The sequence below is a fragment of the Lissotriton vulgaris genome, chromosome 5 (genome assembly GCF_964263255.1).
Source record: "Lissotriton vulgaris chromosome 5, aLisVul1.2, whole genome shotgun sequence".
Classification (NCBI taxonomy): domain Eukaryota; kingdom Metazoa; phylum Chordata; class Amphibia; order Caudata; family Salamandridae; genus Lissotriton; species Lissotriton vulgaris.
Window position 1 is genome coordinate 1,148,606,926 of NC_141693.1, and position 288,358 is coordinate 1,148,895,283.

Consider the following 288,358-nt stretch of genomic DNA (forward strand, 5'->3'; position numbering starts at 1 on the left):
TGTAGGCGAATACTTTATATTCTACCTCCTGTAACACAACCGGCGAGATATTAATATTACCAATTAGTCTCCTAAGTAGCGGATCTAGATATAAGGCGAAAAGTAAGGGCGATGCCGGGCAGCCCTGCCTAGTTCCACGTCTAATCCTTATCATTTTAGTATAAGACTTATTTATTTTCACCCTAACCTTTGGCTGCACATACAATACCTGTATGGCACTAATAAATCCTTTTCCTATGTCGAACCAGTCCATAACATTCCACATAAACTGCCAGGAGACCCTGTCAAACGCTTTTTCAGCATCAAGAAATATGGCTGCGACAGGGTCTCCTGCTACCTCAGCAGCATCTAATATAGTAATAAGCTGTCTAGTATGCTGAGTAGTCCCTTTCCCGGGGATAAAACCGTGCTGTTACTGGCTAACTAGCCTCTCGATAACTCTACTCAATCTTTGTGCTAATGCTTTGGCATACATTTTAGCATCCGCGTTCAGGAGAGTGATGGGTCTGTATGACCCTGGATCTAATGGGGGTTTATCTTTTTTCAGAATCACAATAATATTTGCATCCTCCCAGGACTGTGGCGCTACTTTATGTATCTGTGCCTGTCTAAAAGTCTCCAGCATATCCTTCCCAAGTCTATCCCAGAATGTTTTATAAAACTCGGCTGGTATTTGATCTGGACCTGTAGCCTTGCCCCCTGGTAAGTTAGTCACTGCCATTTTAAGCTCCTGCAATGATAAAGGTAAATCTAGTTTGTCTCTTTCGTCGCTATCCAATTTCTCATATTTTACCCCTGTCAAATAGTCCCTACACCCTGCTCCTATATCCTCTACATTCTGATCGTACACTTTCTCATAGAATTCCCTGAATACCTCCTGAATCTCTTCTAATTTATTTACAATTTCTCCTGCGCTATTTCTAATTTCTTTAATTTCACCTGCTGCCAGGTTTTGTCTAATTCTCATAGCCAATAGGTGTCCTACCCTCTCGCTATACTCATAACACTATTCCTTCTTAGCAAGGTAATTTCCTGCCCCCTTCTCTGCCAACGCTTCTCCTGGCTCTGCTTTCTTGACTTCAATCTCCAGTAAAAGGCCCTCTATATCTGTTGCATTTTGCCTCGTCACTGCCGTACTTAGTTGCTCTTCCAATCTGTCCATTTCTTTTATCCATCTATCCATCCTTGTTCTCTCCATCTTGCTCCTCTTTATAGTATAGCTCATCCCGGCCTTGAATGTATCCCAGACTATCTTAGCTGGAGCCGATCCTCTATTAATTTCCCAAAACTGTGTAATCCATTCATTCATCCTATTGATATAGCCTTCCTCTTTCAACAGTCTTCTCTCAAATGTCCAGTTATAGGGACTGGGCCTTCCTCTGTCTGTCCTTGGCATGGTTATTACCAGTATATTATGATCCGAGATCATTCTAGGCAGCCTCTCTATCTGGGTCCCATTTAGTTTAGCGTTGGACACTAAGGTATAATCTAGCCTAGCAATCGTTCTATGAGGTGCTGAGTAAAAAGTACCCCCTGACTCAAGTGGATTATATTTAGTCCATACATCTGACAAAGCGTTATTCTGCATCAAATTATTTACTGCATTGCATATTTTCTTTTTTCGCCCATCATATCTCCCCCCGCCTGATTTCCCCAACCCATGCAGACCATTAATATTAAAATCGCCACAAAAAATTATCGGCTCTATCCAAAGTGCAAGTTCCTGGTCTAACCATTCAAACAATTCAGGGTTATCATCATTTGGGCCATATACAGATACAATTGTGAAGTTGCCAGCAGTAGTTTCCACTTCGACTATGACCCATCTCCCCTCAGGATCCTCTTTTTTTCCTCTGAGTTTAATAACCCTTTCCTTGCTAGTATAGCCACCCCCTTTGTTCTTGTATCCTGACTTGTGTTAGCCAATAATTCATATTCCATCTGTTCCAGTCTAAATTTTTCTTTTCCCAAATTGTGCGTCTCCTGTAAGCAGATCATGTCTAGTCTTAGCAGTCTGAACATAGATGCCGCCTTCTGTCTTTTCCCACCATCATTTAAGCCACATATATTCACTGTCGCAACCCTTAACGCCATATTGAATTATAATCTTTTTCCATACTCTTTACCCCCTTGTTCCGTTCTGTTGCATATTTTATCTTATTCCAATCTGACCTTTTGTGCTGTTTTTCTGACTTTATCAAGCTATTTCCCACCCCCTCCCCCCCAACCCTTTCCACCCACCGCTACCCCTCCCCCCCCTTGTACAGGCAAATAGGTCAATCCTGACCTATGTGTTGACTGCTTGCATTTTAGTGTCGCCCTCCCTCTCCTTCCCAGTTGTTCCATATACATATTCCATAGTACATAGTTCATAAACCATATTCAATTCCACATGGTCGTTCTTATTCTTCCGCATTATTGAATTTCCTCACTTCCCCTTACGTTGCTCCGTTAGCTCTTCGAGGTACTCCCCTGCCTTTACCTCAGAAAAAAACATCCTTGTGCGACCGCTATTAATAACCTTAAGTTTCGCTGGGAACATCAAATATGCTTCTGCTCCTTGTTGCTGAAAAGGGGCTATTAATTGTCTTAATCGCCATCGCCTCTCAACAGTGACATGACAAAAGTCAGGCCTCGCGAAAAATGTAACTCCCTCAGCTGTTCTTTTAGAGTCCGGCCTAGCTTTTTCCATCACCTCCTGCCTTGCCAAAAAGTTTCCGAAAAACACAAGCATCGCCCTAGGCATATTGTCTTGATTCCCTCCTTGCCTTTTTTTAATTGTCAGTGGAAACCTGTGGGCCCTTTGAACCTTGTCTTCCCATTGCCACCTAGCCTCAGGAAAGGCTCCCTTTAGTAGCCTAATCACAAAACCCCTTGCGTCTTGCCCTTCCACTCCTTCCGCCAGACCCAAAAGCCTTACGTTGTTCCGTCTCTGACGGTTTTCAAAGTCCTCCACTTTCCATTGCAGGTCTTCCACTCTCTTTGTCTGTTCCATCTTGAATTTCTGCCAATCTGCTGCTTCGTCCTCCAATCTTCCCGTCCTTTCCTCTACCAGCTCCACTCTCCCCTCCACTTCCTCATACTTCTTATTCATCTTCCTTATGGAGGCTTGTATTTTTTGGTGTCATTCCTAGCTCTGCGGCTTTCTGCCCTGGCCTCCCCCTTTATTTGCTTTAACATGTTAACTAGTAAATCCAGGGTAGCTTGATCCCCCAGCCCATCCTCCCCTCTTGCGAAGTCCTTCCCTTGTGTCCCTTGTGTCCCTTGCATGCCCTCTTGAAACAAGCTTGCTGTGGCGGAATAATCCCACAGAAGTTTTTTATTTGTTTTTGTATACGAGCTACGCTTTGTGGCTGACTTTTTCTTTTTCGGTACGTTTATTATGCCAGATTCAGTACTTTCTTTCTCCTCCTCCTCCTCTGATGACAATTCCGTTGTCCCTGACTCTTCTCCCATACTGGATGAGCTTGACCCCTCATTAACTGAGAAAAATGTGTCCCCTTCACGTTCTTTTTGCGAGTCTAGGCTCGCCAGACTTCCCCAGTTTGCATCCAATTTCGACCTCAAATTATTGCTAAGCTCAGCCTCTACCTGCAGCAGCGCGTCCATCATTGAAGCATTATTCATACCTTCGACCTCGTTTAGCATTAGCACTCCGTTTCCTTTTGCTTCTTGGGGTTTCCTCTCCTCCGTGCAAGATGTTGTACCAGGAGCCGCCACAGCCGCCTCCGCCGCTCGATCTACCTTCCTTGGCGTTCTATTCTCCTCCGCTCTGGGCGTGCTCTCTCCTGTGCGTCTCTCTGGTTGCTCGGCAACCCTGATGCTGCCTTCCACGAGGAGGTTCTGCTTCGCGCTGCTCCCGTTTGAACAAGCGCCATTGCTCCCTGGATGTCCCCCGTCTTGTTCCACCGTTTGCACCACGATCTTCGTTAGGCTTTCGCCTCCGCCTCCGCCGCCATCTCCACCCGTCATCTCTACTGGTTGCTTCACGGCGTATCCCGCTCCCGTGCCTTTACCGAGACCGCCAGACAGAGCCGCCATGGGCTTCTTTTCAAAGGTTTCCGACAAGGTAGACTGTCTTAGCGCTGCATCCTTTTCCTTGTCTTTGTGCACAACGCCGATACTTTTAGTGTTTTGTTTGCTTTCTATAGTATCTCTGTCAGCTGCTGTGGTTGTCTCTCCTTGCAGCGATAGACTCCGTGTTACACTAGCCTGTGCTTTTAACTCTGCTTTCTTTACTCTCTCGATCTTACGCTGCTGCGCCTTCTGTGTGTTGCGCTTAATGCAGGAGTGGTTTTCCTGCTCGGTAGTGGGACTTTCGGGATGGCCCCGGTCCGCTAACCTCCTTAGAGCGCGACGCCATTCTTCTCTTCTTCCAGTTGAGGCCACCTATCCAGCGTTTATTCTGCGCCGCTTTCCAGAATCTCAGGACTGTCCAATGTATAAGCCACATAATCGCATAGCTTCACCACACCGTTTTCTGTACTTAGAGTCCTGCTCCAAACCCTGTTCAGGAGAGGGAGTGAAATGCGACTACTCCCTACAATGCACTAGCGGCCATCTTGCCTCCCCGCGCTCAATGGTCTTTTTTATCATCTTATAATCGTTTTATGCCCAAATGTTTGCCAAAGTGGTGTTGCTCACATAGATCTTTTTAGATAGGTCATTCTAATGTTACTATAAAACATTGTCAGCAAAATTAGTAAAATCTAATTTACATAAATTAAATGTTATCTGACTGTCTATAGTACTATATCTGTAAAATTCCAGCAAACTATTTTGGGTGATCGCCAGTATCTAAAAGACGATGTGTGATAAAATGTATTGCCATTCGAATCAAGCTTTGACAAGTGTCTGAGGTAGGTACATGAAATCTGCACACGTGAGCACTATCGCGCTTATGCTAATCTTAAACACAGAGATACGTTTGGGCACATGATCCTGTGGGGATACTGTCTACAGGAGCAAGATGTGCCGTTTGCATATTTTTTGAGAAGTCATACTCACCATGGAATGTATCATCTGGGTGAAAAGATAGTGCATCCTCCCCTTCACGTTGACAGGGTGAGCAAGTGCAAAGCTAAATTAATAGAACTGATGCCATGGGATGTTATCGTTCATCCCTGTTATGTGGGTTCTGAGACGATTCACCCACCTTTGTTCCTTTTCGAACAATATCTGTTCTGCATTGTTGTTTTTATCATGGAGCATTTCCAAGATAGTCCATCTTAGTTCATCGCATGTGTGTCCTGCTTCAACAAAATGAGTACAAAGCTTTGTTGTGTTTTTCTTAAGTCTAATGTTACTCCTGTGTTCTCCTATTCGCAATTTCACCTTTCTGCAGGTCATCCCTACGTATTTTTGTTGGCATGGGCAGGTGACTAAGTATACCACATGCGTGGAATTACAGTTAGTGTGTTGTCTTTGAGTCCAAACCAAGGTATCAGTGAGTTGTAAGGTTTTTGTAGTGTTGGTGAATTTACAAACTCCACATGTCCCACAGGGATAATGGCCGGTTACGGGGACCATATTCACATCTCTGATGGTGGACTTGATTAACTTGCGATTCCTTAAATGCAATTGCAAAATAGAGAATCGCAAAGTTTGCGATTCTCTAATTTGCGATGCCCTTTTGGGATGGTAGGCATTTTCCCGTTCGCAAACGGGCCGATTTTGAGAATCGGCCCGTTTGCGAACGGGAAAAGGGCATGATACATATGCCCCACTGTGATTTTAAAATGGGTTGTGGTCCAGCACATTCAAGTACTTCGTATAAGGGGTGTATGCATTAAGGCATTGACAACGTTGAGAATTAGGGGCGTGCTGAGCACTAAGGGGCAGATGTATCAAAATACCTATTTGCGATTCTCAAATAGCGATTTTTTGAGAATCGCTATTTGAGAATTGCATAATGGTATGTATATATCAAAAATCGCAAATTATTTGCGATTTCTCAAAATTCCTTAATTGCGATTAGCAAATTGCTAATCGCAATTAAGGAATAATTTCCCATTCATTTCTATGGGCCAGGAGACCCATAGGAATGAATGTAAAGTTATTCTCAATGTGTGATTCGCAATTTGAGAATCGCAAATTGAGAATAATTTCAAAGGTGCAAGGGTGTCATAAGGACACCCTGATGCACCCCTGAAATTTACATGTGTGCGCATATGGCGCAAATACATGTGTGTGCACCATATGGCACCTTCCCAAATGCCAAAAATTGCATTTGTGAAAGAAATCGCAAAATACCACCAACTTGAAGTTGGTGGTAATTTGCGATTTCTTATCGAGAAATCGCAATAATTGAATGCTTGATGCATAGCATTTAAGGAATCGCAATTTGCGATTCCTTAAATGCTTTCGCAAAATAAAGGAATCGCAGATTCCTTAATTTTGCTACGCAATTACCTTCATACATACCGTTTAGCGATTTTTTTGTCGCAGACGCTGCTTTTTTGCGAATCGCAGCGTTTGCGACTAAAAATTGCTTTGATACATCTGCCCCATAAGGTATACTGGGGACTAATATGTCAAAAGTAATTTTTTTAGTAAACAGTAATGTCTTCAATCATGTATGGTGGTGCACAACAAAGTAACTTTATGAGCTGCACACAGTACCTGCACAGCCCCCAACAGGAGCCATTCAAACGCCCAACCTGCGCAATAAAGGCTGCAGCAGCTTTATTATCGGTATATCATTTTGATATCCTCCTCATATATTAGCAGATTACACGAGTTGACAGGAGTCACAGTGCCTATCTGCAACTCCACCTGACAAGAACAATAACAACTTTTACATCTCATCCTCACTGTACTCAGGCAGGCAGATCTTACAGCTAACCCGACCAAGTATGTTTGCTCAACCAGTCGAGCCTGCTATCTGGGTTTCACCTTCAGCAATGGCGGCATTAAACCACAAGTGGATAAACTGGCAGCACTGAGAACGATTGAATGACCCTCAACTAAGAAAGAGATGCAAGCTTTCCTATGATTTGTAGGTTACTATTAAAGATGTATAAAGATTGTCTTCTCTGAAGAGCAGTTATCTTAACTGATCGTCAAAAGAAATCCCCCCCTGATCACATTTCCTGGTACCCAATACAGGAGGAAACCTTTTAAGAATGCAGAAATTATCTTATCACCAATCGACCGGCCCCGAGATTTCCTGATTTCTCCCTGCATACAACCCTAGTGAAACTGGCTTCCAACAACCTGGCGTTTGGAAACATGTCAAGGTGCTTTTGGACTCTCCTGCATCAATAATGGTTTAATTTACATACAATGGCATTTGAAATTTGAGACATATATGCCCTCGTTCAAAGATGTGCTTCAAGTGTCCATTACTGATGCCTTTATTGGAAGAGGATTCTGGAGCTGTTCAGGGCTTCTTAGGAATCCACCTTTATATTTGTGTTAGAATGTATGCCTGCAAATGTTTGTCTCTTATGGGCAGAATCTGTATTCCTTTCTTTAAAAATAAAAAAGGTGTTACTTGTTTTGAAACTTTGACATGAAGATTCACTGACCCTGAGCTATCTAACTCGTAAACTATTATAACTAGTACAAGATCTACGAAATTACTTTACAAATGTCTCTGGATGTAAACTGCCGATGCCGTTTTGACCCTTCTACGTGCATTAATCGTATTTCTTCTTCCTTTAAGAGGTGGACCTAGACCAACCATGGTGCTGGAAGTTGAGGAGAAGTGACTCAGACAAAATAATCAGGCTAGTCGGATGCAAGTACATTTAATTTCACATAGATTTGACCATACTACATTGCAACAGTGAAAAGCGGCACCTGCTCAACCTAATCACATAGCGACAGAGAATACTAAGAAAAAATGACGTTCGCATTTTCTAGGTTACTTCCGCGGTAATCATTAGGTCAAAATCATTGTTTGAGCATAAGAGGAATTACGAAGTAGGATCCTGCAAATTTATGAGTTAGTAGATTAAAAAAATACCTATAAAAAATGAACAAATCTTGTCTTGGAAACAGGGTCAACCCAACAGATATTGCATTGTTGTTGGTCTCTAGGGCCAGCAGTGCAAACCGCTGCAGCTTACACTAATGAAGAATGTCTGTGGAGCTGAAACTGCATCACCCCCTTTCAACAAAAAGACTCGTTTCTCCTAATTGATTTCTGTGCTTATGTCCTGAGTCCCAATGGATGTCCCAATACTTATTTTGGAAATACCATTTTTTTACTTCTCTGTATATGCACATAATTTTTCCTATTATTCTTTGTCATTGTGTGTTCACATTGAGCTCTTGCCACTTTTTAGGTCTCGCCTGCGTCTCAGCGCATGCGCTGCACGCTGGCGAGAAATTTTGTGAGAGAGGGATTTCAGAAAAGGGCTTTAAGCCCCCTCCCTCATTTCCATTGGCTGGCGTCACCGTTTATGCTAAACGGTGGCCTGCCATTGGAAATTATCTGTTTGCGATGCCTCCTTTTCGCCTTTTGGTCCGGCCCATCCGGACTGGATCGCCTGCTTCACGGCTCTCATGAAGCAATTTCTTATCTTTATGAGGATGTTATATAAACAAGCCGTGAGATCCAGTCCGGATGGGCCGTACCAAAAGGAGACAGGGCACTGTGTGTTTATTTTTGCATAGCGCTTTCACTAGTAAAAGCGTGATGCAAAAATAAACAGCAGGAATGGCGAGCGCTTGTTATCAGGGTGGTCAAGAAGTTGTGGTTTTTCCTCAGTGATAGGACCCGGGTCTGGTGTGAACTGTGATCTTGCTCCAGCATCATGACTTGTGTCTGTTGTGATCGTTTTATATGATTATGCAAATTTAAACAGCAAGAATGGTGAGCTCTTATTATCAGGGTGGTGGAGAAGTTGTGGTTTTTCCTCAGTGATAGGACCTGGGTCTGGTGTGAACTGTCGTCTTGCTCCAGTGTCATGACTTGTGTCTGTTGTGATCATTTTATGCAATTATGCTACGGATTCTCCCCCCTCCTCCCCTTTTCTTAACTTTCTGTGTAATGCTCGATGTTTGCTCCTTCATACCCCCTGGAGCTCACTAGAAATGATTTGGAAGTCCGGGCATTTCAAGCAGCATATTCAAAGCTACCATAAAAGGGTGAAAATGTAGGGCATATTTCTGCACAAAAATGCCTTCTTTAGGTGAAGTGGCATCTTCTGTACATAGTGCACACTGTCTACTTAAGTGAACTTTCAGTCACTCCAACAGCGCAACATAGCAGGTCTAAGCCCATGTTTAAGCACTCCCACTGCTTCAGACATGGTCTCCTGAAACAACGTGAGATTAACTTTTATTCCCAGGATCACACAATGTAGCTAACGAAGGGAAGCGGAGAGCTACAGCCTTAGCCTCCAGACAGCATCTTAATTCAGTGTTTGTGAGGAATGTAGCGCTGCGTGGCAAGCGCTACAGGAAACTATAACAAGTAATTGAAGCCGCCAGTCACCTTGAAGATTAGACTGTGGTGAGTAGTGAAGTAGACGATTTTAAACGCTCACCAAATTAGGTCTGTAATTTCCAAGGCAAGGCAGTTGTACTAGAGCACCACCCAGTGGCAGTGCCCAAAAATAGACTTTAGGTGTCTGGGGACCGGTACCGGCCGGCAACTTTACTTTTGGCCTGCAAATATGAAGGAAAAAAATTATTATATAGTTCCTTCCAGTACGGAGAGCCTGGCTCCAGTTCCGTTCTTTCAGCCAACAACCTAATGCATTCTGGGGTTGGTAGTCTTGATTGGCTTCCATTAACCAACCGGGCGAGGTTGAAATAGTTCGGAAAATCAAAGTCCGGCCTGGAAATCAGGTGCCCCAGCAGGCAGATAACAGTCCAAAGAGCCCACTCTGAACATGATCCCATGATAGAGCGCCTTGTTACTATTCAGACTTTAGGCACTATGTCAGGTTTTACTCCAATATGTGAAGTGTCACCTAGGTCCCTGGTGTGTCTATCTCTGGCAGTATTTCATCTATAATCCCTCCTCCCCAAACAGCCCCAAGCCCACCCCACCAGAGCCCATGCAAACTGCAGCCTGAAGTAATCCTGCTTGGTTAAGGTTTCAGACGGCGTGCTGATGCAGGCCCGGGCACCGTGCCAGCCCCCCCTCACCACCTCCCATTGTGCACCATGCACATAAGACGTGTCTGCATTCTTGTACAGGCGGCTTGTTGGAAGCGGTCTCCCTGCAATCACCCACCCAACCTCTCTCCTGCAGAGAGGAGGAGCACCCAAACAAAGCCCTCCTTGTTCCAGAGTCTCACGTGAGGGCAGTCCTCATCCCACCCATTGGAAATGCGCTTCCGCCTGAGCAGAAGTCAACACGGGCTTCGCCAGATGCACCAGAAGACACTGTGTCTATCAGGAGGAGGCACACCATACCCCAAAACACTGCGCGTGCCCTGCAGGGCATGCACCCCATTACACGCCGCGCATGCTCATCAAAGCGCATTAACGATAGCTCAGCGAGGTAATGCAGCTGCGGCAGATTAGTATGTGCCACCTCGAGCCAGCCGATGGACTACGGAGTTAGTTCACCGGTGACAGAATGGTTGCATACTGGCAATACATAGATAGTACTTTACACATAGTAGAGGGATGCATACATTTACCTTATGTGTATTTTACATGCCAGCCTGATGAAGATGCCTTTTTTGCCCAGGCTCACACAATTACAGCTCAAGTACAGATTTTTAGGTTCAGCAATTCACCACCAGACACCATTTTCTCCCTGAACCTTCATCAGAGAAAGGTTTTAAAGCAGCCAAGGGTAAGTCACAGTCCAGTGCGTGCAGTGGGTAGATATATTTCTGCCCCCCCTCCCCCTCTCGCCCCCTTTCTTAAACTCCAGCAGGGAACTGCATGAACATTGTCAATAAATAGCTACTTATCTGATAATAAGAACATAGTTGTAAAGCTGGTTGTGTGGCTCTGGGATTTGAACTGCCACTGCAGAACTATATGGTGACTTGGCCTAGAGTTCAAATCAATTTCAATGCACCTAATTTTATCAACATTAGAAGGATTAAATCCGAAGTAGAGCCGAGATGGGTAAGACACAAGCAGTGGGCACTGTACCTGACTTTATGTGGCCTTTCTTAAAATAAACTCATACTTCTTTATGTGCTTCAAGGGGAAATACCTCCTTCACCCTGGGTTGGGTAGTAATGATTCGGGCTTAATGGGCTTCTTACACCCTTTCACCCTGCTGCACCAACGATACTCCGTCCCTACCATTGGTGTCTCTATGTATTAGTGTGTCTGTCTCAAGGGGTGCGTGTGTTTCTCAGCGTGTGCATGCATGTGTGCCCGTTTATAGTGCGGTTTCTATGTGTGTCTGTATGTGGGGATCAACAGGGGGTAAAAGGCATTGTCATTTACAACGCCATTACTTGAATTATGCTTCATGAAGGGAAAAAAAACAATACATTTGTCGATGCCAATAGCTCAAAACAATGTCATTGCGAGACCTATTGCATTGTAAATGTTTGTTTTCATTGCTGCGTAGATGACAGGCAAAATGTGCATGGTTGTAGTGAGGGCTCCTGAACTAGAGCTTGGATATAAGAAATGTGTATTGCTAAATCAGGCTTTATTTGTGTTGGTAAATTCTTGGTGGAGGGTGCCCCATTTAGTACCCCACTAGACTTACTTTTACTTATTAACCATATAGGAAATGACAGAACCCGGGGTTCCCTGTCACAGCCTCGCATACAGTTGAGCTTTCATTGTGGCTAGATCCATCAAAAACCACTTGTTGGAGTCTGGCATATTACTGGTAGAAAACAAAACTCCATACAAAAAATCAATTTAAACAACGCGCTTTGACCCCCAAACGCTCAACTATCCTCCAGTCTGCAAAAGAGTTGCGTATAGTTTATTATTTTCAAACACAGAATGGAATGATTGGTTCTGTGATATTGAAACAAGTAGGAGCACAGAATCTGTTCTAATCGCAACACGAGGTGGCATCAAGACTACCATGCCTTCAAATAGAGTAGCACGACTCTTGTTGTTTGATATTTCTGCAGCCTTTAGTTGCTGTACCCTACTCTGCTCCAGAGATTGGAATTATTAGACCTAATTTCTTGGCATGGTCTTCCTCCAAACCTTTCACCTTCATCCTGCCTCTCCTGCTGAAACAGTTTTTGTTTGATTTAGGACTCTTTGCAATTCATGATGGCTAATCAGTGCTAAAATGCTTGTGATTTTTCCCTAAAACGTGGTCAAATTGGTTAGAGGCGGCAGACCCGAGAGCAGAGGATGGCCCGGGACCAGGGTTCGATTCCCGGCGCGGCAGGTTTCTGGACCAGGGTCAGCGGACTCGATAATTCTCTCACCTCGGTGCCCACTCTGATCAGCGATCACACTCGGCAACTCTGGGCCTTAGCTTGCCTCATCTTCACTAACGGCCCCACCAGACCGCCGGGGATGCCTGGTCTCACCCTGGAGATACCCATTAAGGGACCATCTCTCAGGGAAGCCAGGAAGGGTTTCGCAGCGGTCGAAGCGCCTTGGGACCCTACGGGTAAGTAGTGCGCTATATAAATGCCAATACATACATACATATACCCGATTGGCACATTTCATCTACTTGTATTTCCCTAGTACATGTACCTAGGAACTGTAAATTAAATGCTACTGGTGGGCCTGCAGCACTAGTTGTGCTACTCACTAAAGTAGTATTTAAAATATGTCTGAAGCCTCCCATTGCAGCCTGTAGTGCAGTTTTAAACTGCAATTTAACCTAGGAAAATAATCATTTAAAGGCCTAAACCTTTCTTTTTAATACTTGTAAGTCGCCCCTAAGGTAGGCCCTAAAAGCTCATACGGCAGACTGCATGGTATTGAAAACATGTGTGTTTACGTTTTATATATGTTGGTAGTGAAAAACTCCTAAAGTTGTTTCACTACTGTAAGGTCTTTCTCTCCCATTGACTAACACTGGGTTACCTTATTACATTTAGTAAGTGATAATTAGATTAGGAGCAGATAGATGTCTGTTGTTTGCACTCTAAAGAATTGTAATTTAAAACCATCTTTAATGGTGAAGTCAGATTTTGAGTTACAATTCGGAAAAGGCCATTGTAAGAAATGGAGTTACTGGTTGATGGAGTGTGGACCCCTACTCATACAGGAACCACAATCTTTGTCAGGATGAAGTCACAAGCAACCCTAAATTAACCGGAACTAAACCCTTGAGTACCTTGGCACAGAGCCATCTAGCTTAACTCAGAGGCAATGTGTAAAGTATTTGTGCAACACTTCAAACATCAATAACATGAATACACTACACAAAAAGGATCCTTCACCAAATTACACAAATAGAGTAGGTTTCAATAAATAAAACAAGACCAAAAAGACAAAACTCCAACCAGTAAAACTGGGGATGTGCAAGTTTAAAGATTTACGTTAAACAGTGGCAAAAAAACACAAAGCGCCAACTGTTGATACCTGGTTGCACCAGACCTGGGCAAAGTAACAAGTTCACGTCGACCGCGATAGAGCGCGGGCAGGTTCATGGGACCCAGTTAGGTTCACTGAACGAGAGTATCTTATATCCTGGTTGCAAAATGTTGCAGAGTCCAGCGTTGAGGATGCAGCCTAGACGATGCATCAGTTCTGAGCAGCTGCAAGGCTGCCTTGTGAGGTCCTACATCATCTACAGAGGTCCGATTGATGAGGACTTGTGATGCAAAGTCTGCTGTTGAGGATGCACCGTACAGCAGAGGTGATGCATTGGTCCCAAGAAGCTGCAAAGCTACGATGCGAGGTCCTGCGCCAAAGTCGAGAATTTCATCGACGAAAAGCTAGTGATGCAAGGGCATGCATCGGAGATGCATTGCACAGCAGTGGTTCCAGTGGGGCTGCCATACGAAGTCCTTGCATCAGGAATGTCCATGCAGCAGAGACATTGCATTAGTTCTGCATGAGGTTGCGCAGTGCAGCAGAGAATGTGTGTTGATTCTGCTGGTTCCATAGATGGGCTGGCAGAGCACCTTCACGCCCACTTCCATGGGTCCAGGATTGAGGTGGCATGACTTGGCAGGTTAGAACTCACAGCTGCAGGTGCTGGTTACAAGAGACTACCCATTGGAGCCACTTAATGATCCTAGATACAAGATGTAAGTCCAGTCCTTCTTACACAGGCAAGAGGTCAGCAGGCAGCAGGTCAGCACAGCAGGCAGCAGAGCTTAGGATTGCAGTCCAGCAGAGCGGCAGTCCTTTCAGCAGCACAACAGTCATTCTTCCTGGCAGAGTCTTCCAAAGGTCGAAACGTGTACTAATGAGTTTGTGTCTGAGGTCCAATATTTGTACCTGGTGCCTCCTTTGAAGGGGAAGAAGCTTCAAGAGGTTTTCCTTTGACCTGCACAGGCTTCCTTTCTCCTCTGCACTGGCTCCAGACTAACTACAGGGGTTATGACATCCTTTATGTTATGGCAAGACACAGTCTATGCAGGTGTAGTGGGGCTGTACCTAACTCTACCCTCCCATCCTGCATGTGATGGCCTGTCCAGGCACAGCCAAGCTCTCTTTTGTGTGTGGCTGTCTAGGAGGAATACATAAAGTCAAACTGCCAATTTCACCCAGTCAAGGCACCCAGAGAACGCTTCAGGCACTACATGGCTATGTCAGAAAAATGCCAACTTTCTAAAAATTGTGTTTTAAAAATTGTAATCGAAAATCTGCCTTCACCAGAAACAGGAGTTTTCACTAGAATTCCAATGACACCAAACATGAACTATGTACCTATACCTATTAACATTTGAAGTTACACCTTTCTTAAATGTAATAAGGTAACTCCACTGTTATCCTATGGGAGAGGTAGGCCTTGCAATATCGAAAAACAAATGTAAGAGTTTTTCATTATCAGGACATGTAAAACATAAAAGTACACATCCTGCTTTATAAATACACTCTGTCCTCCCCTTTGGGCTGACCAGAGCCTCCCCTATGGATGGATTATGTGTATTAAAAAGGAAGGACTGGGCCTGGCAAAAAGGTTAATTTTGCCAGATCGAAATGGCTTTTTAAAACTACACCCATAAGCTGCCAGGGCGGGCCTGAGACATGTGTAAAAGGCATACTTAAGTGTGTGGCACAATTAGTGCTACAGTCCCACTAGTAGCATTTGATTTACAGGCCCTGAACACATGTAGTACCACTTTGCTAGGGACTTATAAGGAAATTAAATATACCAATCGGGGATAAGCCAGTGTTACCATGTTTTAAGGAGTGCCTCACACACACAGAAACAAATCTGACTCCGGGTTGACCTGCTTTTTCTCACCCTCAGACAATTTGGAGCCTCGACAGGGCACAGGAAGAACTTTCCAGAATCAGATGAGGGAGTAAGACAGGGAGTCCTCCCCATACATAAAGTCTAGCAGCAGGTATAAATATTGGACCTCCATAGTCACTCATCAGAAGACTCCTGCACCTGTGGACATTACATAAGAAGGACTGCCCTGCTGCCAGAGGACATCCCTGCTGCTTTAGGGCTTCCCTGTTGTCTGAGAAGCAAGACAGTACTTGATTACCTTCATCACAGGCTAACCCAGAGTGACACCAAGAGTCAGTTGGCTTACCTGCTGTCTGAACTACAGGGACACAGCAAGCTCCAGGGACCTCCCTACAAATGTCCAGCTCACCTACTACAACTAGGCCTGCAACTGGACCTGTCTAAGCCCTGCTGCTGGTCTCTGCTGGACTGATTCCTGATCCCCAAAAGGTGGTGCTCTACAGGTCTGCCACCCTTATCTGGCATCAGAGAGAGTTCCTTTTGCCTAACTCAAGGTTCAACCAAATATGGTGCAAAGCAATGTAAGGCCCTGCAGAGGTGAACTGAAGCTTCATTGGAACGTGTGCCGAGCAACACAAAACCAGCTGAAAGCTCCATCAGAACCACACCAAGTGACGAAAAGTCGCACAAAGCCTCATTGCATAGCTGAAAGCTTAATCAAAACTGATGTTGAGCGATGCAAAACCCTGCAAAACCTCCCTGCTCAGCTGAGCTTCATCGGAACTAATGCCAAGCAATGCAAAGCCCTATGAAATCTCGCTGCACAACTGAAAGCTTCATCAGAACAGGCACTGAGCAACACAAAATCTGGCAAAGTAACACTGCGCAAAGCTTTCCCAAGGACATAGGGTACAACTCCCAGCATGCCAAACTTGGGCCTGTGCCCTGACTGTGCTCCATTGTATCATGACCTGGTAAACCAAGTGGGCTCTTTCTGCTTCTCTGAGCCATTTTTATGTAAACCTTTCAGATTCAATATCTCCTGCTATACCAAATGGATTTTTGTTGTTCTGATATATTTTTTTTTACTCTAATTTTCTAAATTGGTTTGGGATTTTTCTTGGGTTGTGTTTTTACTTTTTTGCTGTTTGTGTGCTGCATACATACTTTACAAATTGCCTCTAAGTTAAGCCTGACTTCTTTGTGCCAAGCTACCAGAGGGTTAAGCACAGGATAATTTAATGAGTTTAGAGCTTCAACCTGACGAGGACTGTGGTTTTTTCCTGAGTGGGACTTCCACCTTCCTCAACCAATAACCCAATTTCTTACAGGAATCAATTGTACAATACTCTATTGGATTGGCTACGTTCTAACTCACAGGTACCTCAGTCTGTATTGCACTTTACTTATTTTCTGCTCCAACTCTTTTGCAGTTGAAAGGTGAATCCTGCTAAGGTCCACTATCTCCCTCTCCTCTTCAACATCTATGTCAGATACTATATACTGACACCCACCTTATTCTAAAACACATAAGCCCAGTAAATGTTGATTCTCCTGAAATAAATCAATATCTCCTAGCTACCAGTGTTAACACATCAAAAACTGCGATACTAACCTATGGCAACTGGACTACCTACCACATGTCCATAATTTGGCCAACAAAGCTTGACTCACCTCCTGTCCATTTATTCACAGAGAAAAACATTAGCATAAGAAAGAATTACAACTGCTCTCTGATCCCACTAAATAAAATGCCTTTGTCAAATCTTTTCTTCCCTAGGATTTTCCACAATGATACAAGCCACCATCACGCTAGTACTCCGTCCTTAGCGCTCCAGATTTATGACTATCTTGGAGTGTACAACCATATGTTTAGAAAGCTACAGAGAATCTAGAAGGCACCAGTGACACATATCCTTCATCTAAATATCAGGTCTCCCTTCTCTTCTACATTGCCTGTCTTTAGCTAGAAGTATCACCTGTAAAGCAATATGCATTGTTCATTGTGGCATTCACACATCAGAGTATTGCTTACCTCAGCACAATGTACCTACCACCAAGTCAGATTACTTTGATACAGGCTGGCTCCTCTAGTATCTGCCCCATCCTTCAACAAATCCAGAACTGGGGGAAGCCCCTCAGTTAAAATGGCTAAGTTAACTCCCTGCCAGCAAAAAAAAGTCCTTTTCAGCCATCTTTAAGTCTGAGAGCACTAAAAACTTGACGCTTCCCACCTTTGTAACTACCATGTTATAATGAATCATAAAAATGTATAAGTATTTATTTGAAAGTTTTATAGAGCGCGGACAAGACCCTTGCGGGTAACTATGAGATCGCTTTACAGTGAATGAGTTTAGTTATATCATACATTAAAGATATGCAAGACCATAATACATAGCATCATAGTGAAAACAAAATACATGTGCGCAAAACTTCTGTTGTCATCATAGTCTCGGACCTTCATGTTTAGGAGCGGCAACATCACTGCACAATGTTTAGAGCATAACCCCAAACTTCACACAACTCCCAGACACCTCAATCTACAACTAAAACCGAATGCAGTGCCTGCACTCTAAAAGGCCACCTTGGATCCTGAGGAAATTGGAATTGTTCACGACTACATCAGTGGTATTAATGCCACAATACACTACAATATATTGGATATCAGATGAGTAAAAACACGATGCACGAGATTCACTTCCAAAATGTTAAGTTGACTGGATTTTTTGGGAACTTTGGGGTGTTTCTGTAGGTACTTGCCCATCTGATTGTACTCCAACAAAGGGGGCACGGTGATAGTGAGTCTGAACTAATCTCTGTTTCTTGAATATACATTTCAGTTTGCTTTTAATTGGAAAGCATGAAAATGTTTGTGTGCTGTCGCTTTTCATGCCTGTTTTTCTCTAACACTATTCAATCAAAATATGAATTGCATAAAAATTAATAAGACCATGCCTGTCTGGAGGTGTTGTGTTTTGTCCGTGCAGGTTGTGATCATCCACAACAAATGAGCCAAGGGCGTTCACTGCTCTGTGAATCAGTAAAACATCTTCCCGTATCTCACTTTCATCGACAGGCAGCAAGAGTAATAAGGGCTGGAACAGCCTAGTTGTAAAATCATTTGGGCAGACTCATTTTGCTAGCATTGGAAGATGAACCATATAGTGTGTGATTTACACTGGAGATAACTAAGGCCAGTATGAAGTGAAGGTTATTGTAAACGATTAGATGAAGATAAATCCTGTGTATGAATCTAACCTTTGGTCAAGCTGCTGATCAAAGGACAACAGCATTAAATCTTCCTGAGATGTTTGCTAACGAAGGGGAGGGGGTGTTGGGGAGGAATCCATTTTTAAAGGTTGATTTTTTAACTCAAGGCTCGCTATTTACATACCATTTTAATCCTTTGAGACTCCCCATTACTCTTAAATTATTGGAGGTAAATGCATCTCCTTCACCAATAATTTACCACCAGAATTCCTTCCTTAGGTACCGCTTCTGTTGGTTTTAAACAGAGTGCATTATTTTGAAGCTAGTTGTGATTTCTGGTGCCCCCAGTTTTCTTGGGCTATTTTTTGGAAGCATTTTCCTTTTGGGGGGAAGTTGGTATTTGTAACTTCAGTGTCTACAATGTCATGATTACAACGCATAATGTATAAAGTGCAATAAACAAAGAAAGGTCATGAGATAAAAGATGTTGAATAGTGTTTAAGGATATTTAAAGCAATGGAGTAGGGAAAAAGGGTGTATGACGGTACAACACTGGTAAAAACATTGCATGCCTTTAAAATACATTTGTTACCTCGCATTTGTTTAGCACGCGTATGCTTTTACCTCGCATGTCTTTACCACGCACTACTATGGTAAGTTTAAATATATATGTGTATATATGTACGAGGAGCTTAAGTGTTTCGTCCAGAATTACAGGTGTTGGCCGCCATGCAGGACTCTAACGTGGTTCTCTAGTTCCAAAGTGGGCAAGTCTGGCCGTTAGGCCACATATCCTCCTCTCTTTACTTTGTAGAGCTAGAACCTGGTAAAACTGAAAAATTACGCAGAAAGGAGAAAACAGCGGAGGACAACCGAAACACAAAAATAAGGTTTGACATACTAACTCTGACATGTAAGTGCCGAGCTAATCAGCTCACATGCTTCATGTAATCTGTGTATCAACAGTTATAACGTGTTTGCATATTTCTGCCTTCCAGGTATGTCCTTTCATAGAATTGTAATTAACAGATTTTCTGTACTTTTAGAAGGATGAAAGGCAGAGGTAACTTCATCGGACGTGAAACCTGTAACCAAGAGTCTACATGCACTTTTTAGCGGTAAACAGTTATGACACTCAGGGGCATATTTACAAGCCCTTATTGCCACAGGAACGTCACTTTTAGTGACGTTCCTGGGTTGATATGGGCTTTGCCTTATTTACAAGGCAGCGTTCAGCCACTTACCGTGGCTGAACGCTGCCTTGTAATTAAAGCACCCTTTCACACATCACTCAGTGTGAAAGGGGCAGGCAATTGGTGGTGTTGTGGGCGTCCACTGCAACACCCATTTATTTGGCGCTGCCCCAAATTTACAAGGGCAGCGTAAATATTGGAAAGTGCCAGAATTAAGACCGGAGAAAACCTTGACTTAAACAGGCGCAACAAGGAGAAATGTTTCCTTTCTCCTCGTTTTTGCTGTTTCTATGTGTGCTGCACAACAAAAGGACATTGATTGTTTACATGCAGGAATGTGACCCTTACTGCCCATAAACAATCAATAAAAAAATATGTTTTGCAACTTCTATGTGTGCTGCATTAAGCCGCACACATAGAAGTTTCAAAATGCCATTTTATATTTTTATATTCAGGAAGGGACATCTTCCTGCACATAAACAATCACCCCTACAATGCAGGATAGTGCAAGGGTGCCTGCGTTGACAGTTGGCAGCTAAAATTAGTGCCAGCACTGGAGGAAACCAGGGCTGCTCCATATGGTAAATACGGTGCAGCCCTGCATTTTGTAAGCGGCAGAGTGCGGCAATAAGCCAAGGTGGCTAACGCTGCGCTCCGCCACTTCCTAGTAAATATACCCTTCAGTTGGCAAGATAACTGTGAGTTAAACGCTCACTGCTCACGACTCTTCTGAACTGTATTTCTTTGCTGTCTGACAACCACTCCTTGCTTTGTATGTTGGCGTCCATCTGATGCTGTGCTTTCTCCCGTGCTCGGAGACAATGTCACACCTGGCAAACAATGTAAGTGGGTGCTTCACGTCAGCAGACCTCTTGTCTGGTAACCGACAGAGCACCACACTAATGTACGTTTCTGTTTGAGTAACATCATATACGTTCGAAATGATGGAAACAACACTTTACCCTCTTACCAAAGGTCCGCAAACGCACCCAGTTGCTCAGTAGCCGCCTCCTCCCCCAGAGCCCTCTATTTAAGCACAGCAGCCCAGGCTGCAAGAACTCAGAAGCAGCCGGGACGCAGACGGAGCGAAGGTAAGCGCGCATTTCTGGGCGCAGCATCACTGCGCGCCGGAGTGACAGACGTGTCAACTGTCCGAAGTCTGTGCGGGCGATCCGGCGCCTATCTACACACTTTGGAGCTTATTTACAAGCCCCTCGCGCCACCGGTGCGTCACTTTAAATATGGGAAAACGTGACGTACTGGCGGCGCAAGGGGCTTGGAAATACGCCCCGAAGTACCAGTCCCAATGTTGATTGAGGGCGGTTCAGATGACCTGCATATTAGTATAATACCGAGCTTTCGTTGTTTAGCGCCACAAAAGTGATGGGACGGGAGGCGTATTCAAGAGCATAGCACAGCTGTGGACTACTTTCACACTCACTCAAAGAGAGGGTGACAGCAGCTGAGGTCGACAGTCACAGAACACGCCTGTGCCGTGTCACAGAACATGCAACAGCATTTGTAAACACCGTTATCACCCGGTATGCAAAATCTGCGGAGTGTGCTCCAGTAATCGGAGGACGCGTGCAGCTCTGCAATTTGTAATCTGTAACAGTGACTAGCAGCGCCATCTCGTCCAGGGCCCTGCTCTATTGTAGCATAGTGTTCCTTTATGTTTCGGAGGACAGAGGGGTCGGGCTAGCTTGCATTTACAGTTCTAAGCCAGACCGAACCGGACCACGTGACAACTGGGAAGAATAAGGCGTTATCAGGCCCCATCCAGACAATGCTTTATTACCGTCTGACGCACAGTAGCTCTGAGATTGGCACAGTGAAATGTACGGTCTCAGAGTGGTGAAAATGAAATCTAGAGCCAATCAAAATCAATAATGTCGCCCCACCTACCGCTTCTATGTCATTCTAAAATCACCCCGACATGCGAAGAGATATCTCTGCAGTTGTTGTGCAAGTGAAAGTGACTTCTTTTGGTGACTTGTCTCCTGAGGCCGTGCCTGTTATTTTATGCAAGACAAATCAATAGTTGTTGCTACTTTTTGAATATTGATATGTTTTGTGTAAATAATTTGGTAGATCATTGGGTTCACTTTATATCAATGTGTGTTAAAATGTCAGCAGTTAGATAGTCCTCAGAATGTGCCGCCTAATTTGCATTTAATTCTGTTAAATACTTTATCTTTCCTTCACACATAATTAGTCTTTTTGCTGCACAATTTTGACAACTATTAATCGAACGTTGGTACTTCACGGACACTTATTCCAAGTATTCCTACCAAAAATACTATCTCTAGCACAAGTACCTGAAATATGTTTTCACTCCATAAAGATGCTTCTAAATGTTAATTCTGCAAAATGCATGTAATATATTTCTGTTTTTTTGTTTGTTTAAATGTGTTTTATTGAATTTTTGGGTGTTTCATATGTCAGGTATTACATCAGACAACATAAGTAGATTTACCCATTTGGACACTGCTGCGCCAACTTACAGAGCAATTAAAATTCGTCCAATCTTTACAGAGCAATGTCTAGTGCACACATAATAGTTGTGATGCCTAGGTAATTTGAGGGTAAACATTATGCAACATAACATTGATGCAAAAAAAAAATAGAACATTTTTCCTCCTTCCTTTTCTTGAATAAATAAGATAGAAAACCATATCAGCATTATGGCCAGGGACTGCGGGAGGACCCCTTCCTTCCGTTAACAAACATTATTACCCAGGACGTGAGAGGGATTTCTTTGGAGGCGGGGGGTCGTACAACCCCCCCGGCCGTATTTATTCAAACATATAAAATAAATCAAAACTTGAAATAAACAATATTTACACAATTACGCAGAAAAAAGGTCCATGACATTTGATTACAATTGATATATACAGATATCAGATGGCTAACCTTAACATACTTCTAGTACGAGGTATTTCCTACCTTAATCTAACATATCAATCACATTATACAATATTTCTTTTCTGCGTATCCTATTTGGGCCTACGGCAAGGTCACTAACTGGTGTCAGATCCTTATCACTACAACCACGCCCTCCTGTCGGGGTGCACATGCGCAGAGGGCCTGTTTTACAGTGAGGGTACTCCTCCCCCCCGTTACCCCGTACGCCCTATTAACCACGCCCTTCCGTCGCAGTGCGCATGCGCAGAGTGCCCGCTTACCTTGAGGGTACTTCCGCCCCCCCCCCGGTTACCCCCGTATGCCCTATTAACTCCATTAAAGGGGGCCCTTGCATCTCTGCGCCGTTTACTGGCGTCATTGTGCACGTGCGCGATGGCCAACCAGCCTAGAGAAAGCGTGACTCTCCCCTCCCCTGCACCCATGTAGCCAACTGGCTGTAACTGCCCCTGGAGTTCTAGGAGAGACCACTTGTCCCTCCCTTAAGGCGACCCCATTAAAGAATGGCGCCGATCCCTAAGGACCTTAAATTAACTGCTCACCAATCATGGCCTTACCGCCACAGGCCAGCGTAGACCGACTATCTGCCCCCCCTATCCTCCTACACTGAAAGGTCATGCCCTATCCTTAACATTCATAAACCCGTTATATTTTTTAGTCAGACTATGAGGCTTCACCAACCCACTGCAAGGTCATGCCTCATCCTTATACGCCACTAACTAGGCAAGAAGATTCTCTGCGATGGTTTCATCCCCCGTTGTGGACAAATGGACGCCGTCTTTCAAATAGCACGACTCCCCTCAGATGCACCCCGGGGCTATGGTCTGTAAGTATCAAGCCCTGGCTAGCCTCACCATTTATGTTACTAGGTATTTGCTTCCAGTGGCCCAATGGCCTCACAGACTCCCTTCGCCTATTGGAATCTCTGAAATGTCTGCGCCAGGGTGTAACCCAAGCACAGACATGTCGACTCACACTTCTACCCAGGCGTCCCGGTGTACCTGGTCCTTTCACACCCCCTCCCAAGTGCGGGATAGATATGCTAAGGCTGTCCGATCCTGGGAAATTAGACCTGCCATCATGGGGCCACCAGCTGGGCCCAATTGATGGCATCATGCTGCGCCAGATAAGACACGGCACTCCAGACGTTGACACTCACTGTTGGTGCAATGTAAGGCTACCCGGGAACCACAGGCCACAAAATCTCCCACTGGCATATCATGAAGTCTGTGAACCACTTACACCTGACCAGTATGCTCCGGGAAATGTTCTGTGTATGCCTAACTCCTTACTATGGAATATCCCCACCACGCTGTGTCTGTTACGATGGCAACTGGGAGCTCGGGCGCCGTAAAGGCAGAGTACTGCTTCCCGACAAGGGGTGCTGAAGTGTTGCATACGCCTATTACTCCTGGGTTTGGCCAAGCTGCCCAGGCACACCCCTGTGTACTGCCACATTACTACGACTGGCACAACCAATTGGTAGCATACCGATAAACTTATCATGACCACGGTGGCACCTACGAGCAAAGGCGCCGTTACGGTAGAAACACTGTTTCCCAATAGGGAACATTCTGCTACATTATGTGAAGCAACCTACTGCTACATTACTGCGGCTAGCACAACCTATGGTTAACACACCAATGAACAATCAACCCAGTGTTGGCACCTCTTGAGCCCTTGATCGATCGCCCATCACACTTGATGCTCTTGCTTGCCACTCACGTTCTGGATGTACTAGTCACCTTGGCTGTCCACCTCTTGCAGTTGTTGCGGTGTGGAGCACTTCCCAGGTATCCGCCATGGATCCGGTCATACATAAATGAAAAAACAAACACAAATGATCAGTGTTTCTGGCTTTCGGATGAAAGATGCAGTAAACATGCCAGTCTTATGTCCTGAGACTGACCCCCTCTTTTCACTCACCCCCCCAACCTAAGGTGCATAGGTACTGTTCCAACACAACCCCAACATCCCATACGCTGGCCAAAGGCTGTGTCGACACCGCATGATACTACACCTGTACCCTACGTGTTGCTAATGTACTCGCGCGACCTCACCTTGTATTTACATCGCTGTCACATGCTAAGCCTTAGCTAAGATTAGCACCATATGCATTCCCATCCAACTTGCAACTGCGAGTGTTTAGCATAGCATCAGTTTGTGTCACATGCAGAGCATTCAAATTAGGCTTACAGTGAGGGTGCCTGGTAGTATGACCTTTATTATGAATAGACCTGAAGTCTACAGTGAATGCAATGGCACCTTCATAATTACTTAAGGACAGTACAGAGTGTGAAGTGCAGTGAAATAGCGCATTACTTACTGACGGAGGTATGCTTAGCATATTACAGCAATTTCTTTACATGGTAGGGAGGTCAGGCATACTTGGCAAGGACCTCGGGGAGGGTAACTCAGGTACACTCGCAACACTGATGACCTCAAAACAGGACACCCCAGGCCCTGTTGTCACACCTTCAAGGGTATCCCTGTGCGCATTTGCGGCGGTACATAGGAATTTGGGACCTGTGTCTAAAGCCCCAGGCATCATGTGCTGGTGCACGTAAGCTTTTGGGGGTGGTGTCATGTCACACCGATACGCTCATACATGTATGTGTTGACAGACTTCGGGAATACCAATAGCATCGGCCTGGCAAGAAATATGCTTGACTGCAGTATACCTTTTAGTAACCATGAATGACCCCATGTAGAAACCTGGAGCCCGCCCCAGAGGTAACCTGTATGTTAAGAAAAGATGATTTGGGCCATTTTTGGCAATTCACTAACTTCGTGAGCTGACCCTACAGTGATAGGTCTGAAAACACATCTCACAGGGACACCCCTGCGGGTGGCCCCACCGGTGGTGCAAGCCCACTAATAGCATTTGGCTTACAGGCCATGGCACCCCCCCTTATAGTTCCCGAAAAGCCGTAAACCTAGTTACTGTTACAAACAGTTTGTCAAACACCACTAGTACCGGAGATATTACACCATCTTGCGCAGTTACAGCCTGGCAATCAATCAATCAATCAATCAGCAGAATTTGTAAAGCGCGCTACTCACCCGTAAGGGTCTCAAGGTGCTGGGGGGGGTGGGGGGGGTCGCTACTGCTCGAACAGCCAGGTCTTGAGTTGTTTCCTGAAGAAGAGATGGTCCACGGTCAGCTGTAAGTGTATGGGGAGGGTGTTCCATGTCTTGGCTGCCAGGCAAGCATGGGCGAATTTTGCGAATCTCGCGTTCGCGAATTTTGCGGATTTGCGAACTCGCAATCCGCAAAATCCGCGAATTCTCGCGAATTTGCAGATTTTTTTTTTTGTGTTTGCGCGGGTTTCTGCCAGTTCGCGAGGGTTTTTTACAATGTCGCAAATTGCAAACTTACCTGTCGGGTCGCAAGTTTCGCGAACTTGTTGTTTCTACGTGTCCAGCCTGTTTGGGACACTCTTCTTCATCACTGCCACTCTCTGTCACCACTGCCACTCTCTGACTACTCATGCCACCCTCTGGCCCACCCATGCCACCCTCTGTTTCATCACAGCACCCTCTGGTTGTCCAGTCAGTGTACATTATTGTGGCAACGCAAGCACACCTTCCCTGCCTCAAGTGACCTGAATTAATTTGGGGCTGATTAATGTGTCACAGAATATTTTTTTAGCTGGCACCTGCTTCCTTAGTGCTTCCTGATTAGTGATCTTTTGCACTTGCTAAGTGCTTTCATTGTTGCAAAATTAGTTACAACACCTGCCCTGCCCCAACTGACAATAATGCATTAGGGGCTGATTAATGGATTTGAACTTCCAGCCTGGCTCCTGCTTGTCTCCCTTAGCTGTAATTCAGGACCTTTGTGGCATATGTGTAACTATTCTGAGGTTCAGAGCAGGGTCACATAATAGTTTCAACTGGCAACTGAACTCTGGAGGGGCCCCTCAGGAAGCACTACAGGAAATGGCTACTAATGATGAGCCTGAACTTTTGAACCTGGTAAGTAGTTACTTTCAGTTTTGCTAAGATCGTATTTCTGCAATTTTGCACTTATTCGCGGGGCGCGAACTCACGCGAACAGTGCGAACAGTGCGAGCAAAATCCGCTGCTCGCGGATTTGCGGATTTTGCGGGAGATTCGCGAATCTCGCGGATTGCGAATTTACTGAAAATCCGCAAAATCCACGAGCGAAACGGATTTTCCGCCCATGCTTACTGCCAGGTAGGAGAAGGATCTTCCTCCGACGGTGGCTTTGCGGATCCATGGGGTGGTGGCGAGGGCGAGGCTGGCGGATCGGAGCTGGCGGTTAGGGGTGTAGAATGTGAGGCGACTGTTGAGGTACTTCGGGCCCGTGTCGTGGAGAGCATTGTGAGCATGGGTGAGGAGTCTGAACGTGAACCTTTTGTTGACGGGGATCCAGTGAAGGTCTTTCAGGTGAGCAGAGATGTGGCTGTGGCGAGGGATGTCCAGGATGAGTCGTGCTGAGGCGTTTTGAATGCGCTGGAGTATTTTCTGTAGTTTGGCTGTGGTTCCAGCAGAGAGGGTGTTCCCATTGTCCAGGCGGCTGGTGACGAGGACCTGGGTGACCGTCTTCCTGGTTTCGGTGGGGATCCATCTGAAGATCTTTCGGAGCATGCGCAGGGTGTTGAAGCAGGATGACGAGACGGCATTGACTTGCTTGGCCATCGTGAGGGAGGAGTCCAGGATGAAGCCCAGGTTGGGAGCCTGGTCTGTTGGCTTGGGTGCGGTGCCCAGGGCCGGGGGCCACCAGGAGTCGTCCCAGGCGGAGGGGGATGGTCCGAGAATGAGGACTTCCGTCTTGTCTGAGTTCAGTTTCAGGCGGCTGTTCTTCATCCATTCCGCGACGTCTTTCATCCCTTCCTGAAGGCTGGCTCTGGCGGTGGCTGGGTCGTTGGTGAGGGAGAGGATCAGCTGGGTGTCGTCGGCGTAGGAGATGATGTTGAGGTTGTGTTGGCGTGCGATGGCTGCGAGGGGGCTCATGTAGACGTTGAAGAGGGTGGGGCTGAGTGAGGATCCTTGCGGAACGCCGCAGATGACTTCGGAGGCCACGGATCGGAACGGGGGGAGGCGGACTCTCTGGGTTCTTCTGTCGAGGAACGAGATGATCCATTCCAGGGCCGCTCCTCTGACTCCGGTGTTGCTGAGGCGCTGAGTCAGGGTGCGGTGGCATATGGTGTCGAAGGCTGCTGAGAGGTCCAGGTAGATGAGGGCCGCAGTTTCCCCGTTGTCGAGTAGGAACCTGATGTCGTCGGTAGCTGCGATAAGGGCGGTCACAGTGCTGTGGTTTGCCCGGAAGCCTGACTGTGAGGGGTCGAGGGATCCGTTTGTCTCGAGGAAGGCGGAGAGCTGTCTTTTGATGGCCTTCTCTATAACTTTGACTGGAAAGGGGAGGAGTGAGATGGGGCGGAAGTTCTTCAGGTCCGTGGGGCCGCGGTGGGTTTCTTCAGAAGGGCACTCAGCTTGGCATGTTTCCAACTGTCTGGGAAGGTGGCAGATGCGAAGGAGCTGTTGATGATGTTCCGGAGTTGGGGTGCGATGATGGCGTCGGCTTTGTTGAAGATGTGGTGTGGGCAGGGGTCGGTAGGGGAGCCTGAGTGGATGGTGTTCATCAGGCGGGAGGTGTCTTCGGTGCTGATGGGGGTCCAAGTGCAGAGGGTGGTGGTCGGGGTCGCTGGTTCGGTGATTGGGTGCGTGGTCAGCGCGCCGACGCTGTTGTGTATGTCTTCGATCTTGCGGTGGAAGAATGAGGCGAGTGAGTCGCAGAGGTCTTGGGAGGGTATGATGTCGTTTTTGCAGGCGCTGGGGTTGGAGAGCTCTTTCATGATGCTGAAGAGTTCCTTGCTGTTTTGGGTGTTGTTGTCCAGTCGTTCTGTGAATGATGTCTTCTTGGTGGTGCGGATCAGTTGGTGGTGTTTGCAGGTGGCGTTCTTGAGAGCTGTCATGTTCTCCGCTGTCTGGTCGTGGCGCCAGGTTTTCTCGAGGGTGCGACAGGTTTTCTTGGAGTTTTTGAGGTCGTTGGTGAACCAGGAGGCTTTTCTGTTGTCGGGTCTGTTGGGAGGGTTCTTCATTGGTGCGATTTCGTCGGTGCAGTTGGTCAGCCACTGTGTGAGGTTGCGGGCCGCTTCGTTGGGGTCCGTCGTGTTGGCGGGGGGTTCTGGCTGAGGGAGGTGGTGAGCTGGTCGGCAGTGATCTTGCTCCAGCTTCTGCGGGGTCCTGTTGCGGGTGGTGGTGGGTCGTGGTTCTCCTGAAGTTGAAGTGGACGCAGCTGTGTTCTGTCCAGTGTAGTCCGGTGGAGTGGCTGAAGGAGATGTGCTTGCTGGAGGAGAAGATGGGATCCAGCGTGTGTCCGGCGTAGTGGGTGGGGGTGTTCACCAGCTGCTTGAGGTGGCGAGGTTATCCAGCAGAGTGGCGGTGTTGCAGTCCTTGTTGTTCTCCAGGTGGATGTTGGGGTCTCCGAGGAGGATGTAGTCTGTGGAGGTGAGGGCGTGCGGACTGATGAAGTCTGCGATGGCTTCGCTGGATTGTGGGCGTGGTCCCGGGGGTCTGTTGATGAGGGTGCCTCTGAGGGTGGTCTTGGGGTCGGTGTGAATCTGGAAATGAAGGTGCTCGGCGCTGGTCAGGGTGTCGTCGGAGTTGGTCGTGATGCGGATGGTGTTTTTGTGGACGATGGCAATGCCTCCTCCGGTTTGGTTGACGCGGTCCCTCCGGGTGATATTGTAGGCTTCCGGGATGGCTATGGCAATGTCGGGGGCTGAGGAGGCTTTCATCCATGTTTCTGTGAGGAAGGCGACGTCTGGTGATGTTGTGTCGAGGAGGTTCCAGAGTTCGACGGCGTGCTGTGGACGGAGCGGGTGTTGAGCAGGATGCACTTGAGGTAGTTGTTGCTGGAGCTTGGTTTGGTGGGTGCGGTGCAAGTGCGGAGGCAGGTGAATTTGCGGGCTTGGCAGGTGAAGGGTCCGTGGGTGCGTTTCAGGGTGGCTCGGTAGCAGGCGGGGTACCGGCTGGCATTGAGTGCGTGGAGGGAGGCGGCGTCGTAAGTTCATCGGGTGAGCTGGCATACTCGAGGTCCAGGGGTCCTGGCGCTGGGCGCGGTCCAGGTGCAGATGGGCGCAGACAGGCTTGCCTTTGGCGCGCCTTCGGCGCACAATCGGCGCGCCCGCTGTGCGTGACCGCTGCGCATACGCGCGGGCTCCATATGAGATGAAGTGGGAGGGAGGAGCAGCTGGGAGGCGGGAGCGGGGTGGCCAGTGGGGTTCTGAGGAGAAAAGGGGGCTGGGCTACGAGGGATCGGCGGCGGGAAACGGCGGCAGGAATGGGTGGGGGCACACGAACCAGGAAGCTAATCACAGGAGAGGGATAGGGATAAAAACACGAAAGTGACAAGAAACACAAAAGGCAGCTAAGGGCACAGCGGGATCACAACCAGGAAGCAGTCACAGGAGAAGGAGAGTGATAAGACACAAAGGTGCCAAGAACACAAGGCAGCAAGGGCACAACGGGGATCATGAGGGCAGTAGCAGGGAGAGGACGAGCAGCAACTAGGGGTACCAGGCAAGGACGCGCTACAGCAGGTGAGCCATGCGGCGTGGGGGTGTCCTGGGAATAAACATCCAACATGCCCCCAGGCCCGCGTACTTTTATGATGAGCCACTTATTCTGGAATAAAATAGGGAGAGTGCTGCATTACTTTACTCGTGTATTCGAGTCGAAAAAACTGATGATGTTTGGAAGCAATAATATGACAAACACAGTTTATCATCCCTGCCAAGATTTGAACTCGTGACCTGCAGGTCACACGGGATGTCAGCGGCAACGCTTAACTCAATGAGCCGTAAGTATGCTAGTGTCCTTCCATGCCTACGTGCAGCACCCCATTCTGCGGCGGGAGCGGGCATACTTACACCATTCCTGGACAATAAAAGAAAAGAATTACAGCCTCCTTGAGCCTGGAGGGCAGGCCGTGGCGTGCGGAGTCAGAAAGGCAGACTCCCGCGCTCCACGGCCTTTTATCACCTCCTCGGCCAGGCCGGATCTAACCGGCCTGGCCTTTGTTCCATAGTGAATCTGAAGTGATTCAATCACTTCCGTGTCACTCCGGGACCCAATCTACGTTGAGGCGCTCGCCGCGTCTTGGTGACGCGATGGGGACGCGGCCGAACAGCTAGAGCGGGTAGTGGGTGGGGACCGCTGCACCCCTCCATACCTGCGGCGGGGCCGATGTCAGCCCCGCCTTTCCTTTATATGTCAACATTGTATTCCGCCACCTCACGTGCTGAGAATGATTGTTATTGTGCCGAGGAGTACCGGAGAGAGGATGGTGGCTCATTAAGGAGCAAAATGTGTTACAAATCAACAATTTTATTTGGTCAGTCATTTTAAAGTCCTATTTTGCTCATGTGAAATCCTAATTTTTCCTGTTTCAGCAAAATTACATTGTGTCAATAATGTACAGCTTTTGCACAGTTGTATTGTAATGAATAGTTATTGGAAAACAGTTTAGAATAAGACACAGACATGTCAAATGTAAAATTACATGAATCATTCCTTCTTGATGGAGCAAAACACGTGAACATTTTAGGACGGATCAGAATCACACATCCGTAAAATGTCTGCCTGTCCAGAGAGGATACAAAAATCAAAATCTAGTAAACAGTGGGATCTGACAACCAAGTAAGGTTTATGGTCTGTGCGACTGACTACTGGAAACGGCTAGCATTATGGACTGAGAAAATAATGTTTTGAAAGCTTGCTCTGTGAGGAATAATATTACAACACATTTAAACTATCAGAGAAACGCACTCATTGGTATCTTTTCTCTTAATCTCTTTCTCTCACTAGATGCTGCGAATCTGGGCCATTTCTCTTTCTCTGCTCGGAACAGTGAAGGGTGAGACCTAGCAGCTGCTACTTTAGTCTTATTGAGCTCTTAATTTCTTACAACCATTTGGCAAAGTAAACCTTTGCCTTCAGTTTAATGATACAATGCATTTCAGTGACTTAAGTACAGTGTCCAGGTTTCGTTACAGAACGTACTGAGAAGCATGAATTAGAAAGAAAATCAAAACATATGAGCATGCGTAGTAGAATGATGGGAACTGGCCAACATAAGCATGGCTACTATCACCTTTACGGACCTCTTCCTCATCCCAGTCCTTACTTAGGCGAATCCCACACCTGAGAGAGGAAAATAACACCTTCAGATGTTGTGGGTGCAAGTCCCACATTCCAGTTTTAAGTGCCATGAAAGGGCCCAGCGTTCCCAGAATCCTCTAGCTTCCTCCCGTCTGCAGTAGGGACAGGTGTGTCAATATAAGCAATTGCTGGGATCCGTTCCTCACTTCTACCCTACTTAGTACACCCCTTACTGGGTTCAGGGAGATTCAGGGGTGCAATGACGGATGCATCATTTGGGATTCTCACTTGGCTGGGCATGGAATTGAAGCTCTGGTGCCGCGGTGACACTTGAAGTTGATTTCATTATTGGGATATTCATTTGCCATTTATGGGGATTTTCAGAGTGAAGTTGGGGGTTTGTCTTTTGTCGTCTTCTTTGCCCCTGTGCTGCACCAGTCTATTGGATGTCAATGGACATAGATTGTGTTTGTTATTCTTGTATGGTTTCTGGTCTCTCTGAAGAGCTCCTGGTGGTTTGCTATGCCTCTTCAGTAAGAAATAGGATGAGGAAGAGGGACACAAAGGTAATGTTCCCCTTTACCTTAAGTAATCTTGATTACTGTTAGTCCTACTTTTTTTCATCACAGACCTTATGGCTTGCCAGCCTACCCTCTGCTGTCCTGCCTGCAGAACTGACTTGAAAAATTCAGAAGCATGATTACATTGCTAGCCCCTTTTGTGGTACCCTGGCTGGTTGGACTTGGCTAACATTCTCAGCAATTGTGTCCCTGCCTTCGTGGAGGATCCACTACATAAGTCAAGATTGTGACAAGATAGAGTAGGGCTAAGACTATTGGGGATTACAATACGTGATCAGGGCAGAAATAGTCACACCCGGTCCAGCAACATAAGGAGCCTGTGCACCATCATTATAACTACTTCTGGCACCTCTACTCCATCGTTACTTATTGCTCTCATGTTTTTTATGTATTTGTAGTGGGCTATATAAAGTGCCCTGGTGCACAAGTGGCTAGGGCAATAATTATAAACACCATAAAGTAATAAGTGATAGATCGTGTTTTCTATAACCAAAGCTATATAGCCTATATTAGCCTAGTGGGCCCTATTAAATCTGAGTCTGGGAACTCAGAATTTAGCTGGCCTCTAGATTATACAAAGGACTTTTACCACACAGTATTTTGTTGTGTACCTGGGGCAAAAATGTGTTTTCAGACTTAGAGGCTGATTTAGAGATTGACAGAGAAGATATTCAGTGACATCGGTGGTGGAGTATCTTCTCTGCCAAACTCTTGATCTACCTGTCTGACTTAGCAGTGGGCAGAAAGCCAGGTTTATGCCAACTGAGTAAACTGTACTCTGTTGGCGTAAGCCTTCCTCCAATAGCCCGAGGGAGTAGAGACCATCAGAAGTAATCCATTCGACCTCCTGCCCTATTTAAAGTGGGCAGTTGGATGGCTGTTTTTTACTATTCCTAACCGCCAGGGATATCCTGAGTCAGTGGCGCACGTATGAGTTATTTTGAGTTCAGGTGCTGAAGTCAATGGTGACTAGGGATCAATTTTCTGGTGTCAGGCCATCATCCACTTCAGGTGAAATGCCATTTTAGGAACCAATTGCTTTCAACTCTTTAAATGAGACAAATGCAACAGGTTGCCAGGAGATATTTCAGGGCCCCTTTTATCCAAACCTACTGGTCACAGCTGACATTTTATAGTGGCAGGGGTGTATTTACTGAATGGGGGACACTCACTGAAACAAATGGCTTCAACAATTGATGACTGAAACTGGAGAGAGTTGGGGTTTAACTACAACTTTATTTACAAAATATGTATAACCATAGACCTTAGAATGTGATGGTTCATAGAGTTCCAAAGTCAGGATGGTCCCATCAGCTACCTGAACTAGACCTAAAAGGTGGTGTGTGAAGATAAACAACATCTGTGTCCATCTTGAACTGCGAAAGGCTTGATATGAGCATGCTGAGCAGTAGGTTGGGAATCAAGTCGACATACATACTGGGCAGGTGATTTTGCAACTTTGTGACCCAGATGATGTGTTCTTTGGTGGATTTATCTTCGGGCATGCTGGGTTGTGGAGGTCTCATGACTCCTGAGAATTCCGGGGGTATTGGGAAGTCCTCCACACAGAATCTTTAGTCAGTTGGATCTTTTGCAAACCTTGCTGGGATCAGGTCAGCCCTTTGCCTGCAGGCAAGTAGACTCTCCTACATTTCCTAGTGTCCAGCAAGTTGTACAAAGGAATCCTTCTTGGACCCAGACTACAGTGAGAGCAGTAACCCTGCAGAAGTTCAGCTCCTGTCAGAATATTTGCTCTACACTACTGCATAGCTTCCTGTTAGTCCAAACGACATAGCTGCCAAGTTAACAGGTTGCCTATGTGTGACATTTTCATGGTTTCGGTGTACATATGAGTGATATTCTACAGCCAAATGTGTGACACTCCGAGTGACACTTTCCTGTTAGTAAAACAAAGCAATGAAGACCATATGAAAGGAGGCAAACACAAGGAGATGATGGACGGAGTGCTGAAACTTTCCAGACACTCACCCCCCGTCACAGATCTGGGTTGAATCCATCATCGTTCTTTAGCTCACTTCGCCACCCCAGTTCAGACACAACTATATGCAAATCAGTCTTGACCCTGTGCCTCATGGGAACAATTCAGCCCGAACTGCCAAGCCATGTCATTGGAGTATCTTTAGTCAAAAGCGCTAGTAGGGGTTTAACAATGTGTGGAAACCCTAATATCCATTGCCTGCAAAACGAAGTCAACCCAATGAATGCACGGACATCTTTCTGAGTGGAAGGTACTGGTGTATCTAAAATTGCTTGAATGCGATAGTGCACGGCCCTCCTTATTTAGAAGGTGACCTAAGTAGGTTACCTTCGGTCTACAATATTGCAATTTCTTCTGGCATACTTTATGATGGTGTGTAGCAAGAAAAGAAAGCAAAGACAAAGTAAATTTTTCACACTGTTCTGGCGTATCAGCTGCCAACAAAATGTCATCGACATATTGTATGAGAGCCGTTCCTTTAGGCAAAACGAAAGAATCAAGTTGTCTTTTCAATGCTTGACTGTAAATGCTAGGACTCTCAGTGTACCCTTGAGGAATTCTACAAAATCTACACGATTGATTATTCAAAGTGAAGCCGAACAAATATCGGCTATCAGAATGAATAGGAATCGAGAAGAAAGCATTCTTCAAATCGATCGCAGAAATTGTAGTTGCTGTTGGAGGAACCAGAGTAAGAAGTGTCGTAATGTCAGAAACCACAGGGTATTGGGGCACTACAATCTTATTAACTTCTCGCAAATCAATGCTGAATCTGTAAATCCTAGTTTCAGTATTTTATTTTTCAAAATTTGAAGAATAGGACTGTTGCAAACATTATAAGGAACTTCTTCCACAACTCCCACTTTAATCAAATCATGGACAATGCGTATAAGTGCTTCTTCCCCTTCTTGAGAAATTTGATATTGCGGCAATCGTGGCGATGAATCGCCCTCCTTGACACCAATATGCACTGGTGGGATAACCATTTGCCCTACATCTGTGTCTGAAGTAGCCCACAAAGTACTAGGGAGTAAAGCTAATGCAATATCCTCTTTAAAAAGACAAGATCTCTCAAAGACGGGGTAGTTGTCATTCAAAATAACACGTACACCTTCAGGAGAACATTGTATCGTAGCCCTGAAATATTTGAGCATATCAAGACCCACAATATTGTCTGGTGTGTTTGGAGAGAGCAAAAACAGACATGGAGCAGTACATTTATCAACATGGAATGCAAGTGGCTGTGATAGCGGGCTAAGAAATGGGTTCCATCGAACCCTATCGATGTAATGGTTAAGTCAGACAGGGGAGCCCTTGGAACCAATTGTTTAGAGAAGGCACTACGAGTAGCTCCTGTATAAACCAGAAACTGATCAGTAGAACCCAAAACATGTACTGTGACATATGGACCCTTCTGATCTACTGGAACTTCAACTGATTCCTTACCCCATCCTAGGCAATCCTATGCATAAGCAGAATCTTTCAAATCAGACGGCACATAATCAGACATTTGATATTGATTTTGTCTATCAAAAGTGTTAAACCCATACTGTCCATGTGTATTACCATCAAACCTAGCACGATCGTCCGTGCTTCCTCTAGGCCCTGAATAGTCTAAGCGATTTCTCATTTGTCCCCGTCCACGTGAATACTGCTGAGCATGCAATGCTGGACAATCAGAAGCCCAATGGCCAAATTTCCTGCAGTACCCACACTGGTCAACAGACAAAGTCGAATGAGTATAAGAAGGAAAAGACGAACCATAAGATCCACATCCACCTCTATCATTACCTCTAGAAGGCGGACCATAAACCGGAGCCATCCTAACCTTCATTTTTAACCCCTTAGTCTTCTTATCCTCATTACCCTTTGCTTCTAACTCCTGCCATTCATAATACTGAGCCATAGTTAAAAGAGAAACCAGAGAAGAGCTAGTCCATGAGCTCTCACTGGCCTTAAGGCGACTAGCTATTCCTGGCAACAGGTTTGTGACATATTTATCGACAAACAGATGCCTGCCTGTGTTATCTGTCAATGACTTGCCACTAAAATAGTGGAATGCCTCCTCAAAACGCGTAAAGAAGTCAGAAACCGATTCATCTGCCTTTTGTTTACAAGACGCTAATACAGTTCACTATCTTTTTAGGGGGAATAATCGTTTTTAACTTAACTAATATGGCTGCTGGAAGAACCTAAAATTAACTGACATGGTTTCTGTGCGGGTTCCCTCTCTACATCCAGTCCTTCTAAATCTTTCCATAATGCCCCAAAAGTCATATGAGCATCAACCTTACGTACAGTTCTCCACATATCAGGGGGTAATATCAATCCGAAGAACAGGTCAATATCAGGCAGAGTCATAGTACAAGAACTAATGGCACCCTCAACTTCCTACAAAAAGCTGCTGGATTTTTCTGCAGATCAGGCAATGCAGCTTTAAGAGCCATAACATCCGCACTATTCCAAGGAGTGTTAACCAAATTATAAATAAAATAACCCTTTGCATCAGAGGAAGCCTTATCATCACTCGTACCCGCTCCTTTAGGAGGAACATACAAAGGTGCGGCTTCCCGCATAGGTTTTGCATGAACTATCATAGTCTTATCTGTTCCTAAGATAGAAGCTTGTGCCACGTGTTTGTGCAGCAGCGTCTGCTGCCTTTTTCTCCTCTCACAATCCGACTGTCTCAACACGTAATTTAACCAAATGCCTGATTAAGTCAGCCACCTGAGAAAAGACAAAAAGACCATCACGCATTTGCTTACAATCATTGCTATATCAACAGGCTCCAATTCTTCAGAATATTTCCTAAACCGTTCAACAACTTCTGTGCAAACACCTCTGTAAAATATATTTGCTCCCTTTCCTGCCAATCCGTTATGCTATCTAAAAGTTCAGAAGCAGAAGCAGTATTACGGGCAGCTTTGCGAGCAGCAGATCTGAGCTGAGATGCACGTTCAGCGGACAACATAGAATGAGTTTCTCATGTTTTGTCTTGGTCTGTAGGAAAGTCCTCATCTGAATCATGAGGAGCAGAAGGAGGAGTATACGGAGGTGAAGAACAATCTAATAACAAGAAAGCATCTTGAGGTTTATTAAGGATAGAATAGAGTGGTCGCCAAACAGAGTATTGGCCAGTTACATGTAAATGGCGCTCCCAATCTTCCCTCTCTTTTAGTTCTTTTATTTCTTTATTTTTCATTTCTAATGCTTTTGCATCGATGTTCTTTCGCTGTTCTTTTTCAATCAGGGCTTGTTCACGCTTCATTCGTTCACGCACTTCTTTCTCCCACATTCGTACTCAGTCAAACATTTCTTGCCTAGCCTTTCGCTTAAACATTCGTTGCTCCACATACTGAATCTTTCGCAAATCAAATGACCCATGCATAGGCCAACACAGTTCTGGATCCTTTTGAGTATATTTATTCCATAACGTGCTGTACATTATAGAAGAAATATCGACTCTGCCAAACCTGCTGGGAGTTGGTGTTCCGGACCTGGACTTCTGTTCTTCCTCAGCTCATTAATCTGTCAGCAGCTTGCCGGACCCACTTCGAGGATCCCGCTTCGCTGTCTTATCAGCGGGATTGTGCCAGCGGAGGGGTAGGACTTTGGAGACTGCTGTTGTAGGGTGTGGCTGAAGCGCAGCAGGGCTGCGAGCGGTGTTAGCAGGGACTCCATTTCCCAGGAGTCCCTGCCGTCTACCTGGAACACCTGCGCCGCTCTCCCTGCTTGCCCCGCCCCCTTGCACCATCAAGTTTAAAAACCTCTGCCTTGGAACTCACGTTGGGAGACCATATCGACTCTGCCAAACCTGCTGGGAGTTGGTGTTCCGGACCTGGACTTCTGTTCTTCCTCAGCCCATTAATCTGTCAGCAGCTTGCCGGACCCACTTCGCGGGTCCCGCTTCGCTGTGTTATCAGCGGGATTGTGCCAGCGAAGGGGTAGGACTTTGGAGACTGCTGTTGTAGGGTGTGGCTGAAGCGCAGCAGGGCTGCGAGCGGTGTTAGCAGGGACTCCATTTCCCAGGAGTCCCTGCCGTCTACCTGGAACACCTGCGCCGCTCTCCCTGCTTGCCCCGCCCCCTTGCACCATCTCCCTTCCTACTTAACAGCTCATCGTGTCTGCTGCGCGGGAGCGCGCGGGAGCGCCCCGGGAGAAGCCCGGGACAAGGGCGGGACCGTCTGAGGTCGTCCGAGGTCAGCCGAGGCTGGGCTGGGCCTCCTCTCTAAGCAGCTGGGTAAAAAGTGTGTACCACTCCTTATTTAATTATCTTTGAGTACTTATCTTGTTTATTCTGGTTTTTTTATGCGTACAGGAGGCTGAGTATTAATCGTCAATATGGCCCTAAGAAATGGCAAAGATCGAACGGTTCAGATCACCACTAAGAAGGGGGTGGCTTCGGGGACACTCGACGATTTCTTTATAAGGGCCACAGGAATATTGGAGGAGATTGCTTTTGCTGAAAAACGTTTATCTGTGGATTTAGTGGCAGGGAAACGCTCCTCTCTGGGACATATTGGTACTGTGGTCTCTCCGACCCCTATTAGCCTATTATCACATACCATTGACTCGGGACATTGTCTTGATCCTAGACCCCTACTGCATTCCCAAGATTTAGATTGCTCCATAGTGGACACAACCATAGCGAGTTCGACCCAAAGTAATAGTCCGAATAGTGAGGACAGAAATGAATTAGTGCCAGATCAGGCTGATCCTAGTGCAATAAAGGAGGTACGGAAAAAATCAGTCCCAAACAAAAGGAAAAGGACGGGTGGGGTTAATAAAGTGGGTATGCCTAAGATTCCAAAAATCTGTGTTCCACCCCAATCTTCTGCAGTTTCACACAATGCTCTAGTTACAGAAGAGGCTGTTCCCAACATTGTAGTGCATGATCATGAAAGTTGTAAGGTTGATGAATTTCTCCTGACTAAGATAGAAGTTTTATTTAAATCTCTCTTACTCCCCCTATTAGAACGCACAAGGATTATGAACTCCAAAATTAATCAGTTAGAGAATACAGTTATTGGACACTACAAAGCATTGGAAAACTTAGTTAAGGGCATTGTTGTACCCAATAAAGATTTTACAGCTTCTCATGTCCCGATAACAAGCATAATGGCCAAACGGTCATCACCAATTTTGGGGGGGAATGCACAAACTCAGAAGGGCCCATCTTGCTCAGGGACTGCCCCCGTACTTAGTAAACCTTCAACACCTATTAGGGGAGATAAGGTTAAGAAGAGAGTAGTACCTAGCTCACAGCCGGCACCTAGTGTGAGCCGTAGGGATAATCGGGGTAGTCAGAATAGCCATATAGAGAGGAAAAAAAGCCCACCTTATGTGAATCTCCCTCCTGAGTCGGCCCCGTATACCATAATAATGACGGGGGTCTCGACAATTAATGGTGGCAAACCTGAATCTTTTAGAGATTTAAAAAATAAAGTTGTTTATTGGCTTGACAGAAATAGAACCCTACCGCCCTCCACGAACACAGAGATTATCAGTGTCAGAAGAGTTAGCTGGGTGGGTCCCTGCCCCAAGGATCTAGAGGGGACTGCATTATTGTTAATTTTAAGGACCCGTGGGTGGTGGACTACATCCGTAGAGAACCTAGATTTGGAAGAATGGGTGATGTCCAAACTCTAGGACTACACTATTTCTACCCTAAAAGATCTAGTAACCCACCAAAACATAATCACTTCCCCTTGTTAAACCATAACGGACCCTCTGGGAGATTCCAACTTGATCAGGTCAGACATACCCCGCTGTTTGCCCCCTTATTTAATCGATTCGAACCTCTCTCCGGCCTGGAGAGTATTGACTGTGTCTCGGATGGGCATGACATGCCCATTCTTTTTGAGGACGACGAGGCGGTGGAGGCGGCTGCCCCCACTGATTCTGGTAGAGTAGACTATTGTGGTCGTCCTGTTTCCAGCAAGTCTATAAGGGTAGTAGGAGTATGTGACGGAGAGGGTTCTGGTATAGTTGATCAACCAGGGAACCCAGTGGTTACATCTGTTGTTACTGAGAAGCACCAGACGGGAGGGGTAATACACCAAAAAGGGAACCTTGCTTTTGCTAGTACTAGCCAGCTGTAGGGGGCTGTGGAAAGAAGTTCTCAATTCAGGCAGGGGGAACCTGTTCTTATAGACTTACCCCCCTCAAATGCTTCACTTAAAATCATTTCGTGGAACATTGCTGGTCTTAGGGGGAAATTGGAACAGGCTGAATGGGCAGAGTTTATAGACCTTCACGACATTGTGATTCTACAGAAATGCTGGGCCCTGGAACCACTTTTTCGCGAAGGATACATAAACTTTTTTAAACCTGCAGTCCGTGGGAAAAAAGGTCGGCCATCTGGTGGGCTGACAATATGGGTAAGACAGCTAGTTAATTTTAGGCCATTGGAGATACAGGTACAGAATCCTGACATCCTTGGAATTAAACTTTGTAGAGACAACTGTCAGGATATCTATTTAATCAATATCTATGCACGTGTGCTTTCAGGAGGTCGGAGACCAGTACTTATTGGGGAGTTGGACTCTTATCTTGATGAAATTGGGAGGGATAAGTTTAAAATAGTTGCAGGGGATCTAAACTGCACATTTGAACCTCTCCCTGGGGGAAGTGATGATACATATTTAGAAGAAGATCAAATATGGGATGTCCCACACCTTGTCTTAAATCCTATTAAGAAGGTAACTGAAGCAGCCTTGCACTGGATGGGTTTGTGCTTGGAATGGGGGCTGAGGGCAGCTAATGGCCGTACATCCTCGGATAAAATAGGTCAGGACACCTTTGATAATGGGATTAGCAAAAGTCGTATAGACTATTACTTAATTAAATTGGAATTCTGGTCACTTGTGAACGACATGGTAATAATTGTACATCAAGAGAGTGACCACAGCCCGCTGGCCTTAAATCTTAAAGTTGAGAAGGGACTTCGCAGCGATAAGGTCACGCAGTGTATCATGGCTGAGGTCTCTCTGACCAATAATAGACGTAGGGTCCGTTGGTGTCATATTCTTGAAGATCCTACTGTTTTAGAGAGATTCTCTCAGGAAGTTGCTTCCACAGTGAATGCAATGCAGGCACTGAACAACATGTTAGATCCCTCTGAGCAGGTCAATATTCTTCATGAGCAACTTTTTGGCCAATTAAAAATTCTCTTAACTAGAGCAGGGTGTTCAGGGAAAAAGATATCGCAGCCCTCCAGTAGTAAATGGTATGACAAATCTTGTAGGGAGGCACACAGCTCTTTAATTGCGACTATTAAAACCAGGGTCTCAGCTGATATTAAACAGGCATGGTTGGAGTATAAGAGGGTCCAAATAATAGCAAAAAAGGCATGGGATGACAGGCGGTGGCAGGATCTCTATGAAGCCTGTCTATCGCCAAACCAGATTAAGTTTTGGCAGGTAGTTAAATGGGGAGGGAATATGGATACTCAAACTCCGGACAATTGTGTCCCAGTAGAGGTATGGGTAGACTATTTCTCCTCCCAGTTTAAAGGCACCGAGTTGGATCTCTCTGAGGGCGTTGCTATGTCAACTCCCTCGTGGTCTAGGCCGAGCTTGCAATTGGTATTCTCTACCTTAGATGTGGAGAAGGCGCTTGGAGCAGTACAGGCAGGTAAGGCACCAGGCATGGACTGTGTTCCGGCAGATTTATTTAAGCTCGACATGCCAAATTAGGTGCCCTACATTAAGATCTTTGCCAATGCTATAGCGAATGGGGCTAGTATTCCCGACTCATGGCGCGGGGCTGAAATATTACCTGTTTTTAAAAAAGGCGACCACTCGTGCCCAGGGAACTATCGCCCCATAAGTCTTATAGACGTGCTACAAAAGGTCATAGCCAGGATGGTATTAGCTAGAATACAGGCATGGGTCTGTGATGAAAAAATTCTATCCCCAATGCAAGCAGGATTCAGGGCTAGCACAAGCACCATTGATCAGGTGTTTAGATTTTTAATGATTTATTGGAAGGTAGTGTTTCTGGGTGGGGGCACCCTTTATGCAGCATTTGTGGACCTTAAGTCCGCATTTGATCTTGTTCCAAGAGGCAAACTATGGTCCGCCTTAGATAAAATGGGTATGCCCAGCGAACGACTTGATCTTATAGTTAGAATGCACAACGATAACTTTGCCAGGGTCAGATGGGGGAGACAGGGGCAGGTGACGGAACGGTTCCCTGTAACACGTGGGGTACGCCAGGGGTGTGTGTTAGCCCCAAACTTTGTTTCTCCTATTTATTAATCAAGTGGTGAAATTTTTTGCTGACACGCCTACTGATGCACCTGTATTGGGTGGAACTACATTTCCGCTACTCATCTTCGCGGATGATACATTAATCCTCTCCAAGACCCAAAAGGGCCTACAAACAGCAATTAACAGGTTTGAGGATTTCTGTAACTCAAATGACCTCCATATTAACGTGAATAAAACAAAATTTATGGTCCTGACAAAGAATAGACCCCTGCGTTACTTGGGGGTGGTTTTAGATTATAGATTGCGTTGGGAATTGCAGCGCAATGCACTTTGTTTGAAATTTGCACGCTTAACAGGGTACGTAGTTCAATCACTAAAAAGATCAAACCAGCCCTTAAAATTTATGAGGCGAAAATAAGAACGGCAATCCTCTATGGAGCGGACCTATGGGGTTTTATTGATCTAACCCCTTCACAAAGAATTCAAAACAAGTTCTTGCGTGCTCTTGGGAGCTTGCCACAATCTACCCCTAGTAAGCCCCTTCTGTTAGATATGGGTTGTCAAGGTATAAATGACATCGCACGTTATAGGATGGTTGCTTTATGGAGGCGTATTTGGTCTACTCCGGAACTGGCCTTGTTTGCGAATGAAATTGCTGAAGTCAGATCTATCTTGGGGTCTGGAAATCTGCCTTGGTTCCGCATTGTGAAGTCCACGTTGGGAGAAATGGGGTTAAGCCAGTTATGGTTAACACCGGAAACTGGAATTTTTCCTTCAAAAAAAGAATATAAGTCTCTCTTCTGGGCGACAGTACGAGCCCATTTGGCCATCCTGTCGGAGGGTACCAATCTAACCGGGCAGTTTTTGACTTTTAAATTGGATCCCCAGTTGGAGCCTTATTGGGACACTATCACTAAATGCCTTGATAGGAAACTCTGCCATCAGTTTCGGGTTGGCTCGCTACCTGTGAGGTCCTTTACACACAACTGGCTTGGCCAGATAACTGAGTGCTGTCCCTGGTGTAGGGACCAAAGGGAGACTACAGGTCATATTTTCTGGGCCTGTCCTGCCTATACTGCTCCGCGGAGTAAGTGGCTCAAGCCTGTCTGCAAGACGATCCGTGCACAAGGTAGTGCAGAGGCGTTATGGGCTCTTCGAACCACTATGTGTGAACCTGTGATTATAGGAGTTGCTAAATTTCTGGGATGGGTCCGGATTGTCAGAGCCAGGCAAATGTGTATTTAATTGATCACCTGATACTGTCCTGTTTTAAATTATGTATCTGTACGTCTTTATAAATTGGAAATTGAATTTAATTACATTTTATTGTAATATAAGTCTTTGTATGGTGAGAAGTTTTTATCTACTCATAATTATGAATTGTGGTTTTTATATACAATGTATGTATGAATTTTGTCAATGTCTTTTATGATGAAAATATTTTCAAAATAAAGACGTATGAAACTGAGAAGAAATACCACATTTAATACACATATCCAGACCCCCCAGGATATAACGGCATGGATTCGCGAATTTAGCGGCACAAATATGGAAATTTAGCGGCACAAATATTGAAATTTTGCAGCATTTTTGCAGCACTTTATTTCACTCATAATCATTCATTTTCAGCCTTAAATCAATGGAAATCGTTTTAGCAGAGTTTTCCACTTTGAATAGGCAACCTGGAATATGGAATAGAGGAAGCAGCCCACAGGTTAAGGTTGTTATCCCTTGGAAATGAAATTCTCCATTTGCTTTCTTATAGGTTGGTAGCAGTTATCACACCTTTTGACACATTGTGGTACCAGTATTTGGCACATCCTTAACCCTTTTCTCGCCTGAAAGTCTGAGGGCAGCTGGACACCGCTTTCGTGTGCATTTTTATGTGTAGTTAACTGGAAGTGAAAGACCAAAGAAAGTTACAGATAATTTTTTTTCACCACACCTTTGACCATCCCCCAAACACGCTCACACTTGCCCCCATTTTGCACAGCATCACAGTTCCCATACTTCTTTTTTAGGCACTTCGACCACTGGTTGCTGCTTGCCCGGGCTCCCTTCCAAGTCAACCACCAACCCATTTTCTAACCGTTTTATTCTAAACAACTGGTAATAAGGGCCTCAGAGTGGAGGACATTTTTCATTGACAACAAAGGACACCAGTCTAAGGGATGTTTTGCCTTAAGGATGTAGGAAGTGGGCTAATCGTTGGACAGAATTTAATAAAATTATTTGTAGATAATTTGTGTATTTCTTGAGGCCTGCCCTCGACTACCCCAAGATGGGGACATGATACCCCTTTTTTGTACCAGATTGTATACTGAAACAAGGCATATATCCCGCTCTGCTTTCGTGTAACTGTGAAATCTAGAAGGATATTTCACTGTCCTCCACAGATTAAACGTATCTAGTTAGTCACAGAAATACGATGCAAACCACAGTAGATCAACTGTGCACAAACACAGGGCCAAAAATCATTATACTTGAAATACACTGCAAACTAAGTTGTATCATAACTTGTGCAAAATGAGCGCAATTCGTTTTTTACACGTATGACTGCGTGGTATTTACATATTACAGATTTGAATCTGAGATCTATATAAACATGTCTTGGGCTGCAAGAAGCGCCATTCACTAATTCCATGCTACATTTCTTCGCCCATGTACGCTCCCACTTCCTAAGTAGATTGCATCCATGCATAGGTGTGCGAATTATGCTTAGTCCGCATGTGCACACATCACAACCTGTTTTTCAGGTGTAAGTCTGAAAATACAATCAGGAAAAATGGAGCACATTAGTTTAGACCCATTTCTTCTGCCTGCAGAATAGTCACATGGCTGGCTCAGTTGGGAGTCAGCTTTATATAAATGTAAACTGTATATAGAAATACATTTCCACTGGTAGGTGGTTTGCATTCTCCATGGTGTAGCCTGAAGTAGGGCCGCCACAGGTCTCCCAAACTGTTTGAATTATGTCCAACCACCCACCACATCGCATTCAGATGTGAAATCACCCATATCATGGCCATATTCATAAGACAAGAAACATATCCTTGTTTGGATTAAACAGAAATTGGAAGTTGATTAGCCAGTAAATTAGGTAAAAGATAAAAATGAAACATAAATAATGTCCATGAGTAAGAGAGTAAGAAAGAGACAAAGAAAGATGGAGGTAGAGAGAAGGGGATTACATTGGAAAATAAGGAGGGAGACGAGCAGGCAAAGAGAACAAGTATGATGTGAGCCAATAGGCTTTGGGTCTGAAAAGCCAAGCTGTCAACTGTGCCAGTGCTTGTTTATTTGGGCGGCATCATGACGGGATAAACATCTCTTCCACGGCTCGCGCACACCCCTCTGCTGCACGGGACCAGATTTCGCGGCACTTTAAAAAAAAATCGCGGCACTTTAACAAAAGTGCCGATTTCGCTGCAAACCGCGAAATCGCGATATCCTGGAGGGTCTGCATATCCCTATTAGGCGTCCCCTCGAGGGGGGCGGTTTTGCTTCATCGAGTCTCAAACTGGTACCACTACAAAAGCAACACATCCTACGAAGTGTGCTAGAAACAGGCATGCCAAAAATAGTGAAGAATATGCAGTATTATAACCAAAGTAGCACTTAAGGTACCCTTAGTACGATGTGTCGTTCAAATCAATTAAAATAGAGAAAATTCCCCTCCTTACCTGCCTATATAAATTGCAATTCATATATCAATCCCATACAAATCCAAGTTGGCCAACACAAATCCAAAATTCTAAAACCACAGTAAGCGTTACTAAACTACCTTACCAATCCCAGGCATCAAAACCAAATGCAAGTGTCGCATAACAACTCTTACCAATCACTTGGTGTCCAGGTTCCAACTGCCAAGTTCTCAAAATCGACCAAATGGTCACTGCATGGCGAATCAACAGAAGAGATCTCAGTCGAGGGCCGGCACTACCTGGAGGGTCAGATCAGAAAGAGAGGGAAAACGCCGGGCAGTGATCATCCAAAGCGAAATTCCAATCCTCCTTTTCGACCACTCCTTCGGGCATCTGTGTCGCCGATGAGCCCCACGTGTCGGGCGCCAATTTGTGGTGGTGGGCCTCAGCAAGTCCTACCAGTGATAGGGGTTCGCCCTTCTCTGCACATGTCCTCAGACCAATAGGATAGAAGTTGGCACAGAAACTGGAATAGAAAATACAAAGTTTATTAAACCTCATGAGGTGGAACTACATTCACACAACACCCTTCGACAATGTATGAAGTAGCACACTGAATGGAAGGAGCTTGGTCCTTTTAAACTCACACAGGGGCTCAAAAGAAGGCAGTACAAGTACAAGAGAAGGTTTCAGGTACATATAAGGTCATACAGAAAATGCACAGTCAACAAGTGGGAGGAGCTAACAGTTGCTAATTCTGGTGAACACATCCAGACAAATACAGACTAGGGACAGCTGCAAGGACAGCTGCAAGCTCAACTGAGCATGTGCGAAGCAGAAGAGGCTAAATATAACCTGTCTCTAGGCAGATTTGAAGAGCAGACAAAAGCAAGGTAGGACAGAGCACATGACACGCACGTGGTAGCACATGGCATACAAGATGGCTGCCAGAAATACAAAATGGATTCCACAAATCGGACAAGATACAGGATGGCTTCTGCTAATGCTAACCCAATAGCAACAAAATTACAACATTTGGATCCCAACATTTGGATCGACGTTATATCCTATGCCTCGAAAATACCACTCACCGAACTGGAGAGTGTAACAAACTGAATAGGACTACTGAGTAATGCCGAGCGATCTGCACTGTCCGTTCTTCGTTTACATCCTTACTTAAGAGATGTTCTCACTGTTGGCCCTTTCCTTAAAAATATAAGCTAGGCCAGAGAGCACCCCAGCCGGTATGCAGCATTTTTCCAGTGAATATATACATAGATGCTATATGTATTAGAGGTGCCGTTTACTATGCATTTGAATTATATGATAATAAAAAGTCTCACATCTTTTCCATAAAAGAAATAACAGTGACTCGACAATATATTGATTCTGTGTTATTTTGCTGTCATCTGTATCTGCTGTCCTATCCCACACCAGCTTCCAAAAGTAAGTCTGGCCTGTTCGGCCTCATTACCCGTGAAAGTCCAAGCCTTAAAAGAATGAATTCGGAAATTGAAATGAGCCTGCAGTAGAGTCTGGCTTCTCTGGTTCAATAAACAAAGGAAATACTCTTTAGAAGAATTGCTTAATTGCCCTTGCGCCCCCGACATGAATAAATGTATAAACTGGAATTGTTATGTAACCTTTACTGTTCTAATTCTTCGCTACTATGAAGTGTGACCCATCACAGGTTTCTGTAGTGTTACCATCGATTTGAAAGCGCTGATAAAAGTTCAACACAGGAGGTGGTTTTGTTATTAGGTCACTGACTTGGATCAGACTAATTTGAGCAGCACCTTGTGTGGCCACTCAGTGCTAAAGCTCGGTACAGCTGATCTCCATTGTGATGTGGGAATTTAGAATTGTTGTTAAAAATGTTTATTAATTTAACATTCACGGTTGATAAAATGATCATCCTTTATCAACCTCTAGGAGGATGTGAGTAATAAACAAAAACAAGTGGTTCTTGCACAAATCCCACAAGAAGACTAGAAGATTAATATAATTTCCTAGTATTATTACCTGATGTAGTTTGGTTCCAGGGCACAGTGAGTGAAGGACCCACGACTGGGCATAGCCTTGACCACTTAGGGCATTATATCAAGCACACAAAACGGTAATGGAGTATGTGCAGATGTGGGTCCCTTGCTCAATGTGCCACTGGAACCAAGCTCCACCCGACTGAAGAGCCCAAACAGGGTGAAACCGGTCTTAGGGGCTTGTGTTCTGGTGCAGAGAAGACCTGGCTTGGCAGTTCGGGTTGAACTGTTCCCATTGGAACAGGGTCAAGACTGATTTGGCAATCTTGGGTAATTCCCACAGAAAAGATAGTCATTTGAGGTTGTTAGGTTTACCACAAGATTTGTAATTCAGGTTTGGCCATTTAAGCTACATTATTTTCACTATCTGACAATTCTACTGCATCTCATGTTAAATGGAAAATTTCAGATTTTGCGTTTAATTTAAACAAAATGCTTCCAAGTGGGCTGGTGCATTGAGCAAATGATTCAACTACAAATATGAGCCATAAAAAGGAGAGGAGCTGTCCTTGAATTGATTTCATCTCTAGCTGGTGTATCTCCATCAGATAAATATTGAACCCAAACCTTGGATATTGCACTAAATAATCAGCAAGATCAGGTGCAATAAAATTGGGACTTCGTGAAATTATATGTATAACTGCCTCATAAACTCCAAATCAACCTGCTCAAAGTCCTTTCCATCAACTACTGTGACTTAAAGGTGTAGATATTTATTTCCTCATGGTGAGAACACTTCAAAGAGAAGCATTTTACATAGAAACAAGCCATTACAGAAAGAACAAATATGCAGTTTGGTTGGCTGCATAAATGATTATGTGAATTGTGGAGGGGTGATGCTTTCAACAAGAAACAGTAAGAGAGCAAAGTATGCAAATAATGTATATACTTACACTGGTTTCACAGGTGTCATAAATATGTAGGAAGGTAGGAGGGATAGTTAAGGTGGGGCAAAGTGGCTGCTCTGATGGGGTATTTTGACCATGGTATCTTTTTGAGGCAACGTTCGAAGCAGTTGGGCGTATTAAGTGTCAGCGTGGATGAGTCTCTAGATAAAAAGCATTTGCAATGCAATAGGTCTTGCATTACTGAAAGTTTGAGCTATTGGCGTTGCATTATTGTTTGCAACATCAATAGCTCAAACTTTCAGTAATGCGAGACCAATAGCATTTCAAATGCTTGTTATTCATACCGTGGCTCTCAGAAAAATAACACACTTTCTACAAGAGCACGTTAGGAAACTAATTACGACTGGGATGGACAAAGGACTCCAGTGTGCTTTCCCGCCACTACCTCAATGTCCCAAGTTGTGAAGAAGATCATGAACAATCAGGCCCATGTCATTCCAATGGCACTCAATTGGGTCAGGAGAATGTGGCGCCCAGAACTCCTGAGAATGAGTGCCTGTCCTCTTATCAGGTTCCTACTTCGGGAAGACGTCCTGTCTCCACAGCAGGAGAGAGCCCTCCACCTGAATTTACACGGCTGACACGCCCATGTGTGGAGATAGAACAGCGACACATGACAAACTTCAATTTGCCACCTGAAGTGGTGGATGTCATCCTCAGATACCCCTCTATGAAAACCATTAATGCCGGGTGGTGGGTCACATATGTAACTTGGTGCGGTGCCTGGAAAACAGCAAAGCTGTCGGACGTTCGTTTGTTTGTTATATTTGTATTCCAGCATAGCTTTTCCAGTGGGCATGGTCTGTATTCCTTTATTATAGTTATTGAAAAAATAAATTCCAAAAATATACTTAGGTATTGGATCATACACAATGATGCACAATTCTAGTGCCCAAAAGCCAGATATGCACGAACCACATCTACAAAACCAACAAAAGTACTGAATCCACAAATCTGTAGACCTATGACTTCGATCTGCAAATAAAAATAGGTGTCCTGGAAACCCTTCCCATGGGTTCATACTTCACACCAAGCTTTTTTCCCAAACATATAACAAATCCCGGAAAATTGCCACTCTTACACATTCATTTACTACCTCGACCATTTTGCAAAATCTTAGAACAGTGAGAGGAAGGTTACTATTTCTCTTTCGGTGTCTAGCACAGGTTAGATATGGTGTCAGCCAGTAATGAAGTATGCATTGTAAAGCTGGAGGGTGCACACTACAGCCTAATCTGTATTCAGGGGTTCCTCTTCGACAGATGTGCAGCAGAAGGGTTTGAAGAAGGTCCTGGTTCCTTTTATGCACCCACTACTGAATGTGGTGCCAGCCCAAGAATTTCCCAGACTGGGATGTCACCACAACAATTTGCAATGAGTGAGCAGGCACAATTCCATACTCAACAGTGACATTGTTTGCTGTCCAAACACTGAAAGCTTGTTGTCTGACGAGTATATAGTTGCTTTGAGAACAAATTAAAAATAAATAAATATAGTATTTAAAGGATTGCATCCCTGACTTAGAGATGGTAAAGCTATGCAACAGTATGGCTCACATAAGATGCAAGGTTCTTATTTTTTAACAACGTAAACTTATAAAAATGTAAAGATTAACGATATTAAAGACGATCTTAAAGACGATCATGTATTTATTATTCAAGGATAGGAAAATATTAGTCTTAAGATCATTGATTGCTTTGACAATAATCCAGGCTACAATAAAAGACAAGTCGAAATCTCAATGCACTCCATTCGACAACTCAAATATGGCAATGCATCGAAAAAGTAAAAATGTCAACTAAACAGGCTGTTGGATATTTTTACCGCTTCGCAAGATTAATCATTGCTTGTAATTAGCAGGGCATCTCTGTAAATTCTAGCAACTGCTGGAAAACAGTTCAGTAACTATTCCGAACATATCAAATTAATATTTGTTAAGCCTGTTTATTCCTCGAACTTTAAGAGGACGACACTAGCTCTTGTGGAAATATCACACAGTAAAACCTATTACCTCTGCAGGGCATTGCCTCTTATTTAACACAAAAGCTAAAATAGGCTTTACGCAGTTTGTCATTGCAAGGAAATTTCTACCAAAAGACTAGGGCCAGATGTAGGAGGCCATTTACCGACCGGTAACGGCCGATTTCGGCCGTTACCGACCGGTAAATGGGTATTTGTGATGTAGGTGGCCAATTATACCGATTCTGTAAATTTACCGAATGGGGTAAATTTACTGAATCAGTAAAATACAGAATCGGTATTTTTACCGATTCAGTAACTGTCAGATGTAGGTGGGACTCTTCTGAGTCCCAAGGGCCTTACAGATTCAGTATTTTACCACCCAATCCAATTGGGTGGTAAAATACCAAATCCAGGTGTGCATGCACATGTGTGCATGGCATGCACACCTATGCCATGTGACAGACGGACATGCCCTTAGGGCATGTCTGTGTGCCACATGGCACACATGCCTGTATTTGGGGTGCTAGAGGGTGTCAAAGTGACACCCCCTGCACCCTTGCAGGATTCAGTATTTATCGAATCGGTAAATACCGATTCGGTAATGCCCATTGATTCCTATGGGCTTCAAGGCCCATAGGAATCAACAGGCATTACCGAATCGGTATTTACCGATTCGGTAAATACCGATTTTTACAGATTCGGTAATTCAATTACCGAATTTACCTAAATCTCCCTCCTTCAATTTTACCGATTCATAAATAATGAATCGGTAAAATTCTGTATTTATGAGTCGGTAAAATATACTTACCTATATCTGGCCCTAGATGTTAGGTCTACTACAGACTTAGGGCCCGATGTAGGTAAACGCGATTTTCCGATTTCAAAATACCGAGGCGGGCCGAATCGGTATTCAGAAAACGGAAAACGATATGTAGGAAAAAAATTCCGAATGAAAACCGAATCGGTCGGCATCGGTAATGAGAATCGGTACGTTCCGATTCAGCTCGTTCCGAATCGGAAGTTACCGATTTGGCCAACAACGAATCGGAAAACACCGAATCGGCTCTCATCGAATCGGATAGTTCCGAATCGGCGAATACCGAATCGGTAAAAGCCGAATCGGTAAAAACCGATTCGGCAATCATAGACCCATGGCGAAAAAGCCCATAGGAATGCATTGCATGAACCGATTCGGCTTTTACCGAATCGGATAATACCGAATCGGATTTTACCGATTCGGCTAATACCGAATCGGTAAAAGCCGATTCGGCAATAGGCGATTCAGCCAATGAGGTGGCTCCCCCTCCCCCACCCAAACAGGGAGTGGCAACCCTGGCAGGTGCAGACAATTAAGAAGTTTCTAGAAGTTACTGGAAAGCCTGCCTGAGCCCAACACACAGTTAGCAGCAGTGGGAGAAGGAGGTTGCAGACTGAACAACAGCAGAATGGCAGATCAGGCAGGAAGCCAGAAGTCCTCCCAAAAGAGGAAGCCCAAATTCACCACCACAGAACTGCAGGTGCTGGTTGAGGAGGTGGTGAGGGTGCACCGCCAGCTCTTTGGCAGGCTGTCCCTCAACGTGCCAGACAGCACGAAGAGGAGATTGTGGACCGACATCGCACAGAAGGTCAATGCTGCTGGAGTCACCCCCAGGTCCATTGAGGAACTAAAGAAAAGGTTCTACGACCTCCGCAGCCTCACGAAGAGGAAGCTGGCCGAAATCCAGAGGCAGGCTGGACACACCGGAGGAGGCCAGAACCCGGCGCCACCCCTCACCGAGCTGGAGGAAATTGTCTCCAGCACCATCGAGAGGGCGAGCATCGTAGGGATCGGGACCCTGGACAGCACTGCGATGGCCACAGCTACAGGTAAGAAGCATGCGCATCATGACACACCCTACCAGACACCTCCCCATTAGACACAATGCATAGGCAAACACCAGCACTGTACTGCCACCAACATACAAGAGACAAGCATCATGGTACATGTAGTCAGCAGAAGTTAGCCAGATATGTCAGTGCAGAATCACAAGACAGGAAACAGTGTGACACGGTGTAAGGAGATGCAAGGACATGTGGAATGCCATAATTGTACTGCCTGTAATACATCGGCACTCAGTTTACAAATGCTTCTTTGTACCTAGGGGCACCATCAGGCAGCACCACTGTGGCAGCAGAGGGAGCCTCGACATCTACTACTGCAGTGGCAGGGCCCAGCACCAGCCAGCCTGGCCAGGAGGAGGAGGATGAGGATGAGGAAGGAGACACCACAGGGCTTGGAATGGAGGGAGTCCTGGTGATTGATTTCCAGGCAGTGCACTCCCCAGTACTGCCCAGCTCACCCCCCTTGCAATTTTCACCATGCAACTCCCCAACAAGGCAGACCATTCCGCCGACAACAGCTCCTGCCACAACCGTGGCCTTGCCACCCGTCCTACCTGTCCTGGGAGCAGGGGCACCGGGACCGGCCAGCACCACACCACCACCAGTGGCACCCCAGCCCACTCAGCAGGCCGGAGGCAGCAGTGCCAGACGCCGTGCCACCACCACCACCACCACCACTGCTGCACCAGCACGGGAGGGCAGTGTGTTCCTGGGCCTGGAGGGCCAGATGGTCAAAATCCAGCGCCAACAGGCCAGATCCACCATGGCCTGCCAACGCCAGCTCCTGCAGCACAACCTGCAGATGGGGGAGTTGGTGAAGGGGTTCCAGGCTGTTGTGGACAGCAACAAGGAGGTGGCAGCAGGGTTGGGCAGGCTGACCACTGCCATCACCCACTCCTCTGCCAGGCAGGAGGAGCATGAGGTTGCGCGCAGGAGGGATGCCCGGGTGCTCAACCGGGCCATGGCCCGCCTTGCATCGGCGACCGCCCAGCTGTGCATCCGAAGCGCAAATCAGGAGTCGGTGCAGAGTCAGCAAACGGCTGAGCTGACCAGGGGGATGGCCAGAATCACCACGGCCATGGAGGCCATGTTAATTTCAAACGCCGCCTCCAATCCTGCCCTGGACCTGGGTGATGCTGGAGACAGCAGCAGCCGCAGCAGCCCGGCCAGCGCTGCATCAGAGCCAAGGAGGAGCACCAGGCGATCCGCTGATGCTGCAGGCCATTCGGAGGGGGCCGGGGGACACCCCAGTGGGTCTGGAAAGCGGGCCAAAAAATAGGCTGGCAAGGGGGGATGATCATACCAGGACCCTGGACTTTATTTGTTTTGACAGACTCCATTTTTTAATGCACTTCAGTGATGTAACTGTGGTGCATCACTATTAAAAATTTTATTTTCCAAGCAACATTTAGCTGTCTTTGCATCTGTACTCAGTCAGAAATAGTTCTCAGTGATCTCCTCACGTCTGTATCTGCCATCACATGGCGTACACACCCCAGCTGGCTGTGTCAGTGGCACAGCTTCGTCGTCGTCATAGTCCTCGTAGTCAGACAACTCCACCTCAGTGCCCTTCTTGACCGCAAGGTTGTGTAACATTGCACATACAGCTATGATCTTGCAGCAGGTGATGGGGGTATACTGCCTTGCACCTCCACTCTTGTGCAGGCATCTGAATCTACTTTTCCAGATGCCAAAGGTCCGTTCCACAACATTCCTGGTGCGTATGTGGGCCCGGTTATACCTCCTTTGGCTGGGTGTGGAGGGGTTGAGGTAGGGGGTGAGTATGAATGAGCGGAGGGCATATGCACTGTCGCCTGGAAGAGAAAGGGGTCACATTAGACACATGCATACATGTATTACACCTACCTACTATGTGTTATGGGGGTCTGATGATGTGGCTCACCTAGGAGGTATCCTTCTCCAAAATCGCCAGCCATCAGCCGTGCATATATGCCGCTCTGTTGGAATATATAGGAGTCATGGGTACTCCCTGGAAATTTTGCTACCAGGTCTGTGATGGTGCACTTGGCATTGCAGATCACCTGCACGTTGATGGTGTGTGTCGATTTCCGATTGCGGTATATGTATTCGGTGTCCGCTGGTGGGCAAATCGGAATATGCGTGCCATCTATGCAACCGATGACTTGGGGAAAGTGTGCCATCTGGTAGAAGTCCGCTTTGGTTTGTAGCAGTTCTGCGTGGGTTGCAGGGAATGAGATGTATTGGTCCATCCTGTCTATCATGGCGTCAAGGAATATGTGGAAGAACCTTGACAGGCTGCTCTGGCTCACCCCTCCTGCTGCTGCTACTCCACTTTGATAGCTGCCAGACGCTACCAGGTGTAGGCTGCATAGCACCTGGACGTGCGCAGGGATGGCGTGTGCCCTTGGGGTGTGGTGGTCCAAGTATGGCTTAAGGTCCCTGATGAGCTCAAGTATGGTGTCAGAGTCCAGCCTGTATCTCTGTAGGATCTCAGCCTCAGTGAGCATGAACAGGGTTATCCTCTGTCTGTAGACCTGTTCATTTCTTAGCCATTCCCTCTGTCCTTCCTGCTGTAGCCGTAGCCGCCTCGCAATGACATAGAAAGCTGCCATCCTGCAAGTTGCAATGCATTTTGGGACTGTTTATATGGGTTGGAGTTGGTTACCACCTGATTGCAATCCATGGTAAATACCGAGTGAATTCTACCGATTTTGAGCCGATTTCGGTGTTTCTGTGCCTCCCTACATCTCCCCAACTGTTGGAATCGGGGAATTTCCCGATCGGAGATTCATACGAATCGGCATGTTTTCCGATTCGGTTCATGTCCGAATCGGTATTTCTACCGAATCGGTACATGGACCGATTCGGTGATTTCCCGATTCGGTGTCACTAACGAATCGGTAGTGGGACCGAATCGGTGAATTCCCGATTCGGATTTCCCGATTCGGTGTCACTAACGAATCGGTAGTGGGACCGAATCGGTGAATTCCCGATTCGGTGTCACTAACGAATCGGTAGTGGGACCGAATCGGTGATTTTCCGATTCGGTGTCACTAACGATTCGGTACATGGACCGATTCGGTCTTTGTCACCGAATCGGTGTTTTTCCGATTCGTTACGTATCCGATTTTCGGTATGTACGTATCGGATCCTTTCACGTTCGGTACACATTCCGATTCGGTTTTCTATCCGATTCGTTCTGTTTTTGGTTCCCTACATCTCGATGGCTGTTTACCGATCGGTAAGGGCCAAAACTCGGTATTTTCGGCCGATACCGATCGGTAAAGCCCTACCTACATCGGGCCCTTAGTTGCCATCACAGCGTTAAGATTTTGTTATCAGGACATAGTCTACTCACCCAACTTGCTTGCAGTCGTTGTGTTTAGCGAAGTCTGAGAATGTCCCTTATGAGAGCTAGTAATGCTGTGACTGCGAGCAGAATGGGGGTGCCATCAGGTGCCAGGAAGGGTATCCGGGGTTGCTCTTTGAGGGAGGTAGCTACTGATACAACAAGCATTGGAAATCCAATAGGTCTCGCATTAGGAAAGTTTGAGCTATTGGTCTTAGAAATGAAATTTTTTAAATGTATGTGTTGTTTTTTAAAATAGCTAAATTAATAGCTTTGTCATTTACAATGCCAATATTTATAACTTTCGCAAATGTGACACCTATAGCATTTGTAATGCAACATGTTTTGTATTTACGTGACTTAGATGTATTGATATTACAAATAACAATGGCTTTTAATTTTTTTAAATAATTAATACTTAAATAATTTATTTACTTTGTAATGTCAATAGCTTAAACTTTTGTAAATAACTGTTGTGAAGATTATGTTCAGTGTTTTTTATTGTGACGAAAATCCAAGAACAGAAGTGAAATACTAACATTTTTTTGCGATTTGTAATAAAGCTTGAAAGCTTGAAAACAGATTGAAACATTGAAAGAACATATTTGAATCAGTGATGCTGTGGTGGTGCTGAGTGATGCTGTGGTTTCGCTGAGTGATGCTGTGGTTGCGCTGAGTGATACTGTGGTTACGCTGAGTGATGCTGTGGTTGCGCTGAGTGATGCTGTGGTGGCACTGAGTGATGCTGGGGTGGAGCTGAGAGATAATGTGGTGGTGCTGAGTGATAATGTGGTGATGCTGAGTGATAATGTGGTGGTGCTGAGTGATGCTGGGGTGGCGCTGAGTGATGATGTGGTGATGCTTAGTGGTGCTGTGGTGGTGCTGAGTGATGCTGGGGTGATGCTGAGTGCTGATGTGGTGATGGTGGGGTGGTGCTGAGTGATGCTGGGGTGGTGCTGAGTGATGCTGTGGTGTTGCTGAGTGATGCTGAGTGGTGCTGGGGTGGCGCAGAGTGGTGCTGTGGTGGTGCAGAGTGGTGCTGTGGTGGTGCAGTGTGGTGCTGTGGTGGTTCTGTGGTGGCGCTGAGTGGTGCTGTGGTGGTGCTGAGTGGTGCTGTGGTGGTGCTGAGTGGGGCTGTGGTGGTGCTGAGTGGTGCTGTGGTGGTGCTGAGTGATGTTGTGGTGGTGCTGAGTGATGCTGTGGTGGTGCTGAGTGATGCTGTGGTGGTGCTGAGTGGGAGATGGGGAGAGGGAGAAAAAGGAGAGCAGGGAGAGGGAGAGGGTAAAGAGAGGGAGAGAGGAGAGAGAGGAGAGAGAGGGGGAGAGAGGGGAGAGAGGAGAGATAGGAGAGAGAGGGGGAGAGAGGAGAGAGAGAGGGGGAGAGGGGAGAGAGAAGAGGGAAGAGAGGGAAAGTGAGAGAGGGAAAGGGAGAGAGGGTAGAGGGAGAGAGGGAGGGGGAGAAGAGAGGGGGAGGACGAGAGCGAAGGACGGAGGGGAGAGAGAGGGGAGGAAGAGACGGAGAGAGAGAGGAGAGCAGGCAGAGGGGGAGATGGGGAGATGGATAAAAAGAAGAGCAGGGGGAAGGTAAAGAGAGGGAGAGAGGAGAGAGAGGGGGAGAGGGGATAGAGAGAGAGGGAGAGGGTGACAGAGGAGAGAGGAGAGAGGGAGAGGGAAGTGAGCGTGAGTGAGAGAGGTAGACGGAGAGAGGGAGAGTGAGAGAGTGAGGGGAGGGAGAGAGAGGGAGGACGAGAGGGAAGGAGGGAGAGGAGAGGGATTGGAGTGAGAGAGGGAGAGAGGAGGAGAGAGTGAGAACCATGTTATTGACTCCAGCACCATGAAATACCAGGAAGGCACGTTTGGTTTAGGAGCTTGATGCATAATAAAAAAAAAATCACAGACGCATTACTCCACTTTAAGGAAGCAACACTTCTAACATTATGTAATTGCCCCTCTGTCAAACAGAGGACTGGAGTTAAGATGTCCATTTTTCTTTGGTGTTTGCCTTGAACCATCTACATTAACATGGTGTTTCACACTGAACATTGGGATTATAATGTTTTAAGAAGGCCACTCTTCCAAAAAGAAAAGAAACTCTTTGTATTTGCCAGAACACAAAAGAGACTTCTCAGAGGCCGTCCATGAACGTTCTTGTTTAGGAGACAACATCGCAGAAATCAACCCCCTAAACCCGGTCTAGTCTGCACGTAGAGGTTCATACCTCACACAGACTTGTCAATCCTTTGAAAACCACCGCCAGAGATTATAACATCACATTATCTCGGGCTTCAATAATGCACGAGCCGCGAGGAAGGCTTTCGCCTGTGCAAAGTATAACTTCTTTTTTTAATGCAAAAACAAATGGGTGTATTACCGTGCAGAATATTCAGCTCGAGTGTCTTGTCGCTTGCTCCCTGCAAAGGATGCCGCATTTTACATTCACTAATGCCGATTTTCAGGGAGTGATGTATATCAACAAAAGGACCTTCAACACAACAACAGCCGCGACACCAAAACGAAGAAGACCTCAATGCACATTTGAAGGCGGAGAGTAACAAACAAAGCAACACAATACGTATCAGGATTTCAAATAATGATCTGGCCAAAACGGTATCATATAGAAAAAGTTCTCTCACACCCAGATATTCAATTGTGCGCCCTGTGGCCAGGGAGCTACTGCCTGTGAAGCAGCTGGTGCAATGCCCGGGGCCCTGAGGGGGCATTGAACACTGATTAATGCTGTGTTTTCTACCGAATTAACAGGTAGGGGCATTTTCATTACTTAAGCTGGGACCCATGGCACCCTACTACCCCATGACTACGCTACTACTGCTTGTGGCGAAAGCTGTGCACATTCTACAAGTACCTTGAGTACATTAACAGTAGCAATTCACCTCCCCGACCATTAAAAGGCAAACTAAAGAATCCAAGCTCGTCGCCTCCCAACTGTTCAAGCAGTGGCTGACGCAGCTGACTCTCTGCGGGAGGCTGCCTCCGTCACTGAGCCTCAATGCGGATATCGAAAACAACTCCAAGAGTAACGCTGAAGCTTGCACGTGTGACAAAGAGTACTGAAACATGGGCCTAATTAGGAAACCGCAAATAGGAATATAACACTAGAGTGCAAAAGTGTGAATACAGAATAGACCACAAAAGAGTAGAACAAACACTGAAAAGTGCTAGTCTGGGCACGATACCAAAACGAGCAAACAATGTCAATCTGGAAACAAGAAAACAAACAGAAAAAAAAGGAAGGCAAACGGTAATCCCTACAAAACAAACAGATGATGACAAGAAGTAAACAAATGGAAAGAATGACTAGGAAACCAAATTCCTATGTGTCAATAGCCACTGCTAGTTAAAAAAAAGAGACACGGCCTGGCAGCCGTGAAACTGAAAGCACGGCCGGCCGGCCGTGAAAAAGCCTTTGATGCAGCAGGGGGCAATTAGGGGAGGAGAATGGCTGGGCTGAGGCAGAGCGCAAAGCCTTTGATGCAGCAGGGGGCAGAGCGGGAAGAGCTGCTGGCGGCACCAAGCTGACGATTTGATACTGTGCACGCGCATTTTAACTCATTGCGCTTGCGCATTGAGCTAAAAGGGCACATACACTGCATCAAATCGCCAGTGTAGTTAAACTCTGTTTAAGCCCCTATAGTCTCGCAAGCTCAATGTGCATGCGCATTGACAGGCGAGACCTAAAAATAAACCTAGCAACAGCCGAAGGAAACGAGTGGTGCGCTCGAGCAGCCCACCTCTCTCTCCTTCTTTCATTTAGTTGCATCCCTGTGAAATGGATCCAAAAAAGAAGAAGCCCATGAGTGGTGCACGCGACAGCGAGACATGTGAGTTCAATTTCAGTGCTCGAACTCAAGTAGATTGACTGATCGGAAGCACAGATGGTGGGTAAGGGTTGAGAGACAAATAGCAGTGAACTGAGTAAACAAGTATAGTGAACTGAGTAAACAAGTATAGGGAGAAGGAGTCCATGGGATAAGGAGGGGCTGGTGAACTTATGAAAGGTTAGTGGGTGGCTCTACCAAGATGGCCAACTGGTAGGAGCTCTCTGAAAGAGCTCCAAGCACTTGGGATCCCTAAATTGGAATATCCCGGTCAGTGGCAGTCACCGAATGGAACAGAACACACAAGTGTAACAGGATTTACTCACTCCTCTTATGGAGTGAATATTATGAGGATTGGAGTCACACAACGTCGCTTACCCGTACACAGCCTTGGGAGTGGACAAGTGACTGGCCGCCATCAGTGAGGCTGGATGTCTGCTGTCGAGACTTTGGAGTCCTTTGCTACCCACCTCCATCCGCACAGCCTCTAGATCTGCACTGCTTTAGAGGATCCCCGATTGCGGATGAAGAAGAATCCGAAGGCAGCCTGAGGGACGGAGCAGTGGGACATCCGCGATGAGGCAGAAGCTACCCCGGCAACCCCCCCCCGGATGAGACGGCATGATGTTTGTAAAGCAGCAGCGGGAGCGGGCCCCTGTGACCCACGGGCAAGGCTAGAGGCTGCCCTAGACGTAGCAGCACCAAAATACAGCAGAAGTGAAGCCCCTAGGTTGGGAGCGCCCCCAACCTCACGAACCGAGAAGTCAGGAGCGCCCAGGCGAGACTGCTGGCTGCCCTGAGGGTCGAAGCTGCGGGACATCTGCGACGAGGCAGGAGCTACCCCGGCGACCCCCCGTATGAGATGGCGTGCTGTTTGCAAAGCAGCAGCGGGAGCGGGCCCCTGTGACCCACGGGTAAGGTTAGAGACTTCCTTAGACGTAGCAGCACCATAATACCGCAGAAGTCAAGCCCCTGAGTCGGGAGCGCCACTCAACCTCACGGACCGAGGAGTCGGGAGCACCCAGGCGAGACTGCTGGCTACTCTCGACTAGGCAGAACCTCGCCACCAAATCACAGATATCGCACCCTGATCCCCTCGCGGTCCAAGGCAGTTGGGGACGGACAGTGCAGATCACTTCTGCTTGGCTCTTCTTGGCTCGATGTAAGAAGGCGATACCTAGCCCCGCCCACTAAGATCAGCGCACAACAATGACAAGAGCGCATACAATTAACCGCTCCTTATGGAAAGTTGTGGATCAATTGAATAAGCTCACAGCAACCCCATGGCAACAGAACCCCTCGGTCGCCAAAGGTTGGATCAGTTGTAACCCTCAGCTTGACCAGACCGTGTATACAACGATTGCAGCGGCAACTTCATGGATCCTTTAACAGTACTTTCCCTGACTCTATTTGTATTATAACTTTTATCTTTATTTATAACTGCGTCCTAGTTTGGCTGGCAATATCCTTGGGTCATATGTTAACAAAATAGCCGACCACATAATCTACATGTGCGAGGGGTCCACCGCCGGCCATTGGTCACTCTTGTAAAGAGACTAACAACAACCCCTGTGGAACCTAAGCATAACAAATGAAAGAGGACTAAAAACATCAAAAGAGGAAGAGAAAGGGAAACAAGACGACACCAAGTTATTCACAGTCCATAGTGATAGACATAGGACTGCATTGATGTCTATAAGGTTCTTTTCCACAGGAGGTGACCATCTTAGAACGACTCCACTACAAGGTTACAACATATAACCTACGACCAACGACCGCTCTACGTACACTCTGCAGGTTAGACTATTACTGTAAACCTCGCTCATTTTAAGCTATCTTTATGCCACTGTGTCCGTTACCTAGCCTGCCCCACATCTTACACCGCACTGGAAACCCTTGGTGCAGTCACTAGGGTTCTAGAACCAACCTCCTCTCCCCACCCAGACCTACATCAAGCCACCACCATAACTGTTACTCCCCCCTCCCATGGCCACCCACTTCCCCAAACACATCACAACGCACAGCACAGACCCCAACACGAGCCCCATACACAGTTTACGCTCCATATCGTCGCATAAACTGTGCCATATCATGGAGCTCACAGGCACAAATACCTACACTTTCATTTACCCCGCCTAGCCTCTCAAGAGAATCAGCCAAACATTTTAAGCATAATTTCATAAAACTTCACCCTGAAACACCCATCGGCTGATCCCTACTTCTTAGTACACAACGGGCACACAACCTCTGATATCACCTTTCATACGAAACAAAGAGTGCAATGGAGGAAAGCATTCCTAACCTTATTTATGATTTCCTCCACTAGGAAAACCACTCATGGCCTAGTCATTTACATCGCCCCTTCCCAGCTCTTCCACGCGACAGCAACCATCACCATATACAATAACGAAACCATCCTCATGCAATCCACTGATCGTAGTTTAAACCTCCTGGATAACATTTTCCCCATTATTAAAGAACAAGTGTCGAAACCCAAAATTGCCCCCCAGGCTATACCCACCACCAGTACACAACATACTCCATCATCTATCCCCTCTGACAACCACGCCCCACTACTAAGTGTGAGCGGGAAATCCGTTACGCTCGCGGCTTTTGTGGATTTTTGGGAAGTTCGCAATCCGTGAATTTTGCGGATTTCCCGCAAAATCCGCAAAAAAAAAACCCGCGAGCGTAACGGGTTCAAAAGTTGAACCCCCACTCATGCAACTATTTTACAATGGCGCCAGCAAGCTGCCAGCGCCATTGTAAAATAGTTACAAAGTTAGCTTGCACAGGAACCACTAGATAAAACGAAGCAGGTGCTGCTTTATTTTATCTAAGTGCTTCCTGTGCAAGCTAACTTTGTAACTATTTTACAACGGCGCTGGCAGCTTGCTGGCGCCATTGTAAAATAGTTACAGCTCACAGCTCACTCAAGGGACCCCTGCGCCCTTCGGGACGATTGCATAGTAACACACACATGGACGCTCGAACTAGTTGATGCTCAAATTCAGTGACTCATTCATTAGCCCAAAAACAATCGTGAGCCTCGTCAAGGCTGGACAGGTGTGCCTTCTTCCCAAATCTACCGTGGAAAATCAGCTGTGATGCTGGATAGGCTTTGCATCCTTGACTTTCACGAGCGCAATACCCGTGCTGTTCCTGTGACCAGGAGCTTCTTTCTCTTCATCTGCTGAACTGATCTTTCTCTGACCTTTTATTCACACAAGACGAAGCACATACCCTACTGGGCACATTGTGTTCTCACGGGTTTCTGCAAGTTCGCACGCGTTTTGTACAATTTCGCAATTTGCGAAATTGTACAAAACCCTCGCAAACTTTCAGAAACCCGTGCGAACATAAAAAAAAAAAATCTGCAAATTCGCGGGAATTCGCGGATTTTGCGGATTGCGAGTTCGCAAATCCGCAAAATTCGCGAACGCGAGATTCGCAAAATTCGCCCATACCTACCCACTACTATCCCAACCATTACTTCCAGCCGAATCATATACCACTTCCACCCAGACTACCCCTCACTCCAACACACATCACGCCATTTCATCAAGCACTCCCCTAACCATACTCCTTGATCACACCATCCATTATGCACACTGGAGACATAGGTCAGGACCACGACGCCTGACCGACACATAATACTCCTACCCAGCACAACTGCGCCAGCTTACGCACCCCCAAAAGATAATGTACCCCCTATTTACGAGCACAGCTGACCCCTCTGTCAACATCATCCCCTCCATAACTAACACTCCCGCCACCCCATCTCCGCTACACTTTGATACTCCTAGCACATACATCTACCATCTCAGCCCACCACCTCCAGTTCAGTTGTTGGAACATAATAGGACATCACATTACCACATTGAAGACAGGCCGCCCCCTGATCACTCATTGGACTCAAGTACACTTCCCATACCCACATCCCAGCCATCCACTTCCACAGCTCAACCATCCACATCCACAACTCATCCATCTACACCGGCATTACCCCCTTCTCACTCTTTTTATACCTGCACCAGACCACAAACCCAACCAGACCACAACGCACCCATCCACATCCATATCACAGCCTACAGCCCATTCTCATAACCACACCAGACCCCAGTCTCGATGAGATCATGATCTCATTACACCAATCAAAGAGGAACTCCAAGCATTTAATGAGCTGATATCAAAACATCCATGGGGCACTAGAGCTACAAGACACCCCAAAGCTAGCGGGCTCCTGAAGCACCTAACATTCACTTCAAAACTCATTCCACCCAGCTGGAAATCAGCTCCCTCCCGTAATAACTCAACCCGCCCAATCCGAAGCACCAATCCGCTTTCAGAGAGTGAACTACCCTCGCTACTTCACTCATATGAACCCACCCTCATGAGCGCTCTCACTCCCTCGTCAAGGGCAATCCCAACTTTCCCCCCCAACTCACAGGACCACTAAACTCAACATTAGAGGCGTCATTGACAACAACCTAAGAAGAGTCCACCTCACTCAGTAACCTATGTCATTACTCTTTATACCCTGTCTCAAATGCATACTCTTAAATTGTAGATCTGCCTTTAGGCACGCAGCAGACATAGCTGACCTCATTCTCACACAAGAACCGGACCTGATACTGCTAACGGAAACCTGGCTAAAGGAATCCTCCTCACCAATCATTGACATACTAGTACTCCTAGCTACGACATCATCAGACTGGACAGAACTGATAAGACAGGGGAAGGCATCGCCTGTATACACCGTAGCAATAGCTCAGTTAACAGATCCATATCACCTCTACTCCCTTCTTACTTGAAATATGCCTCGACATCACCAGTAATGACAAACCATTATGCTTGTTAAACACAATATATCATCCGCCAGGCGACAACCTCGCCTTCACCGAACACTTTATGGAAATGGTATCAACGAACACCGGGCGCAAAAATACCCAAATATTCCTCAGTGACTTCAATCTCCATTGGGATGACCACAATGATGCACTGGTCAATAGTCTCAAAAATTTCCTAGACGACCTAGACCTCACCCAAATCTGCAACAACCCTACACATGATAAAGGTTCAATCCTGGATATAAATATCTCAAAAAGTGATTGCATTCAGCTAGAGTCGGTCCAACCTTGTGATTGGTCAGACCATCATATCTTTACCTTCTTTATCAAAGAAATAGTGAATTTGAATACAGTTCAGTCCACAAGACCTGAACAAAAATGAACCCTAACATTGTACCATCGTTCAGATACAGTCTACTTCTGCCCCTTGCAGGATCTTCCAAAGTCCATTATCTTACCGATCACTACCTCAATTCCATGACCACAATAATAAATGAGGTAGCCCCCCTGCAACTAAAGAGAGCCTCCATAAAAGACTCTAAGCCTTGGTACAATGGAATACTTAACGAAGACAGACGTTCTCTCAGATCTTCTGATCGCACCTGGGGATCAGCTCCATCTGCTAATCACCTTAAGATTCTAAGGAAAAAGAGAAACACATACTTCAGAAAGATCAAGTGCACTAAAGCAGACTTCTTCAGCCACCAACTAGACCAAGCAATAAATCGTCCCAAAAAACACTTTGAACAAATCAAAACCAAATCTAAGGATGCACCTCAACATCCACAACACATATCATGCCCGCTGCCCAACCGTGAAGAATTCTCTGCCTTCTTCACTCTGAAGATAGACAATATCAAGAACGACCTCCTAAATGATCTAATCTTACACTCTGAACCGCACACAAAAAGCTTCACAGCAATGATAATTGCACCTTCACCATAGCCCATCAAAGCTTAACCTAAAAAACAACGCAGATTGGTCATCCTTTTCCACATACTCTAAAGAAGCCATATGCAAAATACCTAGTGCTCTGAACCCTGCCAATCACTTCACCGATCCTCTCCCTGCTAATGCTGTTAAAGACCTAACTCCACTGCTTCTGCCTCTCTGAACTAAGATCATAAAGAGCTCACTACAATAAGGTTGCATCCCGGACACCCTCACAGTTGGACAGGTCTCACCCATTCTAAAGAAACCCAAGGCCAACCCTACAGACTTAAACAACTATTGCCCTATTTCCAATATCCCTACCTTGGCCAAACTATTGAAAAAATGTGTACACCTCCAGCTGACAAGGCATACTGACCACTTTGACCTTTTTAACAAACACCAATCGGGCTTCCGAGCAGGTCATAGCACTGAATCAGCCATGATACATATAATTGACGACGCGCTACAAATTCTTGACCAAAATGGATCCTGCCAACTCATTCTGCTAGACCTCTCCTCAGCCTTTGATACAGTCAAACATAAGAACTTGATTGATCTTCTCAAACATAGAATGGGTCTGTCTGGATCAGTGCTAAACTGGTTTACCTCATTTCTCCAAAATCGAACACAGCAATTCAAGGTCAACAACTCCATGTCCAAACCTGTCCCAGTAACTTTAGGAGTACCGCAAGGGTCTGCTCTATCACCGACAATGTTTAATCTCTTCTTGGAACCTCTCACCGAAATTCTGCAAGCGCCTAACGTGCAATACCACATGTATGCTGACGACACACAACTATACCTTAAGATCCACACCTTAGAAGACATCAAACTGCTGAACACAACGCTTAGAAGTACCCAGATATGGCTGGCAGAAAATCATCTCAAATTAAATGCCCTAAAAACCGAATTACTTCTAATAGCTACACCCGCCCAAGTCCCCATAATGTAAAACACCTTAAGGCACTCAACGTTCAACCAACCATCGTCGTCTCAGCAAAATCACTGGGAATAACTCTTGACAGTAACCTCAATATGCATAAACACATCAGCAACGCTACAGAGGGAGCTAATTTTCAGATAAACACACTGAGGAAGCTGAAACCTTTCCTGCCAATCAATGACTTCAAGCAGGCAGTACAAGCGTTAGTTATCCCTAGAGTGGAGTAGGGAAGTTTCCCTCTTTGTGGCCTAACAAAACCACAGTGGCACGCTAAGAGCTTCAATCAATGCTGCAGCGATACTCATCACTGGTTATAAAAGAAATTCCCACATCTCCCCGGACCTAAAATCCTTGAATTGGTTACCTCTGGAAGCCAATATTAATTTGAAAATAGCGTGTATGACGCATAAAGCCATGTATCACAATTAGGGCTCCCGGTTTTCCGTTTTAACCGATTTTTACATATAAATACAGACGGAAATCTATATTTCTTTTGTCTGTATTTATATGTAGAAATGGAAAAATACTAGAAAATGTTGCCACACTGCCCTGCTCGAATCCAGCTAAGCCCCCTTCCTGCTTCTGGAAATCGCGCACACAGCCACAACCGAGTACTTCACAGGCCTTTTGAAAAACCATTTACTTGTTAACAAGGCTTTATTGTTTCACCCCATGGCGTAGCCTCCCCCAATGCCCCTGACTCCTCCTGTCCCAGGACATGAATACATGAAGGGTTGTTTTCATCTCAAAAGTACACTGCATCTTCACACATTACAATCTTTAGCTCAGAGTTGCATTGTATACAGAAAGCAGTGCGTTTTTGTTTTATCGCTGCAGCAGACACTTTTCAAATTTGGTGAGGACTCCTAATGCAGATGAGACCTATTGATTTACCAGTGTTTATTCTGTGTGCAACCCCCACTCTCGTGCTGCATCTGCTATGTTGTTGAAAGCAAAGATGATATCTGTGATTTTGCTCTATCACTGGTGGCTGCTGCCGTCTGCGATCGTAAACAAACTAATGGGTTTCAAGGACTTGAAGGGTTCTGCTAATCGAGCCCTCTATTGACCCTGCCGAGACAATGTAGAAGGAAGGATGAAGGTCAGTTGCATTTCCACTAATCCTCATGGCGAAGTTCTAGCCTTGTGTGCACTGAGTGAGAAATAGAAGTATGGCTGGGGTTAGTGTGCACAGGGTAAAAATGGAGCACATGTCAGCTGAGCCTTATTTTATGATTCAGATCATGGTTTTAGATCTGATTTTTGTTTTATTCTTTATATTTTTTAGGTATTTCAAGCTTTTGTCATGTGTTATACACAATAGAAAGATTTAGTAAGTGGGATCCTTGAAATGCCCATATTTGTTCAGAGGAGGCTCGTGGTAGGGTGTGCTGGCTCAATCTGAGTCACTCAGAAAATCAATCATGTCACTCTTTCACATAGTCTGCAGTAGTGTACCGGTGTTTATATAGTGGGATGAACAGTAAGATGTGCCACACAAGCCGCTGTATTAATGAGTCGTTTGTTAGCTAGCCTGCAATATTAAGTATGCATTGCTAAAAAAGGGTGGTTTTGTGTACTCCGTTGTGATCAGGCGTTTTAGAATTATGCAGCAGTTGAGCAACAAATTATAGCGCAAGGTTGACTGAATTACATCACAAGAAGATGTGAACGATGCCACAAAGTAAAATGTTCCTGCAATATTACTTTGCTGTTTGTTCATTTTAACACGAAACAAGCAAAAAGTGGTGGGAAGAATGCTTGGAATTTGTGTACCCAGTAGCATTCGCTCCGGGTAGCATCCCAACCCATCATACTTTTGTTCAGCGTACCAACTCAGTTTAGACCCAGCCATATCCGTCTTGCCCAGACGTGGGTTCCGTGCTCACCATGGCACCAGTCTCAAGCTATCCTGGCTGCTGAGAGTTCATACCCCGAAACCAGTTACAGGATGTTTGTTTCCGGTTCGGGGAAGACCTGACCTGGCAGTTCCGGCTGGACATGGGGAGCAGAGTCTAGACATTTTTGCATATAGCTTGGTCCAATCTGGAATGGAATGGGTATAGTGAGCAATAAAACAATGGATTTAGGCCCATATCGCTGTATTGGGGGTGAGTGGTTCACATTGTGAGCGCATGTGTGCATTGTCAATTTAAATAAATGTGGAAAAATACTAGCTGTAGCGTCGTCTTTTAATTGTGGCAAAAATAAATGTGGATAAATACAGAAAAAATACCCAAAAAATAAATATGGATAAATTCAGACAGAAATGGCAAAAAAATAAATACCATAAAACTGGGAGCCCTAATCACAATACACCCTGCTATCTCGCACAGAAACTGGCGATCTCCGGTAGGATCAGATCCTCAAGAAGTGTGAAAAACCTATTACTGAAACCACAAAGATTCAACAAGAAGAAAACTTATAACCGAACCTTCTCAGGGATGGCGCCCAGAATTTGGAATGCTTTACCCCAGAAACCAGACTTAACCCCTCCACTGCTTCTTTTCAAAAAGGAAGTAAAATCGATTCTCATGGCCAAATTCAGTAAAGTCCAAGGAAATTCTGAGACCAAATGTACCTTCTCTACTACCCCTACTATGACTAAGGACCATCTAGGCAATCTAGACAATCTATCTTCCTCGTGCCTGACGCAACAAGATAGTTTCGTGCTGTACCTTACGACTTTGCCTTTACAAAATGTTGTGTATACGTGCTTCCACTTGCCTTTTATTGATGTATAAAGGACTTTATTTACTGTAAAGCCCTCTGATATCCGCAAGGATCTTGTTCGCGCTCTATAAAACTTTCAAAATAAATAAAATCATTTATGAGCTTTCTTATTTAGCTTTTCCAATCGATTCTCAAGGGATGCATGGGTGAATAGGGAAATGCCTAGGCACTCGAGACTCAATCAAATATATGTTTTTGTGGAACTTTTAGCTGCAAAATACAGACTGCACTCCCTTGCAGCCAGGCTCAATCCTCTATTAAAAGTTTGTGGTTTCTTCCCAATAAGTCATTCTCAAGCTCAATATGCTTTGTTCAAAAATGTTATTAATAATGTTCTGATACCAGTTTGGGTAAACTACCACTCTTTAATCAATCCTGTGTTTCTGTGTTTCACAAAATCTTCTTCCCATTGCGGTGTTTTTATTTCATGTTCATCACAGATAAAATCCATAAAGTTTAAGAAAACACAATTTGTTTTATGCTGAGTTGGCGCTTGACTAGGAGATACGTCTGTGGAGAAAATCCATTAGGAGAAATGAACATTTAATAGATTAATCAAATGCATCACATTGTATCCTTTAATTAATTGCTGCTGCGGAACTCATTTATCACACTACTTAGTGAAACATTAGCATCATCAATCACTATTTTCATATGTATGCTCATAAACTTTTACATATATCATTGTGAAGCTCCAGTACTTCACTGAGCTTTGAGTAAACTCAAGTGTAAAGCATCATGCATATGTTTGCATTCATTATGCAAGTAATTAAATTAAACCCAACCACCTTATTGATGTAACTCCCGTGTAGGCATCATGGATCTGTTTGTATTCATTGTGCAAGTAGTTTAATTAAACCCAACCACCTTCTTGATTCAACATCAAAGGGTTCGGGCAGAGATAATAACAGCCCTTCACTATGCTGCTACCTATTACACCAGGGCCCAACCAGGTTGATATTTTGAACGTTTGATAACATATTCATAGGGAGCTATGACAAATGGATTTCAATATTACAAATAAACCTACAATGTCCTACACAAAGTTTCATTGTAATTCATTCTCAAAACGTTTTTGAGCATTTTAAAGTGGTTGCTTCCCTCTCAGGATGACTTAACGAGAATTGTACCTGCTGTCAGCATCCTAATACGTGGTTTCAACTATGTAACCATACATATGCCTTTCAGATGTCATCAGTGATGCAACCAGTCATGTAAATTTTTTTACAAGTATTTATTTATTTATTTGCATAGCGCAGCTAATACCCTAAGGCGTCAAGGCACTTGTCTTCCAACATCCTGCCAGCCATGAGATAAAAAGTGCTAAAAAATAAAAAAATTAAAAATATAGCAGAGGATATGCCTTAAAAGCCAAGTCTTCAGACTCTTCCTGAAAGAGATCAGGTCAGGCAAGTTTGTAAGTCTGTATGGCAGCTGATTCCACAATCTGGAAGTGAAGTTCAAAAAACTTTTGACACCTCAGTTAGGGAGTCGTGATTTGGGGACCTCCACCATCATATGTGAAGATGGCCGCAGCATTATGGTTGGTGTGTATCAAAAAAAGTTCTCAATCAGATATGCAGGGCCCTGGTTGTGCAGTGCCCTAAAGGCAATGCAAAGTGCCTTAAAATGAAACCGTTTTTCCACTGGAAGCCAGTATAGAGCATTGAGGGCCGCCTTTGTGGAAGAATATTTTTTGCCATCTGAAGAGCAAACGGGTGGCCTGTATTCTGTATAACCTGCAGTTTGACAAGAAGGGCTTTGTTTATTTCAGTCAGACGGCCATTGCAGTAGTCCAGCCTCACAAGGACAAGTGCTGAGACCACTGTTTTCTGAAGGTCCAGTGGTATGAAAGGGAACATTTTCCTCAGGACCTTCAGAGAATAGCAGGTAGCTGAGGTAGTCGCTTTCACATAGTGGTAAAAGGGCAGGGTGGTGTCAAAGATGACTCCCAGATTTTTTGCCTTGGAAACTGGAATGGGGGAGGGCCTAATTGCATAGGCCACCAGTCGGAGGACCAGAGGGATACATCTCTGCCAAAAAGATGAACCTCTGTCTTATTCGAGTTCAGCTTATAACAGTTCTCTGACATCCATCTACTCACCTGTCGCATACAGGCGTGAAAGTTATGCACTGTGTTTCGGGACTCATTTGAAATGGACACTATAATCTGGATGTAATCAGTATATGATACCATAGCAAATCCATAGGATTTGATAAGCCTGGCCATGGGGACCACAGGTAGATTAAAAAGAGTTAGGCTCAACGGCGAACCCTGTGGAACCCCACATGGAAGATTGAAACTCTGGAAACTAAGGCCATCCATTTCCACAAATTGTTTCCGTTCTGAGAGGAAGAATTTAAACAGCGATAAGGCGGCACCAGCAATGTCTATTTCTTGGAGGCTATGATCCACCATATCGAAAGCTGCTGAGAGATCGAGTAGGATCAGTGCTGCCATGCCTCCCTTATCCACAGAGCGCCTGATTTCTTCTGATGCCGTGATCAATGCAAGCTCGGTACTATTTCACAAATTGACCTCGCACACCAAAAAGTTGTATGATAAACACAGTGTCAATGTTCAATCAACATTCGTATTGTGAAAAAGACAAAATTCAACTGTTCTCCCAAGAAATTTGTTCAAGTCAATTTTCTTCGTTTTATTCTTTCTTTATTTGTTCAAACACTCGCAGATAAAAATAGCCAACGCGTTTCGTCCGAAACCGGACTTCTTCAGGGCTTTGCGCAGTGTACTCTCATGTCAAGCGTTCCATCCGTCCTGGCAGGTATACAAATAATGAGTTTTATGGTTATATCCTTGGCAGATTTAGTAATCATCCATTCATTAGGGATCCAGTAGAGTTAGGGGAAGAGTAAAGCATATGCCATAAATTCGGCGTCTTCGTCGTGTCCGTGTGCGGTCGTCTGGTCTCCCGGACCGGGACGCCGACGACGAAGACGCCGAATTTCTATTTGTTCTATGTTGGGATCTAGGGGGTTGTATCCCAGACCATTTGCACCCACACTCTGACTAACATTAGGAACTTGACTCTTGGTGCGGCCTTCAAAGCCTCAATCCCCTTCTTTGTTGTTACAAGCTCGGTACTATGTCCACTTCGAAAACCATACTGAGATGGATCCAGAATGTCATTGCTAACGATAAATTAAGTCAATTCTTGGTTTATGTATTTCCAAGAAATTTGCCAGTAATGGCAAGTGGGAAATGAGACGATAATTGCCTGGGTCTGTTTTATCCAAGTTGTTTTTTTTAAAAGTGGTAGGATTTTCAAGTTTTTAGGGAAAATACCAGTTTTAAGAACAAGATTAAATATTTCTGTAAGATAGCAGGTGACTAGCTCAGTCGCAGAGAGTATTATCTTAGTAGGGCACAGGTCCAACGGTGAGCCGGATTTGGCGGCAGAAAGAAGTTTGATGACCTGCTTATGCGTTATAGGTGGAAACTCTGAAAGATGTGCAGAGTTAGGGCTGCTGGAGTAATTAAGAGCATATAGATCCAGACTTTCTGCATCAGAAGTTGGAAACACAGAGTGAAAGATAGAAGAAACACTAGCATCCTGTACCTCCCCTATACCCGGGAGGGTATACATCAGGGAGTACATCAGGGAGTACAGACTGTGTGATAGTATCAGCTCCAGATTGCGCTGTAAACTTGCCACAAATACAGCATACCTTTCTGCAAAAGGTGGAGGCCAGAGTATTCCAAAAAGCTTGATTTGGTGCCTTATCTCTTTGATCTTGCACTCGGCTAAGTTTTTGGACTGTAGCGAACAGTTCTTCAGAATCATTCTTTGCTTTTTCAATTTTTTCAGAAAAATACTTAATTTTCGTGGTATGAATTGTTCCTTTGTGCTGGGTTAATAATTCCTTGTAGTGCTTTTTTTCCTTTATATCATACTTATGTCATTGAACATGTTATTAGTGATGTAGTATGTCATATGTCATAAGCGGTGCACTGCGTGGGCACACGTTATAGTTAGCTCAGGTAATTATAACTGATGCATTTCTATGGTTTTTTGCATGTATAATCTGAGCCTATATATTACGTCCCTGTACCCTTAGGTTTTTTCAGTGAATTTCTAAGATTTTTTTTAATTCTATTTCCTAACTATACATTCCTCTAACCTTTGATGTAACCTTTGTTTTTTTCAGTGAATTTCAAAGGTTTTGCAACTTGTATTTTTAAAGTTTTATGTCTCTGTAATGTTTAGTTTTTTTAGTTAACTTCTGGGGTTTATTTTTAGTTCTAGTATACTACATTTTATGTTGCTTGTTAATTTAGTAACATGATTTTTAAATGTAGACATCAAAAAAGATATACTTTATACATATTTTAAAATGTAAAAATCAGATCTCTACTTAAAGTAAAATATATAATGCTTTTGTAAATGTAAATGAGCAAGTTTAATGCAGTTTTGTAGTTTTTTTTCTGGTACCCTGGTACTTCCACTGTTCAATAAACATAAATGGGACCACAAGTACTCTATGGTTATTTATTATGATCATGAAGTGGCAATAAATCAGTGAATTGCGAATTGTGGATTCGCCAAAATGTTAAATAGTTATTGAATGGGTAAGTGGCTGAGTGATTAGGTTGTAGGTAAGTGAGTGGCTGTGTGAGTGGCTTTATGGGTGAGTGAGTGGCTGTGTGAGTGGCTGTATTGATGAGTGTGAGTTGCTTTATGGTTGTGAGAGTGGGTGTATGAATGGTTGTTTGGGTGTGTGGGCAGATGTGTGTGTAGTTCTGTGGAAGATGTCATCAGTAATGTCATTTGAGATGTCATCGGTGATGTCACTGATCATGTCGTCAGTGATGTAATATGTGAGGTCATAATTGTGCACTGCAGGGGCGTATGTTATAGTCAGTTCAGGTAACTATAACTGCTAAATTTCTATGTTTTTGTGTGTACAATCTTAGCCCGAATATAACATTCCTGTAATCTTTGTTTTTTTCAGTGAATTTCAAAGGTTTTTTAAATCCCATTTCCTGACTATAAAGACCTTGTAATCTTTGGGTTTCTTCATTGACTTTCAAAGGTTTTTCAAATTCTATTTTAAAAGTATTATGTCTCTGTGATGTTTAGCTTTTTTAGTCAAATTCTATTTTTTGTAGTACTAAGTATACTACAATTTACTTAGCGTGTTAATATATATTTTTAAACCGTAGACATTTTAAAACATACTTTATATGCGTTTTAAAAGGTTATAATCAGATATCTACATAATTTAAAATATATAATGTTTTTGTAACTGTAATTGAGCCCATTTGGAAAAAAGGTTTTTAAATTTAGTTTTGGTACTATGGTACATAAAACATAGACTGGACCACATGTACTCTATGGTTATTGATTCTGATCAGGAGATCGCTACGAATCCTTGAATTGTTGACTCGCCAAAATTTTAAAAAATTTTTTTAAATATGTACATCCCTCTACTTTCATTAATGATGTCAGTGTGAACATATTTCTAAGTATACATATGGCATTGTATATCTATTTTTCAAGAAATGTACTCAGTTTACAAGTTCTGCGCCTTTACGAATCCATGGATTGGAATCGCGAACTCGCTCGATGACACACCCAAACTTTGCCTTTCCATTGAACACATATTAGAACCCCATTCATGTATATGTAAAACCACACCCAAAAACTGTTATTTATCCAGTGAATTCTGTAGAAAGCAGATTTGGAAGCACAACATGGGCGCCAGATACTACAACAATTTACTCTTTGATATGAACTGTATATATAGAAGTGATGGAGTTAATTTCTCAGAGAAAGTCAACAGGGTGTTCCTTAATAACTTGAAGGACAGCATCATGTTTAATGAATAGTTAGCATCTACACTCCATAAACAACTCTCTTTCTTTCTCCCAAACACTGGTTCATTTTCTTTTTAAAACCTTCTCTTCAAACTTTTACTCAACTCTGCAGATCTGGCACAGTTCCACAAACCAAAAGCACGCATTCAGTACAAAGCATCACATTTTGGATTCACTTGTACAGGTCTGTTAGTGGATGTATAACTGTGTGTGTGGGTCTCTGAGTGGGTGTGTGAGTGCCAGTGTAGGACTGTGAGTGGGTGTGTGAGTATCTGTGATGGTCCGGGAGTGTGTGTGTGAGTGCCTACATGGCTATGCAAGTGGGTGTCTGAGTGAGTCTGTGAGTGGGTCTCTGAGTGAGTCTGTGAGTGGGTGTGATATTGTCTGAGTGGGTCTGTGAAGGTCTGTGTGTGTCTGAGTGGGTCTATGAGTGGGTATGAGAGTATCTGAATGGGCTGGCCAATGGGGTTATGAGTGTCTGATTGGGTCTGTGAGTGGATCTGTGCCTGTTTGAGTGGGTCTGAGAGTGGGCCTGTGAGTGGGTCTCTGAATGTCTGTGAGTGTCACTGTGGGCCTGTGAGTGACTGTGTGGGTTTCTGTGTGGGTCTCCGACTGGATTGGAGAGTCCCTGTGTGAGTGTTGTGTGGATCTTAGAGTGGGTGTGAGTGGGTATGTGAGTCTGTGAATTCCTGTGTGGGTCTATCACTGTGTATGTTTGACTGTATCTCTGAGGGGTGCATCACTTTCTGAGTGGGTCTGTGAGTGGGTGTTAGAGTGTATGAGTGGTCTGTGATGGGGTGTCTGAGTGGGAATGTGAGTGGGTGTGAGAATGTCTGAGTGAGTCTGTGAGTGGGTGTTTGAGTGGGTGTCTGTGTGTCTATGTGGGTCTGTGAGTGGGTGTTTAGGTGTCTTGTTGGGTCTGTCAGTGGGTGTGTGGATGCCTACATGGGTATGTGAGTGGGTGTGTGAGGGTCTGAGTGGATCTGTCAGTGGGTGTGTGAGTGGATCTGTGAGTGGGTGTGAGAATGTTTGAGTGGATGTGTGAGTATCTGAGTGTGTCTGTGAGTGGGTGGGTGAGTGAGTGTCTGACTGGGTCTGTGAGTGGGTGTCTAATTGTATTTGTGGAACTGTGAGTTGGTACGAAAGTGTTTGTGTGTGTCTCTTAGTGGGTGTGTGAATGCCTGTGGGTGTGTGAGTGGGGGCCTGTGTTGGTCTGTCACTGGTTTGAGAGTGTCTGAATGGGTCTGTGAGTGGGCATGTGAGTGTCTAAGTGGGTCTGTTATGGGTGCTTGAGGGTCTTTGTGGGTCTGTGAGTGGGTGTTTTAATGCATGCATACATGTATAAGTGGGTGTGTGAGTGCCTATCTGGGAATATGAGTGGGTCTAAGGGTAGCTACATGGCTCTGTGAGTGAGCGCGTGAATGCCTCCATAGGTCTATGAGTGGGTATATGACTGCCTGGGTTGGTTTGTGTATGTGTGTGAGAGTACTTGTGTGTGTCTGAGTAGGTCTGACAGCTTTTCTTTTTTCAACTTGCATCAAGATTTGAGGATCTGTCACAAATTTAACCGGGCCTGCGCTCAGCCTCATGGGGATCTGTGGATTCCCGAAGTGGAAAAAAAACATTGTAACTCAATTTCATACCCAACATAGTTCCATCTGACACTCCTCTAACGCACCCAGGGAGACAAGGTACCTCTATGTTTTCCCCCATAAACCCTTAGCAGAAAAATGTTAAGTCCCCTGGACTGTTCCCCGATACTTAAAATGTTAGCCACAACCTCCTGCCCAGGTTGCGGTCAGCCAGTCACGGCGCTGCTGATGTCGTGTGACTTCGCGCATCCACCATGGGTGAGCTGCAGAGGGTCCACATCCCAGATATCTATATTTCTTTTTTCTGAAATAACTCTGAAACTGCTGAACGGATATAAATCAAATTACAAGAAAAGCTCTTTCTGGACAAACAGCTACCTTGCTGCCAAATTTGGTGTAATTCCATCCAGCAGTTCAGGCTGTAGTTGGCGTTCAAAATCCCAATGGGATATTGCGTGGGAAACACACTTTTTTGACCCCCTTTTTCCCTGCCCCTGTTTGACAGATCACACTGAAAATTAACATGCAGAACTAGACATACTGTGCCACTTTTTTTAAACCATGTCATGAAGATACGTCAAATGGCGTCAAAGTTATAACCGAGTCAAAAAAACGCTTATCTTATGGAAACTAGTGATTAAAGTACTTTAAAGCTTTTTTGAATATATTCACTTCCCAAAGTGGTATAACATCATGGGTGCAGGAGCAAAGTTCTTCCCTTATTTACATGGGGCCATTCCTCCAGGCAAACAAAAGAATGCCCCCTTATGATTGTGTAGATGCAAAATGTGCACTCACTGGATTTGTGATACACAACGTACCTGCTGATTTGAATACATTCATTAGGGCCAGCCTGCATTTGTGTGTCTATTGCTGCCACCCCAGTGAGATCATCGGTTCACCGATAATTCAAGGACAGCAGCACTGGTTGGGGAAAGCCACCGCAGACTTTCATGCTGGGAACTCGATGTCCCAGAACCCCCTCCGACAACACACCTGTGCCTGACTCCACCGGGGATATTTAAGGTGCACTGCAGTCGGTAAATGCGGGGTGCACCTGATGATTTTAATACCTTCACTGAGGCAAGCCTGTATGCATGTGTTTATTGCTGCCACTGCAGGGAGATCATTGTTCCCCGCTGCTCCAAGGAAAGCAGCACTGGGTCTGGAAATTGCCACAGACGTTTTCCGATGACGCTGGGGCCTCTATGTACTAGAACCCTTCTGTAACACACCTGTGCCTGACTTCACCAGGGGCATTTAAGGTAAACTGCACTCCCGCAGCGCGGGAGATGCGGGGGCTTGTTCCTGAGCCAAGGGCCGGCCTGTCCTGTGCCCGTCGGTGACTGTAAGAGGGAGGGCTGGGCCCTTCACTTTGGCCTTACCATCTGGGGTTGAATTGCACTGACTATTCAGATAAAATCCCCCTCATCGACTGCCTCATGTGGAACTGATTTTAATTCTTGGACTTTTTCTGGAAATTACTTGGATCTGACACTTTTGTGTGTAACATTGGGAGGGGTGAAAACTTAACGTAATTGCGTCCCTGACGCCCAGCATTATTTAGAATTCTGTGCAAGCCCGGTTCTAGCCAAACACCCAAACAGGAGCTTTGGTCCTCGCAGTGAGGGCTTGAAGGCAGACGCGCAACGGCATTGTGCTCAAAGGGCTGTGTGTGTGTGTGTGCGCCCAGGCTGAGACAGCTTCCCGGGCGCGCACACACACAGAGACAGTTTTTGAGATTATCTCAGCTGCACCCGAGAACTCCACAGGTCTTTAAAAGACCATTTGCATGTTAACAAGGCTTTGTTTATTTTTTCACCCCTTCATCTCCACATGGCAAAGGTGACAAATCCTTTCTTTAACAACGGTCACCTTTGCCTACTGTTCTGCTGCGTGGATATTTCTTTTTCTATGGACAGGCCCAGCAAGACACATACTTCGTGTGTGCTTCATTTGAACAGTTTTTATCATTATCATGGCTGATGCAGGACAACAATAAGACAATACAAAATGCCCAGATAACGCTGGTGATTAATGACCCTGCTGGAGAGCAATCATTTGTCTGTTAGTAGTTTTTAAATGCAGATGAACTGTATTTTATGTGGATAGCTCAGTGGGTTATTGCCTTTGCCACAGTGATCCTTGTGTTACTTGCAGTTCAGAAGATACAATCCTAACATAAGACAGTGACCAATGAACTGTCACCAAAGAGCTGCAAACAAACATGAATGGTACAGTTAGAACTTCGCTTTTTTTGTTCTGTGATATAGTTAGAACTTCCTTAGTCTTTCATCATTCTAATGTTGCTAAAATGAGTATTTTTGGGTAGATATACATTTTTATCAGTAAAGCTGACCCCCATGGAATACTCTTTAAATCCCATGGTTGTGTTTCCCCAGACCAAACCCTCTTAAAATACACTGCCCACCAGTATTAATGACATGTGATTCCTACACCTTGTAATCCTCATTGGCTTATGTGACATTTCCTGTAGACTGATTTACATACTGGAGGGTGGCAGTGAGGGAACCCAAAGAGGAGGTAGTGGGAGGGGCTATGGAATGATGAGGGGCACTAATGGAGGGCGACAGTGAGGGATTTCGAGGAAGAGGTCATGGGGTGGAGGGGGGAGCTAGGGAGAGATGAGGGGCACTGGTTGAGGGTGGTAGTAAGGGAGTCTGAGGAGGAGGTCATAAGGGTAGGGTTTATGGGGAGATGAGGGGCACTTGTGGCTTGTGGCTTGTGGCAGTGAGGGAATCCAAGGAGGAGGTCAATAGGGGGGCCATGGAGGGATGAGGGGCACTGTTGGAAGGTGGTAGTAAAGGTATTTACGGAGAAAGAGATAATTGGTGTGGTGCCAAAAAAGACTTTCGCATAAGCGCTAAAGCCGGCCCTGTCATGGGCTTTCTGTTTTTGTTTATTTAATTAGCAGTAGTGTCATAAGGGCTACTGTGGAACATACTTTAAAGTGCATTGTAATTATATTTACTGCTATATTCAATGCTTTAAGTATGAAGGTGATTTTACTAATGTTTTTAGCGGGGAAAAATGAAAGTGGATCCTCATGGTGCTCGATATGGGGCTGGGGCCCAAGGCCAGCTGTGAGATAAGGTGCACAGGAGAGGAGAAGTGGATAATCAAGCCTGAAAGGGAGTGTGTTGCAGAGTCCGGGGTCTGGTGGAGGTAATAATGAAGAGGGATCGTTCATGAAGGCTCGAACAAAGGGAGCCCGAGAAGTTTCACTTGCCTGATAATCCCACCTCAGAAACCTCTCTTCCCATCAAAGGAACATTACATAGGGGGACGTGAACGGGTTTGCGGAAATCTATGTGACAGAGACACTGAGCGAACTAGTGACTTTAGGAAACTTGAGATACCGTGTACGGAGTGGATGTCAAAACGCAAGGGGCTACAACAGTAAGAATACTGTCGTATACAAATCAGGAATGGATGTATTTAAGGTTAAACAGCAATTGAATGAAGCCGTGTAGCAACCCGTGTCACCCAGTATTGACAGGATTAAAAGCTGCTGTCCTTAGGGAGTAGGCTCTCCCAGACAAACAAGTACAATTTGAAGTACCGTTCCAGACCTTGAATACCTATAACGCTTCATTGAATATTAGATAACAGAGATCCCTGGGTGTAGAGAACATGGTGTGATATATCTGACGGGTCGTGAAGAAGGTGGTTCCGATTGTCGTTCTATGCCACTGAAACGCGTTGACCAAGTCTTTGTAAAATCCTACTGAATGCAGTAACCCTGAATTGGGCAATAGATGAAAATCAACTCAAAGTGTTAACTTGTTCAGATAAATTGTTTTGGGATTGAAATGTGTATGAGGTATGAGTGAGTGGTTTGGTTGTGTTGGTTTTCTATCTAGGAATGAATGGACTGCAGTGTGGAAAATAATCTATGCATTATAGATCTCTGATGACATTTATGTATTTTTGATAACATTTTATGCTGAAAATCATGATATGAAAAAAAGTACCAATGAGAAAAAAAGTAAAAAATATGTTTTTGGTATTTGGTTTTGCCCATGTTGGAATTCAGAATTTGAATCCTTTGACAAGATAGAGAGGTCACAGGGAGCTTTTTCATAGTGTTGGTTGCTTTTCTCCCCTCTTCTCCCTGACCTGAAAGAAATTTCGTTAGAGGGGTCCCCTAATATTTATACAACATTACATGGAAAAAACACTTTTTTAGAGTGCTAACATTTAGAAAGAGATTTGGAAAAAAGTGAGCTTTACTGGGCCTTGTAAGACTAAGAAGAGATAAAGGAGGGCCCTGGAGCAGACCTGACTAGATATATCAGAGAAAAATCGGGCCCGCAGTGGCCCACCCAAATGCACCCTTGGCCCACCAAAATAAAAATTCCTGGAGCCGGGCCTGATTCTGTGCCCTTTTTATTGTGTGCTCAGTGAAGGGCTATAGGGCTACACCTGTGCTGACTCTATGTGATTTTCATCTGTAATTTACCCCTTCCACACTGCCCCTGGTTCACCACTCATAGTTCCCTGATTTCAGCATCATGGGAAAAAAGGACGGAGGAGTCAACTAACATGAAGGACAAGCGTCCTACGACAAGCACTTCTATCCTTTCATTTCTTTCTAACACAGTTGGGGTATTATCTGAAGAAATCTCGAGTGTAGAGGAACAACTAATCCAGAAGTTCCTCTAAGCCGTCGATCGCTGCATATTCTGACCCGATGAGTTTTCCTCCTCCGATTCTATCGAAGATTTCACTAATTGATAAGGGCTCCAGTCTAGCTCCTTTTAAGAGGGCGTGGGGTACCGGCGCTAAACCCAGATAAGAGAGGGCCCCACCCTAGCTGGACGAACTGCAAGTCAGAGAAAAAGTAACAGGCAGGAACAAGAGCAAGCCCCCACTGGAGGGAGGGAACCCCTCACTAGTTATCACACTTCCATTTCTAGCAAGCAAGATCTGCTTTCAGTGAGAGAGTCCTTGATCCTCAAGTCAAGGTAACTCGGGCTCTTCAGCACAGGAATGTATATTTCTTCCCATTCCGGGTAAGTCCTCTTCTATTCACCCCACACCACCTAGTATCTTGGATTGTGTCTCATTCCCCCTCTTTATATTGGGAACATGGCCATCCCAGGGACTCAGTGGTGTGTTGATCCTCCCTGATGTGTCCTTATCTAGCCACTCGCCCCAGATCTCAGCTCAACAAAAAAACTCAGAGGTCCTAAGGACCCACTCCATTTCCCAGCTCAGCTGACCATGGAATTCAGAGCATACTTATCTGCCCAATGGATAGTTTGCCTCATGGAGCTACACTCAGGGGGTTACTCAGCTTCCCCCAGTCTGTACCCCTTATGAGGTCATTCTCTCCAATGAGCACCACCCTTAAAGTCACAGATTCTGAATCATACCTCCAACTTTAAGATAAGGTTGCACACTGTTTGTCTAAGAGGCTTCACAACGTCCATAACCAGTGCTTACATGACAAAATCATTATGCTTATGAGAACCAGGTGGCTATTGAACTCCCCAAAGCTGATAGAGGGGAGCTCCATGCTGAACTTTGCTTACACCTTTAGGGCGGGCCCATCTAAAGGAATGTTATGCCCATGCTAGCCACCTCCAGCGCTATGTCTGTGTTGCTTCAGGGGTTTTCTAGAAGTTCAAGCTTCTAGGAACCTGTCCCCAGAGGGAGATTTTACCACATCCATTGTTGGTAGTTGCCTCTAGTTTGCCTCGTGTGCAGCCCCCAGCCCTGCCACTTTATAATTGCTTTGCAGCACTGACTGGATTAAATGCCCTTGACTGACTATCTACATCGGAATCTACTCCATCCTTACCCAACTTCTCACCATCTCCCGACCACTTAAGGATTCTGAGCAGGAATATAGTGGGTGCCCGGGGTAAACTGGAAGATCCCGACGTGATAACTTTCTTCCTAAGTTTCAACATTATTAATTTACAGGTGACCTGGGACACCACTGGTGATTTATTTCTAGAAGGATACATATATTTTACTGTTAATGCCTCTCCGTCTTAAAGCGCGTGACCCAGCAAAGGTCTGGCCACTTTTGTAAAGCTTAACCTGGCAAGTAATCCATCTCTTGCTCCCGCCCCTTCTCCCTTCTTTTTATGAGTTTTTTTTAACCTTCCAATCTTCTTCCTCCAATTCCATTTATTAATATCTATAACCCCATTCATGGGAAGGAGAAAATGTACCTATTTTCCGAGGTTCCCACCTTCATTGAATCCCTTTTTGTTTCTCATTTAATCCGGTAGTTGACCCTATTTTTATTGGGAGACTTCAACTTACTCCCTTGTAAGCGGTGCCATTTGTACACTGCTTTGAAAAGTGGTAAGTGTGTTCTCCACATAAAGTTACATTAGTTTTCCAAGATTAATATCCATTCTTTCCAGATCATAAAATGGTGGACAGATACATTTTTGTTTGCAGTGCAGTTCCTTTATTTTTATTTTCATTCATAGAGCAAGGACAGCCGGGTTGAATCCCAGCGCTGGGATTCAACCCGAGACCCGCCATGCCGGAAGAACCTTAGGACCAGAGGCACTCGCCTAACAACCTTGAGATAGCCCCGGCGCAAATCGCCAAGAGGGGGCGAAACACGTGTAGGCTGTCCTTGCTCTATGAATGAAAATAAAAATAAAGGAACTGCACTGCAAACAAAAATGTCTCTGTCCACCATTTTATGATCTGGAAAGAATGGATATTAATCTTGGAAAACTAATGTAACTTTATGTGGAGAACACACTGACCACTTTTCAAAACTGTTTCTTCAATTGAAGCTCAAGAGGTCCAGAGCTTCAAGTGTGTCTCCACCCATCTATCAACATTACTTATTCAAGTGTTGTTCAAGCCTTAAAATCCCTGGACCTTTGCTACTCCATTCACAGCCATTTGTACACTGCACAGGATTCAGATATACCTGCGGAACTTCAGGTCCATGTAAAGCACACCGCCCAGGGGAATATTTTAAATGATCTGCTTTCACAATTTAACTTGGTCAATCTCCTCTCCAAACATACCCTGGATCAGTCTAACTTGTAAAGGTCATGGTGCTGCCTCTATTATTGATTTTATTTTGTTTAAAGTGTTTTGTCGAGCTTTGCACCAGTTTGACGTGCCCAGTGACCAAAATCCCCTCTCGGCTACCTTCCACCGGAGTAGGGAATGGTGTCTTACGAAATAGTGTCTTACAGATCTGTATCTAGGCCTCACTACGGCCAGAGAATAAAATGGGAGAGTGTCATTTCTGAGGACTTCAACTCTCTCATGGTCCTCTCATGCCAGGCCAGATCCTCATTGCATAATACTACATTAGTTCTTACATCAATAACACACTCGCCAAACAGTATTCAGGGGCTCTCACCAAACTATGCAGATGGTTCGATACCTATTGTGTTAGGGCCAGAAGACAGTTAATGGCTGCCTTAAAATGTATACCCCAGGACAGTGTAGCCATTCAACATGCTAGAGAAGCGTTTAATAATTCTCTTAAGAAATGGAAGCTAAAGCTGAAGAAGCAGTTATGGGATCACTTGGTGGCTTCCAGATCTTTGCACAATAGTGCTAGGTTTTAGTCCATAGTATATCCACCCCTTCTTCAAAGATGCCCAGCTGTTGGAGCAGCCAGCCACGGTACACAACCAGGCTTGGGTGGACCACTTCAGAGGTCTTAATGATCAGGAGGACACAGGGCTTTCCCTCTTGCCCCCTCTCCCGCCTCTTACTACTTCGCTTACGGTCAAGTGGGCCGAGGTAAACAACACCATCTATTCCCTCCCCATGGGTAAGGCCAGGGGGCCAATGGGGTTTCGAGAGAGCTATCAGATGTCCCCTTTCGCTGCATGGAAACACTGGGGTATATTTATGGGGAAGTGGTGGAGTGTGGCGTTAGCCTCCTTGGCTTAATGCCGTGCTCCACCACTTCTGAAATGCAGGGCTGCACCATTTACAACAATGTGGTGCAGCCCTGCATTTCCCCCTGCACTGACGCCAACACAGGAACCCTTGCACCATAGAAGTAGCACATTTTGACTGTCGGGCCGTGTTAAGGCTTGGGGGTAATTTTATTACTTTTTACTGTTTAAAATCTTATTGTTTTTACTTTACTGTGCACTTTTCTAGTTGTGGCATACTGTGGAGCTGTGTTAAAGCTCCAGTGGCATTCATCAAGCATTTTTGCACTGAGGTTAGCGGTCCAGTATTTGGACGCTACAGCGCACGCCTAAGACATAAGGGGGCAGATGACGCTGCTGCGCTGTAGCACATTTTGACTGTTGGGAGCTGTGTTAAGGCTTAGGGGGGTCATTTTATTACTTTTTACTGTTTGTTGTTTAACATCTTATCGTTTTTACTTTACGGTGCACTATTCTAGTTGTGGCATGCTGTGGAGCTGTGTTAAAGCTCCGGGGAACGCAGCAAGCATTTTTGCACTGAGGTTAGCGGTCCAGTCTTTGGACGCTACCGCGCACGCCTAAGACATAAGGGGGCAGATGACGCTGCTGCGCCGTTGCACATTTTGACTGTTGGGAGCTGTGTTAAGGCTTAGGGGGTCATTTTATTACTTTTTACTGTTTGTTGTTTAACATCTTATCGTTTTTACTTTACGGTGCACTATTCTAGTTGTGGCATGCTGTGGAGCTGTGTTAAAGCTCCGGGGAACGCAGCAAGCATTTTTGCACTGAGGTTAGCGGTCCAGTCTTTGGACGCTACTGCACACGCCTGAGACATAAGGAGGCGGATGACGTGGCCGCACACCGCTGGCACACCAAAGGCATGCTAAAGGCAAGCCCATTTGCACCCGGACTGCAGCCAGCGCCAGCCATGCTGCCCATGGCTTTTCTTCAACCAGAACCGTTTGGTCCAAGGAGTAGCTGCTTGCTATCTCTACATCAGGCTGCCCCGGACCTACATGTCTGGATCTCGGTTTGGTGGGAGAAAAGGGGTAGGGCCCCCACAAGCTTCACTGCAGGTCTTGCACATTTAAGTTGGATATTGGACTTGTGAAAGTGGGTGAGTATACTAATACTCCTATGGCTGTGTCTACCATAGTACCTGAACCAACTTCCAGGCCCAGTATCAAGGCGTGTCTTATCAATTGTAGATCTCTCCCAAAACATGCAAACTACATCTGGCTCACTCTAAAGACAAACGCGTGGGATGTCATGTTTCTAACTGAAACATGGCTGAGAGAGAGTTCCAACCCTGATATATCACTTGCTATTCCAGCGGGATACAGAATATCCAAGGCAAACCGGGCTGGTAATAGATTAGGCGGCGGTCTTGCTGTGATTATGAGAGAAGGTTGGGAGATCTCGCATAAGAGAATTGAAAGTACTCGGCTGATTGAGGCCTTGTCCTTCCTTAATAAATTCTCCAAGGTTTCCTCCATGGCTGCAATGCTGGTCTATAGACCGCCAAACACACCGGCTGCCTAACTGCTGAAGCTCTATGACGCTATTGCTGACTTCTCACTGAGGCACAATAACTTTACAGTCCTTGGGGATTTTAATGTCCATATGGACAATGACAACTGCCCCTTAGCTGTTCTACTGGCTGATACCCTCAAAGGGCTAAATGTGATCCGAAAGGTATCGTCACCCACTCATGTGGCTGGCCAAATGTTTGATCTACTTTTTACCAATGATCACACGCTACAGGTAGAGGACCCATCACCTGTAACTTGGTTGGATCATTGGCTAGTCCCTTTCAAACTAACTTGGGTTTCCTGTAATATTCAGGTCAGATCAGCATTTGTGGATAGGAGAAATCGGAGGAAGATCTCACCTGAATCTATGGGTTGTGAGTTACAGAACACCCCATCTCAGCTTATAGGTGAACCGAGCCTTGACGCTTCAGTTTTCAACTGTTGGGTTATCTTAGCCCTTGACAGAATAGCCCCACTAAGACTATAAAATTGGCCAGGTGTTGTAATTAAAGAAGTCCTTGAGCCAGGTATATATAACACGCTGGTTTTAATTAAGCTTATTTCCAAGTTAGGTATCAAGTAGATAAGTAAAGATGACAAAAAACCCCACCAGGAGCAGCCTCCCTGCCACTCAGCCTACCTGCCATCAACTGCCACTCCACACACAAGCCAGGCACTCAAGATACTATGATGTCATCAGACATTCCAAGACCCACACAAGCTGAGCAGCAGGGAAGTCAAACAAGCTAACTATAACATATCTCCCTTCTTTAGGGAAACAACAATTCACAAGTGAAGGAAGGAAATGTGAACAACCATAAAAATATACAAAGCATTGTGAAAAGAAACATTTACATTGCATTCCAAAGTCTTTGAAATTAACTCCCCAAAATAAACAATGCATTCTCAAACTAAACATTAACATTCGCCCCATCCCCCTCCCTCAGTGAAAAAAATTAAAACAAGCATTTATAGCACTGGTTGGCATATTACTAAATGCATGAAAATCTGGTAAACTTCCAGTTATAAAAAAAGAATAAAAACTGCGCTGGGGCACTAACCACCCCACAAACTCACCACCATAGGGCACTGACCACCCTAAAACAAACGGCACGTGGCACTCACCACCCCAAAAACTCACCACCATAGGGCACTGACCACCCTAAAACAAACTGCACAGGGCACTTACCACCCCAAAAACTCACCACCGTAAGGCACTCACCACCCTAAAACCTCGCCACCCCATAAACTCACCACCGTAGAGCACTCACCACCCTAAAACAAACTGCAAGGGGCACTCACACCACTCCAAAAACTCGCCACTGTAGGGCAATCACCACCCTAAAAATAACAAGCACTGGGGTACTCATCACCCCACAAACTCACCACCGTAGGGCACTCACCACCCTAAAATAAACTGCAATGAGGCACTAACCACCCCACAAATTCACAGTAGTAGGGCACTGACCACCCTAAAATAAACAGCACTGGTGCACTCACCACCCCACAAATACACAGTAGTAGGGCACTCACCGCCCTAAAATAAACAGCACTGGGGCACTCACCACCCCACAAATTCACAGTAGTAGGGCACAAACTCACAATAGTAGGGCACTCACCACTCTAAAATGAACTACACTTGTGCACTCACCACCCACAACTTCTCAAATGAAAAGGACACTCACCACCCCAAAATAAACAGCACGGGGCACTAACCACCCCAATAACTAACAAATTACCTCAGGACAGGATACACACACCCATGACCTCAGTGCAGTATAAACTGATACAGACCTTAGACCTTAAACCCACACACACAAAACGAGACATGCATTATAGTTAGGGTGACCAACTGGCATTGGTGCAAATTCAGGACGGTGAGTGTAAAAATTCAGGACAAAGGGTCAAAATTCAGGACACAAATTCAGGACAGGAGGTCAAAATTCAGGACAAAACTTCAGGACAATTGGATACGTTTTACAGACACATCAGAGGTCGCGCAATTGTATATAAGTAAGCCCAGCCATATCTAGACATATTCAGCCATTTGCAAACCTATCCATCTTGTATCCTTCAATCTTTCATTTCACTCATCCATCCCTTCATCCATCGTTTCACTCATCCATCCATTATCCATCCATCCGCCCTTTCACCCTATCCATCTGTACACTCAGCCATTCACTCTTCTACCCATCCATCCATTCACTCATCCATCCTGCAATTTACCCTTTCACCTTTCCAGCCATCCTTTCACCTTCTCATCAATCCACCCAGTCACTGATCCTTCCACCCATCCACCCTTTCAGTCATCCATCATCCTCCCTTTCTCTCTCCATCGACTCTTTCACTTAGCAATCCTTCCTTCCATCCATCCAGCCACCCACCCTTCCTTTCATCCATCCATCCACCCACCCATCCATCCATCTACTCATCCGCTCATGAATCCATCCATTGACCCCATCACTCATTCATCCTTTCTCTCATCCATTTATCCTTTCACTCCTTCACTGGTCTATTCATCATTTTGTCCATCTACCTTCCCTTTCACTCACTCATCCATCCTTACATCCACCCTTTCACTCATCCGTCCATCCATTTTCCCTTGCACTTATCAATTCATCAATCCATCCACCTTTTCACTCATCCATCCTTTCACTCATCCATCCACCCTTTTACCCATCCAGCTCCCCTTCCACCCATACATCCAGCTATTTCCGTTTTCTCTCTTCCATCCTTCCACTCACTCATCAATCCATCCACCCCCTCCCATTATCCATCTATTCAATCTTTCATTCATCCATTCACCCATTCACTAATTCATCCAGCCATCCCTTCACTTACTCACTCGCCCACCTTTTCATATTAATTTTGAGCTGAGCCTTTTTGAGAAGAGGCCCATCAAGAACTTCACCCTCGCTGCAGGAGGCATTCCAGGACCGGGACAGAAGCCACCCAGGGCAGAGGCAGGATCCACTACAAGAGGGGACAGGAGCCATCACAGGCGGGGGGGGGGTGGAGGGGCAGGAGCCACCACATGGGGGGACAAGAGCCATCATTGGTGGGGGAACAGGATCCACCAGGGTGCACACAGGGGTGGGTATGCAGTATTCTAGTATCATCTTGGTCTCTTCCAGGGTGGGGGAGGGCTCCTTACCCCCTCCTGGATAAGATAACGAGAAGACAGGCTCTGTTTCCAAAATGTTCATTTTGCCCCCCTCCCCCCACACTGATGTACAGTACTGAAAGGAGATACTCCAAGAGAACTGATTTAACTGATTGTCCTCCATACTTTGTTAATCAGTGTGAGTGTGATTGTGCCATTTCTCTATTTTATTACAATATAGACTGCATGTTTGAAGAATCGAGGTTTGTTTACAATTTAGTAACAGTAATTAAGCTCTGTGAAGTGAACCACGTGCTGCCTCAGTGTAATCAGGGCCGGTTCTAGGATATTTGGAACCCTGGGCAGAAAGGGAATGTCTCACACCAATTGCAAATACAAGACACATTCAGAGCTGTTTGCATCTGAATAGATGCCCCTGCTCCGAAGCTGACGCCCCTCCCTCTGTCACCTTCAAGCACCTCTTAACAGCTCATCAAGGGCTGAAGGTGTGAGGGTTGCCATCCCGCTGTGCCTCGCCAATGCTGATGGGAATCTGAGCTTTTGTACTGCCTCGGAGTCTGTTACACCCGACCTCCGCAGCATTGCAGTCAAGAAGGGAGGTGGGGGCCAGCTGTGCCGGTTGTGCGACCAGTTAAAATTACGGACAAATGGCGTCCGTTAAGCAATCCTTCACGGACAACGGACAAACGGCCGAAATTACGGACTGTCCGTGAAATTTACGGACGGTTGGTCACCCTAATTATAGTGACCAGCATTATAATGAAATGAAAGTCCCGTGCTCCGGTGAGCGATCTCTCACCCGAGGTCTCCAACCAAAGAGGATTCTCTGTGCTTAAACTGCCAGTAGCTGTATTATTCCCTTGAAGGCACAATTCTCAGTAAAGTTATGCTAAAATAGCGGGTTGACATCATGCTTGCAGAACTCCAGGAAAGGAAATCCAGATGTGCGATTCTTCCTTCCAAAATGAAATGATCTTTCCCTTCCTAGCTCTGGTGCTGTTGTGCCACAAAATCACTAGATGGCACTGTTGATCCGTTTCAAAATATCGAATATTCCTTAGTAATGCAAAAACCAAAAAACGTACTTATTTCACTTGTGATACCCTGGTGAAAACGATCACCAGTTCACCCAGGTGTAACAACGTCTGCAGTCATGTTCTGAAGACATGAAAATGGACAAAGTAGTTGGCAGAAAACAGGGAGCAAACAATAAAGTGCACCATAGGATGGCGGCACATAATGCACAGCGCACCGGGTGGCTCTCGGCACGCCTGTGCTTGAAAACAACATGGGTGAATGCACATGTCAGAAAAGCCTTGAAGCTCTCGCAGGACACAGCAGGCAAGATTAATGCGCAATACTTAGCTCGCGCATAATTTAAAACAATCTGACTGTTAAACCGTCCACTCTTTAAGTAAAAATAAAAGAAAAACATTGTGAAAACACCAAAGGTCAAAACACAGCACTCAGTTAATGGTGCACAAGCAGTAGTCTCAAGGGCATAATCTACCTCTTAACCAGGGCACGAGTCGGGGTACCACGCGGGTGGACGGCATCCCCCCACTTATTTTCAAGGGTTTTTCAGGGTGGACGCCGTCCACCCTGCTCAATCAAAATCGCGTCCACCATCACTGATGAATTATGTTTGCCTCTAGGCTGCGCGTGTTGCAGACTTGCTTCCTACAGCGCCCAGACGCTCTGTGGGAGTGCGCTCTCCCCTCGAGAAAAACGTCCCTTTACAAAGCGGGAGGCGCCACCAGGAAGCCCAGTACAGCAATTACATTACAAAGGGGCTGCTTACAGTTTTCCAAGAGGCCCTTAGCAGGCAGTGTGAAACTAATCCTATGTGAATGTGTTTCACACTGCAATGAGAGGGTGTGGACGTGTCATTACGCCCAGTGTTGCTGAAATTGGCAAGAGGCGCTCCTGCTAGTGAAGTCACGTAAGTAACTAGTTGTTTGTCTCTACAGTGTACGAGCCGAGTGCACCGTCACGCAGGCTGCAAAATCTCCGTTTCAAACAAAATCTGCAGGCAGGGCTGCTCTGCCTCTTAATCCTGTCTAACGGAGTGTGTGGTTTATCTGCAAGATGATATAATCTGCATGTGTTTAATCAATTTAATCTGCAGTGCAGATCGAGCAGCAGGGCTGCTCTGTGAGTCATCCTTCAGAGGCATTGGGCACCAGTACAAACGAAACTGAAAGGGTTTCCGTCTTCAGACAAAACCATTACCACGACGGGTGGTGGGTGTTTTGCCAGGCAGGGCGCACAGTTTGTCTCTGTCTGCTCTCATCCTGTGTGGGGAGTGGTGGTGGGGGGAGGGGGAGTTTAACGACTCGCACAGTTGTTTGTCTGCCGGCAAAAGGTGAGAGAATTAAGCAATTACTTGCCCGGCCCGGGCCAAGGGAGGATGAACTCGGAGGTCCCACCAGCACATCACAGATGACCAAGCAGGTTCGCTTTTGGTCCAGCCTGCCTCTACTCTCACAAGACAGACACATCTTGCTTGATGTGTCAGATGACCACCAGCCCAGGTTCGTTTTCGGTTCTCAGCCTGTAGCCCGGCCTCTCTCACATTCTGTTGTTTGGGCTGGTGGTCGACTCCATCACGTGGGAGAGGCCCTCAACATGACTGACTCGGTCTCGGGACAGTCAGATCCCAAGAAGAGAGCCCAGAAACTCTCAGGGTTTCAAGTTGGTTAGCGCCCTCCCATTTTTGTCGATTTACAGGTGTTTTAAGATGATCTTATGGTTTCTTGGTGCTCAAATGGGTGCAATTTCTGACATTTATGTTTCCCTAGTCTTCATTGCTTGATTTTGCTTGTGGCAGTAGAGTGTCACTCATAGTCGTCGAATGTCACTCATAATTACACTGAAATTATGAAAATGTCACACATAGCAATCTGAAACCTTGGCAGCTATGATATTAAAGTTTAAAAAGCACCTTCTGCCTCGTTCCTAGCCACAATAAAAATGTTACATAGCTTCGGTGATTAATGTTCTACTTGGAGTGAGATCGGAGTTTTGTCTAGTGAAAGTTTTGACTCATTGTAATATGGGTTAATATGCCTGATGCAAAGGACGTGTACCATACATCACAGACCTGTATTTATGAAGGTAGCTCAGTGGGTTACTGCTTTTGTTAGAGGTATTCTTTAGTTACTTGCAGTTTCTAAGTTAAAATCCTAAAATGGAACAGCGAGCTATCAACTGTAATCAAAGCGCTGCATGCAAACTGCAAGTTATATATTAGAGTGTTATACTTTTTTCCCCAGTCTTCCATTTTTTTATTGTTGCAAAAAAGATTTGTTTGGGTAGAAAACATTTGTTATTATTACAGAGAACTCTCAAGTATGGTGTGACATTTTGAATCCTGTTAAAGGGTGGTTGTAAGGGAATCTGTGCCGGTAGTGGTCATTGGGGGGCGCTAACTGGGCACCACCAGTGCTAAAGCCGGCCCTGGAAAAAGGTTCCAGTATTGATACTCAAATGAAGAGCTCCAATACTTTCCAGTCGATGTTGATCAAAAAACTGTAAAAACCACATTAAACATTCATCTTAAAGTATAGGCAAAAAGTTTTAAACCAATCCTCCTTTTTATTTATCATCACAAAGAATACACCTTCAAATACATGACTTCAGGCTTTGCACTGTACAAAACCCCTGACTTGCCTTTTAGTTCACTAATAGCACTGTCTTTTGGGGAGAGGTGGTGGGGGAGCTGGAACGATTCTCAGGTCTTGTTTGATAAATACTTTGCACATAATCTGAAGTACTAACATGAGGTGCGTTCGATAGTTTACTATAGTCTAACATAATCTGTGCTGTATGATTGACACACCACATTTTTTCAAGGCTTGGCTTGTGTATGGGTTCTTAAGAGCCAGAGCAGACCCTTGGCTCCACTGTCCCTGATAATTTGGTGTCTCGCCCACCTTTGCCTTTTGCCATAGTCCGGGTCACTGGAATTATGAGTCAGGAGAAGACCAAATTATGCAGCAGGGTGGAATTATGAGGCAAGCAAAGGCAAGTTATGTAGTATAATGCTACATATTTTATGATAGAGTTACTTTATTATTTTGAAATTTTGCACATGCTAACACTAACTGTATTGTATTGTATTGTTACTTGTATAGCGCATGGCTACCCGGAGGCATCCCAGCGCTGCGCGGGGCTAAGGGGAGGGGTTTCTGAGCTTTTATATGAACAGCCAGGTCTTCAACTGTTTTCGGAAGTTCAAATGGTTTGCTTCGCTCCGTAGATGCAGTGGGAGGGCATTCCATAGTCTGGAGGCATTGAGTGAGAAGAGGCTACAGCCACTTCTGGCCTTCTTGATCCTGGGAATCACCGCAACTGGGCAAATGTTTCATCTCATTAGTACCATTTACCACCTAAATACATCTATGTTTAAGCTACTTCAAGTGCATAGTTTATTCAGTCTGATAATATGGCAATGTGGGCTGTATTTAGATAATTAGAAAAATGGCATCTTGGCAATATCTTTAACTGAGGGATAAACATGCTGCCCAAAAAAGCAGGTCATATAATAGAACGTACAATATTCTGTAACCTTTACTACCGCTCCCTATGGAGGACAACCCACCCAACGTATAACTCTTTACTGTGTCGATGGGGAACTCTTTAACACAAGTGTATCCATTAGTGAAGTAGATGTGCTTTTGGCAAGACTAAATGCTGAGTGGGCTGTCATATTGTTACAGCCCACTTCGCAAACTTCTTTGTTTTTCAGAAACAAGCCCACAATTCAAGGGTTTGTTTCTGAAAAATAAAAATGTCTCCTACCCACAGAGAGATTTTCCCCTACAAGTGGTGGGCAGTGTTCATTTTTCCTGCCAGGCATGGCAGACACTGAGAGTGGTCTGCCTCAGCAAATCCGCCCCAAGTAGGCAGACCTTCAGAGGTACTGACTGGAGCGTCATTTCAGTGGAATGACCTCTGCCTATAACTGTACCCCAGTGGACAATGGTCACACTTGCAGAACCCAGAGGCTCTTCCTTCCAGTTACTCGTACCACCCTTTCTTCGGGACGTGGAATAACCAGACTTAACACGTGCTATTATAGGACACTCAGGATGTTGTGATGTCACTTCCCGTCGTGATGTCACTTCCTGCCGTGATGTCACTTCCTGTCGTGATGTCACTTCCTGTCGTGATGTCACTTCCTGTGACCACGCCTACCTTGGAGAGTCCCCCCACTTCTTTTTTTAGGACTTGTGCCCTGCTCTTAACGCCAGCATAACAGCTGACAGTCCGATGGCACCAATTATGTACTGCAGACTTTACAAGAAATTCCAACTCACTTCTTGTGCCAGGCAGCCGAACTCCTACCAGACTCTGTTCCGACTTGTAGGTGTACAACTTCACAGGAGTACCAGTTCTCACAATATACAGCACTGGTGTCAATTTCGAAGGTGTCACAGCAGCTGTCCATTCACAAGAACACGACGAACTCCGTGTAGGCAGGCAATTAACTCCCGGTCCGCACATCCAGAGTTTTCTCCTTGCCAGGAACAGAGTACGACTGTCACTCTATAAATCTGCTCCTTTTACATCAGGTTTCACATGCGGGGTCAGAAACAGAGCACAACTGTCAGACTATAAATCTGCTTCCTTCACGCAGGGTTGGCTACTCATAGAAAAAAGCAAGTCAAACTGTCCCAAGTCTGCAGCAATCCCATCCTCGTCGCCAAAAAATTATGTAATTAAAGAAGTCCTTGAGCCAGGTATATATAACACGCTGGTTTTCATTAAGCTTAGTTCCAAGTTAGGTTTCAAGTAGATAAGTAAAGATGACAAAAAACCACACCAGGAGCAGCCTCCCAGCCGCTCAGCCTACCTGCCATCAACTGCCACTCCACACACAAGCCAGGCACTCAAGATTCTATGATGTTCTCAGACATTCCAAGACCCACACCAGCTGAGCAGCAGGGAAGTCACACAAGCTAACTATTACACCAGCAGTAAACCCTCAGCCCCTGGTTTACAACTGAACTCCGCAAGGAGAAAGCCTATGTAAGAGGCTGGAGCGTGCATGGCAGAAAAACTATAAGCCAGAGGCCCAGTGTGCATATAAAGCAGCACCAAGAAAATTTCACGGCCTAAAATGTAAGATCATTAGGGATTATGTTGCCAATCAGATCAAGTCTTCTGACAACTCCGCAAAATAAGTTTTTAAGATAGTTTAGGGTTTTATTAAACCACAAGGCCTGAAGAGTACTATTCCACCCTCAGGTGCTCTCTGTGAAGATTTAGCCACTTTTTATCAGAACAAGTTCAAGCTATTTATTCCTCCTTTCCATTTTCAGGACCAGAAGATCTCCTATCTCATACCTTACATCACTCGGGCATGTGGTCTGTTTTTCGCTTTTTCTGCCTGGAAGCATCCCTGGTGGAATTGAATAAAATAAAATCAGGCTCTCCATCTGATCCCTGACCCACCAAATTCTTCAAGCTATGAGCCCCTTGGTTGAATCCTATACTGAACTCTATCTGGAATTCTTCGTTAGAGACTGGGGTTTATCCAATCAGTTGGAAAAAACATTTGTCCAGCCAATTCTCAAGAAAGAGGACGCTGATCCAGCAGAGCTAAACTTTTTAGGCCAATTTCTCTTCTTCCAATGACGGCTAAAATTCTTGAAAAGGAAGTTTAGAAACAACTATCGAACTTCCTGGAGTCGAATCACCATCTGCACGACTCTCAGTCAGGATTTAGATCTGACTATAGAAAGGAGACAGCTCTACTTGAAGTTGCAGAGACTATCCATGCAACTTTAGATCAGGGCAGCTGCCCGATGCTGGTGCTGCTGGACTTGTCCAGCAGCTTTTGATACGGTGTCACACAGGATTCTCCTAAATAGACTTGAACATCTAAGAGTGATGGGAATTGTCCTGGCATGGCTCTGCTCATTTCTCAAAGGTTGTACACAGCAGGTGATACTCCATCCTCATGTCTCCAGCCCCCTCATGTGTGGAGTCCCTCAGGGCTATGCTCTGAGCTCAACGCTTTTTAATGTTTATCTTACTCCCCTCGCGGCAATTGTTGAGCAATGTGGGATGAAAGTTGTCTCGTTTGCCGACAAAACGCAACTGGTGTTCTCTGTTAGAGAACACAATGAGACAGCTCTCCCCAGTTTTAAGCAGTGTCTTCTTAATATCTCATCATGGATGACGGATAGCTGCTTAAAATTAAATACAGACAAAACGGAGGTCCTGTTTTTTAATCAATCCACTACCCCCTCGGTCATCACTCTGATGGCCATCTGAGTTAAATCCACCTCCTCTTCCAGTTGCTTCTGCCAGGAATCTAGGGTTCAAGTTTGATTCACAACTTACTGGCAAAGCGCAAACTGCTCATGTTTCTCTCACTGTGTTTCTGGAAGTTGAAGGCTCTGCGGAGATTCCTTCACTTCCTGTCTATGGACTGTAGGAATACCGTGGTTCATGCATTAGTCACTTCTCAGCTTGACTACGCTAATAGCCTTTATCTTGCTCAGGAGGCTACAGATTATTCAAAACGCGGCAGCCAGGCTCATTAGGAATGTGCCATTGCGACATCAGATTACTCCCCATTTGCGTAGTCTGCACTCGTTGCCTGTAAAAAGAAGGATAGAGTATAAGGCATTGACTTTGGCACATAGAGCAATTAGAGACACTGGTTCTCAATATATGAAGCAGAGACTTCAGAAATACAGCCAGAACAGAGTACTTAGATTGAATGAACAGAAACTAATGGCGATCCTCCGCTTTGCAAAGGCCAGGATCGGTGGCCGTGCCTTCTCGGTGAAAAATGCTACATTATGGAACTCTATGCCTGAGCATCTGAGGAAGACCAAGTCGGAATCTATGTTTAAGAAAGATTTTAAAACATGGCTCTTCGGCCTCCACTAGAGCCCATAGCTTAGTCTTGTTCACTCCCTATAGGTTGGATGCACTGTCAGCGCTGGGACACTTCCGTTGCAGGTAGCCATGCGCTCTACAAGCTTCAATAATAATAATAGTGCAAAGGTGTCTGTGTTGCAGGGGAAGATTATTTATGTGCAGGAATGTGTCCCTTAATACATATACACAATCTTTAAATGGCGTTTTGTAACTTCTATGTGTGCTGCCTAATGCATTAATTATTGGAAGGTTCAGTTTTGAGAGTCTGACCTAATTGGTGGATGAGAGATCTATTCTCTCTGACGTCCAATATGAGTTCAGGTCAGGTAGGGGAGCAGTTGAACAGAACCTCAACCTCCATCTCCTGATTGCCAAATATATCCAGGAGGGGAGGGGGGAAATAAGTCCAGCATTTATGGACCTCAGATCAGCCTTTGATTAAGTCATTAGGGAGAAACTTTGGTCTCAGCTGGGATCCATGGGGGTGGACCAAGTCTTGGTTGCCTTCATTAGAGATCTCCATAATGGACTCGAAACGATGGGCAGGTACGGCTCAAATAGTGAACGCACCTAGCTGTTTGAAATCAAAAGGGAAGTTTGACAGAAGTGCATCCTTTCCCACTTCTTTTTCATATTGTATATTTATTCACTGGAGGGGATTTTAACCAACATTTAGGCAGACATTCCTAGGGGGGGAAGAAGGCTAATTCCTGTCCTTTTTTATGGAGATGATGCAGTTTTAATGGCCTGCACTGCCAAGAGCCCGCTATGTCTTTTAGATTCTTTTAGCATTTTTGTGAAGAATTTGGACCTTTCTACCTATTTTTAAAAATCGTTTTTATGGTAACTGGTCCAAATAAAAACAAATCTCGCAATCTTTGTGTAAAGGGACAAGTATTTATCAGGGTGGACAATTTCATTTACCTAGTCCTTCTCTTAAACTCTGATTTTAGCTGGTTTTAACTGGTTCTGTTGTTAAGGAAAAATAGGAACACCCTGCAAAGACCCATTTCTGGTGTACATGATTTTTTTTAGGTGAATTGGGCACAAGCCCCCCACACTTTAGCTAAAGGTCAAAAAGGCCAAATGCATCTCAATGGTCACTTTTGGGTGTGAAATCTGGGGCACACTAAGATTGACGCCATGCAGTTAAACGAAAACAGATCTCTGAGAAATCTTGTCTGTCAGACGGAGCACCTCAGCTGAGATCCTTCATGAGGAATTAGGTCTGATCCGCATTTGTTCGTTGCTCCTTTGTTGCTGTGTCTGGCACAAAGAGGATCTTCGTCTGACATGACTTGTCCTCCAGGATTGTTTGACCCTCGACAGGTCTGCTCGCATCCCATGGATCTGATACATTGAGGTCCTTTTTCGAACTGGGCGACCAGACCTGTTCCTTGACCCACAGGGTATTTTAAAAAAGGACCTAACTTGGGTGAAATAGGCCTTTGTGCAGAAAGTGGCAGTCGAAAGGGGGCATTTGGCCTTAGTTAAACAGTCATACTAAGCCTACGTCCTTGTCAAATCATTCCCAGGTATGGAGAACTATCTTTCCCTGGATATTTTCCCTTAGCATTGGCCTCTCTAAAAAAAAAATTGAGACTGAAAATTTTGCATCAGCTGGTATTCCCCAACGGTGTCTGGCTCTTATAATCCACCCTACCTCCTTGTACCTGTGATCATGCCTCTATTTGCAACTCTATGTATATAGGTGTATTGTGTCCTAGGTCTTCTACTGTGCAACACAAATTTCTAAGACCCATTTTAGCACTGCAGGGATATAGAACAATTAGAACAGCCTATCTCTATCTGCAACTTGTGGCTACTCCCAAACTGTACTTTTTTATCTCACATTTTTTATATTGGGTCTTACGTGAATCTTGCTTGTACTGTACTCTTTAGAGTGAAATGCAGGATGTTTTGTGTCTGTAAGAATTTAATGATGGAATGTAATTTCTTTTGTATATTTCTTAGGCGTCGACCTGACTTTTTCTTATCACTAGAATGTTTGCTTTAATGGATTGAATTTTTTTAATGTACATCGGTATGATTTTCTTTGAAAATCGAATAAAAGTTGTTTGATTGATTGATTGAATACATGATTGACACTTTTGTAAATCAGCAGTACTCAGGTCATTTTAGTAATACAGGCCCTGCAATCCAATCTACACAACTATTGGCCTCAACTTTTGGTGCTATCATTCACTGAAAACCAGAGACGTTTTAAGGCCCTTGCAAAGAGGGCTGTGCCCCAGGGGCTCCCTCATTGGGATTTCATACAAGTCCTTGACTGTATAGAATTCTAAAATAACCAGTTTGTTTGCTTACTATTTCTTTTTTGCCAGCCCAGGCTTCTCGCACATTCCAGCCCTTACCTGATATATAGTGAGTGCTAAAGCAAAATACCTATTAGATTCTGGTTAGATTCAGTAAATGTTTAACATTATAAAGTGTATAGGTCCAGCCCAATTGCACCAGCCTTTACCTTTATGAAGTATGTGCCACTCATAATGTGCAGTAAAGATTGGCATTGGGTGCTCCCTCTATGAATGCATCTTTTTTCAGAACTCCTGCCAGACAGGTGTGATCACAGCCTAACACCACGGACTCTGAATACTAGTCCAACGCAGCAGAGGCAGTGAACTAAACAAAGGCACCCATCAGCACCCTAAGCCTGAATAGTGCTTGGACATACCACTAGTCTTTCTCATTTTCTGGTGCGGTCCAGCTTAAGACTACTTCCACCAACGTGGAGCCCCAGGATAGGCCACGAGTGCAGGCCATGCACAGTGCAGAGCAGCATTATATGCTCCCTTCTTGACTGCACCATCCATGTGGGGCTGCTGCTGGGCCAGTGCAATCACAGCATACTGCGAATTGACTCAGAATCCCTGATCCTAGCACAACAGGGACTGGAATGCATGAAACAAAGATGCACCCTCCATATGTACTGGCCCAAAAGATGAGACACCAGTCCATACACCATATGCAGGTGGCTTGTTCACGCCACTAGTCTTTCTGCTTCACTGGTGCTGGGCAGCCAGGGAGAAACTGTTTGGTGCTGGGCTGTGCCCAGATATATAGGCTGTCCAAGTAAGAAGGTTGCCAATGATCGCACCATAGTTGCAGAGGTCGTGATTGAGTTTAAAATGTATAGTAAATTCAGATTTGTAGAGAACAAGGGGCCCCCAAATAATGTTTGGCTTCGGGCCCCCAAAATCCTTAAGATTTCCCTGCTGAAAGCATTTGAATGTTTTCTTGGTCATGCATTAAAATAATTTGCGCTCGATATGAATCCTGATTTTCTACTGCTGTTATAGTACAAGTTGTTTGAAAAGTTTCCTCTATATATTTCCTGCTGTTGGCAAATTACACTGGCTACTTATGAAAAGAAGGCTCCAGTTAGTGTTACCGACGGCGATCCTGAAAACCCTTCTAGGCTTAAGTCTAGGTTTTATGGGGAGCAGTGACATAGCTACAGCTACTGCCACCCAGATCTGCCCCTAATATTGCCGCCCAGTGCAGAAAGGAAGAGCGGGGGGGGGGGGGGCAGGGGGAGGGAGGTGTTGGCGCCGATGGCGGTAGTCGTCAGACACAACTTACTCACCTCTGCAGCCCAAAAAAGAATGTCGCCCGGGGTGGACCGCCCCCATCCACCCCATCCTTTTATTGGTCATAAAACTACAGTCTTCTCGTGTAATTGTTCTGAATTTGCCACAATCGAACACTCAGTGTATACCATGAACTTGAGATTGAGGAAAACAATTGCATCACACAAAAAAAATCTTGAATTGATAATTTTGTAATGCAGAATTCCCCTTTCATCTTTAATGATCTCTTTGACATTTTAGGCCAATATTAAATTAATGTCACACGATTTTTTGATGGACCGCTGTTTATTTATTTATTTTTGTCTGGATACACAGGAGTGTTTATTTTTTTTTACATTTTTATTTTTTTTGCACATGAAGAAGTCCTGATTACTGAAATCCGAAATTGAAATAATATACAAAATACACAGTTGTGACGATCACCTATACAACTCCATTCTAAATTTGCAGTGTTCATATGTCACACATGTCCCCTCTTTTTATACATACAGTAGTGACATGTCTCCCAAGGATAACCTCGATTATGTCTATTATTCACACAGGTCCGGGTCCGACTCTTCAAGCGGTGAGGCACATATATTTCCTCTAAAACCATTCCATTTCCCCCATACTCAAGTCCATTTCTTGGGGCACCCTCTGTGGATGAAAACCGCCTATTCAACCACATGCACTATCCATGTCTGTACACCACTGCCGCTGTGTGGGGATGACCTGCGCTCACCAGAGTTGAGCTATGTTGCGTTTAGCCAGCATCATACCCAAAGGTGCCCAGTCCCGAGCAGCATGGTTAAGATCTGTTGGTTCCCAAATGTTAAGAAGACATCTCTTAGGGTCTGGGGAGACAGTGGGTCCACAAACCTGTGTGATTGTATCCATGATACCCTCCCAGTAGTGCATAATTTTGGGACAGTCCCACAAGGTGTGATAGAAAGTACCCGGTGTCCCGCAGCCCCTCAGAACACAACGGGGTGTCGGCTCTACCCATTTTGTGTAGTGTCATTCTCATCTAATAGGTTCGGTGTAGTTTTTTGAGTTGTACTAGTTGTAATTTAGAGGGTGCTACTTCTCGTGGGAACACTATCCCTCCTGCCAGTCCGTGTCATCCAGCTCCCCTAGCTCAGCCTGCCACTACTCATGAAGGGCGGCCGTGGGATCTCGCTGGTTATTTACAATTTTACGATATTTCAGGGAGATGGCTTTTTTGGTCATTTTGTCCGTCAGTAGTCTGTCCTCGAGTGGCGAGGACTCGGGGAGATCAGTGCCTGGTGGAATAACTTTCAAGAGCGCATGTTTAATTTGGAGGTAAAGGTAGTATTCCGATGATGCCATCTCATATGTCTCCTGAGGTTGGGAAAATTAGATGACCCCACCCCTTTGCCAAAGGTCCCCTATCTTTGATATACCTATGAGGTCCCATTGGGCGAAACCTTTGCTATTTCTGAGGCTACCTAGTCGTCAGGTGTTCCAAAGTGGTGTGCGTTGCGTTAAGACCCCTTCCCAACCCAGCGCTCGGAGCGCAGTGAACCAGATGTGTACCATATGCGCAGTCGGCCCCATTATTGTACTTTTACTGGATTTATTGTATAGTGCACCCAGAACACCTCCAGCACCAAGAGTATGTTTATCCAGGCGAAGGGCTGCTTCGTCTTGTGGGGCATGCAACCACTGGTTCACCACATTGAACTGTGAGCCCAGCAGTATGTTTTGATATTGGGTAGGGCAATCCCGTCATCATACCAGCCCCTTATCAATTTGTGCATGGCTATTCGAGCTGGCTTTCCGACCCAGAGAAGGTGGCTTACAGCTGCGTCAATCGCTTTAAAGTAGGAGTGAGGAACCAGGAATGGAGTATTCTGCAGGGTATATAGAAACTTGGGGAGTGCCATCATTTAAAACAGGGCATCGCGACCCAGGAGCATCGGGGGCATGGAGTGCCAGTGTTTCACGTCTTGGTGGAGTCTTTTCAGGGGTTCTAAAAGGTTTCTCTCAATGAAGTGTGTGGGTTGGGGAGTGATATATATTCTAAGATACCTAAACCCCCCTGTCTGCTACTTGTATAAGGCAACCCAGGGGTAGCCACGGAGGTGGGCCCCCCAGCATGTAAAGGACTGACTTGACCCAGTTAATAGTATAACCCGAAACTCTACCATAGGATGCGAAGATATCTAGTAGTGCAAATATTGATCGTCTGGGGGATGCCATATAAAGTAAGATCAGCAAATCAAAAGGGAGAGAGAGGACTAGGTAAGCCAGTCCGGGTCCCCTGGTTATATGTAGAGATATCAATATAGGACTAGCTATGTTGTGTTAGAGGAAACTCAGAAGGTATATCTGTGGGCAAACCCTTAGGTTTGGTCATGAAGCCCTCACACACCAACCTAGTTGGTGTCATGCTTCATCATCGGGCCCACCACAGTGACACCACAGTGACACCGAATGTGTCCCGGGTGTGCTGCGACTCCAGATTACTGAGGAGCTGGTATTCTTACTGAGTGTGCAGTGTTGGTGAGAATGAAGGTGAAAGGTTTTAAAAGCTATACAGGTGGTCCCAGTTCCCGAGGGTAAGAGGTAAATTTAATACCTGGGCCCCTGTTAGCAAGATAAAAAGGCTGTGGACGATGTGGAGTATATTAGGGGCTCCTACGTCCTTGTGGTCTACATGTTTCAGCCAGGCCTTTTGATTAAAACTGGCTTTCCTCAGGACCAAATGAGTATGTGTGGGTGAAAATAAACTATATTAAGTGAAAGTGTGTGGTAAAAAAGTGTTGCACTCGCTAAGGTGCCGTACGTGTAAGAGGGGGATTCCCTCTGCTTTAACTTGCTACTTGCTGTTAAAGCCTCATGGGTCACTTGGCAGGGAGGGAAAGAAGATCGGTATTTCCGATCAGCGGTTCCTGCGACCTATCGTCCTGCTCCAGTGTCCCGAATGAGATATAAAGTAAGATGTCATCAGAATACAGGGAGATGCGATCCTCCCATTCCTTCGTCCACCTGAGCCCTCGTATCATTGGGTCCCTCCTTATCCAGGCCGCCAGCGGCTCCAGTACCAGAGCAAACAGGACAGAAGACAACGCACAACCTTGTTGTGACCAGCAACCTAGAGGAAAGTCGGCAGAGACTCGTCCATTGACTACCACATGCGCCAAAGGCTGTGTGTATAGGAGTTGGATCCAGGCACAGAAATTGGAGCCAAAACCAAAGTGTTGTAAAACTGTGAAAAGAAAGGGCCATTCAACGAGATCGAAAGCCATATGTTCATCCAAGGAGAGTATGACACCCTCTTCCTGAATAGTTGGTAGGCGGGCAAGTACACTGTGGAGTCGTCTGAGATTAAGTGCTGTGTTCTGACCCAGCATTAAGCCTGATTGGTCGGGGTGCACAAGAGTGGTAAGGTATGGTTGGAGCCTAGTGGACAGTACTTTTGCGAGTATTTTGGCTTCTGCATTTAGCAGCGAGATCGGCCAGTAATAGTAGCACTCCTGTGGGGGTTTACTGGGATTCGGACTAACTACAATTATCGCAATGTGCTGATCTCTGGGAAGCATTCCCATTGCAAGACTGGCTTTGTACCTTTTGACCAAGTGTGGCGTGAGTTTGTACGCTTTCTTTTTGTAGAGTTCAGCAGGGATGCCATTGGCACCTAAAGCTTTTCCCGACTGGAGCCCAGTGATGGCCTGCGTTAGTTCGTCAAATCCGTCTTGAATGCTTGAACCTCATGAGGTGCAAGTCTGGACATCTGTATATCTTTAAGGTATGCCAGATTCTCCTCTTGCACAGTCACAGCCTTGGGGGTATATATTGTCTCATAGTGAAGTGGAAACATTCTTACCATCTGTTGCTGGTCCGTAAATGCCACCCCACTGTCTGAGTTCACTTATGCCACCCAGCGCCCAGCTCGCTCTCTTTTGTCTAACCAAGCAAGAAGTTTGCCAGCTTTATCGCCGACTTCATAAATAATGTGCTGTACTTTCGTTACTTTAGCCGCTTTCCACATGTAATCCCGACAGCTGTTAATTTGGTTGCTTGAAAAACAACACACCTGCCTATGCTGAGCAGTTTTTTGGAAAAAATTCTTTGTTAATTGTGCATGAACAATAAACATGAACAATGGCTTTTGAAATTGCAACGTTTCTTTTAATTTTTTGCAGACTATTTTGCTTTTTAGTCTTTTGCTTGTTTTTTGGCATGAGAATACAAAACAATGTGTAAGAAAATACTATACATTTACATATACACCGAAAAAAACACACTTTGGTATGTACAAAATTCACTCAAACTGACATTCAACACATTCTTGGCCATCCAGACATACAAAAAACATTCATACAGGTCCCATCATCATAATACAGTTTGTAATAATGCAAGAATAGTAACAGTTGTAAATTTCAAACAAAAATGAAACTTTTTCGTTTTTCAGAAGGCACAATAATCCATCACTTGAATAACACAACCATAACAATAATGATGATATGGGACGGGGTCAGGTCGACGCGTTTCGAACCTTATTCTTAGCAGGTTCTCATCAGGACCACAATGTAACTAAACGGGGAAGAGGAAAGCAACAATCACTATACTGAACCTGTGAGGTCACCATCTCAACCAAAGTACCCCTAACCTCAGCCTACCTTAATACGTGGGTCAGAGCTCCTCAAATAATGTAGAAAGCCGAAGTATTCTCATCAAAGGGGAGCGAAGAGGTGCTGTGATAGAAGGATAAATGCATTCAGTCATGCCCGCTCATAACATGCTGTCTGTGTCTACAAGGGAGCGGGGCTAGAAGGGGAGGTGGCGTGTGCTCACCTTGCAGCGCGTGTGCGCTCGCCCACCTTGCAGCGCGTGTGCGCTCACCAATGCTTGTTGGATCGCGCGGTCCGCAATTTCTGGATCCGGCGTCTCTGGGGATAAAAAACGGTGAACGTTTGGAATTGGGCAGGCGGGGGAGAGCGGCGAGAGCCGATTGACGATCGCGCTATTGCGTGTCAGTGTCCGCTTACCTGGAAACCAAATTGAACTCTTCAAACCAGTGTCTCAAACGTCCTCGCTCCTCATGCAGTCACTGCTTGCAGGTTACTGAAGCCGTGTCGTCAATGGACTGAAGGTGGAGGATGCCTCCCAAAGCATGAAGGGAGTTGTAGTTTGGAAGAAGGGAGTTGTAGTTCAGTAACAGAGAGGAGAATTCTGGGAGATGAAGTCCTGTGGGCTGAATCATGGGACAGTTTTGTAAATTTCCGAGATTTCGTTTAGTCCACTGACTGCTGTATCATACTTCATGATCAAAAGTGCCTCTCTTTGGTTTAATCTTAATTCTAAGTTCCCTCCTCTGGGATCTTTTTCGATTTTGGACAGAACAGTCCATTTGAGGTCCTCTTTATCATGTTTCTTCATCAGCCAGTGGTGTACCAATGGCGCATTCTCCACTTCTCTGCGAATTCTCGATTTATGCTGCGTCATACGTTGTCTGACCTCCTGGGATGTTTTCCCGATGTATAGTTTAGGGCAGGGGCAGACAATCGCGTAAACTACATTCCTGGTTTTGCAGTTGGTAAATGATTCATGCTTCCAGTGGATGTTGTTAAAGGAGAATACTGTTTCTTCCATGGTGTCATGACAACAAGTGCAAGTACCACATTTGTGGTGCCCTTTTGTCTGGGGGAAGCCAAAAAGGCTTGTAAGAGTTGGTGTTTGTTTACTGGGTAAGGCTGCCCTTACAATGTGGTTCGCCACGCTCTTCTCCTTCTTGAATGCAAATAAAGGTGAATTTCTCATGTCTTCGTGTAGATCTTGTACTAGGTGCCAGTTGAGGTTTATCAGCCTTTTGAGTTGATTGGCAGCAGGGCAAAAGGTTGACACACAAACCATACGATTTTGCTCAATCCTGGCTTTCTTAACCATTAGTGTTTCGCGGGGCGTCCACCAAGCTCGCTTAAGAGATTGCTTAAGGAGTTTTCTCGGGTAACCTCTCTGGAGAAGCCTCTCCATGAGTGAATTTGCATGGTGGAAATATTCTTCTTTGTCTGAACAATTCCTGCGAATCCTCAGGAATTGTCCAAAGGGTAGATTCTCTCGTAAACTCCGAGGGTGATTGCTGGTGAACAGCAAGGCCTTGTTCCTATCGGTAGTTTTTCTAAATAAAGTTGTTGCCAGATTGCCATTGGCAGGGACAACTTTCACGTCCAAAAATGTGATAGATTGGCTGGACGATATGCAATTAAATTTGATGTCGCCTGAGCGCCCATTGAGCCATTCAACAAACTCACCAAGGGTTTCTGTAGTCCCAGTCCAGATAAAAAAGATGTCATCTATATACCGCATATAATGCGTGATCTGATGACTGTAGGGATTGTCGTTGTAAATAAATTTCTTCTCATACAGGCCCATAAACATAATTGCTAGTTCCGGGGCAAAAGGACATCCCATGGCTACTCCCTTCACCTGAAGGAAGTAGTCGGAATCAAAAATGAAAAAATTCTTTCTCAATGCAAAGGATGCCAGCTGTAAAATGAAATCAGAGGGTACTTGACAGGGTCTGACACGTGTCTCCAAGAACCATGCTAGTGTCTCAAGGGCCTGGTCTTGGGGAATCTGCGTGTACAAGGATACGACGTCTAGCGTCACTAAGAGCTGGGAATCTTGTTCAAAAGGAACTGTACTAATTCTTTGGAGGAAAGCCGTGGTATCTTGAAGATGTGCTGGAATTTCTTCAATGAATGGTTTCAGAAAGAATTCGATATACTTGGCCACTGGTTCTAGTAACGACTCACACCCAGAAACTATGGGTCGTCCTGGTGGGTTTAATTCATCTTTGTGGATCTTGGGTAATAAATAAAAGACCGGAGTTCGTGGGTTTTTGTTCTGTAAAAAATTGAATTCCTTCGGTCCAATGAATCCTAGATCAAATCCTTTCTGGATAACTGAAAATAGTTCACTCTGGATTTCGAGTGTGGGATTCCTTGTGATGCGTCTGTAGCATGAATTGTCCTCCAATTGTCGAAGTGCTTCTGCTTTATATTTATTGATGTCCCATATCACTACAGCTCCCCCCTTGTCGGCCTGTTTGACTACTATATTTCTGTCATTTTTCAAGGTGGCCAAAGCTTCTTTCTCTGCTTTGGCGAGATTGAATTTAACAAAATTGCGCTTCTTTTCAAGTGCTGATATTCCTGAAAGGACAGTGCGTTCAAACGTAAGTATCTCTTTGGGAATTTTAGAGCCGGCTGGGCAAAAGGTAGATTTCTTCCTTAATCCCGTCACTTCTGTTTGATTTTCTTCGCATACATCGGAGAAGAATGTCTTCAATCTTAACTTGCGACAAAATTCCAAAGTTTCTAACTTCATCTTGGTGAAGTCTGTGAATCTCGACGGGACAAATCCAAGGCCCTTCGTCAAGATAGATGTTTCAGCTTCACTTAAAATCCTGTCAGATAAGTTAAAAATGGATGGAAGGTTTAACTCTTGTAGAACCGGGATCGCGTCCTCATTTCCCATGGCTGGACGGGACGGGACCGACCTCTCGGTTTCTGTGGGCCTTGTCCTAAAAAAGGTGCCTGGTTTTGTTGTTGACGTTGTCCCTGGTCTTGCTGGTTGCCCTGCCTGTTTTGATAGGATCTATTAGCGGTGTTAGAATCACTTCCAGACGAGGATGTATCCGAAAATGAAACGAAGGCACGTCGAGAGCGGCCCTGGTTGTCCTGAAGGAACCGCCGTGACTCAGAGTTAGAGTAAAAGTCTTTTCTTAGGTAGGGGTATACGGATTCCAACGAGAAATTTTTCTTATCCAGCTCGAACTTATTGTTTTTTTGGGCAACCGTGAAGTCTTAAAATTCGCCAATCTCCTTTTCGACCTTCTCAAGGAGTCCTTTTGAATCAGCTATGAGTTGATTGTCTTGAATTTCTTTTTCTAGTTTTTCAATTTCAGCGAGTTCTTTAACTGATATTCTGTGTGCGGTCTCAATGGTAAGGACCATCAGGTCCCTACTGCACTTGGTTTCAACCCCACTGAATCCTTTTTTGTATTCAGGGTCGTCAGTAAACACGACCGGGATGTTTCGAATTTGAAGTCCTGTAGGGATTGTGCCTGATCTTAAATGCTGGAGTAAAAAATGACCATGAAGATCCGTCCTAATTTGTTTTTTTCGTAGGCGTATAAGTTTATCGGATTCGTTGACGGTGTTAGCCGCGACGCTGAGGGTTGCAGAGGCAAAGGGAGGCGGATCTCTCATAAGGTTTTGGATATGTTCCTCTGTGTAAGCTACCGTGTCCTGTTCAGCCATACCCACACTGAACACACGTGCAAAAGAGAAAGGTTAAAAAAGTATGTGAGGAAGAAAAGTGGAAAGATTACAGAAGGAATACACCCACACCATAGACACAAAGTGAAAGCACTATTCCAACAGGATAAGTCCTGTGGCAGCTCCTTCTCTGCCCACCAGAACCTCGCGAGCGTGCGCCCGCTAAACAGTATGAAAAACACTACGGGTTTGACTCAAAAACTCAGCCACCATCAGGATTCAAGCAAGCCGGGCCGAAGAAGGCTGAAATGCCAGAAACCGGTCCCCGGTATCTTGTCTCCTTTCTGGTGAAGAATTGGCTTGGTAGTTTAGTCTGCCCTGTTCCCATGATGCACTGGGCCAGGGACAGACTGATTTGCATATAGCCAGGTTCTGAGCTGGGATGGTGCAGTGAGATAAATAACGGTGATGGATCAAGCCCTGATCTTTGGACTGGGTAAGAGTGGTCTGCTTAATTCAGACACTCTGTTCATCACCACCCCCTTTTCTGAATCGGGACCAGGAAGAGGACAGAAGGCGTGGCAAGTCGCGGGAGGTGGCCGGCAGCTTCAGGTAAATTCTTTGAAATAAAATATATTATTACTATAATCCTCCCTGCGCTACCCCCCATGCCGCCCACAAGCTCTCCCTCACACGTTCCCTTCACGTGCCCCACCGCCCTTCGTTTGTGGTGGCTTCCACTATTGTCCACCAGAGGCTATCTCTCTCTGCCTTTCTCTTCTGTTAATGAGAGACTTTTTTATTTTTCCTTTCCTTCTCACCTCCTCTTCCCTTCGTTCACACATAATCTGTCCTCATTCTGTGCATCCATTCTTCACAGGTCATATGACTCTACCGGTGGTGCTGTCCCTTTGTTCTCCATAGATTCTCTCTCTCTCTCTCTTTCAATATCGCCCCATTTCATCTCTCAATCTCTCTTCTCCTTTTCACTATGCCCCTCCACTGGTGCCAATCACTGAAAACTTTGGTGACTTATTTTTGAAGATCTTCAATTTGCTACCACATTTGCCGGTTCTGTCATTCTCTTGCCCTCTGTAACAGAAAACATTAACAGCAAACGTGAAAGTCCTAGCAATGCATGTAAAATCAGGGGAAATTACAGGATGTTAAGTGCAGGGGTGGGCGGAATTTACAGAATTTGATTCAGCTGAATTCCGTGGCATTACATTAAAATTCCGCAGAATTGCATGGCGGGCCAGAGTGGGCATTTGATGCTATTTTCTTATTGTAAATGCACCCACATATCCAAAAATGGATGCGAGGATGCATTTTACACTAAGAAATAGCGCTGAAAAATGCTAAATCCACTTACAGTGCATACCCCTTGGCGCCCTTACATATTTTGCATTAATTACTGCAGAGTATCTAAGGGCGCTGAGGGGTGTGCACTGTAGTGCAGTCAGTAATTTTTAAACAGGACAGAAGAGAGAGCTGTCCCTCTATTTATAGAAACCGCTTGAGATTAAGGTTTAATCTGCAGTGTTTTTCAAACAAAAGGGGAATGCTCCCTCGTCCAGCCCTGTTTAAAAACCGAACAGTACTGATTAATTTCGCGGGCGGAGCGGGGAATTTATTAGTAATTCCCTGTTACAAGAGTAACACAGAATTACTAAATTCCTCCATTTCCGCAGGCGGAATTAAAAATTACGCCCATCAAAGTTAAGAGGACGGATAGGGGCTCTGTAGTGCTTGTCAAAAGCCATAGTAAGCTTTTTATCAGAAGAGAGGATTTGTATAACTTTAATTGAAGCACCTGCATGAAAGCAGTATATGAATAGTCGCACAGTTGCATGAAAATAATGGGCCTAATCAATAGTTCTGTTACTTTTACGTTGTTTTGCAGGAGGTGAGGTCTGTTATGATCGATTAGGGTGCTTCTCTGATAAAAGTCCATGGGCTGGGACGATAGAGAGACCTATTGGAGCGCTACCATGGTCGCCAGAGAAAATAAATACTCGTTTCCTCCTCTACACCCAGCAAAATCAAAATAGCTTTCAGGTAAGTCTTTTTTTTCTTTTTTGGGGCGGTTTATATGCAAAACCAAAGGGGATGATGACCCTGTGCCTCATGGGAACAGTCCAGCCCGAACTGCCAAGCCATGCCTTCCCTGGACCGGATTCAAGCTTCCTAGGACCGGTTTCTGCTACCTGAAGTGTTGGGGCCTATAAGTAACATCAAGGAAGACGTCAACTGTCTGTCCTACCACCAGTCCCTGTGACGTATACCATGGGAAAGGTGTCGTGATGGATGATTTGTCCATACAGTTTGAGGATTAAGAACATGTAACTGCATACAGTGCACTGTCTGGGGCTCATTCGCGAAGTCATGTTTGACTTAGTAAATTAATACCTCTTTCAATTACTCTTACATGCCTTTAAAAAAGACCCCACAACATCTAAAATGGGAATACTCAAGAAATATTCATATGCAGTTAGAAGAAATAGAAAGAACTGTGCCTTCTTTGTGCTTTTACCAAGTGGGTTGGACAATTTGGGCCCGATTTCACATGGGCATATAAGAGTATGAACACAACTCTCTTGTCCTACTACTTCTCATGCTCATAAATGCTTTTGTGAATCGGTCCCATAAAGTTTTCAGTAACCAGGGATGAGTATGACATGAGAATACCCCAACAGGAGCAACATCTCCCTACATTTAAAAACATTTGTAGTCCCAGGAAGGTTAAATGATATGCCCAGATTCAAGCGGCGTTTAGCCAAGGACATTGGAACTGGGGAATGAGTTCAGAACCTCGCCCTCAGCTGAAAATCCTGTGATTCTGGACACATCTCTTAATTTCCCCATGCTTAAAAATATAATGTGATCTTGTGTAATGTAACTAGTTCTCATGTAAAACGCTCCAATTCATTCCGATCGAGTTTGCCCTATATATAAAACTGCAAAAAAGGTTGAGGAAAAGAATCTGCAGAAGCTGCTGTGCCTCTTGCATTGCAAAGGCACCAAGCAGCGATAGTAGTTTGCATTTACTTTCTCTAACTATTTAGAGAACGACCTTGCGCAGAAACTCTACCCGACCAGCCTTGATCCAATCTTTATCAGTGTTGTGTTCACTATAGGAAATATCAGCAAAAAATGCAGCATCAATATCGTCTTCGAACTTCAGAACCAGCAGGAAGACACGGTTCATTACTCATGGCTTCATCGACAAAGGAGAGGAAAGCTGGCTATCGGACATGTGCAAGGTAAGGCTGGCTGTATCAGGGCCCAGTCACTAAAATGATCCTTGTATTAACCGTTCAGTGGTGGAGAACGGGTAGAAAGAACCGGGTGGATGTTTAAGTGTTATAAGGCCTGCGTCAAGTAGTGGAAGACTTGAAAGGTACTACAACTAGTGAGAAGACGAATGTTAGATATGAGAGAGGGAGGCATGTGTGAGCGATTAGAATGAAGTAAGAGAAATAGGCAGAGAGAGAGAGAGATAGAGAGCCCAGACAAGATTCCAAAGTCCATGCGTGACTACGTGCTCTGGACTATGTTTTTAGGTTGAAGCCTACAGCGCAACTGTCTGGTTCACTTAAGTCTTCTTGGGGAAATTCTGAAAGGTTCATTGGGAATGCATTCCACCCATTGCTTACCATTTCCTTTGTGTTTCGTAACTCACAATTGCTTGCATTCTATTTGCTGGCTTTATTTGTTCTAGGCTGTCCAGCCTGAGTTAGTCCCTCGCATGATAGCCCGTTTACTGTATTTTCCCACAAGTGCTCACTTTCTGTAAACGGGCCTTTATTTTTTTTCTTCTTATCTTGTCACAATTGCTGTGCATTCAAAGACAGTGGTCAAATATCAGACGCTGTCTTCCGAGGGAGTAGGGTGTTTACTTTTCTTTCTCTGACTTCAAAGTGACAAGGTTTATTTGACAATCTGGAGGTGTGAAAGGAAAGTCTTGTTTCTAGTACACAACAAAATGTAAATGTCTGCAAATTAACTGTGCAAATATTTCAGAATATATTATAAGTAGGAAAGTACAAATGTACAACATATCTTTGTAATTCTGAAGAGAGTTGGAAACAAATATTTTAATACGATCAAAACAAAGCAATACACTGGGTGGTGCCATTTCAACACATTATTGCTTGTCCGCTTTATTATTTTAACAGTAAAGCTAAATGGCTGTGCAAATGTAATTGTCAAGTCAATTGAAAATGTGCTTTCTGTAATGGCAGTGCCATACCGCACCATGCATTCCCCACTCTATGCCCTCCACTCTACGACACTCTATGACACTCCACTCTATGCCACTCTATTCTTAGCCAATCTACTCCACTTTTCACCCACTCCACCCTATGCCATGCCACTCTATGCCACTCCACTCTATGGCACTTCACTCAACGCCACTCTATAGCACTCCACTCTATGACACTCCACTCTACGACATTCCATTCTATGGCACTCCAATAGATACCACTTCACTCTACGTTTTTGCACTTCACACCACTCCACTCTATGCCACTCTACACCACTCTAAAACACTCTACACAACTCTACTCCTCGACACAGTACTTTACTCCTCAACACTCGCCTCTACTCTACAATACTCCAGTCTATTCTATGACACTCTACTCTATGACACTCCATTCAACTCCTCTCCACTCTGTTCTGCTCCACAACCCTCCACTCCATGCTACTCCACTCTGCTCCACTCAACAACACTTTATACTATTCCACATTATGATACTCTACTGTACGACACTGAGCTCTACAACACTCGATTCTACAACACTGTAGTGTAACACTCCTCTCTACTCTACTCCACTCCACAACCCTCCACTCCACTCTACGCCACAACTCTCTATGCCACTCCACTCTATGACATTATACTATGACACTCAACTCCATTCTGTGCCACTCCACTATATGACACTCCACCCCACGCCACTCTCCTCTATGCCACTAACTTTTAGCCATGCTGACCAGCAGCCAAACTGGTATACAACATGGCTAAAACACATTGCCAAAGCCAATAGCTCTTGCATGGGCAAAACATTTCGGCTTTGCTAATGCTTGTTTTACTTGCACTCTGTGGCTTGTAGTGTTGTTTAGCCCATTATACAAACAAGATTATAATTACCAGAATGCAAAGATAAAATATGTGCTGCTAGTCACGCATACACCTGTAAATCTTGGTAGCTATGACGATAGAAAGAAGCGTGACAACATTATGAGTTAAATAGTTAAGTTATAGTCTAATGTCATGTTTTGTAATGGTATGTTAATATGTTACTGTATTTTGAATACCTCACATTATTCCACTAGTATAACTCTGTAACACTGTTAGCTGTCTGTGTAGAGCCCTACCAACTGATTGAGGGGTTTCTATTGTAAACCCAGAAACCGTTCTGTAGAACCCTAACAGAACCCTTAATACAATCTTGAAACAGACACGAAACAGTGAGGGGAAGGCCTGCCGTATGGCCCTGCACTCACATCTTATGCTCAGAGTCCATCAGACGCTTACCTTCTGGTCGGGTCTGTGAGAGGCCTCTCGAGTATTGACAACACCACCTTCTATTCTGCCTCTCAAGGGGCACTGGGCTACTTGACTACCCTCCAGGTGGGACCACATCGGTGGCCCCCAGAAACATCTACCTCAGGAGACTTTCTTCCTTTCCTTCAACCAGTCCCAAATAGCCGCTAGAGTCACTACACAATTGTGCCTGGTCTTTAAGGTTTACTTTCAGTTTTGATGGGTATAGTAGCATATTGCTCAAGTGCATGACATGTAGATTCTGTTGTTTAACACCAGAAAGGATCATCGTTGTTGCTGGACAAATCTCATACCACCAGGACGAAACATCACATGGGTCTTTGAAGATCACATTTTTTTGATGGTTCATACAGAAGGTAGCATCAGGGTTGATAAATTCACACTATCAACTACCTGGGAAGTGTTCAGGAAGGGCGCCTCAGGATCAGTCCCTTATGGGCATATTCAATGATGAAATACAGTGACATATTTTTCGGTGGTAATCAGGTTATAAGCCAGATGAAGAGAAACAGTACAGGTCTAGAACCTTTAGCCCCTTCCTTGATCCCAACAGTCCTGAGGTTGTTGCACCTTGTGGACTCCTTTGGGGATTCTGCCATAACCTCTAGGTCACTGTTATCAAATGTGTCTCTCAATGTACTGACAGTATCTTCTGTCCCCCCCCCCCAGCCTCTGTGATTAAGTTCACAACATTATTCGAATCCTGATGAAAGAGAGAGAAGTAACTGCCTAGCACCCGCATTTTACCTCCCAGAGAGTGCACAGGGCAAGTCTGACCAGGAGCACAAAAGCGCCACAGAGGAGGGGTGAATCACCATCACAGGGTTTCCTAGGGTTTCCCATGCAGAGAGTCTGTCACACACTTTATATACATGGGCTTTAAAGACATTGGCCACTATTACACAATCCACCCACAGGTTAGGACTTCAGAAGTTTTCCTGCTGCACCTCACAGTTGTTGCAGGGTGCCAGGTAATGTGCTACAATGAGCATGAAAATATGTTCTGGAGGCGGGGGGAGCTTCTCCATGGGCAAGACCTCTCCTTAGCTCATAGGGCTACCAAGGCAATCCGCTTTGAGGACACTTATGCCCAATGAATGTTCAGGCCTATTTGTCATGCTTTGGGGGCCTCAGCATCGTTTTTAGCCAGTACATGCCAGTGAAGCCCCCACCAAGCTCTTGCTGCAGGCCCAGGGCAATTCACTTCAAGCCACGGGATCCACCCGTCTAGGCCCACCCTACACACTCTGGCCAGACAGGCATGCTGCATTGAAGACATGGCCATACTACTCCCCTACTAATTGTTAGATGCTAGAATTTGTCCAGATGGATCAGGGAGCCCAGATCTTCTGACTTAGGCAGTCTGCTTGCTCGAGGTGTCGGACCTGTTGTAGATATTTGTGTAAGGAAAGGGGCCTAGGTGGGAATAAAGCCAAATGTTGTCTGCTGTGTTGGTGAGCCTGGCCATACTCATCTGAAATATAGGACGGCTCCTCCCCATAGCCGCAGTGCCAATATACACCACTGAAAGGTGTCAAGTATCACATTAAGTCTAAGTTAGAAGTAAAAAGTTGAAAGGGCAAAAATAACCTCCTTGACAATCTTTCATTGGAGCTGATGAAGGCAGGTGTTGGAAAGCAAGACGCCAGAGCTCTAATGAACGAGGCTCAATAAAGACCCCATGATAGATCTTCTAGAACTAGAAGTCCATGCAGGAACCCAACTACAAATTAAAAGTAAAGCAAACATCAGAGGCACAAAGGATAGCAAGTGAGTGTGCAACATGACCAAAACGAAGGGAACAAATGCATTGTGATGCATCCATCTTTTTATTAGTAACTCCTGATACATGGTGTTGAAAAGTAAATGATAGAGGAAATTGAGTAGCTCCCTTTGGGATGGGAATTTCAGGCAACAATCATTGGAAAAGCCAGCATCTTGGAAAGGGTTATATATACAGCACACCCTCCTCAATAGCAGTTCAGAAAGGGTGACTAAAGGTACAGTGTTATGTGTGAGCAGTGACCCTGCAAAAACTCAAACCCACCTAGGGCTGATTTATCTAAAGGGAGCACCGTTCCAGTTGGTGCCATGGTGCACCTTTAAACGGGTGCAAACAGGGACAGTGTATCCTTTTACAATTAATAACCTGCTTTCAGGGCAGCCGCTAATTGATGTTACCCTGTGGGTTGCACATTCAGTGAAATATGGAGTGGCTGCTTCGAAGTCACACTGTGTTTCTCTGTGCAGGGGGGCATGACAACTGCATTTTTTTAAAAGAGTGGGATCCCCCTGTAGCTGGGTGCAGTGAGTGACTGCATGTACCTATAGGGAGATCTCTGGGGCATTCGTGGAAACCCCTTTTCCCCTGCACAGGGGTTCCTTCAGGAGGCTCACTGACAGTGCATCACCTATTTGTAGTGAACTGTGAATGACCCTCCTAAGGATCTGTTTGCGTCTGCGCCTGTGTCAATAATATGGAGAAAGGTCTGAGGCAAAGTGATTTCCTCATTTGCATGGAGAAACACCCCTATGTAAATAAAGAAATGCCCTCTCATAATAGGGCTGACGCTACGTGTGCATCAGTTCTATCAGTATTGCAGAAGGGGATTCAAAAGTATCTGCGGCTCCTTCTGCAACACCATTGTGCTGGGACATGCCCAAACCAGGTGCACACACCCTATGCACCCCTGAGACACATTGTGTAATATGGCCACTGGTTGGACAGCCCCATAACCAACCCAATATTTCTCATTACTGCATCTTGCATTCCAAGGATGCAACAATTTGTGTAGGGAATCTATCTTACAGCCATGGTTTCTGATTGTAAGTTCTCTTCCTCACACATAATTCAGCATTCTTGTGATGTAACTTTGCATATAAAGCTAGCCTGCCTGCAGCCTGAGAGAAATAGCGTCTTGTGGGTACATTTTACAACTCTCTTATCCCGTAAGCTTCCATACCCTGGCAACCGTCCTTCAAGGATAGCGCTCTATGTCTGCTGCAGATCTCCCATCCGAGTATTCATCGCCCCAGAGGTGACAGTGATGTCTGAACCATGAGGGGAGAGGCCCTTTCCCTGGGCACCGACCAGCACCAGGAAGGAGCTGCCTTCCCACACCTGCACACCATATGTACTGGCACAGAGCAATACAAAAAAAATGAAGAGAACAATCAACAAATGCGTAACACTGTCTGAGAATTTTGGGGCATATTACCAACAAATAGCAATATTTATCGCTAAATAGGCTTAGCGACGATTTTTTTATTGCTGCCTATCGCTGGATATGTTAGCGGCGAAAACATGCTATTAGCAACGTTTTTCTCCATTGTGCTAAAATATCCAGCGATAGCGGCGAAATGCATGAATATTGCTGAGAACACAGCGATATTCAAGCATTAGCGACGAAATGCTCTTAGCCATGTTAATCACCTCCCATTGAATAACATGGCTAAGAACTGGTCTGAAGAGGCGTTAGTTTTTGGCGATAGCGGGAATATTTGCATCGATACACCTGCCTTGCTTATAGGCGATAGCGACGTTAGCGACTGCTTTCAGTCGCTAACTGGTTGGGTACGCCCACTTTGCATGTCATTAGCGATAAATATCGCTGACATGCAAAGTGGGCCCCAAACCGTTTGCTATCGCCTAAAAGCTGTCGCTAACATCAGTTAGCAACAGCTTGCTAAGAGAGCAATAGAATTATCGCCGCTTAGCGGCCAAAAACGGCCGAAATCGGCGATAATTGCCTATCGCCCCCCCTTGGTAATATACCCTTTAGCATGTTAACAAATATAAAGCATAATGTTTTCAGTTTAGTAAATTATTCACGCTCAGAGTAAAAGATAATTTAAGGTAAAACAGTAAAAAATCAGTAAATCAATACTAGATGTTAAAAAAGTACACCAAAGCATTTAACTGCTTTAACACCCTTCTATCCGAGGGAGTCTGGAGTCTGACGCTCATCACATGAAGGCTGGAGTATTACCCTGATGTAATCAGTGGGGCCCCCCTAATGAGCTGGTCTTCAGCTGAGGCCTGCTACATAGTCATACTTGTGCCACCCTGGAAGCAAAGTGCCATCGGACTACCTTTTGAGTGGGCCACTGTAAGTTAATGGGATGGAAAGAAAAGTGGATGCCCTGAAACAGCAGCCAGATAGTGTAAGTCAGAGGTATTCAAACTTTTCCAGGTTGAGCCCCCCCAGCTGAATTCCCCCAGATGTTGGGCCCCCCCACCACCCGACCGAAACCTCGGGAATCCGGCACACCACATGATCGACTGCAACGCGTACACCACTGGCCATATCCGGCAAACAATGCTCAACACAACAAGAGTGCCTAGCAAACTGCAGGCCTGTGAGTGGGTGTGGTGAAACGACAGAGGCGTACCACACAGCTCAAAACACAATCCTCCAAGGCAAAGGAAGTCATCACAACCCTCCCCATCCATCATGTACACCTTGTCATCCACCAACTCCCCCACCATTCATTCCTTCCCTCCATCTGTGCCCCATCCACATCCAAACCCCTTCAACCACTTGCAAACCCATCCACCATCCATCCCTCCATCCATCATCTCACCCATCCATCCCTCCATCCACCCCCTCACCCATCCATCCATCCATCCCTTCACCCAATCCATCCCCTCACCAATCCATCCACTCTTCCACCCATCCATCCACCCACTCATCCATCCAACCACTCACCCCTTCACCCAAGCTATCCTCCCACTCATCCATCCACTCCTCCATTCATTCATCCATCCACTCCTCCATTCATCCATCCACTCTTCCACCCATCCATCCACTCCTCCACCCATCCATCCACTCACATCATCCATCCAACCACCCACCCTCTCACCCATCCAGCCATCCCCCACCCACTCATCCATCCACCCAGTCACTCATCCGTCCACCCACTCAACCCCCCACTCATCCATCCACCCACCCATCCATCCCTCCCGCTCTCCACCCTCCCCCCACTCATGCTCTGACCCATCCATCTCCATGCTCCTCTCCTCACCCATCTATGCACACACCTGCCCATCCACTCTGCCAATCATTCATCCATGTCCTCACTCATCCATCGATCCATCCTCCCCCTCTCTCTCCATTCCCCCCTCACCCAGCCACCCATCCCTCCATCCACCCTTCACCCATCCACCCACTCATCCATCTACTCATCCACTCATGAATCTATCCATTGACCTCTCACCCACCCCTTCACTCCTCCATCCATCCCCCCGTCCATCCATCCTCCTCAATCACCCATCCATCCCCACATCCACCCCTTCACTCATCCATCCATTCATTCACCCCTTCACCCATCAATACATCAATCCATCCATCCATCACCTCTCTCATCCATCCACCCACCGACTCGTCCACCATCCACCCCCCATCGATCCATCCACAGAGGCTGACAGAGCGAGAGCGAGGGAGGCAGCGCGAGGGAGAGCGAGGGAGACTGAGGCAGACAGGGAGAGCGAGGGAGAGTGAGGGAGGGAGACATGCAGACAGAGGGAGAGCGAGGGAGGCAGACAGAGGCAGACAGAGGGAGAGCGAGGGAGACAGAGGCAGACAGGGAGACGTCATGCTTCAGAAATGTGGAAAGTGGAGAAGTGTGGCTCAGGGGTTAGAGGCGGCAGACCTGGAGCTTGAGTTCGGTCCGGGACCAGGGTTCAATTCCCCGCCTCGGCGGGTCTTGGGCTCAAAATTCCGCGGACTCGTTAATTCTCGCTCCGGTGCCTTCTCAGCTCACGGGTTCACACTCTGCGACTCTGGGCAATAGCTTGCTTAATCTCCACAACGGCCCCTCGCCGCGGGATGCCTGGCTTTCACCTTGTGGATACCCTGCCAGGGCTATCTCACAGGGGAATACCAGGACGGGTTCCCTAAGCAAGCGCCGAGATGCCCCAGGGTAAGTCGTGCGCTATATAAGACTTCATACTTTACTTCATACTTTACTTTCTGTCTCCCTCCCTCGCTCCCCCTCTGTCTGCCTGTCTCCCTCCCTCGCTCTCCCTCTGTCTATCTGTCTCTGTCTCCTTCCTCCCTCCCTCTCCCTCTTCATCTCACCATGCCTGTGTCTGCCCGGGCTGACACAGCTTCTGGGCACACACACACTCAGCCAGCCAGCCGCACCAGAGCACTTCACACCTCTTTAAGAGACCATTCGCATGCTAATGAGCTTTGTTCAGCTCTTAGGCCCCTGCAGCCCCACACTGACGGAAATCGCCCGCCCTCACAGAGAGTCTCTACATCGCGCTGCCACAGGGACAAAGGAACGGACACAAAGGTAAGATTGGAGTGGAGCGCGCGCCCCCCCTGGGATGGTGCCGCGCCCCCGCATTGCTGAGAGGATATAATCTTGTGGATAGATGTAAACTGTGGTACCATGAGATCCACATTCTAATCCCTCTGCTCCTGGAATTGAGAGTGAGAGGGAGTAAGCGCCAGCTTGTCTCTTCCAGCTCTGCCACTACTGCGGGGATGAGCACATACACATACATTCAAGAAGACCCAAATCAGCACTTGAGGCAACCTTCAATATAATTTTTTAATAAATGTGGCTGCAGTCCTGTTTATGTATGCTGTGCCTCAACCCACCACCTCCTAACTCAGCCACGCGACAGAACACGCAACTCCCAACACGTACATTTGGAGTTTGTGTGTGTTTTGAGACATGACAGGCATCAGCCTCTATGCAGTATGTGCAGGACCTGATTTTTGACAGTTTGATATAGCTGGAATTTGTCCTAAGGGCTTTACATGACAATCATAATTTTTACATTAAAATATACTTTTTAAGCACTTTTTTATGCACCAGTGGTTACATGAGTTGCCCAGAATCAGATGATGATGAGTCCAAGCTGAGATTCAAACCTGGTTCCCCAGGTCCACTGTTGACTGGTCTGGCCACATCATCATTCTTGTTGCAATGCCAATTAGAACGTAACACTGCAGTAGTAACCCATCGCTGTAGTACACTACCTGTTGCCTGCCAGAGCAGCACATAGACACACTCCGTCTGAAAGGCTTATTTTTGGCAGCTTTTGCAATGCACGTACCCATACGTCAGAGGCCTGTTACTACTAGGGTTACTGGTACTCTCCTTGCCCAAGAAGAAGTTCCGGTACTCTGGGGTAGAACACTGAGAAGTGCTGGTACGCAGTACTGGTGAGTACAGGGCTATTTAAAGCACTAGGTGCCAGATGTACGACCATTGAACTTTGTGACTAGCAAATTGTGAGTCGCAAAATTCAATGTACAACAGTGTCTCAGACACTGTTTTCCATTCCTAATTGGTTCAAAAGTTGCATGCCTCATGAATATTAATGAGGCTGTCGCAATTTGTGACCCCATTAGGAATGGCTAGAACTCCCAGGGATGGTGGACTGCTGAGGTCAACAGACCACCAGTTTTAGGACTGCTTTGCCAATAAAGCATTTTTTTTTAAAGCAGCCCGTTTTCCCTGGGACCACTGCCTGCTCTTGAAAAATATTTGCATACCCATTCACAAACGGGAATGGGTACTTGAAGTAGGTGGTAAACTGTGAGTTTTTTGCGACCGCAAATGCCGTAGCAAAACACTCATATATGGCATTTGCACTCGCTATTAGGACGAGATGGCGTTGGCATAGCTCTTCCTAATAGTGAGTCGCTAACCCTATTTTGTGTGTCGCTAATAGATTAGTGACTCACAAAATAGGGTTAGTACATTGTCCACCCGTTTTTTGCGGTCGCAAACGGGCCAAATGCCCCTTTGTGACCCCAAAGTTATGCTTTGGAGTGTCTCTAAAGGGCATAATTACCAGACTGGAATCACTGCAAGTTACCTTTCTGTGCTGTCCTGTGTCACAGGGAAAGGGCAGGAATGCACCATATTTATCCAACACGGTACATTCCTCTCCTTTCCCCTTGCGCTTGCACCCTTTTAGCAGTCTAGTGCTAAGCAGGCACTCTTGCAGCATGGTTACAGACAGGATTGTTACTGGCAGGATGTTTTTGTGCAGGAAGGGAAACCTTCCTGCAAAAAAACAATCCATAGAGGCTTTTTCCTCTTTCTATGTGTGTTGCGGAATGCAGCTCACAGAGAAAGAGGAAAATAGAGGAGAAATAAACATATTTTCTAGTTATGCCTCACCTTGGGAGGCATAAGATTTTGATGCATTCCCAGGTTTACATTCCTTGCACATCTAGGAATGCGTCAAAAACCATGGGAGTACCTGGGAACACCCACTTTAGCACACATAGAGCGCCTTCCTTGCACAGAGAAAGGCAACTCAGCGATTTACACTGCGTTGCATTACTCCATATTTGTAAAGCCATTCAAAGCCAAGCAAAGTGGCTTTGTATGGCTTCATCAATATGACGTGGGGCTTTGCATCGTGCATGTACCACATTGCATGGTGCAAGCATGACACAAGGCCCTTGTAAATATGGCCCTAAGTGCACAGGGAAAATTACTAAGTTAAAGAATGCATCTGATTACTCCTCAGGCGAGTGGTCACCACAGTGGTTTCTTGTCCACGTCGCATTAAGTGAGACAGCTCATGAAACTAGGCCAGGTACTGCTACATAAATGCATTAACCACCATTATGAACTATATATTGTGTAAGTAGCACTAAAACATCCAAACAAAACTCGCTGGCTTATCATTTCTCCACCCCTTGTTTATGACAGCGGATGCTCCAAGTGGAAGATGTCAACTGCATCTGTGTGGACTGGCTGGGCGGATCCCGGACTCTGTATTCTCAGGCCTCAAACAACATCCGTGTAGTTGGAGCGGAAATTGCGTACTTCATAGACATTCTGTCGGTAAGCAATGATATTTGATATAGTTTTCATGTGAATCCTTTATTAACTGCATTGCCCCCACCAGGCGGCAAAACAACACCTCTTCAATCGAAACATTATATGACATACAGAACCTGTGCTTTGAATTTCCATACCAATTATCATAAATCATGCTGCTCTGTTCCATTTCCAAGTTGTTGGAGAACCCATCAGCATAGGGGAACCAACCAAAACAAAATGTGTGAGTAGATTTAATTAGGTATATGACCGCAGATTGCAAAAGCTACACTTGGTTAAATAATAAGCTCATGTTGCAGGCAAAAGTAGTTAATTTATAAAATATCTAGAATTCAAGGGTAAGTGAGCACACTTTCAGGGTAAGCTGATGATGACTGGGCATATGTTGCCATCAGTACAATTGTCTTTATCTGGAAGGTTCAGTTTTTCGTGCAAGTGAAAGACGTGGCTATGAGGGCTACCATCACCCTCACTGGCGATCCCAATCCGTACAATGACGAGATGGATCTTTGGAAAAGATTTATTGATGACATTTTCTTTATTTGGACTCGGTTGATTGAGAGATTCAAAAAATGTCAACGCTAGGTAAGTTGTTAGACCAATGATCTCAAATCTAAAACTGAATTCAGTAAGTCAAATATTCATTTTCTGGACCTAAAAGTTGTCCATTCTGAAGGAGGTAATTATACTACATGAATTTACATCATAAACCAACTGAGGGAGTAACTGTCTCCTGAAGTACAAAAGACAATCCCAGCCACTTGAAAAATAACGTTTTGTTGCAAAGTTTCTGAGATCACTCAACAACTACGTGTAGACCAAGGATGCTTATTTCTGTGAGTCCTAGTCCTTGGTGATAAATTCATAGACATGATCAGCCGCTACCTTCACAGACTTATAAAAGTAACCCTGAAAATGGCTTGAAGCTATACTAGAAAATTGATGTTATATCAGAAACCTGGTGTTACAATAGAAGCATGATGTTCATTTTACAAGACAGGATTAACAAGCAAACCTTGATATAAGTGACTACATTCGGAAAATAGGACAAGGCAACGGAAAAGCATATATATTAAACTGCCATTTACTGGTCAATTGAGACACCATTGCTGGCATTCAGAAAAGCTAATTATTTATGAATATGTCTAATTCATGCTCATCCCCGTCCCTTCCCTCCACAAATGGATTAAGGAAATATGGAGTATTGAAAGCATTGCAGGGCATTCATAAAGTAATCATTGTTAAATCCATGCCAGTAATGGTCTCATTTTGCAAGTGGGTTTTTTCTTCCCTACATTGCTCACTCCGATTTTGCGATCGCAAACAGTGAAATTCTGCAATTTCACCATTTGCGATCGCAATTTGGCTTGATACATCTGGCCCCTAATGAAAATATGAAATTAATCCAGCCTCAAATTATTGAGTGGCATTCATTGACATCTGTTAGGTCATGACAAACTGTTGGGACTCTCAGTCCCCCCTTCTGCAACTGTTCTGGGTGCTCTAGTTAGAATGTGGACACGTGGTCTAGCTTCATCAGTGATTTTGTTGACTCATTTCTTTCACCATTTTTGGCACTGAAGGCTGTCTCTATCTTTGATATCACTCTCAAATCAACATTGAGCTAATCTTTATAGCTTATTAATAATAAGTCATAAAATCACCACAGACAGCTTGGATTAAAGATATTCAATGGTTATTTTTTAGGCCTGTCTGATGAGTCCCTGCGAACGTCCTACAGTGCCCGAAGTTTTTTTTCTCAATGATATTGTATGTGATTGCAGCTTATGAGGCATCATTAAATAATGCATCTAATCTCATTGCATGTAATGTGATTAGATGCTTGTTCATTCTTAGACAGGCAACACTTACATTATCTGTTGAGACTTGAGTTGAGTGTCCTAGCAAGAGCAGTTGCCGATTAGGCCTCCTTGTTATCTTGTTTGTGCCAGGAGAGCTCTGCTTCAGGTATGATCCTATGGTTACTATGGGGTGATCATAAACTGATAAGGATAAAGAAGTAGAATATAAATCCCATGAACAGACACAGCTGTAAAGGTTATATATTCCCTCAGTGTTCTATGATAGAATAGTACCGTCAATATAACTATAAATCAGAACACTGAATCAAATGTATAATCAAACTGGATAGCTTGAAATTGTGATTGTGGACCCTAAATACTTTGAAATCATATAGTGAAATCGCACAATGATATACAGACCCAGGGTTGCAGAGATATTACTTTAGATTCAAACATATCATGCTTAAAGTCAAGTAAGTTGGGTCAAATAATATACATATACAATGTAAGGTATGAAGATTAGGAAATTATATCCTCTCTCCTATTATATGCAGCTGCCCTGTGCTAGTCCAGCTCAGAGAGTTCTAACTTCTGGAGTTCTCTCTTTAACCAAATCGGTTGATTTATATAGTAAAATGTACATAGGAATAGAGCGATTTATGTCATTAGCAACCAGATGGTTAGAACAGGTATGTTTTCTTGAAATGGGAATACGTTTGTGTAAAATGGTTTTGAAGAAATCTGTTATAGAGTATGAGAGAGACAAATAATTATTTTCATCTCTTTTGGAATGTTCGTCAAGTGCACGGTTTTGAAGGTACAATAAAAATGTGTCAGCTTAGATTCAAATGACCACAGCTGCTGGTAACTAACAAAATTCCAGTTTTATTGAGAGGACGTAGCAGCTGCACGGGTTGTAGATATAATGAAGTCATAGTCAATGCGCGGTGGGTATGTTGCAGACGTGACAATGATCGAATACAGTTACAATTGTGATGCGTTCTTTAAAAATGCTGGTTTGATTTTTAAAACATGATGTTACTCACATCTATGTTTAGGTGTTAACCTAAAGTGCCTTTACTACTCCCTCTGTAAATCTGTGCTCTCAGTCACCCCAGTGCATCTTTCTTTAACCTGATAGTAAGTAGTGTGCCTGTTAAGTACTTGAGTGCTTTAGAGATTGGGGGCCCTATTTACAAGAAACTAACGCAGCGCGGTGCATGTAGATATTTTGCTGTGCCGCGCTGTGTTAATCTTGAAGCACAGGGATGTGACACATTTACAACAATAAGTCACATCTCTGGGCTCTTACCTGCCCTGGCGCACAACTGCTGCCATGCGCCGGCGCAGGTACCATTGCACCATGGTGCAAGGATGCCTGCATCCTGGGGAGATAGTTGTGCAGGAAGGGGCAGGTAAGAGGTGATTTCATCTTCCAATGCGTGCTGTAGAATGCAGCACGCATTGAAAAAGCAAAAACAAGATGAGAAATAAAAACATTTCTCCTCGCTACACCACCCCAGGGGTGGCGTATCATTCTGACTCATTTACAGGTTTACAATTGCTCGTTAATATGGAAATGCATCGGTGCACATGGGTGTTGTGTGGGAACCCCAACAAGCAAAGTGCTGCATGAAAAGGGGCAATAGTCACAAGCTCACGTAAAGCCACGCAGGGTGGCTTTACTTGTGCTTGTAAATATCACACGATTCAGAAAAGGGGGTGGTGTTCCCATGATGCACTGGGCCAGGGTCAGACTAATTTGCATGTAGCCAGGTTCTGAGCTGGGATGGTGCAGTGAGCTAAAAAACGGTGATGGATCAAGCCCTGATATGTTGACTGGGTACGAGTGTTCTGCTTAATTCAGATACTCTGTCCATCACCACCCCCTTTTCTGAATCGTTTTGTCCACCACAAGCGTGGAAGGGTATGCTCAGACATGAGTACCCTGCTCACCGCACCATCAGGATTCAAGCAAGCCGGGCCGAAGACGGCTGTAATGCCAGAAACCGGTCCCCGGAAGCTTGTTTCCTTTCCAGTAAAAGAATTGGCTTGGTAGTTTGGTCTGCCCTGTTCCCATGATGCACTGGGCCAGGGTCAAACTAATTTGCATGTAGCCAGGTTCTGAGCTGGGATGGTGCAGTGAGCTAAAAAACGGTGATGGATCAAGCCCTGATCTGTCGACTGGGTACGAGTGTTCTGATTAATTCAGATACTCTGTCCATCACCACCCCCTTTTCTGAATCATTTTGTCCACCATAAGCGTGGAAGGGTATGCTCAGACATGAGTCCCTTGCTCACTGCACCATCAGGATTCAAGCAAGCCGGGCCGAAGAGGGCTGTAATGCCAGAAACCGGTCCCCGGAAGCTTGTTTCCTTTCCAGTAAAAGAATTGGCTTGGTAGTTTGGTCTGCCCTGTTCCCATGATGCACTGGGCCAGTGTCAGACTAATTTGCATGTAGCCAGGTTCTGAGCTGGGATGGTGCAGTGAGCTAAAAAACGGTGATCGATCAAGCCCTGATCTGTTGACTGGGTACGAGTGTTCTGCTTAATTCAGATACTCAGTCCATCACCACCCCCTTTTCTGAATCGTTTTGTCCACCATAAGCGTGGAAGGGTATGCTCAGACCTGAGTCCCTTGCTCACTGTACCATCAGGATTCAAGCAAGCCGGGCCGAAGACAGCTGTAATGCCAGAAACCGGTCCCCGGAAGCTTGTTTCCTTTCCAGTAAAAGAATTGGCTTGGTAGTTTGGTCTGCCCTGCTCCCATGATGCACTGGGCCAGGGTCAGACTAATTTGCATGTAGCCAGGTTCTGAGCTGGGATGGTGCAGTGAGCTAAAAAACGGTGATGGATCAAGCCCTGATCTGTTGACTGGGTACGAGTGTTCTGCTTAATTCAGATACTCAGTCCATCACCACCCCCTTTTCTGAATCGTTTTGTCCACCATAAGCGTGGAAGGGTATGCTCAGACCTGAGTCCCTTGCTCACTGTACCATCAGGATTCAAGCAAGCCGGGCCGAAGACAGCTGTAATGCCAGAAACAGGTCCCCGGAAGCTTGTTTCCTTTCCAGTAAAAGAATTGGCTTGGTAGTTTGGTCTGCCCTGCTCCCATGATGCACTGGGCCAGGGTCAGACTAATTTGCATGTAGCCAGGTTCTGAGCTGGGATGGTGCAGTGAGCTAAAAAACGGTGATGGATCAAGCCCTGATCTGTTGACTGGGTACGAGTGTTCTGCTTAATTCAGATACTCTGTCCATCACCACCCCCTTTTATGAATCGTTTTGTCCACCATAAGCGTGGAAGGGTATGCTCAGACATGAGTCCCTTGCTCACTGCACCATCAGGATTCAAGCAAGCCGGGCCGAAGACGGCTGTAATGCCAGAAACCGGTCCCCGGAAGCTTGTTTCCTTTCCAGTAAAAGAATTGGCTTGGTAGTTTGGTCTGCCCTGTTCCCATGATGCACTGGGCCAGGGTCAGACTAATTTGCATGTAGCCAGGTTCTGAGCTGGGATGGTGCAGTGAGCTAAAAAACGGTGATGGATCAAGCCCTGATCTGTTGACTGGGTACGAGTGTTCTGCTTAATTCAGATACTCTGTCCATCACCACCCCCTTTTCTGAATCGTTTTGTCCACCATAAGCGTGGAAGGGTATGCTCAGACATGAGTCCCTTGCTCACTACACCATCAGGATTCAAGCAAGCCGGGCCAAAGACTGCTGTAATGCCAGAAACCCGTCCCCGGAAGCTTGTTTCCTTTCCAGTAAAAGAATTGGCTTGGTAGTTTGGTCTGCCCTGTTCCCATGATGCACTGGGCCAGGGTCAGACTAATTTGCATGTAGCCAAGTTCTGAGCTGGGATGGTGCAGTGAGCTAAAAAACGGTGATGGATCAAGCCCTGATCTGTTGACTGGGTACGAGTGTTCTGCTTAATTCAGATACTCTGTCCATCACCACCCCCTTTTCTGTATTGTAAATATCACACAGCAGGTTGCGCCGCTGGTGCGTCACACAACAAGATGCACTGATGGCACAACGCACTTGTAAATAAGCCCCTGGATACTGGATACCTTCGAGTTGGGTCTGCATATGTAGGTCCCTTCTAAGGTAGCAGGGAATGTATTAGGATTTGGTTTAATGGTAATGAGAGATGCTGCCTCCCATTTTTCAGCCTTTCCCCCCGGAGTTGCTTGTCTCTTTCAGCCCCCACCTAAAATTCTTTGTAAAGCCAAACGCATACATGTCTGCTTTGAAACCACATAAATGTCAATGGAGCACAAAGGATACTGGTGTGCTGATTTTTTGGACCAGACCTCCAGTAGATCAGACTGAGGAAAGACAGAACTGTGGCAAAGGGCATTGTCAAATCTAGAACTCTACATAAAGACTTGTGCTGCCTGCCCGTCCTCTGCCTCATGTGTCCTACTCTGCCAAGGAACCAGAACCCAGCTACAGCGTCTGGTTGGACAGACGTCACTTTGCTTCAACTTAGTAAACCAAATGACTTCACCTGCAAGAAATTAGATTCTTATCAACCTGAATTAAAACAACAAAATACACCGAACGTTACTTTCAAATACATGAACAGTATTTACTTTGTTTTTTATCAATAACTCTTATCAAATAAGAAGCATCATCCCTACATACACATATGCACACACTCACTAAATATAAAGTGAAAAACATCTTTTCAGGATTCACACACTAAAAGTTGTGATTTGTACTCATTTTAGTCATTGCTTATACACATCTCATGTGTTTGAGCAGTTCAAATGGTTATAGTCTCTACTGCTCCCATGAGTCTTAGGTCCTATTCTCAGACAAAAAATAAATTACAAACAACACGTGTTTCGAGAAGACCCCCCTGCTTCTTTATGGTTGCAACAGCATTGGTAATAATCCTTGAATGTGCTGCACAACAACGTTTAAATGCAACTACCAGCAACTACCGCATACATTTCCCCCTAATACATAGTTGAACGGATAAACAATAATAATTCATGCAAGTTTGTCAAAATTCCTAGTAGAGTTCATAAACAAACATTCCTACTTGACTTATGGAAAGGGGCGACCAATCGGTCCCCCCGAACGTATGGTCGAGTACCACGATCCCCCCGGGAAGCCATCTTGGGCGGGAGGCGAGTCTCGGCTGGTATGCCCGAAGCGGCGTAGCCGGGGCGCGCCTTTTTCCCGCCCTAGAGTGGGCTGGCCTAGACACCAACACGGCCAGCCACGCCCTTGGAGGCAGGCGGGGGCGGGTTCACGCCCACCCTGAAGACGGATAAGAGGAGCGGAAGCTAACGAAGCATCCTCTTGTTCCTGTGCTCTGAAGCTGCACCTCCCCGCTGCACGTGAGCTCGAGACGGAACGAAGAGCAATTTTGACCCACCCACCAGCCCCTGAGGACAGCGATTCGTTGTAAATACAGTTGATAGTATCTTTGATTTTCTCTGCTTTCTTACAGGTTGTGATGATTGTCGTGATAGTTCTTAACGATGCAATAAAGATTGATGATTTTCAGTATATTTTGCTAATAAAGTAATTTTGAACAAGGATTGATCAGTATTTACGCTTGATAATAAATGCTGTTTGCTTTAGAGATCTTAGTAACTTAGGTAAAACTGTCGTATTTATTTTGGTCGGGCGGTAAGGTCATGATCGGTGAGCAGTAATTGGAAGATCCCTATGAGGGGGCGTCACCCATTACGGATGGGAGCGCGCGGGGGAGGTGGCCAATTGGCCCCTCAATGGGGAGGCGGTCCTGTCTAAGGAGAGGCCGCCGGAAGGAAAGGAAAGGTGGTCAAGGCCCCTTCCTGGATAGGAGGGGCTACGGCCCCTCCTGGGGAATTTCCCGGGGCCAGGACATCTGCGACGGCAGATGGGTAAGTTGTGTGGGGTGCGGGAGGGGGTTTACGCTACCTTTTAGACACCTCACACGAGTCCTCGAACGACCGTTAAATGGCGTCGAGTTTATTTGGGCCCCCGTCAAGTACAAAGGGAAATTGGTAAATGCACTTGAGGTACGCCTCGGTGCGGTCGCCCCTCTCACAAGTGAGGGGGGTATTTCTGGTTTAGGGATCTGACACCGGTTACGACCTTGCCGTTGGCCCTTAACGTTAGGATGTACAATTTCAAGTCAAATGTTTTGTAGGATGTTAGTTCGGCTAGGAGAACCTTTGTATTAGAGATCTGTTAAGGTTAGCCAACATCGTAATGTGGAAATGAAATTGTACATTATATGAAACTGTTATTTTAATGTTTTCTTTTGTTTCATATTTTAATAAATACGGCCGGGAAGGGTGACTCCCTTCCCGCCTTCCAAAAGTTCAAGAACTGTTTCCGGTTTCCCAATTCTTGGGGATTGTGTTGAGAGGGGGTGGCGGGTATCTCGGCCATATGTCACTTTAGTCAGCAGGAATTTATATTTCATTTAAGTTTTTTTATCGTGGCAGACAGAATATCTTTAAGATATTAATAGACATTACAATTGATGTTGAACAACACTAGTCTTCCACACTAAGGTACTCTCTCATGGGTGGACCTCCACTTGCTGTAGTAAATAATTTGGTAATGATACTTTCTTGATATCTAAGGTTGCCGGACGCAAATAGTCTGACATCGATCTCAACAGTGATATTCTTGTCATTACAAATATAAGTACATCACTTTCTTCACTGTGGTACAGGTTGTGCATCACTGTGTAATCTGTGTGATACAACCATGACTGAATTTAAATATTGTTTAGTTTTTGTTATTTCTTAAGATGTTAATAAAAACGTGAGAATAATGTTGCTGTTGCTTCAGGTTGTGATTTGAATGCATTTAGTAACCTTTAATTTGTGCATGAACAATCGCAGTCATATTAAATCCATATGGACAGGACCCTACGAAAGTATCTGATAAGCAAACAGAGAATATAACGACATATGGTGAAGAGCACGTCAGGATGATTGTTGGTATACCAAACATCACTGATTATCCAAGTCGGTCATTCTTAGTAATATATAGGATAATTAAATCTCACAATATAAACTTCTACCTATATAAACTGATCGTTCTCTGCGTTGGAGGAAGGTACTGACATTGCTGTATGGGCACAACAAGTATCTTAATCATATTGATCAAAAAGATAGTAAAGAGTATAAAGTGAATTAATCTCCCAAAAAAGTTACAATGCATTTAGTCATACTACATGAAATTCTGAGGGATACAACGTCTTATCAACAGAGCCTAATATCTGTCAGTCGTAACATCAATATGCTCATGGTCTCCACCTCCAAATAATCCGTCAGAGTAACTTTAAATCCTATAATTATCAAAATATCTTGTCCTTTAAGATTAAAAAATGTTAGGATTCTCTATGATAAGCATCTTTGTAATGGTTACCAAAAGTGCCAAAAAGAGGCCTGATATCTATGACAAGATACTAAACGTAGACAATAACTATATTCCCCTTCAGCTAATTACATGCTGCTTAACCTCGTGTGGTACAAGCCTACAAGTGTAAATCCCAATCTCTACTTCTCCAATCTTTTCTATGGGGAGATCCTCACACATTTTGGTTTACTACTTAGGAGTAAATGTGGCAAAGACCAGTGGGAGTACATGGAAAAAGAGGCACACTTACTACTAAATAGGAGAGGTTTAGGGAGACATAAAACAGGATTGCATAGGGATAGTGAGGGGTTCAGGGAGTAATACGCACCAATCCCCAAAAGAGAAACCCCATTGCTGTTCACAAACTGCAATTCTGAAGGTACTACAGCCAAAAAGGGACTCAATCAGTGACAAATGACTCCAGCTCAGAGCTGGAGTAAGTCCAGCATCACACATGGCCAACCATTGCACATACCCTCATAGAAAATAATGGAGAGAAGGACTTAAAATAAAACCCCATCAGAAATCATTTTAAATTAAATGTAATTATTTGAAATAGTTAAAAATATAGATAAATATAGTTTAATGTTTAAATGTTTTTTTAAAAACATTTATTATTTAATTATATATTTTAACAACCTTTTTGAATGCATGTAATAAAACGTGTTGTGTTAAAATATAATTAAATTACTTTTAAATCTATAATCACTTTTAGAATTATTAATGCAATATCATTAAATTACTTTTAATTCTATAATCACTTTAATAAATATTAATGCAGGATATATATTTTTTTACTTTATTTGTTAATTTCTTTTTTAATTTAAACTTAAGAAATTATCTTTTAGTTAATATATTTAAGCTAAAGATTTAATTCAACATTAAGTTAATAGTGCTGGCATATTTTTAATTTTAGATTAAATATCTACAATTCATTTACATTACCATTTTACATAACAATATTTGTACTAATACTTTTCCCTATACTTCACCATATGGAAACCCCACAGTCAGGGTGTGAGCCAATTGTGTGATCTTCGGCAAATACTGTATTTGACCAAGACTCCTTTTTGCACATTTTCACATATGAAAGTCTCATCAAATACATGAATTCAAGAACCATACTGCTCAAAAACCTCTCGAGTGTTTGAGTTATTAGACTATAATGTTACTCTGTCTATTAAAAGAATCTAGGCCACATATAGGGCCACTTAGCTCACTAGTAGCATGTCATAATGGCAGGGCCAGGAATGTTTCTCAGTTCATTTATGAAAGCTCTTACTTTTAATAATTACTTTTCATATAACCTGATGTACTAAGATGAAACTCTCCTGTGTGTGAAAGAATTTTGAAGACAACTTGTCATATTCTAACATGACCTTTCTTGCATGATTTACATGCCCAATATGTTCAAAGCTTGGCTCATGCATTGCTCTTAGGGGCAGAGCCGACTTTTGGCTCAACTCTGGCACTGCTCTCCCTGTTAATTTGTTGTCTTGCCGACCATTCACCCTTAAGTAGACCCAACATATTGTTACCACTAGGGGTGAGTCAAACTCACGGATTTTCACTCTACGGAGTTACTGAAAAACTCAGCCAGATTCTGTAGAATTCTGCCAACGGGCAGAAAATATGCAGCTCACGCAGTTTGTGCTGCAATTTAGCACCGGTAGCGCAACCAGCGCTAAAAATCAGTCCGAATGGCACCATGCGCTGCACAAGAGCGTGCGGCCATTCGAGGTGATTTTGCTGCCGCGCCAGTAGAAATTCTCCTTGAGCAGCAGCAAATCTACCAAAGCGGCAGCCATCTGACTGTGACCGCTCGCGAACACCTCTGACTGACTGCGTTAGATAATCGCGTTAGGGGATGCAGAATCATGCTCGCACTTGCCAGCTTGCATATTCTGGAGCCTCACAGGTGACAAATTGCACCACATGTCGATTGGGATAATTTGGGCAGAACTCTGTGTTAAAGAGTAACGTGGAGTGGCCAACATTCCACCAATTCCGGGAGGCAGAACTGAGCGTTCCACCCACCCGTTGTTACAACATGTATATATCAACAAATAATTGCATTGGGTCATGTTACAGTTGATGAAACTCTTGATTACAAAGATTTTCTACTGTCATAATTAGTAAAATTCGAAATGTTGTCAGGGACATATGTACAGCATCAACATCCATTGCACCTGAAACATCCCTTTGTTTTTTTTTTATAACCAAATCATGGCAGGTTTCTGACTATAGCTGTAAAGGTTACTAGGACTTAAAATACTTTTACTGGTTGCCGCTCTCCTGAATACAATTCCTGGGTTGTCTGGAAAGAAAGAGGCAAGACCTTTGTCAATCTTTAGTAGAGTCCAATCTATATATATAAAGACGAAAGTATGTCTGTTTGTCCTTTATGCATTACTACATCATTCATCCGATCGGCATGAAACTTTGGGAAGTTGTTGAGTACACTCCCGCGAAGGTTTCTGGCAAAAAAAAAACAAATAAATAAATAAAATTACAAAAATTGTTAAAAGTTGTTGAGTACACTCCCGCGAAGGTTTCTGGCAAAAAAAAAAACAATTGTTAAATATCGGTCCCCCGGTCCCCAGGGCCCTCATAATCTTTCCAATACTGAACGTTTACAGTTTCCGGTGCAACTCGCTTTTGCAATGACCATCAACAAAGCACAAGGACAATCGCTGCAAGTGTGTGGACTAGATTTGGAGAATCCGTGCTTCTCACATGGACAACTGTATGTGGCCAGCTCACGCTTCGGAAAACCTTCTGATTTATTCATGTACGCACCAGATGGAAAAACCAAAAATACCGTGTATCCACAAGCACTCAAATAAATAAACTGAATTAAAAAAACACTTTAAAATGTTTTCCATATTAAAATGAATAAGTTTCAATAAAAATGACACAATGTAAATTAAATGTTATCATAACAAGTTTCCTTAAATTTCCATTCTTCTGAGATCGCAGCAACGCGCAACGGGTAAGCTAGTGCTTACATAATATTGAGTAAATATTTTCATTTTCAACTCAAAACAGAGTAATGAAGCACATTCATTTATCATTCTTTTCATGGGACATAACCTTTGGTTTGTCATGCAGGAATTTAAAACTAGCTCTGACCAGCTCTATGCACTGTATTCTTTAATATTTTAAGGGATATCCTCTGGCCTGGAATTTAGAGACCACTTGTTTCTTCTCATCACAGGTGTCCTCTTCATGGGTTCAATTTCACTTAAGCTGCGGCAGTTCACCAAACTAGTTGCTGTTTTTGTGATTGCATAGATGTCCCAAATGATAATGAAGTGTGCCATTTACAACTGTATGTTTAGCGTAAGAGGGAGCAAACATGCCTCTCATTACTTGCCCGACATAGCTGACGGAACTCCAAGAATTCAACAATCATGCCAGCATGTTGTCTATGACTTGCTGATTTGGAAGGGAAAAGGCACTTAATTACCTGAAGGCCATGTGAACGCTCTGTGATCATATAAAAGCATTTGACATTTATGGTTACTAGCAAATAGATTATTTCCTGTGGAATGTCACATAGTTTCCTAAGTAGATCCTTAAAATCTCTCCAATATGAAGGTAGTTTACTAACCATAGGAGATAAAGAAAGATCTAAATACTCTGACATTCTCTCTGTGCATGATCTAATTCCAGAGATCATCGGTCTATTAGTGACTTCTCTGTAGTAGTTGCTTGCCATGGAGCTGTGTCACACATTAAAAAAATGCACTTTTAGCTGCTGACTTGCTTCCTCCAGATGCCAACTTGGAATCTTTCGCGATATAAGCTTGCCACTTTTTCTTATTCATAGTTCACTTTTTTATTTGCAAGAGCTCAGTACATCTGTGCATAGAAATGCTAAGATCAGGAGCAGGAGATTTGGCTATCTCCCTTATTGAGTAACAAACAAAGTATGTTCCAGGAGGCAGGTAAAGAGGTTCATGCTGCTTCGACCTGAAGATGACCAGATCCCTACTGCTTGTGCTGCTCGTCTGTATGCATATCAATGGTGCAAGTGTCAGACTTGGGGCCTCCTTATATCCTACAGTGGCTTGGCACAGCGGCCTGACCGGCAACTTAGAGGTCTCTCGCTCAGCATGAGTATGGATGGGTGATGCAGCCTCCCTGTGGGATTGGGAGGTGAGGGTGCCCCTACCCCCCCTTTCTTGACCCTACTGCGGCATAACACCTGTCTTCAGAGGCTGAGTGGACATGCTTAAAATACGGAGGAGGAGACTGGATGGAGGGAGGGAGAAAGACCTATATACACGGTTTCCGCGTGGGCCAAGGACTACCAGCTATTCCCAGTTCCTTGTTCTGCCCATCCAGGACTTATTGCCCGTAAAAGTGGACTGGGCTGCGGACTGGGGGGTTCAATGCACCCTAATTCCACATCCCAAAACTGAGTTGCCCTGTGGATCACTGTAACCACAAGAAGAGGCACACTGGGTCATCTCTATCCTCCTGAGGGGTCAGCAGACAGACCCTCAAGGGCTGTGGTATTACATGGGAAATTCTGGAGCACCTGACTGCTAAATGGAGAAAATCAAGGGCACTACCACCACGACACAAACCAAGATCGAGAAATACACAGCTCCTCTGATGGGACTAATGGGCACTGGCCCAGGTGGTGCCTCCACCCAAGATGCAGCTGAAATCACTAATAAGGCCATTATCCACCTGGAAATCCATGCTTCATGAGTGGCTCTGGAAACCAAGACTGGGGATTAGGATGTCATGCTCATGTGACAAAATCTCCACAAGGCAGCAGATAGAGTGCCGGAAGCTGTAGGTGGGGACTCAACTCTTGGCGACCCTTCGAATGGATGTATCAAAGCTACTTGCAACCACCAAAACACTGGAGGGAAGGTAGACATATGCAAAGAGTAGGTGGATAGGTGACAACCTTTGCTTTGTTGGATTCCCAGAGGGTGCAGGGTCCTCCTCTTTGGAAAAATTTCTGAAAGACTAGCTTGTGTAGTGGATACCCAGCAGAGTGATGTCACCATGGTTTGGGATTGAAAGACCACACCCAGCTCGGTCACCGATGCCCCCTCCTGAAGGGTCTTCATGGCCTGATTGTCTGTATCTTTAACAGATGCAATACTACTCGAGGCACATAAGAAAGGAGAGCTGCTCTACCACTCCTCCTGCATAATGATTTTTCCTGACTATACTAGACAGGTCCAGCACCAGCATAAATCATTTGAGGTAGTCAAAAATAAACTTCACAATATGAGGGTTAATATATATATGCTTCTCTTTTCGGCCAGTGATCCACGTGCCCAAATCATTCTTCTTCGAAACCCCAAATGTGGTGTGAGAATTGGGTTTGAGAAAAGGGAGCTCAGATGGAATGAACTTCTGCCACAGCCTCCCCAGACAACTGAGACAGACCCCACGCTGAGGGTAGACTTCGATCAGATAGATGGCGACCTCATGCACACAAATAATGTGAACGTACTGGAGGCTCTACAGAATCTTCAGAGACCAATAACAGCAGCCTAGGTGCTGACCTCGACAATAACAGAGATCTATCCCCAACTGGATGACTAGGGTGACTGAAGGGATCCACACAACTGGGGTGATAAGCCCGTGGGCACTGAAAGCTAAGGAGACGGGGACAGGAAAATCTACAGACCATACCTGCCCCTACTTTAAGGTAGAGATGGGGCCCCATCCTGTGGCTGTGACTGGAGGAGGAAGGTGGAATTCGTATTAACTGTCTACATGCTAAATTTGGAGGAGGTCCAAGGGCTATTTCCCTTTGTTGTTTGATTTTGGTTGTTGACTATTAGGATTTTATATTAGCTGATGAAAGTTGCGGGGGTAGCTTGAAAGAGGGAGAGGAGAGTGAAATGGGTGGGTGACAGACATTTTAGGAAGTTTGGGAAGTGGTTAATTTTGAGCCCACATATAGGAAATGTAGGTGTGGAAGATCAGTTGGGAATTTTTTTTCAGATTGCTGTGACAAAGTCATCCACATACATGCCCGACATCATGCACAGCACTAAAGAGAGGACTTAGAGACTCCTTAGTTTCCCTAGTAGACTCACAATGACCCAATGGCAACACCGGAGATAGAACCAAATGCACTGAGAATCCTTCCTTGAGTGTAAATGACCTGCCAACAGAATGAAGAGAGGGGCAATAGCCCAGTACCGCCTCAGACAGGCACCTGACCTGGTACTGCTAAAGGAGACTCGTCTCCTTGGATCGCACTGCAGACAACTTCACTGGGATACCTAAATATCCCTGGCTTCACTAATGGATGTAGAGGGGTAGTGATTTTAACCCCTTCGAGGCTGATGATGAGCTGGGCTCGTCATGGTGTAGCCTCCTCAAACACTGATGACGAGCCCAGCTCGTCATGAACAATGGGAAATGGCAATATCCAGCACAGGAGAAAAATAACCACAGCAGCAATGTGGTTAATGAGAAAAAATTCTCTGTTTCAGCTAACTAGAAAATGGGAGGACCCTACCAGCTGCTATGTCGGCATCCAAGGCACCTCGACCAGCAATCGATACTGATCCTCAATGTTTATGCCCCAATATTTCAACAACAGGTGTTTAATGCAACAAACCCCATACTACTGGAATATAATGCTACAAGACACATAATAGGAAGTGACTTTAAAGACATCCTAAACAGGGGAACAGGTATATCTGCACTCTATAATGTAACAACACAGGTTACTACTGGCTTGGTGCAGTTCACATGCAGCTTGGGCATGACAGGCATCTGGAGACTAACACCCACTAGACAAGCACTACTCCTTCTCCGTGGCCCACAAAACCTTCTCATGACTCTCCCTAATGACGAATCAATGGCAATACAGGAGGCAGAATACCTGGCTCAGGGTATTTCAGATCCTTTCCCCTTAAATTTCTCCTGGAGCCTGAAAGGGTGAGGCGCCGGGATGTTCCTGTATGGAGGCTGAATTATTGTAACATTGTGGATGGTGTGAGGGTGAAAGGTCTGAAAGAGACTCCGAACTCTGTTTTGTTAAAAGCATAACTCCAGTGGACTCCTCAGTTTGGGAGGCATACAAAACTGTTCTCAGGGCGCAAAATGTAGTAGCCCAGGGTAAGAAGCGTAGGGCTAAGAAAGTCAAAGACTTGGAAAGGGAGATCACTGATAGAGAAGCCCTCTATTTGGCCATGGGTGCAGAGGAAGGTTTAAGACTCCTAGAGTTACGGAGAGAAGAATATAGGAACACTACAATCCAGGCCGCCACAAATTGCTACATTGTGCAGCAAAAATGACTAAAAGAAGTTGGGGACAAGCCGGGTAGCCTATTGGCTTTGCTGAGTGGGCGACACGAACACTCGAGAAAGGTGGGAAAAATTCAGTCAAACAATGGACAGCCATTCAGAACAGATCAAGACTAAGTAACAGACTTTATGTGGTATTTCCAAATGTTATATGAGAGACATTGATTAACAGCCATACAGGACAGGCTGGCTTTCTTAATGAATTACATCAGGGCTCATGGCATCTTGCTTGAACTGTACAAGGAACTCTCCTTGATTATCGATCCCCACATGCCAAACAAATTTAAAGGGTTGTGCAGCAAAGGGACACCCCCTGTGTATCTCTGTAATGCCACTATAGTAATGTAGCCAAAACTAGGCAAGCCAAGAAATATCTGTAGGGTTTATCCGCTCATCTCTCTCCTCAGGATAGAGGTGAAGTTGTTAGCCAAAATGTTGACTTACTCCCCTGATAGGGGTAATTACTAAGTGTGTGTGCACGCAGACCAAATTGGCTTTATGCCGAGGAGGGTGATACAACAAAATCTACGGAGACTACATAACTGATTGGATGGGGTAGGCCAAACGCAGGAATGGTTTGTCATATTCTCACTGGATGCAGAAAAGGCATTCTTCATCAGACGCTACGCACATTTGGATTTGGCCCCAATTTCTGTAAGTGAGTGGCACTCCTCTAATAAGTTTTTCTGTTGTTCTTGCTGTGTTTTGTTTCTTCTGCCTGTCCTAAGCGCCGGGACGCCCCTTTGCTGGGGCAGCTGTGCGCTATAGAAGTCATAATAACATAACATAACATAACATAACATAAGTGCCGGCAGCAGATGTTATAGTCAATAGAGTACTCTCTTCCCAGTTTACCTTGGTATACGGTACTAGGCAAGGATTCCCACTATCTTCCTTCCTTTTTGCTCTCTGCATAGATCCCCTGCCGTGTTGGGTGAGGTAAGAGTGAACATTACAGGATTTCCTGACGTGATATAACGAAGGGAAATTAATCTCACTCTGCACAGATGATATCCTTCTATACGTTTCTGAGCCAAAGATGTCCATTCCTATTGCTCACTCTGTGGTCCAAGCTTCTGAGAAGTATTCAGTATGCTGGATAAACTGTGGGAAATCAATGCTGTTTCCCCTTGGCATTGTGTACCAACTGGGTGACTTACTGCAATCTACAGGTTAAGAGGGATGGGTTTCTATACCTGGCAATTAAGGAAACTTGGGACAAGTTGCAGTTCCTAGGTAGAAACCTTGAGGTGGTCCTAGGAAACTATCAGTTGGATGCAGAGCATTTGAGATGGCTACCACTGTCCTTGATGGGAAGGGCTGCCATTTTCAAAATAGTTAAGCCCCCCAAACTACTTTTCTTCTTGCAAAATACCCTATTCACCATCCCTGAGTCATATTTTAGCAGAATAGACAACATCACACGTATCCTTCTAAGGGATGGGGGGGGCGCATCAACCTTCAGTCCCTAAATCGATCAGCATACAATGGTGGCATCATGCTGCCAGATGTTAAGCATACTGGTGGAAAATGCAGCTGTAAAATGTCAATGAATGGGATTTCACACTTCCACCCCAAGACATGACTCTGCCATGAGACTGGAACAGCTGTGAATGGAGGGCCACACATACAGACACTCGCTGTACAGTATAAAGATTAAGCAGCTATTCCTGCACTCCACCAAACTACACTAGACCACGCAAGAGAAGCTGTATGGGTTCCACCAATGGGATCTCATAGGGATCTCTATGAAAGGAGATGTACTGGACACAGGTGGGTTGAAATCCTTTGAATCTCTGCAGAAAGTGTATCAACTAGAACCAACGCAGTCATACAGCTACATTCAACTACATCATGCTTCCCAGGCTGAGCAAATAGAATGGGTTGTGGTTCCCAACAGCATTCCCTTGGAGAGTAGGGTACAGGGAGAGGAGAGGATATGACTAGTAACGTGGCCTCCCATGTATATAGCACCATAATAAATAATACATCCTACACACTAGAAACCCTTAGAGCCACCTGGGAGAGAGAGTTGGGCCCCAAGGATCATGTGGACTGGGAGGTGGCCCTCATGCATCCCAGAGAGGTAGCCATTAATTCCAAGTTGAAATAGATCCAGCTGCATCACACTCACTATAATAGAAGTCATCTGTACATAACGGGCAACACTCCGAGCCCACATCTTTTTCAATGTGAAGTGGGTGTGGGCAAATTCTAGGTATCCTTTGGTTGTTGTGTAAACTAAAACTCTGGATTAGCTCAACAATGTTTGTTTGTTTTCAGATCCTTGGGGGACATAGTGAACTTAGTTCAATTCACCAACGTTTCAATGTGAAAGACGGGCTATTTTTGCCCTGCAGAACCCCCGCCCAGTACACATTTGAAGTGGCATCAAGTGCTTTCAGGTTACTATCAATACCTAAACAGGGATCCAAAGACACAGTGGTAATTTGAAAAGCCAGTTTAGTTCTTTACGATATCACACACAGAAACTGCACTAAGAAAAAGACACTTTAACTAAAAAGTGTTTATTTCAACAGTCCTATCCTGTTGCTTAGCAGATCTAAAATAACCACACAGAATAATATTAAAGCCGCACAAATGCATGTTGCGAACAACAATTATAAAATTAACATTTCTACCATAGCTAAAATGTCATCTGTTAACCAAACATCCTAAAACCTCCTTCAATGCGCTACTCTAGGAGAGCATGGAGAAGCATAACTTGCATCTAGAGTTTCTTAGTGAGAATCAACGGACACCTGTCCCATCAGATCCTCTCCTCAAAGATCTGTTTCGGTATCAGCTTCCAGCATAAAGCACAATGCAGAAGCAATCTGGTAATCTAGCAGTCTAGTAATCTGGCAGGATAGATCTTTACTGGCATATTTTGCTTGATAATCTGGGCAAAGGACCTCTTCTCAAAAGTGGTCGATTGGAAAACCTTTAAAACTATATCTTATATGAGATTGGAATTTCTTAGGAACGTCTGACATAACCTACGTGCATCAAGTTGCTAGTCATAGATGCATGCCTATAAACAAATTTGGAAAAACATGTCAATTCAGACTACATTGTTTATGTTATTGTTCTTGCCTGACCTGGAAACAGATAACAAGGCATTTGTTCCAGACTAATGTGGCATCAGGTCTTCTCATTGATGTCTTTGTCTGAGTGCCTTGACACTTTCACAGGTTCTTGGAAAGATAAGAACAGACGGCATCAGCATCAAAGGCAGACATCTCAGTGATTCTGCGGGGCGAGATTTTGATCGATACCTTATCCCTCTTGATCTAAAACCCCGTTCTGGTCGACTGGACCTTTGTTGCCTGTCATTGAGGGAAGAAAGTGCATCTCTTACCAAGTTAGTTCACCCAATAATGGACTCCGCTCCGAAAGATCACAAACAACTTCTAGCTTTCAAAGGTTTATTATAAAGTTAGGATCAGCTGTAAGTACAGGCATCTCAAAATGAGATTCACAAGATACACGGGCCCAACTACATACATGAACTCTCTGAAAACCCTCAGACGAGCAAAGAAGACTACGAGTACAAGTTCTAGGAATAACAAAGCTATCAGCATTGACACGTATTGAGATCTCTCCGTCATTTAAGGCTGGAGGGAAAACACAGGTTAGGCTGTCCCTACCCTGCTCTGGATGGTATCCCTACTTAACAAATCCCAACCTATCAAAAGGTGTCAGCGGTGAGTGACTTCCTAGGGAGGTCACCCACTCTTAGTCTCTTGGTGAAAACCTACAGTTCTCCAGTCAAGGCCCCTCTCTGCCTTCCCATCCGCTCTCTAAAGGGTCCTCAGGCATCTGCTCTAACTCCACCCAGGGGTGCTGTCCCTAATACAAAACAGTCAACAACATTTGAGACGCCCCTCGTGAGACGCCCCTCACGTGGTGTAGCTTCTGGCTTTTTCCATGCTGCTTTGTGCTGGGCCTCGTGCGTTAGAGTTGACCTTGCTTCTCAGACTCTTCTCCGGCCCGCTGATACCCCTTAAAACATTCCGGAACCCTCCTCCATGTCTGTGCCGGCTCCTGAACAACCCTCTATTCATTTCATTTATAATTGAATCCCCCCTTTCTCTTGCAGACAGACACCTGCAGCCAAGATCCCAATTCTCATAGACTTCCAGCCAAAGTTGCAACATTATGCTCAGCACAGACTAAATACGTGTAAATCAGTGTCTTTTAAACGTTTCAGGCCTACTACATTTCTTATAGTGATTATATTTCTTCAAATCCTTCATTGATTAATGGCATGTTAATACTCTATTCTATAATTAGGTAAACACATCTATAAAACATCCCTACTATTAATTACTAAATGACATTAGTGCAATCCACGTCGTGAAATCGAACCCCTCTCCCGTTCCTTTCGGCTCTGACCCTGAGGCCTACCGCGTTCTATGTTTAACCACATTTTGTCCTTACATTTTAGCAGCTACACGACATGGATTCGAGATTAATCCCACCTAATAAGGTTATACATCTCACACATTTCTGCATTAGTTCCATTTCTACATAAATCTCTAGATTAGCTACACATTTCAGAATACAGATGCATATAATATCAGCACTCATGGCATTTCTCTTCATGACTTGTGCTTACTACGTGTAAGTGTGATATACTCATACATTTAGGTCAGTTTGCGCTCTCTCAGTTCCCCCCTTTGATGACCTCTCGGGGTCATCACTAACATTTAAACTGAAGTAATCGCCAATGGACCTCGTTTCCGCGTTTCCAGAGCCCTCAGGCTCCGGTACTGATTGTCTTGTATGGCAGCTAATCTCTGCAGCTGTTCCTCCCGAGCTCTTTCAATTCTCCTGGCTCTGTACCATTTGAATGCCCTCACCAATCCCCACAACATGATCACACAGATCAATATTATGATGATAGGTTTCAACACATACCACACAAGGCTTTTTCCTAAGTTGGCAAACCACCCTCCAGCTTCACTCATTCCATGGCCCACCTTCTCCCAAACATTTTCTCTACTCAGGTCTTCGATCTCTTTGTGAATATCAGTTATGTTCATAATAATCTTCTCAAGGGGCTTTGAATTGTCTGGAATGTAGGTACAACATTCCTGGACCTTCAAAGCCTTACAGACTCCGCCCTCTTTTGCTAGCAGGACGTCTAAGGCAAGACGGTTTTGAAGAACCATTGCCCTTATCGATTGCATCTCTCCCTCCACCAGCATTAAGGACTGAGCAGTGCTGGCGGACAACCTGTCTACGACTGTTGCCAGTCGTCTAATCTTGACATCAGTAAGGATTAGTCCCAACATAGGGAACACAGCTCCAAATACATCTCCGACCATTTCTGCGTCTCCTATATCTCTCCTTCCTCTCGCTGATGTCTTGCCCTCGATGATCTCTAAGTCTTGGGCATGATATATTTTGGGGAAGATAATTGCCAGGTAACATGATCCATACCAGTTATCAGGTAGTCTCACGTAGGCATTCCTTCCACAAACAAAATATACATTTGGAATCACTTGCATTCCCTTCAGGAAATCTTTGGTATAATACTCTAAATTGAAAGCATGTTCGCAGCTGACTTCTCCCACGTATACATTTTCATAATACGTTTTGGCTCGGTGAAGACATAGCTTTCCTCTCTGCGTTCTATCCAAAGCTATTGGACCACTACTACCCTTTCTTTTATGTGCCTTCTCTTCCTCGGTCCAATCTGTCTTCCATTGTCCAGATTTTTTCAAAATCTTTTGTCTCCTGTATCGATCATCCACCTGCCCTATAAACTTCTTCTCTATTTCCGACACCTTGCACGTCAGATTATTTCTACGGGCATGTGAAGTATCTAGGGTAATCCAAGGAATGAAAAACTTGGCCAATCTGTCTTCACTCTTCCAGTAGTCCCATTTGTTCATTTGCTTATAATTTGGGACTTCTGGCAACACTGAGTCATAATTGGAGAAATAGTATTCAAAACTATCTCTCCCATAGAATATACTAAGCAATAAGCTACATGTGATGCCATATGTCAACGGGAGGTGATGATATCGAATGCCTTCATCAACAGACGCCGGCAACTGCATGCAGACATAGCAGTCCTTAACCTCCATAGCATCCACGTATTCATACAGAAGTTTAGCATAAGCGTTTGACCTAAAGTCACCTTGGGACTCATCCACGTGTAACCTGCGGGCTTCTGCAGCTAATAACGCTTTTTCCTGTATGTTTACCCCTTTCTCACCTGCAACAGTGGGTTTAGGTGTCACTACAGATTTCACATCGGTTACCTTTGCCTCATCCTCCTGTCCCTTTACATAAGAAACTGTGACTACTAAAACTATTAATATTATCACTCCTACTATTAGTGTGCCTATTATACATTTAGCTCTGCGGTTCGGGGTGCCATCCTCCATTTCGTCAGACAGTATGGCTCTCTCCTTTTCTCCGTACAAAGTTCTTTTTCTCCTCGTTCCTTTACAGTCCTTGTTACTTTATTTGCGCTTGGAACCACACATCTGGAATCTGGCAACCTCTTTGCAGAAAGTTCTTTAGCAATTCAATTTAGACAACCCTAGCCCTTCTCCATCAACTCAAGGGAAGGTCCCTAAGATTTTCTGCTTCCTGGGCGCTAGGTAATCTTCTTTTCTTCTCGCTTATTTACAAAGTCTCTAAGCATCTACAATCAGGCTCGTGCCTGCAGCTTTGACAGCATAGTTCAATATTTCCAAACGAAGAATGTGCTCTTCATGGCTTGTTATCTTTGTACCAAAGTCGGGGAACTGTAATTCTGTGAAAAACATGTGCTTTAGCTTGCTGAGGCGGGGAGGGCTGGGGAGCGTGAAAGTCAGTGACCCTTCTGCCTCGACTCCGGGTACTAACAGCTGCACTTCCACTGTGATGATGGGCTCAGAGCTGGACACCACCACCGCTCGTATCCTCCCTGTCTCCGGTTCCAAAGACATCTGTCGCCAGATATGTCCACTCAGGGGTGGCGTATCTTCTGCTAGGCACACGCACTCTTCTTGACCTTCTCAAGTCCGGTGCTTCAGCGCCCTGAGCACCTTCTTCTGGGTCTGAGTCCTCTGATATCGGAGGAAGGGTTCTCTCTGGAGTTGACCTCAGGCTAGAGCTCCTTCTTTGTGGCCAATGAGCTTCTCCTCGTACCCTTCTACTCCTTCTCCTTCTTGTCTGTTCGCGCTCTCTGTCAGACTGGTCAGTCTCTGACTCGTACTCCCAGCTACTTTCTCCTTCAGTAGCGTCGTCTGTTTCGCTGTTGTACTGACCGTCTTCAGCGTGGTCAGACTCGTTCCCTGCTTCTGCTGGCACCTCTTCAGCTTGGCTGGCCCCCTCTATGGCTTCTCGGTCCTCAGCTGGACGTCTATCCGAGAGAGGAGCTGATTGCTCCAGAGGTGCTGGTACCCTTCGCGTGTGTGACGCGTGGATCCAATTGGGCAGGCCTCCCACCTTCACTGCGGTGTTCGTGATCAGGATGATCTGGAAGGGCCCACGCCAACGAACGTCCAGGCAGCTTCTCCTCACGTGCTTTCGCACAAGCACCCAGTCCCCAGGACACAGGTCGTGGCACAGGTCCTGGCACGACGGAACATCGGCAGCCTGCACCTGAAGGGACACAGAATGAATGGCGTCAGATAGCCCCTTACAATAGTCCAGGATCATATCATCTGTGATATTTAACAGTGCAGCAGTTGGGACTGATGGCAACCTCATTGCTCTCCCCATCAGCACCTCATGAGGCGACAGCCCCGTTCTTCTGTCTGGGGTACTACGGAGGCTCATAAGGACCAATGGCAAAGCGTCAGGCCAACTCAAGGACGTTGATGAACACACTTTTGCAATTCTGGCCTTAATAGTGCTATTGATCTGCTCCACAATTCCTGAAGCTTCTGGTCGGTAACTGCAATGTAATTTCTGATCTATGTTCAGAGCCGCACAAATCATCTTCACGAGCTCGCTGTTGAAATGCGTTCCCCTATCTGATTCCAAAGAGTCCGGCACCCCGAAGCGCGGAATGAGCTCCCTAAGCAGTAACTTAGCTACGGTGAGGGTGTCGCACCTACGTGTAGGGTATGCCTCAACCCATCTGGAGAATACGCAAACAACTACCAGAACATAACGGAGGCGATTGCACCTCGGCAATTGGATGAAATCCAACTGCATGCGATTGAATGGGCCCCCCGACCTCCCTATGTGACTCAGTGCAACTGGCGTTCTTTTCCCTACATTCAGCTGCTGACAGGTCACACAGCTCTGGCATACTGCTTCGGCTGCTACTCTGAACTTAGGATTGTACCACGTCTGTCTGAAAACTCTCAACATAGCGTCCCTCCCTAGGTGTACGGGACCATGGATTTGTCTTGCCATTGGGCTCACCATCTCATTTGGTAACACTGCTCTTCCATCTGCTGAGACCCAGAAATGAGCCTCACCCACCACACATCCTGCCTTTTCCCATGTTTGCTTTTCAAAATCAGGAGCATTTTCTTGCATGCACTTTAGTTCGTCCCAAGAGTCAACAGTTTCTAATATCATAGCTAATTCAGTTCTTACATTTATTCCACCCACTTCCACCTCTGTGAAAGAGTACCCTTGTTCCGCACAATACCGTGCGACTTGGTCGGCATATCTATTGCCTTGTGACACGAAGTCCATATTTCTGGTATGTGCGGTGCATTTCACAACTGCGATACCTGCTGGACATTGCAGCGCCTCTAACAACAAGCGCACAAACTCTCCATTGCGAATGGGAGAGCCTGAAGAAGTCATGAAACCTCTTTGAGACCACAACTGCCCGTAATCGTGAACTACCCCGTAACCATATTGGCTGTCGGTGTATATGGTGACTCGAATCTGATTGCTTGCCAGGCAGGCACGCGTTAAGGCAATAATCTCGGCTACCTGAGCGGAGTGTACTCCTTCCAGGCATCCAGCTTCCACAACTCCAGTAATGGTACAAACAGCGTAGGCTGCTCTCAACTGCCCAACTTCGTCTCTTACACATGAGCCATCGACAAAGAAAATTTCATCTGGGTCAGTCAGTGGCTCATCCACGATGTCGGGTCTAGGTTTGGTGCATAGTTCAGTCACATCGAGGCAGTCATGGTCTGTACATTCATCATCATCTATGTCATTTGGGAGTGGCATCAAGGTGGCAGGGTTCAAAACAGAGCATCTCCTGAGGGTCACGTTCTCTGCAGCAAGTATGACTTGCTCATAGCGCGTGAGCCTACTGTTGGTCAGATGCTGTGTTTTGGTCCTGGTCATTAACAGTTCAACGGAATGGGGCACGTATACCTCTAACGGGTGCCCCATAACAATATTCTCACATCTCTCAATACTGACACCTGTTGCGGCAACGGATTTGAGACATCCGGGCAACGCTGCAGCTACTGGATCTAACGTAGCTGAGAAGTAGGCAACTGGTCTACGGGCATTCCCATGAATTTGGACCAACACAGACAGCGCACAACCCTCTCTCTCACAACAGTAGAGCAAGAATGGTTTATCGTAATCCGGCATTCCCAGAGCCGGAGCACGGCACAAGTCCTCTCTCAGCTGTAGGAACGCCATCAAACAGTCTTTGTCCCATGGTACCGGATCGCTCACCTCCTTGTGCGTCAGTTTTTGTAGTGGTTTTGCTTTTAGTGAAAAGTTGGCTATCCACTGTCGGCAATAACCCACCATCCCCAGAAACATTCTGACTTCCCTCTGTGTCTTTGGCGCATTCATCTTCATGATTGCCTCTATTCTGTCTGGTGACACCTTTCGTTTGCCCTTCTCAATTCTGTGCCCCAAATACTGCACTTCTGTCAGGCAGTATTGTAACTTTCCCGGGGACACCTTGTGCCCATTTGCAGCTAGGTGATTTAGCAAAGCAATGGAGTCTTCCCTGCAAGCTTCTTCGGTTTCTGACGCCACAAGGAGGTCATCTATGTACTGGACCAGAACTGATCTCTGGGGCAGTACTAGACTTTCAAGATTTTTCTTCAGAAGCTGGTTGAAGATCGATGGGCTCTCTGTATATCCCTGAGGAATACGACACCATGTTAGGACGCGACCTTCCAGCTTAAATGCGAAAAGAAAATGGCTTTCTTCGTCCAAAGGGATCGAAAAGAAAGCCTGACAAAGATCAATCACAGTGAACCACTCAGCTTGGAATGGAATCTGAAACAGTATCACTGATGGATTCGGTACCACTGGACAACATGAAACAACAATATTATTAATCTTTCGAAGGTCCTGCACTATCCGGAATTTCCCATTTGGTTTCTGCAGACCCATAATCGGGGAGTTACATGGACTACCCACGATTTCTTTCAGTATCCCCTGCTTAATCATGGACTCAATCACGGGCTTTATACCTGCAATTGTTTCTGGAGTCAATTTATATTGGGGTGTTCTCGGAAACTCAGCATGTGGTTTCACTACAATTTTCACTGGGTCTACTCCCTTGACCAGTCCAATCTCTTCCCCGGTAAAATCCCACACTTCTGGTGCCACTGTCTCTCTCAAATCCCAGGGGAGCTCGTCTACGGTCAGAGTGGGGTACAGCTCCACACAGATTCTTGAATTTGCGACTTTGAAGTCAGCATCGTCGTCATTGGTCAATACCTCCACTCCTTGCGGGGTGCAGTATATGGTGCAATTTAACTTGCACAAAAGATCTCTTCCTAGCAGACATACAGGACTAGAATCGCAAACCACAAACTGGTGCTCATCGCTGTATTTCCCTATTTTCACCTGCACTGGTTCAGTCAATGGGCTGGTAATTCTCCTGTTTGCGACCCCCACCACTTGTATAGTCTCTCCAGACATGGGCAGGCCTGGAACTGCGGCTGATCTGATCGTGGATCGAGTGGCTCCTGTGTCCACTAGGAATGTCGTGGGGCACCCTGCTACTTCGGCCTCAACATAGGGTCCCCTTTGATCCACCTCCAAGGCGGCTCCGAGGGTACAGTCCTCCCTTTCCACTCTCTGTCCGGTTAGTGGGTCTACGTAATAGCACTCCTCTCCACCTACAAACAGGGGCATCTGTCTATATGTCTTACCCATAGTCCCTACTCTGGGTGGCTGTGGGAACTGGGCACGTGGAGGAGGGGTCCCCCCTTTGAGCACCTTTCCCTGGTATTGCGTTACCCCTCTCACAGGTGTATTCTGGGCCTCTTCCTCCTCTACCTCTTGTTCCCCTATCTCGACATTGTAGGGACACTCGCGTTTCCAATGCCCCACCTCGTTACACTGGTGGCACCAAGTCGTTTTCTTCAAGGCAGCTATGTCTATTCTGGGTCTGAAGGTGGAGTTCTCCTCATTGCCCTTGTTCTGGCTATACTGTTTCTTTCCCCCAGTACCGGTCCCTTGCTGTTGTTGCTGCTGTCCCCCCTTCCCGGCTGCCTGCATCTGTACCACCATTAGTTTCTCCTTTAGTTTCTTTGCCTTGGAGTCTATCTCATCGCAGCAGTACCTGGCATATCTCAGGATTTCATCTAAGGGTTTATTTTGCCAACAAATCAAGTGTTGCTGAATCATTAAACTAATATCCGGTCTCAAACCCAGGACGAATTTGGACACAAATTGCCCTATGTCCTTTGGATCCATTACATCCAGACCGCTATACTGTTTGAACGCCTTCAACAATCTCTCATAGTATTCGTGAACTGTCTCTTTGGGTTCCTGTCTAGTTCGATCTATTTTGACCCAATCTATGTCTTGCATTGGCACTTTGTCTTTTAGCCAAGTCATCACTCTCTCGTATTTTGCCATTACGGTCTCGGACGGCCCATTAGTCTTAGCATCCCTTTCTGGCTCTGTTGTGGGCCACTCAGCGCTAACCTTGCATGCTGTCCACAAATCTCCTGGTACTACAATGTCGAATAGCGTGTTCAGATCTATCCATAGGACCTTTGAGATTTTTACGAATCTCTCAACTTGCTTGTACCACTCCACTGGGTTCTCCCGCAATTTGGGGAAGGAAGTGGTAAAAGCGGCTAAATCTCCCCTACTCCATGGGACGTGTACATAGTTCCCATTTGAAACTTCACGCAAAGGGTATGCCTCTACTCTCTGCAGTCCTCCTGGAGTCATACCAAGTATGCTCCTCCTGACGGTCCCCTTCTTGGACCACCTCTCTTCCCATTTATCTAGTGCCCTCCACGTCCTTATCCCAGTGATCAATTCCCTTATGTGTGTTTTCAATCCTATTGTTCTCCTCTCATCTAGGTCTCGATCAGAATAATGTAACCTGTGGTTCCCCTGTAATGCCTTGGTCCTTGACAGGTCCACCATGTATTTGCCTGCTAGTTCGACTAACTTCTCATGGATTGTTCTCGCCTTTCGGGTAACGTCCTTTGCCATGAACAGTATTTCATCCTGCTCATACATTTCCATTCTTTCTAAAGGCAGGGTACCGTCTACCATGTCATCCAGATCTGACTTTAAGCTGGCGACATCGAGTCTCTTGGCCTTTATCTCAGCTCGCAATATGTCTTTCGAAGGGGTTTCACAAGTTTCTCTCCCATCCCAACTCCGGGCCCTACGTTTGGGTTCGGGAGAGTTAAGGAGTGTTCTCCCTTGCTCCCATCTCTCCAGGTCCCATGCTCGGCCATCCGATCTTGGAAGGTGATGGAACACGGGCCTGTTACCCCCAATCTTACTCTGCCCATTCTCTCTTTCTTCTCTCTTTTCACAGTAGGACTCTCTGCTATTCTCCCTTCGGTCGCCATCCTCTCTCTGTCTAGTATCACTCAGTATCTGATATGATCCTTCTTGGTTGCCCATATTCCCTGGACTGCGCTCATGTCCGTCATCACAGGGACCGTGGCGCGGCCTCTCACAACTCCCATTCTGTTCTCTGGTGCCGGGCACACAGTGGGTACACTTAAAGCTGTTTCTGTACTCTTGCGTTCTCCTCTCTCCTTCACTGGGTATTGGGCGGGACACCCCCCCACTCTCGGGACCCCCGTTTTCCAGGTCTGTTCTACCCCCACTCCGGGCCCAGTGGGTGACTCCCCTACTGCCCTTCCCCCTCCCGTCCCACTCCGGGCTGCTCTCCCCAGCCCCGCAGTGAGTCCGGGCTCCGCTATCCTGGCTTTCCCTTTCAGCTTCCGCAGCTATGATGCTCTTGTGAGCCTCTACTGCCTCGTCCCACTTCTTCATGTACTCGTTTAGCTCCTGAAAGGATTTCCGTCCAGATCCCCTCATATCCACTGGCCATCTATGGCCCCCAGGATCCCCCACTGGATCCTCTGCTGTGTGTACCGGGGTGCTCCACTCTCTTGGTATCGGCATCTGACTTGGGGAATTGATCGTATCGTTCCTCCTTGCCATTTCTGCTCTTTCTCTGTCCCTCCGTACCCGTTCCTCCCCTCTAGCTCTTTCTGGGTCATAAATCGATACTATAGGACCTATGGTAACAGGTACTTGTAGGGCATCGGGCAGTGCGTAGGATGTGGCACACTCCGTTTCCGGCACTCTTTGTACCACAAACCTCCCAACTACCTGCTGCATCGGACTAGGCTGTGGCAATTCTTTCTTTGCAGCGGGATCCCAATCTGAACTGGGAAGCAGTCCATTCTCTCCTATGTTGCCCCCCTCCCTTTCACTGTGCTCGACTTCTCCCCCTGCTCTGTTATACGGGGGTGGCCTATCTGTCAATAATCTGTTTATCAGGCTGTCCTCTGTTTCGCTCTCATCATCTTCTTCTAGGGGGCTTTTGTTTCCGGGCACCTCTAACACTGGGTACAATTTGTTTACTTCCATGTTATGCACTCTCCATCTTTTAGCATCTGCATCCCACTTGGCATCCTGCACTGCTCTTACCGATCGTTTCACCCTTTCCTGTCGTCTATTCAAGTTCTTCTCGTGCGCTGCCCTAATCCATGCATTGAGAGCTTCAAACTGGGTTGGTCTAGGCAAGGGTCTCGTTGCGGTCATAACTGCTTTTAATCGGTGTAGCACCTCTAATCTGAACGTCCCGTACTTCGGAAACGTCAGTTCCTCATTTCCTTCTGTAATCTTACTCCACTCTGTAATCCACAAAATCGTATGCAACCCAACATTTTCCGCCATATAACGAGCTGGCGTACCCTCCGGCGGGGCTTCTTCCCCTTCGTAAGATCCCCGCCTCTCTTTCTTAAAAGCCGCTCTTAACCATTTGAAACACGTCATGATTATACGCACAAATTCCAGCCTCAATACTCTGTTTACTTCCTGATGACAATCCACCAATCCTAGCGCGGCTTTGCTAGCTGGCCTATCGCAGCGCGGTCTTTCTCCGGCCGGCCAATCCCAGCGCGGCACTTTGTGACGTCACTCGTCTCCGCTTCGCAGCAGCACCCCTCCTTTCTCCGCTCTTCTCCCGGTCATGCATGCGTCCCATTCATACTCCGAAAAATGACTACTTCCGACCAAGCGGTCACTTCCCTCGACTGTACGTCCACAGTCTATCTGTAATTGCCAACACAACTGACGAAATGTCTATCGTCCCTCTGATAGGTTGCTTACACACACAGTAACTTCCGACCAGCGTCCGTTACTCACGCACTCTCTCTTTCGTTCCCCCTATCTCGGTCCTGCGGGCGATCAATGGTACCTCATGACCCCCTTCACTCTGGTTGACAATTACTCTGGATGTCCGATACACCCGAACCACTTAAGCTCTCTTTGAACTTAAGATTTCCACCGGTTGCGCGCGCTCACAACCTGTTCCACAGTCACTCTACAGGCATTCAACTCCGCCAGACATTACAACATAGATACAATACAAAAACACCGCAATCTAACACGCATGACCCTTTATACTCACTCTCGACCGATACTGCTGCTTTTCTGTCTCACGTCATCCGGACCTTCTTCGGCGGGCGGTTCTTCTGATCATCGGTCTCTAGGGGCCTTGGGGTAATCTAACCTGGCCTAGATCACCTTCCTCAAGAAGGCAACCATCCTCTATAGCTACCAACTGCGGGGGCGAGATTTTGATCGATACCTTATCCCTCTTGATCTAAAACCCCGTTCTGGTCGACTGGACCTTTGTTGCCTGTCATTGAGGGAAGAAAGTGCATCTCTTACCAAGTTAGTTCACCCAATAATGGACTCCGCTCCGAAAGATCACAAACAACTTCTAGCTTTCAAAGGTTTATTATAAAGTTAGGATCAGCTGTAAGTACAGGCATCTCAAAATGAGATTCACAAGATACACGGGCCCAACTACATACATGTGCTCTCTGAAAACCCTCAGACGAGCAAAGAAGACTACGAGTACAAGTTCTAGGAATAACAAAGCTATCAGCATAGACACGTATTGAGATCTCTCCGTCATTTAAGGCTGGAGGGAAAACACAGGTTAGGCTGTCCCTACCCTGCTCTGGATGGTATCCCTACTTAACAAATCCCAACCTATCAAAAGGTGTCAGCGGTGAGTGACTTCCTAGGGAGGTCACCCACTCTTAGTCTCTTGGTGAAAACCTACAGTTCTCCAGTCAAGGCCCCTCTCTGCCTACCCATCCGCTCTCTAAAGGGTCCTCAGGCATCTGCTCTAACTCCACCCAGGGGTGCTGTCCCTAATACAAAACAGTCAACAACATTTGAGACGCCCCTCGTGAGACGCCCCTCACGTGGTGTAGCTTCTGGCTTTTTCCATGCTGCTTTGTGCTGGGCCTCGTGCGTTAGAGTTGACCTTGCTTCTCAGACTCTTCTCCGGCCCGCTGATACCCCTTAAAACATTCCGGAACCCTCCTCCATGTCTGTGCCGGCTCCTGAACAACCCTCTATTCATTTCATTTATAATTGAATCCCCCCTTTCTCTTGCAGACAGACACCTGCAGCCAAGATCCCAATTCTCATAGACTTCCAGCCAAAGTTGCAACATTATGCTCAGCACAAACTAAATACGTGTAAATCAGTGTCTTTTAAACGTTTCAGGCCTACTACATTTCTTATAGTGATTATATTTCTTCAAATCCTTCATTGATTAATGGCATGTTAATACTCTATTCTATAATTAGGTAAACACATCTATAAAACATCCCTACTATTAATTACTAAATGACATTAGTGCAATCCACGTCGTGAAATCGAACCCCTCTCCCGTTCCTTTCGGCTCTGACCCTGAGGCCTACCGCGTTCTATGTTTAACCACATTTTGTCCTTACATTTTAGCAGCTACACGACATGGATTCGAGATTAATCCCACCTAATAAGGTTATACATCTCACACATTTCTGCATTAGTTCCATTTCTACATAAATCTCTAGATTAGCTACACATTTCAGAATACAGATGCATATAATATCAGCACTCATGGCATTTCTCTTCATGACTTGTGCTTACTACGTGTAAGTGTGATATACTCATACATTTAGGTCAGTTTGCGCTCTCTCAATTCTGAAAAAAGTAGAGAAAATGAAGTCTCAACCTGTTCAATATGGAGTTGTGCATTATAGACTCTATTTCATGGGAATGTCCCCCAATCGCTAGGTACTGGACCATCATCGTTAGAGAATTTGAAACAATTCTAGATGTGGTTATCCGTACAGTGCCATTATTCCTTCTGCTGGAAATCCCATGCAACAAGCTCCTCTTCTGTTTTGTAACCAATGATTCATGCAATTGCCAACAAAATCTCAATGACTCACAGGCATGGACATGTTTTCTGAGGCAGAAAGAGCGGTATACAGCAGTAGGGACTGCCCAAAGACATTTATCAGGATGTGGGGCATATGGAGAAAACGCTATGGTCGGTGTTAGGAGAGACCAAATGTATCCCCTGAACCCTCCGCATTCTCTGCTATTGGGGGCAGACCGGCCTCCACACCAAGTGGGAGTCATTTGGATTAGATGCAGCAGTGACGCACAGGAGAAGGGGTGGTTCTGGATGGGAGGTCTTATTGCAGGTGTGTCAGGTTGAAGGGATTGGGCTCTTTGGTAAGTGTGATAATAATTATTTGAATGCTATGCTACTGTGGATGTCGATTATGTTAATTTCATAAAAGCCTTAATACAAATATGTTACAAAAATACACCAGTAAATTGGTAAAAATAACTTCAATAATATATGTTCTAAACTACTAGAAGGTTGATGCTAACAATACATAAAATGGTATGTGCACCCTCAGGGGTAATTTACGAAGATGTTGAGCTGTGTTTGCATCACAAAAGTGATGCAAATCAGCAAAAAATCTTTTTTCCAATTTACTTTTCAGTGCTAAACTTGTTTAGCGCTGGAAATAATGAAAAACGTAATGCAAAGCAGCGCACGGTTCTGTTTGACATTACTTAGCGCCATGGGGGTGTACCAAGGGTGGAGCTTGGGCGTTCCCATGCAACCACCTAAGGTTTCTCACACTAAACCCAATGTAGTAGATTGGGTTTAGCCTTAGAAAACTGCGCCCTTTGAAAGTAGGCACAAGGAAAGAGAAATGCTTTCATTTCTCCTTCCTTTTCCGACTTTGCATGTGTGCTGCACTGTGCAGAATGCATACAAAGTGGGAAAAGCTTTGCATCTTGTCTAGGCATGGTATTTTGTACAGGCAGGGCACACACATACCTGTACAAAATCTATGCTAGACTCACACCAACACACCCTGGCACTATGGCGCTAAGGTGTGTGCATGGCGCACGTCAGCTGTAGTTAGCGCCAGCACAAGGTGAAGAGAGAGAGATATCTTTGAAGATAGAGCCCTCTCCTGCTCCCTCCCTGTCGTGCAACGCAGCACAGCCTTGCTGGAGGTTGAGCTGCGTTAAATTGAGTTTTGTAAATCTCCCCTTCGGAGTTAAAAAGTTTTGCTACTTACTGGTGGCTAGATTCTAAACTCTGGACTTTTCTTCAATCTAATGTTGCAGCCCTAGTTCCATTAATGTTTTGGGCTTGGACTCTACTCCTCATGATTACAACGATAAATTCAAAATAAAACTCTGAAGCAGTTACATTTTTATACATTTTATTTTATCAGCAGAAATATACAGGCAACCTTTTTTTTTAGGTTCAAGTCTTGGCAGTGACTCTCAACATTCTGTGATTCTGGGCAAATCACTTAATCTCCCCTAACAAAAAATATGAATTTCCCCATCTGTAATGTAACTGGTGCTCATGTAAAGCACACCGATACCTTCAGGTCTAGTTCGTGCTAAATAAAACTCCACAAACAAAAAAAGAAATATTAGAATCAGCAATTTAAATTACAGTGTCCTACTCTTAACCTCCTTAAGTATATTATTTGAAAAACTACCACACAAAGCACTTACAATCAATCTGCAAAATATTGTAAATTGAAGTATGCATTGTGAGTTGCATGTTTACTGTAGGCTGAGCGCGAATTCACGACAAAACATAAAATTACGTACTACTTTTTAATTACACGCTTATCTTTTACATCATATGAGTGAAAATAATAATGCAAGTGTGTTAGGATGTGTCACGGTGACGATTTGATTAGCTGAGTGGTATAATTTTCTTTGAAACAATATGAGAGACCCTACTTAAAAGTGTGTTGACACTTTAAACCAAACTCGATGGTACACACAGTATATCCAGAAAATATTGATAGTACTTGCAAAGTAGCACGAGGTGGCAGTGTTTCCCATCGAATAAACCTTTCTATTAGTTCTACCTGAACACATCGGTTTTAAGTTGGAAATACTTTTTTTTATGGTTTAAATCTTTTTATTGAAGTAGATGCCAAGCAATGTAGATTAGCAAATAAGCAGTGCAATCAGGTGGGCCACACAGGGCTCCGGTGCAGGTGAATGGGATATAAAAATACAGAATAAATTCTCCAGAGAATGAGAACAAAGATACAGCCCCCAACCCTAACCTAGAAATAGAGACAAAGGAAAACAAGCATTGGAAATGCAATAGGTCTCGCAGCATTAGAGTTAGTGCTTTTAGAATTGTTTATGGGTTTTTTTGTAAATCTTTAGCATTTTTGTTTCCTGTAGCCAATGCTAAAGAATTAAAAAAAAAAAGCCATAAACATTTCTAAAAGCTCTAACTCAAATGCTCCGAGACCTATTGCACTGTGTGAGGGTGAGGGGTTGAGGGTGAGTGAGGGTGAGTGAGGGTGAGGGTGGGTGAGGGTGAGTGAGGGGTTGAGGGTGAGTGAGGGTGAGGGGTTGAGGGTGAATGAGAATGAGGGTGAGTGAGGGTGAGTGAGAGTGAGGGTGAGTGAGGGTGAGAGTGAGTGAGGGTGAGGGTGAGTGAGGGTGAGGGTGAGTGAGGGTGAGTGAGGGTGAGTGAGGGTGAGGGTGGGTGAGGGTGAGTGAGGGTGAGTGAGGGTGAGTGCGGGTGAGTGAGGGTGAGGGTGAGTGAGGGTGAGGGGTTGATGTTGAGGGGTTGAGGGTGAGTGAGGGTGAGTGAGGGGTTGAGGGTGAGTGAGGGTGAGGGTGAGTTAGGGTGAGGGGTTGAGGGTGAGTGAGGGTGAGGGTGAGGGGTTGAGGAAACAAGCAGGCACTCCGAGTCTGCTACTGAGTACCTGCACTTCTGTTTTCCCATTCCAAGCACTGAAGTGAAGTAAACACTGAGCATGATTCAAGGAGGCTTACCATTAACAGGGTGGGGGGTCAGGGGAGGGCAGCAAATTACGTCACTAACTAGAGACAATGCCTAAAACGTGCTTCGAAAGATACCAAGAACAAATGTGACTGACCACCATGGGAGAGACTGTACCACAGCACGTACTCGAAGTGTTTACTTTGGCAACACCTTTCACACCTGTGAAGCCAATTAAATATATTCGGTCTACTTGTAATAAACTGTCTGTAGGTTCAGCTCTGGGAGAGGTTGTTGTTCCCTGCAGTCAAAGGAGGTCAAAAGAAGCAAGCTCTTCCAATACACGGCGCACCGAAATTCACCCAAAGTACGACATACCTGAAGGGACACAAAACCTATGTTTGTGTGTGTGTTACGTTTCCCTCTAGAAACTCACGTCAGGACCAAGAGTCCTCGGAGGCCGGGAAACGCCCAGTCAAGTGATCTGAACCCAGTGCTGGGGTCGCGGCAGAATGTTTATTTAAAATAGAAATAGAGCTGAAAGCCTCCACTTGAGGGCACTTAATTGCTTGGCCGGGGAGGTGCCCTGTGATGGGCCAGCAGCCCCATCCAGGACGGGTACAGTGCTTAAAAGCCCCCCCCCCCCCCCTCAGTGCACCCTAAACCTGGATCAATTGCTTCGAAAGCGCACACATTAATCACCAAGGCAGCGAGGAAAGGGGGAGACCGGTCCAATTAGTGCTTGGAGACGCCGGTGAGAAGACGGTGGGCGCACACCAATTAGGGTCGGCACTCAATGGGCCTCTGTGGGCTCAGGCGCCAGGGGTGCAAGCAGGGGAGAGCGGGGTGATTAACCGTCCTCAGGGCGCACAGGCAACTCTGAAAAGGCAACAGTGAAGGAGAAAAACACAAGAGGCAGGAGAGAAAGAAAACAAGACGGACGGACGGAAGAGAGGGGAGGGGGGAGGAGAAATGCGACACGGCGGGAAGGGGAGGGGGCGGAGCGGGTTAATTAAATTAAACAAACAAACAACAGTGAAGGAGAAAAACACAAGAGGCAGGAGAGAAAGAAAACAAGACGGACGGACGGAAGAGAGGGGAGGGGGGAGGAGAAATGCGACACGGCGGGAAGGGGAGGGGGCGGAGCGGGTTAATTAAATTAAACAAACAAACAAGACGGACGGACGGAGGAGAGGGGAGGGGGGAGGAGAAATGCGACACGGCGGGAAGGGGAGGGGGCGGAGCGGGTAAACAAAGACGGACGTGCACGCGCTTTTAAGCTCAATGCGCATGCGCATTGAGCTTAAAAGTCACGGGCACTGCAAGGAATCACCACGATTCCTTGCAGTGTGGATAAAGAGCGGATAAGTCCCAATACTCTCGCCTTGCTCGATGCGCATGCGCATCGACAGGCGAGACCTAAAGAAGGAAATAGAATAGCGCTCTCCCTCGCTCCCACTGCCCCTCCTCAGCCCGTCCCAACTATGGGTATGTGGAAAACTAGCCTGAGTGGCTAGTCCGTGAGAGTATTTGACTGCGCCAATCGTAGTAGGCGTAAGTAACTCGGGCACGTTAATTCCCTAAAATCTTGTGCCAGGAGAGCTAGGAAAGATTGCCATAATTCGCTAAAACCCGAGCCTTTGTCAGCCATAGTGAGCACGATCTTTTCCATGCCTAATATGTGCCACAGGCGGTGGAACCACCCAGTTTGTGTTGAGATGCGTGTAGATTTCCAATGTGTGAGAATGTTTTGCGTAGTGCTACCCAGCGCAAGCACTATTTGTTTCCCCCTCATGAATTTCAGAGGATTAGTAATTGGGTTGGGAACCCTCAGATGCACATACTCCGGAAGTCAAGGCAGTTCTGTGTCTAAATATTTATCAATGTCATCGAGGACTTGAGCCCAGTAAGGTGTCAAATGTTCACAATCCAAAAGTAGATGGACAAGTGTTCCCACCCTCCCACACCCTCACCAGCAATCCATGCTATATGCGCTGTCAAAGTGGTGCATGCGCTCGGTGTAATACCAATAATACGCAGTTTAGTTAAGGTTTCCGTAAGTCCCATGTGAGTCGCAGTATGTCGTGCTCTATAGCAGGTTCCCTCCCAATCCTTGCTGGTAAGATTGCGGCCTAGGTCTTTTTCCCATCTGGCCCGGCCTGCATGGAAGGCATGAGTGAAGTGGGATAGAAGCATTTTATACAAATCTAAAATTAACTTCTTGTCTGAGGAACGGGTCATCAGCCATCTCTCGTTTGGGGTAAGGAGTCTAATTGCCTGAGATTTGTTGTCTGGGTGAGAGGCCAAGTGTCGCACCTGTAGGTAATACAGTCACTCAGATTCAGGGAGACCATAGTCAGTGCGGAGTTGTGCAAAAGGCACAACCCCGTCAGCCTTGTAGAGAGTACCAAGCGCTTGGCGACCTGTGGTTCTCCAATGAGGGGAAGAGGTCTCACCCATTCCGGGCCCTTACATTTTTTTTATATGCGTGGATACATAAAGTGCCACATTACGCACAAGTGCTACGTCAAAGCCTAGATGAAATAGTAAGTGGAATAGCAACATTCAATGCAGATGATTTTAATAAGTGCCTAAATTGTGTTAGAGAGCTGTTCCGGACTGGCCTAAAGGGCAATCAAGCAGTGCCTGACGGCCTGGTCTGAGAGGTCAGTGTGTGGTCCTGTTTTTGGGTGTCTGTTGCTTGGTTTTATGGTCTGCTGGCCGGTTTTTACTATGTATTTTCTTGACATTAAAACAAACATTGCCTGCAGCAAGCTGAAATCCTTGCAGTTTTCCATACCTTGCAAATCACTTATACAGCTTTCATTTACAAGTTCGAAACTTCCCCTAATCTGCAAACATGGGCCATCTTTTTTTTTTTTAGCTTTTTAACGTTTATCAGTAGCCACTTTTCTATTGGTGGCGGGCCCGTTTTCTGTCCCAGTCCAACCCTGTTGCAGCAGCATAACGAAACTTGAGCCCTCTCCCTGCAAAGTACATGGAGGTGGGCCCACCCTGACCCACCAGCTAGCACTTTTCCTACCGGCCCCCCTGGAGCTAGCCCCCCCCACCCCCGCACTGCAGAGGCTCCGGGGGCTTATGTTATGCCACTGCCCTGTTGGGTAATTGAAAGTGGTGGCTGGCATCTACGGGGAGGGGGGTCGGATGCACAAGCAAATAACATATTTTAAACAAGCATTAGCATAGCCAATAGGTCTCGCCTTTGGGATCTTATAAGTGTTTAGTTATCCAGCACAATATCCTTGGTGCAACAACATCAACTGTTGTATGGCTAAAGGCGAGACCTATTGGGTATGCCAATGCTTGTTTATATTGGCGAGGGACCAGTGGATCCTCAAGATTATGGCTTCTTAAAACCGGATTGACTAAGACAAAAACCTCAGAGCCAAAACCAGATTCGTTGTCTTTGGCAATACTTGTTTTACAACTTCAGCAGTGATACTTGCTTTGGAATGTGCTCCGGTTAGAGGGAGAAGCATTGATGAACTCTTGCCACAAAGAAAACAGTAAATGTTTTGTTGTTTTAAGAACGCTGCGGTTCTCTCCTGCAGTATTTTTAATATTTATTTTCAGCGTTATTGAAAAGCTGTGATTGGTTGATTGGAAAACCTACATGTGCCACAGTTGTAATCCAGATATAGCCGCAGCCATCTTGTATTCCTTACGTTCGCGGTGCCCAAAGTGTCGGTAAGGTGGAATGGAATGTGGGCGCAATGTAAATCAGCGCAATGAATAAACCAGCCAGGAGGATTCCTTTGTATAGGCGCTGCTCATCCGGGAAATGTGGCTGTTCTCCATCCTTGTCAGACAAACTGCTTCACCGGATCGAAACTTGAGGCCTGCCCGCGCCAGCAGACAGGTTAGGACCACTGGTGAGCCTCACCCTCGAGCAGAGCTTGGGGTGACTTGTGTTCACTGTGCCAGCTGCAGACACTTCCTTCGGAAATAGAGGAGGGGGTAGGTCCAGCCTTCAGCATGGGTGAGCTGGGCCCTGGCCCAGGGCGCCAATATTCTGAGGGGCGCAGGGAGCTGTGTGGATTAGGGTACACCAACAGCAGCGCCCTTCTCATCTTGCTCCAGCCTTGTCCCTGCCTGTTCGTTTCTGTCTGATTTGGTTATGTCCTTTATTATCATACTGTGGGTGATGTTTTTAACACCACTTTAGCCCCTTTCTTGACCTCCCCACCCCCTTCACCCTCTGACCCTGCTGGCACACATCAAGAAAACCATCATCTGCTTGACTGTGATTTATGTGAGCCGGGGGTGGTCTGGGGATGTTGGTGCTCTGGGGCCAGTCCCTGCTCTTCCAGGCACTAACCAGTGAACACAAAAGGGACCCCCTGCTGCCTCATTTAATTCACTGCCATCAGCAAGGGCGTTTCCCTCTGCCCACGCCGAGGGCGCTATCTTAGCAAAGACCGGCTCTGGAGGGGAGGGGGGGGCAACGTTTTTATGCCAAATGAATATTTAACGATGTTTGACAGTTCTCTAAGAATGTAATCTGTTTTACAGACTGGCTGCTGATAAAGTGAAGACACGTATTTTATTAAAGAAGATAAAATCAACAAATACCAGACATTGTTGATCTTTTACGTCCTTCCTCGTACGGTGGATAATATCACATGTAAACACTCCTTATGCTGAGACAGTGAGGGCAGACACCACGTGGGTAATGTCTGAACACCGGCCCATCCTTCAAGCGATCCTAGTGAGCCATGAAGCCCAACCAGGAGGTAATCTAACTCGTGGGGCACACGGGGGCACATGAGCCACGAGACCCAGGAATTACGAAAATGAACGATAGCAATGAGGGATTTCAATGTCACACTTCAATCAACTTCATATCAACATCCAGTGCCATGAAACCTCTGTGTCGCAGGCGCTATAATAAAAGCCACAGTAGATAGTTTCTACAGATAAAGGGACGGGTGTTTTAAAATGTACAAAAACACTCAAAAAAGATCGTCTTTAAGAAGGTTTATTCATGGGAGAAGTCTCAGGAATGCATGTAGATCCAAAGGTAATCATGAAGTGCCAGTAAAACATTCTGACAAGAATCACAAGTGTATTGACATTCTAAAACATTAAAGAGACATAGCAAGGACAATTTAACACATCTTCCCTTCTAAGAAATAAAAAAAAATAAGTATAATTGGAACACATATTCAAACAAAGAAAGCAGCATAATAGTTACAACATATAATCATTGAGCTTAACAGGCTTTACAATAATCCTCCCAGATAATCTCCTTGAACATGGAGAAGATGTTCCAGTTGACACGGTTGGTGAAGTAGAAACATTAGGTGATACCACATTAGGATTGGATTTGGTTGTAGGAGAATCTCCTGGATTGGGTTTGGATGTGGAAACATCACAGTTCCTATTTAACCATAACTTGCGTTCTAATTCATTGCATAAAACAACGTTACACACATTCCACTTGCGACCATCATCCAACAGAACACAATTTCCCATAACTTCCAACACTCTTTTTGGATGAGACCATTTAGAAGAACCATCCTTAGACAAACCAAAACGGGACGATCTCACAATATCACCAATAAGAAAAGATCTCTCCACCCTCTTAATTCTACTGTTGTGTCTATCCACATATTTCTGTTGATACACATGCATTCTGTTACCCAGACTCTTTTTAAGAACAGGGCTAGAGGCATTAAGCATCCAAGCGGGGGTTACCTTATTGCCAGCAGAACGCCCCTTAAGAAGATGGAAAGGTGATATCAAAGTTGCAGAATGTGGAGTATTGCGGTAGCTCCAAATCATATCTTTGACGGCAAGTTTGCAATCAGTACCCTCAAATGCAGCCAATTGTAAACACTCCTTCAATACTCGGTTGAATCTCTCAACCATGCCGTTCTCTCTAGGGCAATAAACAGCGGTGGTTAAGTGTTTCACACCACACGAACGTAAATAAGCTTGAAATTCATTGGCAACAAATTGTGGACCATTGTAATTGGTGATGGTTTCAGGAAAACCTTCCCTATGAAACAGTTCATCACAAAAATTGACAATATTAGAAGCTTTAATCTCCTTCACGAATGCCACTTCAGGCCACTTACTGTAATAATCCATTAAAACAATAGCAAATTTCCCAACAATATTCCCAAAACTAAACGGACCACAAATGTCCATAGCTAATCTCTGCCATGGTTTATCAGGAAACGCAACAGAACTAATGTGAGATTCTTGAGAAACATGAGATTTATCACTACATGTGCATGCTGGACAATTTCTGACACGTCTTTCCACATCTTTATCCATACCAGGCCACCAAAAATCACATTGGCACCTCCTTTTCATTCCGGACATTCCCGAATGACCTACATGAACAAGATCAAGCAATCTATCACGTAAACTAGATGGTACAACAAGTTTATCTGCCCTTCTGACTATACCTGTTTCTATATTATAAGAAAGTTCTGGCCACACAGTTTCATATTCAGATAGCTCACAATCGCTCCATGAGAAATTTTTGCATGGTGAGGTTAATCGTACAATTACCTCTTTCAAAATATGGTAAAAAAAAACCAAAAAAAAAAACTATGTACGATATAATGAAATATGAGATCATTCAATATACAAACAGAGTTACAGCATATAATCTTTAAGCTTGACAGGTTTCACAATAATTCATCCTGACAATCTTCTTGGCTTAGAAACATCCTCCTTTGGAAGTTCAGATGAAATGGATTGAACAAAAGGAGAATTAACAGAATTTGAAGCAGAATTTGAACCAGACACCTTCAGTGAAGTGTTAGGCATCTTTTCCAACCAAAGATCACGTTCCAAATCATTGCACATAACAACATTGCATAAATTCCATTTTTGCCCGTCATCCAGCAGTACACAATTGCCCAATACTTTTAACACCTTCTTGGGACGAGACCATCTGGAAGAACCATCCTTTGATAACCCAAAGCGAGAAGATCTTACCAAATCACCCACATGAAAACAACTTACGCGTTTCACAATTTTGTCATTATGCTTATCCACATATTTCTTCTGGTAAGTATTCATTCTACTATTGAGGTTTTCTTTATAATCACGACCAGCAGAAATCTTAAGCATCCATGCAGGAGTCACCTTATTACCAGCAGAACGCCCCTTTAAAAGATGGAATGGAGACACCATGGTAGCAGAATGTGGAGTATTCCTATAACTCCAAACCATATTTTTGACAGCAACTTTGCAATCATTTCCACCTGTCATAGCCAATTGTATGCAATCCTTTAAAACACGGTTGAACCTTTCTACCATGCCGTTCTCTCCAGGGCAATAAACAGCAGTAGTAATATGTTTTATTCCACATAAATGCAAGTAACTTTGAAATTCTGAAGCAATGAACTGGGGACCATTATCAGTTGTGATGCTCTCAGGAAAACCTTCCCTATGGAAAACCTCTTCACAAAAGTTAACAATACTGGAAGCCTTAACTTCTTTGACAAATGCAACCTCTGGCCATTTGCTATGATAATCCATTAACACAATGGCAAACTTTCCAGCAATACTACCAATGCCACAGATATCCATAGCTAATTTATGCCATGGTCTGTCAGGAAATGAAACAGCAGTAATCGTAGTTTCTTGAGAAACATGAGATTTATCACTGCATGTGCAAGCGGTACAATTCCTTACACACCTTTCAACATCCTTGTCCATACCTGGCCACCAGAAATCACACCTACATCTTCTTTTCATGCCTGACATGCCTGAATGCCCTTCATGCATAAGGTCCAGTAACTTATTGCGTAAGGAAGACGGTACCACAAGTTTATCGGCTCTTCTAACCACACCAACTTCAAGATCGTAAGAAAGTTCAGCCCATACTGTCTTATATTCGGACAAGTCCGAATTGCTCCAAGAGAAGTTATTGCATGGTGATGTTAAACGTGCAATTACTTCCTTCAATACCACATCATCCTGAACAGCTTGTTTCCATACTTCCAAACTGATAGCACCATTACAAGCTTCATCAACAGTAGCAATTGACCAGTCTTCATCTTGTTCTACCATGCCGCTTTTGCGCGTTTAAAATAGCAGTTTCACGTTACACGCTTCACGCTTTTTTCAAACGCCTCTCTCAAACATTGCCATACCTTCGTAATTGACACGATGAAAATTAACGTCTTCTTGAGACAGTGGCAGGCAGTTCCTTGTAAGCGTCTTTCACAGCGTTTTAGTTGAGGAGTTTTACACAGCGTTCACGTTTTAATTGAAGCGTTGTTGAAGCGTCTTGCAGAGAAATCCTTCAGCATATAATGTTTAAAAATAAATTAAGTTGCACACGGGTTGAAGAGTAAATGATATCCGTTTTTTTGAAAGGCTAACAAAATGAAAAAAACATAATGAAAACAGAGATGGGTCGTTTCTTCCCTCGTCGCCACTTTTAAAATGTACAAAAACACTCAAAAAAGATCGTCTTTAAGAAGGTTTATTCATGGGAGAAGTCTCAGGAATGCATGTAGATCCAAAGTAAAACATTCTGACAAGAATCACAAGTGTATTGACATTCTAAAACATTAAAGAGACATAGCAAGGACAATGTAACAGGGTGGGTTCACAGAACAGACAGAAAGGATGTAGAAGATAGATAGATAGATAGACAGACAGACAGACAGATAGTAGACAGACAGACAGCCAGACAGACAGCTAGCCAGCCAGCCAGACAGACAGACAGACAGACAGACAGACAGACAGACAGATAGATAGATAGATAGATAGATAGATAGATAGATAGATAGATAGATAGATAGATAGATAGATAGATATTTAGATAGATAGTTAGTTAGTGATGGAAAGACAGATGGACAGACGGATCGATCCACTTTAGGCTGCTTCACTGAGGTCTCTAGCATTTTGCATCGACCTGGTACAATGAAAGTTTAACTGACCACCAATGGGCAGGTATAATCAACCACCCCTCTCCTCCTCCGGTGATTTTTGTTTTGAAGCCTGCCTGCGGTCTCACTGCTACTACTGGGCCTGTTAAAAGGACTCAGTGACACTGGATAAGTTCAATTAGTAGGTTTAATGTCAATACATCACCAACAGCTCTCAATGACTCTGCCAGCTCCTCCAGGCTCCAAGACTCAAGTGAGCATGGAATCACCAGGAGTAGAACAGAATGTACAAGTAAAGGAATGGCACCATGTCATAAGATGAACCAAAAGGAAACAAGCATATGTACATTACAACACATCCCCTATACTAAAAGAAATGAAAAAGAGTAATAAAGGAAATAAAACAAAAACACAATAATTCATCACTCCCCAAGAAAACACACCCAACAGGATAATGATAAAGAAAACCTAAACGTAGTCTCTGTAGCGTACAGGAGCTTGATGAGTTCTCTGAGGAAACCTTCTAGAGGAAACAGCACTTTGACCATCAGGAAGAGAAGGAGGAAGGGAACAATCCAAATTGGAAGAAGTAGAAGGAAACACAGCAGAGAACTTAACAAGCCTGGACATGCTCCATTTACAGCCATTTTGCAAAGTAACCACATTTCTGTGAATCTTAGTAATCTTAAAAGGACCCATGAACTCAGAAGAACCTTTTTTGGAAAATCTTGTTTTTTTAACCAGGACCCATTCTCCCACACTCCACAACACAGGTTTGGTAGAATTCTTCAGATCATAACGCTCTTTATACTTTTGTTGATGAGAAAGAATTCTGTCCTCCACATTCCCCTTATCCAAAGGAAGAGGAGATTGAAGAGGAAGCCAAGGAGGATTCAATTTAGAACAAGCTTGTCTACCAGGAAACAAGCATATGTACATTACAACAGGGCCAATCGTCACTTCTCACAAAACCACCACCAAAATCGTCATTGCCGATGGCAGTTTCAGCAGAGAGACCAAGCGCTGAATGAGCAGATTGTCGGTGATTGCGCAGATCTCTGCTAAAGCACTGATACTCACTGGGCAAAGCGGGCACTGCCATAGGGGCTTCTGTTTCCAATAGGGCGGGACAGTGTGCTTTACTTCCTACATTCCGACACCTTTTACAGTTGTGCGGTAATGGTACAAATCCGTGGCGCCATGATGCCATATATTTCAATAGCAGATTTTGAGCGATGCTTATTTGTCTGATTACAAGGCTGACTTGTAAATCACAGAAATACTCAGAATACTTACCAGCAGCAAAAAAAACGGTGGTACCAATGCGATCCTTTTATTGTACATCCTGTAGGTGCTACACAGGTGTACTTCAATCCGTGCGACCCACCACACCCTGAAAGGAAACCTCAGATCCTCGGTACACGAACTTTAAACCAGACAACTTCTTGTTGTCAAAAGGCAGATGTGTTCAGTGCAAGTGCCTAAAAGCACCAGTGGCATCTTCCTGAAAGCGGAGCCGAGGGTGAGAAAAGGGCATTTCTGAAGAAGTCCCCGCGAGGATTGGTCCTAACCAGACGTAGATAGCACTGAAAGACAAAACGACCCCTGCACCTACACTCGAGAGTTTCCTTCAACAATGTCACCCTGTAATGCAGCTATATTGATGTACTTACTCAGAACATTCTGAAGAAAACCTGCTGTGGGGAAGCTTTCTACACGCCCGGCTTCCATGACTCATTTCAAGACGTCCACCAGGAATGGTTCCTGCTGCTCATTGGGTCCATATGTGTCAGTATCTACTTCCTGGTTGGCAGAAACCATAATTTGCAAAAAAATAACATGACTTCAGCAATTTGTAAACACACCGTCCGTCAGTAGTTTATGTATGATTTTGCAAGACTTATTTGTGTAGTGTTTTGCATTTTACCCTGTTGCTTCACAGAGGCAGCCATGGGCATTTTTCTCTGGGGTGCCGCAGGAAACACCACCACCCTTCTATACTTTCCACGAATACCTCAGTAGAGGTCACAGTGGTGAGTTTTTCCAATGTTAAAAGTGACGCAAGAGGACGGCACCAGGGGCTTGTAAATAAGCCTGGAAGAATTACAGGCTCAAAAGTACACCAAAATACAAAGGCAGAGGTGGGGGGGGTATATCTACACATGAAGAGCCCTGTCATACAACAAAAATATCTTAAATCGTCTGTCACGATAAACAAGTGATCTGCAGAGATCATCAAATCGTACAGTGTGAGAAAGTGCCATCTTTCTTGCATGGTATGCCCCCACTTTTTGCTGCATTTCTGATGTGCTTTGAATGAGTGTGCCCTGGGCTCCTGCCAAACAGGTTACCAGGGCCTGTGTTCCTTCCCTCAAAACTGTATTGAAGCTAAAACCCAATTGGCATCTCTCCTCTTGCCACATGTCAGCCCCTGATAAATGGTACGCAGGGAATTGTAACCAGAGAAGACCCCTAAAGGCTGCAGCACTTATTGTGCCACCCTTAGGGGCCCTGTACCCTGACACCCACACACTGCCTGTGCAGACTGAGTGTCCTGGTGCAGAACTAAACAAAGAGTCGACATGGCACACACCCCTGTGTGCCATGCCCACAAACCCACTGCCCTGGCATACATCAGTCACCCTCTAGCTGGGTGCCCTATGCCACTTGTGTGGGCACAGGTGCATGAGCCCTGTGCCCCTACAGTACCCAGGGCCATTCCTGGGCACTATAAGTGCAGTGATTCCATTAAGAGTATATGGTGCTGGGAGGTTGTCATTAAGAACTCCACAGCACCATAATGGCTACACTGAAGATTGACAAGTTTAATATCAAACTTCTCAGCACATTAAACCCACACTGATGCCAGTGTGGGATTTAATGTAAAATGCACTACAGAGGGAATCTTAGAGATGGCCCCTGAAACCTAGCCTACAATCCACATCTTATCTGAGAGGCTGCCTAGGCTGCCACACAGCAGACATGTTGCTGTACCCCTGGGTGAAGAGCCCCCGCCCTCCTGGGCCTGCAACAATGCACATCCTGGGAGAGGTGCTAGGTCTACTCCCACAGGATGGCCAGGGGGAAGCTTCAAGGGCATGCCACCTTTGTGAGCTTCTCCAGACCACTTGCTGTACTCAGCAACTGGCCCCCACCAGTTCTGACCCCCACTCTGGCGGGAAACCCTACGTCAGTAAAGGTGGTGTGCCAGCCTGTGCCAACTCCACCCCTCAGGTAGGAAAGGCGAGGTGAAGCACTACTCCGGGCTACCACCATCTTGAGGATGGGGAGCCCTACCCACTCACAGCTAGGCTCCCGCCCCCCCTCCCGCAGGAGAGTAGCAGGTTAGGGGGTGTACCCACCCCAGGACAGGGACCTATTGGTCCCTGCCCTCACCCTACCTGTAACGCCCCTAACATTAGTATTTAGGGGCACCCTGAACCTTCCTTCCTCAGATCCCGATTTCGAAACAAGAAAGAAGACCAAGAATAAGAAGAGCTGCCGTGCAGCTGCTATTAAGAGAATGGTACAAAAGGGGGTGGTGATGGACGGAGCATCTGAATCAATCAAACACTCACACCCAGTCAAAAGATCTGGGTTTAATCCATCACCGTTCTTTAGCCCACTCTGCCACCCCAGTTCAGACATGGCTATATGCAAATCAGTCTGACCCTGTGCCTCATGGGAACAGTCCAGCCCGAACTGCCAAGCCATGTCTTCCCTGGACCGGAAACAAGCTGTCCATCACCACCCCCTTTTGTACCGCTATTAAGAGAACGACACCAACTGACTTGGCCCCAATCCTACAGGCCTATTGATCCTTGAACCTGCTCCTGCTAAATCCCAGTATCTCCTGTGGACAACAACCTCAAGAACCCCAGAGGACATGCCTGCCTTGACCCTCTTAGAGACTGGGACTTCCACGAGCAGTGGCTCTGCTCAAACAGCAATACCCCTCGTGCCAGCCAGGAACCACAAATCCAGCCCACTCTGCACCCGCCGAGCCCGGCCTGTGCTTGAGTGGATAAAGACCCTGAAGACGTCCCCCCGGCGATTCTGACCTGGAATCCAGTGCACATGGACCCTCCTCTACGACCCAGACGATGTCTGCAGACTCAGAACCAGGGACCCCTCCAACCGCGACCAGCAGAGGGTAAGATTTCCTGACGTCCAAAGACACCCCTGCACCCCGGCCTCCTGTGCCCAACTCCGGGGTGCCTACCTACCCTCCAAGATTCCAACTTACCCCTCGAAGTGTTGGTCACTACAGAAGATCCTCCATCCCCCAGCCTGCAGCCTTTGTTCCCTTTTCAAGAACTCCATTGACTAACATTGAGCGCTTGACGGCTCAAAAGCACCCAGCACCCAGCCGCCCGAGAGCCCCTGGCAGAGCAAACTTTGTCCTATCCTACTTCACCATTTACCCATAGCAAGTAACCTGGAGCACAGCGCCCACAGCCCCGTGGCCTGCTAGCCAGCAGCCACCAACCGAAGGTCCCCAGCCTCCCATCAGATAACATTGGACCTAACTACCTCTGCACGCGCTGCCCCTGGCCCACTGAGGGTGCACCAACTGTACCTACCGGACCCTGGGAGATCCCTGAGTCTATGCCCAGAACCTTAACTCTGCCAGTCGAGTACTTACCTAAAGCCGATAACTCACTTTTCTTCCATAGTCTAACACTGACTGGTTTCACTTGGAAATTCTACTAAGTGTGGAGTTCTGAAACTTTAAAATATTCACCTAAAATCAGCCGAACAACGAAATCCGATTTACTCACCTGTTATCAGGAGAGACCTCAGTGCTGCACCTTTTAGCCCAGCACAAACCCTGAAAAGTAATTTTAACCGTACTTACCAGTAACCTGAATTTTCTTCCATAGGAAACCATTGACTGTTTTTCTGTGAAATTTCTTGTGTCGATTTTTGCAAACTACAAATATTCTTTAAAAATCGTACCAACTACCAAAACATACTTACTTACCTGTTTTAAATAGAGGTCCCAGTGCTGAACCTAGGAGTCCAGCACTGGATTACCAAAGTAATGTGAACATACTTTACCGGCAAATTGAAATTCCTTCAATAGGATAACATCGGTAATATCAACTAAAAAAGTTTCTATGTGTCAACTTTTAAAATACCATAATATGCCTTAAAAATCCCTACTGTAACCAAAACGCTTTTACTTAACTGTTATAGCTCCTGTCCCGGGACTGAATCTAGGATCTAGTCCTGTGGTTAGAAAAGTAATCTACAAAGTAACTAATTGCATTTATCTAGAAATTCCCATTGAGCTCAATGTTGCACTGTGTTTGAAATTGTGTTGCCTGTTGCAACAAACTGTACCTATTGCATTCATAAAGTCTATTGCCTATTTGAAAAATATTTAACTAAAGTAGCTCATCCTGACAAAGTATATTTTGATACCTTGTTGGTTCTAAAATAAAACAACTATATCTTTTGATACAAAACAATTGGCCTAGAGTTCAGTTCTTGAGTGTGTGAGACCAGTTGCTGACTGAGTGCGTACACCAAATGCTTTACACTGTCCTCTGATACTGCCTTACTGCTCAACCAAGCTACCACTTTAGAAAGTAAGGTTATATCTATCTTTAGCCTCTGCCAAACCTCTGGGGACTAGGGACTCTAAACACACGTACCATACTTTGGTCCAGTATATATAGAGCCACTTTCCTACATACAGTTATGCAACGTTTGTGCTCTGTCGCGTGGCCACATTGTCCCGGCTATGAGTCCAAATCGGCCGTGACCAGAGGGTATGTGTTAGTGGGGCATTAATGACCATAGAGCGAGCAAAGGTGAATACCCCTGAAGCTCACGTGAGGTTGAGTGCTGAGAGAAGAGGGTTTGGGGGAGGGGGCGGGGGTGGGAGGAGAGCACGGGGCGATGGGACCGGGGGGGAGAAAGCAAGCGAGGTGGGCATGGGCCCAGGGCGGAGTGCAAGACAGGCCACAGCAGCGTGGAGGGATGGTGACGGCCGGGGGTGAACAGAGAGGAGCCCCGCAGGCCCTGTCAAAGCTTCCAGAGCTGGGAACCTGCTGCTGTGAGACTGCATCACTGCACATGGTTACTTCACTTTCTCCCAAGCTCTTCCTTTTGCTTTTATCTCTTGCTTTCATTTTCTTCGCACCTCATGCTTTTAAATTTTTCTACCACATGCTTTTCATATTCTTTCTATCTGATTTTTTTAAATTTTCTTTCAATTTCTTCCTTTTTGTTTTCTTTCTGTTTCCTGCTTTGTATCCCATGGATCTCGCTTTTCATTTTCTTCCTACACCACTGTAACGTTCAAGTAAAATCACTGAAAGACCCTATGAAGTGCTGGGGATCACATGTTGTACCAAGTAGCTGAATTGCACTTTTAACTTGTGGGACCTGATGAGGTAACCTTCTAATGGCAAAGTCCGATTTTGATTTTACAATGACGTCTGCATTATTCAACCATTGCAGAAAGAGCATTAGCATTAATCAACCAATATATAAACTCCAGCGCTTCCTCAGTCTCTGAAAAATGTCTCACCGATCCGCTGGAGCAAATGATACCATTGAACTGATAGGTCAGTAAGAATGTCAGTCCACAATTCCACATCAGAACTCTAAATTCACCAAATCGATGTTTTGGCCTTCACAGGTTTACCGAATAGATGCCACGTCTTGTAGTTTTGATACCAGTCTTAATTCCTTCCTTCTCCTGGTCGGCCTGTAGTAACTGTTGTTTCCCGATTGTAAGGGACATTCACTTTTAACATTTAGCTTTTATCTTCTGTCCCACCTGGCATGCGAGTGACTCTGCCCAACCCTCCATTTCGACTGCTTAGAGCCATCTGCCTATCATAAATCTCCCACTTACTTTCTTGGTGAGGCTATGTCTGAACAGTGCACGTGCCCCTGCACTGGGCACACTACAGATCACTCCTGCCCATGCCAGCCATGTCCCTTATATCTCCTCAGTCATCCCCAGAACCACAATGTTTCGGTGTACCCCAGACTGGCAGGTCCAGGACCGGGCAGAAGGTCACCATTGCTGTTTATAAACTAACATATACGAAGTGCCTAATGACATCAGCTGCGTGTCTGCATGTGTGATCCTGGGAAATTGGTAATTCTTCCCGAAGCTATAAATAGAACCACTTAATTACACATCTAATGACCCTGTTGCACACTACTCCTATGGGGAAGGAAAAACTGTCTCAATAGGGAGTTCCCATAAAGCAGCCCAGAAGTTTATCCCTGCCCCCCACCCAAATCTTAGATCTGGTGACAATAAGGCCAGCTAGTTGGCTCAGTGAGTTAAGTGCTAGATGCGGATGGATGTCTGTAGGAGCTTCCGATCACAAGTTCAAATCATGAAAGTTTCACCTCTGCCTTTTCATCCTTCCAGGGTTCATAATTTCAGTACTATTAAAATGGGGGAGTAATAATAACCAAGATTTACAGCACTTAGAAACCACAAAACTGCAGTGCTGAGCGCTATAGAACAACACAATGGGCGATGGGTCGAACAACACAGAGGGGGAAGGGTCTGGGGAAGCACACAAGGAAGTCACCTAGAATAAATATGCACTATGCAGTGCTTAAGCATGAAGAAACCAGAGAGAGCAGTGCAAAGGGCGAAAAGTAGACGGACAAGAGACCGACATGGAGCAGGAGAGGGGAAAGAAGCGCATAAGGGAGATAACTGGAAAACACACGCACTCACGGGGAGTTCTTAAGCCGAGAGAACACACAGCGATTCCCTTGCGGGAGCGAGCCTGGGGCACCATCTGTTTGGAAATTAATTACAAACAGATGTTGCCAAAGCTCGCTCCCGCAAGGGAATCGCCAAACGTGCACGCGTAGCCATTGAAAGCAATGCAACGCGTGCACGTTTTTGGGGACAAAAGCAGATCGATTCCGAGAGGTCCGCCCTATGCAACACATGCACGCTGCGTAGGCGAGATCTAAAAACACGCATGTAAAGAATATATTTAAATAAACACTTACCTTACAGAACACAACATCCTCTGGTCCGGACCTCCTCTTTCACTGGAACTGGATGCAGCAACTCCCTTGGCCAATCCTGCTGCTGCTCTCACCAGCATGAGAGCAGCACTAGGATTGGTGGGAGTTGTCTCACTTGGAGCTCCTCAGCACTCTGGAGACTTTGGCTTGCTCTAACTTAGTTGTCTTAAGACAGCTGGGTTAGAGCTGTTTAAAGTGCGCATGTGTGGCTGGCCGTCGCGCAGCCAGCCCACCCTCGTCCCTGCTGAGTGACATGCTGCTGTCACTCAGCAGCAGCCCTGCCCCAGTCGGGACAGGGCATGATAAATCAAATGGTAAAAAATGACGATCTTATTTTTTAACTCTGGAGCTTTGGGGGGCTTATAAGTAGGGCGACGGTCCTCCGGTCCAAAGGAGGGGCCGCCCCACCTTTAGGGTAACTAAGCATGGGCGAATTTTGCGAATCTCGCGTTCGCGAATTTTGCGGATTTGCGAACTCGCAATCCGCAAAATCCGCGAATTCTCGCGAATTTTTTTTTTTGTGTTCGCGCGGGTTTCTGCCAGTTCGCGAGGGTTTTGTACAATGTCGCAAAACGCGAACTTACCTGTCGGGTTGCAAGTTTCGCGAACTTGTTGTTTCTACGTGTCCAGCCTGTTTGGGACACTCTTCTTCATCACTGCCACTCTCTGTCACCACTGCCACTCTCTGACTACTCATGCCACCCTCTGGCCCACCCATGCCACCCTCTGTTTCATCACAGCACCCTCTGGTTGTCCAGTCAGTGTACATTATTGTGGCAACGCAAGCACACCTTCCCTGCCTCAAGTGACTTGAATTAATTTGGGGCTGATTAATGTGTCACAGATTATTTTTTTAGCTGGCACCTGCTTCCTTAGTGCTTCCTGATTAGTGATCTTTTGCACTTGCTAAGTGCTTTCATTGTTGCAAAATTAGTTACAACACCTGCCCTGCCCCAACTGACAATAATGAATTAGGGGCTGATTAATGGATTTGAACTTCCAGCCTGGCTCCTGCTTGTCTCCCTTAGCTGTAATTCAGGACCTTTGTGGCATATGTGTAACTATTCTGAGGTTCAGAGCAGGGTCACATAATAGTTGCAACTGGCAACTGAACTCTGGAGGGGCCCCTCAGGAAGCACTACAGGAAATGGCTACTAATGATGAGCCTGAACTTTTGAACCTGGTAAGTAGTTTCAGTTTTGCTAAAATCGTATTTCTGCAATTTAGCGCTTATTCGCGGGGCGCGAAGTTGTACTGGGAAGCCGCGAACTCACGCGAACAGTGCGAGCAAAATCCGCTGCTCGCGGATTTGCGGATTTTGCGGGAGATTCGCGAATCTCGCGGATTGCGAATTTACCGAAAATCCGCAAAATCCGCGAGCGAAACGGATTTTCCTTAAATTATTTCTAGTGTTTGAAACAAGAAATGAGTCAAGCTTCTACTGTGCCACATAAGGGCCACAGGAGACCCTATCCGATATTTAGAAACACTGTTGAAACCTCCACAGAGATAATGCCGAACAAAGTTTACAAGTACAAGTAAACAACTTCTATTTTACTGCTACTTCAGGCTCAAGGATCCTCATCCCTATTGAATATTTCCCAAAGGATATCAAACAACCCACAGAAAGTCAATTCTGTAGAAGAATTTTGGAAAGAGCTTAATAGTTCACAGTCTTCACAGCACTACCCTAACATCCTTCACTGCTCAGTTTATATTTCAAATGGCAAGACTGATATTCACACAGTACTGGAGTCTAATTCAGAAGCATGATTTTAGTCTGATAGCTAACAAATGTTAAACCTGCAGATGTTCAGTTGCCAGTATGCCACACCTTATGAGGGATGCAGAAGCGTTAGTGGAATTAAGTCTGAGATGTTTGAAAGGATACATTTAACACTGGAGTCAGAGATTAAAAAGTGTGTTAACTACATGGCCAACATGCTACCATTGATCAACACAGCAGAGTTCCACAAAAAGCTTGATAAGCTACTCAACACATTCATGTGGAGAGGGAAGAAACCCCGAATTAGCCTTTCAAAACTCAGGCTTCCCAAGACATTGGGAGGTCTTAACATAACGAACTTCAAAATAATTTAATACAGCTTGCATAGCAAAACAAGGCTTGTACTGGCTCACTCCTAAGAACGACTACACCCCAGCTTGGCTTTCATTAGAAAGGAGACTGCAGGCGGCATGGAACCCATAGCCCTACTCACGGCGACCAAACACCCTGCCATCAAACACAACCCAATCCTAAGGAACACAAGAGTAGCCCTACTAGGAATAGATAAACTACTAGACACTAGTATTAGGAACACCCAACTGGAATCCCTATGGCACAACCCTAGAATAAAATACAGGAACAGCACACTGGACATGCACACATGGTATCGACATGGCATCACCACAGTAAGCCAGATGCAGCACAGAGGAACACAGACCACTTTTGATTCACTCAAAGAAGAACACAAGCTAGACAACGCAGAGCTGTACAACTTCTTGAAGATCAGAGTAGCAATCACCAAAGCAGACATAAACAAAAGCACACCCTCAATATTACAATACGCCACTAGCCTAAACATAATAGGACACCAAGTGGCACACCTGTATAAAGCCCTGTGCCCCAAGGCCTCTAAACTAAATAACAAGATCACATCTTACTGGGGTATGGTAGCGAGTAGGGAGCTGAGCGAGGACAAGAGGGCCGACCTCTGGACCTCCACATCAAGAAGGAAAGTGACAACAACCCTAGACCAGACAAAATTCTGGCTGATACACAAGGCCTACTGGACCCCAGCCCGCTTAGCCTCCATGGGTATCCGAGACGATTCCTGCTGGAACTGCAATAAGCAAAAAGGGGATCTTGCGCACCTCCTCTTCCACTGCGCCAAGGTCAGAAAATTCTGGGACTCGATAAACACACTAATCAATGACGCAACAGGAGCCACACTAACACTTAAATTCCAATATCTGGCCCTAGGATACACCGATCCTTCCATAACATCGAAAGAAGACAGGGACCTGATTGACCTTCTGCTCACAGCGGCGGTCAAGACGGTATTGAATAAATGGAAGGACACAGCGAAAGCCACCTTCAAAGCCTGGTTCAATTGGGTCATATTCCTGTGGGGAGCTGACACCATAACGACCAATAGCCTACCGAACTCACGAAAGAAAAGCGAAACGTGGCTCTCGCTGGACAACTACCTGTCCTCACACAAGCCTCCCTGAACGCCAGGGGGACGACCGGAAAAAGACACCCCAGAGTCTAGACACTACACGGATCGCCTATCCTGACATACCCTGTGCTTCTCTACTCTCTCTACTCTCTATATCTCTATACCTCTTTCTTTCTACGCCACCAGGGGTGCAAAAAGACAATCAGACATTCCAAAGAGGGGAATGGAGGAATGCCGAAGGAAGCCACAGGAAGAAGAAACAAGAGACAATGGACACACAGACCGAGAGCCAACGCTCAACGCTAGACCCCCCCCTCCCCTCCCCCTGGGGCGCCTTTTCCCTGTTTTTCCAGTTATCTCCCATGTATATTCTCTGCACCATGTAAATATAATTTTCAATAAAAAATTACTAAAATTAAAAAAAAAAAGAAAACTGGATATTGAACTTGACTGATTTGTCCTTATATGAAAAAGTCTCATGAAAATCTCGATAGGAGGAAGGATTAGATACTTATAATTTTATTTTGACTAGTATCTTATCATTATATGATTCTCAGAAGATATATATAGATGTTTTAGCCAGTCAAAATGATTTTTCACTTACATTTGTAAAATTTGTAATTCTTTCCAAAGTTTTCCCTCTTTTTTTCCCTCGTCAATCTTCCTTTTTCCCCTCAGTAGTTATTATTTTGAGTAAGGAAATAATACAAAACCATCATCTAGTACTCTCTCTGTAAAAACATTTGTGTGTTTACCTACAGAACAATTTTGGATACTCACCTTCCAAGGTTCATATCATCGGCCATAGTCTTGGATCACATGCAGCAGGGGAGGCTGGGAAAAGAAGACCTGGTGTGAGCAGAATAACCGGTATGTACAGAAAATATGTATGGTAGTATCTTTAAAAAAACATGCATTTCTCTAGCAGTCACTCAGTTTTATATCACCACACCATGTCTTCACTTTCCTTGTGGTCCTCACACACTTCTGGCTTAATTTTGTAACACCAGGATCTGCGGTGTTAGAATGTGGTTCAGTATCTTAGATTTTGCTTTATTTGTTCATTTTGGAACATGAACATGGTGTGACAAGATGCTTTACAGTATGCCACATGGAACTCAAAAAATGTACATTGCCGGTGGTATTACATATTTGTACAGATCAGAGAAATATTCTGCATTGGGAGACACATTCTGCAAAGTCTTGTTTCAGGGGATATCATATGTTACCTTATGTTATGCTTCCTTTCCCTCTGTTATGCCTATTTTACTAAACTGGGCTATGAAATGCTGCATTTCCGTGATTTGTGTAAGATCATATGTGACTACCAAAGTACATTTACCACTGGAGTATGTTTTTTTAATAAAACAAAAGATATGTGATGTTGTCAAAACTATGACTGTAAGCTTTATTTTTATTTTTAATTGCCATGTTATTGGAAATGGTATTTTGTAGCCGACTGTCATATAAAGTCCCTGGGAGATTTCTTCCCAATCTGGTGCCTATGGCAGGGAGTGGAGAGACTCAGTAACATGACGTGGGACTTCTATCGATCTAGCCCTACCTGCTTTTCTGAACCAAGGGTATAATAGGATATCTCTGAGTTTCTCTTACTAGTACCATCTGTTTTTCCCACTTGATGTCCTATACTTCCTCCATCACATGACACTCCTCTGTGTAGATTTCAACTGTTGGACACAACTTATACTGTAGTGTTCATATTACCTGGTCTGTTGCATGATATGTTTAAACCAAAGTACCCCCATTCTGGTGTAAAATATGTAAACTTCCATTCACTTATCTCTCAAAGAAGCACATGTAGAAGATGACTGCATGCCATAAACACTGACAGCATCCACAAATGTAGCAATGTTTTCTTCAAAAGACCCACTCTAGAACAACATTCCTTTAATACTCTGGTGGCGGCTCACATACATAGAGGGCCCTAGGGCTCTTCTCCGCCAACACCAGCAGCCATCCTTAATTCCTTCCCCTAAACTTACTCCCTCAAAAATGCCCTTATTCCTTCCAGACACACTGTCCTCACCGGCTTCTCTAAATACTGCCAAATGAGACAGCTATCAACTGATGGTGATGCATGCACTCGTACTCTCATTACTCTTCTGTCTGCTTACCCTGAGAGTCCCCAAAAAAGACCGCCCATTCTGTTGTTACTAATATGTGTTCCCTGGAAGCTTCTCAATTTTGTTCTGTGCACGAGAGATGGGTTGGCTTACCAGTAGTCATCACCGGAGCCGCCTCGGACCACTCTGGAGCTGCTGCTATGCGCACTGTCAGTCTCTCTCCATACCACAGCCATTGGTGCACATAAACCTTCAAGGTCTTAAGGAGTGCTCCTGCAACTTTCACCTCTTTCGACCATATTGTCCTCGGTGGTACAACTGCCTAACTAGTACCCTTTTCCTTTCTCCCACCGCCAGCCTCTCTATAGTCTTGAAGGTGTACTACAGTGACCATGCAATTACTGCCAAAGCCACCCCACTCACCTAAAAGGCCTGCCCCAGCCTCCTGCCTCTTTTGTAAGGTTACTTCTACCTTCTGCCTCTGCCTCCTGCATAACAGTGCAGGGTCTCCCGCACTGCCTCACTACTGCCTTCTGTAATGATTTAACCCACCTATCCTATGACCTCAAATCAAACAGGTCTCCAGTAAATCTACCCTGTAATCACTGCCCCAGCCATGCCAGTGCCTAAATATTACCTCTTGGCTTGGCTGCCTAACCATCTCAGGTCTACTTACTCCATCTGACCTTTGACAGCCAACTTGGGGTGCATGAAAGAGGAAGTCCCTGCTCACCCACCCTAAACCCCAGCTATAAACCCCTCTGCTACCATCTCCTGACAATCAGCTCCCGAGTTCCCAGCTGGCCTGCATAACCCACCAGAAGAGCATGGGAGAGGAAAAATGGAGAGCCCACCTCCTCCCAAGTCCCACATTTGAAACCCAGCCCCTGGAAGTACAGAGGCTTACAAAAGGCTGAAGGCCTCACTTTGTGTTTGAAGGTTTAGACAGCAAATCACATCTCTTGTGAGGTGGCTCAGCTCAATTCTGTAAGAACTGGGATGAGGATGAGAATGAGTGAGTAACATGCATGGATCAGTCCTTACTCTACATAATATTACAAATGCGGTACAAAATGGGTTGGTGATGGACGGAGCATCTGAACCAATCAAACATTCACACCCAGTCAAAAGATCTGGGTTTGATCCATCACCGTTCTTTAGCCCACTCTGCCACCCCAGTTCAGACATGGCTATATGCAAATCAGTCTGACCCTGTGCCTCATGGGAACAGTCCAGCCCGAACTGCCAAGCCATGCCTTCCCTGGGTGTGAGTGTTTGATTGATTCAGATACTCCGTCCATCACCACCCCCTTTTGTACCGCATAATATTACAAATGGCATGGTTATTTACTAGTAATTTTCCTTGCTCCGACTTGCAGAATTCCCTGTCACAGTCCTTGCCCAATAAGGCCCCGTCCCTGACCACAGACAGTGTTTTATCTACCCCAGTCAATGCAAATATAAAAAAATGAAATTTGCACATGATGTCCTAATGTAGTTCTGCCCAATCTCAGAAGTAAATGCATTGCTCACTCCATCCGCTTTTGGATTGTTTCAAGCACGAAACAAAGCTCCTGTGTCAGTTAGACCAACAGGGTACAAAGTCTGGAAAATTAGGGCTCTGACGAAAAACATTAGGACTAGGAATAATGAAGTTTACTAGTAAGTAATGTTTTCATTACCCCCTTTTATGTCCTCTTTGTCCTAGCCCTTACTGAATGAGGAAATCACAAGCATCAAAGAAAAAACACCTTTGGCACCAATATTCTGGTGCTATCATCATTTATTATATACAACAATTACCTCATTGCGGTTTTCAACACCACTGACCCAAAATTGTCAGCGATAGAGTCCATTACATCAATCCTATAATGCATTACAAATGTAGGATGGGAAGCCCAACTGTCTGCCCTACAAATGTCTTAAAAAGAAACTTCTACACACTCAGGGCAAGATGTTGAGGCGGGTCTAGTGGAGGGACCTTGGACGTGTGCTGGAGGAGTCTCCCCATGTGACTTATAAGCTTGACAGGTCGCTTGCCGCACCCATCTGCTTAACGTAGAAGGAGCAATCTTTTTCCCCTTTTTACACTACCAAATCTCACCAACAAAGAGTTAAAAACTAAAAGAAAATGTTGTACGTTGAAGATATGCCATTAATGTTCTTCTAAAATCCAATTAGTTGAAGAATGTTATTGTTCTTCAGATTGCAAAACAGGAAGAGCTATTTCCTGTTGTAAATGAAACTTTGCGTTCACTTGAGGGACAAACCTAGGGCCTGGTTTCAAGATCGCCTTGTCTGGCAACATCTTTAAGTAGCGCCGAGTTTACAAGGGCTCTTAATTCCCTAAGCATTCTGGCAGATGTTATTGCTATCAAAAATGCAGTTTTTGCCGATAACAGATCATATTTACAGATTCCAGAGATTCAAAGGGTCCCTGTTGTAACTACCTCAAAACAATGGACAAATCTCATATGGGGAGTGAAGCTATAAAAAATGGTTTCCTCATTCTAAATCTCTTTAGCAACCTTACCACCAATGATGTTATTTCAGACAATTCACCGGATATCCACTAAATGCCTTAATAACAGCCCATTGCAATGTTAAGGTTGCAGGAGCCGGATTTTTAGGAACCCTTCTCTCAAGAAATCTAAGATTTGATCAGGATCTACTGACATCAGATGCAATGTTTTACTTAGACAGCATTTTGAATAAGAAAAAAAACAGTGTTTCTTATATGAGGAGAGAAGTGTTTCCATGACAACTGAATGTCATTAGCCACATGTTTTGAGCAGCCTAGATTCTCCAAAGTCAGCCTCTCAAGCTAGCCTGAGAAGTTACAAATGAATCACAGGGAATATCAGGAACTCAAGAGTAGATATATCTACTGGATAATGGAAGACTCTTCCCCTGGAAATGGGCAAGGCCACATTGGACCGAATACATGTAACATAGGGCCTTAAACTTGATGCGCTTATTGACTTTAAGTCAATGAAGTTGATGGGGCAGAAGAGATGCAGAAGCGCATCTAGACAGATGGAAAAAAAGAAGCGCAGCTGCCTTCTGATTTACCTGCAACCAGTGGACTGAGGCTTAATCTGCACCCAGATAAAGCACATTGCCGTAGTCCAAACTGGATATTACCAGAGCCTGAAAAACTGTTCTCTGAGCTGCCGGTGGAATTAGCCAAAGGATTTTTTAATCCATTTAAGAACAGCAAAACAGGGCACCGTGACCCAGGAAAACTGAGGTTTGAGGGAATGATTTTTATCGATAACAAAACCCGGGTGTATGAAACTTTTGACAACCCAGAGGCAAGTACGATTTTAGCGAGGGGTCGCATTTAAAGATTGAAAAGGGTGGTGTTTAAAGTGGAACCATGAGGCAACCCTCATTTCAGAGGAAAAGTGTCTGAGTAGCATGTCTGATCAAGCCCTTGGAAAGTCTTACCCCTGAGAAAAGATGCTAGACATTTTTGTGCTCTATCTTTTATAACCACATCCTCAATTCTCTGGGTGAGTACTGCATGGTCAACAGTGTCAAAAGCGGCACTGAGATCCAAAAGGATGACTGCTGCGGAACCTTGTTGGTCCAGCAGCCTTCTGAGTTCCTCCACCACCGCTAAAAGTGTCGTTTCAGTACTGTGTTGTGGTCCGAACCCCATTTGGGTAGGATGGAGAATTTAGTTTAATACCAAAAAAGAAGGATTGTGTTGGTTTACATGCTTGTCCAAATTTTTAGACACTCCCTGCAGCAAGGAGATAGACCCTTTAGATACCCGGACATAATGGGTCCAAACTGGACTTTTCAGCAGAGGCTTCACCACTGCATGTTTCCATTGAGGGGGAACCAGCCCACTGGTTAAAGACAGGGTTAATAGGTCCTGCTGTACTGGAAAGAGGTTCTCAGACTTGTGTTACAAAATGTGGAGGGGGCCGGTTCCAATGGTGAGCCCCACTTAACCATGCTAGATAGTACTGAAATATGGCTGTCATGATGGCAAGGAAGGTGGACAGGCCTTGTTCATGGATCCCTAAGGATTTCCTCCTCGATTAAGGGTCTAACACCTTCTCCCTGTTAGGAAAAGATGAATAGATGTCTGTAATCTTTTTTCAGGAAAAAGTTGGCCAGATTGTTACTGCGTGCCACTGTCGGTTCTAGTAAAGAGCTGTCTGTTCTGGGCTCAGTCAGAGATTTCGGAATCTGAAAAATGTCTTTGGGCTAGTTGGAAGCCTTATCAATTTTGGCAGTATAGTAGGAGGCTTGAGAGGCTATGGTTTCGTAATGATAGTTCTGGTTGCCTTCTGATACTCTTGATTACTCAACTCATCATAAGACTACCTCCATTTATTTCTCCAATATTTTACATTCCTTCTTTAGGGACAGCAAGTGGGAATTGAACCATGGGGGATTTTCTGCCTCCTAGATCGCATTTGCGCCATTTCATCAGGATGACCTGGTTCAGAAAATTATTGATTCAATCAGAGAATCTAAAGATGGCCACAGGAGTATGGTTGCCTAGTTCAATCCTAGACTTGCTGAGAGCAGCTTTCCTTTCCTAAAAGTTTAATTTAGACCAGCAGCAGTCCTGCCGCTTGGCCTGTGGTGAAGTATCCCTTTAGAGCAGTGGTTCCCAAACTTTTTTGACCCGTGGCTCCCTTGACCTAAGTGGCAGTTGACCGTGGCTCCCGACCATTTTTTTACCGGTGGGCGGGTGGGGTGGGATATATGCCCGACCTCGGGAGTACTTCCTGTTGTCTTCCTTAAATTAATTGGGATGCAATGAAGGTATTATAATCATATTTGTAAACAAATAGGAAGATAACAGTTGTTTAATAAAAACTCGTGAAGTGTGAAACGATACAAGATTAATAGCCAAATGTTTCCATGCAACTTTTTTTTAACTACACAACAACATTTCCATGACTGCAAGATCGCAGCTGTGGGTTATTTCCTCTTCTATGAGCAGCTGAGGACATCCCTGTGAGATCCACAGAAGCAAGTGGTACTGGCACACTTTGCCTTTAACCACCCCAAGTTCTTCGTGCAGTTCAAAGGGTGGACTGAGGCCTCTGCTAGAGGAGACCTGGAAGCTAAAGGGAGTCTGGCTCAGTGGGTGGATGCAAAAGTGGGTATGATGGATGTAGGAGTTTTCTGGCCTTACATTTCTTTCTCTCTACCAGTTAGGCGCAGCACAATTGCACTCTAAGAAGCTTCTCCAAAACGGAGCCTGATACCCATCAGTGAAAACCCTCCCCTCCGAAAAGAAACCCAGATACAATAAAGAACTGTTGGCTCTTTAATGATTTCTAGATGCAGTATTCCTGTTCATACCAAAGGATTATATGCTGTGAAAATTCAAAATAAGCAAAAATGAACAACTAGGGTTCAGAGGATAAATCCGCCCCTTAACTCAGCAGCACTGTTTCACTCCACTGATTGCAACATCCAATAACACTTTAATATACTTCAAAATTAGTGGCTGAGATACTTGAAAATATTAGGGTTACAAAGTGGCATAATTTACACATGAATTGTGTCTGCTTTGTGGTATCCATTGCACAAAAAGGGATAGGACAGAGTATCGCTCGGAGTATAGTCATTTACACATGTATCACCAGCATTATGTTTAATGTAAAAACGGAGCTAGTTAGAAATCAGACATAAAACATAAGACCAAGCCAAGGCCTTCTCTCAGCGAGAGGAAGGCCTTGACTTGGCTTATGTTTCATGTCTGATTTTTAACGTGCTCTGTTTTTACATTAAACATAATGCTGGTGATATGTGTGTAAATGTCCAACCTTCGTTTTACACTCATATCACCAGCATTATGTTTAATGTAAAAACGGAGCGCGTTAGAAATCAGACATAAAACATAAGCCATGTCAAGGCCTTCCTCTCGCCAGCATTATGTTTAATGTAAAAACGGAGCACATTAGAAATCAGACATAAAACATAAGCCAAGTAGAAACCTTCTCTCAGCGAAAGGAAGGCCTTGACTTGGCTTATGTTTTATATCTGATTTCTAACGTGCTCCGTTTTTACACGAAACATAATGCTGGTGATATGTTTGGCTGTAGAAAAAAGAGACCTCACTTTCCACATTGTGGTCGCGGCGCCCCTGGCTCCTCATTACGGCGCACCGGGGTGCCGCGGCGCACAGTTTGTGAACCAAGGCTTTAGAGGATATAAGAAGACACACACTACCGTCTAAGGCTCTGAAGGTCAATCTTTAGTATATACCTTTTCAATAATCAATCCACAAATTATATGTAGCTGTCCAAAACAAGGAGACACATAGACTGTATGAACATTTAGGGGTTGGTCTTGACTGGTGACATGGTGCTGTGCAAAGATAAAACAAATGACATATATTCATAGATATAGACAAAACATTAGGTCAAGGATGTCCACTTTAGAATACAATTGTCACAACAGGATGAAGTATTCCCTTGTTTTTGTTGCGACTTTGTGTGGATGAATACACGTAAAGAACGTTGACGTTTCGACCCTGTATCTTAGTGCAGACTCATATGCATCTGTGTCGGGTCTTCATCAGGACTTAAGGAGTGGGTAGGACAGCCCGAATGAATGAAAGAAGAGTGTTTGCTTCCTTCAGTGGGTCCTTAAAGGTGGGAGAATGTCAGCCGACAAACTCCGGAATCATTCTTGAAGTAGTGATTTCTTGTTTGCTTATAGGAGATCTTCTACACCAGCCGGTGGAAGAATCTATATGGGTGCCGCCGTAGCGATCACTTGGGAAAAGCGAAGAGAGCAGCAAAGACGTCCGTGTCTGTCTATGCGGGGCAATTAAAGGCAACGTCGACGTTCTGTACGTGTATTCGTCCACACAAAGTCGCAACAAAAACAAGGGAATACTTCATCCACAGTTGTACCGAGGTATAGGTCACCGTATTTTGTTTGAAAGGGGCACGTTCTTCATTTATGGGGGACAGCCCACGAAGACAACTAGAGCGCCTACCAAAATGGCATCTCTAGTTGTACAATCGCAGTAAAGTGCAGTGCAAAACTATACAGATTCAATTTCCAACTCCCACTGGTCCCCGCAATGACAGCACTCCCCTTCTGTTAAAAACATAGACTAACACAGAATGAATTGCTTAAAACTTTTTTCAAATGTCCTCGTCAACTGACTAATAGCAGCATTTAAAAACGGTGCAAAGGTTGTAATTTGTTTAGCTTATATCGGTTCCTTGTCACACAGATATGGCGCTTGCTTGTTTTAACTTTTATCAGTTAGCCACCAAAACAGAAAATGGGATGCCTTATTCATAATCCCCTTTGTCTCCCATTAGGGGTGTCATCGGAACAGATGTACAGGGCTGCCAAGTTTCCGATTGCCTATGTGTGACATTGGTATAGCTGCAGATATTTCATGCGTGACATTTCAGTATCATGCCGGTGACATTCTGAGTGACACAGAACAGCTAGCTGAATGTTTTTACTGTAAAATACCTGAAAAAGCATTAAAGTTGTTTCAGCTCAGGTACTGTGGGTGAAGAAGGATGACTGCTTCAGTATTTCCATAATCATAATGACTCCTGTGCCTTAGATGTGTATTGGTTCTGAAGCGAGACACAAGCAAACATTATAATAACACTGTCTGCCAAGAGACCTGCAAAGAAAATTGCTTTTGTGACACCAATGCCAGAGCTAGCCTTCAGGAATAGCAAACTCAATATTGCCATGGATACCAATAGACCCAATTCAGGTGGGAGGCTCCCGATTGTTGTCTCCACCTGAAGGAGCCTCTGCTTTAATAGAAGTCATTGGGGGAAATACATTAAGGGTGGGCATAAAATCCGTTTCGCGGGCGAATTTGCGGATTTTCCGCGATTTCGCGATCCGCGAATCTCGCGAAATCGCTGTAAAATCCGCGAATCTGCGGGGACGAATTTTCAGCCAAGCAAGGGTTACAGCAGCAGGTGCAAAAGTTGAACCTAATTTCTTTGTAACCTTTTACAAAAGGGTTACAAACAAATTAACTTCAACTTGGATACCTGCTGCTAATTGCTTCCTGGCGCCTCGTTGCCTACTTGCAACTATTCTCTGACCCTGCTCTGACCCTTGAAGCAGGGTCAGAGAATAGTTACAAGTAGGCAACGAGGCACCTGTCCAAGGAATTAAACCTCATCAGGAAGCACTTACAGATATAAAAAACAGGAAGAAGGGAGAGGATGGCAAATACACCCATTTTGAGTTGTCAGGAGGGGATAAACTAAAAGAGACCTTTACAGCACAATTTTCATATGCATTTTGCTAAAAATAAAAAGCTGTATGTTCTGTAGGGGCAACTCAGGAATCTGGCCCTTCAGAGATCCGGCCTCTCTTTCTTTCTCTCGTTCTCTCTCTCCCTCTCTCCTTCCCTCTCTATCTATCTATCTATCTATCTATCTATCTATCTATCTATCTATCTATCTATCTATCTATCTATCTATCTATCTATCTCTCTCTCCCTCTCCCATAAACGACTGCATGGGTAACTTCGCTATGCAAGCGGCTCGCGAAGACGCAAAAATCCCCGAAAACACGCAAAAAACCCCGCGAACACACAAAAAACACAGCGAACACGCAAAAAAACAAAAATCTGCAAATTCGTACAAATTTGCGAATTTTGCGGATCGCGAATTCGCAAATCCGCAAATTCGCGGATCGCGAATTCGCAAAATTCGCCCATGCTTAAAATACATTACCCCCGCCCTCCACCCATTTCTTTTTTTAAATCTAGGACTTTCCTGTTCTGAAATGTTGGCACGTATGTGATACGCAATGTGACGTACCATAAATAAAGTCTGATACCCTATGGTTATTGCTGCTCCCCACTTACACTTTATAATACACTAGCAGCCTGTCCCGACGTAGTCCGGGTATGAATTGCTGCCGGTCAGTAGTATTTTGTTTTGTAGGATTTCGTTTTGATAGCATTTCTTATCTGTCACAGGCCTGTGAAACGCTCCGATTCACAGTGCACTGCTGATGCACTTAATTAAGAGTGCGCGTTCAGTAGTGTGTGAACTCGAGTTTCCCTACTTTATTTTTCCTTGCAATTTTATATAGCGCGAACTCAACAACATGGCATGAGCACAATTTACATTACAGAAGAACACATTCATTTGTGGTAAGCACGGGGAGACAAAGCGATTTGCCTGGAATCACAGGATGTTGTGCTGATGCTGAGATTCGAACGTAGCTCCCCTGCTCTAAAGTTCGCAATTCTAGAACTTGTGGCGGGAGGTGTGTCTAAAAGTGTATGTCGGTGCTGGCCATCAATGAGAGAGACCTGTGCATTTTTCAAATGAGTGGTGAAAAAATATGAGTATGTTGCTGGAGATGTGGGCCGCCGTGCCACCAATGTGCTTATTGGGGAGGGTAAACACCCATTATTCCGAAACTTTCTTTCTGCATACCATCACTCCGCATACTTTCATTACGAAAGTACCATGACTCCGCAATGCCATTATAACCCATGGTATTACATTTTATATGCTTTTACCACGCATACATTTACAACGAAATTCGTTGAAAATGCATGAATGGTAAAAGCGTGTTTTTTTAATGTTTGGATAAGGTAAGTATGGGTAAAGGGGTATATCTTTTGGGGTACTGAGGTATATGTTTTGGGGTGTTTGGGTATTTTAAGGGTTCAGATATAGTTTTATGTAATGGGGTTCAGGGGTAGTTTTAAGGTTTAGGGATAGGTATGGGTTTTGGGGTACAGGGGTATTTTTAGGGTTCAGGGCAAGGTTTGGGGTTTGGGGTATAGGGGTATTTTTAGGGTTCAGGGGTAGGTTTGGGTTTTGGGGTACATGGGTATTTTAAGGGATCAGGACTAGGTTTGGGTTTTGGGGTACAGGGGTATTTTTCAGGTTCAGGGCTAGGTTTGGGTGTTGGGGTACAGGGGTATTTAAGGGTTCAGGGTAGGTTTGGGTTTTGGGGTACAGGGTTATTTTTTAGGATTCAGGGCTAGGTTTTTGTTTTGGGGTACAGGGGTATTTTTTAGGGTTCAGGGGTAGGTTTGGGTTTTGGGGTACAGGGGTATTTTAAGGGTTCAGGGCTAGGTTTGGGTTTTGGGGTACAGGGGTATTTTAGGGTTCAGGGGTAGGTTTGGGTTTTGGGGTAAAGGGGTATTTTTAGGGTTCAGAGCTAAGTTTGGGTTTTGGGGTACAGGGGTATTTTAAGGGTTCTGGGGTAGGTTTGGGGTTTGAGGTACAGGGGTATTTATACGGTTCAGGGCTAGGTTTGGGTTTTGGGGTACACTGGTATTTTTAGGGTTTAAGGATAGGTTGAGTTTTGGGGTACAGGCTATATTTATAGGGTTAAGATGGGTTAGTGTTTAAGGGTGTTGGGGTATTTTAAGGAGTAAGGGTGGGTTATGATTATGGGGTGCAGGGGTATTTAAAGGGAGCAGGTTGGGATTCGTTTTTAGGGTGTAAAGGGTAATAAAATAAAATAATACATAAAAATAATATAAATATTGCAATTTAAAAGAATAAATGTTTTATTCAAATTAATACCCCTGTACCCCAAAACCCAAACCTAGCCCTGAACCCTTAACATACCCCTGTACCCCAAAACCCAAACCTACCCCTGAACCCTAAAAATACCTCTGACGTGACGTCACTCCGGCTGCCATTGTTTATTTATTTATTTGATTCCCCGGGGAGGAAGCGGAGGCCAGTGAGAACTTAAATCTTGCAGCCAACTCCAGCAACAGACACTTCTAAAAAGAACAAAACAGGCCGACACGAAAAAAAAAAAATAGCACACACCCACCGCCGCGATGACGATCAGAAAAGGGTGGAGAGGGAAGAAATCGCGGGAACGCCCACGAATATGGTCCGGCTATGACGGACAGATCTCAGTTCCAATGGCTAGCCTCCATTTATGGAGGTAGCCAATGGAACAGAGGGCGGATTCCCAAGCCACATAGTATTCTCATTAGGTTTTCGCCTGCGCGAAAAGCTGCGCAGTGCGCAGCTTTCACTTAGGCGAAACCTAAAAAAAAGAGCTATGCTCATTATATTCTGTTTCGGTGTCAGTGACTATACTGTGGATCCAAGTCTGCGAAAGAAACCTGAAAGGCAACTTGACCCAGCAGGCACTCTTTCTGGCCATAGATACTGGGAACAGCACCAGGGACCTAGGATAAACCTCCAGGCAGCAATGTGTAGGCAGCAGATGACGCTGAGAAAAAAATCTTCAGGGAGACCGTTATCAGTATCAGTTGGTGCTCTTATCCATTTTGGCAAGCGGGCCCTGTATTACTTGCAAAATAGCATTGACTGCGCTGTCATCGGAAAGTGATAAGCATGACTGATCAAAGTGCATGCGGTGATGCTGGCATCCGTTCTATTCGCGTTAGACTAACACATGATGAATGGCATTTAGCAGAAGTGCTGATGTAATAATATTTGTGCCCGTGCCTAGATGGTGAGCTGTGATAACCAATCGGTGTAATACTTTACTTGAAGTGTACTACACCAAATACGTACGAGTGGAGTGATAGGGAAAATATATATGAATTGCTAGCAGAGTGGTCGACTTTGTAGGTGGCTGCAGGCTGTGTGTGTGTTGTTGGAGTGATGGCCAATTAAAGGAGATGAGGACTCGAAAAATTATTGATAGTTAAAGGGTTTGGTAAATGATTAAGAGAGTGATTTATTGGATTTTGTGATGACGTAAACCACGATTGCGAAGTGCAGGTGAGTGACAGTATTCGTACTTAGCTTGAGGGTTTTCAGGAATTGGTGCCACCTATGTGTTTCAAATGGCTTCTGTTTCATTCAGGCTTGGACCCAGCTGAGCCCTATTTCCAAGGCACGCCCATAGAGGTCAGACTGGATCCCTCAGATGCAGCCCTTGTTGATGTCATCCACACTGACTCCGGCCCCATGATTCCCAACCTAGGTACGTTATGATCCAACATCGAGTTAAGAATCTGAATATAAACACTGCTCTCTTCAGTTCTTTATCATTTCTTTGTTAACCTCTGCTTCTGGTATTTCAGGTTTAGGCATGAGTCATTTAGTCGGCCATCTTGATTTCTTTCCAAATGGAGGAGTGGAGATGCTGGGGTGTAATAAAAACATAATCTCTACGATTGTTGACCTTGATGGCATTTGGCAAGGTAAGCCTTGTGGGTGTGTGTCAATGCAAGGGTATTTCCACTCATTTAAGGGCATGAGTATTAGTAAATCATGCTAGATAAATGAACACACTCATAAAACCTCATGCCCAAACAACCTTGCACAATTCATTGTGCATCTTGCAGAATTAATCTAATAAGCACCAGGCAATATTATGTAAACTGTAAATAAAAACTGCAGGCAATGCGATGGGGTTATCCTTTCTCACGGCAGGCGCTGTGGACAATGCATGACTTTTTAAATTTAATCTAAGAAACCAATGGCATTCATTAGACGCCTGCGAAATCTGGCTTTGCAATTAGCAAATGCTCACCTGATGCAGAAACATAATTTAGCAAGGGTTGCGACTGTTCAAGGGCATGACTGGGGCCCAAAATATAAAATGGCCTGAACGCTCACCAAATGATTGAATCAAACTACTTCTATTTTACAAAGCTTGGTAACACATCATTTTTGTTAAATATTTGCATCAGCTCTGAATCCGGAAGGCTTCGGCCAGGCTTTGATTTTCATATGTTAAGTCAAAAAGCATTACCCCAGCAATTGCCATACGTAGCCCGACAGACCCAGAAGCTAATTTGATAACATAGCTTTGGGTACAAGTTGTTGTTTTTGAAGTCAATGAAGCCCACAGTGGATGCTGTTATTTTAGCAAGAACACCAAATGAACTACAGTTGGCCTTGAATAGATACTGTGCCTTCATGGCAAGTCTGAACCTGAAATTAAATGCAAAAAAAACCTACACAATGCATGTGGGGGAGAAAAGAAATGTAAAACACAGGAAACTGCTGGTACAGGGTGAACAACTGGACAGGACTCCAACCTATCCTTATTTAGGGATCGTCATTGACGAAAAATTTAAATGGAACCCAGCTATCAACACAAGGAAACTTTCATTTCTCCGAGAGACATCTTCGCTAAAAATCTTCTCACAAAGATTGGGGCAGCGACCACTCAAAGAAATGTTGCAAATATATAACTCAAAATGTGTAAGTACGGCAACATATGGGGCGGGGATATGGGGCTTTGCAAATGTGGACTCAATACAAAAAATAGAGAACTCCTTTTTGAGATACTTGTTGGCGGTACCAAAAACTTGCTCCACTTATGCCTGCCATACTGAGTTGGGCATCGACTACATTACAGACACTATAAAACTGCAGCCAATAATGTTGTGGCGTAGAATATGGGTCACCGAGCAATGTCATTTGACTAGGGCGATCATTCAAGATATCCTAACATTGGATCACTGTAGGAAGATCAAATGGTTGTCCTATGTCAAAGCGCTACTAACAGATCTAGGATATAGGAAGTATTTTGACCATCCTTTACTGATAAAAGAAATCCCAAAAAAGAACTTAAAAAGGGAGTGCCTTGTTCACCTGCGCCAGTTACGATTACTATCCGAGATCTATAAACCATCTGTTCAACACTCTTTACTAGCGCAGACTGTGTTTACCGTTGAACCTTACCTGAACTTTAAATTAACACAGTTTGAAAAAATGTTACTCACCCGCTTCAGATTTGACCTGTTCCATTTACTGGTTGCATTTCCAAAGCAAAATGTCTGGACATCCACACTTTCTATGTGCCCTTGTGATCTAGTGTCCCCACAAACAACGATACACACAATGTTATTCTGTAAGTTTTTCACTGAACCCCGTAAACGCTGGATACTGCCCATTTTGAAATTCTGGGGTCTCCGACAGTGCCGTCCTGCGTATCTGGCACTTCAGTATCTGGAAAATGAAAACTATGCTAAAGCGATCGTACTCTACCTCAAATTTTGCATACGTCATAGTACGAATTTATGAGTACGAATAACATGGCAGCTTTGCACAAACGAAAGAATCTAAGACAACAGGAAAACTGTATGCTATCATAATGTCGAACAATTTACACAAACTGAGATGTTGTTGCTCTTTCTAATATGCTTTTTTAACAAATGTATTTTTAACGGTTTTTAACTTTTGTAAATTTTTTAATTTGCTCATTGTGAACTTTTATGGTGTTTTTCTTAAAACTACCGAATAAAGTTATTATTGAAATTTAAAAAGTCAATGAAGCCCACAGTGGATGCATTCAAATCACATCAGCTACGTCCCAATCCCGAGATGACGCAAGTACCTTCGAAGTAGCAACACATTTTTATTTTTTCTATTGCCATTTTTGTTGGAAAAATGAAAAACACAAGAACATTTTCAGTGATTCTTGGATTTACTTATGTCTTGAATCTTTGATCTTTTCAATGATATTGTGTGTATTGAGGAGTGCATAGACTTTCTGTGTTGAAGCTTTATTGTCGTATTAGTGGTACAGCACGAAAGATTGTCTCAATCTCATCCCAGAGATATTAATTTTAAAATTTTAAGTAGAAATAGCACCAAAAACTAGAAAGCACCAATGCTAGTTATTGGTCGTGCTGGACCGCAATGTAGGAACAATTGAAGGGCAACTGCAATGGAGCAATGGGTTGGATGCACAAATCAGGTTCATCCTGGTAAAAGATTTTACCTTCTGATTTAGTCTTTTAAGTCCCAGCCAAATCATTGGAATGCACTTCTAAGGCCCCCAGCGCCTCAGGGGAGGTACTTAAAGAGGCACAGAGGTATCAGGCAGAGGCCAGAGTCAGGGTCCAGTCTGAGTCCGGTTGCAAATTGTCAGCTGGGTACTTCTAGGAAGACTCATCTTGAAGCTCGTTGTCTACCTGTAGCCACACTGGAGGTTAGCAACTGGATCCTTGGGGTGCACCTTTTTGTCCTGGGTACAAGAGGAACGAGGTCCAGCCCTCCAGGGCTCCTGTCTGATAAAAGACAGCAGGCCCAATACTCTTCTGATCTTCCGCAGATCCAGAAAGGTTTCTGTAAAGGGTGCCTAGCGATGCCACATTTATACCTAGCGCTAGCTGGTGGGTGGGTTTGGGTATTGACCCTTCCAAAATCAATGCTGTAAAGGTTTGCAGGAGTAATCTTACCCAGTTTTGCAGCAGTGCCTGTCTGTCCTTCAGCAAATAGATCAAATATGCCATATGTCAGGGAATTTTGAAGATGGCGATAATCTTCAATTAACTTAACTTGATGAGGGATGGGTGTGTGTATGCGGAGTGTCCTAAGGTAATCCCAGTGTCCTAACACATCTAACAGTAAAATCCAGTTTGAAGCAGGAACTGTACATACAAAGACAGAATTATGCTGGTAGAAAAGCAGGGCCTTTCAGCAACCAGACAGGGGATCCACAAGAATTGTCTTGGCATCATGTTCTTGCCCTTGCAAGTGCCTTAATGGATTACATGTGACTCAACAGGTCTTTCACACAGGATTTGACACTGTGCTGTCAAAAGGAGGCCCACATCCCCGCCCTGCATATTCTTTTGAGCTCAAAGGAATCATCTCTATGCAATCATGTCAGCCTATTATTTTCTCCAACTAGGCATTTAAAACATATTGCACAGCTATTCAAGGCTGTGTACAGGCTGAGAGCTGCCATAGGCATAGGCTAATTATCCCTCTGACAGTCCAAGCTCATAAAGGGTAACTTTTAAGGGTTACTTTCTCTTAATGCTTATTAAAATTAGACTTCACTATTGAATTGGATTCTTGTTAACTATTAAAAATAGCTGTTGTGAGAAAGTAGATTATTAGTTGGAGTGGATAGTAGTCACCATAAGTAATAATGTCACTCTTTTTGTTAGATCTAGTAAGCGTTTCAGTAATTTAAACCTGAGCTCAACCTCTAGTCGCTATGGTCACAGAGCAGATAGGCTTAACTCAATGAACAAAAATGTGCAAAGCTTTTAGAAGTACCAAAACAGTTAAAAAGGTAACAACACATTAAAAATCCACCTTCGCAATACAGACATAGAGGATGTGTTAATGAACTAAATGACACCAAAGCAACAAAGATCCAACAAGGGGAACCAGAGATATGAATTTTCAAAGTTTTAAATAAAAATACAGAAAAAAAGTGCAAAACGCCAACCACAGGCCAATGGTCACACTAGACCTGGATACATGTAAGTTTTAAGGCTAACACTGAAAGAAAGCTGGTTGGATACAAGGATAAGGTTCATCCTAGTTGTAAAGTTATCTTCACGCTTAGAAATTTTCTAAGAAGGTAGAGTCCTCAGTGGGGCAAGGCTGCAGGCTGGATCTGAAGACTGGATCGTCAATGATGGGTTGGTAAAGGACAAGGTCTCAGTGGAGCTGTCGACAAAGGTAGGAAAAACTCGGAGTGGGAAAAGTCTGCAGTATGCTCCCAGGAAGATGTTGATCAGATGTTGCATGCCAGGCTCTGCAGATCAGCTTGGTAGGTTGATCCATGTCTTCTGTTCGTTCTCCAGGCAAAAAGTCTTAAAAGAGCTTTAACACCTTGGCTGCTAGCAGTTTTCCCGTCCTGTGCTGGACATTCATATTTTACATTATTCACGACGAGGTCAGGTCACCATCAGCACAGCTCAACCGTGCATCATGACGAGCTGAGCTCGTCATCAGCATCGAAAGGGTTAAAGTCTTAGGTTTTAGGTTTGGACAGGAGGAACGCACTTTGGCACAAGCCAAGTGTTCAAAGACCTCAGAAACAACATTTGAGGGTTAGGACTCACTCAACCATGAGTAGGGTCCAGGGCAGGTCCAGTTGTAACTGGTCAGCTGAAACTTCCAGGAAGTGTATGTGAACCGGAGGCCAGACAAATGAACCATGGCATCCACATTTTAGTCCTGGGTACAAATGGGAGCAGGTCCAGCCCTTAGGGTTCTCCACACAGGTCTCAAAAGGAGGTGCAGTCCTTCTTTTGTCTTCCACAGGCTCAGTAGTGTTCTCAAGAGGGTCCCACATGTGTAAACCTTGGCCCCTTCCTGACCAAGAAGCAAAATGTTTCCAGGGGTAACCCCACGCACTTTTGCAGCAGGTCCTCTATGCCCGACTGCAAACAAGCCCACAGTGCCCCACTCTTCCTAAATTCAACATGGCAGAACCTTTCTTCCCTTGTGCAGAGCTCCTGTGTGCACCATAGAGGCGTGGCAAGGGAAATTAACAGTCCTCCTCTGTGGGCACTCAAAACAAATTCTGGGTACACTTCTACTCCCACTTAGATTGGTGTCTGTCTGGTTAATCACAAAAGAGAGTCCAAGTCGAGGTGCCCTACTTTTAAATATCCTGCACCATGCTTTATGGGCATTTAAAGCCTACTTAGAGGGTGACATTAATATTTAGGAGGAGGGTTCAGGCCTGTCAGAAGGGGTTATAACAAGTGGAATTTGCAGTTTAAATCTGTACATCCAGGTTACTAGTAGCAGGCCTGCAGTTAGGTTTTGCATTTTCACTTTATTGGTGGAAAATATGTGTCAACGTCCACTAGTGACAATTAACTTACAGGCCATGGCTACACCTTGAACCATAAACTCCGGACTCATTATTAAGTTATATATGCCAATTTGCAGTTTAACCAATTTCAGGACATGCGCTAGGGCCTGGTTAGCATAGTCCCTGCGAACAGAGAAAAAAAACGCTAGAATCATCAGTCCAAAAATTGGCTTTGTTCATGCAAAAAGAGGCAATTACCGACAGTTGCTTAATTATTTTTCAAGTTGGTTTCATTTCCGAAATACAGTATCAGTATTTTAAACCAGCCACGGTGAAAATTGCTTTTTGGGCTTTGTACTGTGGGAACATGGTAACATTAATTTTATATGCGGCCCACTTTTAAATACCATGTACCGTACCCTGTGGCCTGCAAGGCCTACACAGATGAACTTACTAATATTAAAAAAAAACTCTCACCATTCAAGTCAAACACTCTGAAGATAGTAACTTCCCTGCTGAACTACAAAAACACTGAAAAAAGAATAGAAGAAAGTCTACCCGTCCCTACATGGACTTGCAAATCTACTGTAACATTAAAATGACAAAAACTCCATCCTCCAGATGCATCAAGCATCCATTTTGCGATTCCTTATTAGCGAAAAATAAGGAATCGCTAATAAGGAATAGCAAAATGCTATGCAAGAAGAACTCGCTCAAAAAATAGCGAATTCTTAAAATTCCTTAATTGCGACTCGCAAATTGTGAGTCGCAATTAAGGAATACCTTCCCATTCATTCCTATGGGCCTAGTGGCCCATAGGAATGAATGGGAAGACATTCTCAATTTGCGAATCGCAATTAGTGAATCGCAAATTAAGAATGCGATTTCAAGGGTGCACCCCCTGAAATTGATCTGTGTACATGTATTGCGCACACACATGCCCTTAGGGCATGTGTGTGCGCAACATTAAACTTTGAAAAATGCACAAAAGTGCATTTTTCCAAGTTTTGCAAATTACCTTGAAGTTGAACTTCATGGTAATTTGCCACTCCTATTAACAAAATCGTCAATTTTTTTACTTTGATGCATTGCATTTAAGGAATCTCAATTTGAGATTCCTTAACTGCAAGTAATCTCAATTTAGCGAATTCTTAATTTGCGATTTGTGCATTTGGGATGATGCATCCCAAATGCAAAAATATCGGTCGCAAAGGGGCAGATTCTGAGAATCTGCCCCTTTGCGAGCCGATTTTACCTTGATCTGGGCCCACGTGTGATAAATAAGGCTTCCTGTTTTCCATTTTTACTGATTTTTACATATGAATACTGACAGAAAAACATTATTTTCCTGTCTTTATTTTTAAATGTGCATAAAAATGGAAATTGGGTTGTTTTTGAGTTAATCTAAATTTATGACTACCAGGCCAATAGCTGTGCGGATTAACAGGTATGTGTGTTATAAAGGAAAAACATTTTAGTAATGAGGCTTAAACAAGAGCAAATATGCACAAGGTAGATACTAAAATATGTACGCTTTTATATAAGTATATTGATTTATTTTAGTAATGAGGCTTAAACAAGAGCAGATATGCACAAGGTAGTTACTAAAATGTGTACGTTTTCATATAACTATATTGATTTATCATCTGTGAGTGTTCATTTCATCGGAACCTGTCTGGCATTCAATTGAAGGTTGGCATGTATCAGGTGAGTAAACGTGGAAGTATACCAGTTTCAGGATACTTTTTTCACAAATCCTAAAATAAATGTGGCTAAATACAGACAAAATTAGCAAAAACGAAATATGAATAAATACAGACGGAAATGTCAAAAAGATAAATACCACAACAACTGGAGTCCTGATCATAAACTACAGTTACAGTAAAGCAGGGGGTGTTGAATGCATGCTGATCTAGACTGAATGACACAACAACCAATAGCTGAGTGGAGAAAACCATTTGTATAGTTTTTAAGGCCCTCCATGATCAGGGCCCTGTCCCGCTACAAGAACTCTTCTCCTGGTACTCGAACTCTAGAACTCTTCGTTCCTCATCTGCCTATTTGGCCACAGTTCCTAAGATCCGGAGGAGTCGGATGGGAGGCCGCTCCTTTGGATACACCGCGGCCAAACTCTGGAACTCCCTGCTTCTGACCCTGAGGAGCATGGGGGAACTCTGCTCTTTTAAAAAAGGTTTGAAGACCCATCTGTTCCCCAGAGCAGTGTAGTGAGGCGTGTGTGTTGGTCTGAAGAAGTCAAAGCACCAGGATACCATTTGGGTGACAGTCTGCGCTATACAAGTAGGCAATACATACATACATACATACATACATACATACATACATACATACATACATGTGTCCTCGTATCAGACTTTAATGACTAGTCTCTAGCTAAGTTTAAATCCATAGGACAAGTACGGTGTGGGTAGCTGCAACCTGACAGAGTTTGTTGCAACATTATAGCATCGCCTTGTACCCAAGTATTTTGTTTTAAATGTTTCCACCCTGGCATACTTTCTGCCCTGGTCAAGTGAGGCTTTGCCTACACAATGGCAAAACGTGTGTTGCTACAGATTAATGGCCTGATTTAGATCTCGGTTGACGGGTTACTCTGTCACAAGGGTGACGGATATGCTGTCCGCCAAAATATAAATCCCATTATATTCTGGTGGTCGGGATATCCATCACTGTTGTGATGGAGTAACCCATCCCCCAAAATCAAATTCAGGCCCAAAATCTGAATGAGATGTATTTAAAGTCCTGCTGCTTCATTTTCCAGGGACGCGTGACTTTGTGGCATGCAACCATCTGCGGAGCTATAAGTACTATTCAGACAGCATCTTAAGCAAAGATGGCTTTGTTGGCTTCCCCACCTCCAGCTATGACTCCTTTAAATCGGTAAGTCTTTATTATTGAACCATATACTCCATCAGCACTTTCATATATACAACGAGACCTTAGGCAGGCAATGCAGTGCTGGTAATTACCCATGGTGATTTCACAGCAGAGCAGTTTGAGGGTGAGGGACCTCTGCTGTTGGTCTCTCTCAGGTACGGCGTAGTGGCCATGAAAGGCTCACAAGTAATGGTGACCTCGCTGGAGTGGTCATTCCTTACATCAGGATAGAGACTGCTGGCTGAGTGGCAGCTCACTGGGTCACAAGCGCAACATAATATATTGTAACTGTGTTGCAACCTGAGGCCAAATCAGAGAATTAGAGACCGCAAATTTGTGTCGCAAGTCCATATTTTTATGCTTCTCAATGTTTGTTTTCTTGTTTGAGATGTTTGAATGATCTAGAGAGAAGCCTGGATTTTAGGAAGAGGAACCATTGCACCTTCCCACTGAGATACCCTGTGCTGATGTTTACAGATCATGCGTGACAATGGCAAATGCCTTGCTTTTGAAGACACTGGAATTTAGCATCTCTCCCGCAAGGTTCTGTAGGGCATGTGGTTTTGAGAGTTTGTGTCAATGTATTTTAAAGTAAAACTTATGGAACAAAGATTCTTGGAACCCTAAACCCTGGCCACTTTAATTTAAGAGTAGTTGCTCTTTTGTTGCTTTGGACAAAAACAGTGTTGTCCCACATGCCCTGTCGCTGAAGTGCACTTCTTTTTAGGTGAATGTGCACATACGAATTGTAAAAATGCCATCACCCACAGTGCCAGAGAGCCAATTACTAAAGTGGGCTGACCCCCTACCCTATGATCTGATCTAATGAATGGAAAGACAATGTGAATGATAGGTGTACAGGCCAATGAATTAGGATGGATGACCCAAAGTCCCTCAGTGCATATATGTATCTATGTATGTATTTTTTAGTCTTGATTTATTTTTTATTACATGATGCCGGCCAGACATAAAGAGCAACAAGAGATAAAAAATGCACAGCCTATTTTCTAACAGACGCCTTCATTCTCTTGTAGGGTAGTGGCTTCCCATGCCCCTCTGGCGGTTGCCCCAGAATGGGACACTATGCTGACAATTTCGGTGGTGTTACACAATCGAGCCAAAGGTTTTATCTAAACACAGGCGATGCCAAAGACTTTTCGCGTAAGTGACACTTTCTCAATTGGAAACAGTTGATTTAGATTCCGCTTCTCTGTCTCATTTTCATCTGCATGTGTTGCCTTTGCCTTAGTTTCTTATTCATTATTTCGTATTTAAAAAACGTATTATTTAACTTTTCATTTTGTGTTACAGCTCTATTTCTTTGCTGTTTTTGTCTGAATCTGTGTCCTGGTCTACGTGGTGTCTTATTTTTTTCCCTTTTGTTTGTTTTCCATCGGATTTCGTCAGTCATTCTCGTAATCACATTTATTTTTTCAGCTATTGCATTTTTCTGTAATCAAATATAAAGATTGCAGTGATTATTTTGAATTCCAATGCTGTAGTTCAATGAAGTATCAGAGAGAAAGTACTTTAAAACAATTATTTGGATTCTAAAAAGAAACAACACCATAACAAAGATGATGTGCAGTGCAGACCAGTGCACAGGCCTATGCTCTAACAATACAGAAGGACTGCCCTAACACTTTCGGGTCTTTGAGTCGCACCCCACAGAATTAAACATTCAAGAAGCCTCTCTAATACTGCCACAGGCCCCATACCTATTCGAACCTATGCAGGCAGCCGCTTCCCTCATACGCAAACCGTTCAGCCCTAATACATCAATCCACATCTCAAGTCCATTGCTCCAGGTGTGGTATTGCAGGCGTAACCAGTTGTCCGATATTGCGTCTACCTACAACTAAACCCAAATTGCAGCATTGATGCTGGTATCTAGTGCTAGGCTGGTCCCCCCATACACCCAGGGTGCAGGAAGGAAATATTGTTGATCAGTCTTCTACTGCAAAAATTATTTGCGGGTGACAATTTTATACACCACATTCAAATGCCATCTTCTGTAACATGTCCACTTGTTGATCTTGGAGCTAGTGAAGAAGATTACTTCTGCTGTTAGACTCTTGAGGCACAGTGTGTTTTTGGGGGTGTGGCTTCATTGTGCTGAAATACAGGTAAAAAATCTAAAGAGATCCCCAGATATTTCCTAACCCCTATCAACACAATAATATTGTTTTGGGGGCATTCCTAAATGTTAGATAATGATCAATATTACAAATCTACAGACGGAATATGTTCTAACGTTTAGGATCAAGTTCTCCAAAAGGTCTGCCACCTCTTACCTCCCTTTCGATCTGTTGTGCATTTTGTATTCAGTGCTCTTCATTTGTTCGATATTTGGGAGATTGATGTCCCATATATGTACATCAGTTGTTCCCATTTACATTCATGTAGGGCTCTCCAGACACCATCATGAGCAGTTTTATTATTAACATTAACATAATAAAATGTAATCAACCTTAAACTCAGCAACTTTCCAGTCTGGTTTTGCACATATGTATTAATCTTCCCCTGTGTCATTGGATGGGTGACATCCTATTGGTATGTGGCTTTAGATCTAACTTCTCCAGTATTCCAGCTATCCCTAGTGGGCCTTCTCATGAAGGTTTTCCCCTATTTCACATGTTTGCTATTCTACTTTGATTTTGGACCAACTTCTATGACCTCAGAGTTATACTTTGCTTGTGTTGCATTTGTTGTGTATCGGTGATAGGGGGATCAAGGGTTTGCTTTTCTGTTTTCGCAACCAGAGTTTTCAGGATGGTGTCCCAGTCATTATGTGTAATTCTTCCTCCATTCATTTTTTGCTATATGATGAGGGCTTCCTTCTGTGGTGTCCCTTCCTTTTAGATCCTGGTGGGCATATTTTGATGGATGGTGCCTCACTTACTTTCTAGTTCAAGATTATTCTGCGTTTGAATACTTGAAGAACCAGATCTATGAACTTATTTGTGGCTGTAGCTTTTTTAAGCTAGTGTGTGTCCTAGGAGGCTTTATGCTGAAGGGTCCCCCAAGTTTCTTACTGGTATTTCGAAGAGTAAAGATATTAACCTTTTCCAGTATTGTACTATTTGTGTGCATTCCCACACCATGTGACAAAAATCCGCTGTTAGTTTGTCACACTTATGGGTGTGTGAAATTTGCATAATTTCATTTGGTGTAATTACAGAAATGTCTGGCAAAAGCAAGAAAAGTTATACATTATTAAAAAAAATAAACATTTACATTTTGTGCCACTTCACAGAATCTTTCGAGGCACCATCAGTGTATATTGTGGTGTACTCTGTTGAGTACACCGCCATGTTATTCAATCGCTTTTGGTGTCTTTTAAAACAGTGTCTCTCTGTGCTTAATAATCTGAAGTGGGAAGACGTTATCTTCATGTACCCTAGAATAGCCTCCTGTAATGTATTATTAGTCAGTCTAGCTTTAATTCCTTTTCTCCTCGATCCTTGTCCTCTCCAAGCCATCTTTTCGGTCGTTGTATCATAGCTGCTAAATAACAGACATCAAAGTGGGAACCACCTTTATCCAAGCCTCTGGATTTTCCGTATTGCAGTTCTTTTCGTTTACATTCCCTTTGTCATATTTGATGCTAGGGCATTTGGGGGGCATATTATCAAGAAAGGCGATAACATTATCGCCGCTTTAGCGGCAGAAAACTGCCGCTAAAACGGTGATAATGGGCTTGATAATATGCTCTATGGTATTCCAATTGAAGCCCATGTTAAATGTGAAGGACATCTAACATGGGCTTCAATTGGAATTCCATAGAGCATATTATCAAGCTCATTATCACCGTTTTAGTGGCAGTTTTCTGCCGCTAAAGCGGCGACAATTTTATTTCCTGTCTTGATAATATGCCCCTTATTTCTTTGAGTAACTTTTCTGTATTGTCATTTGTAGTGCCAATGAATAACGATTAGTTCGGCAATCGCTAAGCAGCCAGTGGTGAAAGTGGCAGCTTGCACCAAAATGGGACTGCCTGTCAAACAACAGTCATCACTCTCCCGAAGTTGCCTGTCGTCAGCTTTTCATATTTATGATTTATAAGCACCCGTAGGTATTTGAGCCCCAACACATGCTCATAGTCTTCAGTATCGTCATTATCTCTTGTTTTCTGGGTCCTGTAAGTATAAAAGTGCGTATCTGGTATGAAACTAATAGTAAATGATTTTAGCAACATAGGCATCAAGTGAAAATTAGAGGGCATAAGCTTAATGAATTAGGCATAGAGATTTAAAGTGAATGCTCTGCTCTGAGGTGGGGCAGTACAGGCTCCTCGGGCATCTGGGACATACATAATTATCACTCTAGAGGTGAAAGCTCAGCCTTACTCAGAGATTTTGGACTAACTGCAACCTTGTGGGCCAGTGCATAGGCTAGCACAGTGGTCTGAGCCTCTTTGGAGGGTTAAGGTAGGGCCTTCTTTGGAGACGCAAAAGGCAGAAAGAGGAACTTCAACAGCGTTAATATGTACATCATGGAAGGGAAAGTGGTCAAGGATGTCTCCCAGTCATTTTATTTTGGCTATGAGTGTTAGAGTCAACCAGGTTCACTTCACAAAAGGCCTGTCCCACCACTGTTTATTGTTGCCAATTAATAGAATTTCGAGTGGCAGAACTTTGAATATAATCTCACATGCCCTTTAAATTTCTTCCAACAGCCTTTCATTGATCCTCAAAGTTAGCCCAAAATCATCAGCCTTTTTTCTAAACACTATTGATTATTGTTGCTGCTTCGTGCTACAACTCTTGGCTGGTGGTTGCACCATTATTTTACCCATCATTCCCTGCTTTTCACATGCCCTCTAAAAAAGCACTGTTCATTTAAGTGCTTCAACACTTTAGTGCATGTTTGTCACCATCTAATATGTTTATTCAAATGTCAGAGTCACTTAACACTGTTAGACCAACTCTTCCTGGTGTGCCTGTTTCGACCACCCCAAAAGGAACAATTTTTGTAACGTGAAAATCTGCTTCCCGTGCCATAGCAGCTATTGACCTAAGGTACTCATTCTCCAAAAATGTCATGTGCATTTCCATCTAGTCCCCTCTCTGGTCCTGATGGAGGAGTACTGTGTAATCTGAAAGGCTGTATTGAGAAACTGAGTATCTGTTAATGTGCTAAGTTCTGAGTGTAGCTTCTCCTTTTTTGGCATCTCAGGTTCTCTTCTTCCCTGCTTAGCCTGCCTCACCCTGCTCCACATTTATAAGATATTCCACTGTTCTACTGACATCTGCTGTTTTCATTAATAGTGCGCCAAGCACGATTATTGTCCCCATTCTGTTCCCTTTCTTTTATAAAATATTTTTTTGATTAAAAGTCCAGACTCGCCTTATATAAAAAATGTAAAAAACGTAATTGATCAATCACTCAACTTCTCACCAATCAATTAAGCAATCATTGAAAACCAGGTGCGGTACACAGCTGTCCCGATTCATTAAGGTAAAGTTAGACGAACGTCTAACTTTACGACTTTCGGTATTCACAAAGGGCATGTACTGCTCGTAAATGCCCATTGTGTATTCTGAAAGTCATTATGAGTTGTAAATGCCCTTTGTGAATACCGAAAGTCGTAAAGTTAGACTTTCGTCTAACTTTACCTTTGTGAACCGGGACCAATGCCATTACCTCCTCCTCCCTCTCGCTTTAATGAATTACAATGCAAGGCAATTGTGCCTGAGGTGGACTCAGAGTAATGTGATTACTGGTAAGTAACATAAGAACGTATTTGAAAGAACAGATGTAAACGTGATTCAGTGATTCAGAAAAGAATTCTGGCACTTGGTGGCGGCAATGTTTCGTTAGAGGTTTAATGAGAAAAGGTGTAAGGGTTGGGATGGAAAATGGGGCAAAATGATAAAAAAAAGATGATTTTCCCTATAAATTAACAAATGATATTTCTCTCCATTGACTCACACGTACCTTTGACCCCTCTCTTTTCACTTGTGCTGTATTTCTCATAAGCTTCTTGGGCTTTTTCCACTATTGAATCAAATGGTGTAGTTTCATTTAAACTCTTGCATTTTTGTTTCTTAGAGGAAGTCACATCATCTTCTTTCCCAGTAACCCTCATGATGATTTCTCTATAATAGAAATGCATGATTTTTCTTCTAGGACTAGGATACACTTTGGTTTCTAGTAGGCTTGAATGTCTTTTACTAATGAACTCGCATCTGCTTTTTATTTTAGTAAATTAATTAGTCTGTTTCATCATATGATTATATGGACCTTCAAATCCCATGATTTACTGAAGTGACCCTAAATGTGCTGCTTAAATACATTAAAAATATTTGGTAATATGATCTGGCAAAAATTGAAAAGAACCAATACCCTCTCTAATAATTCTTACATATTGTATCATGAAACCAATTTGCTAACTGACAATACCAATCAAATTAATGCATTTAAAAATGACATAATATAGAACACATCATAGAACATATGAACTGCTGCACTATTTCTGACTACTTAACAGTGACAATGTCCTTTAATTTTCAGGCTATCGGTACAAAGTGTCTGTCACAGTCACTGGCAGTTCGAGTGTTGTCGGGTATTTCAAAGTGGCTCTGTATGGGAATAAAGGGAACACCCAGCAGTATCAAATTTTCAAGTAAGATTTGTTTTGTTTAGCAGTGTGAAGGGCATTGTTACATCTGGCACCATTGGCGCGGGTCTCCCTTCCATTTTTTTGCTGTTGCCTCATGCGTTTTTGCAGGTATTAGATGCTTTGGGCACTGTGCCAATGCTATTCAGTGTCACAGTGCAAGTGCTCCCTACTGTAAATTGATGTATGGATTAGTGATTCCATGTTTGGCTAGTTGGTTTACTTGTCAGACCCTAGTCTAGTGCACTGAGTGTGCCAGGGCATGTAATCCAAATGCTGCTGGTGGGCCTGCAGCACTGGTTGTGCCACCCACAGATGCAGCCTTGTAAAATGTGTCTAAGGTCTGCCATTGCAGAGCCTGCGTGCAGTCTGGTACTGTCATGCTGACTGGGCAAGTGCACCCACTTGCCAGTCCCTAAACCTTCCCTTTTCTTCATATCAGTCACCCCTATGGTAGGCCCAAGGGCAGGGTGCATTGTAAGTATAAGGTAGGACAAGCCCTGAGGTGTGTGGCATGTCCTAATAGTGAATTACAGCCATTTTCGTTTTTCACTATTGCAAGGCTACCTGTTCTCCATAGGCCCGAAAGGGCTGTTAGAGTTATTACATTTTATAATCCTAACTGTCTCAGAGAACATGGTGGAAATTCGAGTTTAGTATGCCTGAACTTAGAATAATAAAATACATATTTTAGTAAAGTTTATTTTAATTTTCTGTGTTTGCAAATACCACTTTTAGAAAGTAGGTATTTGCTTGTCTAACCATTTACCCTGCCTCTGCTAGTTTGTGTATTCCTATGTCTGGTTTTGTGAGTGACAGGGCTGGGGAATTCCATAGACAGGCTGAGTCACCCAGTGGTGAATAGAGAGATCTGCATCTAGATGGGAGGGAGGAGTTCACCTGAACCTCGAATAGGGCTGTGCTTGCCTTCCACAATGCTGGCTCCACCCCCTGGGGAGCGGCTGATGTCTCTGCCCTGCACACTGAAAGAAGAGAAGGAGTCCTGTAAACAAAGTGCTCCAGGACTGTACTTGCCTTCCACAATGCTGGCTCCACATCCTGTGGGGCGTCTGATGTGCATGAATATATGATGATACAACGAATTCCGTTGCAACGCATGCCTTTACCACGCATGCGTTACAACGGAATTCGTTTAGCACGCATAAACCTTTCACCGACTATTTGCGTGGTGACGTCATACGTCGTTAAAAAAAACTGCATTTTTTTACCGATTTCTCTTAATCGACTCTGATGCCGACGTGACTTATGGTGAGTTGTTTTATTTGGGGGGGAGACCCCCCCAAGCCCCCTCTTTTTTTTTTACTTTTACCACATATGCCTTTACTACAAACATCTTAGTAAAGGCATGCGTGGTAAAGGCATTAGTTGTAACCACGCATGCGTTGTACTGCATGCGTGGTTAAAGATTTCGTGGAAACGGCTTCGTTGTAAAAGCCGTTTCCCATGTGCATACCCTGCACTGTGAAAGGAAAGGAGAAGTCTGGTAAACAGAGTTCTTCAGAACTGGTTTGGACTGGGCAAAGGCCCCTCTCCCCTCAGAGAACAAAGGATTTCTGGATATAAATATTGGGACCCTGATCCCATGAAATTAGATCACTTTGGACTACAAGAAGAAACCTTTACTGAGGAGAGCAACCTGAAGAAACTGAGGAGAGACTATTCCCAAGCTGAAGTGCTGCTTGGGGGATTGGCCTGCAGTGGTTGCCTTACTGCCAAAGGAAGGAGAAAGGAACGTAGTGTACTTTGCTTTCAACTTGTGAAGGATCTCCAAGGGCTTGGTAAAGAGCTTGCCTCCTGCTGAAGTCTCAGGGGCACCAGACTTCAACCCCCAGCTCCTCAGAGTTCTTTTAGAAGTGCCTGCTGCTGTTTTGGGTCTTCTGAGGAATTGCGTGTCGCAAGGAGCTGGAAGCGCAACTCAATGAGAAGAAGCGTGTTGCCGTCGCTGTGCCTGCCGTCGCAACTCCGGAGAAAGGAGGGTGATGCCGCTGGAACTGTTGCACTGCACAGCATCGGAGAGAAGCACGCCGCAACGAAGAGGAAGCGTGTCACCGTCACTGCTGCTGCCGTCGCAACTCCGAAGAAGGAGGGTGTTGCCGCTGTGGTTGTCGCACTGCACCACATCAGGAGAGGAATCTCGCAACAAGGTCGAAGCGTGTCGCTGTTGCTGTGCCTGCCGTCGCAACTCCGAAGAAGGAGAGTGTTGCTGCTGGAACTATCGCATTGTATCTGCATCGACCAAGAGCCCCTCGCATCCCCGAGAAGCGCGCCACCGTCAGAGCTGCTGCCGACGCAGCTTGGATGTCGCCGCTGTAGTTGTTGCATCGAGCGGAAGCTTCACGCATCGTGGAGAAGAGCGTTGCCGCTGGAGCTGTTGCCGTCACATCATAAGGGTGTCGCCGCTGCAGTCCACGCATCGAACCGAGAGTTTCTTGCGTCCCCGAGAAGCATGCTGCATCTGGAAGATCTTCACGTCTTTATTTCTTTGCACCAGACTTTGCTGCATTTCCCATCACTGCGACATTGCTTTTCGTGGAAGTGCAACGCAACTTAAAGTACATTGACGCAGAGTGTCGCATCTAAAAACTGAACTGAACTAAGCTTAAATCTACCATCTTAAAGTAATCATAGTGTGTATTTTTGTTGTTTATAGTCTTGTGGTAACTTTATATAAAGTCTACTTATTTTTTATATAAAACCTGTGTGGGGTCCATTTGTAGTGTTGTCACTGGGTTACTGTATGTGGTCACAACTGCTTAACTCACAACGCCTCTGAAATAAGCCTTGACTGCTCGCGCCACGCAACCTAGAGGGTGAGCAGGGGTTATTTTAGGTGTGTAATCCCCTTGTCCTGACTAGAGGAGAGGGTCCCTACTTGTTACAAGTACCTACCTGTGCCAACTAGAGACCCCCAAATCTAACAGAAATGAACCAGTGTTTATAGACTACTGACAAATAAGTGTACACACTTTGAAGCAGTTCCTATAGTAATTAGCGCAAGGCACGAGTATTCTAGATCAAATAGGTAATAAAACATCATAAATCATATTCAGATTATATTGTAGATTTTCTCTTTTAATATTTTGACTTGACTCACCCATCATTGTAAATGATAAATAATGCAACATGATATTTGATTCCATGTATGTTTAATATATCACATACATTCTAGTTAAGTAGGACTCCCCTCCCACCACTGGGTTTACTTTACAGTCCATACAGATGCTATGGCATTTTGACCTGAAAAAAGGAAACAAGACAAATTGCAATATTTCTGTTGCAATCCTTTTGTATATTTATTACATGGAAAAAGGTTTTGTTTTATTTCAGGGGGAACAAGGCCATTTCATGCCAGGAAAAGCATTTCTGCTATATCGAAAATGGACGTTTTCACTAGGCTGCTTTTATGACACAGCAGTTTTAGGCAGCCTCATATGTTACCTCCTGACACCCACTACTAAAGTTCCACTATAAGTGGACCTTGGTATTTGCCGTGTTGGGAAGAACCAAAATGCCACTTCATGTTGGTTGCTAAAAATGCTTGAATCACCCTTCCTTTTCCCACTCCTAAAGAGTCACACACTCTAACAGGCATTGGGGTGTGGCTTCCCTGTTATTGGAGTGATGATATGCATGTATTTATTGGGTGAATAGTTGTTATTGTCTACCTCTATTTACTGTAGGCTGTGGAAAAGCACAGCCATCGCAGAGTAATGATTTGAGATAGTGGGCTATACTAATGCCTGGGTCTTCTTATTGGCGTCTAAATGGAGCAGAGATGTCTCAGAGAATCAGAGGCACAACACTGTTTTATTCAGCTAAAGTAAGTTCTATGTTATGTTACCGTAAACTAGTTTGTAGAGTCCATTAATTAATCCTAGTATGTCTTCTTTGTCCTGGGTTTAATGTAATGAAGACCCTAATGCAAAGTAACGTGCTTAATGATATATAATCTGCATACATAGGAAGAGCATAGAAATATGTTATGTGTTGGACAGTGTTTGGCTTATTGGCCAACCCACCCCAAGAATGATAGTTTTTCTGATGTTTTGCACCCAATCACAATGCTAACCCAATCCACACTGTGGCGAGTTGCCTGTTGGAGCATTAACTTGGGAAGAAAAGATTAGTTTGAATTACTCTTTGTCGGTTGGGTGCTGTGATTAAGCACTTATCATTGGGGTACCTAGTTATTTAGTAAATGTTGATTATGAGATTCTTGAAAGCATATATTTTTATTGTAATAATGAAGACATGCACTTGATATCAGCTATTGAAGCATGTTGCTCTTGAATATTTCACATATCTGCATATTTGTTAAATTACAGTATTGGTCATGAAGCAGTGCTCTCTAAATTAGGTTATTTTATTCTAGGCTCTTATTTCTTCCAAAACAAATGTTCTGTTGCTCCGTCAAATAATACTAAAAGTTATATATTAATCCCTTCGTAGTGGTACAGTTTTAACATATAAACAATTCCCATGAAATAAACATTGGAAATGCCTTGTCTGTCCTCAATATGAAAAATCTCTGGTTTAAAAACCATCAAATATATTAACAACTTTGATAACAGAAAAATGCATACATCAAGATAATTAAACCAGTGTTGTCTAGAAAACGATTGGTAGGCACTGTACTTATATATGACTCTGGTCTTAGATGAATGATGATTTTTTTGACTTGGTCATCTTTTGTTAAAGTCAGTTCTTTGGTGTTCTCCCACTTAGAAGCAACATCAGTGGACAAGCCAGCATCTCTATCCCCCACATGCATCATCCCGGGTGTTTGCGAATTCTAAATTGCGAAAAATAGCGATTCGCAATTTAGAATTCTCAAAACGGGATGCATGAATATTTTCGGTAAATTTATGCGATTCGGTAAAAATCGCAATTTTTACCAAATCGCATAAATTACCGAAATACAATTTGCGAATTCGCTATTCCCATTGGTTCCTATGGGCCAAAAGGCCCATAGGAAGCAATGGGAAGGCATTAGCAAATTGCGATTTTCACTTTGAAAATCGCAATTTGTTAATGCATTTCATTGGTGCAGGGGGGGGGGTCCAAAGGACCCCCCCATGCACCCCTGAAATGTATTTTTCGCATCATGTTTCACACACACATGTCCTAAGGACATGTGTGTCCGTAACATGAATGTTGAAAAAAATGCATTTTCAGCATTTTAAACACTTTTTGCAAATTTACCGAGTGGTTCAACCACTCGGTAAATTTGACCCCCTAATTGCGATTTCGCAATTTTAAAAGTAATCATGCATTGCTTTTAAGAAATCGCAAATTTGCGATTTCTTAAAAGCAATCGCATTTTTAGAAATCGCAAAAATGTTGCGATTTCTAAAAATGCTTGATGCATTCCAAAAAGCAAACGGCCGATTTTAAGGAATCGCACCGTTTGCGACTCCAAAAATGCTTGATGCATGTGGGGGTAAATTTCAAAGTGCTGGTGCGAATGGCGACACAAAGTGAATATACCCCTAGGAAAGGTAGGAGACTAATGTGACAACTGTAGGGCTAGTCATTGCATGATCATTTTAAATGATTTTATCACATTACATTGGTACTTACAAATAAAAGAGAGGAAGCCTGTTTGGACAGGGTAGTAAACGGTTCAAGGCGGTTAATACCCAACAGGCAGTGGATAAGTCGATGGGTGACATATGAAAGAATTAGACGTAACCAGTAAGGCCAACTGCTCCCTGAATTCAGCAAACTTTTCTAGGTGGAGAAAGCTTTGGGAGCTGTAGCATATTGGAAGTCATTTCTCAAGATAGATATCTGATCTAGGGGATATCTAAATCAATTATATTTAAGATTCCAAATGGTGTAATTAGGCAGTATGGCATTAGGGCGAGATTGTGGAAGATAGCAGGAAGATTCAGCTAGCTAGTGTTCCCCATACTGGCGTGACGAACCAAATATACCGTGCCCAGTTCTAGAGCTGCAAATCCGAAAACAATAACGAACAATCAGAGACAGCAAGCTGGAACAAGGTCTGGTTAAGAAATCTGATGAGCAGAGATGCAAGGATTCAAAAGAACCCTTTAGCCAAATATCTCAAAATAGGTCACAGCCCAAGAAGACATCACCAATTAAAAGGCACATTTGTGGATTATTATAGTTGCTGATATAGGACTTGTTGAATGAACACACAAAGTTGATGGAATGTCCAGTTTCAATGTGGATTTTCTGGAGGGGTGAACATTAACATATGACCCAGGGCTGTATAGATTGCATAAGAAGTGAACATATTCAAGAGCAGACAGGGCTCTAGAAAAGAGGTCGTATGATCAAAGCTTCAATGAGAAGCTCAGTTGTAAGATAAGGGGGTGATTCATTCACAAAATATTGCTAACTGCATTCTTGCATGTTTAGTAACTAATGAAAACAAGATGTACACCCGAGCTTAAAGACGAAAGAGCTATAGTCTAGCTGCTTAAAGTAAAGGAGGGATGCAGTGGAGAACTGTTATAACCCCAGAATACAGGCATGGTGCTGGCGGACACTCGGCTGGCTCCCCTATCAGCACTGCCAAGAATCAAAGGAAACCCCACCAGACATTGCGCCATCTTAGACGCCAAGTCTAAAGTGACTGGTGGACTTAGTTCCACGACAATCTGTCACAGAAAGGATGGAGGGTTTACATGAATGGGTAAATGTTGAGTGACTAACATGCTGGAACATCTGCTGTGAAAGGCAAGAAGGTATTTTCTTCAGAGGTCTTTCCTCAAAGCGTCCCTTTCAATGATGGATGCAACTCTTTGGTGAAGACATCTTTTCTGTCATGATGGAAGAATACTCTAAGGCCCTTAATACCAGGTGGCCATTATTGCCTGTGATACTTATCGCACCTGACATAAACGGACATTGAGGTGTTCAGCATTTATCGCCTGAAATAATTGTTGACTATTACAGGCTTTTGGGGCGTAACATGTGGAATTTGATTCTTGCTGTACAAAAATCAGTATGTATCAGTATTTAAGGAAAATGTTTCCCCTGATTAATATTAGCAAGTATGTCCTGCCAAAATGTATCTAGGACGTGCTTTTTTAAACACTAAACAAGGATTACCATACTTTTCGAAATTTCTAACAAAGGTTATCGTAGGGAAGAACAAAATCTGCCACATTAACACATAGGAAATCTGCATTCCGAACTTCAAATCATATCCGACATAGGCTCTACCTAAATGGGAGATGAGTTGGCATTATGGGACTAGAAAGCATTACTTTCTATGAATATCTACATGGCTATGCATTTCAATTCACTGCCCCAAGCAGTAAAGAGATCAAAAAATCCTGTAACTTTTTTCTTCTGGATATGCAGCAGCCTATTCATAACTCCAATTGGAGGAGTATGGAGGGGTCAAGGTTTCAGGCTTAAACAATCAGGTTATTTGAGCGTTGTTGAATTGCTGATCCCAATAAAGCAATGACATCTTTTTTAGTGATAGTAAAACTGCTGGCACTTGCTTTCGTCTATTCATTTGACTTTTCTATGTTTCTGTTTGCGCAGGGGAACAATGAAAGCTGGAAGCACGTACACTGCTTTCATCGACGTTGAGGTTGATGTCGGCACCCTCAGCCATGTTAAATTCCTCTGGAACAACAACGTCATAAATCCACTCTTTCCGAAACTGGGCGGTCAAAAAGCAGTTTTGCAATACGGAAAAGATGGGAAAACGTATGTATATATACGCTTGTTAATATCAATATAAATATATTGGATTGGCAACTGGGAATCCCTGCTGTGTAGCATTAAATCACGTGGCAATAATATTGCATTTACTGCATCGACCAAAACAAGGTAAGCAAAGTAACCATAGAAGTTAGAATAGTAATTAGAGTCTTGCCATACTGGACTGCCTACCAATGCCTCGCTTCATGCCACCTCGTGGAACTATAGTTACCCAAGGCTCTTCTCTAGTGACTGAATCCCCTCCGATGATCCCTATGTAGCGATATCTCCTGCTACAGTGGCATATCCTGTTGCTAACTATGGGGCATATTAGCAACAACATGCAGTATTTACTGCAAAACACACTTAGCCTGATTTTTTTTATCGCTGGATATTATCGCAGAGATAACATGCTATTAGCAACGTTTATCTCTAATGCGATAAAATATCCGGCGATAGCGTCTAAATGCCTAAATATCGCTGGAAATTCAGCGATATTCAGGCATTAACGTTAATGGGGACTTAACCTGAATATCCACCTCCCATTGGATAAACAGGTTAAGCAATGTTCTGAGCAGGCGATAGCTGTGTTAGCGACTGCTTTTAGTCGCAAACAGTTTGGGTACGCCCACTTTGCATGTCATTAGCAATAAATATTGTTGACATATAAAGTGGACCCCAAACCGATCGCTATCAGCTAAAAGTAGCGACAGCTTGCTAAAGCTGCGATATGGCCCTTGCTAATATGCCCCTATGTTCATTCCCTGCAACGTAATGACAATGTCCATTTATATAGTTCATCATCTCTTCATTTGACAATTCTGACTCCTTTTGCTGTGTAATTACCCTGATAAATGTAATGTGCTTTGTTACCTTCTTGGGTCTGATTAGCGTTACATAAGACTATAAACGAATAAATACAGTGACGGTGCATATGTTGGTGATTGTAGGCCAATTTTTCTGACTTGATATAGTAACATACAGCCTTTGACAGCCAACGCAGCTGAAAGCTGTGCTGAGTTATAGATGTCCATAAATCACTAGTTAGTCAGGGCACTAATTTATACAAGCATTGTCAAAGCAATAGGTCAACATTTTGGGACCTATTGGCTTTGCCAGTTGGCTTTGACATCTACCTGCTATATAGTTATCTATACAGCATACAACAATGTCTTAACAGGTATTGTTTAGTAGACAATTTACAAAAAAGCACTATGAATTTCAATGAACAGGGAAGAAAGGGCGACAGGGAGAGAAGTGACCAAGAGGCATTGAATGGGGAATTTCTTTTTCCATATATTTAGTTGTAAGATCAAGAAAACAAATACAAAAGCACTGTTACATTGAATGTCATGTAACCTGTACTAAGCTGTGCACAAGTGCTCGTGAATAGCTTCCTCTCTCTTTTCCAGAATCTACATTTAAAGAGCCCTGAGGAGAATCTGAGCTTTGACTCAGATTCGAAACGCGTTGGCAAATAACAGCAAAATAGGCATCCCTGGTTTAACATTCTTATGTTATTGATTCACTAATTTGAACCAACTGTTGAATCTGAAATTTATTTCCTTGTTGCCTTTTTTGTTGTTCGACCCTGTTTGGGCGTCATAATAATTTGATTCTCCACAAAGAATAATTATTTGTGGTTGTTTAATTGATATTCTTTCTCAAAAGAAGCTTGTATATATAGTATGTATAGATTTTGTGGATTATTTGTGTATATGTCAGTTGTCATAGTGGTATGAAAATTGTATGCATGTGAGCTGTAAATATTGTAAATGTGAGTATTTTAGTGCCTTTTCTCACCTATGAAAAAATGCTTCTATAAAAAGACTGAAAACTTATGAAAAGGGTAAAATAAATTCACCCATACAAACAAAATATTTTTGTCTGTTTGTATTCACAAAAATTGTGAGAAAAAGTGGTTTGAGGGCTAGCATATTCACTTTTCCAGTCCGTGAATAGGTGAACGGCGCTGGTGACACGTGACGGGGTATATACAGTGGGAACAGAGGCGCAACAAAAAACAATATATATATATATATATATATATATATATATATATATATATATATATATATATATATATATATATATATATATGCACACTCCTGGTACACACGTTCCTTCTCCCAAGAAAAAACCAGTGCCGAGGCCCAAATAGTGCTCAGTGCGATGATTTAATGGCACACAAGAAAAGTGTGCCATTAAATCATCGCACTGAGCACTATTTGGGCCTCGGCTCTGGTTTGTTCTTGGGAGAAGAAACATGTGTACCAGGAGTGTGCATATTTAATTGGTTGGCGACCCTGCCGAGTGCCCGCCGCATCAAGAGGCTTAAGCACGCCACAATTTGGTGTTTGGATATGTAAGGGCACACACGCTTTCCCCCCACCATCCGGCTTTGTCACCTTGCTGAGACACGCATACAGGCTATCAATTCATCTGGCCATCTCCGACGCGTTTCAAGGCTGTTCCGCCCAGTAATCATGGAATGTGCACAGCGGGATTCAAAACACTCACTCCTTGTTACTCTCAATCTTTTATTGACTGTTCTGTGTTACCGCCGCCGTGGGATGGGTAGGTTCTGACCCGCCATCCGCCTAGAGCATCCAGGGGACTCCCCGCCGCTCAGGCCTTCCCAGGGACAGTCGGTGGGGCCCGACCTTCATGGGTTTAGGGCTAGGACCATTGCAGTAGCACTTGCCGCCTTGACATACAGGTTGTATATGGAAGTTTCTTCGATTTGGGGGAGACTTCGCATTAATTGATGAGCAACCATAGGTCCTGAAGAATCGCCTTAACTGGCGTGAAACATGTTGACCACACTATAGGCGAGGGTCGAACGAAGCCACATCACCCTTATTGTTGTGCTCCGCTACCCCTCCCTTTATCAATTTTAATTAAGCAGTGAGCCACCTGATTAAAAATGTTCTAATGGACTCTACTGACTTACTTTTAACTTTCACTCACGCTCACAATCCCACCTCTTAGGTCCCTCACACGCATGCACCCATTGGCCAGGAATAGAAGATCTCCACCAAAAGAGTAACACTACGTGTTGCCCGGCAAGCATTGCACCGCCAGCTTGCCGCTGGAGCAGGAGGCCAATGATGACACGATACAGTTATTTGGACGGATGGCTACTGTTGTCCAACCCTCTAATTGTGTGAGGCATCCTAATTTCGAAAAGGGTTTACTCAATTCCCTGTTGCACACTCCTGAGAGTGGCTGTTTTTCAAAAAATTCTTTCCCCGTCCTCCCTCCTCCTCCTCAGGGGAACCTTGTACAATTGTTGTATATTTATCAATTCATCTGGCCATCTCTGACGCGTTTCAAGGCTGTTCTGCCCCGTAATCATGGAATGTGCACAGTGGGATTCAAAACACTCACTCCTTGTTACTCTCAATCCTTTTATTGACTGAAAGTTCGCTCCTAGTGGGCGTGGCTCTGTTCAACACACAGCACTGCATGCTGGTAATTGCAGTTCGTACAGGAAGCGAGTCCAATTATACCTTAAGTAGGCTTGATCCCCCTGTGATTAGCACTATATAGTTCCTTAAGTAGGTATGATTAGTCTTGTATGCGTGTGTTTTCTCCTTGGGGAAAGCGCACCAGCGGCCTGGAATTGTTTCCTTTCCGACGCCCTTTTATTCCTCCAAACACTTCCAAAGAACACGAAAGAGGTGCTCCTGTGTCACGGCCAAGGGAAGCAGTGCAAATATTGAAACAGCAAAGTGAGCCCTTGAGCTCTTCACAGGGCACACACGCTTTCCCCCCACCATCCAGCTTTGTCACCTTGCTGAGACACGCATGCAGGCTATCAATTCATCTGGCCATCTCTGACGCGTTTCAAGGCTGTTCCGCCCCGTAATCATGGAATGTGCACATTGGGATTCAAAACACTCACTCCTTGTTACTCTTAATCCTTTTATTGTCTGAAAGTTCGCTCCTAGTGGGCGTGGCTCTGTTCAACATACAGCACTGCATGCTGGTAATTGCAGTTCGTACAGGAAGCGAGTCCAATTATACCTTAAGTAGGCTTGATCCCCCAATGATTAGCACTATATAGTTCCTTAAGTAGGTATGATTAGTCTTGTATGTGTGTGTTTTCTCCTTGGGGAAAGCGCACCAGCGGACTGGAATTGTTTCCTTTCCGACGCCCTTTGGTATGATTAGTCTTGTATGTGTGTGTTTTCTCCTTTTGTATCCCGCTGTGCGCATTCCATGATTATGGGGCGGAACAGCCTTGAAACGCATCGGAGATGGCCAGATGAATTGATAGCATGTATACGTGTCTCAACAAGGTGACAAAGCCGGATGGTGGGGGGAAAGCGTGTGTGCCCTGTGAAGAGCTCAAGGGCTCACTTTGCAGTTTATGTATATATATATATATATATATATATATATATATATATATGTATATATATATATATATATATATATATATATATATATATATATATATATATATATATATATATATATATATATATATATATATTCACTGAAAAAGCAAAGGCTTAAGTGTTGGTTTAGTTAGGTATGGTAATAGTATACAATAATTGATTAATTTACATCATTAAAAAAACTTGAGAAGTTTACTGAAAAAAACAAAGGTTAAAGTGATGTTATAGTTAGGTGGAAATGTCAGTAAAACATATCATTTTCAACTCTAAAAAAACTGAAATTCACTAGTTATAGTTAACTGAAGTAACAATAACTCACACACCCTTTGTTGCCATCAATTATGTTATTTCAGTTATAACATAGCATTTTAAATTCTAAATACCCCTGAAATTCACCAGTTATAGTTAACTGAAAGTAACTGTAACTCACCCCACCAATCGCAGTGTTGTCATCAATTATGTTATTTCAGATTTCATCACTGATGTTATTAATGATTTCAAATAACATGTAATGAGTCATGTAATATGTGAGGTCATAAGCATTGAGGTTGACGACTATGCCCCTGTGCTGGGCAATGAGGTCTGCACAAGGGGAGAAGTGTTTCACCATTTTAAATTCAGGCAGCAAGGCCCACTGTGGTATTTATTGCAGTAATTCACCCAGGAAATGTTGCTAAACAGGGTAGGATTACCCCTGGAACGTTTTCTCTATTGGTTGAAAAGTGTCCAGAAGTCAAATATGGTACTCACAGGCATTAATGTGGCACCCCTGGGTAGCTCTTTCAAAACACTACAGGATTTGTGGAAGATAGAAGGACTGCACCTCTCATGACCTCCAAGTTCTGTTCCTGGGGTTCTGTTACTCTTGACTGTGTCAAAGTATACTTCTCCAAACATCTTAAGAAACCTGGGACTTAGAAATGTTTGGCTACAAAGACACCCTGAGAACTGGGACAAACCTGCTTAGTCAATCTGATGATTGTGCGTTGCCAATGGGAGGAAGGTTCAGGTTGCTTCACTTAAAGCTTTTCTGTAGCGGCAAACCCGTTTCAGCGGGATTTCGCAGAGAGGGTATCTGGCCTTCTGGAGCCCTACTCGGCTACAGCTTGAAACATTCCCTTGCTGCAATTCAAATGTTGCCCACTTTCTACAAAACATTGGTAGATATAGTTAGCGTTAAACACTTGTCAGTATAATGCATTTCTATGCCTGGTTCATGTTACATGAGACAAGTTTCAATTGGATGTCAGTTTGTTTGGGGCATAGTGAAATCCAAATTAACTCAATATGTCTTGAATGCCAGTCTTGTTTGGGTCCACGCTTTACACTTTTTTTTATTGCAAGATAAAGTTAATTTTCCAGCATGTTTCAAGGAACAATTTCTGATTGTGAATTCACATGCACGATGCAGCAATTTCCCACATATGAAGCCGTGGATATGTAGCTCTGGTTTACTGTGATTGTCAGGCTATTAACTGATATTGTATTTTGACACATGAAAATTAGTTTGCCTAAATGTACCTTTTCTTTTGCTCCTAGATCAAAATTCTGTGGCAGCGAGACTGTGAGAGAGAATATTCTGCAGACGTTAACAGCCTGCTAAAATAGAGGGAAATCGGACTGCAGCTGTGTATTAAAACATATAGAAATAAAACATTTTTGCCTTTTAATTTGTGATCTGTTAATATGTGCTAGGTTATACACTGAAAGGTGTTGCTATTGCATTCAGTATGCTTCAAGAGTAAAGATCTGTCAACGTGTTGCTCAGTGCTTTCTTTTCATTCATGAAATAACTTTCTTTTTATAATACCTAAATGGTATGCCTCAACTTTGGACAGTAATACAATGAACAGTTATTGCGAACACACCATCTCGCTGGCAATAGTTGTTTTTGTCACCTGGCTATTACTTGCATTATCGACCATGAAGGATTTTAACCTGTGACCTCCTGTGAATCTGCTGCGGATACATGTGTCTCTGCAGTAGGCCTTTCACTATCATACTATCTTTTGTTGCAATTGATGGAGTAAAACAATACCCCCAAATTTTAGACACCCCAACATTTTCACACCTCAAATTTTTACTTAACACAGTTCTCCCAAACATTGAATTGCATGCCAAAGTACCTCCCAGACATCAATTAGCAGAGTAAAACAGTTTATTAAGTCATGGCTCCACCTAGTAATTGATTTATAGATCAATGAAAAAATAAAGGGTTTTATTACAAAATTAAAACATTAATTGGTAGAGAATTATTGCCATGAAGGCTCTCAGATGCAAAGTTATACAAAGAATGGAAAATCAGAAAATCCTTCTAAGTCCCAAATGAGCAGCAAAATTAGAAAGAAATCAGGACAGGGTCCTCATCAGAACAGGACAGCCTTCAAAAATCTCTGGCTCATCCCCAAATTCCAGGGGTTCTTATACTCAATTTTTGCATAACAAATTCCAAAAAATTTGACATTCCTGGGGTGTGGACTAAAATATAGTTGCTTCAGCAAATCAGAAAAAAAAGGAAAGTAAGCATAATTACTTTAACACATAAACACCATCCTATCATGTAGTTCCTACTAATCCTTAGGATCTGCACATTTGTTGGACAACATAAACTTTGTGTGAGGTTCCGGGCAGCTAGCTTGCAGTGCCACCATAAGCCGCCCTAACCTTACCAGGGAGCAAATGGTTTCTGGCAACCACTGAACATGACATCCCTGACCCCTGAGGGATCGTGGAAACAGATCAGAACTTTTTGCTCAGTCACTAGTGCTTATTTGTGTTTAAAGAAATATACAGAGAATACACAGTGGAACGTTTTCAATATATTTATTGAACCAATGTTATTCTTGTATAGAATACATGTGCTGCGATAATCAGTAGACAGAAGCAGATGAAAGGGGCTAGAAGCACCAAAAGCGTAAATAATAGGTAGAGGGGCATATTATCAAGGAGGGCGATAAGAGACTATTGCCACTTTAGCGGCCGTTTTCAGCCGCTAAGCGGCGATAATTCTATCGCCCTATTAGCAAGCTGTCGCTAACAGCAGTTAGCGACAGCTTGTAGGCGATAGCGAGCGGTTTGGGGCCCACAATATTTATCGCTAATGAGTGAAGTGGTGTGGCTCACTGGTTAGAGGCAGCAGACCCGGAGGCAGAAGTCGGCCCTAGACCAGGGTTCAATTCCCGACGCGGCAGGGTCGTGGACCAGGGTCAGCGAACTCGATAATTCTCGCCTCAGTGCCTACTCTAGCCAGGGGTCCCACTAGCAACTCTAGGCATTAGCTTGCCTAATCTCCACAACGGCCCCATCAATGCTGGGGATGCCTGGCTCCACCTTGGGACTCCCAGTAGGGACCATCCCACAGGGAAAGCCAGGAAAGGTTCCCCAGCGGTATACAGCGCCAGGATGCCGGCTGGCAACAGTGCGTTTTACAAGTAATACATTACATTACATTATGACATGCAAAGTGGGCATACCCAACCCGTTAGCGACTGAAAGCAGTTGCTAACATCACTATCGAAAAATGGAAAAATCTTACTGCGAGTAAGTTCTTCATATTTTAACATCACTATCGCCCATTATCAACGCTGGTGTAGCGATGGAAATATTCACGCTAAGCGCGAATATATCCAAAAGCTAACGCCTGCTCAGACCAGTTCTTAGCCATTATATCCAATGGGAGATGGATATTATGGCTAAGACCCTATTGGCGTTAATGCGTGAATATCGCTGTATTCTCAGTGATATTTACGCATTTCGCTGCTATCGCCGGATATTTTATCGCTTTAGAGATGAACGTTGCTATTAGCACGTTATCTCTGCAATAATATCCGGCGATGCTTGGCGATAAAAAAAAATCGTTAAGCCCATTTAGCGATAAATATCGCTAGTTGTTGGTAATATGCCCCATAGTTCTACCATGGTGCTAAAACAGTGTATATATATGTAGGCATATAAATAGGCTGTAGGGTTTTAGGTTTAAACCTATAATAACTGATAAAACCCCACTGAAAGAAAAATTGCCCTCACCAGTGAAAACATATAAACACTGAAAAAACACCTGCACCACCACAAACTAAATGCCATTCAAAGAAAGGAAAAAGAGAGTGAAAGAGTCATTTTTCCCTTCCCAAAGGGGCCAATACAATGTACTTTGTTATACAAGCTATCAGTAAGAAAGACTGGGCTAACATTATTCTGCTTGAGTTTTGTTGTTTAGGGATGCCACTCAAATATTGTTTCTTCTTCTTTTTCTTTTTTCAGTTTTGTGGTCATTGGTCTAAAGATGCAGGGTTTAGAAGCATGTTTTAGGTCTTGGTTAATTATTTTATAAACTGTAGAGAATCGTATTTGATATTTTTGCTGCGTTTGATTTTTTCACTGATAGGTAAAATAGCTGGTTTCATAAGAATCTTTCCTAATATGTGTCATCACATTTACCCACAGAAAATGGGTAAAAACCCTTAATAGCCCACAGTTTCTAGTGGGTCAGTATTAATAGTAGGTGAATTGCCAACACCTCAGGCTTTAAAAATGCAAGGTATAGTGACAAGTATATGTATAAAGAATGATATCACCAAGCATCTGGGATAGTGGTGAAAACATCACACCAGACTTTTGGAAAACATGGAACGCAGTGTCACTTGGAATGCTCTGCAAAAAGTTCTTACCAAGTTCAACAAAGACTGAAATGAAATTGTTTGTATTTGTAGTGATTCAGCTTCGAATATGAAAATGTTGTGTGATGACCTGTCAAAAACAAGTGATTCCCTGTAGGAGATCCTTGCCACTTGTTAGATGGTATGCTGAAAGCATCCTTACAATCTTCATTGTTAATGAGGGATGCTATTTACTTTTTAGTCCATTTTGGTGCACTGTTTTTTATGCACAGGATATAAAATGCAAATATTTATAATTTCGTGCTTTGTGTGGCATTAAAGAAAGAGTCATCCCAACTGTGTCCCTTGGCTGATGGTTCTCAGACCAAGGGGCTATGAATGCTATATTATCAATGTGACGATCCTTGGACGCATAAAGATAGAGATGTGAAAAAAGTGCACTCTACTGCATTTTTTGATTTTTACATGATAACATAACTGCTGTAGTGAATGTAATTAAAAAAAACTAGAGTTTGAAAAAACCTATGTCTGCAAAGTATTCAGCATAATGTAAATGTAAATGTAGTGTTGCTTGTATAGCGCACGTATCACCCCAGACGTGGCATCAAGGCGCTGTAAGCATACCGCTGAGGAACCCTTCCTGGCCTCTCCCTGTGAATTGCCCACTCCTGGGCACCCCCTGGGTGAAAGCCAGGCATCCTAGCGCTGTTGGGGCCGTTGTGGAGATTAAGCAAGCTATTGCCCAGAGCTGCAGAGTGGGACCCATGATTAAATCAGGCATTGAGGCGAGAATTATCAGGTCCAAGGAAAGTGAGCCCAAGACCCGCTGAGGCAGGAATTGAACCCTTGTCCCGGGCCAGACCTCTGCATCAGGTCTGCCGCTCTAACCATTGAGCCACACTTCTCCACAATGGTGTAGATGTGAAACATCTCCTTGAGAGTAGGCTGGGCAACACGTTAAATGACTGTGGCACTGCAACATGTTCCATGTTAGAGTGCTTGCCACTTGGTAAGCAAAGCAATCCTGGAGAGGAATTTAGGAATGTTTATTTTACAATGTATGAGAAATGTCTTGCAATGATGCATAGACATGTCCCTTCACCACCAATGGCATTTGAAGTCAATGAAACTTCACAATGGTACTCTGTACAAGTTCTAGATCCCTTCAGTAAAGGGGAATTTACTCCGTAGTTTCAAAAGTGCTGCTTAATTTTTGACCGCTTTAATAACTCTGAGGGCATAAGCACCCAGCTCCATGCAAATGTTGCAGAACATGCCCTGAGAATCGCAATAGTCAAGTGCACCAGTATTGGCATGGAAAGCCATGTCAGTGACCAGAGTTAACAAATTGTATTCTGGCTGTTTTGGCGTTACCCGTCTCAAGTGCCAATTTTGAGAGGGCCTTTTCACAGAAGTTTACATAGGAAGGAAAGAGCGAGCACACATGACCATGGACTCACTAAAGAAATATTGCATGGTGTACTACAATAAGCTTAATTTGCAAAAATCTTTTTGGACCTCATATACACTATTACGTACATTGTCTATATACCATGTTCTATCAGTGCAGAAAGCAAGCATTAATGAAAGCGAAACGTTCCATAAACACCCGAAAAACACTTTTTCTGTTGTTTTTAGTGGCGCGAAAATGTGTATCCACTGATAACAACTGTTTTTGTAAGGCATTGAAATCACTTGAAAACACTGAAAAAAAACACCAGAATTTACTTAAAATAGAAACTAAAAACAGGAAAGCCTACATATAAACAAGGAAGTAATCAAGCATAATCCTACTATGCAAAGCCTACTCTACATGTACCTAGAGTGTGTATAGGTGTGAAGCCAAGAATCCCCCTAAGGGGCGATCCAACTCCATTTACAGGTGGGATAGAATGTTGGAGCCCATCTTGTTCACTAACTGGATACCCCCTCCCCGAGATGTCACAATGCCGGGACCCTCGGTGTCAGCTGAAGTTAATCCTCTGCTAATCTTTTGATATGCTCATTAATTATAATAGAAAGTATCTTTGTGATGTATGTGTAGATTAGCGATGTTATGAATATGTAGATAGCTCTGTGCTCGGGGGATGAAGATAGAACAACATTTGTACATAGTGCGTCAAGAGGCCTTGTACATGGTGTTTGAGGCATATTGATAATGGTATGCAAAGCTAGATTTGTAAACAAAGTAGTTCCAGAGAAACTAATCCAACATTGTCACACAGGCAAATATGCGCAAAAGGTCACAGCAAACATGCTATTGTGCAAAATTAGGACAATGTAAGAACAATGTGTAGCTCTGTTCCTTGGGCCTAACTCGAGCACAACACAATCCCAGTTTAAAAGAAATATATAATCAACACCCTCCATGCTATTGTCATCTGGAGATGTTGTAACTAATATGAAACATTAACATCAGGACCTTCATTTGATGAATGGATCCAATGTAAAACAAACAACTTAACGTATATCCTGAACAACTGCTCTGTACATTTCATCCTCATTGTAATCTTCAGGAAAAGTGTACTTCATGCATTTAAGAATTTGAGGGTGCTGGCAATGTTCCCTCCATAATCATTTTTATGTACTAATATCATCCAGGAAACAGGGTGCTGAGCATTAACTTAGACACCTCCTCATTTTAAATATACCATTTTATGGCAGCACATATCCCAGGCACTTCACCTCTTGTCCTTTACTATTAAACTTGTGAGCCTCCACTGGACATTATAGTGTCTCTGTAGTGTTCTTATAATTTTCCCCAGTTTAATACCCTTTTAGCCAGGAGGGATCTCTGTGCCATACAGTCATTCAGAAACCTTTTTTTTCTCCATTTCTGCATTCTAACTAATAAATACCAATCCATATCCTGTAACGCATGATGTCAGGTTGTCTTATACATGTGGTTACTCTCATGTGGAATTCCAAAAGTTGCCCAGTGATGGACAAATTCTGCAATTAGTGTAAAAAGTAAGGAAATTCACCAGATCTAATAATATGTCAGATGAGAAGGATATAGAGAACCCTGGTGTTGATCACAATGTAGTCTAAGTCTTAGTGTCAAAAAGAATTGTAATGGTTTATGCAGATGTCATAAAGTAATTGAGGGTAAGGAAGTTCAAATTATGGTGTATTTGTGTGCATGAAACACCATCTTGAGTCCTGCTCTTGTACAGAGCTTGTGGAATAGGAAATTGTTGCTTAATGATATTCACCTAGATGGGTGTACAGGGCACACATTTTGAGGTACTTTTGGGCTGGCCTTAATTTAAGTGTAAAAAAAAACATGTTAGGATTGGGTTTAGATTGGACCATACAGCGAATCCTTCTATGTACATTGCTAAATCAGTCACTTGAGGATAGGGCACTGAAGGGGATATTTATGTGGAGAGTTTGAGGGAGAAATGGAGCAGTGTCTTTAATAATAACTTAGGGGCATACTTACTAGGAAGTGGCCGAGCGTGGCATTAGCCACCTTGGCGTATCGCCGGGCTCCACCACTTCCAAAATGCAGGCTTCACTGTATTTACAAGGATACAATGCATCCCTGTGCTGGCCCCTTCCCATGCAAATATTTTAGCAGCGTGGTGCCAACACAGCCACCCTTGCACCATAGTACAAGGGAGCCTGTGTTGTAGGGGAAGATTGTGTATGTGCAGGAAGGTGTCCCTTCCTGCACATAAACAATCTGAAATGGCATTTTGAAACTTCTGTATGTGCTGCTAAATGCAGCACACATAGAAGTTGCAAAACATAATTTTTCTATTGATTGTTTATGTGCAGGAAGGGTCACCTTCTTGCACTTAAATAATGAATGGCCTTTTGCTGCTTCTATGTGTGCTGCACAATGCAGTAAACATAGAAACAACACAAACGAGGAGGAAGGAAACATTTCTCCTCGCTGCGCCTGTTTAAGACCAAGTTTTCACTGGTCTTAATTTTGGCGCTGCCCCATATTTACGCTGCCCTTGTAAATATGGGGCAGCATCAAAATCAATGGGTGTTGCTGTGGAACGCACGCCGCAACACCCATTGCCTACCCGTTTCACAAAAGGACGTTGTGGTGGCGATAGGGTTTTGTAAAGATGCCCCTTAGAGAGATACTCAGTTTTGTGTATCCTATTATCATGAAGGGTGGAGTTATTTATGTAAGACATAGATTGAGGAACTCCCCTTTGTCTTACAGAGGAAATCTAAAAAAACATGTAATTACTACTGTGCCAAGGATATCATAGATCTATTAGTGTCAACTCATTGGATGGCCTCAGTGGGTATTTTTCTTACGAGTTCTGGTGAACTTCATCTCTGTTTTGACCTATGCAGCCTAAATGATCCCATCTGATTTGACCGCCATTCACTTCCAAATATGCATTAGATGTTGCCCTATCGAGCAGGTGTAGCTGTATTTTCTACTGTATTCTTAGCAAGTGTGTACCAGCAGATTGTTCTTGAGACAAGAAAAATATAAAACTGGTTTTGTGACACACCTTTCAGTACAAACGTACCTTTCAGTCATTCTATTGATGCAGCTGCTGTCCAGCGTATAATCAATTTGAAACTGGAAGGGATGGATGGTGCTGCCACATTCCAGAATGCTAATTTGTAGTTTTTGGTAGGCATTTGAATTAACATGAAGTAACCCTTAAGAAAGTTCTTCAAGCCTTGTCAGATAAGAGTGTTGCAGCATTTTACCTGGGCCCAATTATATTGATCTGCTCTCAGTATCAAATCACACCCATAAATACTTTTGGTCCTGTGATGGACCTTGCTTATCGCATTGAAGGGTAAGGAATCAGGGTGTCAATTGATAGTTACCTAATGAGGACCAATAATTGGTAACCAATTCACAAATTGGAAATCAAATTTGAATATATTACCCTCAAACCCATGCTGTAAATATATAGGATAGCAAAGGGAAGTCCGAACCTCCTGAAGAAGTCAATCGAGCCAAGATTATACAAACCAACAGTTCTGCCATTGCTATACAGAACAGTAACAAAAGAATCTGATGTTCTGAAAATGATCTATGACTATCTCCGCTATGCATTAGAATCCCAATTATCTGTGGAAAAAAACATTAAAAATACAGTTTAAAGAAGACTCAGACAATTTAGGGAGGTGGAAAAATAGGTTTATTTAGACAATTGTCCGTAAAACATTCTAAAACACATAAACAGTTACAGTGTAAAATTGATTTTAAGCCCGTCTGACAAATCCATTGCCCCCTATTAGAAGTAATCATTAAAACTCTGTCTAACAGAACACAAAAAATGAGCAATTTCTACTGCCACATCTAAGTAACACATTAAGGTTGAATTTATTATTGTATTAAACAGATGTAGTATTCAATGCAATATTCAGAAGTTTAAGCACATTTGTCATAAGCCTCAATGGGCAGTCCCAGAATATAGTATAAAATCACACATATAGCAGAGTACAGCCAGAAACTATCCTTACATGTAGAAATGGAAATCTACTGTTCAGCCAACGAGTCTGTGGAAAGGTAGCTAGAGAAGAGTGTACCTGCCACCACTAAGGACAGGAGGACAGTTCAGGAAGAGTTCCCTCAGCATAGTCATATAGTCTGGTCAAAGTCCACCAGAAAGGAGTCAATAGGCATAGGGAAGCAGCCACACAAATAGGTAAAGAAAAGTTTCCGAATCAGAGAGTTCTGGGCTGGGGTAAGCTCTGAGTCTCGATGTCGACTCCCAACTCTGACTCCTCCATTGCAGGAGAAACAATTAATATAATTTATCAAGTCTGTAGACTACATCAATTATCTCCCCACCATAGTACGAGGTACATGTAACCATCATCCGCACACAAGGTGCAAAAGTAGATACTTTGGCATGTTTTCCCAATGGATGTCTTGAGAATCGATTGTCCGTTCCGAGCACACAGGTTGGTCCACAAAGAGTAATTCAAAACTGTTGCTTTCCATGAGCTGGGGTTAAGAGTTTAGTTTTTCAAGTTAAAATCCATATTGATGTATCAGAAAAGTATCAGTTAGTCGTCAGGAATTTCATATGAAAGTACAAGAAAGTTACATGAGTGAGGAACTAAGCAAATTCTTTTCTCACCAGTCCATAATGTAAAAATGCAAGCCTAAGGCAAAAGTCACTTAATGCCTAGAAAGACAATAACTTCTTGATTAATAAATGAATATGCAATTAGACTCTGGCATAGTGAAATTCAAATAAGCATTTGTGTCAAAATAGTCAAAGTTAATAAGTTGTCAAAGATTGTGGCATAGAAATGTTCAGTTCTAAATATGGTTTCTACCTCAAATTTCAAAATACCTACATGTAAAACATTCTCGTAAAACATTTAAGAATTTTCATTTTAGGAAATCTAAGACTCTATTAGTATAAAGCATTTACACAGCAAGTTTCATTCATGTAGGTCAAAGCATATAAGACTTGCCCCAGCTTTTCAATATCTATGGTACATTACAATGGTAGCAATTAAAGATGGTTTACATTAATCATAACCGTTTGCACAATTGTGATTGAGACTCGTATGCATGTGCATATAACTCATCATACTAGTTTATATTTATTTACTAAATAGCGGAGAATATGTTTAATACATTTTCATTTCAATATTGTTTAAGTCATTAGAAGCGTTGATTGATAGGCATTTTAAAAACATATGTATAAAGTTGTTATAAAAGAAGATGAGGCTGCACACCAGTGTCGCGTTGGTTAGGGACTTTAATCAAGAAGAGGCGTAGAAAACCCCACCAGCAAGACCGGGACCAAACGGGCAACTAACTGCCGTTGGACCGAACACTGGACACGTAACAGGATCAGATAGCACGAGCTCAGCGCGAGACAAAAGCTGAGGCACAGGGTTAATATAACACATCTCTTTTCCTTAAACAATGGATAAAGAAAGTGTAACAAAACAAATTAGGCAAGAATTTACACCAACATATTGTAAAGGTAAGGTGGGACACAAAAATAATGATACTGCATTAAACACACAGTTTTCTCTTGAGAACACAGGACCATGTAACACAGGACCATGTAACCCCACACCCTTCCTTAAACAAGCAATATTACACAAGAAAAGTTGTGGGCAGCTAAAAACCCCACTCTCACAGAGGCTATTACTATTGCTAAAGTTGCTGAAGAGAGTGACAGATGTATGAAAGAGCTTAAGAGAATACAACATGGGCACACAAATAGTCAGGAAATTGCAACTTTGCAAGCAGATGTTTCAGAAGGCAAAGGCTTAATACAAGGGAGACAAACAAATAAAGGGGGGAAAGCCACAACCTCGTTTAATAAAAGTGGGACAACAAACAAGTTTAGACAGACAACATGTTCTTGTAACAGATGTGGTAGCCCTTTTCACCTAGCTGATTCAAAGAATTGTACGGCTTTGTCTAGGGATTGCTTAAAATGTGGGAAAAAAGGGTATTATGCACGTATGTGTAGAACCAATAGTTCCAAAAAGATTGCTATGGTTGAGAGTGAAACCACAGATGATGAGGAGGAGGTAATGATGATTACATCTGCTGGGAGCCAACAGATAACAGAAGGTGTTATTCTGTCTCGGCCTAAAGCAGATTTTGAGCTGAATGGGAGTGTAGTAAACCTAATGGTAGATACTGGGTCGCTCTATACAATTATTCCAAAGAAATTGTATGATTCGTCATGCACCGAATCAAATTTAATCAAATCTGACATCACTCTGAGAGGTTATCAAGAGGTGAGCATTGGTGTCCTTGGGTTCTTTGAGGCCAATATTAAGTTTAAGGGGAGAACTACTCAAGGGAAAGTTTATGTATCCCCACATGGTCCTGCAATATTGGGATGGTTACATCAGTATGAGTTAAACATAAGAGTGAATCCGAGAGCAGATCCACCTGTAATGTGTGTAGATGGTGAAAACGAATGCAATAGTGTTCATGGGAACTTAGAAATCATTCTCAAAAGGCATGAGAACATCTTCAGTGAGAAATTGGGGGAGGCTGTTGGTTACCAACATATTATAAAAACCAAGAAGAGTGTTGCACCTGTAAAACACACCGCGAGGAAAATACCTTTATCCGCTAGGGATGAAGTCAGAAAGATTATCAAACAGTTATTGGATGATAACATAAATAAACCTGTAGAGGCCACACAGTGGTTGAGTCCAGTAGTTATCACACAGAAACCGGACAAATCTTTGCGCTTCTGTGTGGACATGCGAAGTCTTAATAAAGCTGTGATAATGGATAACTTTCCACTTCCCAATATAAACGAAATTGTCCTAAGTTTGGGTGGAGGAAAGATCTTTTCTAAATTGGATCTTCGCAGCGCATACCACCAGGTAAAGCTTCATCCGGACTCAAAGCAGTTTTCATCGTTCATCACTCCGGAAGGAACATACCAGTTCAAAAGACTTCCTTTTGGCCTTTGCTCGGCGGCAAGTGCATTCCAAAGAATCATCACTGATGTCCTCAAAGACATTGTAAGAGTAGTATTTTTCCAGGACGATATCCTGATTCATGGTTTGAACACTGATGACCATAATGTAATTTTGGATAAAGTTCTTACCGCACTTTCAAGGGCTGGTTTAACGTTGCGAAGGGAAAAATGTGTATTTGCTGTTGAGGAAGTAGATTATTTGGGGTATCACGTGTCTGGCCTTGGGATACAACCAAAAAAAGATCTTGTAAGCGCAATATGTAATGTGTCTGAACCTGATGATAAAGACATCTGAACCTGATGATAAAGTCAAACTAAGGTCTTTTATGGGCATGGTAGAGTACTATGCAAAATTCGTTAAAAATTTTGTGGAGAAAGTAGAACCCTTGCGAATCATCATGAGGAAAGGGAAAGGTTTTACTTGGGGTGCAGATCAGAGAAATGCCTTTTTATTGATCAAACAAAACATCATGGATGCTAATATTCTTTCAAGTTTTGTACAGTCATTTCACACCATTCTCACTGTGGACGATAGCTCTGTTGGGATCGGAGCGGTTCTGACACAAAAAAGTGATGGTAAACAAAACACTGTTGCGTTTGCTTCGCGTTCTCTGACTGGGACCGAAAGGAATTACTCGGTCATAGAGCGTGAAGCATTGGCGGCTGCATGGGCAACCCGGTATTTCCGAGTGTATTTATGGGGAATCACATTCACACTCAGAACTGACCACAAGCCACTGTTGAAGGTTCTAGCCCCCGGGGGAATTAGAAATTGCTCAGGGAGGTTAGCGAGACTTGCAGTCAGTGTTCAAGAGTTTACATGCAATGTGGAATACTTACCTGGTTGGTGCAACAGTGTTGCGGACTGCTTATCAAGATTGCCAGACACTAAAGTGCAGCCTAAAGAGATGGTGACCGAGAGTGTGGTTATATTGTCTATAGTTGTGATTGCGTGACACACAGTGTAACGAAATTATTTTAAAGTGAGTGTGTCACTGTAGTCTGAATTTATTTCCAACAGTAGCTGTTTTTTAAATGACGCTGGTATTAGTTTTAAATGCACTTCACTTCCTCAAGTGCGTTTCCCTTTTAATTTGTTCCTCCCAGTGGTGGGGCTCACTGATGTTGCCTTTCCGTTTTAATAGTTATTTCCCTTTTAAGTGTGATGGGGGCGCTGTTGCCTGCGTTGACGGGCTGAGGATTTACAGTTATGGCTCCGTCACGCTTCACACAAAGACAGTACTTTTCCCGGTGAGTAACTTCAAAACATACCTTCTAATGAGGCTTACGTTACTTGTCTTTAAGTAAGCGATCCTTCTTCACGAGATCGCAGGTGCTTTCCTTTGGTCGGGTTTTCTTTTTTTTTTGACGCGTCGTTCCTTCGACAACCTCCGCCTTCGCCTTCTTCCGTTAACCTCCGCCTTCGTCTGTGATCCGATGTCGCCAAAATGTTATAAAAGAAGATGAGGCTGCACACCAGTGTCGCGTTGGTTAGGGACTTTAATCAAGAAGAGGCGTAGAAAACCCCACCAGCAAGACCGGGACCAAACGGGCAACTAACTGCCGTTGGACCGAACACTGGACACGTAACAGGATCAGATAGCACGAGCTCAGCGCGAGACATAAGCTGAGGCACAGGGTGAATATAACAAAAGTATTTCTACTTCTACAACTGTAAGCACTCTTTTATGCTTCTACTTTGTTTTTTTAATCAAAATCATTGTTACTCTCTTAACGTTTATGATGTGCGGTTTAGTTTCATATCCATTTTTTATATTTGTGTAAAGATTCACCAGCTTTTAAGCTGCAACAAGGGTTTCGTATGGAAACTTGAGAAATGTACTGTTTGGTGTAATGTAGTGGAATACGTGGGGCACACAATTTCCAAGGATGTTATAGAGCCAAATGTAACACATGCCAGATTCATTCTGGATGCTCTTGATCCTGCATCAAAAGAACAGCGATACTCCTTTCTGGGGCTACCCAGTTGAGTTCTGTGTGGTTGATTAATTTGCTAAATTTGAACCTTTGAGAGCATTGTTAAAACAATGCCAAATTTTAGTGGGACAGAAAGGGGTTGCCAGTGCTGTACCACAATTACTCTCTTAGTCCATTCAGAAACATATTAATTGAACACTATGTTTTGTTTAGACACTAATCTTTGAATCAATCTTTATTCAATGAATGAATAAAGATTGATTCAAAGATTAGTGTCTAAACAAAACATAGTGTTCTATTCATATGTTTCTGAATGGACTAAGAGAGTAATTGCGGTACAGCACTAGCAACCCATTTTTTGTTTAATATATAGTCAGTGGCTCAGCCTTGCTCTTGGTAGCCCAGACCCAGTATTGGTTCTTCCAAATTTTAGTGGGAGGCAGGCAAGGGAAAGCCTTTAAGTTGCTTAAAAAGGAGTGTTGCAACAAGCTCTTTGTTTGAAACATTTTGTCATTGGTAAATGTTGTATTGTTTCAGTTGAGACAAGCAATAATGGAACTGGAGCTGTTTTCAACAACGTGAGTCAGAGAAGGAATGGATTGTGGCATATGGGTCTAGAACTTTGAGCGTTGTGGAGAAACACTATTCACTGTCAAGCAAGAACTGTTGATATGTTTTTGAGCAGCTTAACACTTTCAAATGTTTAATGTGTCAAAGTTTGTTCTCCATATATACTACAAACCACTTTCTCTCAGAAGTGGTAGGGTTCTCACAGCCAGACTTGATACGCTGGCAACGAAACTTCAAGCTTTTCAGTTTTAAATTGTGTATGTTTTTGGAAAAAGAATTCAACAAGCTAACTGTATGTCATGACTATTTTTGGAGGCTAGTAGTGTTGAAATGGCATTCACCATGAATGACACATGAGTTTATTGTAGGGGTACTTTAAGCAATGTTGATACTGAAGAGGAGTGGATTCAGGCAATGGAGTTGAATATTGTAATCAAATCAAACAATTTTCCACTGTGGAGTGACCTGAGAAAAGAGCATTCCAGGATGAGTTGAGTTCATTACTAAAAATCCAAGGTGAGCATGGGCGGGTGAATGGGGGGCTCATGTGGGTGTCACAACTGTGCCACCTGTGCGTATGAGGAATGTTATTAAGATATCCAATCTGTATATTGATTTTTCTTCCCACTGCCGTCGCTAGGCTCTGTATTGCATCAATGTGGTTACAAAAGGACCCCCCATCTTTTGAGGTATGGAGGGCAAGATTTCTATCAATGTTTAATATGGAATATAGCCTCTACGCTGTGAAAGGCAGACGGAAAATGAAACTAGGTCGTCAGATCTGGGGTGCAGTCATGACTTACATTGAGGTATAAAGGTGCCGCTTCTTGGTTCAGTTACCCTTTCCTCTATGCTTTATCCTCTGTATTTTTGTGTGACAGATAGTATTGGTAGTAATATGTGTAGATGTTATTAACCCTGCACACTATAAGTTAAGGACATATTGGACTGATGTGTTATTCCAGATATGTAGTGCTGTTTTTTTTTCTTCTTCTGCCATGACCTGTTTTGGATTTATTTTATGTTATTCTTTTTGTAACATATGTGCCGTTGTGTGAACTCATGAATTACAATAAAAAACATAAAAAAAAAAAAAAAGATAGGCAATGCAGGACACCAATGTGAGCCATCATGAAATATCATCCACCAAGAGGAAATTAAGGGAGTCAAAAAAGTAGAAGAACACCAATCAAGGCTCTATGTGTCAGATATTTGATTTAGCTTAGGTTTACTGTTAATGAAGGAGAATCTCCTGTTAGGTTGTCTAAATTCATTTTGGTGAAAGAGGCATCTGTAAAGGCGATAAGGATGTCTGACTGCTTAATGTTGAATTTGAACAGAGCCTCAGTTTTCAAGGAAGAGTATGAACAGTGTGGGCTTGGTGAGCCTGTGGAAATGAGGAATGTTTTTCTCGACGTACGCGTTCCCAAGGACAGTGTTAGTAACTTTTAAGGGGATAACACCAATAGTCTAATATATGACTTCGAAGGTATGTTTGCTCTACTCTCCCTAGTAAACTGAAATAATATGGGCTATCAAAATATTTTCTTTTACAGATGTGGGACCTTCTTCCTGGCAAACTGAAGTATTTATGATCCCTTGTGTTATCTTTTTTGATTTATTATTTTGAGAGGGAATGTGTGTGGTGAGCTAGTGTGATGTCATCTTGTGGGAAATCTGGAATGGATGATAATGAGGGAATTTTGGTTCTGGAATATGGAACTACATTTATACGTCAAGTGGGATTTGGAGCTGGAGTGGGTGCACCTTTTCTGTGTTGATTTGTTGGATCATTCTTGAGCTCTACTGTAAATCAAATAAAACTGCACCTAAAACTCTCTCTGATTGGTCTTCTGTTTGTGTCAACTTCCCTTCGGGGACCCAAACATAAATAGAATGGCATGACCAGCATTATAACCTGGTGGTCCAGTGACAAATGAGCCACCACATCAAGGGTTTAAACTGGCATAGCAACTCAGAGTAAAACGGATGCCACTCCTGATTCTAAACAGAGCAGAAGAACCACAAGTTTGGGGGAGCACTGAAATTGTGCAGTAGTTTACAGTGGTTTTCATATGACTAGTGGGACACATTATGTTGGTAATATACAAATTCCAACTGAATCTAGCAAGAAAAATATGAATATTTTATAACATTCAAAACCAGTTTCAACATGCAACTGAAATACATTCCTCTGGAAAGGTCTGGCAAAGTGGAAATACCACCCACTCTATCAGAAAGGGACATCAGTCATCTTCGCAGAACTGCTCCCTTCTCTCCCTCCTCCAGCAGTAGCCACAGGCTCTGGTTTCTGTGTGAACCTCATATTGGGGGAATGGGCTCCTCTAGGTCTTAACCTTCTGTTTATAAGCTTGCATATAAGGAACGTTGTGGTTTTATTTGCTAGCTCCACTCTTACCCCTTTCTTATTTCAAAGATGACCTCTCAGAAAGTGAAACCCTGTGAGAGAGACAGCACGGACGATCACTTTCTGAAAATTTGCAACCAAAGGCTGAAGGGGGCCAACCTACTTTTTATTCTTTAATGACATGCGGTCTTTGGTTTTGCAAGACCTAAAAATGGTGGCATCAGTTAGGTACTGCTTGTTCTCCACGTGGCCAGCTCCTCAGATCGCCAGTATAGACACTTCAGGTTTCCATAAACTCTAAGAAACATCTCATGTTATAGTAATATTCTATCAATATCATGGATGTCAAATTTCTCTAAATCTTCAAGAATAGGGTCAAGTTTCTAAACTCCTCATGGAATAGCAGTAATTAAAAACGTCCTACAAGTGAAAATATTTTAACAAATCCTCTAGACATGAAATAAATTGTTGAAGAATTATAAGAAAACTCATGCATGTGTAATACATTTGTAATGAAAAAATTAATGAAAAAATGCGTAGAGTGCGCAGTGGTCTAAGGGCATCCTAGTATAGACAGACCCATTGAAGGAGTTAGCTGATCTGAAAAGTCAGGCCTTTAGCCGTGATTTAAAGCCCTGTTCGATACACAGTTATGAATGACCAGTAGAAGTCAATCCACAACTTAAGAGCTAAGGCAGAGAAAGAGAGTCCACTGGTTTGAGTACATTGCACTCTGGCCTTGTAAAGGCAGCTGATTTGGGATCTGAGAGATTTAGTAGGTTGACAGGGATTAATCAATTCCCTTAAGTATTTAGGGCCTCTTTCATTCAATCAGGTGTTGGCAAAGCGCAACTACTCACCTGTGAGGGTCTCAAGGCGCTGGAGGCGAGGGGGGCAGTGCCGTAGCATGCTGAGGTCATCCAAAGAGCCAGGTCTTGAAGCCCCCCTGAACTGGGGCAATATGGGAGATTGCCGGAGGTGGAAGGGTAGGGTGTTCCAGGCTTTGGCTTCGAGGTAGGCTAAGGACTTTCCTCCCATTCTAGTCTTGTTGATACGAGGACAGTGGCCATAGAGAGCTGGACTGTCGCAGGTGTCTATTCGGTGCGTGAAGTTAACATCACGCAAGTGTTGGTTATGTGACTGCAACGGGGGATGTCGAGGATCAGTCTGACTGTGGTGTTCTGCACAGTCTAGGAGTATGCAAAGGAGTTTCTTATTGATTCCGGCATAGAGAGCATTGTTGTAGTCCAGTCTGCTGCTGATGAGTGCGTGTGTGACCCTTTTTCTGGATTCGGTTGGGATCCATCTGAAAGCTTTTTGGTGCATGCAGAGGGTGTTGAAGCAGGTCGGGGATACAACGTTAATCTGGCGGTTCATTGTGAGCGATGAGTGTGGTATGATGCCAAGGTTTCAAGCGTGGTTCATTGAGGTAGGGGGATTTCCGAGGGTGGAGGGCTACCAGGAGTCGTTCCATGTGGAAGGGGTGGAGCCAAGGATGAGGACTTCTGCCTTTTCTGAGTTGAGTTTCAGGCAGCTGTTCTTCAGCCAGGTGGCGACAGCTTTCATCCCTTCTTGGAAGTTGTGTTTGGTGATGCTGGGTTCGTTGGTGAGGGAAATGATCAGCTGGGTGTCATCAGCGTAAGAGACGATGTTGAACCAGTGGTTCCTGATGATGGTTAAGAGGGGGGTCATGTAGACGTTGAAGAGGGTGGGGCTGAGGGAGGAGCCCTGGGGCACTCCGCTGTTGCTCTGTTTCGGTTCCGAAGGGTTCTGTCAGTGAGAAGGAGCGTATCCAGTCAAGGGCCTTGCAGCGCATACCGGCGTCTTCAAGTCTGGTGGCTAGGGTGCAGTGGGAGATGGTGTTAAGTGCCGCAGAGAGGTCCAGGAGGATGAGAGCTGGATTGGGAGATGTCTAGGATGTTGTTAGTTTCAATGACGTTTGCTAGCTGGACGTCTTTTTCGATGACCTTGGCAGCGAGGGGAAGCAGGGAGATGGGCCTGAAGTTCTTGAGGTCCGTCTTTTCCGCGGAGGGCTTCTTCAGGAGGGAGTTGACTTTGGCAGGTTTCCAATCATCGGGGACGGTGGCGGTCTCAAAGGAGCAGTTGATCGTCTGACGTAGTTCGGGTTCGATGGCAGAGGTGGTGCTGTAGAAGATGTGGTGTGGGTAAGTGTGTGATGCTGCTCCAGGGTGCATGCTCTTCATGGCCTTCAAGGTGTCTTCTGTCGTGAGCGAGATCCATTTGAGCAGAGTCTGTTGGGTCACATCGCATGAGGGGGGATCTGGAGAGGTGAGGTGGTCTTGGTTGTAGAAGTTGTCATAGATCATCTTAATCTTGTGGTGGAAGAAGGTGCTGAGTCTATTGCAGAGGTCTTGGGAGGGTGGGATGTCTGTCCCTTTGCTGCAAGGTTTGGCAAATTCCTAGATGATAGAGAAGAGCTCTTTGGAGTTGTGTGCGCTGGTGAGGATTCTGTCTTGGATGTTTTTCTTCCTTGTGGATTTGATGAGTTGGTGGTGGCTGCTTTGGAGAGGGCTTGGGTTTCTAGTGTTTTGTTGTTCCTTCATGTCTTTTTAAGTTGTCTGCAGTAGCATCTGGATTCTTGGAGTGCAGGGGTGAACCAGCTTGCTTTCTTGATGCGTTTTCCGGTGGGTTTCTTGAGGAGGAGTGTGTTGGCACAGTTCGTGATCCAGCAGTGGAAGTTCCATGCTGCAGTGTTTGCATCTGACATGGTCGGTGGTAGGGTGCTGATGATGGTGGAGGTGATATGCTCTAAAAGTCTTCAGCTGGCATTTGAAGATGATGTGTTTATGTACTGATAGCCAATGAAGGGCCTTTAGAAGAATAGTAACCGATTCCGGTCTTTAATAGGTTCAGCAGGAGTCTGGCCTCAGCATTCTGTACGACCTGAAGTTATTGAATCAGGTATTCTGGTAGGCCTAAGAATAATATGAAGGCATAATCAATTCAGGAAATAATCAGTGCATGGATAGTGACCTTTCAGATGTTTTCAAACACCATTTGAAAAAGCTTCTTAAAGCTTTTCAGAAGCGAGAAACAGGATCATGCTACTTCTTTAACTTGTGGTTGGACTGAGAGATTTTTGTCCTCTTTTATGCCAGGTTTGTGACTACATTCCCTGGATCGGGTGGGGTCCTGAGCTCTGTAGTCTACCAGGCGCAAGATCAGATAGAAGGGGAGGCTTTAACAAATCAGTATTTCTGTTTATCTGAATTGAGTTTTAACCAGTTTATTCTTCATCCAGCCAGCAACCTGGGTTTGACAGGATCCAAACTCCTCCTGGAGAATATGATTTAAATCCTTAATGGAGAATATGAGCTAGGGGCCATCTACGTAAGATCTCACCTTCAGCCCAAAGTGCTGTATGATATCTGCCAGCAGCATAGGGTAGACATTTAACAGCATTGAGCTTAGTGACGAGCCCTGTCGGACACCGTGTCTCAAAGGTTTAGCTACTGAGGAAGAGACTGGAAAGCAGACAGTCTATAATTGACCGAACAGAAAGATTTTATCCGAGCAAGACCGCAGATGCCTCACTTAGTCAGCCTTTCTAAATTAATTGAGTGAGATACAATGCTGATAGGCTGTTGAGAGATCAAGCAACACAATTGCTGCTGAATGCACCTGATGAAGGCTTTATTTAATGTATTTATTCATCTCAAGTAGAGCAAACTCTCAACCATGACCGTCCATAAAGTCAGATTAAATGCTGTTTAGAAGCCCATTGGATTACAGGTAGGCATTATCCTGTGTACTTATCATTTTCTCCAGCATCTGAGACTAGACTGGAAGCAAAGTGATTGATCTGAAATTTGCCATAACCCTAGGATTAGAAGTTGGCTTTTTCAGCAAGGGAATTGCCTGTGCCTGTTTCCAAGGCTTCAGGACAACTGCCTGGTTGAATAACCCTGTTTAAAGTTTATTTAAGACATGGTTTATTATAAGCACTGTCTTAGCTAGAATTTGAAGTGGGCAAGTGTCCAGCTTGGACTCTGACTTACAGGTCATTATTGCCTGAGCTGATTCCTCCATAGAAATTAGTTTGAACTCCGAGAGCAAAACATAGCTGATGGAGGACCATTAAAAAGCATTGATTGAGAGGCAGTAGTGGAACTTTCTGTCATCAATCAAAGCAGTGTTTAAGTATTAAACAATTGTTTCAGAAGTCTGCTTGAAATTTAGTTCTGAAGCTTAGCTTTACAGACCCTAAAATGTTTTGTCAACTTGTTCATTTGTCTAGCTTAGCAGGGCCGGACTAGCCATAGTGGGCACCGGGCAATCCCCCGGTGCGCCACGCAGGTGGGAACCGGTTTTGGGCCCCTGGGGGCCGTTTTGTTATAGGGCCATTTTTGCAGCATAGCACCAAAATCAATCATAGCAAAATCGTCCGAAAACCGGCCCCGGCAGAGAGCTCGGCAGCACCTCCAACCCCCCAACCCCGAGTGGGGAGGTGGGGGCAGCCGAGCACTTTGCCAGGGCCGGTTGTCATTCCCAGACCGGCCCTGTAGCTTAGTTGGTAAGAAGCATTGGTTGACACTCATTGTGGCATGACTTCCTTCATAATGATTACTTGAGAAGCCACAGAAAAATATCAGAACGTAGTAACCTGAATTTTGGATCCGACCTGAGTGATATACTTTTACAGACTTCTATGTATTGGTTAACAATAGACCCAGAAAAGGAAATTGGAAATAGGGAAAGAAACAGTGACACTGGGTATCACTATTCTGACTTCCACTTTCTTTTACTCTGCTACAGGTGAGGACTGCTGGTTCACAGTGTGTATCTAAGGACAAGATTGATATATCTACTAAGTATGGGCGAATTTTGCGAATGCGCAGTCCGCGAATTTGAGCAAAATGGCAAAAAATATGCGAGTTCGCTGAATTTTCCCATTTTCCGCAGATTTTTTGCCATTTGCACAAATAGTGTGTCTGTAACTTTGCCACCGCGCCGAAAGGTGCCGAGGTCCCTCGAGTGAGCTGTCCATCATAGTGAGGAAAGGGCGGGAAGACGTTGCATACCCTAGTGTGTGTGTGGCAGGGCCAAGCGGGCAGGGCTTCGCCTTCTATGCAAGTTTACATGCCTCTTGTTTATAAAGGGTCAGAGACCGATTAGAGCAGCAGATGAGAAGGAAGCAGCCTCCTGGTCACAGGCTTTACACAGGGATTGCACTCGATAAAATTGTGGATGCATAGACCTCCATCAAGGATTACATCTAATTGTAGGCGGTAGAAATGGGGAGGAAGCACACCTGCCTAGCCTCGACCGTGCTCACTAGTTGTTTGGGCTGATTATAATGCGTGACTGAATTTGAGCTTCAACTCGGGCACCTGCTTTATTTATATCTGTAAGTGCTTCCTGTTGAGGTTTAATTTTTGTGACAGGAGCATCGTGCCAGAATGATTCCTGCCTGCATATTTATCCACAAAGATGCCACCGTGTTGTGCCATACCTCTACTCAACTGGAGTACTTTCTACTGGCTAATCAGTAAGTGCTACATCGTTGGGTAAATGTATAGTGCTTTTGCTACACTACAGCTGCGTAAAGGCCCAGAAGAGTTGTCTCCAGTGACCACGGGTGTCTGAAACTTTGCCACCGGGCCGACAAGCACTGAGGTCCCTCGAGCGAGCTGTCCATGATAGTGAGGAAAGGGCTGGAAGAAGTTGCATACCCTAGTGTGTTTGGGGCAGGGCTTCTATGCGAGTTCACATGCCTCTTGTTTATAAAGGGTCAGAGACTGTTCAGAGCACCAGATGAGGAGAAAGCAGCCTCTTTGTCACAGAAGTACACGGGGATTGCGCTCGAGAAACTCGTGGATGCAAAGAACTCCATCAAGGATTACATCCAATTGTAGGTGGTAGATACGGGGAGGAAGCACACCTGCCTAGCCTCGACCGTGCTCACTAGTTGTTTGGGCTGATTATAATTCATGACTGAATTTGAGCTTCAACTCGGGCACCTGCTTTATTTATATCTGTACGTGCTTCCTGTTGAGGTTTAATTTTTGTGACAGGAGCATCATGCCAGAATGCCAGAATATTTTTATCCACGAAGATGTCACCCTCTACTGCAAACAAATGCAAGAAAAAAAAATCTGCCGAGGGCAGACTTGTGGATTTTCGGCAATTTTGCACGATTCATGGATCCCAAAATTGCCGAAAATCCACAAAATCCATGAGCGGAACGCATTTTGCGCCCACACTTAATCTCTACTGCATATTCCTGCATCCCCTAGAATAGGATAGACCTCCTGAATATATCTATGCTCCCCTGATATATGGTGAAGCTCTGGTGGTTCCTGACATTGATACACAAATAGAATCCTAATAAATGATGTACTTCAGTTTTGCAATAATCTCCTTCCTGTTTATGATAAGATAACTACCTTCTTTGCTCTCTTGACTCAGTTCCAAGGCAGATGCAAAGCATGCACAAGAATACGTTTTCTTAGCATTACATGAGGAACATGGCGGCCGGCTGAACGCCTAGGTCGCCAGCTCCGCAATTGAATGGCAACATAAATGCTATATTGCTAAAAAGGCTCAATTGAAGTGACTTTCTATTAGCCGGGCAGTCGCGGGGGGCTCCCCTGTGTGAATCGGCGTGGTGACAGAGAGATACCGGCGAGATCCTCAGCGGGAGAGCACACCAGGCTCTCGTCAGGCGGCGGCGGGTGCGGCAGCTGCGCCCGGCTTCACCCGGCACTGCGTGGAGGCAGCGTGGAGACTAAGCAAAAGTTGCTGGGTGTTGCAGGGTCCGGCCGATGCGAGGAAACAGCAGTGCTCGGAAAGCTGGATTGGGACCAAGATCTGGAGAGACGCCCGAGGTGTGCTATGCTCTGCTCAAAGGCATCCTCTCAGCGGTAGTGGCAGCGCCAGTCAAGAAAGGAGTAAATCAGGGGATTTTTGGGCAGTGGCTTCCTACACTTTCCAACATCTACGTGGGGCCACAATACGGCAATGTTTTAGGGGGCCCCCTATAAGCCCTCCCACCTATCAGAGTGTTTTTTGGGGTTTCTAGGTTTTCTTACACCACACGTGTGGCCCCCTGGTGGCCATGTCGAAGGTAGGCTGAATAGAGGAATAGGCTGAATAATAACTATCAAACGGCCCTTCATAGCCAGTTTATTAACATTGACAATGAGGTAAAAGGCACTGCTTGTATGAATTCAATCAGGAAAAAGGGTCGAGGTAAGAAGAGGGGTCCTTCCATTTCAAAGCCATCCTCGTAACCCGAAGTGGGCGAAAACCGCAATTATAACCCTACAGACTCCAATGGAACTCCAAGCACCTCAGAAAATGACTCTCAAAAGTTGATGAGTCTACTGCCCTGTCAGGTAAAGCTGTTGTTTCACTTCAGGAGCAAGTAGAGGATTTGAGTACACCACAGGTTAATGGTCCAGCTAAACATATCAGTAGGAAACAGAAGGTTCAGAAAACTAAAGGAGTTACCGCTGCAGTGGTCTCTACTAGAGCAGCAAAAATGGCAAAAAAAGAGCCGCTAAAGAAGGGTTCAAATTTAAAAGTTACTCCCTCATTGTGTTCCTTTTTCAAAATCCAAGAGAAGCCAGCTTTGAGAGACGGTTCGCTCAATGCAATGTCTTCGTCATCTCTAATGATAATGGAGTCACCAAATAAATATCAAGCTCTCATGTTAAAAGATTTGGGAGAAGACGAAGAGCTAACCACAGGCGACGCATTAGAAGAGACCCCACAATTTGAGGGTCACCTACAACAAAGCAATCCTGCCAAGGACCAAGGTAGTGATACTCCTCCTCGTGGCCTCACTGTTAAAGGAGATCAAAATTGGGTTTGCAAAATCTGAGAAAAACCAGGAAAAAATTCAAGCTACTTGCGAGGCTTTGGAGACTAAAGTTAATGCACTTGTAGACAGAGTGGTGGTGGCCGAAACGGCTTTGGAACAAATCAGGGATAAAGTGAGGCTCTGCCAGAGCGACATTGATACAGTATCATTATCAGAGAGAGAACTCAGGGATAAAATTGAGACCTTAAAAAAAAATTCAAGGAGAACCAACTTATGTTTATTAAATATTCCTGAAGGTCAAGAAGGACAGAACATAAGGTCCTTCGTAGCAAATCGACTAAAAGACTTTGGGCCCGATGTAGGCAAATCCCATTTACCGATTTTGAAATACCGAATTTTACCGATTCGGTATTTCAAAATCGGTAAATGGGATGTAGGTCCCAACATCTGGAATCGTTACCGATTCCTTACAAATTCGGTATTTACCGATTCGGTAAATACCGAATCGGTATTTGCAATTGAATCCTATGGGCCTTTGAAGCCCATAGGATTAAAGTCAAATACCGAATCGGTATTTACCGAATCGGTAAATACCGAATTTGGCAAGGGTGCAGGGGGTGTCACTTTGACACCCTCTAGCACCCCCAAAACGGGCATGTGTGCAATGTGGCACACAGACATGCCCTAAGGGCACGTCTGTCTGTCACATGGCACATGTGTACATGCACAGATGTGCATGTACACAGGAATCGGTATTTTACCATGGATTTGTATTCCATGGTAAAATACCGATTCTGTAAGGCATATGCTGATGGAACATTGGCTACCTACATTGCATTTTCGGAAATTTTACCGAATCGTTATCATTACCGAATCGGTAAATATTACCGATTCGGAAATTTACCGATTCGGTAATGATAACGATTCGGTAAAATTACCGAAAATGTGCCCCTACATCTCGATAGCCCTTTACCGATCGGAAACGGCCGAAACTCGGTATTTTCGGCCGATTCCGATCGGTAAAGGGCTACCTACATCGGGCCCCTGATACCTAAAATGGAGGAAAAAAATTTGGATGAAGACATACAAAGGTTCCACAGAGACTCATTTAGGCTCAAAAAAGATAGAAAAAAATCCTCTCAGAGTCTTAGTTAACTTTAAATCTTATTCAATAAAATATTTTGAACAAGGCTCTAAACTCAGGCACCCTTACAAAAGATGGATATAACTATAAAATCCGCTCGCATATATCCAAGGCAACGGCCGATAGGCAATGGGCTCTAGAAAAATTTATGGAAGACCTCAGGGCTGAAGGAGCAATTCTTCAGATGAAATTTCCAGCCCTCCTACATATAATGTGGGTAACAAAACATATAATATCAGAGACCCAAAAGAGGTGGAGCTATTTCTGGAATGTATGAAAACAAATAGGGATAAGTAGCATTTTGAGCCTAACTTGTTCTAACCAAATTCGCTTTTTCAATTGCGGTCCTCAAATTGGGCAACTAGGATTGCTCAATGATAGTAGGGAGGGTTATTCAGGGTGGGGGTAAACACAAGTTTTTTGTTTTTTTCTATTTTCGTGCACTTTGGACATTTCTTTGGGTGTGGAGCATTTAGAAAAAACAAAACTAAAATATATTTCTCTGATATGTAAACTGTATACCAAATAGGGTTGGAGTCAAAAGCAGCAGAAGAGAATTCAAATCTAATGGGCGACTTGAAAATAGGGACATGGAATGTGAACGGGCTAAGAACGAGGGGGAGGCAACTAACATTTTTTGAGTATCTTAAATTGCTGAATAGCGATATAATTATATTACAAGAAATGCATCTCCTTAGAGATGAATGGCTTACAGCCATAAAACATGAGAAATGGATTGGAGAGACTGTCTGTACAAAGCAATCATGTAACATTAAGGGTGTTTCTATTATTATCAAAAAATCACCTTATCGTACGTTGGTAAGACAAATCGTAGATTCAAGAGAGAGGTGGGCCATAGCAAATATAAAAGTTAGAGATAGTGTATTGTCTGTGGTGGGAAACTATGGCCCTAATATAGACAATCCTGCACCTCTCCAATCTCTGTATGCGCAGCTGATATTACAGCCCACACCAATTATACTAGGAGGTGAATATAATATTTTGTTAGATCCTAAAAAAGATAGACACCCTCCAGGCAGAGTTTTGAACCTACCTAGAATGCGAGAGTGCTTGAATAGGCTCAAAGATGACTTGGGTTTAGTTGACATCTGGAATCTCAGAGGGGACCAAACTAATAAATTTACCTACAGGAATTATAAATATGGCCACGCCTCAAGAATAGACTTTTTCCTGGTTAATAAACTCCTTAGCAATAAAGTTATGAGAGTCCATCATTTGCCTGCACATCTTTCAGACCACTCGCTGGTCCAATTGAATATAAAGCTTGAGCCAGTGCAGGGTGAGAAAAGGTGGACTTTGGACCGGACACTCCTGCTAGACTAACAAGTTATTGATGACATAAGACTAACAACGGAAAATTATTTTAAAGAAAATGGTGAGGGGGAAGTTTCTGATATGATAGTGTGGGATGTCTATAAAGCTCTTCTTAGAGGAACATTAGCTGGTATAGCGATAGGCAAAAACAAATTGAAGAGGCTTAAAATATCACGATGAGAGGCTTATTTACTAGAGAAACAAGCGAACTTAGAAGCTACAACCTCAGAAGAAGATCAAAATATTTTGAAAGACGAAATTATTAAAAAGAAACAGGAGCTGGCCCTAGACCTGGAGGGAAAGATAAGGAAGAGATGGCAAGCTAGTTCACTGTCAAATTATGAATTTGGTGAGAATAGCGGTAAACTTTTAGCTTGGAAGCTTAAAACCGAGTCTAATAGAAACAAAATAACAGCTATCCATAAGGAAATAGTGGACAGATAGTAGAAGACAAAGCAGGTATTGAAGAAGCCTTTGAGCATTTTTTCCAGTCACTATACGAGAAGGATCTATCACCTCTACCTATAACAGTGGACGCATATTTAAATAAATCACAAATCCTGAAGCTAGACGTAGACTCTTGTGAAATTTTAAATGCAGCAATTACCCTGAAGGAGGTACTGGATGCAATCAATAACCTCAAAAGAAGTAAAGCAGCAGGGCCCAAGGCTATACCTAATGAGCTCTATGTAGCCTTGAAAGACTACCTAGCCCCTAAACTAACCAACCTTTTTAACACTATCTTTCTTGAGGGTCTTCCAATTCCTAAATCTTGGAATAAGGCCACTATTAGCTTGATCTTAAAACCTGGCAAAGATCCCTCTTATTGCAAGTCATACAGGCCAATCTCGGTTCTTAACGTAGATTATAACATTTTTACCCAGGTTTTAGCAAAAAGACTTGGCTCTCTTTCTGATAAGCTTTTACATGAGGATCAGAAGGGCTTCATTAGAGGAAAACAGTTACATGATCTTACTCATCAACTGATTGGAGCCATCGACATTGCAGCCCATGAGAAGGTACCCCTAGCAAAATTTACATTCAACGCGGCCAAAGCTTTTGACAGTGTTCATTGGTCATACTTACAAAAAGCCATTTTACATAATAGCTGAGGTCAACATTTTTCTAGGGTAATAGTAAATATCTATTTGGCTCCGGTGGGAAAATACTTATTAATGGAAGCATATCAAACAGTTTTCAAATTAAAGGAGGCACTAGACAGGGGTGTCCTCTTTCCCCTCACCTTTTTATTAATTTATATATAGAGCCGCTAGCTAATGTGATTAGGACCTCCAAAGAAATCATCCCTTTTAGCTTCAATAGTTGGGAGTTAAAAGTGCCATTATATGCTGATGACTAAATGATCGATTTGAGCAACTTAAATGAGTCATTTAATAGCATAATTAGCTTGCTAACAGGTTTTGGGAAAATCTCTGGATACCAAATAAATCATTAAAAAACTGAGGTAATGCATTGGAGCATTTCTACCCCACAAATTGAATCCCAAAAAAATCAGATATCTTGGGATTCAAGTCTTAAAGAATATCGAGGACATTGCTCAGTCAAACTTGGAACTAAAAGCTAAAGAGATGAGAAAATTATTGAAGTCATGGAACTGTCTATCCCTCACTTTTATGGGGAGAGCTAATGTAATAAAAATGGCTATCCTACCAAAGTTTACCTTTGTTTTTAATACAATCCCTCTGGAGTTTAATTCACTGAGTATAAAAAAGATACAGAGTGAAATAAATACTTTCAATTGGTCGTCTAAAAGTGCAAGGATAGCTTGGAAGAAATTGAGCCAGAAGAAGCATTGAGGGGGGATAGCTAGTCCGGATCTCTTGATGTGTTATAAAGCTTTTCTTTTCAAGAATATAAGGCATCTTTTTCGAGACTACGAGTCATATCCCACCTATTGGAAAGCAGTAACTAAAAATGACCATTGCCTTTACAAGCTTGGCCACCAAAAGTTTAAAACAAAATCAGGCTAAAGGTGCCAAGATCAGCATTTAAATTATGGTCAGACATAAGGAAAATATGTCAGTACCCGTACTACAGCCCCCAAGCACTGATATGGAACTCTCTAGGAACTCCCGAATTTTTGAAGGGCTCACTAGCACTTCCTCTGAAAAGGACTGGAATCGCCAAATGGGGAGAACTTTTGGAAAATGGCAACTTAAAATCTTGGGACGAGCTAGGTTTAAATTTTACCAGCTGGCTAGCTGGTCTAAGATCAAGTGACTTGGTCAGACTATGTTGGGAACCTAGGGCGTGAATTCTACAAAGTTCCTGGGAAGAAAGAAGTATCGAAGTAGTTCTGGTACTTGATGGAGAAGAAGGAAGCTGACTACGACACTCCAGACCTCAAATGGAAGAAGACCTTTCCGGCTCAAGACTGGCAACAAGCTTGGCAAGTATCATGCACTTATTTATGGCACATTATAATTTCCCCACCTCTTAGGAAAAATCATTTGTTTACTTTGCACAGATCTTACTGGATCCCTTAAACGTTGTCAAAAATGAACACCCAGGTGACGAAAATATTTCCAAAATGTGGTAAGAGGGAAGCAAGCGTTATCCATATGTTTTACTAATGTCATCACCTTGATACATTTTGGAGTGAAACTGGTAAGATTATTGATAAAAGCTTAAACACAAATATTAAGCTTTTATTATTATTGTTGGCATTCTGGATATTGAAGCATCCAACATTACTTTAACAAAAAAACAGAAACACCTTTTGTTTACATTCATGCTCCTTGCTAGACGCGAGATTTGTATAAATTGGATTCTTCCTTCTCCCCCTACGGTTGATGACTGGGTTCGATCAGTAGAAACATTTAGGAATATGGATAGGGCCAAAGGGGAATTTAATCACACAAAGCACTGGGATTTATTAGTTAAATATAGGCGTTAGGGTAGGAAGGGATGTCCAATGATTTAAACCAACACAATTATAACCCTCATGAGTCTATAGGGGTTGGAACAGTGACACGTTAACTCATGGAAATTGTTGGATTTAAGGCATGGCTCCTACCTCATATCCGAGGGCGTCCAGTGAGAGGTGACCCTGTTGTTTAAACAACAAAGATCGCATAAATGAGGATAAAAAAAAGATAACTACCTTCTTTGGTTCTACTACATACTCAAAGTTGTTCCTTAAACTGCAATATAAATATTTATCAAGACAATATAATTCACATTGATATCTATGTATGATATTTACCCTAAACATATCCCTCAACAATAAATACACTATATAATAGTGAAAATGTCCACAGACTTTTAAGTTGATGAGGATCCATTTTGTTCCATGTAAAGCTTAATATCTGTAGTGCACCAAAATGTTCATTTATACTCCTTCAATCTGTATTTATGAAATGGCTATTAAAATTATTCAAGTTTGTTTCTAAATTGATTACACTTCAGAGAATACCTATCAATATTCAACTTCCACTTCAAACCTGCTACCAATTGAAAACAAACAGTTTTCAAGATTTTCACAAGTGTGTCAGCAGTTTATCTTGACTGCTTAGCAATGAATCACTGATCATGAGGAAACATACTCAATAACTTCAAAAACTGGGCTAACATTTCCAAATATCACAAAAGTTCAATTGTAATCATGGGAAATGTAGTTTACAATCAGGCACCAATATGCAGTGCTTCCTTTAGTGTTGTGAATCTTTTGCAAGTGGCACCAATATTCCGGTAGCACTGACAGTTTTTCCTTCCATAGAATGCAGTCGGTGCCACTGAATTTGGAGTATTACGTTCCCACATCTGCTGAGAGCAGAAAGGTGAACTTCGGTGACTGATAACAACAAAAAAGCTTTGAAAGTCAAATTTTTAATGGCATGTAGAGCACTATTGTACTTATACTCACAAAAAAGAGAAAGTATATACTATGTGGGTGAGGGCAGTATTTAAAACCCTTAGGACTTTCCCATTCTGTGACTTCTACTGAAAAAATACAAGTAGCCCATAGCACATACTTTCTCTTTTTTTTTAGTTTAAGTATGTAAATAGGGAGGACTAGGGAAAGTATATACCTCTCGTCCCTTCATTTGTTGGCGTGAAAGGAACATTATAGTATCACAGAGTTGTGTAATGGAGGCCTTTATTGCTAGTTAGTGGCCACTAACTAAATTAACTGCTTGGCTAGCTCAGACATTTTGTTACATTTTTTATATGACTGCAGTACCTTCAGTTTGTTTTGAATAAGGTGTGGTAATACTTTATCTGAGGCAGTTACTCAATTTACCACCTTTGAATGTTTGGTTTTAATAAAACTGTCTCTTTAGTTAACTATATAGAGTATTTTTTGGCAACTATAGACCAGATCAACATCTGAGATAGTCAAACCATCATTTTTAAATGCTATCGAAAACTAGGTCTGGTCGGTAAACTCAGCACTATTCGTGGAGTTTGCAGAGTTTTCTGCACTCAGCGCTCTAAGGAGCTCGCGCAGTACAGAAAACTACGCTCCACGTAGTGCAGTGGAGTTTTTTCTCAGCTCATGCTCTGCAATGGTTTGTTGGAGAGCGCGAGCTGCCCCTCGGGTAGAATTTCTATTTGAGCAGCAGGAAGATCAGTGCAAGCGGCAATTCGCTCTGCACTCTGCCACTTGCGGAACTCCGCAGAGTTTTTTTGTCATTTAAAGGTGTTCCGTATAGCGGAACTCTGCGAAATAAACACCGCCTGTCTAACACATAAAAGCCAGAGCCAAGTGACTATCACTAGTGTGAGAGTAGACCATTAGCATTAGCAAGTAAATCACCATGTAACTTGAAGGTGTTAAAATAATCCTGAAGTCAGTCTCCAGGAAAAATGTTATTAACTCTCCTCTAACTTTGGAGTCTCAAATGGAAGTGACATGAGGTTATGCAATAAGGAATCTGGGGCCCGATGTAGGTAGGCCGTTACCGATCGGTAACGGCCGAAAATACCGATTTTTGGCCCTTACCGATCGGTATGCTGCCATTGAGATGTGGGGCAAAGAAAAACGTCCAAATCGGTCCAAAAACCGAATCGGAATGACGACCGAATAGAAAATAATCCGATACGTACATACCGAAAAATCGGAAATGTAACGATTCGGTAACACACCGAATCGGATTCAAATACCGATTCGGTCCATGTACAGAATCGGTAGTGACACCGATTCGGGAAATATCCGATTCGGTCCATGTACCGAATCGGTAGTGACACCGATTCGGAAAATATCCGATTCGGTCCATGTACCGAATCGGTAGTGACACCGATTCGGGAAATATCCTATTCGGTCCTTGTACCGATTCGGTAATGACACCGATTCGGACATAAGCCGAATCGGAGAACCTACCGATTCGGTAGAATCACCGATCAGGAAAGTCCCCGATTCGGACAGATGGGGAGATGTAGGGAAGCACAGAAACACCGAATTTGGCTCAAAATCGGTAGTATTCACTCGGTATTTACCATGGATTACGAGAGGAACAGGTCTACAGACAGAGGATAACCCTGTTCATGCTGACAGAGGCAGAGATCCTACAGAGATACAGGCTGGACTCTGACACCATTCTTGAGCTCATCAGGGACCTCAAACCATTGTTGGACCACCCCACCCCAAGGGCACACGCCATCCCAGCACACGTCCAGGTGCTATGCAGCCTACACCTGCTTGCGTCTGGCAGCTATCAAAGTGGAGTTGCAGCGGTAGGAGGGGTGACCCATAGCAGCCTGTCAAGGTTCTTCCACACATTCCTTGACGCCATGATACACAGGATGGACCAATACATCTCTTTCCCTGCAACCCACGCAGAACTGCTATAAACTAAAGCTGACTTCTACCAGATGGCACAATTTCCCCAAATCATTGGCTGCATAGATGGCACGCACATTCCGATTTTCCCCCCAGCTGACACAGAATACATATACCGCGTTCGGAAGTCTACGCACACCATCAACGTGCAGGTGATCTGCAATGCGAAGTGCACCATCACAGACCTGGTAGCAAAATTCCCAGGGAGTACCCACGACTCCTACATTTTTCAACAGAGCGGCATCTATGCACGGCTGATGGCTGGCGAATTTGGTGAAGGATACCTCCTAGGTGAGTCACATCATCAGACCCCCATAACACAAAGTAGCTAGGTGTAATACATGTATGCATGTGAGTAATGTCACCCCTTTTCCTTCCAGGCGACAGTGCATATGCCCTCCGCTCTTTCATACTCACCCCCTACCTCAACCCCTCCACACCCAGCCAAAGGAGGTATAACTGGGCCCACAAAAGCACAAGGAATGTAGTTGAACGGACCTTTGGCATCTGGAAAAGTAGATTCAGATGCCTGCACAAGAGTAGAGGTGCAAGGCAGTATACCCCGATCACCTGCTGCAAGATCATAGCTGTCTGTGCAATGTTACACAACCTTGCGGTGAAGAAGGGCACTCAGGTGGAGTTGTCTGACTACGAGGACCATGACGACGACGATGCTGTGCCACTAACACAGCCTGCTGGGGTGTCTACGCCAAGTGATGGCAGATACAGACGTGAGGAGATTACAGAAAACTATTTCTGAGTGAGTACAGATGCACAGACAGGTAAATGGTTGTGGGGAAAAGCAAAATTTAATAATGTTGCAACACCGTTACTGCACTGATGTGCAACAAAATAAAATGTAAAAGTAAAGAAAACAAATGTCTTAGGCCCTGGCAAGCCTACTTCTTGGAGCGCTTGGCAGCCCCACTGGGGTGTGCCTCACCCCCTTCCGAATGTCCTGCGGCTTCTGCGGAGCGCCTGGTGCTCCTGCGCGGCTCCGACGCTGCGCTGGCCGGGCTGCTGCAGCTGCTGCTGTCCCCAGCATCCCCCAGGTCCAGGGCTGGATTGGAGATTATCATAGCCTCCATAGCTGTAGTGATGCGGGCCATTCCCCTGGTGACCTCCGCGGTGTTTTGGGTTAAACTTGCCTCCATATTGGCACCGCGCTGACACAGTTGCGCGGTTGCAGCAGCAAGGCGGCTAATGGAGCGGTTTTGCACGCGGGCATCCCGCCTGCGCGAGACCTCATGCTCCTCAAGTCTTCCGCATAACTGTGTTATGGCTGTGGTCAGCCTGCCAAGACCTGCAGCAACCTCCTTGTTAGTGTCTACAAATGCCTTGAACCCTTTCACCATCTCGCCCATCTGCAGGTTGTGCTGGCGGAGCTGGCGATTGCAGGCCATGATTGACTTTGCCTGCTGCCGTTGGATTTTCACCATGCTGCCTTCAAGGCCCTGGAAGACACTGCCCTCCGGTGCCGGCGCTGCAGTGCTGGGAATGGCACGCCTCCGGGTACTGCTGCTGCCACCCTGCTGTGTGGGCTGTGGTGCCACTGGTGTGGGTGTGGTGGTGGCCGGGGCCTGACCCCCTGCTCCCTGGATTGGGTTTACTGGAGCCACAGCCATAATCGTGGCAGGAGGTGCTGGAGGTGCAGGGTGGGCCCTTGTCAGTGAGTTCTCAGGGGAGAACAGCAAGGGGGGAGTGCCTGACATTTGTGGGGAGTGAAGTAAGTCATAGTCAATTACCAAGTCTCCCTCACTACCCAGGCCAATGGTGTTGTCCTCCTCCTCCTCGGCAGCCTGACTCGTGCTAGGCCCTGCCACTGCACTGGTAGTTGGTGCTGGTGCCTCTGCAGCTTGTGGTGCTCCGCCTGATGGTGCCCCTAGGTATAAAGAAGCATTTGTAAATTGAGTGCCGATGTATTACAGTCACTACAATTAAAGCATTGCACATGTCCTTGCATCTCCTTTGAATGTGTTCCACTCTTTCCTATCTTGTGAATCTGCACTGCCATATTTTGCTAACTTCTGCGGACTACATTTACCATGATGCTTTTCTCTTGTATGTTGGTTACAGTACTGGGCTGGGGTTTGGCTGTGCATTGTGTCTAAAGGGGAGGTGTCTGGTAGGGTGTGTCATGATGCGCATGCTTCTTACCTGTAGCTGTAGCTCTGGCTGAGCTGTCCAGGGTCCCGATTCCTGTCACGCACTCCCTCTCGATGGTGCTGGACACCAGTTCCTCCAGCTCAGTGAGGGGTGGCGCCGGGTTCCTGCCTCCACCTGTCAGTCCTGCTTGCCTCTGGATCTCAGCCATCTTTCGTTTGGTCAGGCTGCGGATATCGTAAAAGCGTTTTTAAGGTCATCAAGGGACCTGGGGGTGACACCTACAGCGTTGACCTTTTCTGCTATCTCACTCCAGAGCCTCCTCTTAGTGTTGTCCGGCACAGTGAGGGACAGCCTCCCGAAGAGCTGCCTGTGTACCCTCACCACCTCCTCCACCAACACCTGCAGCTCCATGCTACTGAACTTTGGCTTTCTCTTCTGGCCAGCCTTCTGGCTCTCACTGGTGTTTGCCATCTTGCTCTCCACAGTTCTCTGCCTCCTGCTCCCACTGCTGCTCACTGTGAGTGTTCAGCTCAGGCTGGCTCTCCAGAAAGTTCTTAATGAGCTGCACCTGCCAGGGTTGCCACTCCCTGCTTGGGTGGGGGAGGGGAGATCCACCTCATTGGCTGTATCGGATTTTACCGATTCGGATTTTACCGAATCGGATTTTACCGAATCGGATTTTACCGAATCGGATTTCACCGAATCGTTTTTTTTCCGATTCGGATTGTTCAATGCATTCCTATGGGCTTTTTGGCCATGGGTGTGTTTTCCGACCTCCGATTCGGTAATAGCCGAATCGGATTTTACCGATTCGGCTATTTCCGATTCGGTGGTATCCGATTCGGTACTTTCCGATTCGGTCCGTGCCGAATCTGTACGTACCGATTCACAATACCGATGCCTACCGAATCGTTTTTTTTTCGATGTTTTTTTCCTACATCTCGTTTTCCGATTTCAGAATACCGATTCGGCCCGCCTCGGTATTTTGAAATCGGAAAATCCCTTTTACCTACATCGGGCCCTAGGATGCTTAAAAAAAGGTTAACCACTTTGAAATGTAATGAAAGGGATGGGGGCAGCTGCCCCTTGCAAGACACCTTCCCTGAAATTGCAGCCAATTGCAGGTGTTCCCAAACTGCAACCATCCTAATGAATATTAATTAGGCAGATTGGTCTGCAAACCCCTGCAACTCTTTATTTTATGACTCAACCTCGCAAAGTAAATTACTGGTCACAAAAAGTCAATTTGCAACTGATTTTTGTAGCCAGAATGTTAGTACATCTGTACCTAAATGTATAAAGTTGAAGATATTAGGAATGTGAGATGAGATGGGCATAGTACACAGTGTTTTGCTAGGCGGAACTCCGCGAAGTTACAAAAAAACTCAGCGAAGTTCTGCGAGTGGTGGAGTGCAGTGCGAACTGCACTTTGTGCTGGTATTCCTGCAGCTCGGGTGGGAATTCTACCAGAGCAGCAGCTCGAGCTCGCAAACTTACCATTCGCAAGCGGGGTAAAAATCTCCAATGCACATCGCAAAGCGGAGTTTTCTGCGCTACGCAGAGTGCAAAAAACTCCGCAAAACTCTGCAAACGGAGTGCAATTCACCGCCCAGGCCTAATGAGATGCTCTCTCATATCTTCTATGATCATTCTAATCTAGGATGAATGGTTAAGATTTCCATGTAATACCTAAACAGCACAAGAAATATTCAAACAGAAAGGCCTTCTTGATTCTGTTTTTCATTCAAATGTTGCAGCTAAAATTGTATCATCTTTTCGTTTTAAGTTAGATGTATTGGTCATTAGCCACATTGTAGGAAGTATTTAAAGACAGTACATCGGAGAGACCGAAAAGTAAATATATGTTAGAAAAAACAATAGGACTATAGCTGCTGTTGGCCTGGGTATTGGAAAGGGAAAGGAATCCAACTAAACTGGTCAATTATTTTCTAATCTCTGTTTTCACAGTCTTGATTAAAATAACCTATCTGGAACATTAAGACATTTGGATGACGCACAGTAAGGCTTCCATCCTCAATATAGCTGTTAACAGGATAGTTAATCCGCACCAGGGGGTTGCTCATCAAAGGTTCAATCCCTTTCTAAGTGAACAGACCAAATGTCTGCAAGTTTTGGGTGTCATTCAACAGGCATCTGATGTTTCCCCATACATATTTATTGTCTCTTCACCATGGTGGCCAAACTATTTTTTGACACATATGCAGGAGGCACTCATAGCCTCTGAAAAGTTGGAAAAGATTGATTGCTGGAGGTAGGTTTCCAGCAATCCAAGAGCGAATTGGAGTATGTAGTGCAAACTCACACTCATAAGTATAGCTATCTGATGATCCCTCATTCAGTGTAAACAGAATTCAGCAACCTAAATTCATATTTGAAATTATTATTTCTCATAATGGTTGACTGGGGCATCAAATGCTTTGCCACTGACTTTAGTAAACGTCCAAAGTCATCTATGGTTATGGAATCCGTGAGCTTTAAGATTGATACAGACCTACAACTGAGAAACCAAAAACCAGCAGATATCTCAGTTTATGTGTTCCTAATAAAAACATATAGATAATGGTTCTGTAACTAAAAATGGAAAACATTACACTGCGGTGCTGTGGGAAATCTCAAGATGGTTTCCAAAGGGTCATTAAGACCTCACACCCAACAGATTTCACCCATGGAAATCCTAATGGTTCCCTCCTAGGTCAATGGACCTTGGCCACCATGGTTGAATTTATCTAGAACAAGAATAAAAGTCATGCATATACAATCAACTGTCAGATTCTAAATGTTCAGTCAATGGTGAGAGGTTGGAGAAGTTTTCAAATACTTTATGTATCTTAAAGAATTAGTATGTTTTTTGTCATCTTTATTCAGATTAGTTCAGTTCACAGAAATATCAAATAAAAGATTGATTAGTCAATTAATCAATCAATCAATCAATCAATGCATTTGTGAAGTGCACTACTTACCCCGTGAGGGTCACAAGGCGCTGGGGGGATGGAAAAGCTGCTACTGCTCAAAAAGCCAGGTCTTGAGGAGTCTTCTGAAGGTCAGCAGGTCTTGGGTCTGCCGTAGGTGGATTGGGAGGGTATCCAGGTCTTTGCGGTGAGGTGGGAGAACGATCTGGTGCCTAAGGTTACTCTTCAGATGCGGGGGACTGTGGCAAGGGTGAGGTCGGCGGAGTGTAGCTGGCGGGTGGGGGTGTAGAAGCTGAGTCGTCCGTTGAGGTATGCTGGTCTAGTGTTGTGGAGTGCCTTGTGTGCATGGGTGAGGAGCTTGAATGATATCCTCTTGCTGACGGGGAGCCAGAGCAGGTCTCTCAAGTGGGGTGTGATGTGGCTGCGGTGAGGGATGTCGAGGATCAGGCGTGCAGAGGCGTTCTGGATGCGTTGAAGCCTTTTCAGGAGTTTTGTCAAGGCTCCTGCATAGAGTGCGATTCCGTAGTCCAACCTGCTGCTGACGAGGGCCTGGGTGACCGTTCTTCTCGTTTTGGTAGGGATCCACTTGTAGATCTTGCGGAGCATGCAGAGGGTGTTGAAGCAGGAGGAAGAGACAGCGTTTACCTGCTTAGTCATGGAGAGGGTGGGGTCGAGGATGATCCCTAGGTTGCGTGGGTGGTCGGTGGGTGTTGGAGCTGTTCCCAGTGCAGTCGCCACCAAGAGTCGTGCCATGTCGAAGGGGTGGGTCTGAGGATGAGGACCTCCGTCTTGACCAATTCAGCTTCAGTTGGCTGTTCCTCATCCTTCATTCCTTCCTGGAGGTTGGTTTTGGCGGTGTGGGGGTCCTTGGTGAGGGAGAGGATCAGTTGGGTGTCATTGGTGTAGGAGATGATGTTGAGGCCGTGTAGTCGTGCAATGTGGGCGAGCGGTGCCATGTAGATGTTAAACAGCGTAGGGCAGAGGGATGAGCCCTGGGGTACGGCACAGATGATCTCTGTGGCTTCGGAGTGGAAGGGGGAAGGCGGACGCTCTGTGTTCTGCCGGTGAGGAAGGAGGTGGTCCAGTCCAGGGCCTTCTTTTGGATACCAGCCTTGTGGAGGCATGTTCATAGTGTTAGTGAAAGGCATATATCAATACAAAGTGTTCCATAAAGGAAAATTGTCACTAAACTAGCTAAGAGCTTGATCTACCCTAGGGTAGAACCCATAAAGAGTTCCGTTTCGGAAAAGAGCAAATTAAACTTCCCATAAGGATTTGTTCTGGAAGCTCAGCCGACTTTCCTACAGTCGCAGTAGCAACTGTCAAAGTATCAATAAAGGAGGAATGCTCATTGCAGTAGCATTGATCAGAAAATGGTTTAGGTAAGGTAAAGAATAAAGGGGCATATTATCAAGGGGGTTTATCTCCGCTTTTTTGGCTTCAAAAGCACCAGTTAGCGACAGCTAGTAGGAGATAGCGACCATCTTGGGCCACACTTTGCATGTCAGTGATATTTATCACTAATGACATGCAAAGTGGGCGTGCCAAGATGTTAGCGACTGAAAACAGTCGCTAACATCGCTATCTCCTATTACCAACTTTTGGAGATATTCGCGCTAAGCGCAAATATCTCCTAAAGCTAACACCTGCCCTGAGCAGTTCTTAGCCATGTTATCCAATGGGAGGTGGATAACATGGCTAAGAGCATTAGCTCGGTAATGCATGAATATCGCTGACTTTTCAGCGATATTCATGCATTGCGGCGATTTTTATCGCATTTGCGATAAACCTTGGTAATACCAAGGTTTATTTGCGGTAAAAATCTCCGCAGCTCAGCAGTAATTTTTTGTCTCTAACCAAGCAATAGCGATAATTATCGCTATTGCTTGGTAATATGCCCCTAAGTCACCATTAGCAATAGCTTTAAAAAGAAAGAGAAAGTCTCCTTCAAGTGAGTCTTAGAGGAAGAATAGATCAAGTCTCAAGTCTTAAAATGAGTCCCAAGCAAGGGTCAAGAGAGAGTGTGAGAGAGTGATAGCGTCTAACTAGCTAGGAACACTCATTAATATAAAATCGACCATAATGTATTGAAACTTAGAAATTGTTAATAGTTCTCCTATTAAAACTGCTCAGCCGATGGTGCCGTCAAATTCCGATGCTTCTCCTCTCCATTCCCACAGTAAACATTCACACCGATGTAAAGTAAAACAATGTATTGTAAACTAGCAACATGGAAGAAAGTTCTAATGAGAAGAACCTTCTTACCTAAGCTAAAAGATGCTCTCTATGTCCATTGTGAATACAAAAGCAAATCGAATATGCTGAGACGAACCTAGCAACAATTCTCTATTGAAGCATACCCGAAATATGAAATCATTATAATTTTTTTTTTTTGGGGGTTCAAATCTGCTTTATTGAGAAAAACATAGTAGGATACACAGCTTGGGTCGCCTACAACCCGGAGGCCGGCAGCAATAGAAGAGTAACAATACACAGCCTGGAAGCCGGCATCCCGGGGGCCCGGCGGCACATTACAGAGTGATACAGCATCACATCAGTATCCGGTGGAGCAGGCCAAGCAGGGATGAGCAGCAGTCGAACAGGTTTTTTTGAGCGAGAGATGGGTCTCACTGCTGTTTTGTAGTTCGTGAAACAAGAACCAAGGAACATCCCAACGAGGTTACAACTAAGAGGTAGTACATGACTGTGTTGTGGTAATGTATGGCAATGGTGTATCGTGGCTGTCCTAGCAGGGGGCGCTGCGCGGGGAATTGACTGTCCCAGGCCTAGTTTCTAGTGTGATTGGAAGTTCGTGGGGCGTCAGTTTCAGGATTTGCAGGGTATGAAGGATACACTTCTCCAGAGGGGGGATCCTACGTCTTCATGGCAAGGAGGAAGCATAGGCACAGAAAGGGGTAAGAGGGCAGCACTGCTTATCCAAGGTCACAGATCGAATTCTGGAAAAGTGTCACTGTAGCTGGGGAGTGTCAGGTTCATCGCCCGACTGCACGTCGTCATTTGAGCGTTTAAGCAAGTAGTGTACCAGTGGATCCCAGATGTTCCCAGGTCGGCATGAGAGAGGCAACAGTTCAGCAAAGGTGGTGTGCTGGTCTTGGCAGTATGTTAAGTCAGTTGGCCAGTCCTTGAACTTGGGCGCTCTGCCCCTGCTCCAACGGCAAGCAACACGTCGCTTGGCCAAGAGCAATGCTATGTCGGTGAATTTTCTGCATTCCCTAGATAATTGCTTGGTATATCCAAGGATGGCTACCAGAGGGTCCGCAGGAACCTCCTCATCCACCATCTCCGCAACGGCCTCGATGACCTGTCGCCAGTAGTCAGCAATCTGGGGGCAGGACCACACCAGGTGGAGAAAATCAGCATGTTCAGCACGGCATCGTTCACAGCGATCATTATCGGCCAGCCCAAATCTGTATTTCCGGACCGGTGTGTAATATATCCTCTGAAGGAATTTATAATGTATTATTTTCAATCTGCAGCTGGCAGAGATGCGGGAGGTCAATGCGCAGCAGTGTTTCCATTGGTCGTCCGAGATATCTGTTCCGAGTTCCGCTGACCAGTGCAAACGGGCAGCAGAGACTTGTAAAGGAGCAGCTCCGCGAAACTGGCGGTAGAGCCCAGAGACCAAATGGGTCCCTTCTTGTGACCCTAAAAGGTAGTGCAGGGGTGGCAGGGTCGCAGGCTCATCAGGGTAGTCGGGTAGGATGTCTCGCATCCCAGCGCGTAGTCGAATATAGTAAAAGAGTTCAAGGGGCGTATGTTCATGCGTGCCAAAAAATTGATCAGCCGCCTTGAAGAGTCCGTCGTGAAACAGATCTCCCCAGCAGGTGATAAGAAGCTTGCCACAAAGCTGCCGGAACCCTATTTCCGATAACAAGTCAAGCCGTGGGTGATAGGTAAGAGGCAGTCTGGGGGAGTAGGGCAGTGTGCAGAGCAGCCGCCGAGCGATGCGGCGCCATGCATCCAGTGTGCAAGAAACCGAGGTATTCGAAGTGGCGATGGAAGTCTCGGGACAGTGTAGCAGGCCATTCAGCGGGAGAGGGTGTACTATCCAGTCCTCCACTGCTATATGTGGCATGAAGGGAGTAGGAGCCATCCAATGATAGGCAAAATGCGCCTGTGCGCACAGATAGTATGTTTCGAAATCGGGGACATCGAACCCCCCCTGGTCATAGGGCAGGGTCAATGTTGACCATTTCAATCGGGGAGACTTGCCACCCCAAAAAAGTCTGCGCAGCTCCGTGCGGAGTGTCTTGAAAAAGAAGGCACCAGGGTAGTAGGGAATATTGAGGAAAAGGTACAGGAATCGGGGCAGTATTACCATTTTTATGAGGGAGGCTCTGCCAGCCATGGAGATTGGCAACGTGATCCACCTATCAACGGATGCAGTTAGTTTGGTGATGGCTACTCCATAATTGGAGCGGAGTGTCTCGTCCTTATCACGAGCGACACGGATCCCCAGATATCTAAGATCATCACGGCACCATACCAATGGGTAATCTAGTGGGAAGTCGTGTACAGCATCAGTGAGAGGAAAAAATTGCGATTTAGACCAATTGATGTGAACACCTGACATTCCTCCGAAAAGGACGAACTCACGTAGCAGGGGATTAAGGTGTAGATCCGGGTATTTGACGTACAGCGTGATGTCATCCGCATAGAGGGATGCATCGATTTGCCGCTGCAGACATTGTACCGCTCCCGCTCGGTGTAATTGGCGCAGGCGGCAAGCTAGAGGTTCAACCGCAATAGCGAATAATAGAGGCGAGAGCGGGCATCCCTGGCGGGTGCCTCTCGTAAGGTTGATGGGTGGCGACAGTTTTCCATTTATCAGCACTTTTGCCGTGGGATCTGTGTACAGGAGGCGCACCCAGGCCAAGAACATTTTAGGGAAACCCATGCTGGCCAGGACCGAGAAGAGGTAGGGCCATTCGACAGAGTCGAACGCCTTGGTGGCGTCCAGGAACACAGCCGCCACAGGGACGTCAGGATGGACCGTGTGAAGCAGGGAGAAAAGGGTGCGGAGATTATGGGATGTAGACCTGCCCGCCACGAAGCCAGATTGGTCAGGTAGGACAATTCTGGTCATGAGCAGCGAAAGTCGTGTGGCCAGGACCTTGGCAAGGATCTTGACGTCACAGTTCAGAAAGGAGAGTGGACGGTAAGAGTGACAGGAGGTGGGATCCTTATCCGGTTTCAGAAGAGAGGTGATAACCACCTCACGCATAGAGCAGGGTAGTTTTCCGTCAGCTAATGATTCGGGAAATACTTCACTAAGCACGGGCGCCATGATATCAATATAGGCTTTGTAGAATTCAGCTGGGATGCCATCGAGCCCCTGGGCCTTACCGTTTTTGAGGGACATGATGGCCTCACGAACCTCATCGAGCTCGAACGGCGCCGCAAGAAATTCCCTATCTCCATCGCTAAGCCAGCAGAGCGCCACTTCGTTCAAGTATTCAGCGTATGGAGCGTCCGCCTCTGCCGTGGATGTATATAGTGTCGAGTAATGTGTCGTGAATGTAGTGAGTATCGCATCCGTTTCTCTAATGGTGGCGCCGGTCTCATCTGTAAGCTCTAAGATAGTGTTGTGTTCTCGTGGCGTACGTGTGAGTGAAGCCAGCACTTTCCCAGGCCTCTCCCCTTCGCAGTATTTCCGGGCTACCCAGTGTTTACCCCGATATTTCGCCTCCCTGGCAGCCTCTTCCTCATATTTGGATAGTGTGTCCCTAAAGGTTACCTGTAGGCGTGGGTCATCATCCGCCGCCATTCGGAGCTCAAGAGTCCGTAGCTCTCCCTCTAGTGTGGTGATGGTACGCAGGATATCACGTAGGACCCCGTAGCTTTTGGAAATACAGAACCCCCTTATAGTGACTTTGAAAGCCTCCCATATGTGCTCTACTGACTCCACTGAACCCCTGTTCCTAGGGAAAAAATCCCTAATCTCCTCACCCAGCTCTGTGCGAAAGAGTTCGTCAAGAAGCACATCGGGGCCTAGCCTCCACTGTGGTCTCGAACTGTCCCATCCAGGAGTCCGGAACTGCAATCTCACAGGGCTGTGATCTGAATAGGTTCTGGGCAAGTGGTCAACTCCTATCAGCTCCTTAGTAATGTCTCGGGTTACCAGAAAGTAATCCAAGCGCGCCCATGTCCCGGTGTGAGGCGTGAAGTGTGTGCCCTCCCGTCTGAGGGGATGTAGGTGTCTCCAGGCATCAAACAGACCACCCTCCTCCACCACTCCCTACAAAACCTCTCTGGCTCGGGGCTTGTAGGAACTAACACCATCCGCCCTGTCAAGGGGGGGCACCAGCGCCAGATTAAAATCACCACCCCAAATGACATGTCGTGCCCCAATGGAAACAATTTTACCCCACAGTGTGGAAAAAAAGACAGGTGAGTCAATATTCGGTGCATATATTGAGACAAATAAATAGGTGTCATGTCCTACCCTACCCCACAGCAAGACATACCGCCCCTCCCTGTCCACCTCCTCTCCAAAGCGGTGGAAAGGCACGCCACGGGCAATGAGAATCGCCACACCCCTTGCATAAGACGAATAGGAGGAGAAAGCACGGGTACTCGCCCATTTGAGTCCAAAGGAGTTGTCCCTGCGTATGGGCATGTGTGTCTCTTGCAGCATGGCAACTTGTACATGATGTCTATTCAAGTAAGCAATAACATTCCTGCATTTTTTAGCATCGTTCAACCCCCGGACATTCCATGATAGACATGTCAGTCGCGCAGTTATGTTCACAGCGGCCATGGACATGGCGACAATAAAGACGAAAGTGCCCAAGAGGGCCAAACAATGAACCCACATCCACCCCCGAAGGACCAAGTCATACACCAGGCTAAGAAATATATACACAGTTCATGCAATGCTAACCTCACAAAATCCAGCCCCCCCCCACCCACCCCAGCATCCCAATCATGCCAGTGGCCATGGATCCCCCCAACGTGAATCCCCCCCTTCGCCCTCCCCCCCAACTTCAGAGAGGCAAACAGCCAAACAAACAATAAGTCAGTGGGGAACACCCGACAGGGGTACATCAGAAAGTACGCGCTGCCACTATCCGGCCCATAGCTCCAGACTGTACCGCCCTTGGTGGAGTCCAGGGCCGAGAGAGTGGTCCTTGGTATACGTTACCACTGGGGTGCAATGTCCAGAAGGTCGCCGCTTACGTATTTCCCCAGTTCTCAAATGGTGAATCGGTGCCTGCTAGTGGTTCGGTATGATGCATATATGAGTCGGAGTATGTAAGATCTGTTAGTCTTCATGGTGCTCTGGAGGCAGGTCATCATTCTCTTGTTCGTCCGCAGGGTCTTGTTCATCCCTGCTCGCTCTTCGGATCGTCTTAAGGAAATCCTCAGCTTTCTGCGGGTTGGTGAAAAAGCGTTGCTTGCCCTGGAGGGTAACTCTAAGCTTCGCTGGGTACAAGAGGGCATAGTCTATTTGGGCCTCCCGCAGTTTTTTCTTCACTGGGAGGAATTTGCGCCGCTCATCCTGAACCATCGGCGTGAAGTCAGGGTAGATGGAGAATATAATGCCCTCAAACCGCAGTGATCTTTGTGTCCGGGCAGCCCTGAGGGCCGTGTCTCGATCACGATAATTCAGAAGACGAGCAATTATAGGTCTCGGTGGCAGGCCAGGTTGGGGCATAGGCGCCAGGGATCGGTGGGCCCTCTCCACGATGAACTGGGACGAGAAAGCTTCCTCTCCGATTGAGCCCTTGAGCAATTTCTCCACATAGAGCTCCATCCTGCCTGTGGCAGTGGACTCCGGCACGTTCGTAATGCGAATGTTGTTCCGGCGGCTTCGTGCTTCTAAGTCCTCGTTCTTTGCCGCTATGATGCGGAGGAGATTGTCCATTCTCGCTAGCTGCGTCGTGTGGGACGCGGCGGCATCAGTGTTGTCGGAGATTCTCTGTTCCGCAGTTGTGAGGCGTTCCTCATGGCGATCCACCTTATGGACCAGGGCGTCCAGTCGAGCCGTGACGCCGTCCACTTTCTCCACAACGGTGGCGAAGCCTTGACGCATCTCCTGTATCAGGTTGGTAAGGTCCGCAGCAGGAGCGATGGGTGGGGCAGGCTGTGGAGGCGGCACGCTGGGCCCCGGGTTCATCTGCGTCGATGTGTTGCTTTTGCGTGTGTTGTCGAAGCTCAGCTTAGGCTGGCGAGTCTCAGGCCGTCCCATGGTAGTGACCGGAGGCAAGTGAGAGGTCAAAAAGAAAAAAGAAGGATGGCAGAGCACTGCGGGTAGAAAACAGCCAGTAGCAGGCAGAAGGGTCTCGGGCTCGGTGTGTTGCAATATACCGCAATAGGGCCGGTACCACCAGTAGCGCTATGTGGCTACCGACCGCCCAGTGGCAGTGGCTGCTTGTCCAGTCCTGGGCACTCGGCCGCAGTATCAGGCACTCACTGCGTGGAAGCCAGGTAGTGTAAAGGCCAAAGCATCGGCCACCCCGATGGGCTGCAGGGTCAGTTCCAAGGAAGCAGGCTATATCAGTCAATGTCGGGGGTAACGTGGCCCGCTGGTTGGCGCCTCTCAGTATGGCAGCCGTGTATTGCGTGTATAGCCCCCAGCGCACCCGGCGCTCGAAGTCGTGCAACAACCCTCAGTCCAGAAATGCGGGAAGCGACAGGGGGATTCCGCACAGTGGGGCAGCCCCGGCCCCCGGTCGAGGATTCCGGCGGACAGCGCCGCGCAAGTTCGGGCCTTCAGCGCCAGGGGAGACAGACACGGCGACCTGGTAGAGCCGCGGTAGCAGGTGTCGCAGCAGGAGCAGCCCTCCCTCTGTGCTAGCGAGGTGACGGCTGGGGGGAGACCCAAGGCGAGTATTTAGCAGTCGCCTACCTTCACAGTCTTCTCCACATGCCGTCCCAAAAGGATCGGGAAGGTGAGGTTCCGATGCGGCCTGGGAGCCTCGTGACAGGCCCCGGGGTCACGTAGTTGTAGCGGCCGAGCGCCCGCCTCAGGCAGCTCCAGAGCAAGTGCCGGGCAGGTTTCAGGAGCCCGTATCTTCGGCTCTGGGGATCACAGCCACTCCAAACTTGGAACGAGTGTAGAAAGCACCCCCCGGATGCGGGATCCGGTCTCCTGGGGGCACCGCGGCACCCCGTGGCGAAGGATTCAGGTAGGATCAGTGACCAAGGAGCGGGAGCTGCAGGTCTAGGCAGCCATTCCGCAAGCGCGCCCTCTAGCGCCCCCCCTTAAATCATTATTAATTCTAACAGTCACATCATAGTCCATTGTTTAATTTACATGAGCTAATGTGGCATGATGGCTAAGGAAACACAAGCTTTAAGTAAGATGCTGGTGCTAGGTTAAATGCTCTAAATAAATGATTATTAAGCTAAGGGAAAGAGTCAAAAGAAAAGGCTTTTGGACCTACTAAAAGGGTACATTTAAGAATGATAGACTAGTACATAAAATGCTTTACATTATTTCATATACATATAAGCAAGCACATTTCCCCAATGAGCTATTTATTTATGAATTATTTTGCAACATTAATAATGCATTTAATAAGTATTATTTCACATTCTGAAGCAAGCACATTTTTCTACGCGTCATTTTCAATGTGAAAACATTTCAGCAGCAGTGTAAACGCATTCCTAGGAGTGATTCTAATATGGCTTGCATGTTGAAATTTGATTTACAAGTTATTTCCCAAAGTGACATCTCTAGTAGGGTCACTATTAGGCTAAGGACTGTCATCAAAAGCAATGTTGATAAATTGGTAATAAATGTTCCAAGACATATGCTTCACTGATTAGAAATCAGCTTAATTGACTTCCATCTTTTTCAAGGAGATATCTTTCAAGGTTCTGTGCTTTGTGAAAAGAACCATGTACACAAAGGCGCCCAAGCTCCTTTGTAAAAAACTACCTTGGTATAACCCAAAAGATCACTATGCTCTTTAAATTCTAGTCTGTTGAATATCTCATGGTTTAAACAAAAGCAAGTTGGTGGTAGATCTTTATTGGTTATATGTGCTGACACTGCCGTAAGTGCTATAAATCGCGCTCAAAGGCGCAGGAGTGTTGCTGCAAGGGACTTTGGGGGATATTGTCAAAAACGTGTGGTAATTACCGCAAATTTAGCTTAACACAACTCTTCATATCGCAGTCTATCTAGTGAAAATTAAGCTGTTTTAACTACGTATTCACAACATAGTGGTACCATGCGATAGGCCCATGACAACGCGTCAAATGTCCGCGATAAAGCCAACGCGATGCCGCAGAAATGCGAAACACAAACACAAACAAGTTGCGATTAGGTCAATCACGATATAAAAAGCAGCAAAAACCAGTGATAGGCCTGCAAATCCCATGCGTCTTGCGGGAAAATGCACTATAAAAGCTGCAAAAAGAATACACCAAAAACAATCCAAAGTGCGTAGCACCATGGATGCGCCTATACCGAATGCAGAGGTCAACACGAACCCCTCAAGCCCCACAGACCACCAGCAAGGAACATCTGGGGTTGGGGAAGGCCAAGGAGAAGAGGGAGAGGAAGATGGGATGCAGTCTGCACGAAAAGCAGATCAGAGGTGACAGAACACTAGAATCAACTGACCCACAATTAGACTAACGTGAATGTAGTTAGAGTGTCAGCGAGGTCAATGGAGGAGGCCAAGAGGCGCTGGCATGATGTGAAAAGCCAAACCAAGCACAAACCCACTGCCAACAGGAAGGTAGCAATGGCGACAGGAGGTGAGAGTCCAGTGCCACAGGAGGAGCTGGAGGAAATGGTGGCCAAAGTCATCAGTATGGAGATGGTGCAAGGAGTTGGGAGTCCGGACACAGCTCAAGAGGACCTGACGCAACATTAACAGGGTGAGTAACGACCAGGGACTGGGGGGCCGGGGGAGATGGGCACAATGGCACACATGCACAACGATGTTTAGCACACTGCACACCCACTATGACCCAGAATCATGTCCCTGATCCCCATGGCACACTGCAGCACACACATAGCAATTACAGCACATCCACATTAACGACAATGTGGTACAATGTGCAACCCCAACACAGCAGAACAGAGGACACAACTGGCTCTGCACATGCGCAGGAACAGGCTAACTTCATCTAACAGAGCAGGAACTGTTCGATGGAAATGTACGCGTACAATCTCACATCCGTCATGTAGTCCAAATGTCCACTGTCCAGCATCAAAATCCAGCACCTCCCAAACAGTCATAATGTACATTGTCATACAGTCTGTATGTAAACAAGAACAATGCGCCGACATATATGTCAACATGCATCTCCCCTTCACATTGCAGATGGACAAACAACACCTCCATCAGAGCAGATCAGACAACTCATCAGTGATGCTGGATAGGACCACCACACCTTCTACACCAACGCCCTACAACAGCTCATGGACATCCCAGGCAAACCACCACCAGGACCAGGGCAGCCTAGCTACATAGAGGAGAATCCAGCCCCTGCACAGACCACAGGGCTGGAAGCACCCACCAGTACGGCTGGCTTCCAACACTTCACGAGCCACACATAGCATTGCAATGCCAGGTGTCAGGATGCCAAAAGGAGGTGGCCTAACAGGGGCGGGTGGGGTCCGAATCCATGGAAGCCGAATTAGATCACATATGTGGGTGTCTTATTCCCTTCAGGGACCACCGCAAACCCCACAAAGGAGACCCACACAGCAACAGAGACACATGCATTTGTACATTAACAGTACTGAACCTCGCCCAGAAGCACACAATTATCATTCACACACCCACGCTGGACCTGCATACCACGGCCCAGTCCACTCCTCTTACGTATTTGGTGGGTGATGACAAAGCTACATGTCCAAGGTCTAACCCGTTGCCTGCGGTGACATGTGTGCATCCGCTGTACACAGCACAATGTGATGTTGTAGGGCCCGGCCCCCCATGCATACATTATGACCACACGGACACACGCAGATTGTTTGTGGAACTGGCAACGGGCATGTGCGGCCGGCCCCTTTATTGTCAGTTGTCAGTTATTGTGAGTGTAAGCCAGCCCTCACGGAGTGGTTGGTGCTGGCAAAAACGTAAAAAGTGAACACCATTAAAATGGAAACTGAAAACACCCGCATAACAGAGACAACTGCGGAGCATCATGGAGGTAGCCGGAGCAAGTACAAAGGTCACCCAATATGCAAACAGAAGTGTCCGTGAGTTGCAGTGCACTGAGTTTGGGTCACTAGAGCTGAGCACGCTCATGTGATTAATTGTCTAGGATTGTGTCCCTTCGAGATATACCTGATACAGCAGCAGTGGGGTTTGTTACACCTGCATCATCTTTCTCATCATCGTCCTAGGTCTCCCACACTGCCTGAGGTGACATTGCCGCGTAACCTCTCCACAGCACAAAACTCAATCAGTAACAGTCCATGGGTTGTTGTGCACTGGGTTAGTGGCACCTGAAGTGCTGAGCAGGGTATCAGGCAGGTGATGGCATCCACAACATGTATGAGCAACTCCATTAGTCTGCCAGTACAACTGTTTTGACCCTGGCAGTTGGCGGTTGGAGGTGGTCCTGGCGGTGGTGGCATGTGCCTCCTGCAGCGATGCGACATCCGGTCAGGACTCAATTTGATGTGTGAGCCCTGGTGGACCGCAGTTGAGGCCAGAGGCAGCGGACAGCACAGGACAACATACACATGGCGACAATTACCCCAAGGCCATCATCTCAGAGGCCATCCAATATCTCAGAAGACAGGGTTCCTGACTTGAGCTGCACAGAGTTAGTGGCCCAGGATGCACAGTGGCCGGCACGGGCACACCGCCAAGGGACAGTGACTTGCGGTGCATTGAGGTAGGGCCACGCAGACTGAGCGGGTCCTCGTCGATGTCCAAGGGGAATGTGATGGAGGACTGCGGGGGACAGTGGAAGGTGTCCTCCAGGGTATGATGCAGAGGGCAGAAGCAATCCGGAAGCAGCAAATTGAGAAGTGAAATGCTACAGCCTCGTCATTACCAGCACATCCGTATCAGCTACATTAGGATGAAGACTACCCCCAGTCCATAGACTCAGACGCCACCAAAGTTCAACCAGAGAGCGTCCATGAATGTCAGGGAACAGACTTAGTGGCACCGGGGCTGAGAGGGGATGCAGTCTGCGATGATGCTGGCACAATGATATGAACTCGGCCATTCCTAAATCAAGACCCAGTCCAAAATGCGTGACCTACTCGACCGCAGTGTAGGCTGGAGGCAGCGGTCAGCAGTGACTCACAGCCATGTGCCGTTGGTGCATGATACGCAGAGTTAGTAACTACAGGGCAGTTGTTGGTAGTGTTCGATCACCTCCGTAACAATGATCCTTTTTTCCTCCTGACTGAAACACGTCATCCTCTTACACCTTTCCTTGCGTGCAATGATTTGTACTCTACCATTGAAAAATCAAGACTCAGTCCCAAATGTGTGACCTACTTGAGCTTAATGTGGCCCGAGGGCAGTAGTCCGTGTGGGACCACACACATGTGTGGTCGGAATGCTATACACAGACTTGGTGGCAGCACATCAAAGGCAGTATAGTGACTTAAACTCAGCCATAAACATTGTCCTCTGCCATGGTGTAATCAAGACTCAGTTCCAAATGGGTGACCTACTCGAGCTTAGTGTGGCCCGAGGGTAGTAGTCTGCGTGGGCCCACACACAAGTGTGGTCGGAATGCTATACACAGACTTGGTGGCACCACATCGAAGGGAGTATAGTGACGTAAGCTGGTTGTGCAGTCTAAAAAAAATCTTTTGATCTTTTGTTGCTATGTAAAAGTGGTTAACTGCACAACTAAGTTATGTCATTAGATCTTTGCATTGTTTGGTAAGTGCCCCTTTTTCCACCAGTAAACAAGAAAAGTATCCCCTCTTTTGTTACCAAGGAGCCATGAATGCCTGTATGTGTTAGGATTAGTGTGAATGAGTAATGTGGTTTGAATGGTGAAGTTTGAATGGAAATATTGTGACACCTTTTAGGATGGGTAGGGTCTTGTGTATATAGGCTTATTTTCTCTTTAATTGTATACTGTCTTCCGAACTCTTTGATGTGGGTTTTTTTCTACATTTAATGGAAAATGTGTTGCTTATTCATTCATTTTTTTGAAAAAAGAATCAAGTTATAAAATAAAGGGTATATATTGACTTACAGCATTTCTGCCTTGTCAAGTAGGGAAATTCGCGAATTTGCGGATTTTCAAACTCGCAATCCGCAAAATTCGCGAATTGCGAATTCGTGGATTTTGCGGCCTTTTTAAATGGGGGGGGGGTCTTCTGTGCGAGTTCAAGTGCCTCTTGTGTGTATAAATGGTCAGAGACCGATCAGAGCAGCAGATGAAGAGAAAGAAGCTCCTGGTCACAGGAACAGCACGAGGATTGCGCTTGTGAAAGTCAAGGATACAAAGGCCTCTATCCAGCATCACAGCTGATTTTCGAGGGCAGATTTGGGAAGAAGGCACACCTGCCCAGCCTCGACGACGCTCATGATTGTTTTTGGGCTGATGAATGAGTCACTGAATTTGAGCTTCAACTATTTCCAGCGACAATGTGTGTGTTACTATGCAATTGTCCCGAAGGGCGCAGGGGTCCCTTGAGTGACCTATCATAGTGGGTAAATGGCGGGAAGACGGTGCACACCGCGAGTGTGTGAGCGGGACCAAACGTGCGGGGCTTCCATGCGAGTTCCTGCCTCTTGTGTGTATAAAAGGTCAGAGACCAATCAGGAAGCACTAATAGATAAAATAAAGCAGGTGCTCGAGCACCAGCTTTATTTTATCTATTAGTGCTTCCTGATGAAGCTAACTTAGCTAAAATAGTTACAACTTCAAGCTTGAAGGCTTGAACTTTTGCCCCCCAAATCCGCCGCTCGCGAATTTGCGGATTTTTGGTAAATTCGCGGGAGTTCGCGGATTGCGGATTTACCGAAAATCTGCGCAATCCGCGAGCGGAACGGATTTTGCGCCCATGCTTAATCAGTATTGGCATTTGTGGTTGTTTTGTTGTTTAAGGGCTCAGCCTTACTGATCAGAGCCAGACCCATTGGTGTTTTTTCTTCTCATACACAGACTTGGTGGCACCACATTGAAATGACATAAAATATGCTATAATGTTATCTGCTGTAGTGTAATCAAGACTCAGTTCCAAATGTGTGACCTACTAGTCTGCTTTGTATACCGGTGGAGTATGTCAACGAGAAAGTAGTGCTGCAGGCTTGTGTCACGGAGGCTGTGATGTTCTGAGCAGGCTGTCAGGGTCGCGGCACTCGGACTTGGAGCTTGCACCAGCACGTGGAGGGCCCTCTTCATCACACACTAGTGTCTGCAGGTGAGAAGTGAGACCTGGGTGCGCAGGGCCAGGCAAGACGGGTTTGGGGTGCAGCAGGCACACAGGCTCGCAGGCAACACCGCTGATGGCGTCGGCCTCATGGCGGGCTGAGGGGTGTCGCCCTGGCAGAGACTTTGGGCATTCTGGAAGATAACCACGCCCATAGCTATGTGCTTTTTATTCACACCCCTATGCTGTCCTGGCGTATACCGGGCCAACCCACTCCACTCACGCTTCCAGGGGGGGACGTAGCATGCTACATTTCCGCGAGCTTCCACACTGGCTGGGGTGACATGGTTGCATCCACAGTCCACTAGACTCCAAACACCAGCAGTGTATGTCGACATGGATATGTGCATGGTCTGCATTCTGTAGTCTGGCCAGCACATCCACGCCACACTTGGCATTGTGCACCTTCTCATTCATCAGTCACTTGACTTCTTCGCACATGCCTAGTTCCCACCTCTACCTACATTCTGCTATTGAGTGGCTGAGTTACCATGCTGTTGATGGCTTATGTGCATGGCTGGTCCAGGTTCCCAGAGTAATTTGTGCTGTCGTGTCTGGTGGGTGGGCATGTTGTTTGACATGTTGTATGTGAGTTTGTAACGTGTGCATTCCCAGTGTTGTGAGTTGCATTATTGTGGAGTTGAGGTGTGTGGTGTATTCATTTGGTACTTAGCAACGAGCAGTGCATTTCCGTAGGTGCCATCCTGGTAGCGCTGGTTGATGATGAACTGTCAGAAGATGTAGGAATCATGCTAACTGCCTGGGTGATTGGCGTTGGTGGTGATTCCCCAGTAGTCCATTATTGCCTACACATTAACAGAATACGTGTGCTTTCTGTTGCAGTTATTGTGTGCAGTGTTGCCAGGTGGGCAGTCGATTGCCCCCAACACATGCGGGAAGCCAGCTATGGCGTAGACGCCTTGCTTGGTCTCCAGCTTTTCCTGCACAGTGTGGGGGAAGTATAGATAGTGGAGTGTCAAGCTGATGGGATCATCCACGACCGTTGTGAGGAACTTGGATAGGGCTGGCTGTGAGACTCTTCCAACTCTGGCAGATGTTGTTTGGAAGGTACCAGAGGCCAACATGTGCAGCACAGTCAGCAGCTTTGTCTGAGGTGGGATGATGGTTGTGCGCTGTGTTGGTACCGTCAGCCTGTCGGCAATGGTGGTCCGGATAAGAAAGATGGTTGTCCCTTTGAGCGTGTGTGGGGCAATGACATTTTCTGGTGTTGGGTCTGTGAGGTTGGTGCGTTTTCTGAAGGTTGCTGTCTTTGCGCTGCCTCCGTGTTGGTACGGGGGGCGTTGGGGGTCAGGTGGGGTGGGGGGGGGTCCTGGGGTTGATGGCAGTGGGTGTTGTGGCCCTTTGGGTGTCCGACCTGCATGTTCAGTGGCTCCGTGGCATCTGTTGTTCTTCAGGTGTGGCTCTGGTCTGCGCTCCCTTGTCTGTGCAGGCTGCCATCCGACTTTACACCAGGTCAGAGCAGGTTATAATTTCCTGCTGCTAACGCGCCTTATTGCATGTTTTATGGTCTTATCACTGATCTGGCTGGTCGTTGAGAATGTTGTAACGTTGTGTTGTTGCTGCTTTTTGGAAGGGAATGTCTACTCTGCATCTTATTAGCGACAGTTGATGGGGTTCTTTGGCGATGTTTTTTGTTGCTGCTATTGCAGGTAAACTGGTGATATAGGCTGTTAGCACTGCTTGTGAATGGGGAGATACATTTATCGTGAATTTGGCTGTGATAAAGTGCTGATAACTCAGCGATAGCTCCTTGAGAATATGCCCCTTTGTGTCCCAAGATCATGTGGGGCTTGGAGGCCATCCTTTTCATTGTTTTCACCTGCTGACGCTGTCGCAAGCACTATAAAGCGAATTTTCGAGGCCCTGCTGTTCGGGCCATGTCCAGGCAAAGCCTGGGTCAAGGGCTGGCCAGTACTGCTCCTGTCATTGCCTGGAAGAGGCTGGGCTGGGCCAGGCCGGGCCAACCCTTTTCAATCTTATATCAGACTACAGTGAGTTTCTTTCATCCAGGTATTTGGCTCTATACATCCCTAGTAAGATCCGCACAGCAAAACAATGATCAATGGTAAACTCCCCGGGGATAGAGACCCTGTCGCCAAAATTCCTGGTGGTCCCACCCTTGATTCCAGGCACAAGCGGTGGAGATCATAGCCAAAGAAATCGATCTTGCAAAGAGGCGTTTATCACTTGACATGGGAGATATGGGAGGAAGCTCACTGGGACGTATGGGGCACCAACGGAGTTTTGGACATGAGGCTTCCCCTGCATTGTGCAATCCCCAGTCAGACATGACAAACCAGCAACCTCAATCTACTTTGACTTTACCCAGCCTGCTTATCAATCCTGAGCCTCTGGACGCTAGCAATAACACCCTCGTTAGGCAGCATGCGAGTCCAGGAGCTCCAGGCAGAGTGCCCGGGGTTGTGTATGGATACGGACCAGAGCAGGAGCTGCGCATGCTCGCATCGCGTGTGTGCCCTCGTTTATGGAGCACAGTAGTGGAAGTTTCAGTTGACCAGTTACACAGTGTTGACTACTGCATCCAGTTGGATACAGGTTTTTGTTTGTTGTCCAAGACAGGGGCATTCTACAATTTAAATATATACCCACAGGAACTACTACAGCTTACAATACACCAATAATGAGAAGGTGATGCAATTGACACCAATAGGCATTTCACCACATCAGTTTAAACACAGCTAGTTACTGGGCTTGGTATCTTTCTGATGCCCTGCTGGTCCATGGATCCGTTGTGGGACTTTATGTCCCACAAGCCTTCACTCTCCTAGGAAGGAGGAGCCACAACCGTGCTCTTAAGCACGGCAGACACCATATGGCATGAGATGGACGTGGGTAGTGGTAGTGCACAGGCAAAGCCCGGGCAGAGGGCGGGCATCTCCTGTGCCCGTCAGCGCTAGGAAGAGACAGGGCAGGGCCACCCTCGTTGACTCCTTCACTACGCACTCCATCATGAACTGTAAGTACTGGGGTACGATGCTGTTATACCCATGATTCTACTATTTCATCTGGTTTAATTAGTCACCCTACTACTCAAAATGGGGAAAAGAAAAGCAGCAGACAAAAACAAGGGAGCAGGCAGCTTAAGAAAAATTCCTCGTCATGCCACAGAAAACTGTACCCTTGACGAGATTGTCAAACTCATTTGAGAGGTTGAGGGTTTGTTAGCTCCTAAGCCAAAAAACAATGGTCTAAGCAGTCACGGTAAAAGGAAGGGCCTGGACGGGAACAGCACTAAACCATCAAAAAGCATAGTCTTAAAATTTAGGCATACATCTGGTCCTTCCGTAGCTATAGCCCCTGAAAACCTGATCCCACACAATACATCACACCCTCCTCAACCTCTTGACAACCCAACCTGTACGAATGAGGAACATTTAGTTATCAACGCTGAATGGTCTGAGCAGTTTAAGGTATAGGAAAATCCGGAGAATACTTAGAACATCCCACCTGTGAATAGGGGTCAGGCCAGAACAGGGTTATACGTGGTTCAGACCCTTGTTTAGAGTTTGGTTAGTCTGGATGATCAATTGAAGGGTCTAAGGCACAAGATCAAATCCCAAAGGGTGAATATGGATATGATGGCTAAGATGCTAACTGACAAGTTGGACATTCTATCTGCCTTGGTCAAGTTACAATCAAAAACCCAGGAAAGTACTGACTCTGCGCGAACTATGCACCATTTAGCAAACGCTGGGTTACAGAACTCTCACGTTGAGCCTAGTAAAAACGTGTTTAATAACACCAGAGGTCAAGTTGGGGGCATACAACTTGAAAAGGTGGATCTGAGCCCCATCCTCAAGTACACTCGCACCAAAAGAACAGGGTGAACAGGGTAACCCCCTGGATACGCTACAAAAGGGGATGCAGATCTATAATAAGAGAGGATAAATTGGATGTCAAAAGGTTTGCTTCTGGTAATCAAGAGAGGGACTACATAGGAGTAGCCTTCAGGGATTTAGCCCTAGCAGAAAGACTTATTACACTGGAATTACTTTTCAGACCAGATAATGACATCTAAATAAGATTGAAATTACAGCCCCCAGGTTTTATGCCAGATCTACAGGTCAAAAGGAAGCACAAATCACCTCCTAGTCTGGTTGGGACAAACCCAAGGGAAGTACGTAGCATTTCCAACACTTCAGCTATAGATGGACTTAATAACGCCAGTTCTGATTCCCTTTCAGAGGGATATCAGTCTCCTGCTTTCGATGGGTTTTATTTTAATATGCCCCCTATGACAAGTGGTATTGCTACGCCTTAGGAAACTGATCACTGCATTAATACCATTGCGGGTAGTACGCATACAGCCAAACACTTATAGCCAAGACCTGATACAGGGCGATTGTTTAAGATTGTTATTGTGGAATGTTGCGGGTATTAAGTCTAAACTGTCAGAACTGGAGTGGGTTACATTCATTGATTCACATCACATTATAGTTTTACAAGAAACGTCGGCCACTAGCTCAGTACTTCATCCTGGTTTCTTGACATTTACCGAAAATGCAGTTCCCACCCCGACTGGACGTCCATATGGAGGTCTGCTAATCTGGTTAAGCCTGGACTTATTTCCAGAGGTAAAAATGATCCCCACTGACTCTACTTACTGGCTCTGCAAATTAACATTACCACCCAAACAGGTACTAAATGTAGAGCCTTGTTATATATATATATATATATATAAATAAATAAATATATATATATATATATATATATATATATATATATATATATATATATATATATATATATATATATATATATATATATATATATATATATATATATATATATATATATATATATATATATATATATATATATATATATAGGTGTGACCAAGGGCACTAGTTGCTCGAAACGCGTAACCAGTGAGGTTTTCATTAAAGATCTCCTTAACTGCAAACCATTGGGTCCGTGTCTTCGTTTCCACAGCAGGAGTGTGGTTTACTTGAAGATTGTTCTGTATATATATATATATATATATATATATATATATATATATATATATATATATATATATATATATATATATATATATATATATATATATGTTAAATCAGTTCCTCCTAATGCTCAATCCCCGACTGCTGTAATTAGACTGGAAGACCTGATGGGTCAGCTCCATCCAACAGTGTTAAAAATTGTAGCTGGAGATAGTAGCACCAATATCCCGACCAACGCTGGGTGTATTTTCTCAGAAACGTCTCCCCAACGAGAGTATAAGAAGGTAACAAAAACATCCAAAGTGTGCCTAACTATTGGATTTTACTATTTCTCATGGCTTGAGAATTGTTATTGGTAACACAGAATTTGATTGTCCACCTCGTTCCACCGTTAAAAGAGGCCTTAGTACCTCTAGGATTGAATATATATTGCTGGACAATGACTCATGGCCCGATTTAATTGATATGCAGGTTGTCCCTCGACCGTCTAGTGAGCACCAAGCATTAAGTGCAACTCTTTTGATGATCCCTTTTAAAGATGGAAAGATGGAAATTGTTGTGGGTCCCCCATTAATTGACACTACAAACAATCCGAGAAATGGCAACTGAGCAGACCTGCTAAAAGAAAATGACACATATATACAATCTTTTTGGGCATAAACTTTCCCAGATAGATCTTGCTAATGTCCATAATACTAACTTTGTTGATATACATTGCGAATTTATGGAAGAATTAAGGCCATGCTTTATGAGAGAACAGAGGAGAGGAGCAGTCAAAAGAAAAATCCCATCTTAGTTTAATAAAAGCTACCGTCTAGGGAAAACCCACCTATCGAGAGCTGTAAAAAAGGGATCAAAGCCAGGTATTATCAAGGCTAGGTACAGCTATAAAACTCTGTTACTTAAAGCCAAAAGGTAATGGGAGGAGAATCAATGGGAAGGGAGACCATAAAGGTTTCTGCAAATTGCTATCTGGCTACTGGTAACAATCTAGATCCAGTAATCAAACTTGATTACCTATTTCAGTAGCCTGTATAGTTGTATACACCTGTAGTGTAGTTCCTATTTTCCCAATAGGCCCTGCGCATTGGAATAACATAAACAGCAGTATAGACGTAGAAGTGCGGTCTTCCAGGTCTCTACTGACTATGCTAAACTTAATTGGGTTTGTTACCAACTAGCTCAGAGGTCACTGGAAACTTTCTTGTCTGAATAGGAAGTGATCAGCTTCCCTGGTACAGACAAGAAGGGATTCAGTTTTCCAACAACCGCATAAACATGACAACTTTGCTCCTCAGATAAGAGTCAATCTCTAGAGTCGTGTGAAACAATAGACAGTTATTTTACTCAGTCAGTTGTGCAGATTACTTTCACCAAGATGCAGAGAATAGAGAGACGGGCGTTTTCAATAAAAAGTATTATTTATTGAACAGTCTTTCTTTTCATGCAAGAGAAATGAATTGCCACAATTGCAAGACTTGTTATTATAAAAAGTGCGTACAGTAAAATGAGGATTGCGAAATAATACTGTAAAAGCATTGATATGGTTTCTTAGCCATACAATGGTTAAAATTAATAAAATATATACATTCATATATACATTTAGCTAACGTACTCAACTGGTGCTTCTAACTGCGCCTACCCCAGTGTACCTGACCTAAGCCTAATACTTGGAAGTGAGTAAGTAAGTAGCAGTTTTAGTTAAGTTGGTTTTGCCAAGGTTTGCTTCAAGAATTCTCTCTAAGGGTTTAGTCAACACCATACCTCTGGAATAGAATGTTGGAGGTCTTGTATCTCCCTCCAGGACTCGATATCCCAGTCACTCGCAAGAGTAGGCTGGAAACGCCGGAGGTGGATTTTCTCGGCAGGAGAAAAGACAGCATCTCTCTCAGCGCGTCAAGGAGGAGGAGGGGCAGCGTCCGTGGGCAGCTTGCATCTGCTGGGCTCTGCAGGGGACAGCTGTTCTGCTCCTATGTTCACCACACCATCGCTATCTTCGATGTCGTTGAGGCAGCGTTTGCTTAAGGCAACGCTGGTAATATTTATACCTGAAAGGTGCCTTGTTTGACGTAAGTTTTTGGACATAAGACGTCAATAAAGATGTCACTAGGAAGTGATCGTCTCTCAGTGCTCATTAGAGTTCTATTACTAATCAAAACATAGCAAGCGGGGTTTTCCCAGGTTGCTGAGTTTTATCTTGTTGAAGAACTCGGAGTGTAATCTAGGAATCTTAGATAGTGGCTTCTGCTGTGTCATTTGCTCTAATGAGCTGCAGAGGAAGAGATTCTGAAATGTGGCTCTGATCGTGTTCGGCCAGAGACGAGTTTCTGAAATATCGCTCTTGATCGTTTATGCCATTATAGGGGAACAACTGGATTATAGCCGTATAGGGGCATAAGGTCACGGTATTGATCGGGGTCCTAGATTGGAACGCGACACCCACTCCACAAATTTATGTCCATCAAATTACTAAAAACTATAGCAATAAGATGCATGTGTAACATTACCCACCCCAAAATACACATTTGCATTTGAAATGGCGTACTTTGAAATACATGGGAATATTGGTACTGTACGTCTTTAAGCATAGAAATCATTCAAAATTATAGCATATGTAATCAATGAACGATTTTGCGAAAAAATTACACATGAAATATCTCTTTATACAGAAAAGAAGGGCGAGATAATTTCATCACATAGAAATGCATTTGCTGTAACATGAGCTAGAGGCTGATGTAAAGTTATTATGTCTCTAGATCTACCTAAAAATAGAAGTTCTGTTCTTTATGAATAGTTCTACTTTAAGCAAAGAATTTTCGTGCCAAAAAAAGGAAAATATTTTGAAAAAATTGTTCAATTCCCCCAAAAAAACTTTTCATGGTGAACGGGGGAATACAGTTCCAACGCTTTTCAGCAGTTTTTGTTGATCAAAACTGAAGGCCGAATTTCAGAGTTCATGGGAACGCTGTGTGTCGGAATGTTTCTCAAAAATTATTGTTTCTGTTCGGGGGAGAACATCATATCAGACAGGCTCTCAAAGAATTGGTCTACAAAATCAGGTGACAGTTCGACCAAGTTCGATAACGCTGAAACTTGGCAGGTGTGAGAATGTTTGCTATCATCAAAGTCTGGATCAGCAATGCTCACAGAAGGTCGTACCTGGGTGATGTCGCTTTTATTTCTCGCTCCACTGTTACCACCTAGTCGTAGCACAGGAGTCTCAACGAATGCCGTCATCAGGATTGGTAGCTGCTGGGGACAACACAATGCGTGAGCCGTTACTGGACTTAGCAAAGTATCGATATCCATTGGTACTGCTGATGGAAGTGCAAGACAGATGTCCAACACACATTCATCTCCGCATAGCATACATCGAAGCACAGGTAAGATGCAGGTCTGCCATATGGGTCTGAATGAAAGAAACTAGGTCATGTTCAGATCTCTCAGCCTGGCCAATCCAAGGACTCTAGTTATGCGGTCCCGGTAGCGTATTGCAAGGATCGTTTCTTCCATCCCTGCCGGAGTCGTGTCTGAGTTTTGGCTTTCCATATCGGAGCAGGAGGGTCAAAAATAAAATACCTGCTACAGGTCCCAAAATCAGGGGTATGCCGCCAAAGACTGAATGGAAAAAATTGGGAATGATTCCCAGAATTGCTTTGAATGGTGTTAACAGAACCGAAAAAATGGTCTTAAATACGCCTGGGATGCCTATGGCACTGGACATGTTAAGAATTTGGCTAAGCATTTCTGTGAAATGCACGGGGCAATTTGTTGATAAAAGGTCATGAATCTCTGATGTTGTCCTTGCAACTAGGAGATCATACGTCTCTTTTGATGACGTGATGGGCACTGTTGTCTGCAAAAGCACAGACTTCATTCTGCTTAAAGTATCAATTTGTATAGAAGAGACATTCAAACGAGGCCATACGGGAGTCTCCGTGTCTCCAGGGCCGTTTGGAAACAATGCTTGCATACAGCATTTGACCATGGAAGTTACGCTTACGAGATATGCTTTCCCTGGCAAAAGGCCACAACAGCTGTGATCCGTTCTTAGAATGTAACTCCCGTTAGAGAGCTGCATAAAGAAAGGCTCTATCTGCGTTGCAGGTGTGACATGTTGGTGGCATGAAAGGTTGTTCGAATTTCCTTCACAGGCCCCGTGTAAATTAATACCTTGGCACAAAAGTATACCGCTTAGTGAATGTTTACAGATTTCACCACTAAGAAATACATTTTTGTGGCTGTCACTATAGCATGTATATGGTAATTTCCATGCTGACTGAATGTAACCTTTACCCAATCGTTCATACTGGCCAGTAGGTATGTATTCAAGGCAATTTTTAAATCGGAAAGATGTTATCGGAATTGTGATAATCCCGTGTATTATCCATTCAATGACAGGACTTTCTGATATTGTCAAAGGTAATCTCTCAAGTTTTTTGATGCTCAGGATTGTATAGTCTGCTCCTTTCTGTGCCAAGCTGATTTGTTTATCAGTAAGGTTAAAGATGGAAAACAATGACGTTGTGTTGATTAAACGCCATGGCACATAGCCTGAACAAAGATTTTGCAGCGTCCAGCCTAACTGTACAATAGAACGCAATTGTGACTGGCCATGCTGTAACATTAGCAAGTCTTTGTCTATTATATCCATGGCAGATGATACAATACTGTCCAGTGATTATATTCTGGAGGACAGAGTCATTAACCCATTGTCCACAACAGAAAGTGATTTTTCCAAATGAATACGATCAATTTCTCGTATTTTTTCAGCTGTTTCAATTTGTGTGACTTTCCAAGCCTCGTTGTAAGCCGCATATGTACTGGTCGCTATGAAACGTTTTTGACGCTGTTTGCGGGGTCCCAGAATGAAATCGCGCAAATCAGCACCATCTTTAAGTAAAGATAAGTGTTGCTTAATTTCTGCCAGTGTGGATGATTCTAGCCATTCAAGGCACAGCTTCCCTACACTGTATGTTGTTACTATCCCTGGATGTTGTCTCTGGGAATATCTAGGGTCTTGTCTGGACATTATTAACCCCTGTGTTTTGTTCAGGAATCTATCTTGACAGTTATTCGTGTCAGTAGGCCAGATTAACCACTTTTTCCAATCAGGATGTGTTCTGTTTAGATGTAAAATTTTAGATACGTCTATCTCAATATCTGCAGTTGCATTATCAGGTATTGGCTTTGGTATAGACGGTTTGTTAAGCTCTTTAATCTTAGCTAGGCCAAGACATGTTGTTTGGTGAATTGTGTCATTTAAAAACATTATTTGTTCTGGGATCATGCGGGCTCGAAATAATGCTTCTAGGCCTTGTACCTGCCAATCTTTTGTACCCCAGATTGTTTTTGTTTCAATGTTATTTCTCCAATAATCAAAACCAAATGTCATAATTTTTTCATAAAATGCTTCTGAATATATCAATTTAGTATTTGTCAGCATTGTTTTCAACCCTGTTTTATCTAACAGTTTATAATAAAATGTTTCTGCATCACTGGTGTTAAACCCTGAGAAGTACTGAAATTTCTCATAGAATGTTTTCGAACTGCTTTTAGGTGGAGTAGCACAATGTTCCCATTGGTTATATTTAAAAACATTTCTAGGTTGTGCAGATTTATGCAAGTAATAGTCACCGTAGTGTGAGAAGCAGTACATCTGTTCATAACTATACAAACCTTGTAAGTAATCATGTTCTGTAAATCTTGCTGACAACACTAAATCAGACATCATATTATTAATACTTTCAAAATCCCAATCATCAGAAAATGTACTTGGTTTTATAAAGTCACTTAAGGAAACCTTGAACTGGTGAGGATATTTTAGGATTTCGACCGGACCATAGATTTCATAGTCAGTTTTGTCCCATACTACCCCCCCGGGTATTGGAATGGCTGTGACATTTAGTGTTGACAGTTCTCTTTTCTTCACGTGGGATGATCTGTGTGGTTTGAGGACTAAGTTGATGTTCTGACCTGCTGTGTCCATTGAACTGTATTTTCCCTCAATGAATTTTCCCAAACAAAGTACCATGATGAGCCAAAGTAGGAGGAAAAATACACCTAGTCCAAACCAGAACTCTAACCATGGAGAAATAAGGTAAATTTCCTTGAGTTGATGAAAGAGTTCAGTTGCTTTTTCTTTAAAAGTCTTTGTTTCTGGCATCACTTCGGGGTCGGTTTGATCTTCAGAAAAGTTATCGAAATTGATGAAGTAGCCAGAGGCAGTTCTGTCAATTGTTGGGATTGTTCTTTCCATTTGTCTTTCGGTAGCACATTCTGATGCCACATCATTGTAGACTGGTGTTTCTTGACGAACTGTTTCAATCTGTGTTCCAAGTGGCACAAGTTCCATGACATTATTGCATAGTCCCTCTCTGTGCACTGCAGGCTTATCGAATGTTATTAGTCTTTCAGTTTGAACCTCTTGGATTGTTGCAAGTTTGGGTATTCTGTTGTTTCTCAGGAGTCCACTGGGCCTACTGTTGATTATAGGCCACATGCTTGTGGTTTTACCAGGTCGATTGATACAACTCTGTTCTCCTTTTTACCAGCAAGGGGCGGTAGTACTACTGATCTTGTTCCGTTGATTGCTAAGACAGGTACTGCTTTTCTGTAAGAAGACCCAAATTCCTTCTTCACCGCTATTTTTCTCTGACTAGATCCCCAATCTTTGGAATCCAGACAGGCCTTGCTGGGGCTGGTGGTGCCTCGTCAGTGGTAGCTGGCTGTTGCTTTAACTTTATGTTGCTTAAGGATTTTCTTGTTTCATTCAAGTCCTGTAAAACAGCCAAACGATCTTTGATGTCAAAGTCTTTATTCTTATCTGCTACCACTGATACCTGCCTATCTAAGTCCTGAATGTGCATTCTAGTTCCGAACAATAGTTCATATGGGCTGAAACCTTTTAGAGAATTTCTTGGCAAATTGTTAAGACTTAACTGGACACTTATTAAATGTTTGACCCACGCATCACCCGAACCTAATACCTTCGCAGTTATAGATTGCTTTATGTCCCGTTTTTTTCTTTCCACTACACTGTTCCCTTCGGGGTGTGATGGACAAGAGTATCGCAAGCCAACGCCCCTGCTGGCCATGGCCTCCTTATAAGCTCGAGAGCTAAAAGCAGGACCCTGGTCAGAATGGAACATGGCAATTGCGTATGTGCCGATAAAGACTCGCAGATCTTTTATAACCGTTCTGGCTTCAGCCGAGCGCTGGGGCCACATCCTTTAAGTGAGTTTTAGTCTTAAATAACATACATTGGGACGCATTTCTCTTTTTTGATTATGCGTATAGAGCGCCTTATGCTTTCTATTAGGGTTCCTGACACTACACTGGCCGGTTCTCCACTGCGATCTCTGTTGCAGTCCACACAATTTTTTGCAAATTCATGAATATCTACACTCATTCCCGGCCACCAGTACTCTGATTGTAATTCTTTCAGAGAGTCCCTAATTGTTTGGTGTCTCAGACCCAACCCCATATGTGCTTCCTGTGTGAGTAAACCTCTCCATTTCGTGTTTGGAATTACCCTATCCCCCACTCCAGGGATTCGAGCAAAAGGAACAGAGTTTGCATCAATTACGTATGCATAATTGAGTGGATAGTTCACAGGTAGTGCTGCACAGTCGCCTTTTACGGTCGTTTTTACTGCCAGCATGGTTTCCCCGTCTATGTATTTTTCTGAACGCTTTTTTGTGGCTACGGAAGCCGGTTTAGTAGCTTCCGCTGTGGCTGTATTAGCCAATGAATTCCCAGCAACTTGAACGCCATCACGTTGATGACTCAGAGTGTGTATCACGTGAGTCTTTTGTAGTTCTTTCTGTAAAAGAACTACCTGTTTCCAAAGCATTTTATGCTTTATTGTGGCACCTATGTCATCTTTGTAATCGTTTTGAATCCAGCTCTGCAACTTATTATTGTAAGAATTGACGCAGAAATGCGAATCGCACACTATTAGTGTCGGGAATTCACGTTCTGCATTTTCAAGCGCCATCTTTAAACATCTGATTTCAGCTCTCTGAGCCGAACAGTTTCTAACTGATTCAGTTTTTGTTATTTTCGGTCTGAATTTACCACACAGCCAGCGACCTTTAACTATTGCGCAGGCTGCAT

The 288,358-nt window shown here is 44.5% G+C and overlaps 2 protein-coding genes across 2 annotated transcripts; both read left to right on the top strand.

Annotated features, from left to right (window-relative positions):
• The first annotated feature begins 20,696 nt into the window (after nt 1–20,696).
• LOC147712121 (pancreatic triacylglycerol lipase-like) lies at nt 20,697–222,563 on the top strand. The gene is made up of 13 exons (XM_086920290.1): nt 20,697–20,729; nt 31,399–31,447; nt 111,177–111,331; nt 112,411–112,536; nt 123,528–123,662; nt 180,469–180,577; nt 193,600–193,719; nt 193,820–193,939; nt 202,040–202,158; nt 203,190–203,316; nt 208,672–208,783; nt 216,326–216,493; nt 222,433–222,563. The coding sequence occupies exons 2-13, from the start codon at nt 31,399–31,401 to the stop codon at nt 222,494–222,496; spliced, it is 1,404 nt and encodes a 467-aa protein (XP_086776416.1). The 5' UTR covers nt 20,697–20,729; the 3' UTR covers nt 222,497–222,563.
• LOC147712122 (uncharacterized) lies at nt 52,286–54,403 on the top strand. The gene is made up of 2 exons (XM_086920289.1): nt 52,286–52,904; nt 53,180–54,403. The coding sequence occupies exons 1-2, from the start codon at nt 52,484–52,486 to the stop codon at nt 54,196–54,198; spliced, it is 1,440 nt and encodes a 479-aa protein (XP_086776415.1). The 5' UTR covers nt 52,286–52,483; the 3' UTR covers nt 54,199–54,403.
• Nucleotides 222,564–288,358: the final 65,795 nt, after the last annotated feature.

Coding starts and splice junctions, on each gene's coding strand:
- LOC147712121 (XM_086920290.1), top strand. CDS start 31,399: ATGCTGCGAATCTGGGCCATTTCTCTTTCTCTGCTCGGAACAGTGAAG. Junction 31,448..111,176: donor TCTGCTCGGAACAGTGAAGG/GTGAGACCTAGC, acceptor GTTGTTTTGCAG/GAGGTGAGGTCTGTTATGAT. Junction 180,578..193,599: donor TGGTGTGAGCAGAATAACCG/GTATGTACAGAA, acceptor TGTTTCATTCAG/GCTTGGACCCAGCTGAGCCC.
- LOC147712122 (XM_086920289.1), top strand. CDS start 52,484: ATGGCAGATCAGGCAGGAAGCCAGAAGTCCTCCCAAAAGAGGAAGCCC. Junction 52,905..53,179: donor TGCGATGGCCACAGCTACAG/GTAAGAAGCATG, acceptor CTTTGTACCTAG/GGGCACCATCAGGCAGCACC.